This window comes from Amblyomma maculatum, chromosome 1, assembly GCF_055883805.1.
Source record: "Amblyomma maculatum isolate TAMU_Amacu chromosome 1, ASM5588380v1, whole genome shotgun sequence".
NCBI classification, from domain to species: Eukaryota; Metazoa; Arthropoda; class Arachnida; order Ixodida; family Ixodidae; genus Amblyomma; species Amblyomma maculatum.
Genome location: NC_139344.1, coordinates 203,264,221 through 203,505,008, shown reverse-complemented (window position 1 = coordinate 203,505,008; position 240,788 = coordinate 203,264,221). Strand labels below are relative to the sequence as shown.

At 46.6% G+C, this 240,788-nt stretch overlaps 3 protein-coding genes across 5 annotated transcripts; 1 reads left to right on the top strand and 2 right to left on the bottom strand.

Annotated features, from left to right (window-relative positions):
- The first annotated feature begins 26,269 nt into the window (after positions 1–26,269).
- On the top strand, positions 26,270–117,314 carry CAH1 (carbonic anhydrase 1). Of its 3 annotated transcripts, none has more exons than XM_084590057.1 (8): positions 80,340–80,488; positions 80,635–80,791; positions 104,590–104,787; positions 106,783–106,901; positions 109,722–109,817; positions 110,844–110,958; positions 111,850–111,956; positions 115,592–117,314. In XM_084590057.1, exons 2-8 carry the CDS (start codon positions 80,647–80,649, stop codon positions 115,724–115,726), a joined length of 915 nt encoding a protein of 304 aa, XP_084446183.1. In that variant the 5' UTR covers positions 80,340–80,488; positions 80,635–80,646; the 3' UTR covers positions 115,727–117,314. The 3 variants fall into 3 exon arrangements, with proteins under 3 accessions (XP_084446182.1, XP_084446183.1, XP_084446181.1); XM_084590055.1 differs by lacking the exons at positions 80,340–80,488; positions 80,635–80,791 and adding exons at positions 88,473–88,691; positions 93,839–94,005; XM_084590056.1 differs by lacking the exons at positions 80,340–80,488; positions 80,635–80,791 and adding an exon at positions 26,270–26,568.
- A 3,748-nt stretch (positions 117,315–121,062) lies between these two features.
- On the bottom strand, positions 121,063–159,870 carry LOC146205386 (exosome complex component RRP42-like). The gene is made up of 8 exons (XM_084590054.1): positions 159,647–159,870; positions 158,694–158,795; positions 154,577–154,671; positions 146,887–147,052; positions 135,299–135,369; positions 133,843–133,966; positions 123,681–123,836; positions 121,063–121,227 (listed from the first exon to the last, which is right to left on the bottom strand). The coding sequence occupies exons 1-8, from the start codon at positions 159,701–159,703 to the stop codon at positions 121,129–121,131; spliced, it is 870 nt and encodes a 289-aa protein (XP_084446180.1). The 5' UTR covers positions 159,704–159,870; the 3' UTR covers positions 121,063–121,128.
- Positions 159,871–181,932: 22,062 nt separating this feature from the next.
- On the bottom strand, positions 181,933–239,991 carry LOC146205385 (uncharacterized). Its single transcript, XM_084590053.1, has 5 exons — positions 239,846–239,991; positions 197,420–197,552; positions 189,572–189,636; positions 189,315–189,436; positions 181,933–187,178 (listed from the first exon to the last, which is right to left on the bottom strand). Exons 2-5 carry the CDS (start codon positions 197,497–197,499, stop codon positions 186,999–187,001), a joined length of 447 nt encoding a protein of 148 aa, XP_084446179.1. The 5' UTR covers positions 197,500–197,552; positions 239,846–239,991; the 3' UTR covers positions 181,933–186,998.
- Between the last annotated feature and the right edge of the window lie 797 nt (positions 239,992–240,788).

Sequence of the window (240,788 nt, the reverse complement as noted above, 5' to 3'; positions counted from 1 at the left end):
GAAAACTGCTCTAGGAAGGCATATACCGCGCTTGAATGCCGTTTACCAATTTTTCACTGTTGTAGCAGCGCAACTATCTTGCAGCGAACAAAAAAAAAAAAAAGGAAAGAAACCTTTTCTGCGTGTTCTAGTGCGCGCGCTGTATCTCCGCGCATCAACCGCTAAAAATGCATCTGCCACCTACGGGCTACTCCCACCACCCACCTCTTCATTCTCCAGAAGCCTCCACGTACCGAAGCCCATGAAGTAGTGGAGCTAACATATGAAAACCAGGTCAAATTCAAAGGCATACTGAGAGTGCAGTCAGCCTACAGCAAAGCGTTCAACCAGCACTTCAAATTTGTCGCGCCACATCGTGTGAACGCCTATGCAACTTTTGAAATTTGAAATTTGAAATTTTATTCCACAACAAAAAGATGCTGCAAGGAGGACAGGAAAAAGCTTGAAAAGCCCTGACCCCCTAGCACACGGGGTAGGACAGAAGCGTGCGGCAAGAGAACACAGTCGGATATGACAGCATCGTTAAAAAAAAAAAAAAAAAAAAAAAAAAAAAAAAAAAGAAAGTAGGTATACGGGGATAGCGCCCCGCAGAAAAAAAAAAGGATGATGGTTTGGCTTGGTTTTGGGGTGCAAAGGCCCAAAGCGACTCAAGTTATTAGAGACACCATAGTGGAGGGCTCTGCAAATTTCGACCACCTGTGGTTCTTTAACGTGCACTGACATCGCACAGCACACGGACGCCTACCTTTTCTCCTCCATCCAAAGCGGCCGTCGAGGCCTAGATTCGATCCTGCATACTTTAGCACAGTAGTCGAGCGCCCTAACCACACTGAGCCACCCCGGCGGGTCAATAATAATAATAATAATAATAATAATAATAATAATAATAATAATAATAATAATAATAATAATAATAATAATAATAATAATAATAATAATAATAATAATAATAATAATAATAATCTTTATTTAATGTGCGCAGGAAAACCACATGGTCTTCGTGGTGCAGAACAAATAAAAAAAATGCACACAGCAGTTTTACACACACAGATAGAACACAAAAGAAGAAACAAATAACACATGAAATAAAATTGAGTCGAAAATAGTCATGGAGAGAAAGAAATCAATGAGTAGCATGTCTTGTATACACGGTGAGAGAATTGCAGAGCACATCGCGGAAAACAAAACGGTAGATAGATAAAAAAACAAGTAACTGCCATTGACTATGTAATATAGAATTATACATAAAATAAACAACCACTCGAGGCGCAACTAGTGTGTGGTATTTAAAACACAGGCTAGAAATACAGGGAAATACAATAAAGAAATAGAATTGAACGCGGGACAGTAAGGTTCTAATATAAAGTTTAAACTTAAAATATAAATAAGAAACGGATCAAAAGCAGCTGTTCAAGATACAAACAGCATTGAACAGAGGGAAAAGCAAAAAGTGAAGTAAATACAATATTTGGGCTAGAAAGTGGAAGTTATATGGGATAAATTACTGTTTAGAATACAACGCTACAAACATCCGATATAAATGAAGAGAGCGAGTTTTGAAAGACGTCAAGGTGAAGACAAAAAGAGTTAAACAACCTTTGCATTCTGTCCAGAGGGGAATGGGAATGAAGAAATGGAGAAAATTGAAACGAAAATTGAAATTGATTCCCTCATGCTCTTTCGTGGAACGCGCAGTAAGATGTACTCTAAGCTGGGGGCACATAATGTGGCCATGAAGGAGTTTGTACAGAAACATTTTATCTACTCTGGCACGCGTCGGCAGTTAAGAGAAGGAAGATTTAGTGGGGTACTCCTGGTGGAGCGAGAGGAGGAAGTTGTGCAGGGAAAGCGATATCGAAATATCCGTTAAAAAAAAAATTGCTGTACTCTGCCAACCTTGTCCCAGATTGATTTGCAAGTGTCATTCCAAACAACCGACGCGCACTCCAAAAGCGGCAAGCATATGGACAGGTACAGCTTTCAGGACAGAAGTGGAGTACGGAACTCTCTCGAAAGTCTGCAGACGAATCCGAGTGTGCGCATAGCCCGCTGAGCAATGCGTTCAGTATGAGGGGAGAAGCTGAGGATGCGGTCAAACAGTACACCAAGGTCATTAATTTCATCAACCTTGTCCAACTGCACAGAATTTACAGAATAATGGTAGAGAAAGCTGTGCGTTTTACGAGTCAATGAGACAACCCTAGTTTTGGAAGAATTGAGAGTAAGACCATTATTCGCACATCAATCAGGAAAAGCAGACATATCCGATTGCAACAACAAGCAATCTTGAAAAGAATGTATGACCTTGAGTATTTTTATACCATCAGCACAAAATAAGAAACGAGGAGTTCTTGATCACGGAGGAAACGTCATTAATAAAAACGGAGAAGAGAAGCGTGCCTAATACCGAACCATGAGGAACTCCACTGGTTACAGGGTAACCGAAGGAGGTCTGTCCATTTGACAAAGCAGGAGCGATCAAGGAGATAGTTACGTAGGAGGGCTAGGATTGAGACTTCGACGCCAGAGAGTAGAAGCTTTTCAAGTAGTAATGAGTGAGTAACAACGTTGAAAGCTTTGCTCAAATCACAGTACACAGAGTCAATCTGACCTCTCTGAAGGACTGCTGCGGGGGCATATACGCCACAAACGTGACTAGGTTGGTCGAAGTAGAGCGACCCGATATGAAGCCATGTTGATTCGGTATGATGGACATGTTTGAGATAGAAGGAAAGTATGTTGTGCAAAGCTAATTCGAAAAGCTTAGAGGTTGCACATAGAAGAGAAATCGGACGATAATTGGAAACATCAGATTTGTTTCCTTACTTGAACACAGGAAACACGCGTGCCCTTTTCCACACGCGAGGAAAGGCAGCATTTTTCAGTTATTAAATATAGCAATCAGTACAAGATACCACTGAAGGCTTTTATTATGGCGGCTGGACTGCCATCAGGTCCAGGACACAAATATGGTATCAGACGCTTAAAACTCGCAGTTATCAACTTCTCGTCAAATAGAACGGGATTAGATGGTGCACCAGATGAGAGATGGATACAGAATCGCAGTGTGGAGGTTTGTATACGGAGGAAAAATGTTGGGCAAAACTGTCGGCAACATCCCGAATTTCCGACCCGTGAGAGTCAACTAAGTTGATACTGGAATCCGATTTAATGGAACGCTTGCGAACGTATCGCCAGAACTGACTAAGACGATTTGAGGCACTCCTCTCTAAAGACTCAAGATAGGAGCCGTAGTCCAGCCTGTATAAGCGTTTGCAAAGAGAACGCAAGCGGCGCAACTCATCTGCCCAATTGACAAACCCAGGGCGTTTAGGTTTACGATGAGTTCTAACGCCGTTCTCAGTTCCCTTGAAAACCAGAAAGGAAACTTCATACGAGTAGGAGTATGCAGAGGTATACCATCAAGAACTATTTCAGTGAAGCGACTGACTTGTCCGTCGGCATCACTAATGTCATTTAAAAGGGACCAATCGACAGAAGAGAAGAAATTGAAGAGACCGACATAGTCACCAAGTGCATACGCGAAACGGGGCGAATTCCTCGCCCGATCTGAATTAGTAGAAGGTGAGGCAGAGACAGAAGTAGTAACTATAAGTGGAGGGTGAAATTTGTGACAACGAGTCAGCGGTATGTCGGAACTCGAGACTCGAACACTTTCCAAATTCGATAAACAGATGTCAAGAATATTACCACAGCAGTTTTCGATGAAATTGTGCTGCTGCAAAGAGTCAAAGGCTATAAAATCAAGTAGCATGTAATATTTACTTAATATATAATGATTATTGTGAGAAGAAGTAAATGAGTTCCAGTTGATAATAATAATAATCAATCAATCTTTATTTAATGTGCGCAGGAACAACCATGTGGTCTTCGTGCTGCAGCACAAAACAAAATGCACACACAAGTTTTACACACACAGATAGAACATAAAAGAAGAAACAAATAACACATGAAATGAAACTGAGACGAAAAGAGTCACGGAGAGAAAGAAATCAATGAGTAGCATGTCTTGTATACACGGTGAGAGAATTGTAGAGCACATCACGAAAAAAAAAATAGATAGATAAAAAAAAACAAATAACAGCCATTGACTATAGTAATATAGAAATATATACATAAAATAAACGACCATACGGGGAAAGTAAGCGCAAACAAAGAGACAAACACAAGAGAGGAGACAAGACAACGCGTTGTCTTGTCTCCTCTCTTGTGTTTGTCTCTTTGTTTGCGCTTACTTTCCCCGTATGCTCATGAACCAACTAGCCCAGCAACAAGTTCTACTTCAATAAACGACCACTCGAGGCGCAACAAGTGCGTGGTATCTAAAACACAGGCTAGAAATAATAATAATAATAATAATAATAATAATAATAATAATAATAATAATAATAATAATAATAATAATAATAATAATAATAATAATAATAATAATAATAATAATAATAATAATAATAATAATAATAATAATAATAATAATAATAATAATAGCTGTGTGCAGCGTGCATTCTTCCGAATAAACGGCACTCGAACTGGTGCGGGTTAGCCATCCTATTTTCTTGGGAAAGATAGAAGGTTTAATTTTGTTTTTTTTTTTGTTTTTTTTTTTTGCCGCTATTGTAATTTGCTTCCCTGTATTCAGTTCTCTTTTCCTTTCTGCTGCTGTAGAAGAGAGACATGCTCAAACTTTCATTATTACAGAAAGTAAGGCTGTTGTTTTACGTTTTCGTGTTGCTTCTGCTCTCTGAAAGCCGCCAATGTTATTTTTTATTGCTAAGTACAACGCACTCGTTGCTCTCCAAGTGTCCGCCTAACGTTTATCACTGCGAAAAAAAAAAGGGGGGAAAAAAGTCTGGTGAACATACGTGAAGAAATGCATCATTACTGTTCTGAGCTGCACGTTACTTAGCTCGTCTAGCTTACTTAACTAGAGGGCCGTTTCGGAAGCTGTATGGAGAAGCTTAGACCTAATGGCGCTTTTATTTTATTTTCTTGCAAGTGCTCGTCCGGTCTGGTGCACAAATCAGTGCGCTCAAAGCTTTTAATAGTATTTCGAGGACCTATCCAGGCGATGACTAACTGAGTTGAGCTCGTCTTGTCGTTGCTCCCTCCTCCACTTCGCCCTCTATTCCTCTTGCAAGAGAGAAATAAAAGCCAGTAGCCCGAAGTTTGCTCTTCACTCAGCCGTCTTCCCGGAGAACCGTCACCTAGAAAAAGAAAATAATCTGAACCATGAGAGCCTTGTTAGGAGAAATAACCTCGCCTTTCAATGTTTACGATTCACCCAGTTCCACAAGCGTTAATACAGAAGATTGCTTCGCAGTCCCTAGTACATTTTTAATCGATTTTTGGCAACTTCTACCAGCGTCCACGCTGGACGCCTCCCCCTTATTACGAACAGTGTTGTCCACGCGCTCATGGGGTCTTGCTGCAGGCTCCTTACGGGCGAGCAGCCTTAGCTACTATCTAAGGGAAGCAGCAGCTAAGCGAAAGCCTGAAAATATTGTTAAGTACTTCGAAGTAAAGCCGCCACACATGCAGAACTTGCGTGAGTAGAAAAAGGACAAAAGAAAAGATAGAGTGTTGTTCTTGTCAGAGGCACCTTCGGTTCCCCATTGCTTCCCGCCTTTCTCTCCCGCCTTCTGTCCCTCTTCGATCCACGCGCTTTCCGTTCTTTCCAGTTCATTCCCCCTTCTTACGGCTGACTGCGTCCTTATTTGTTTGTTTGTTTGTTTTTATCTGATTCATTATTACTTTTTCTTCTCTTTTTTTGTTGGCGTCACCTTCTTTCGCCCTTCATGATTTCCCTTGTTTGTTTGTTTGTTTGTTTGTTTGTTTGTTTGTTTGTTTGTTTGTTTGTTTGTTTGTTTGTTTGTTTGTTTGTTTGTTTGTTTGTTTGTTTGTTTGTTTGTTTGTTTTTATTTGCTTCGTTATTATTTTTTCTTCTCCTTTTTCTTGGCGTCACCTTTCGCCCTTCACGATTTAACCTCCTTTCCTTGACCTTCTATGTTCATGCGAAGGACACTCTTTTTTTGCTGAATACATCGCTGCTTTGTTTTTCGCTTGGTTGTATTTTATTTTATTTATTTATTTATTTATTTATTTATTTATTTATTTATTTATTTATTTATTTATTTATTTATTTATTTATTTATTTATTTATTATTTTTTTTTTATTTTTTTTTTTTTTTTTCATTTCCGCACATCGTTGGTATTTTCCTTGTCGGCTCGTGGTCTGCTCGGCATCATGTCACTGCATTCTTCTTATCAACTTCGTCTTCTGCCTCCCCCATTATTTCCGTCCCGTGCAGTCCGCCGGGCCCAGCGACGGAGAAGAACACTATACAGGGCACGCTCCAATATTGGCAGGGCGGGCTCAGCACTCATTAGCGCAAGAATAAACGTATCTTTGCTTTCACCGTCAATGGAGTCCACTGCTGGTAGGCTGCCATAAACAACTTCAGCGCTTCTTCTTTTTCGTCCCATTTTGCGCAGTTTCCTCTCTAGCGTTAATGATGCTCCTTCTTCTTTCTATACTGATTACTTAATTATTCTTTGGCTTCTGAAACTTCTCGTCATTGCCAACTTCTTTCTTCGCCCTTCTCTTTCGGTCTAGGCCATTCTTGTCTTCGTACTGTGCCTTTTTTTTTTTTTTTTCGAAGTCCTCATTTGTTCCGAATCGCGTTCGCACCTTTGTTTCTTTTTCTTCTTTTTTACAGGTAAAAAGTCGAGCTCAATTTGGCATGGTCGACATCTCATGTTCGGAAGAGTGTCAAGCAATGTTTGAGGCAGCTATACGTTGGGATGATTGAACACAATTTGTGACGCCAAACTCCCTCTGTGACCGCTTTATTTGTTTACCACAGGCTTCACGCGGCCAATTTGTTGTTGTCAGGAGATTGGATTTCAAATAAGGATGACTCTATATAGCAGTATATAAGTTATTTTGCGGTCAGCAAGCTAGAATATTCACTATGATATTTCTTACACTATGCCTTGCTCCTGTTCTGTTTCTTCTCTGGTTTTCGATTCAAGCAAGTGAGCATGGCGACAAAATCAAGTGCGGGATCCTACACCCTGCTTATATTTGTCTTTATCATATTTTGTTTGTTCTTTGTTTCCGTTAATATTAGCAGTTATGGTCATACCTTTTCCGCTATTTTGTCCTTACGCATTCCTTCCTCTTCTAGTATACAGCTCGTTCGGTCGAAAAGCCATCGGCGTAGTATTACTAGTAGAAGAAGTTGTAATCGGCACCGTGTGTCGGAAATATTCGTGCGGAAAAATCCTGATCAGTATTTTGGGTCATGACGTCACAATTACGTGACATCGAGCGGGAATTTCGAACACCCCACATTCAAAATAAAGCTATATATAACGATTTGGGAGTGGTGCAAATGAAGCTAAAATTGGGGAGGAGATTCCTCTAATCGAGACATTCTATAAATTAGTACTAATTCAATTATTTGTCGCCATTCATGTTCGACCGCAGGTCCTCTGCACGCCAGACGTGCGCGGAACGCATAGGCCACGAAGGGTTGTTGGTACTAAGCGTCTTAGAAGGGCACCTAGTGAACGCGTTGTGGTGCGTATGATTTACTAACGTGTGTTTGGGATGTGTACTGACGTTACAGTAATAATAATCTTAAAATTGAAACGATTTGAACAAGATTTTTTTTTTTAATTCGCACAATGAAAAGGCAATGTTAAAGGCGCCTCGCGTCTACTCTTGAGGCCAAGCTTAAGCGTCCCTTGGATTTTTTTCCCCCCTTCTTCTGTTTTATTTTTAATGTACCTGCATTAAGGGCAATTACTTCTTTATTTCGTTTCACCCACGAGTACGGCCATTGAATTCCAGTGTTCGTTTATTTCTTTGTTTTTACGTTTTTCAACTTCGAGATCTCTTCGCGCGCCTCTGGGAAAGTCGATTGGAACAAACATAACGGCGCTCGTTTCTTCTCCGTTTCGCGGGGCGCATGCACTCCCTATCTTCCGCACCGAATCCATCTTTTGTGTCCGTACAAAGCAGGAGCGAAGAAAGACGAGGATTCAAAACCGTGTGCCCTACCCCTTTCCTCCTTCGTATACAGCTGAAAATCACTGTATTAAAGTTCCAAGCAGAGCATTTCCCGCAAGTTCGACATCGCCGAAAGTTTCACGTTGGCTACCATTAGAAGGGCGCTGATTTCCTTTTCCTTTCCTTTTTTTTTTTTTTTTTCCCCGCCTAATCCCTTCAGATTCAGTTGGCAACCGGATCGTTATGTCCAGGCCCATTTTCCCTTCGCTCCATTTCATCTCTGCAGGTTCGCTGCGTGTACGTGTCCTCTTGTATATTTCCTTGCTTTTTCTGCCATAAAAGAGAGAGAGAGAGAGAGAGAGAAAAAAAATCAATTTTAAAAAAGAATGCAGATTCAGTTTCGAATGCCGCCTTGCCTAAATCGATGCTAGTGAGAGATCTTTTTGATTTTCTCTCTTGTTACGAAGCGAGGCCCTTTACACTCTTGTCGCTGTTCCCTTCCGGTAATTTTGGTGCCTTCCGGAAATTGGTTGATCATCCGTGGTGGTCGCGTTGTGTGCTCCACAATCACGATAATGCCAAACATTAGCAACGAGAATGGTAAAGTGACTGGTTGTTCAGAGTGATACCATTCCAAGGCATGCTGGCACCAACGCACGAGCCTACTAAGTGTGCGTTAACGGAATGTCCTATTCCTTTACTTTCCTACAAAAGCAGTTTACTGATTGGCGGTATGTTACCTAATCATCTAAACACCCTCCATGCAGAGGTAACTATGCAACGGAGACTGATAATTACCGAACATTTTGACGTTTTTCAGGTGGCACGATTCTTCAGTAATCATCCGTCGGGAGAATATTACATTTTGATACTATTTTCAGTGAGCAAACATTAGACCCCGCACTCACCGATTTCGCCAATCTTTGCCTGGTCCTTGCGGATGGTGGGGGCATAGGGTGTTTGTCAGGGAGTTAGAACCCACATTCTCCGATTTCACCAGCCCTGTTGACAAAACCACATCCTTAAAGGTGCATTGTACTCTTTAAAAGGGTGCATCAGTAGCTTAGAAAGGCCTCAGTCCGTCATGTTTGAGATTGTTTTCTGCTCCAAGAATATCTGATCTTCAGATTATATATATATATAACAAAACAGAATATGTAACAAAAGAGAAAATCAGAAACATCTCTCACAAGCATCGATTTAGGCAAGGCGGCATTCGAAATTGAATCTCCGTCCCTTTTTCAAATTGAATACCTTCTCTCTCTCTCTCTCTCTCTCTCTCTCTCTCTCTCTCTCTCTCTCTCTCTCTCTCTCTCTCTCTTTTATTTTTTTTTTCTTTCTTTTTTTTGTTACGGCGCTCGACTACTGTTCCCAAGGACTCGGGATCGAATCTCAGCCTCGGCGGCCGCTTTTCCGTGGAGGCGAAAAGCAAGGCGCCCGTGTGCTGTGCGATGTGGATGGATGGATGGATGGATGGATGGATGGATGGATGGATGGATGGATGGATGGATGGATGGATGGATGGATGGATGGATGGATGGATGGATGGATGGATGGATGGATGGATGGATGGATGGATGGATGGATGGATGGATGGATGGATGGACGGACGGACGGACGGACGGACAGACGGATGGATGGAATATAGGAGCGTCCTCTTTGAAACGGGGTGGTAGCAGTAGTTATCATGCTCATTTTTCTCTCTATTCCTTAAATATTATGTCAGTGCACGTTAAAGAACCCCAGGTGGTCAAAATGTCCGGAGTCCCCAGCTACGGCGTCTCTCATAGCCTGAGTTGCTTTGGGACGTTAAACCCCACAAACCAACCATATATATATATATATATATTTATATAAAGATTCAGGAGCGTACACACCTAATGTGTTCACAAGTTGTTGTCGCACACTGCATTTCCGAAACATGTGGTTCATTTAGCGCGGACCATGAAATCAAGTGAACGATTTTTTGTGTGTGTGTACATAGCCATACACTCATGAAAGAGGCTATGGTGTGTATGTTGGTGTGTGTTCTATATATATATATATATATTGCTACGAAGATGATGAAGCGGGCAGTGGCGCGGGGCGCAGCGCTCGCGCCAGGCACGCTGGCCATTAAAGCATATTTCATCGTCATGTCATCACGTCGTTCTGTTTCTGTTGTGTCGCCGTGTTCCATCGCTTGTCATGCTACCACGTAACATGATATATATATATATATATATATATATATATATATATATATATATATATATATATATATATATATATATATATATATACAGAGAGAGAGAGAGAGAGAGAGAGCGAAGTGTACGCTTCATTTAAAGAAACATTTTTTTAAATGAAGCGTAAATTTAGCTCTGTAATTTTTTAAGCGGCCAAGTACGTTATATATATATATATATATATATATATATATATATATATATATATATATATATATATATAGAGAGAGAGAGAGAGAGAGAGAGAGCGAAGTGTACGCTTCATTTAAAGAAACATTTCTTTAAAGAAGCGTACATTTCGCTCTGTAATTTTTTAAGGGGCCAAGTACGTTATATATATATATATATATATATATATTATTTTTTGCGCGCGCGCGTATAATGTCTCCGAAACCTGGCTGTGTGATGTACGCTGTAGCCGGGAGGATATGAGTCCACTGACGGATGCTATCTCCAGGCTATCGGCAATATCATTTAATGTTTAATGTCACACTGCTGTTACCTGCTTTCATATAATGTGCAAGGCTCAAATGAGGAGGAAGCAATGAAAGGAAGGATGGCAGAATCCGCAAGCGAACAAAGGACGAACACAACGATAAAAAGTGAGTAATGTGACTGACACTGCAAAGAAATGTCAAGTTTGTGTAGAGAAAGCACCACTGCCAGAAACTCTGCTTGAATATAGGGTGAAATCCGGAAGACGCATAATATAAGAGGCAAATCTAGAAGCGGACACTATCTTCCCACGCCTGCCTTTTCGCCACATTGCGAGGCGTCACTTGCTATCATTATGCTGAAAAGAAGGCTTCTTAAGTGGTCTTCTAATATTACAATTAGAATACGTGGTTGTAATTTCTTAGCATTAATGGAGAAAATGTCATCAAAGACAATTTCGTCGAAACACCCACTGCTTTGCGTCGTAAGGGTGTAGCACATTTAAGGGTTCAAGCAAATCCACGCGTTTCACTGCCAGTCGCTGTCGTTGTTGGCCTCTTGAAACATGGCACATACCAACAGGTGTGGATTGGCCAAGTGGTTGTGACGATGGATTTTTCACAGGCGATCATGACACCCTTCTTCTTCTCGCCTCTGTGCATACACCCCCAGTTGGGGATTGGCCTGAGTTCAATATTGTGTAACAATTGAATACATGATCCTGTCTTAGGCTGTATGATATATAACTTATTAATTAGAATTTAGCGTTGCTAAAATAGTTTGGAAATTTTTGAGATGATAGGAATAGCAGTCAATAAATAAGAAAGTTTTTTTTAATTAAATAAAATTTGAATCCAGACAGGGTAGTGCTAACAAACTCAAGCTGGGCGCTGCATGACGTCGTCTTCATTAGCTTTCTCCCAAAGCTAAAGAAGCTTTCTCCCACCTTACTCTATTCCCGACTGCACTTATTGTTAGGTGTCCGGCGTATTGCTAATATCAAGATAACTTGCAACTCGCTTCACTTATCACTCGCGCTACAGGGCAGCGAACCGCACATTTTAATTGCACTCGGGCAATTCGAAATCCGGTTTAGGGAAATCCCCCAATGTCGAACAGATTTGTAATAAGGGAGTAATTACTCATATAGACGTTCACACAAGCGCAGTCTGAAAAAAAAAAAAGAAAAAAAAAAGCTATACAGCTTTCTCTGCTTTCCTTTGCAGCCGTGGCTGTGCTTAAGTGGACGTCTATAAGTAACTACTCCCTTATCACAATTCGATAGCGAGTCGTCATAAAAGATAAAATTTAAGAGAGAAAATCTTAGAGGTCGGACTTATTAAAGAAGGCGCGTGGTGTAGTGCCGAGCCAGTTTCAGCAACTGGGGGAAATTACGGTTCACAGAAAACTTGAATGCAAAGTGCTAAGAGCAAATAAAAATGAACGGGAAGAATTTAAGCGTTCGCGTGAAAAAAAAAAAAAAGAAAGAAAGAAGAAAACATTTTTCCCTGAATTTTGATGAAGAGGTGGAACCTATGCAGCTCGAATGTGCCATTCGGCCGCGTTATACACGGAGAGGGTCACTAGACAACAAACAAGAGGTGGTAATTACGGTGACGATTAAGGCGTGACATGCGGGCGGCAGAAGCAATGGGTCAGGAGTACTAGCGCCATTTTCGCCTGCACGTATCAGGTTATCCAAATTTAAAACACTGAAGCGAGCAGGCACCGCGTAGGAAACGCTTGGTGAGAATCGATGAAGTACGACACCAAGAATTCTCAACTAATTCGCGGCGGCTAGCAAGAGCCAGGACACAAGCGCAGTGGATGGTGCTACTTCAGCGGCAATGAAAGGCTCCTTTATGTAGGTTTCCAGGATCTCCTTGTAGACTATGGCTGGACTCTACGCTTCCTTTTAAAAGTGAATTCTCCACAGCCCTCCTCTCATGACGCTGCGCATGCTCAACCTACGCTAGCAAAGACTAGGCAGCACTGCATGGCAGGATCCGCATTGAGAGAGGGCAGGAGTGTAATATACCCCTTTTCATACATGTTAGCCCATTTAAAAACTATATCGCGCGAGGAACAGTCAATTTTTGTGTTTGGAAAAATGAGGTGCAGTTCAGGCGTTGCAGTACGTAGATGAATACGCGGTCCTTGTCAAGCGTTGTAGAACACTTTAATCACTTCTGTATCATCTCTGTTCGACACCATCGCCACCTGTTGATTTTTGGGAACGCGGCGAAACCAAATCTAAGGCCTTTGAAAAAAAAAAAAAAAAAGCGGTCTATTCTATGAGGGACGCCTTATTGAGGAATTTAAACTTGGCACAGACTACCAAATACCGTTTAGTTGTGCGAAGCGGAGTTTTTTATATATATGTACAGATTGCTAGCTTCCTGCGTTCGAGGTTCAACTTACTACCTCTGCCGCTTTGGTCTAGATGTGTAGCTTCCCTGCCACACACAGATGAACACATTTCCAGAAGGTGGCGTGGCATCAAGGTCAGGGTGAAAAAAAAAAAAAAAAATGGGAGGGCACTTAACTCCGCCTCGTGGTGTGAAACCCAACAGCATTAATTAACAGCCAACGGCATAGCGGAAACGTACTAGCGCAGACGTATACCGGTTTACCGCCCTCCTGTGGTAACTCAGCAGTTGGATCAAATACCCTGTCGTTTCGTAGCTTGCTGCATGATTGAGAGATGGCGCTGACTCCATAATTGTTGCACCACCTCTAATCTCACACATACTCATTATCACACAGACATAAGGTATCATATCATGTGAAAGAGCATGTACACGACATAAATACCTCCCACTTTAACCGGACCGTGCTAAATTGGCTACGTAGGGCTTAATTCATGATATTACTTTTTTAGACAATGAAGTCGAAATTCTGGCACACAACCTTCTTTTTTTTTTTTTTTTTCAGAACTGATGCACCAAGCGCAGACAAAACTGCCTGTTCGATAAGTCAGTCTTCCCCGCCGCGGTGGTGCAGTGGTAAAACGCCCGACCACTGTGCCGTAGTACCCGGGTTCGATCCCGACCGCGGCAGCTGCGTTTCAATGGAGGCGAAACGAAGAAGCTTCCGTGTAATGTGTGATGTCAGCGCACGTTAAAGATTCCCAGGTGGTCGAAATTACTCCGTAGCCTTCCAATATGGTTCCTCTTTCTCTCTTTCCACTTTCTCTCCCACTTTCCTCCCTTCCTTACGGCGCAGTTCAGGTGTCTACAGAAACAAGTGTGACAGATACTGCGCCTTTCCCTTCCATGTCAACCAATTATTATTATTAAATCACTCTGACATCGCCTCTGGCTCTCCGGTAAATTTCTCTAAAAGCGTGGGCCTGTGGAGCTCATGAAGCTCAACGTCCCCTTGTTCTGCTAGAATCGGAGGGTCGTGAACTCCCCCAATTATATCTTGAGGTCCCCCTTCACGCATTAATGACAAGCGCCCGTTACCGGAAGGGGCAGGTCCTGGCCCTTCAATGTTTCGCTCAGACTTTTGTCCCTCATTGTCTTTCAATTTTTGGTCGATCCCAAAAATGCGACATATTTCTGACCATAAAAATATATTACGCACTACAGGTGCTCCGTCGCGCTAGGATGTATATCCAAAGTCTTGATTACATTTGTACGGCGTTTATGTGGTCCTCTTGTTTTCAGCCGAAGCAGTGTGTTAACCTTTTCAGGCTTGTTTCAGCTGGCAGACATGGGTTTGACGACCCTTTATGTGAGATAGTTCTTTGCCCGTTTCTTCTTTTTTGGGCGGCAGTTCCCACCCCATCATTAGTGAACTTTCGCAATTTATCTATCTTAGCTTACTTCCCAACTTAGTGGTGCCTTCTAATCTCGCCGAACGTCTCAAATTTATGCGGGAGGTTTATGCTTCGGTGCGCTTTTCGCGACAGCGGGTCGCGACTGGAGGCAGCCGTCTTGGACCTCCCGCAGAGGAACTTTGCGTCGTCTGGCTTTAATCAGCGCACGGGCCATGTCAACAACACGTTGAGCGGACGACGAGCGACGACAGAGAAGAAAAGGTCCATTTCCCGTGTCTTCACGTGCGCTTAACACCACCGCGGCGGATGGGCGGGCATTTTCCTCTTTTGTGGTGACCCGGCGGGGGAACAAACGAACATTTAACGGATTGTTCTCCTCTTGAATGCAGACTTCGCGCATCTGATCGTATACGAAGCCCAGGTGTGGACCACCCACTTAAACCAACGGTTGACTCTGGGACCATCAAGACTACAACCGCCGTCTACGCGACGACCTTCTCTTCATCCTCAAGCAAGGACCTGGGGAAAATCCCACTTCTAACAGTACCTATACTCTATGTCGCGTAAAATTTTCTACAAGAACTGATATCAATGCTGTTTCCGTCTCAACTGTTTCCCTCCGTCTACTCTTCTGTGAAGGCGCAGGATGTGTTAACACGAGTACACAAAATGCCGATTTCGCCTTGCACTAAATCGTTTTTCAAACTACTCGGTAAAATGCGGCTCAATAAAAAAAAAATCATTCTTTTCTCCTCTGTAAACTGTCTCCTGTGTGATGCTGCAGAAACTATCGACCACCTCGTTATTGGCTGCAAAGATGCAAATGATTTCAGGATGTTGTAAGAAGGACGTTGAAGAAATACTGCTCACAATCCTCACAACTTGCGGTTCCTTATAGCCTCTCGACACGACCACGAACTCTATGACAGGGTCTTTCTGTTGGGTGTGCACAGCATGGTCTCAAACGCAAATGTCGTAACGGAATGCCGAGCCTGCCGTTTCCCCCAGAACACATTTCGGCGTCAAAGCTACTTTCTGCTGGACTGTTTTCCGGTATTAATGTGTTGTTCTTGTTTCTCACTCTATTAGGTATGGTAGCTGTGTTAGTTGTGTCTTCGCATTCAGCTGTTTTTGATGATCAAGTGGCTGCAGAAACTGATTTTTATTATATATACATAATCGATAACAATTTTTATAATCGCTGTATACAGCCCTCTCATTTATATAAACTAATGCAATAAATACCATGCTGAAAATAAAATGTCTTCGTGGCTCATCAAAAAATAATAAGCTTCCGTTGCCCAAGTTGGCAATAAAGAAAAAAAAATGGCTCCATAGCAATGGGGTAGCGTGTCTAACGCTGGATCCAAGTGTCCGGGTTTCGAATTCCATCTCGCCGTCCCCTAATTTTTTTTATTTTTTTTTTTTAGTGCAATTCGCTTACTTTTCAATTTCGTGCGCCTTCAAACGTTTTTCGAGCAATCACGCTAACTCTACCGGGTTCTATTGCCAAACCCTGAGATCCGACCCTGCTGTGCCAGACACAACTTACATACAGGTAACCTAATCATGCATTCGCCGACTTGTCATATATATTTTAGCCTCTGACTTGAATGACCGAGGGGCGCCCGAGAGGCAAAGCGACCGTACTGCTAGAGCATTCAGCTGCCCGGAATGCTCGGCACACGCTTAAAACCTTCGAGCTCTCTCTGCGTTCAGTCACTCGTTTTATTTCAATCAATTCTGCTTCAAATTCGCTTGCATGCCGCGAAGGAATGTCTGTAAAATTGACATTCCTTTATATCTAAGGAAAAGTAGGAAAAGTTCAGGGCGATACAGGGCGGTTATTAGCCTAGAAGTTTGTTAGAGAGAAACGTCAGAGAGAGAGCAGTGAATACGGTGCTGGCCCGCCACGAAAACCGCATCATCACGATACATTGAACACCAAACAATCACCAAGCATAAGACTGGGCCTAGCCTCGAAAAGCTGGCATTCCCAAATTGACGGTCTCCCCCCGGGGGTGCAGGCAGCGGCCGACATCTTTGAACTTCGATGATCCCTCTTCAACCTCATTTCCACCTGCTTCCCCTGAAAAAAAAAGAAAAAAAAAAGAAAGAAAAAGAAAAATACATACATACATAAATAAAAGCGATATGTCGTGGGCCATTCCTTTAAAATGAAACTTTTACCGTTTAATAACGGAATAAATAAGTGTTATGTCGCGCATACTCAAAACCAATTCATTTAATACCTACGTCTGATGGTATGAATATCACATATTGTCAATAAATGTTAACAGTTGGCTGTGTAATGAAGTCTTTGATTGCGAAATGCTCTGAACATTGACGTACTTTTCTTCCTTTTTGTCTTAAGCGTTCCGATGAAAACATTGCGTTGGAGAAAAACAAAAGCCAAGGAATGCCTGGCACAGCGCAGCTGCAACACGCTGAGTCAGTAAGGTTATCAGCGCACTGCCCGAATGACAAGTGTGAAAGAAAACGTGATTTTACAGAGAGGAAAAAAAAAATATTCCTCTTCCCCATCAATGGGTGCGCATCGAGTTGCTGAAGGGCGAGTTCAGAGCGCGGAGACCATGTCTTACGGTGCTCGAGGTTCATCGCATGGAAAGCGGAGCGAGAGCACTTGCGCGGGGATATGGTGCGAGGTCACAGTCCTGGTGCCCACGACTCGTTCGATGGCGTGGGGCTTAGCGTAGCCGGCACCCCGCGCGCCTAGCTTCCCTCTCTTTCGGGGAGAACAAAAGGCGCTGCAGAGGAGGGGGGAGCTCCTTCGCCCATCCGCCCTGACGTTCGATCGCGCTGCTGCCTTCGACGGAACAGTCGGAAGAAGCCGAGGATGCCCGTAAAACGCGGCTCGTGACGTGCGCGGTCAGTGGGCCGTGGATGAGACAGCCGGCGACGCGCGTCAGCGGCGGAGGCCCGTCGCCCGGCGTGACAGTGCCCCGAGCGTGTCAGTACCGCGCGTGGCTGGGGCTCACTGGGGCGGAGGCGCGTGCCATCGCCGGGTGCGCGTCCGGCCACGCCCAGCGTCACCCCCCCCCCCCCCCCCCCTTCTTCTGGCGGGGCCTCTGACGACGTTAACGGGGTTCGACAGCTGTCAGCTGGTAAAGAGGTAAATTCCTCAGCCACAAAGACGTTCGCAGAACAGTTCGTAAGCCTGAGCGTATTCGACAGCTGTCGGCTGGTAAAGAGGTAAATTCCTCAGCCCCCAAAGACGTTCGAAGAACAGTCCGTAAGCCTGAGCGTGCTCGCAGCGAATACGGCCCGTTATGATTTTTGCTAGCTCTAAGCCGCAGGGTGAGACAGGTCGCATGAATACCGCAGAAATGGAAACAAATGCTGTACGTATATACACATCATTCCAAATTTTTACTCTCCCAATTTGTAGTTTGTCACAATTGATCAAAATGAGTCCTAACAAATAGAAATCGATGCCACTATTCCGTAATTTATCACTGGGAAGGTCTGAACCTGAACTCTTTCATTCCTTTGCGCTAAACGTAGACTGGCGAGTATGTGGGGCCGCAGACATTAGCAATTTGCTGCGTCGCAATGGATTCGGGACGCTTGCCATTTCCCTTTGAAAGAATTGCATAATTTCACCGCGCAACCGTTATTCGCCGCTGGCCACAATTTCTTCTTTTCTTTTTTTTTTTTCTTTTTTTTTGGGGGGGGGGGGGGGGGGGGGGGGGCTAGTGGCGTTCTGTCTTCTGCAAGAAAATTAGTTGGTGCGAGCTTCCTCAGATAATAACCTTCAGTTCACACGAGTACCTCTTTATGCGTTGGCACTTTTGCAAAGAGAGCAAGGATGCCACTTCCGCACTTCCATATCACAGCATGTGGGAGTGTCTCAAACGTTACACAATTATTGACTCTCATTTTTGGTCACGTGCGGGCTGTGGGAACCAGTCAACTGGAATTCCATTTGTCACGATGGCGTCATAATTATCCAAGGGAGGGCGTGCGTATCCTGCGCGACTTTCCTTTTCTCAATACTGTTTGTCCAGGTGCGGACGAAAGGGGACGGGGGATGTTGCCCAGCTCTAAGAGCGGTTCTGCCGTTTAGTAGAAATTAGGATGCGCTGTGCGCCCACGTGAAATGGCGTACCATCCAAGCATGTGCATGTGAGCGTGCGCAGCTTTTGAATCGAAGTCTGGGAGCGTGAACATAAACGTGAATGTAGAAAAAAAAAAAAAGAACCATTGGATCCATGCACTTCTCAATCTTCACACTACACTAAAGTTAGATATATATATTCTCTCTGTGTATTATATGGCGACATCTTGTAGCCATTTGGCTTGTTTGTAAGCCGTTTTTTTTTTTCTTGCTGATAAAGCAGATAAAAATCGATCAGTTAAATTACTATAAAACGAGTTATCATTCGAGTCAACTTTAATATTTTTATTACAAACACCTGTATATGAAGTTTATTCGAAAACGCAGCAAAAGAAAAACACTTTTCTGCTACTTGGAATTTTTTTTTTCTTTTACTGAAAAATATTCCGCTGTATACTCCAGTTTAAACTTTTTAGTAAGATCATATGCATGTTATAAAGAGCCACTTAGCAAATATTGCGCATGACTGTCGCGTAGGTTTTTCTTCTTTTTTTTTTAAATAGCGAGAATAACGTTTTTCTTGCTAAAAAAAAAGAACACTGCGAAAAAACTTTTGTGCTGCAAATTTACTGCTATGCGGCACAAAAGCACAATGAATATTTATCACTTATGACATGAATGTGAGTTACATATGCAATATCAGATTTCTTAATCTTTTTCATTCTTTTTTTAATGCGGCTGACGTGTACAGTACTCACGGATTGAAATAGGACACTCGGAGCGCGTGGCCGTCGCTGCATGCAGCGCCGCCCGGGGATGCTCATGGAACCAAGGTGCTGCATTGTGGTATAGCTCGAGGGGGAGAACATCTAAGAAGCAGAACTGCTCCTTCCGGTCGCCAATAAGCCGGCCTGTTTACCACACTGCCTTGCATTCAGCGACGGCCACGCGCTCCGAATGTCCTATTTCAATCCGTGAGTACTGTACATGCGTCTAAAAGCTTAAAATGATGTCGCATGGCTTGTAGCCGTTTCCCCGGTAGTATTAGGGAAATTGCTTTTGACAGCTGAATAAGAAGCGACGTATTTTACAGCAGAAATCGTACAGATTCTGGCACGAACTCTGGGGCATCTGGCATGAAACGACCCCATTTCGTCGCTGTAGCTGAAGGCATTATATTTTGTTTCTTATTTCTTTATTTCTATATTCTTTTTCTCTTTTCAGTAAAGAGACCCCAGCGCAGTGATAGTGAAGCGGTACTTTATATGACACTCTTATTGACCGTATACTGGCAACACTAGACGCGTAGCCAGTCATTTTTCTTTTCCACGTGGCTGCCATCCGAGATGCCCCTCATGTAACTCGCTTTGCGCTCAACACTGCGGGCGGTTCCGCGCATATGTGGGCAAAGGGGCTGCACATTCAAGCCAGTAGACGAAAGAGGGCGTGGGCGGAGGTGGTAAGAGGGACTTAGTGGTAAGACTGAGTGCTCGCAAAGATGTGCGCTCCAGTCAAAGAGCACTGAGACCCGCGATGTCATCTGCTACTGGCGCGAGCATTAAGTGCTTACGTAACACATAATTCAGTGTGCTCATCTACAGCTCAGCGATTAGGCTGGGGGTGCGGGAATATATACTTACGTAAAAAGAACCCAGCGGGAAACGGGGCCCTTTTTAGCATCGTACTTTTTTTTTTTTTTTAATCCCGGCCTGCCAGACACGTCAAGACCAGCCCACACAGCGGCGTGTTGACAGGAACAGGACGCAACCTGCAAGCACGTGACAACGGCAGACGAGCTCAGGATTATTTCGCAAGGCAGCGCAGCATATAGGGCGATTTGAAAATTGGATTGCACGGCTTCCGGAGGCAAACTTTTCCATTTTCCACCTGCGTTCTGAATTATTTTGCACGCTGCATTGGCTTCTTAACGCTGATCGGATGAGACAGGTTGCGAATGTCTGAAGCTCTTCAATGTTGTGTCGTCTGCTGAGGAAATAGAAAAGCGGCAAACATGCCCGGAAGCGAAAAGCCGTTGATCGTGAGAAACGCTGCTCGAAGGATCGATAGGAAGCATATAACTCGCACGCTAAAAAACGTATACGCGCAAATTAATTCGCTTTCGACGGAAATATAGAAGTTGGGATGGCGCTCTCAGCAGCCGGGTTATTTTATCGATCACAAGTGGCTGCCTTAAGGAATTTCGGAAGAATTCAAGAAAGGAGAGTGGTCAAGAATTGCACACGTTCCTATACCGAGAGCTTTTCGACGCAGTTTACCGAGCGGTACACCGCTCTTGCATCGAACAGCTGAAAGGTGGAAGCGGTAAATCAGCTCCACTCCAGCAGCAATAAAAGTTATTCATAGACTTTCACTTGCTGAAGGCGTGGTGTAGCTGCTGCCCATTATTTTCGGGAACATACGGTCGCTCAACGTGCGCTGCTGGACCTCGGTAAAACGGTGTTTCCGCATTACCGGCTACATCTAAAGGAGCCTCAGCGGCCGGGAATCGAAGTCGCAACTTCGTGGTCATTACCAAAATTTCATTGCTGCCGAGCCACCGCGGCGGGTTGCGAGAAGCAATATGAACATGCAAATAGAATTGACCTACTTTCTGTCGTAAACATAGGCCCTGCAAGGTGTCCTGTCTCCCAATATTCTCTATAAACTATGGAAATCCGCCGTGAACAGTTCTTTGAGGGAGGAACACGCAATCCGCGCATGGCCTCTCACCCTGTTTTCACAAAGGAAAAAAGAAGTGTGCTCCTTTTTCGTTTGTTTCATCGTTTGCGTCTAATAGCCACCCTTTTGCCAATGTAGCATAACAGGCTGCTTGGCTGTCTGCCGTTGTGATTTTAAGATTTTATGTTTTGCCATCGCGAATGCAAATCTGCAACGTGCAAATCTGCAACGTGCAAATCTGCAACGTGCAAATCTGCAACGTGCAAATCTGCAACGTGCAAATCTGCAACTTGCAAATCAAAAAGTACGCGTATAATTTTCATGACCGCTACAGAATTTCGAAACGTTTACATATGCGAATCAAAAAAGGAATGTCCGTGGTTCAATCTGTGCGTGTATTTTTTTTTTTTATGTGCAACAGTAGCACCTGAACCGGTCTCATACGCGTTGCAGAAATTTGTTACTTGAAAACGTAGAGGGGTAGAGAACCCGGGGGGGGGGGGGGGGGGGGGGTAGATAATATGCACGGAACAACACCCGAACTCAATAAACGTGGCATCCTCAAAAAATGCTTCTCGCCCGCATTTTTTTTCTCTCTCTTTTCTGTCTTTTTACTTTATTTTTGTGCACTTACGACACTTCAATGAGGCAGTGAGAGAGACATGTTTCCAGGAAGGAGAGTAAGTTTTTAGTGTCGATTTGAAACAGCCATCGCAGTTAGCCAGAGCTGGTCTTCAGAAACAAGGGGAACAATTTCAGCAGCGATGTATAGTTAATGATGTTGCCACTCTCCTTCAAGCGGAGGCGTGATCATTGGTACCCCGTACTAAAGTACTTTTAAAAGTCATTGCGCAATTACTACCGACGATCTCCTGGGTATCGATGGGTACTAACGACCAAAAAAAGTACATACACCACAGAAGCCGGAAATATTGCTATTGTAATTTTTTTGCACCATGCAACTTAATACCGCTGGGATGTTCACTCTGTCGGTAGACATCCGCTTGTTTGGAGGTCGATCCTTTGAGTGCACGTAATTTTTGACCTGCATTGTGAAGCAGTGCTGCACGCTAAATAATCTAACTAATAAATAAGTAGAGACGATAGGACAGATGCGCTACTGTCCCATCCTCTCTCCTTTGGCTGTGTTCGTTTGTTTAGAGAGTAGCACTTCTTAAACATGATATAGCAACTAGCCCATCAGAAAGTTTTGCTTTAGCATTGTTAATCGCTCCAACAACAGACCCCCAAATGCATTACGTGGCAAACTACAATGTGCAGCTAGTTGCACACAGCGCAAAATATATGGGTGCAACAGAAAGGCAAGGTCAAAAAAAGCACCTTTTAGTCCTCGTCTTTGCTGCTCCACTTTTAAAGCCCACATGGCCCACGAACATTCCGATATAACTAGATACTGTCAGAATAACTAAGGTTTTTTTTTCTTTTTTAGCAAGAATAATACCTCTGGAGGTAGGTTACCTGTTGGACTAGACCTCGCTGTTTATTCGACTCCGCCCAGTACAGCCAAGCGCTCTGATTGTGGATGGCCGATAGGATAAAAAGGGCCGGTTTGAGCGCTCTGTGTGGAAACCGTTTTATAGTAGGATACTGTGAGAGGCAGGACGCTTCCTAGCTTCATATAGTGGGAGGTATGTGAGGTAAATACTTCCTTTTTTACAAACGTAATGAATAAATAAATTAATTAATTAATTAATTTGCCGCTCCATCTGTCAAAGGCACCCATCCTTCTGAACAGGACATGTTTCAGCGGCCCATCTCTCAGTCAACATCCTGTTTCTTTTTCTGTCAGAGATTCGGAAAAGCAGTGCCTATTCGTGCTGTATGAAGCGAAATTATCTAGCCGCTGTGCTGACAAAATCGCACGCCTGTCATCAGTGCATCACCTGCCGAACGTGGAAGCTTTGTTCTGTGCTGAAGGAGGTTTCCTTCCTTTCGACGTTTCCAGCGCACAAACAGTGTTGGTCGGAATATTCAGTTCAGACGACAAGCTCAAGAGGGACTGTATTTCGGTGACTTATTTCAGCGTAATCACAGCACAGCGTATTTTCTTCTTTGCTTTGAACACAGAAACATGCATTGCGCAATGGAAAAAAAAAAAAAAACTAATGGATAACAACTTGGAATGGATATGCTAAATGAACCGGTTGTATGTTTTTTTTCTTCGTCTTCTTTTATGGAAGCCGTGATGGAAATTAAGTGGTCGCGTTTCTTTTTAATCCTTCGTACTGCTGCTTGGCATTTCGTGCCCCGGTGCCGCGTGTGTTTCCTTTGCGACAACTGTTTGTTCCGGCTTCTGTCTCTGCCCTATCAGGAGCTGAAAGTGCCAAACGTGTTAAAGAAAGAATGAATGAAATCACACTTTGAGGCAAGCATGCGTGGGAAAAAATGAACAGGTTGCTAAAAAGATTTTCCAGTTACCCTCTTCGATTATTGATTCCCCGTTTCTCAGACGTCCATGCTGCGACCACACGATGCTTTAAAAGATGCCAAACGCCAACGTCTTTGGCGATGAAAGACGGACATCGATTGTGTGGATCAACACTGCTTGGGAATTGGCGAAAGGCTATGCGAATTACATTAACATTTGACCCTGAATGAGAAGAAATATTACGCGGGGGGCTAAATGTGAGTAATCGGACAGAAGTGGACCGCCAACGTATGGATCAAAGGTTACGGCGTTCTGCTACAGAGCACGAAGTCGCGGACTCTAACCTGGCCTTGTGATCGTCTCGCGAAAAGTTTCGTGAACGTTAAAGCATCCCAAGTGACAAACATTGATCCGAAGCCCTTCACTAAGGCAATGCGTCACAGCCTCTTCTCCAACTTCGACAAGCAAACATCCATTAACTATTAAGAGGCTGAATGTTCGATACGATATTGCATGATTGCTTTTGAAACACCTGAGTGTATGAAACACTTGAGGTTGAGTGTAATTGAAACACCTAGGGAATTATTTAGCTGAAATTCCGCGTTACGAAAGACCACTACGCGACTGGCCGACACACAACTGCCAGATAGATGAAGGCTGATCATGATAGCCAACGAGAAACACACACATAAACTGATAAGACACTCGTATAGAATACAGTAGATTCTCGGTAATGGGAATTTTCTTTTTTATTAATTCGAACTCGCAGTTTGGCCGCGTGAACACCATGTGTGTTAAAAACCCTCCGCTTAATTCGAACTATTTTTTTAAGCCCTTCCCGATACAGCATTCGTGCTCTGGGCTTTCTTTATGTACATTCATGTGCTGTTTTTATCTATGAATAAGAATGTTTTAACAATTTTCCAAATACCATCTCTCTTTTCTGCTGCGACGAAGTGTTTCCGCCGATCAAAAACGTTTTTTGCCTTGCATCACGCTGGTGCAGATTCATATTTCCACCTGTAAAATACATGAGATTAAATTGATACCTCACTAGGGGCGTGTACTTCTACATGCAATCGGCATACGTCTGCTATATAGCAACTGAGTTTAGCCAGCTACTATGAACGTCTGATCACGGATGCACAAATTTATTGACAGGTAAGTTCGCTTGGGAAGGATTGGACACCCGCATACTGCACCCTATCAAGGCAGCGATGGGGCGATGTTTGGGGCACAGACCAGTTGACTCCATGTCTTATGTGCGAGAAGATTTGTCCCTCTGTCATCTGAATGCGAAGAAACTTTCGCACCTTCATGTCCCGTGCCTTCACCCGCGGTGTAGCAGCGTAGAATAAAGTCGTAGCAGAAGTTGCAGAGCATAAGAAATAGAAAGTCAAAATACATCAAACGAAACAATAAAACTTGCACGCGAGAGCTCCTACCTTCAACCGTCTGCCGTTCTGCCACCTTCAGATTCTCAGCCGCATAAAACATAACTAATTTCACAAAGCAAAGGGACTGATTCGCGAAAGTGTGAGAAGTGCCACAAGGAATGTTCTGATTTTCTCTCAGTATTCACTAAGCAAGAGGAACAACGCAAGCCGAAGACAAGGACGCGGAGGAGGAGAAAGGGCGTGACGCTTCCCTTTCTAATTGTGCTTGGTAAATACTGCCGTTCTTTTTTTTCTTCACTGATAAACCAACGAACACGGCAGCAAGAACTTTTCTTCGAGTATATTCCATATCGTCCACACAGCTTTGACACTGAGACACTAATTTCTCGAAATACTATACTGCCACTTGCAAAAGCACCTTCCAATCGGGAAAATGATGCGCACAGGCATCTTTCCATTCGAAACAAACGAAATAAGCAAAATTCACTCACTATGACAAGAGTAAAGCTGCAGGCGTGAAGTAAATGTAAATTTTTGTTTAAGCCAAAATATGCCATTGGAATAAAAAGCGAAACATTTGGGTGGCTACTTTTCTGTGCACGTCAATACCCATGCCCCGGCAACTGGGTAGGGATATTCAAAAGTACAATTCCGGCAAAAATGCGTGAAAGTGGTACTTTCAGAATATATTTCCCCGAGAAACGCTTCAGGCTCAAACGGGGGCGTATATGAAGCCCACGTATGTCGTTCCGTCGCCTGTCGCGCGATGCTTGATTATTGGCCTTTATTTTTCGCTCACGCGCATCCATGGACATCAATCAAGCTCGCAGAGTGGTTTCCGCTAACACTTCGCGTGCGGGCGTTTTAATCTCTCCGCTCGCACTCTGCGGATGTGGGAGCAGCAGTTGTCCGCTTCCTCCTTCTCGCATTTCTGAAATGAATCAGCCCTCGGGGCGCTGACCGGGGCGCGAAGCTGCTTCCGGGGCCCGCGCGAAGGTGCCGCATGGCTCCGCGGACCGCAGCGGCGGCAGCAGCAGCAGAGGGATGCTCGCCCTTGGCGGACGGCGCGAGGACAGGCGCCCAGCGCGCATGCCCGACGAGAAGGCGAGAGCGCCGCGCACGCGCCGTGCGCCTCCGCATCACTGTGAGGCGGCGCGCATCACCGCTGAGAGTCCACGCTCTCTCCCTCGCGCGTACGCACATCCGAATGGATGTAATAGGGAAGCGAATCGGAACAGGAGAGGGGGTTGCCCAGGAGGCTGGAAAAGTATGAAAGCTCTAAGTTGTTGGCTCAGCCGGCGAGTTGCTGCTTTCACGGCGTCGGGCCTTCATCGCGCGCAGCAGGTCGCAGCAGCAGCTTTGACAACAACGATCGGCGCCGCACTGCACGAGAGAAGCTCCGCCGCCGCAGCTGCCCGCTTCGCAAGTGCCTGCGTGCTCCCGGATCAGTTGCGCTTCCCCCGGCGCCCCGTGCCTTAGGAGCGAGCACCGATGTCGCAGCCGCAGGAGGAACAGCCCACCTGGGGATACTCGGACGCCGACGGTGGGTCTCGCCCCATCAGGGCCCCCAACCCTCTCATGCAACTTTGGCGCCGCGCGGGCCAACTTCTCTGAGTGGCCCGTGCGGATGCGCTCCCGATGTCGATGGCCCGGCGCGTTCGATAGGCCCGGCTTGCTGCGCCTTTCGAACGCCGGATCACAATCTCACGTGCTTGACACACGCCCCCTCGCACTCGCCTTGTTTTGTCACCGCAACTGCCAGCATCGCTGGTGCTCGCTTTCCTCAGAGTATATTTATCTCGTAATGACACCAGAGCTAGTCAGAATGTGTCACCTGTGGCTGACTTATCGAATGGACGTTCGAGTGACAGGTATACTTCGAATTAAAAGAAAATGCAGTGATATAATACAAGCTGATGTTTGATGCTTTCTACTTGATAGTTTCATAGAAGTGCATGCATTTCGAGCAGGGACTCTATAGTTTTCGCGTTCGTCACGCTGTCATACAACAGGAATGTCAACTGATACATGAGGTAGCAAAGAACTTGACTCTCAAGAAAAGTGCCGTCTGAATTCCAAATCCCTGCCGAATGACAGCCTGACAGTAAATATGCGGCGGAGCGTTGCTTTCGTATAGTGTCGGTCCCCTCCTCCGCATCCCACTTTGTAACAGAGATTTCGCCATGCTTGGACTCTTAGCTCTCACTCGATACTAGGAACCTTTTACGCTAATTCATCGTCGTGTTTGCTCCGCCCTCGTTATCATCTGTGTACTATGCCACTTTCACCGCGCTAAAGTACAGCGCGTGCCATTACGGCACACAACCCTTCCCGTCCTCCATACCCCGCCGCGGCCCGCTCCAGCGCTCTTCACTTTTGGCTCCAGTGCAGCTTTTGTTGTTGTCGCTGTTGTGTTGTTTGGCTGCCTATCACGGGACTGGTACTCTGCTTGTGCGTTTGTACCTAGCAGACTGCCCTATGCATTATGGAACAGCGCCGCGCCTTTGCAGCATTTGAGACGCGCCCCTGATATGCTCGCTGCGCGGTTTTCTCCTCGGGGACCGGAGGTCTGTGCCCTGCTCCTCCTGAGTTGGTGCCGTGTGCAAGCAAGGTCATTTTCGGGGAGGTCAGATAAGACGCAAGCTTTCGGTGTCTGCGGGAGAATCGCGCCTTGCCACTCTCGTGCTGCCCCTATCGCTCTTCGAATGGGGACAATTGTAGCTACATGCACGTGGCTTCAATAAAATAGCCTCTCGATACCTTGCCCGAGAACCACGATGCCGACGACCGTCACTTCGTTGCCCGATAACCTGTGTTCGGTAAGCTCTGTGTGGCCCTGCTGATAACGCCTAAAGGGCGCAAATTAAGTACACACTGAATCTTGAATGGGAACAGTAGTTCTGAAAAGGTAGTAAATAAATTATTATTATTATTATTATTATTATTATTATTATTATTATTATTATTATTATTATTATTATTATTATTATTATTATTATTATTATTATTATTATTATTATTATTATTATTATTATTATTATTATTATTATTATTATATAGAACTTAGTATTCCTCGGTATGCACCTTCGTTGGACACCAACGCACGACTCTCAATAATTAGCTCTTTTGGCTTCTTTTTCTTATGTGCCTAGAAAATGCTCCTTGTACAAGTACTAGTCAAGTGAGCAAGCTATCTATATCGTTCGTCTTCTTTCCGTAGCTGTTTGCTTTATTGTTATAAACTCCGCAGCGTCAGACTCTGCGACTCGGCTCCCAGTGGTGAGCCGTGCATGCACTTTCCCCGGGGAGAACCGGGCCAGCGCAAGCATTTTCCCGAAACAGTGTGGCAGTTATCGGCCCCGGATCTCCTTGAGAGCTTCGGAGAAAAGGCGCTGGGGCTTACGCTGTAGATTTCAATCCCCTGCCGACCGTTGTTCCGGTCGCGCGGTCCCTCTGAGCCGCTTTTCCCTGCCGTTGCTGCGATAGAGGCAACGAGAACCTCTCTCGTGATGGGAAGACGTAGAAGTCACACGAGCACGGTTCATCTCTCTCTTTTTTTTTTTTTTTTATCTCTGTTGGTCCCACTTCTTCGTGCCGTTGTTTTCTTATATCTCGGCGCAGCTCACGATATTGCATCCCGCGCGACATTCGATCGCGCTATGCTGCGAGGACCGGCCGTTTCCTAGAGAACGGGTGTTCGAAAGTCTTCCTTTCCCTTTCGCTGTTGCTTCGACCCGATAATCCCTTGTCATCCGTTTTTATTTATGACCGATTGCGCCTCTGAATAAAGTTCACTTCGTCATTTTTTTACTAAATCAAGTTTTTTTTTTTTTTCTTCTTCTTCAATGAGCCTCTATTTACCATCCATCTTTCCTACAGCAGAGTTTCAAAATGATTCTCAAAATTGGAGCTCGTTACCGCCCACAAGAGATAAGAAAAACTTAATGGACGAATATTTTTTTCGAACAATTCGTTCAATTGCCGCTCGAGAATCTCTTCTCGGAACTATATATCTCCCGGCCCATTATCGCGCGCTCATCTCGGTGGAGCCATTCGCGAATAAAGCGCTCCCGTGTTTTCCGACGCAGGCAACTTCATTACTCTCGCAGCACAAAAAGAGCTCCTCACTCGACATTATTTTTATGTCCAGCGGTAAGAACCGCAGGACGTACGAAACAAAGAAATGCGAATGCCCTGTTCGAGCTGGTACAACCAGCGCACCGGAGATGCGGAGCCGATACGGGCTCTACCGTTCGAGCGGACCCCGTTTCCCCGCGAATTCGTCACCCGGCGTCGCCGGTATTTGCATCGACCTCGGCGGCGACAGCGTTGCCTCGCTTGCTCCACTCAATCCCGCCTCCCTTCTCGCTCCTTCCCCCGACCCTCCTTGCTCCCAGTGCAACACCAGGTCATGTACGCGCATTCGGGGCCATTAACGCTCGCCGCTATTCGCAAGTGTCACTCAGCCGCGGTGTGTCCTGGAGGATAAACTTGCCCGACGGGCTCCATATCGACGACAGTATATTCTTCAGGTTTTATTTTTATTTATTTTGGTTCACCGTGCACGCACCGCCTGCCGTTTGCTGACGGTCGCCGGCGCGAGAGTGCTTCGAACAATTCCGGCTCAAGCACTGCTCGAACTGGAATCGAAAACTGATCTGCGCTCCCTCCGGTACAAGGTGCTTGTATGCATGCTTGCTGATTCGCGTGCTGTATAGCCAAGAGAACAAAATTTACAGCCCATTTAATTAGCTTAGTCGGCTCAAAGCGAAGTATGTGCCCTAGCTGTTCGCGTTTCGCTTCGCTTTCGGTTCAAGGCTGGGGTTTCAAGGTCAGGCTTCAGGCAAATATCGGCGAAATCGATTATTGGGGACCTTAGTGGCAAGGCACTGTGAAATCGTTGGACCGCTTACGCTCGTTAAGAGGGCAATGCGATAGCAGAGTGTTCTGGATACACTGGGCACGGGTGGAAGGTGAGGAAGACGAAGACGTGCAGTGTACAGAGCGACAAATTTCTAATATCTCATTTATGCAGTACGGAATACAAGAAACTGAATCACCGCCTATACATGGCAATCCCGCTTGTGGATATGCGCCATCTATATGACGGAAACGACAGCTACATACGGAGTGGCAGTTAGTCACAAAGGGTTGTTCGTTCGGATATATATATATATATATATATATATATATATATATATATATATATATATATATATATATATATATATATATAGAATTTATCTGTTGGTCAAGTTGGAGGCTATTGTTTGCGATAGGGATTTGAGCTGACGACATTACTCAACTCTCTCTCCATGTGTCCTAAATAGAGACTTGGCATGCTATAGGCCGTAGTATGGGTTTTCGGTTTTAGCGTCCCCAGACGACACACCGGCCGTGATGCACCACAGCGAACTCCGGATTAAAGAGAGAATGCAAGCACCAGTTGATTTTTCTCACGTAATCTGGCCTGTTTATTCCAGCGCGGGTTTAAATTCTGAACTGAGGAGCTCCATTTGCGGTTTGCCTGCAATTCCGAGCGAGCGACTATGATTGGTCTGCTCATGGAAACGCTTCGCGGCGGAAATGGACGGGGAAAGCCAAGCACTTCTTTTCGCCTCCGGTGTCATCTTACCGTTGCAGCGACCAAAGCCTATAAGGAGTCGGTGCGGGGCGCGTGGGATGCTATCTTATCGCAGCTTACGCGCACAGTGAATGAACGCGAGCAGAGTCCTGGCGGAATGGCGTTAGAGCGATGAAGAGATGCAATCGAGTCCGTTTTCCTGCGCCGAAAAAGAATGTATCCGACCGATTCGCGTCATTTTTGCTCAATGAAGAATGAAGCGTAGCATGAGGCACGCTTTCTTTCTAGATGTCCGTGTCACCGTCGGCGACGTACAGCGCAAACCGAATATTTTCAACGACCATCTGCCTTCTTTTCTTCCTTCTTTTTTTCACACGGCGCGCTCCCTTCGGCACATCATGCACATACCGTATATTCACGCGTTACCGTGTTAAAAAGAAGAAAAAAAAACACGCTGGGTGACCTCCAGTCTCTTAGCAAATCCATGGGCCATAAAATATCAATAAGCTCACGATGATTTTTCGTAAAACCTACATCTTAATGGTTGCTGTCGCTCGACCATAAGGCTGAGACTGTGGCAGCTCAGATTTGTCCAGATTTGCAAGTACGCGAAAGCTCAAAAACCTCGGGCTAAACACGCAGTAGCTACTCTCATGCGTTCTTTTCTATTTTTTTTTTTTTTTTTCTGTTTCTTGCATGCAGAAACCTCGAAATTCAAGTTACACCCCGTGAAAGTATTGGTTAAACATAAGGGCAGACGCTGTCTCATTCAGCGCTTTTGAACATAATACTTACTTGCATAATGCTTACTTCTTTCGCTGCACCGTTTTGCTTCGGGCGGCATCGCCAAGGTCGCTGTGTCGAAAAGCGCCAAGCAGGAGCAGCGTTTCAAAAGTAGGATTACTTTTTTTCTTTTTTTTTCACTCCCCCCCGGTGTTGCACCTCGTCGCACCTGGTTGCACTCGTCTAGGCGCCCATGCATGCGATATAGAAGCAATGTTTTCCCGGAATCGACAAGAAAGTTACCTGTGGTTAAGCAGTAGTCTCCCGTCTTATCTGTACTGCTCGCCACTCAGCTTTCCATACATATTACAATAAAAACGTGCTCATTATGGCCTCAGACACGCGAGTTGTACAAGGGCGCGCATTGTCGATGGCTGTCCATCTAATATTTTAGGTTGTTAATGCTCTGATGATGAATGAAAGTGGTGGTTCTTTTCTTTCAAAGGATATGAATAAGCAACAACATAGTGCGTGGTACAATGCATTTCGCAACTTCCATCACGCCGCCACAGGCCAGCCCCGAGAGCGCCGGAAAAACCTCCCTTGGCAGATCCGGCTTCGAGTGGCAGGTTGCCCTCATTGAAACCAGTAGTTGCCGTGAGATAATGCAACTATGGCCAGCTACGTTGAAAGGGACTAAAAGGGGGAGAAATAAAATGTGATAGTATGTCTGGCCTCAGCGGTTGCCAGGGAGAGAAAAAGGAGACGTGGTTAGGGCCGCAAAGGGAAATAATTCATCACTATAGCCAAACGGGCGAGTTGGTGGAACATATTGGATAGCAAAACAGCGCAAAAGACGAACACCACAGCAAAGGAACACAAGACGAAAAAAAGGGAAATATATGGGAAATAATTACTCATCAAGCAGTAATATCACGGTTGGCGCAAACATTTTAATACTTCCACTTTTTTTCTTTCTGGCTCTTTAAGCGTTCGGCATGTACTGCAAGCAAAAACGAATATCGGCGAGCTTTTGCTTGAGTGACGTGATGGGTGCAACGGGCCCTTATAGCAGTTCGTGTAGTAATCACGGTGCGCATAACGGCTAGGAGCTACCGAGTGATAAGAAGAAAACAGAAAATATTAAAAATGGGGCAGGGTGACAACTGCTTGCGTGCACGTTCACTACGAACTGCGGCGTCACTTCGTTCTCCGTTATTTGTTTCAGACTCGCCTCCCGTTTATCTCAGTCTCGGCTTTTCCGCGGCCCCTGTCCATACAGCGACACACACGTCTTGTCATGCGGATGCTGCTCACGTCCCGTCGCCCGGATCCGCGGCCAAACCTAGTCGGCTGCACGTTCCCACTGTCTCCGGTTCTGCAGCTCCGTGGCCTTCGCGCCCGAGGACCGTCTAAAGCGAACTAGGTGACTGGGCAAATCGCTGGCCCTGCGTTTCTTTTTAACTGAACGCCGATGAAACGAACGCGAACGAAGGAAAAAAGAAAAAAAGGCGACAAGTGTGCAGCCTTCATTCGCTTGAGCCGTTCAGTGTATAATCGATGGAGTTAATGGATGAGAAGGTGTACACTTATAAAGCGAATCTCGTTTTTCTTTTCTTTTTTTCCCCCCATCTATCGCTATTCAGTTTCCGGCTCAAGTTTGCGCAAAGGAAGAAATAAAAAAAAAATCAGATCCGCAGAAAAAAGAACGGCGATGCACAAACCGGATTATTAATGGCGCTCCTTCGCTTCAGGAGCAGCGCTGTAGTTGAGCGTGGTGCCGAAGATGCGTCTACTTTGGCGTTGTCCATGGGCGTCGATCGGCTGTCGCGCGCAGCGTCTTTTGGATGAGTTATCCTAAAGAAAATGTGCAAGCAGAAAAGGGGTGCACGGTGGCGAAAACGTCGCCGTCGAGTTATATACGGGCGATGGAAACGGCCGCTACGCGGACTATATCTTCCGTTTCGAAGATGGGGCTATTTTTCTTTGCGAAATGGATTATGGGGGCCCGAGAATGCTGCCGTTGCGGCGCATAGCAACGTGACCTTCGACGGAAAGGAGCGATCCCTTACTTTCGCTCGTAAAGATGGTGTACGGTCGCAACTGACGGAGGGAAAAGGATATATAAGCACAATACTTACCATACAAGTGCTGCGCGAGGGCGCGGTAAGCTTCGCTCCTTGCCATTGTGTGAATAAATCTCGAGTGCTTGGACTTCTTCGGATGGGTACACAGTTGCTGTACGCTGTTCTTTTTAAATGGGCAACCGCTGTGCTTCGAAGCCCAGAATCTGCATTTTCTGAAGGAGCGAAACACTTTTGGTCGTAAATTCGTTTCTCACGTAATTTTTTTTTTCTACTTTAAGGCGCTAGTGGCAAAATCAAAAATTAAATTCGTGGCTAAGAAGAACACGCAGTAAATATATCTGAGAACTGGTGATATAAGCGTCGCCCGTGCATCCGAGGTCGACGATGCGACGCTTGTGCTGATAGTGACAACAAGAAGCTCGGAAAATCAATTCACTTTAGACTGGTTTATCAAGCCCTTGGAATTGTATTATCTGCAGAGAGAGCTCTTAAGAGGCTCCGGGTTCGTCTCCTTTTTGCCTGTGGCTCTCCTTCAACGATTCCTTCGGACGGCGGCGTCACTCGAACCTTCGTAGTTACGTTGAGTTCATCTGGTGGCCGACCGCGTGATCCGCCTATGTGAGAGTGTAAGCTGAGAAAAGAAGAGAGGGGCGTAACTGGTGTAATTGAGCGCAGTAGGTTTCTCGAGGTCCATTTCCGCCCAGTCGTTGGAGGAAGAGGAAAAAAATAAAGTGAACGTTCAAGATAGCACAACAAAAAATTTGTACTATTGCTTTCTCTCTTTCTTTCCTTCTTTCTTTCTTCCTTTCTTTCTTTCTTTCTTTCTTTCTTTCTTTCTTTCTTTCTTTCTTTCTTTCTTTCTTTCTTTCTTTCTTTCTTAACCGAACTGTATGCCGCTCATTCTGCAAAAAAGCTCGTCGAAAATGTGAACCGAAATATTGACTTTTAAGCCAAACACCTCGCAAAAAAGTATCTTAGCACTATATAGCTTGCGGCAGAAACGCTGTCAAGAAGAAACTTGTCTGTTCATGCGTATGTTGGCAGGTAGCCACCAGGGGTCACAACCTCCGTACGCTTTTGTCTCCGAGAGCAGTCTAGGACCGTATACATGAATCATGGCCTGCGTTCAAGCATACGCAGCGAACTGAAGCGGCTCAAATGCTTTCTTTCTTTCGTTCTTTTTTTTTTTTTTTTTTGAACGTGCTCTACATTTTTTTAGCCTTTTTTTTTTTTTTTTTTTTTTCTAACAGCGCAGAGTAGCTATGCGGTCTTGTGCGCTAATATTGCGCGTGTATCAGATACGGGCACAATGTTCTACTTGAAAATTGCTTAGACTGTTTCATTCTGCGGCTAGAAGGTTTTAGTCCGGCCTGTTCAATTCTCCATAATTAAAACACCTGAAGCTAAACGCACTGTCGCATACGCATAGGCGCAGCAGTGGTGGTACAGAGGTTACGGCGACCGACTGTTGTTGTGCCCAAGGGTGCGGGATCGAATCCCGGCCGCGGCGGCCGCTTTTCGATGGAGGCTAAAAGCAAGGCTCTCGTGTGCTGTGCAATGTCAGCGTTAAAGAAGCCCAGGCGTTCGAAATTTCCGGAGCCCTCCACTACAGCGTGTCTCATAGCCTGAGCCGCTTTGGGACGTTAAATTCCACAAACTAAACCAAGCAAATCAGTATCGTCGCTTGCTGCAACTGCGGCATGACGTCCTGGAGCTGTTGTTTTCATACACGGAGGTCTGACCTCCATAGCTTGTTTGAAGGGCCCACGAATTTTCTTGAAGGTAGTGCTATTTTTTCCCTTCCATTTGCCACAAAATGGTACTTTTTCTAACTTTCATTCACTTCACAAAGCTGCAACTAATACAAGTAAGCTTTCTGTTTTCCTCAGCGGTGTTTCGTGGATCGAACGTCTCTTTGACGCTCAATCCGTGGACGTAAAAAGACCTGTAAACGGCGTGCTGACCTTTCCTTCAGCTACAACCTCGCTCCATACACCCGTTGCGTGAAATACGTATAGCTTCTTCTCACTCCTACCGAAAACATGCGCTTCAAAGGCAACCTTACAGGTCCTCTGTCACTACAAGCCCAGTTCCTGTTAGCGTCCTTTTAGAGAATAATACAGATCACCGCTCACATGTCCTTAGTTTCGTCTAAATAGTGTTCTCGGAAACAAATATGCGAAATTTGTACTTTTCTTTTTCGCTCTTATGCGTCGCCACGTGAAGCATATGTCTGTGACTAAAAAGAATATAGGCAATTTTATGGTTATGTTAAGTGCGACACTGAATCACTGTCAACACTATTGTCATATTGACACTAAGCTGTGAGATTAAGAAAATCAACCCACGTTTTACGTCCTCATTACGCTTTACTGGGTAATGCTTCGAACAAGGTCAGCTTCGCATAAACAGCTTGAGATCGTAACGCAGACGACACAGGGTCTCGTGAGTTCGAGGCGGGGTGTCCAGGAGAAGCAACTAACTGTCAGGGGTTTCGCTACAGATTCCGCTTCGGTGTAGCTGAGCCCGGCATTGCACGACCAGTCTGGCTGCGTGCGGCGTACGCAGCTGTGATCTGCTTCGCCAGACGTCCTTGGGGCGGGGCTGTGCGTGGCGCCCCTCAAGCGATAACCTCGCGCGTCTCGCCTTATCGGCCCCCCCGAGTGAGTCCCCCTGCTTTTGTGACCACGTCTTCTCGGGCTCTGAAAGTTCTTTATGAGCGGCACGTTAGCCTTGTCCTGGCCTCGCTTTGGTTTCCCCGGCGGTCTGCGCCTTTCTTCTTGCCTCGCACCGCGCGCTCTGTGCCACTTTGACGATTGTCGCGTCACACTTCAATTCGTTTCCCTTGATCTCACGCTAACTGGGCGGCGAAGTTGGACAAAAACTTAATTGCGGCGAAGAAATATGGCGAAAAAACAAAATAACAGCAGCCCCTATAGCTATTTCATAGTACGACTTTTGTAGTTTCGCCACGTACTTTCAGCGAAGCGGTCTTCACACCGCGTCATCTGCTGCTCGTATACGGTCGTCGTGGTGCGAAGCACGATGAAGTGGCCCTTGCGCGACGTGTTTGTTCAAATTACCGTGGAGCGCACGTCGGGCATCTGATATGCTTATTATCGTAACGGGATCCCGCGCACGGCGATACTCTGCAGATTAATCGTGGCATACGACGTGTGAAAAGGGTGTCCATCCAAATTTTGTTCGGCTGCAACCGTACACGCTCCCGCTACGATGCGATGCGCTGATGGCAGAGAGCGACGGGCTCTCGCGCGTGCTCTCCTGTGAATGAATGGATGGGTTATTTATTGGGTAAGCGAGCCATTGGCCTAAATAAGGAGGGGTGCGGTCGGTGAAACACAACCGATAGATAGGCCCGTATCGAGAGGGCGAGGGGGGGGGGACATTGGCTCCAAGCCACTATTAAATCATGAGTTTCATGGCTGCATGTAGGCGTGTCTCACTAATTTGTGATTTCGATCGGCCAGGGTCTTCTTGCTACCATTTGGTGCTCTTGGTTTGTGTCACAAGAAGGGTACACATGAGTTAACCTAATTTTCCAGCGTAAATGTTTCTTTTGGAAAATAAGGGACGCTCACAGTGAAAAGTGCCCGCGCCTGTGCTGATGATCACTGAACGCGGATGCGAATATGTAAGCAACGAACTTTCAGATCCTGCAAGGAAAATTTCTTGCGCAAGCTTGAGTTGAGAGGAAGGCAAAGTTATGACAACAGGCTTTCTTATTTCCGTCCACTTTTCGGGGGCACCTACCAATGTACGAGCAAAGGATATGTGGGCGTGGAGCGGGGCGCGCAGTACGGGACGTTTAAAAATTATGGAGAGTGCGCCAAAACACAGGCATTGAATTTCAAACAAGGAACCATTAAAAAAAAAAAAAAAAAGGCAGCTTGTTAGGAGGTCAGATTAAGCAACTTTGCATCAAACTCAGGTATACTATAGTGTGTAAGGTTTCAACGAAAACGCGTTTTCTGTGATTGGCTTCTGTCTTTCTTGCAGGAGCCGTCGCAGTCGAGAAAGCTAGAGCAATAGCCATTGAGTTTGCTCACTGTTCTTTTCTTTGCTGGACACATCCGGGGACCGCAGGTAACACACAGCGTATGCAGAAAGCAACGAGTAGGGCTAGCGCTAACGATGAGGAACAGAAAGAGTCTAGAAGCGCAGAAACTGGCTTGTGAGAGCGAGTGGATTCTTTGCAATTCAGATGGGGCGGACAAGAAGGGCTCGCCTCAGCTGGTTTTCCCTGGATGTCGACAAAGCGAACCTTACACGTGCCTCCTGTGCGGTTGTCCAACTAGGCCTTAATTTATTAACATTGGCCGGATTCACTTTGTTGCCTGACATTGCAAATGCTGCGCTATGCATTGAAGCTTTGCACCAGCCAATGCACTTGAAATTTAAAAGCAAATAAAAACTCCCTGAGCGCGGAAAAAAGTTAATACAGTGACCCATGTAGCTTAATTCTACAGCATACAGCACAAAGTGAAATTTCATTTTCGCGTTACTTTAAACGTCAAGTGGGAATGTAATTCACGCGCTGCCATCCTGTTGTCTGCGTGAATCAAGCACGTGTATCATTGCGCAGCTTGTACCGGTCGCGCGCTAGCCAGTCCAACTGGTCGAGGGAGCAATTGCACGCTCATCTGCGGTACCAGATAAAGGTCTCCGCCGAAGAAAGAGAACGTCCGAAGGTCTAATGAAATAAGCAAACAGGAAAATTGGGGCCTTGACCAATTCTCGGTCGCGTATTATCGCGCGCCTTCGGGCGGCCGCGTTTGCCGGTTCGGGACTAACACGTTGTTTGCACTGCTATTTCAGTGAGGCCTTGTGGCCTCTGCGAACGTCCGGCGTCTATTTCTTTGCTGTAAGGTAGCTAGCTCTGCAGCCTTTTCTAGTTAAATGACGACTGTTGCTTCGAGCGCTTTGAATGAGCGGACTATATGTATATGCGCTGTCTTGAAACCCGTCAAAGTTCGATACCACAGAAGGAGAAACGCCGTTGGCTTGACAAATATTTATTTTTTTGCTTCACTGCTGTGGTCACATGCTAATGCACCGGTAACAGCCATGCTTGATTCATAGCTGAGCGCATGCGTGCAGAGGCACGATAGGCGGACGTCGAATGCGCTTAACGCCCGCGAATAACCCCGGCGAGCAGCTAAGAAAAGAGTGGGCACCGCGGCCAAGAATGGGCTTCGTAGATGTTGTCTGCGTGCCAGAGAGTGTCTTCGCCCTGCTTTCTAAACAGGGGCGCCCCTCCTTCACGCCGTAGATTCGGAGCTGAGCAATGTCACGAGCTCCTCGCCCGGGCTTCCTTTATATCCGGCAGCTGTCGGGCTTCGAGCGTCATCCTTCATTGTCTTGGTGCGCGCTCAAGAGCGATATCTACCGACGAATTCCCATTAGCAAGGACGCTTTCCAGAGCTATGGCTGCTGGTAGAGATTAATTGTTAACGAGATGCGTATAGGGTATACACTGAAGCTAAAACACCAACTAAAGCACCAGGTCGGAATTCCGGTCCTTTTTGAGGGACGATAAAACCTAACGGATTCTTCTGAGAAGTAGTTTCTCACGGTCTATAGCTGATTCACTGCTCCTGGATCTTAAAGAAAAGGGCGCGATAAAGAGACAAATGTAGACTATGCACACGGCTTCCAATCGTATCGCATTCATTATTGCATATTTCTGGTGTATGCGAGCTCTCATTTACGTCATATTAAGCTTCAAGCACGAATGCTGCCTTTCACGAAAATGTTTTCGCAAGGGAAGAACGCGCTATTCTGCGGATCATGTGTGTTTACAGGATGCGAGCGATGCTATGCTTCAATGAGACCGGAAGAAGCCCGGCGCGAGTAGCGCGTTTCGCAAGTGTGAGAGAGCGTTGCACAAGCCTGCGCCGCGCGAGCGTGGCGTGCCTTCTTACTGAACGCATGCCTCTGATTCAACCTCCGAGATCACTACGCCTGATGTCAAAGCGTTTATTGGGAAAGAAAACAAGGAAAATAACACCTGCTGTATCGCGGCTAGTCTGTTCAGATTAAATCACTCTTAGGCAGCCCACAGAAAACGCGTTCTGCGTCCCCCAAGGCCAGCTGAAACTTTAAAAGTCGTTTCGTGAAGTGTTTTCGCAAGTACTAACAAACGCTCAGACAGTAATAAAATACGGTTTGGCGTTGATCAGAGACGAAAAAAAAAAAAACAAAAAAAATACTTTTTTTTTTCTCTCTCTCATTTATTCTGTGTGCCTGAGCGTCACTTTGCAACTCCGCTTGCACCATCTACTGATCTCAGTATTTCACCTGTGATTACCTTCAAAGACGGAAATGCACTCACATCGATTTACATTCGAAAAGCTGAAAAACATATTTTGCTTGTGGTTTTGCCCTAAAGGAACGTAGTTTATTTGCATTTTCGTGCTGCAGAACGTTTTCGTGCTTTGCTGTTCTTTCAACTTGCGTTTTAACAGAAAATCAAAATAAGCCAAGTCATGCTAAAAGTGTTTGCATTCGCATCTTTTAGCCTGTCATTGCAAAGTTTGTAAGTTGATGTAACCCTCTTGCACAAGCTGTTACGAGGTCTTTCGACGAGCGGATGCGATCGCTTTGCGCAGTAAATAAACACATGCTCTCTATATGCGCCATCGCTCTTGGCTCCGACCTGTCGAACGCAGGAGTGAGCCCACATCCGGAAAGGAAAGAAAACGCCCTGCTTTTATTCGGCTGGTGCATAAATCAAAGTGCAGTCAGTGCGTTCCCGAGAAGGCGCTGGCAAATACTGCCCTGCAGAAGAAGTATCTTATGTGGCGTTTCGATCAGTCTCTCAGCAAACGAAACATGGCACGCTCTTTTCCTTTTTTGCTTGGGCGACGTTCGTGCAAAATTCATTCTCCTGCTGTACCTGTATGCAACAACTACATCTCGTCCATTGCACCTCTTTTTCTTTAAATGTCTCGTTCCAACGTTGTTGATAATATCTGCAGCGCTTCAGTTTATCGCTGAGGATTCCTTTTCCTTTCAATAAATCCATCTATCTATCTTCTCCGCAGGAAAAGTTCGTACAAATCGTTTCCCGAGTTCCTGGCCATCTGGACGTGTGCGCTGTCGCCATCTGATCAGTCCAGTATGTCTGTTGTGGGCTTTCAATCACTCGACCGCAGTTTTGAGAAATCGATCTTTATGATATGAAGGCTGCGCGCAAGGGAGAGCGATAAGCTCAATAAATATACCGTTTTGTTTTAACAGTTTTATTGTCCGAATAAATTTTCTCCAGTGCCAAGCAAGTGGCAGTAAATTACTAGCGCGAGAGGAAATCTTGCGACAGGAAAGACAGCAGCCCGAAGTTGTCATTGTTCGTGAAATCATGGTTAAAAATAAAGGCTATCCTTAGCGTATTTGGCGCGCTCCCAGCAGCAACCCCGAACTTTAAACTTCATTCCGTGGCGCAAGTGTCATACGACCTTCACTCTCCCTCTGTGCCGCGAGTGGCTGTGCAGCAGCAAGCAGCTGCGAGCACCGCAGCGTGGACGAAGCAGAGGTCACGTTTCATATGCGCTACGGAGTGACGCGTACTGGATGGCACTGGGGCGAGCAACGACACGCGTTATTTGTGAAAAGAGTCGTGGTAAGGCCAAAATTTCTTTAGCCACAGAGCTGAGGATAACCGCATTTTCAAATTTCTGAAAACCGACATGACTATTGCTAGCGGGAGTCTACAAATACCTGATTGCATCTCAGCAGCAGTTGAAAATTTAATTAGTAAAATCGGTTAACAAACATACAGATTAGCATGCTTCACTTGTTTTCCGATGTCCACCAGCATGCTGCTGTGCCGCAAAAGATATGTTGATACCTAAGAAAAAGTCTATTCTTTGTAATCATTACAGGCAGGCTTCTCTGAAACACACATAAATGGCATGCAGCGACGCGCACTACATTTTTGCTTCCTATTTTTCCTCGTGTTCTCATCTCAGTCTGGCAGTCTCAACACGGAATGCATGCTGGCGTGCGTCGCACCTTGCGGTGCGCGACGCGGCTGCTTGGGTCTTTTGACGAGGCACGCACAGCGCGGAGTTCCACATAACCCGAGACGCGCCGCGAGGTGTTTATCAGAGCGCGCTGGGGACGCCTTGGCGGCGCAGCAGCGGCATGGCGGCGGAAACTCTGGCTCGGGCCGCCGTAACGATGGGGCAAGCGGGGTCCAAATCGCGCGCCTCTCACTGCGCACAAGGGAGCCAACGAGATGTGAAAGGCACGGTGAAAGGCGCCGAGCGAAGAAAGTAGGCGGCGAGGGGAAGAGTGCACGCGTGCATGACAAGTGGCTATGACTGCGCCAGCGTTTCCTCGTGACGGTGAACGATCACGCGGGGCTCCCTGCCCTCGGCACGGATGAAATATGCAGCGGCCCAGTCATTAGAGCGGCTTAGCCCCTTATTTGTGTTTTTCCCTATTTATTTACAAACCGAGGGAGCGAGCTTGAAAGAACGTTGGAGCGGTAGTCGATTTTTCAGAGGCTGAGCTCGGCGTCAAATACGGGGGCGAAGATTTAGCTGCGATTTCGCGTCGAGTCTGCAAAATCCGACCACATATGGTAAGCAGGAAACAGAAGCTCCGCATCCAAGATCTCGCCCGCTCTGTTGAAAATATTTATCGCGTGAGTGTGCGCGTGTCTTTAAAGAGCCCGATTGGCCGATTTATCGTACTTCTTTGATCCGAGTCAACCGCATCTCGCGTCAGGCCCCTTTGAAATTTTGCAATCGTTGAAGACAGCCTAGTTTTTCTTTTTCTTTCTTTTTTTTTTTTTCTTTTGTGCGCGCACGTTTGAAAGGGTGTTTTTCTCGGTCCTACGCCGTTTTTCAGCCTCAAGTCTTGGTGGGTATATATTTATTGCATGCCTGCTGTCTATGGAAATTCATTCCGAGCGGCATCCTGCACCACGCCACGTACTGAGGTGGATTATCCTTGACCAGAGCTCGGATCCCGTGACAATATATGAGCACATTATGCTCGCTTTTACGCTTGATGCCCCTGAGTTCCACACTTTTTTCGTATTCCTTCGTAGGAGTGCTTTAAACATTGTGCAAGAGCTTATCAGCTATTCATGCTCTTCTTTGGCACGGTTGTCGGCGGCGAGGAAAACGTGCGCAATATTGCATCACGATTGGACTTGAATTCGCGATGTCTTCGCTTGAGACGACGTCGCTGCTTAAGTCTGACCTTGCGGATTCAATTCAAACCGTCAAAGTTTCCAGTGCCCAGGCACTTAGCGATCTGCGGTTGTGGCCTGTTCCTGTTTCGATTTCCTGTGTCGGTCTTCGCTCACGTTGTCATGTGTGGCCAGGATACGAAACTGGGTGCAATAGAGCACGCGCGCAGGTCTGAAGCAATATGAAATACTAGTGCCAAGTTTATTTTTTCTTCGTCCGAGCAACTAAGTGCGCAAAAAACACCGTGCTTCCCAATTGAAAAGAAACTGCAAGAACAGATAAGCCGTTTACCTCCGTCAATTTATTTCTTTATTATTGTTGTTCAGCCTTTGTGTCAAAAGCGTGCCTAACGGAGGACAAGGATTGAAAAGAGAACGAAGACAAGCTGCATTCTTTTGGCTGTTTAAGCCCCATTTGTCTGAATATCTATCGCCATTTAACCCAGTCTCATACACTGTAATCTGGCGAGCACGGCAATTCTTCCTACTGTGTTCCGTCGTTTACTCGTTACGGATCAATTACTTTCGATTAAGTGAAAAACCGACTGTGCGCGAGAGAGGTTTTGCCGTCATGCGCATGCCACGTGAATGTGAGAAACTTTTAGTGCCGTGGAGGCACGAGAAAAAAATAGAGGAACATCGAGCTACGTAATGGGCGCTTCCTGTGTTTTTTGAGCGTGGGACGCTAATAAATCTTGTCATACTAGCCCTCGCATGACCCCATTGCTGCAAGGCCCTACCAGTAGTTTACTGTCACGAGATCTCGTCACATGCGCTACACAGCGCACACTTTGACGTTTCGTTTCCCTCAAATTTCGGCCTCTGCAGCCGACACTCACTCCCGCGACCTTACCCTCGGCAGCTGAGAGCTCCGACTGCCGCCGCGGTGCGTTAAGTGAAGTGCGCCCGCGTGAACTCTCCGATTTAAACAACGCTTTGTAAAAGTAAATTTAACCCTTCATCCAACGCCTTCTTCTGAAGTTTGCCAAATTTCTTTACACCGCTGCTTGAGCACGAGTGAAAACAGTATCGTGCTACGCAAGCAGCGGACGACGCAGGAATGAGTCCAAAGTGGATCCGGAAGGAGAGGGGCGACACAGCCAGTGCTTGACTGTGTATGGTGTGGGTGAGGCTGCCTTATTTTAGCCATATTTGCAGTGACGTTTTAACATTTAAAAATCAGAGTTTCGTTAATATGCCCTAAATAGCGAACACTGCTGTTACGGATATATTAGGAATAGGATCCGTTAAAAATGTCCCCGGAAAACAAGTCCCAGCAGTAAATGTCCCCGGAATAAACGACCCCGGAAAAAATGTCCCTATTCGCGAAGTAGGAAAAAATGTCCCCGAACGGGGACTGTATACTCTTTGCGCTATAGGACGTACACAGTTTTTCCCCGTGGTGAGCTGCGATGATGAGGATGTATGCTAACTTTCTTACAGCGGTTCCACCTGTCGGTTTAAAAGTGACCCCGAACATCGAACTGATGCGGGCGTTCACAACAAAAAATAATGGCTGCGGTAATACAGTGACAGCGCCTCGTTTTCACTTTGTTTGCGGGGAAAAAGCGAGCTGACCACCAGCTTTACCTGACCAGAAGCTTGGAGCGGCGATTTAGGGTGGCCATGCATGGTGCACGATCGGTTAAGCCTCGTCCTGCTTACACCGTCATATACCATCACCAGAGAAATGGTTGAACCTCGTTACCAGAAGGTCTGTGAGGTAATTCTAGTGATACCTTGGGCTTAGAGGGCGGTTCCCCGAGACTATACGACTTCGCCGTTCCGCTTCCACCTTTCTCAGTGGCCAGTAAGACCAAGCTGATTACACCTTTTTAATGATTGCTTAACGAGCTGCGCAGCTCGGAACCACGTAACGTGTAAAGAGCCAGGTACGTGGCTCTTTCGCCATGTTTTTACGCAGTGCTTGTTTATATATCGAACACCCAGAAAGCAGAGGTTCCAAATGGTTACATTTAACCCAAAGCCAAGAAAGGAATTGTATAAAATGTGTATTTTTTATTTATTTTTTTTTTCCCCGGTGAGTTAGAAAGAAATCATTCTTAGGACCATTTTTTGCCTTGGGGACGTTTTTTCCTAATTGCCGCTTTTTCAGGGGCCGTTTCTTCCGGGGACGTTTTTTCCGGCGCCGTATCTTCGGGGGACCTTTTTTTCCGGGGACGTTTTTACGTACACCCATTAGGAATGTAACTGTAAGAATGTAAGACAAGGCCTCGCGGAGCATTAAATGTATACTATTATAGAAGGTATTCAGATAAATACAGGCAGAACGCACGCGTTTGCGCATGTGTGAATGTTAAATAGTTTACGGTAGACAATGCACTGTGAATATGACGAACTTTCTTTTTCAGGCCTCAATATAGGCTTCAACAGTTATAACGCTGACGATAAATTGGTTGCGTTGCGAACGTTGGTTGCTTGTGTGGATAACTAAATGCAATAATGTAGACATAGCCGCGCATGCTGACTGCATATAGTGCGTGCCTAGGAAGCGAACAGTGACGCTTAAGGCGTGTATACTTCTTTAATGCTGGCACGACTATAGTCTCGGAGACTGGATAAAATGCCTTCTGTGCTGTCGAAGCCATTTGTAAGCAGTAAGCTTATTCGACTGCATCAACCTGGTTTTGTGCGCGCGGAAGAGAGAAGGAAGACTAAAGAACAACGTTGACGTGGTTAACGCTAAGGGAATCGTTCCGCCAAATTTACCACCAGGCCGGGTAACAATACAATATCCAGAGTCACAGTAGCAGCACCTGGAGTCACTAAACATTGAGAGAGAACAGTTATTCCGCTTCCAGGTATACCGGGGAAGTGAAACCTCCACGAAGCTGCAAAGAAAACGGATAACAAATAGCGGCTTCTACATTTCTGCTCACTGTCTTAACCCCTTTAATGCCAAGTAACACGAGTTCCCGACGTACCGTTTGAACGCCGTCTGATCATTACTGTACGGAGCTTGTTTACAAATTTTGATGACGAGTTCTCGGTAACCAGCGCTTCGCGATGGAAAAATTGGGCGTCGCTGTGACGAAGCTGTGTAAAAAAAAAAAAAAAAAAAAAAAAAAAAAAAAAAATGAAAAAGTGTGTGTTTGCGGGGGGGAGTGGGGAGGGAGCGTCCAGAAATTCATATAGCCTCTCTCTCTCTCTCACTCTCTCTCTCTCTCTTTTTTTTTTTTACAAACTTTGCGGGGTAATGTAGGAAGATATTTATCGGATAAAAAAAATGTTTTCCTGTCTCTGGATCTTCGTTGAAGCCTCCGAGTTCGTCTTTCACGCGACTCGGACCTGCTCAGAGTGGATCATAGGCTAACTGTAATCGGCAACTGGCGAAGCTCCAATTTCTCACATTTCAGCGACGCTAACGAAATCTTACTACTTGTTCTGGGGCGTCGGTACATTAGCTGGCACAATGCGGAGGTAATGACATTTCTTGCTTTTGATTAAATGGTTTGGTTATTAAAGGGTTAAATGTTGTGGTCATTAAACGGTGTAAAGATCAGTGTCGACCCACCCTCCGCTTTCAATCTGCATTGTCCACGTGATTCCGATGTTTAGGGCCATGCGTGCTACTCCGACGCCTGCGCAGTGCTGGGACCCCGGGAGTGGCCCTAGCGCAGGTGGCACAGGCGCAGCTGCTACTACGTGCAGACAGGCAGGTAGAGACGCGTCGCCCTCGTCCCTCGCTTCGTGATTCGGAAAAAAGAGGGGGGGGGGGGGGGGGGGGGCAGCGTTGTGAGCGCAGCTGCGGCGTCTCCTTCCTTCCTGCTGCCGTACCTCTTCCTGGCGTCAATTCTGTCTTTCGCTCGCACGCGTCTCTCGAATGCGCCGAGATGGGGCGCGAACTTCGCTGGAAAAGAGCCCATCGGCGGCGTGCGTGAAGGCGCGAGGATCGTACTATACTTGTTGCCTGTAGGCTGTAGCTAACATATCGTCTGTAATACGTTACGATGGCTTCCGTGTTCACCAATAGAGGTCCGTTTGTCGATATCCGCTGTAGCACTAGCGTGCAATGTGGCCGTTACGGCTTCATTGTGTGCTCAGCCTAATTACGTGCTGCGTTTCTTTGTTACCAAAGGGCGAGCGTTTGCATGCGGTCACGCGTCTTGTATTTGTTACATTTCTTCTCTCCATTTTTTTTTTTCTTTGACACGCAAATGACAATGGGTGGATCCATATGAGTTGCCGTTGTGTACGCATTTCCGGCTCAGTAGTTCTTGGCCAACAGTGACCGGTTGAGTTGTCTTGCAGCGTAATGCTATAACAGGAAGCGTTTCCACGCGCGAGAAAAAAAAAAAAAAAAAAAAAAGAAATCGCCTATATGCGTGGAGTGACTTCCGGCACCATGACAGACGACCACCTTCTCGGACATGGCGATCAGGTTAGAGCGTCTATATGCCACACGCACTCGCGTTGATGCCGTCAAGCGACGAGGAGCACGCAAACAGCCGCTCGCTAATCTGCTGACATAAAAAGACGAATAAGCGCGCGCGCATGCGCCGCTCGCGAAAACACTTTCAAGGACGAATAGGATCCTTCCACGCTATATAGGCAAAAATGGGATGCTTAGTGCCCGAACCGGCAGCTTCCGAGCTCTTTGCAATCGGGCTAATGGTCACAAATTGTAAGGTCGGCAAGATGAGCGCGTGTAGGTAGGTATATCTAGGCGCTTCGGCCAATGCCTTGTTATTGAGGCAAATGCGCCCGTGTTCGCAGTCAGCCTATAGTTACTAGGCGGGTATCGTTTTTTACCGTCTTATTTGCGACGAGATCAGGGTCCGTATTGAATACGCGTTAACCACGACAAAACCTTTGCGCTGCTTTTCTTTTTTTTTTTTTTATTTTGTATATAATCTGCGTGGCAGAGGTGTATGCGTGCGGGTTTGTGTTGAAACCCCGTTGTTTCAAGTCCAGGCGGTCTTAATCAAGCTTTCCTTTTTTTTTTTTTTTTTCAGTCACACCACAACAGCTGTGCTGACAATTTGCGGCTATAAATTCGCGCTGATATGAAAGAGGAAAGAAAGGCTGCGAATTGTTTCGCTGAAATGCGGTACACGTCTTCTTCGTAATTTCTCTCCCTCTAACTCTACCACAAAGTTTAGTTGAAGCGCGAAATAAATCAAATATTTTTCTGTCACATTTTTTTTTTTTTTTTGTCAGCTCAGCGGCTAAGTTTGTGCGCGGTAAGAGAGTGTTCGCATTCGTCGTATTGTGTCGGGAGCGGGATGTGTTGAACGGCCACAGCTGCTCGGTGAACGACTAGACGAAAACCGCACGCACAGAGGCTCACCCGCGCTGCTGAACACAAATAATAATAATAATAATAATAATAATAATAATAATAATAATAATAATAATAATAATAATAATAATAATAATAATAATAATAATAATAATAATAATAATAATAATAATAATAAAGACTGCGGTTAAGCTTTACAGCCAGTCTTACAAGAAGCAAACGTTTTGGCCTTCGAACGCACCTACACGCGTGGCTTTCACGAAACAATAGTTACCAAAGAGGCTTCTTTAGAAGAGAATCACGGATATGCCATGCAGTGTGTCTATGATTTCCGCCCTCTATATGTCGCCTAGCAAGGACAGTCTACTGTAGTTCTTACGGCAGTGCTCTGGATGACATGGCAGGTGGCCTCCACTGCGTGGCTTGCTTCATCATTTGCTCGTCCCCGCTGTATACCTGGGCGTAGTTCTGCGCCGGCTGCGCGCTTGCGGAGGGATTAGTGGGTCAAGTCCGCCGTGGCCGCATTCGCAATCCTGATCTATTCGACGTGCTGCGGAGCGGCCTTGCATGTACTCCACGTGGAGCGCACAAAAAAAAAAATAAATAAATAAAAAAGAAAAAAAGAAAAAAAAAAAAGAAAGGGGGATAGAAAAAAGAGGACTGGGAACGGTCTCTTTCTACTGCTGGGGATTCATGGTTATTCTCTTTTATGAGAGGCTGCTTGGAGCCCGAAACGTGCACGCTGAGTATGCTTGTTGCCCGCAGCCGTTACCTTTCGTGTTTCACGTTTCCTTACTCGTTTTCTCCTTCTTCGTTTATAATCGATGTCTCCCTTCCTCTCCCTCTTGGATGTTGTTGTGCCCTCAGAGAATGACACCTACCCACGAGGGGTACTGGCCACACATGAATTCCGTTACCCTTTCCGTTATCAGGCTGGTTCGTCTTCATTCTCTGTTAGACACCGGTAAAAAAAAAAAAAAAAAAAAAAAAAAAAAAAAAAAGACGAAAATCTGGCTGTCAGATTAACTTCTCTGTACCAAGAACCATCCGATTCGCTTATTAATGTTCCCTACTCTTACGTCTGCTTTCTTTTATCTGACGCTAGAATTTTTTACTGTGGACAGGATCATTAAAAGGGTCATATTTATTTACGCACGTAGTTATTATGAAGAGTTTAAGAGTATGTCCTACAGTGGACTTAGGTAGGCTGAGGATGATTTTTTACGAAGGGGGTGAGGGGGGGGGGGGGCAAAGTTAGCAGCAACAGGAGCTGCACGATCCTGAAGATGCCACATTTCGATCGTAAAGATTGATTTGACGCTTTCGTGCTTGGTAGATGTGCTGGTAGATATTATCTCGATAAAACTAAGTGACGGTAGACACTTGGGTTTGTTGGTGCACGGTGGTAAGGAATACTTATAGCGCGACAAAGACGAAGACACAAGGACACACACGCACATCGCTGTGTGTATGTGTCCGGCTTGTGTCTTCGTTGCGCTACGTATTACTTTATTATGAAGTGACGGCGTTTTCGAGCTGAATCGTATTTAGCCCGCACTCTCCTGGACTCTGTTCCAAAATCAAATCAACTGCTCAACACAATGATCTAAAGGCACTTCTGCCGCTTTACTTCCATTGTGTGAATCACACAAGCGGTGGCCGCGAAATAATAGTAGCGAGAGCCCAGTGCAAATGGCAAAACATAAGCATAGCTTAATATTTATATTATTGTTATTTTTGTTGTCTCCTATTATTAGTGTCGCTTCCTGAGCAGGTATTCGACCTCCTTCGTAAGGGTTTTGACGATAAGCTGTTTAAGCGCTCGCTTTTCTTAGACGTTCCCAAAGCGTCCGGCTAGGTGAATCACAGCATTCTCCTTACTCCACCTGTTGGGTTCTCGTGGTCCATTTTACAACCTCTCGGTCGCTTACAAGTTGTAGCAGAGAAGTCTCCCTTCGAAGTGGGGTGTCGCTGGGCTCTGTTTCGTTTTCCTCCTTTTAAATCTTTTTTGTTATGACCTTTGAGGCCATTGTAAAGCTGCACGATTCTTGAGTATGCCAGTGATACTGTTCTGGTTGCCCATAACATATCAAATACAGGGCAGCAATACCCTGCAAGATAGCATTGCAAGTGACCATGTAAGAGCCGCATTCGTGTCAATGCCTTTGAGACAGAAAAAAAAAAAAAGAAAAAGAGCCGCGGTTTCGATTTCCTCATAAGCAGGTAATTAATAAATATGCCTTTATTTTTACACACCGATGTGTGTTCTTGTTGCTGTTGTCCTTTGCAGTAGGGGCCTCTGAAATACTTGAGAATATATTCTGGAAGTGATTTGACATGTTGAACTCGTATCACGCACGTTAAGCTTCGTAGTGATCATTGGCTGTCATGGTTATTGATAAATATGAAATATGTATATCCTTTTTCCTGTTCGTTAGATCATCGCTTTCGCGCTCGCCTACGACTTTGTACGCTACTCCTCCCTTTGTACGCTCCCTTTTTGGAAGCTGCTCCGCGCCTCTTCAAAAACGCGTTGATGCTGTGTTAAAGAAGATATTGAAGAGGATTGCGTACGGTTTCACGGTTCGAGATTATGTACCCTTGTTTGACTTCCCTGGCACGCTTTCTTTACGTCTTTTTGTACGGACTGTCATCTCTCGCTACATTTAGAGTAGTAGTTTTAAAAAGTTCAATATCCTATGTCGTGGTTTAAAAAAAAATCCACGCGATATCTTGTACCGCGTCAATCTACGCATTTATGCTAAAGGTAACCCGGGCGATATATTTGTCGACTGTTTTCAGAAATAACCTCCTCCCAGTTGACTGCGTCCGAGTCGATTCGAAGCCCTAGCTCAAGTGATTCGTTGAAAGATTTAAGCTCTCAATTTTCCAGTACAATTTGACCACTCAGACTGTCTGAATGAGATTTCTCTTAGACTCATTTGTACCACTTTATTTTTTTCTGCCTTGTGCCCCTTGTCACTCAACCTCCTATAAAGTTGTGTTTTGTTGGCTCGTATCTCTTAAATAGCAGCTTGATTCATGTCCTTACATGTTGCATCTGTATCTATATCCGACTGCGTCTGAAGTGGTTTTATTTTTGGACCAAATCCAACAAGCCTGACATTTGCTTTGACGGGCCCGCCTCTTTGTGAAGTTCTATGCGCATTTGCTTCACCTACATCATACGAACGAATATGACTAGAAATTTTAGGCGAGGCTATTTTCACTGACAATAGATGGACAATGAAGAACCGCAGCGCTCTTGATTCTTTGACTTTTGAGGAACGCGCGTCACTGTTCCAAGCCATGAGCCAAGACTTGGCGTCAGGCTGACATTCACCACTCCTTGCTCCAGATGCGCGCCCAAAACGCGTCCTTTTCTTCTCTGCGCGCCCTTCCATCCGCATTCGCACCATTTTTCCCCAGCGCCATCCTCTCCGACCGGCGTCCTGGGTCTTCTGATAGATGCAGCCAACCCCATCAATCTTGGTAAAAACCGTCTCGGTCGTCACGTCCTCTATAAATCGATCGAATAGCCATTGATCTCTATTAGGGCTGTCACGCTGCTCGCGGGTATTCTTGCTGTTTTGTTTCACTGCGTACCTTTTGCTTTTGTATTACGGGCTAATCAAATCGCGTTAATGCCCCAGACGTGGGCATAAAACGGTCGTCCGATGTGGTAAGAGGTCTTAACGACGCTGTACAGGGCATCACGCTACTGCGTTACGGGACTGTGCATTAATCAGGCGAGGAAAGGCAGAAAAGGGCGTTTTCGCGCGTGCATGTGATGCGATGATCACGGTTCCTGCGCACAACATCCTTGACGCGAAACGCGGAAGTTGTAAATTTTACTTCAGCGATTGTGGTGATTCTCAGAAGAGAGACGACCTCAGGCAGCAGGACGCGTTCAAGGCCGCTTCGGGCCAGTTTCTTCTTGTGTCTCTTTCCTTCGCTACTCCGAATCCTCCCGTCAATCGTAAAGCCAAGCTTACGCATACAGTGCTGGAATCAAAATGAGGGGACGTATACGTAAAGGCACTGCACCTAGTTCATAATCGCCTATACTTAATCATTTCACCTTGGTTGCGTAGCTTTATTTTTTTTCCTTTAAAATGTTTGTTGTTCCGTAATCTCTGTCACGCATACATTTGCGATCACCCACTTTGAAAAAAAAAGAAAAGAAAGAAAAACGGCAAATAAAATCCATTGATTGATTGATTGATTGATTGATTGATTGATTGATTGATTGATTGATTGATTGATTGATTGATTGATTGATTGATTGATTGATTGATTGATTGATTGATTGATTGATTGATTGATTGATTGATTGATTGATTGATTGAAGCCACAGCACAGCGCAACATCGCCCTCTCCCGGCAACGGATTAAAACAAGAATGCCAGTCCAGTTAAACGAACCGGTCAAAACGTGTGCGTACTAAAACAACGCGAGAATGCCTACAGGGCACGTGCCATGATGCCTCATCAACCATTTAGGGCAGGACTTCTCCGCTCATTATGAGCGTGTCAGTTGCAGTGACTGCGGTAATCGGACCTATTTTCCTCGAAATCACTTTTTCCATGCTTGTTATACACGTAGGTAACATTTCCTAATACTCTGTAGGTAGGATAACTTTGGGCTGCGACGAGCAGCGTTCTTCGGGCCCAGGAGCAGGTGTAATTCCATCCATGTGTTGGCCAATTGTTTTCAGCGCGCTGACTCGAGTAGGTAAGTGCTCTTTCAGCGAGCTCTCGCGCGTGTTTTCCCAGCCACCCATCGTTGCGAAATGCATTTTATTCTCCTTGACTGCGCCGCGCAATCTTATCGTCCCGGCCATGAATCATTTCGGCCTCAAAGCGGAAGAGAGCTGCTATTGTAGATCCGTGTATATGTAATGCGCGCGATCCGCTCGCGTGGAAGCGGAGGAACAAAAGCCCCGAACGGACGAGAGTCCGTCCGGCGCATGCAAGTCCACATCGGCGAGGCTTCTCAGCAGATAAGCATCGCATTACCGGAAATTCTGACTTTGTTTCTCGGCGAAGACCGAGTGGCGCGGAGAGCGCTTCCAATTCTTTCCGCGCGAGAGAGAGAAACAATGTGAGCGGCTAACGAGAGAGCCTTTCCTGAATACAGAACGAACCGGCCGCCTCTCTGTTCGCGCGGTGTCTTGACGTGTGGCTGTGCAGAAGAGACATGTGACACTGTCGTGGCGCCTCTGCTCTCCATTTGCCGCCTTTCGAAATAATAGCACTTGGTTTGACGAGAACTATTGTCACTGTGGTTTTACCCAAGACAGTCTGCTAAAGGTTTAGCTCGGTCTGCTTTACGGTGCCACTTCGTATATCAAGCTATTTGCAGGCTTGTGTTATCTTTTTTATTTTTATTTCATATACACTCAAGGGCCCTTGGGTGAGGGTTTTACACCGCCGGACACCCACCGGTAAGAAATGGGTACAAGCGTCCCCCTGCCTGGCGCTCGGCTTTTCTAGGGGTGCGCGCTTGGGAGAAGCTCCGCAAACCCCGCTGCGCCCTTCCTCCGCGGTGGGCCCAAACCCAGTTTCGAACCTCGCAGCCTGCAAAGGTGGTTCATGTTTGTCTTGCAAAGGTGCTTCCTTTGAGCCTCACCTGCAGCAGTTCCAAAAAATCGCCGTGGCTCGAAAATTGTGTATCGCTTGTCGACTAAGCACGAACTTTTGACTGAGTCCGTAGTTTCCTCTAATCTCTACGGGATGCGTTCGCAGCTTAGCCGTACAACAACAACAACAACAACAACAACAACAACAACAACAACAACAACAACAACAACAACAACAACAACAACAACAACAACAACAACAACAACAACAACAACAATAATAATAATAATAATAATAATAATAATAATAATAATTATTGTTATTATTATTATTATTATTATTATTATTATTATTATTATTATTATTATTATTATTATTATTATTATTATTATTATTATTATTATTATTATTATTATTATTAAACGACAATGGGCGACGTCGTGCATTCAGACACGGCCGAATACAGGGTATATCATTGATCTTGACGCTGATCATCGCAAAATAATTCAGTGCACTATATATCGACAAATCGTTCTGTAAAATCGCAATAAACAGAACTTGTCTGCTACCTAGAATCAAGAATAGAGCCCAGGTAATACAGGCTCGTAACGGCCGTATTGTACTTCTCAAGACGAGGGCTATTTTTCGTGGGCTGTTTTGCATATTGAGGATGAGCTCTTACTCTCAGTTGCTTTAGCAGTGTTTATACGCGTGAGCTCGGAGGAACTGAACGGACAGAAGAAAAAGAGTCACCGGCACGCACACAGAAACACACATTCCATCGCTCTGTTTTTACGCCTGTCACGAGCAAAACGAAATGGAAGTGAGGGAGTGGAAGGGGGGGGGGGGGGGGGGGCATGCAGTCTGCCTGACGTAGCGCTCGCTTGATGTCGCCCTCCGCGTCCATTCGAGTGCCATTCGACATTTGATTCGCACAGACAAACATGCCATGCGAAACGCCACAAGGAGGAAACGCAAACAAATTGTATGACGGCACGAAAACCAGCAGCGGCCAGTCCGCGTCCTGCGCTTGGCTGGCGTCCAAGGAGCTAGAATAAAACGCCGGAAAGAGGCCGCGGTGCGACGGAACTCGGGTTTTCTGGAGTGAAAAGAACTGCGCTTCCCGCGAGAGACATGGCTCCCGCCGTAAAGGGGCAGCCGGGACTCCTTTCGTAAGCTGCGTCACTCTTCATTTCGGTCTCCGTGGGAGCCGCGGCTGTTTGTTTGGTAGGCGGCCCTTGTTGGCGACACGCTGCGGACAAAGTTGCGACCCCGGATGCGCTGCACTACATAACATTCCGTCTGTTCTGTGCCCAGCGCAGTAGCATTCAACAGCGGGGCAGGGACCGCGATAAGCAAGGCTTATATTACAGCGCTGGAAAGTGAGCGGACACTAGCCAGATTGATGCTTTCCGGTGAAGGAAAAAAAAAAAAAAAAAGTGAGCAGCCAAAATAAAGAGCTAAATTTGTTTCCTCCCTGGTTTCACGTTCCCGTCGCTCTTTGACAGCAACGTCTCGCCATGTTGTTTAAATTTTGCACGTTGCGAGCCCACCTTGCGGCAGCAGAAGGCAGAACAGACATGGTTGGGTGTTTATTGTTGTTTTGAGGCTGGATTTTGTACCCGCTGCGCAAAAAGAGAGACATTTCTACGGTACTATTATTGCGTCCTAGTGGTTATATATTAATTTCGTCGAATTGCAGAGTACGGTTTAAAGTCCCATAGCTTGAATCGTGTTGGTCACTCCGAAATTCTTTTCCGAAGGCTCGTTTCAAAATTCGCTTTTGCCTTTAAGAATCGCGTACGCGGACTTAGCGCTCGCGGCCGTGATCCATGTGCAGGGGCATTCGTTCGAAAATTGGCCGCTATCAAACGCAAGGCTCCGTCAATGTGTCGACGATTCAGCTGTATGCATCGTCTATTCCGAAGGACGTTCGCTGTGCAGTCCTTCGAGAAACGGCGTGTTTTGAGCGTTATAAAAGCGCGGGGCCCTGCGGGGGCCCCGCGCTTTTCGGCATATCGCCCGCGCGCGCAGCGACGCGCAACGGCATCAACGGAGCGATCTGTTTTTAGCGCGGTGAATGCCTCCGCCATGCCGTAGCCGAAGGTCATCGGTCGTTCTCAGCTGATGGCGCCCACAGCAGCGCGTTCCGAGCCGCTTGCGTGCCGACGAGCGGAGCGCTGTACTACAATCACTTTAAATCCTATGCGGTCTCGCCGTGCGCATCTGAGCACGCGAGAAGAAAAGCGCCTCAGCTTCCGAGCTGCGCTACGCAAGTGAGCGCGCTCCGCGCTTTGTTCGCCACGCCCACTCGTCCGCGAACGTTCGTGTCGGCCGCGGCGTCATGCGTGGTTCTCGGACATCACGAAACGATCGACGTCCCGGACAGCGCTCGCAGGTATGTTACGAGGCCCGTAACGTTTGCTGGCAGGCTATCCAATCGAGCAAGGTCTCACAAAACCGAGAGCACCGTTTTTGGGCGTCATGCGTTTTTGGTATTTCCCGCTCGAAAAGCTAGAGCCGCCTTAATTAGCGCTCAAATTCTTCGTCTCTGCAGGTTTTGCGTTGCCACTTACAGCTCTGCCGCTCGTTCTGGGGCCATTCTCAAGCGACAGACACGGCTGAACACGTTAATTACCGGGGAGCTGGTGCGCATGAATTTTTTTCCTCTCGGTGCGCGTTTGCTAACAGGTGGTCCGGACACGGTCGCCTCACGGCGAAGCTGTAGGAGAGAAAACGAAAACAATAAAAATCGCGCTCTGACCACGCACGTCAGTCAATCTATGGTGAACGCAAAAGAAAAAAAAAAGAGTTGCTGCGGGCCATCTATGACGTGCTGTTACTTCCACAGCTCTACTTCCCCGTCACGCTTCTCCGAAAGAAGGATGTTCCTGACGCACAGCTATCAGCAACTCATTATACAGGCTGCTGTGGTCCTCCGATCGAGCACTTGTGCCTTCGCGACTCGTATTTTGGAATATAGCTTATATTTTGGCCTGGCTTATAACTGCCGTACATAAACGCGGCGGTACAGTAACAAGAGAGACAGACTCGTGGGCGCGTGCGGCCCAGACACTTTACGCGATCAAGATGTTTTCATGGCGCTCCTTTTTTTTTTTTTTCTTTCTTTCTTTGTTCCTCTCAGGCGGGAGTGTTGGCTGCAGACGCTCGCATGGAAGAAACGAAAAAAGATGCATTCAGGAACGTGTGCGGCTGGAAGGGCCCCCAACAGCGCAAAAATAAAAATAAGAACAAGGGTGGGGGGAGACTGAGTGCGCTTGTCTGCGTCCGCGACTGTGGCGCCTATTAGTACCTCGCCCAGAACTAATGGAGTGCCTTTCTTCAGCGATTCCCCCATTCCCCCTTCCCCTGCCCAAGACGAGACAATTTGCCTCACTGGACCCGAGGCCCCGGTAAAGGCACGATTGAAAGGAACGCCAAGTGTCACCAACAGTCGCACTGTCAGTGGCGCCTTGCAGATTAGCCGCTTGTGGGGCAATTCATTTCTCTCTCTTCCCGAAGTTCGTTATAAGCTATAAGCTGCTGCCTAGAAAACTACGGCAACCTAGTGACGCCAGAAGATTGCGAAGTTTCGTTTTCCACTACAAGTTGGAAGATTTAACCGAGGAACTTCAATACGGGAGGCCCTGATGGAAGTCGATATGCGGTTGCTACCGCCAAACATGGATATGATTCATGGTGCCCTAGGATGGACCAACTGCGTTTCATGTGTCGGATACATTCACTGATTGTATTCCTGAAAACTCGAAGAAAATAGCACATGTTTCTGGCACACTCTCCTTTTCTGTTTTCCTTCCCGTTTTTAATTTTCGGTACTTTCTTTTAAAGCTTACTGTAAGCGCCAGACATAAGCTGTCGTACAAAAGCGGGAAACCTAATCGGGAAATGAATTTCGCCAACTGCCTTAGACGTCTGTTGTTTTTATATCTCTACAGCGTTCGTAGTAGCAAAATGTATGCAATGACAATCACAAATCGTTTGTCAGTCGGTCAGCTGCAATTACTGCCTGTACTCTGCCTGAAGCATCGCCAGATAGAAGCATTTGCGTGATCTGGCCCCTCCTTTGTCTCTCTCTCCCTGGCGGGGCGGGCGGGAAGAGAGCACTAATAATCTACAGCCTGCTTATTACCAGCTTTCGGTTGCTGACGTCACGCGCACAGTGTGACGACCTCTAACCCCCCTTCTCCCACCTTTCCGGGTACCGGGGCAACGGCAAATAATTCTAACAGCGGGGCGCAGAGAAGCTGCTGTTCGAATTTCTTTTTATCGCCCTTGTACTATCGCGCGCAGTATGAGCTACACCACGCCAGCGTGTGGCCGAGCTGCGTGGTTGTGCAGTAGCGCCGATTGTGCCTTGTTTTCGAGCTATCTGGAGAGGGTGTAGCTGTTCCAGCAAGCTCACATCACGCCTGCTTTCACCTTCACCTTCGTTGAGTCTTATATTGATATCAGTTTTGAAAATGATAACTGTAGCAGTCGGTCGACTCCTAAACTTTATGCGCGCGAGCTCGTCTCGGTCCGCACCCCGGTATCTGGTATGCCGCTTTGCGCTTCGTCACGTTACTGAACGGGGAAGGCTGGACGGGAGCGACGCAGACTTATATGCGTCAAAGTGGCTTCTTTTAGATGCTAACATTGTTGAAAACCTTACATGGATCACAACGTGGCTGCTTCTGATTTTGCGCTGGGCGCTAACATCTAACGTGCTCAATCAGTGCTGAAATCGTGTTAAACGCACAGCCCTACTTGGGCGAAGAAAGTGATGTATTTGATAACTTTCGCGCGCCCTGTCTCGTCGGAGGCAAGCGAGTTGCATGATCTTGCAGTTCCTGCTTTAGCGAAAACAAAATGAGTAAGAAACAAATGACGTGTTCTTCAGATAAAAGGAAACGAGGGGTTCCAGCGCGCTTGCTGGAACAGCTGCACCCTCTCCCGATAACTCAAAAACACGGCACAATCAGCGGCTGCTGTACTACCATAGAGGTACTACCTTCAAGAGCGCTCGGTCACGCGCTCGCGTGGCGTAACTCATACTCATCGCGATAGTACATGCATCCAATGCTGTATCGCACCTTTCAGTGGCTAAAAAAAAAAAAAAAAATGCCGAAGGAAGTAAAAATAATCGGAAACAAAGTAAGTAAATCTATCCCGAACAATAACCCAATGGCTGTTTTCTTTGCACTTTTCTCCGTTTTCGATCTCCTTCGAGGTAGTGCTGATATGCGTGGCGGTGACAGTGATAGATCGCGAGAGCTATGCACGCTGCACGCCAGCTATATAGCGCGCCGTCGTCGGCGGATTGAACTTTTCCGCATCGCTCTGGCGGCGACGCGCAACACTTGTCGTTGCCAAAGCTAAATGCAACAAGGAGCAACTTCCCATCCCGAGCAGCCACGCACTCTCGATTCCCGTCGTTGTTGCATCATACGGTGTGTCAGCTGACGTTCGTTTGTTGATTCTGCCGCGAGCAACTTGCAGCCTTCTAGGTACGTCTGTGCGTCCTCCGGTTTCTGGCAATTCCCGCGATCAGATTAACGCGACAGCGTTGAAAGTTCCAATCTCAAAAAAAAAAAAAAAAAAACAAAATAAGAAGAGAGAATCGACGTCAGCATAGTCGTCGTCGGCATGGCGTCGTGGGTGCGTCGCCGTTTTCAGTGAAAAATCACTGACATGCCTTTGGTAGTTGGCAGGTGCCACGGGCGTGCACTGGTTGGACTTCGAGTTGTGTGACGTCACGAGACCATGTCAGATGGCCGAGTTGGCAGCTCATCCCAATTTGGCCCTCTCCTTTGAGGTGGGAGAGCGATATTAGAATCCAGCCTTTCAGGACTCTTGGATCCTGACGCATTGCCCCAAAACCCTGCAGGCACGTTCGCTAGGTTTGGTTAAACCGGGGCTTTATACCTATGTTGAGCGGTCTTCCATATAAAGTGGAAGCTTACGATTTTTTTAATGAGTATACTTGCAATAATAGAGGTACAATCCAAAATATTGTAATTAAGCGAGTAGTAGAGGGCATGAGTCGTGTAAAAAAAAAGTAGAGAGGCTGCGATTTCTGTGTGTGTGTGTGTGTGTGTGTGTGTGTGTGTGTGTGTGTGTGTGTGTGTGTGTGTGTGTGTGTGTGTGTGTGTGTGTGTGTGTGTGTGTGTGTGTGTGTGTGTGTGTGTGTGTGTGTGTGTGTGTGTGTGTGTGCGCGTGCGCGTGCGTGTGCGTGTGTGCGCGCGTTAAAAGGGGCGCCTAACGGAAATGCTTGGGGGAAAGGCGGCAAGCATGTAAAGGAGGAAAGGGGGAGGGCACCGTACGCATATCTCAGAAACAGCTGCTGCACCACCAGAGAACGGTGGCATGCAGCTCTTTTAATTCACTGCACCGTTGTACACGACCGTATACGTGAACAAGGATGCGCAAAGGGAGCCGGCAAGCGGAAGCAACTAATGCTGTCGCGTAATACCCTTAAAGATGAGGCTTAAGTGCCTTACCATTTTTTTTTTTTCTACCCGGCGCTTCCCTTCGCTGCAAGCCTGTCCGCGTCAGCGCGATGTTCGCATGCAGATTTCGCGCTTCCGTTATTCCGCCTGGAGATACTACGTGTGTACGCTTTCCGGGTCTTGTAATCCACCAGTTAGTTCGCGCTTGCTACGACATGGAGACTCAGACGGCCGCTCCCGTGTTATCCATGTCGCATCGCTCAGTACGCATGTGTAATCTGCATGCGCATGGTCGGCCAACCAGCGCACAACATCTGGATCGGGTGGCGCGTGGTTATTGCCCATCGTGCATGTCACTTTGTAAGCGCCATGTGATGGCCGTCTTGGACTTGCAGCGCGCAGCTTCGCTCCTCCAAGGTGTGACTTGAATTTGAAATGTCGCTGCTGCAGTTTGAAGCAATCTGTTGACGTAATAATAATAATAATAATAATAATAATAATAATAATAATAATAATAATAATAATAATAACAACAATAACAACAATAATAATAAAGCAGTTGGAGACGTTATCGGTACGCTGGAAACGGGACTTACGGAGTTCTGCATGACCACTTGCGCTGCGTTGTTGTGAGGCTCCACCAAACCTCCTTGGACGCTCTAAAAAAAAAAAAAAAAAAAAAAATGAAATTCGTGATTTTGAATGACACATAGACAGCCTCCTAGATAAAAGAATAAAGTAGTTACTGACATCCTAAATGGAATTTATAGAAGGCAGAGTGGAATTGTACGATATACATGTATAATGCAGCAAACAGATAACCAATGACCGGTTAAGGTGCGAGAGTAGATTTCAAGGCAAGGTAAACGTAGCCGTAAGTGGCAGGAAGTCAGGTGTTAAGTCAGGGAGCTGGCTGGGATATCGCTGCCTCCGCTGTTATATCGCAGGGACAATTCCTGTAGGGACATTGCGAGAGGCCTTTCACGTGCAGTGCACGTAATCCGGCTGATCGTGATGATAAGGACGCTGACACCGCGTGATTGAGTGGGACAGGCGACGCACGTGGAACCACAGTATGCAGCCTCACGTATATACATTGTGCCAATGCGACAAGCAACATGTGGCCAGAGCTTCTTCCACGAAGCTGTAACCCGGTGGCGATGAGCGCGGTTATGCACAGAGCTCACCTTTGAAAACGTAAGGCTTCTTGCAGTGCATATTACGGCGCACTGAGTGCCTAAGAAGTGTAAGTTGCGCCACTAGCGCGTTGCAGTTCACACTGGGCATATTATCAGGGTGACCTGGGCGGCAGAATTCCAACGTCGTGCCCCCGTCAGCTTCCGCAGACCTGCCCTAAACAAAGCGATAAGTTTCTTTATTTTTCTGCCAATTTCTTTTTTTTTTTACGACAGTGACAGTGCCCTGGCATCGGCACATTGTAATATAACTTGTTAGGCTCAAGTCACATACCATGTATAAAACGTCAACTCGATGAGGCCAAGCGTGCATATTTATATTTTAGTAAGCTTTCAAGCGCAGATATGGTGAGCTTGTTACTCAAGCATATATGTTCCAACAACTCAAGGATTTCAGGAGTGATCTTTTGGCGGAGTGGTCACAAGGGGACAGCAGTACTCAGTTTCAGTCGATGCCACTTGAGTGCAGTTTCTGGCTTAAACTTCTAAAAAATTACAAATGAGTTTCTCCACATTCTTGTTCGCGATAAATATGATGATTTCTGCTTCACTCCGAGCAGTTATGCAATCGTGCCAAGCAATGCATTTTATAGTTGGAAAACCTTCGTACCGAGCATAACTCCGCGCATTCATGCGGCAGCCTCCGAGTACGGCGCGGCTTCGAAAGCTTGGCGGCAGTTGAAGTCATATCACCGCGTCGACCTGACGTTTACCCGGCCAGCTTCATGGTGATCGATGGCTATGGTCGATGTTTGTGGTCGATCATTCCGACAAACGAGCCGCTTTGTTTTCCCGGGCACGCACAGAGGGCGTAGGCCAGAGGAAGAAGACGTGCGCAGGTGGCCTGATCTCTGGACCCCGCTGGGCCGAAAAATTCTCGCCGGCGATGGCTTTTGTCGCCGCCGCGGTCAAAACCGGGCACTGAGCACCGCGGATGTCTAGCTGCCGCACGCCATGGCTCACATTAGCGCTGGCTGAAGTGGCGCTGCATCCAGACTATCCATGTTCTTGGCGCAGCTTCTCGCTCACTGCTGGCCTGGTTGCGGTAAGTTCCTGAAGCGCGTACGCGAAGATTGCCGTTTGTAGCTGATCGATGTGAGTTCCCTGTGGTGTCTGGCACGAGGCGCAACGAGATTCGTGGGCGAAGTTACTACAGCGCCAAAGCGCAATGGTAACCATTTTGTCGATTCTGTGCGGTGAAAATGCAGCGCCAGCATTCTAAGAAGCGTGAATGGGGCCTCCAAAAAGGCTATCACTGTTTTGGCACGGTGCGATGCAGTCACTTTCAGCAGCACAGTTATTGTACAGTCGCAAACATTGCGTGCTTTCAGCAGCTGCGTTTGGCTTGCTATGCTTCCTATTCCAACGGTACACGTTACTAAAGAAGAGACATATCCGTCTCCCGTCCCCAAGTATGGTTTTCAGCGTATTATGCTTTGGAAAAAGTTGCGTGCTCTACTATAGCGTTTAATTTTTTTTTTAAGTTTGATTTTGTTAAGTTGAGTGAAATTAAATGATTTGCACAGTGACGAGACGCAGGCGTGAACGCTGCCGCGTGTTGATTCGCTGTAGATCGGAGACAGCCGGGATGCCCTGTCCATGTGACAATGAAATGGCACCCAAACGGCCGCCGACATTGCCAAGCGTGTCGCCTGCATTCGTGGACAAAAGTGCTGGAAAGCCAGCTCAGCGAAAGCGCGTTGACGATACTTGTTGCAACAGCGGCCGTCTCAAGATTTCCCGCTGCACAATTAAGTTCAGCGAGCTTTGAGCACAAGCAAAAAGGGTACTCAGAGCGGACTGCAATCGAGTAATTTGAACGCGACATGCAGAGCGCGTGCCGCTGGCTTCGGTGGCAGCGCCTTCTAGCGAAAGCGAACAAAGGTGCGTAACTTGGAAGTAGAGGAGGCTGGAAACGGGACACCTGTTCTTACGCCGCAGCCGGGAGCCGGCCTGTACGCCCTCCACGCCAGCGGTACCCAGCGGCAACGGTCGGCCGCGCGGGCCGCCGGCGAGAGTGGCTGTTTGCCGCGGCAGCACTCTGAAGGAGGAAGCTCCCTTCGTGCCCTGAATGCGGCGCGTTTCGTTTTTGACGAGACGACGCGGCACGTCGCCTCTGTCGGCGCCCGTGTCAAGGACGCCCCTTAGGCAGCGTGACACGTACAATACTTTCCATTGTTTAGCACTTCTCCCAGTTGACTTTGAAAACGCAGGCGGCACAAGTTAAAAAGGAACTCTGGCTTGTCGCGTTGGACGACGACGTCTGTCGAACAGCCTCAAGCAGTAGGAAAATCCCATCGGCTTTTGTTTTCGCCGCTCGAGTCTAAATACAAAGTGCAGAAATGTCGCCAAACGCGCATCTACCGTCCGCAGCTCCCTGTTTTCGGGAGTGCTGCCTCGCAGCAGGGAGGCATCGATGAGTTCCGCGGATTCCTCGTCTGCTGGCGGGTACCGGCCGAAAAGTGATGAAGGCCCGGTTCAAAATAATGAAAGTTAGCCCCTTTTTGCCCCCTCACCCCACTCCAGCGTCCGTTTTGAGACCTGAACCGTTTTAGCATTCGCTTGAGATGCTTTGTTTACTCGAAGAGCCTGTTTACGAACGTCACCCACGCGTGTGCTTTCACGTACAGCTCGCATGGAGACTGCAATCGTGACTGAAATATCCTATAGGGAATGACGGGACCGTCCACCTGAAAAAAACATTAGTACACGTATTCATGAAAAATGACTCTATTGAATTATTTCCTTCACCAATTCGGCATGGAGTGATGACAGGCTTCGTGTGAGCACTTCCTAAGTAGACACGTACGTAGGACTTGTACAGGTGCGGACATCACTAAACGGAACAAGTATTTCCCTTCAAATTAAAATCACGCCTTCTGCACTAGAGCGAAGAAAACAATACTTGTTCAAGTGAAAGGGCACTGGCGTCTACCACCGATTCGCACATATTACGACTGCCAGTTTCAATTATACAACGCGTGAAACATTTTAGAAGGAAATAGCGTGCTCCGTTTACTTTTGTCCGCACCGGTACTTAAGCTCTTCGCAAATTCTTACATTAAATGCGTTAGCAATAGCCTATTGTGGGAATTCACCCAGCAACAGGAATTGAAGCTCAGCTAAGGCACGCCTTCTGTAAAATCTAAACTACGAAACTACGACGTGTGTGTGTGTGTGTGCGTGTGTGTGTGTGTGTGTGTGTGTGTGTGTGTGTGTGTGTGTGTGTGTGTGTGTGTGTGTGTGTGTGTGTGTGTGTGTGTGTGTGTGTGTGTGTGTGTGTGTGTGTGTGTGTGTGTGTGTGTGTGTGTGTGTGTGTGTGTGTGTGTGTGTGTGTGTGTGTGTGTGTGTGTGTGTGTGTGTGTGTGTGTTGCACGTAGTTTGTAGCCTCTGCCTGTGCCATTCATGACGTGCACTAAGTTTGTGGCGAAATTGGATTCAAACGCCAACAAGCACCGGGCAATTGCATTGTGTCTTAACGCCGCGCGGCATCTGCTTACCGCAGTTATATATATATATATATTATTAATGCAGCTGATTAATTCCGTCCGTACTTTTCAATACACTGGAGCTAAATCTTCGAAGAGGCGGCGCTTATAAAAAAAAAATCCAGATTGGTACTGGCCTCGATCAAAAGTTGGCATTTAAGAGCGCGATCAAATAAAAAGAAATAGGTGTTTACATTTTTACGCAGATTGTCCACATTTAATGTGCCACATATTACTTCAATATTTGCACCAATATCCTCTATTTTGAGGGAAAGAGCATTCACTCGCATTTTCTGCTCGAACTTGCGGAATAAAACTACATCCTTTAAAGGAGCTTATTTTCACATAATGAAGAAAATGTGTTCATGTATTTCTAAGAAATTCAACTTTTAAATGTATATAGCATGTTTACGCACTTCCTTTTGTTTGTTTTTTTTTTTTTTTTTTTTTTTCTTACATATCCTTTTTTTTATGAAAAGGAACAACGGTATTCACATTTTTACAAGCGTTTTGGGGCTTTTGCTGGCAGAGACTTTTGATGGGATGTTCAACATTGACCAGTTTGATAAAGTCCTCAAGGCTCAGCAGCGACAAATTGTTGAGGCGACTGTCAATCATCGTTAATCGAAGTCTATTCTTGATAAATTTCAGCTTGCTAAATGACCGTTTGGCGGCGCAATTTGTGACTACCAGTCACTAGAATATTCGGATAGCAACATGCATATTCGAATATAGCCTTACAGGCTTTTCTCGGATTGAAAGGTTGCCTTTCACAGAAGAACAGCCTTCGTTGCCAGCAAATAAAAATAAATTACTCAACTTCATTGGGAAATGTGCGGCCAGATATCAGAAGAATCGTTTTTCATGAGGTTGATTGCCTAAAGCAGTCACTGAGCCGGAGAAAAGCTATTCCGGTGAGCGACAACACCACACTGCGAGCATACTTCTTTGTAAACGCTCGAGCGAACAGTGAAAGCATGCAAGAAGTAGTAAATCACAACGAAGAAGGTTTCACGGCAGAATTTGTGTGACGGATCTTGCGGCTTTTTCTTGCTTGTTTATTCAGCGCTATCGTATTATATTGATACTTTTAACTTCCTTTGGGTGCTTGCTTCGTACGCAACATTGTCCGACGCTTCCTTTGCCTGTTTTTTTTTTTTTTTTTTAATTTTGTAGAATCTCTCTCTTAGGCGGATTCATAATCATTACATGGCGGTTTCATCTTGCATTCGATGTGAGTGTTGGACTCCGAAGTGCCTTGCTGGTAACACTGTAGCGTCGCAAAACTCTCTCTCGAAACTTTGCCATCAGCGAAGTTCCTAACGTGGCCATTGTCTTCAACAAAGATTTTTCCGACGTGTTTCATATCTGCTCGTTCTTGATATTCGGAGGTGGCTTTGATTTCGTTGGAAACGGCCATGAAAGCCCTCGTTACATCCGCTCGAGCCGATCACCGTGTGCGTGAGACTTGCTTGGTAATGACCGCTGTCTCGTTTTTGGTGAATTTCGGCGCAGCCCAGCGATGAGTGGGCGCAGCAAATGAAACCTCCATTCATCGCAAAAGTCGAAGTTAACGTCTTTCCCACAAGAGTCGACGCTGCCGCACACACCCTGATCAGGTTCACTAAGAGAGCAGCGCGAGGGATGAAATTGGCTTGAGATTTCTTTTTTTTTTTTTTTTTTTTATCGCGCCTGCATACCAGAGATCTTGCCAGATATGTTTTTTCGTTGCCATATAACTTGCCACGACAGTCTTGTATATTAACTTCATGATTTTCTTAGAACTCAAGCCTTGATTTCGCGAGATGCTATCTTTTGTGTTTGGCAGTTGGGTAAAAATCAGAGAATATTTTCTACGGACGTGTCGTTGGCCGCGCACAGCAAACGACCACAGTAAGCTGGTCCTTGCGACTCACATCATACATGTACTACAATCAACCGAAACAGTGAAGTACTTGGCACTCGCAATATCGCAGTTAACTTTCTTTCGGATTTCAGTTTCAACAACTGTCACAACCTGTTCCACATTGGTTGGGAAGGGGTATGGTGTCTTGCCGCGTCCAACGTGCCCACCTGTTTTATATGGGCAGAAAGGAAACGTTCGGACTTGGAGATCAGTTCAAGACTCCCAAAGAGGTTGCCATTTTGGGAATATCCGATTGCATCATCGGATTCCCTGAGAGAGGAACATTGCAACAGCAACTGCGTGCAGAAGGACATTTCTCCAGTCAGTTGCTTTTCCCGAACAGTACTCTTCAAGAGATCAGCTCCGAGTTTCAAACAGAATTGTGTTTGTACAAGTCAAGCTTGCACTGTCTGTGATCTTACTTTCCTAATATACCTGTAGCTTCGCATCTTGCTCGATGGGAACTGAACCCATCTGGGTGTGAAGAAAATTGTTGTTGGTGCGGTGAAAATAGAGCATTTCTTGCTTCAGGTGGCAGGGGTAACCTTTACATGCCGAATGAGTTGGCTGAATGTATAACTCTTCGAGGCGTCTCTCATAGCCTGAGTCGCTTGGGACGTTAAGCCCCACAAACCAACCATATAACCCTTCGAGCGAGAGTAAACGCCTTTCATGCTCCTCGCATTTTTACACGCATCCTGGTTTTGCGTCACTCAAACGCTTACAGTGTCTGCACGCAGCGGAAACTAGTCAGCGGGATTCGTGGACGTGCAAGGACCTTCACAAAGCAATGGCTGGCCTGCCTCAGTCGGTCTGCTCGTCCCTGAGGAGTACTTTTCGTCGCAGTGTGCGATGAAATTAGTTGTTTGAACATGTTCGCTGAGGCAGTTGTCGTTGGCGATAGAGCCTGTCAGCATAAACAATCTTGCTGAGTGCATGGTCTTCTCGGCCACCGTTCACTGGACTCACTGGTCGACAGACTATTGCTCGCACTCTTGCTGCTGGCGAAATCGCCATAAAGCTTACGTGGGCACCTTCTCTAAAGTGGCACTGAAGGTGCTTTTTCTTCACTGCTGCCAAATGACGCTTGCGTGGGGTGGAAAGCTTCGTGGCAGGTACAGGGCCCGCAAATCAACGGTACGAAGCGTTAAGCAGTTCATGATAAGGGCGTTCATACTATATAATTACCTTTCTTTAAAAGCAAAGACAACGAATGGTCTCAAAACAAAATTATTGTTTATGTTATGGGACTTCAACACGACGGTGAGAAATACGTACCCAGAATTGTTGCACAAATTTGAGGAAGAGTTTTGAACGTAATTTTTACATATTGCGTAACTGCACCACAATATTCAATACATCCACAGATGCTCCCCCGGCAGGCTTGCAGGTTTTTGCCATGACAGTCTTAATTACTCGTTGTGATAGCAGGACAAGCTTCAGAAGTAAAATATTGCTACGCATCGGAAGCTGAGACCATTTATATGATTATGTTGTTAATAGTGTGTTATTATACCCCACGGCTGTTTTACAATTATTTTCAGAAACGCCAGCCCATTGCTATTTTATGGCAGTTTTAATTACTCGACGTAAGGGCAGGAAAAACATTAAAATCAAAGTTTTATCGGGAGCTTAGATCGTTTGATTCAACATGTGCATAACAGTATCCTGCAGTATGGCACAATTTCCTAGCAATGATAGGGCGTCCTAGAGAGCTGGACTTGGGCTAAGAAAGCAAACAGTTATCAGCGGTAAACTTACCCCCGCTAGAGGAGCGGCCGGCATGTTCCTGGCTTCTGTTGCTGAATTTTCGGAAGTGCTACAATCAGCAGGGACGCGTGGTGATTGTACCACTTCCGAAAATGACTTATATGTACCAAGCAGCCCGGTGCGCCATTTTTCTGCTGCTTCGTGTGTACGGACAGCAATCCCGACGTAATCTGGATATGTCTCCAGTTTGTCGGAAGTTTAGCGAAAGTTCACAGAATAAGACGAGACAACTCCGCCAGAAGATGTTCATTTTACAATACAGACATCTGGGTCATTAATGTATTCATGTTTTGAGAACGCGATGCACCGGCAAGCAGCCTCAGGCCTTCATTCGATGTGATTACGGATATGATTAGTCACTCCAATGGACAGCGTCTGAATGCGGTTCTTTGAAGATACCTTAAAAACTTCCCGCGTCAATTACTCGGTATGAAGCCTATGAAAATGTGCTTCGAATTCTTCCCGCTAATCACACCAGATATAATTTTTGAATCTCTTAGTTTAGGTCAGCAGATGATGTGACTGTCCTCTGTAAGGCTGACTACAATAACTGCAGTGACTACTATACAGAGCAGGGAAGAGGGTAGAGCATAAATGTGTCCATTGTCGCGCGCAACCTGCCGGACTGCATCACTGCATCAGCCTCCGGACAAAACTCGAGCTCCCGGCGCGAACAAGAACGAAGCCGGTGGCGCCGCGCCGCGGTCGACGCAGAGACTTCTGTATTGTTCTATAACACGTATTATTCCGCTGAAGGTTGCTTGCACGCGCATTAAAATGCAAAATCATTTAATAAACTTTCGCTTCAACTTGAGGGTTTCCGATGGTTTTGCTTTTGTTGACAACGCACCAAGCGGGATTTCAAACCGCTACTGCTGAGGCGCCAGTCCGGCTGCTTGGTCTCTGCATCGATCAGCTGTCTCAGCTCCGTCTTTTCCGCCGTTTTTGTGTGATGCGTCGGCACTTTGGGCGAGTGCAAAGTTTTGTTTCAATCTGTTTCAATCACGTAAAATCAGCAGCTAGTTTGACTGTTTCTCGCGCCAAAGCACAAAATTCTCCTGATCTTTTTTTTTTTTTGTTTTTAGCCCTCGTGGGGGTCTCTTAAAAGGGCTCAGTTCATTTCAACTTTAGAACAACCCCATATGACCCGGCACATGTGCATTCATGTTTCTCTGTTGGCTGCTTGCTATAACTATACTTCTGCGCATTATATCCAATCGGGAGCTTATGTGGCAGCCATAAATCAAGAAGATCGGAGAGTGTGCGCTGAACTTACAATAATCTTAAACTTACCTGTATCGTGTAATAATATACGCTTCAAGTAAGCGCTCCTGCCAACTTCTTTTTCTTCGTAAAGCACTTGTTTCTAGCAGCCGTTTACCATTGTGGCCTTGCACGAGAGAAGCGCGGCCTGCGGGGCCGGAGGGAGAAGCTGGCACCCGGTGGGGGCCGCAAGGGGTTGCGGAGACGCCATCTTGGGTTGAGCTTCAGCAGTTCCTTGCGCGCGACGCTCTCGACCCGCTGCACACTCCGCGCGAGCAATAACGGAAGAGCGCGTAGTAATGGGTCGGCCGCATTAAGGGCGAACGGAAGCGGCGAACCTAGTTGAAACTCTCGACGAAAGGCCTTTTGGGCGCTTCGAACTCCGGTGGCACACCTGCGCAGCGTATACCACTCCTGTTGTGGGAGCTAGCTCGATTAGAGCTCGTCTTGCATCAAAATGTGCATCATACAACCATGCGGCACGTAGAGTGCGTGGCGAGCGGAGGAAGAACCGGCAGTCATTTGCAGCAACGTAAGAGGGACGAGTCCATTAAACGTTGGAAGTGTGTGTGTGTGTGTGTGGGGGGGGGGGGGGGGGGGGGAGTTGCTGAAGATTGTGTTTGACGGCTATGTTGTTTCGTTCACTCCGAACCTGCTCCGGCACTCTGCCCTTTTTTTCATCCTGTATAAAGAAAAAAGAAAAAAAGGGAAATCAAAACCTTTCTACTCGTGAGCGTCGAGAAGTGTTTCTCCTTCCTGGCTGTTAGCGGCAACCACATGAAGCCTGTGGTAGCGAATCGCAGCCGCCCCTTTTCCCCGCTATAGCTCACCCCTTCTGTTCCTCCCGAAATGTCTGCTGCGATGTGCAAACAATTTTCCGCCATGACGGAGCGCCGTCCCTCTGATGCGGCCTGCGCGACTCCTTCCTGCCGCGGGCGTCCAGGGCTCTCGACTTGAGAGAAGTGCAAACATTAATTTGCCCCAAGCTCAACACAACCCCACAACGGCGAGTGCCCGTCGCCGTTCCTTCTTTTTTGCTGCATAGTATACAGTTTCGCCCTCTGCCCCCCTTCCCCCCCCCCCCTCTTTTTTTCTTTTTTTTTAAACAGCAGTTCCGTTAATTTTGTTCCTTGTTTCATATTTTGCCAATTCCTAGCGAGCATGCATCCTCCATGTAATTGCATTGCCAGCCTCCCTTAGTATGCGTTTTGCATTCGTTTGCTTGCGAAGTGCGGAACGAACAACTTACAACGGTTTCTTGAGCGCGGAGGTACGGGATGGCCCTTCAAGCATTTTCATTTTTCTTACTCCATCTTACTTGAGTAAGAGGGCAGGTAGGCATAGCAGTCTTCGCAGGTGAGCGGCAGCAATACAAGCATATTTAGGGAAAAATGGAAAAGACAGCTGCATTTTTTTTATAACAGAAGGTCGGAAGTCTTGTAGCCTCTTTTCTTGTATATGAAGGAAGTGAACAGTCAGCGAAACCAAGCGAAGCATAAAGAAATGTGTCTATTTTATTAGGGCGAAAGCCTTTCATGGCTCACCGGTGTGCCCGTGTGTGCATCCGTGCGTCTGCGGCAGCTTTCAATCATTAGGATGGGTTCAGTACTGATAGTTAATCAATCAATGATGTAGTAGTAGATGTATGAACATTAGTAAACAATAATTATGCATTACAAATTAGCAAACTAATTAATAAATTGTAATTGATGTACTGATGGTAATTAGTTCATTGATAAGTTTGACAAATCAATGATGTAGTAGTAGATGTACGAACATTAGTAAACAATAATTATGCATTACAAATTAACAAACTAATTAATAAATTGTACTTGATGTACTGATGGTAATTAGTTCATTGATAAGTTTGACAAATCTTAAACACACACACTGCGCATGCGCAGTGTCCTCCTGCGCACTTAAGGTCGTCAAAGTGCCCTCTGAATTTTTTCTAATGTTGGTTGTTGACGGGAAGTGTATACTGTAATCATTTTATGGCTGAAGAATAAATTAGACAGCAGAAGGAAAAAACAGCCACACGCCGGGGTCCAAATCTCTCTCTCTTTATATATATATATATATATATATATATATATATATATATATATATATATATATATATATATATATATATATATATATATATATATATATATACACCCGCCAAGCGTACAATTTCTTCATGGAACAGTCTTTTTAAACTCAGCCATTAAAGTTTAAATGCGCGCAAAAAAATTATATTTAAAGCACGCGAGTTTGAAATCTGAATATCTGCACTTTTGGCAACCGCTGTACTGTACCGGGAATTGCGGCGCGCAACGTGGAGTGAGATAAACTTTATCTCAGTTATTCAAGTGCACGGCATGTGTATTGGTAACGGAATATTGATTCCAAAGTGCAGCGAAGGAGTAGGGGGGGAGGCTGCTGTGCCTCGGCTACTGTGCCAAATGAGAGGCCGTGGAACCCGTACGCAAAGCCATATCGAATAGCGCCCTTTCCTTGAATACTGGGCGATTATTCCTCCGTCTCTTCCCTTTGTGTGTACAGCGCTGGACCTCATGCCTATAGGAACAGGTCGGCATCATGTCTCGTTCTTTGCAAACGCAAAAGAAAACCGGCCGAGACGATTCCATTGCACACTTGTACTTTGTCCTTCAGGCAGCGATCGCAGATGTATACCTGGGGCTGCCGCTGACTTACTGTTTGTTTTCCGGGTCACAACCGGAGAACAAGCAGTATAAATGAGACGCATTACCTCGACGGCTTCTGTTGAGCTGCCTTCCCACAGCGTTCGGGATGCCTCATTGCAAAAGTCATTAATATGATCAGCGAAGTAATTCGGGACAGCGCCGTAATATCTGCGGCTCCTTGAGAACTACAGGTCGAATGCATGCGGTGTTCAGGAGTGTTTTCTTTCTTTTCCCGGCGGCGGCTTCCAGCAAAAGGGGCGCGCAAACAAGAGCTAACATATAGGGGCTGCCGTGGATCGCGATTTCGAAGCTTCGCATGCCACGTTGCTAAAAGCAGATCGCATACTTTGTTCCACAAGCTTCTTTCTCTGTCCGTAGTGGCGCAGTTTCAATGGAGGCGAATTGAAAAACTTCTGCTTGGTGATGAGTATACAGTGAAGATCGGCGGACGGCCTCAATTGATTCTGTTGCTTTCAAGCTACAGAATTCCACAAATATACACCTATATACCGTCTCTGCATTGGCTGATAGTACATGAAACATTGACTACTGTCTGTGCTTTGGCTTGATGCTTCATTTGTTACCTTTCTTTATTTCCATTCGTCACAAAAACAAGCCTATGAAATTTTGTTGCAGAAAAATACACGCGTAAAAAAAATGAGAGTAGCGATCTTTCCGGCACGAGTGTTCTAAACAGACCGTCAGATGTGTACGCAGGTATCCATATCGCCGTCTTCATTCGTCACTCTTACACGTCTACTGCCACTCCACGTAAACGCCTCCACGTGTGTTCCTATCTAAAGGCCGCGGAGCGACGAGACGTGCTGTAACATCACGCATTCCTTTCGAGGCATGCCGGCTTGCGAAATGCGCTGTGCGTATTAAGTTATCGCTTGTTATGCAGTTGAAAGGGACCCTTCCGCAAAAATATTGGACACGGGCTTCAAGCTCGTCCCGGAAAGGAGGCCGTAGACAGGAAATTTAATACCACGAAGCTCCGCGGGTGCGTTTAATTAAAGGTGGTAGCGCCGCGGGCAATTCGGTAAATCGGATATGCGTTCGTCCGAAAGAACGGCCTCACCGCATATTCTGGTCACTCTTCGATGGCGACGCAGTTATGTACCATCAAAATTCCAGCATACCGTGTCGTCAACGCGCAATATTTAACCTGTCGTTACACTTGCGTTCGCACGGCTCGCTGAAGTTAGAACACAGACCGGCGAGCGGCCTGTTGCACAATCTGCGGGTTCTGGAAAGACACTTGCATGGAGGGGAAGCACGCACGTGTCCGGAAATAAAATGGGATGTTGAGACGCTTCACGCGCCTGAGCATCGTTCTTCTCTCCCGGAGAGATCTTCTGAGTGCTCGGTCAGCTCGATGGGCGTCACTTGAAGGTTTCGCGGACGATAATGGTCGCGTCTCTCACGTTCCGCCAATTATTTGGAGCGGTTCTCTCAAGCAAATGATGTCCGCTTTGAGAACGAAGGCACTCCGAGGGCGTCCTCGACCTTCGACGATTCGTGAAAATGGTTCTGGCTGAACGCTGGCAACGTCCGTTCGGCCAAATGATTATCATGAGTATACTGAATTCCATCTGCCTTGTCTGACTTGCGAACAGAGCGTATACGTGTGTCACGCACTGACGTATTTTTCTTGCTTTTCTGCAAGCGTATGGTTCCCATGCTCGGCTTTAGATTCCGCCTTTAATGCGCGGCGCTTGCCTTGTCTATTTTCTGCATAACGACTTGGTTCGCAAAAAAGTCACAGCACCGGATCATGAAGGAACTGTTATGTGTGCCGATGACAATTATTTCAGCACGCCTTTTGTCTGATAGCAAATGTTCCCTTCGTGGAAGCACGCGCTTTTCTCTTTATTTATTTATTTATTTATTTATTTATTTATTTTTTTTTTTTTTTTTTTTTTTTTTTTTTTTTTTTTTTACGCTGTGAAGTGGGAAAAGCGTTTTTAGGTCATGGGCTTGCGGGCAGCCAAGCTGGACGGGCGATTATATTCGGTGATGCGTGACGGCCGCTCCTCGAACCTCTGTGCCGTGGGCGATTCGTCTAAAGAGGACTTGAGCGTTTCAGAGCTGTTCTTGCCTCGACCCCTCTACCATGTCAAGCTTAGTGCTTGACGTTGTCGTAATTTGTGTGTGCCGTGGAAGAAAGAAATTGCGCTTTCACGGAAAAGCTGTTGATCAAATGCATTTAAGGATGTCTTTTATTTATATATATATATATATATATATATATATATATATATATATATATATATATATATATATATATCTTTTGGTCGCGAGTTATCAAAAACAAGGTCCCTGCGTTGAACGGCGCCAGCGGACGCTGCGCAGAAGCACATGCGCGCGTGACGCGAATACGGCGCTCGTGTGGAGCCGTTCTTGATCAATTTGGCCCCGAGCGGTCGCTGCGCGCCCCGTCCAAGAACACTAAAAGGAGGTTGCAAGCAGAGAGAACAAAACTGGCAACTTTTCTCTTTCAACAGACTGGAGACGCAAGTGCTTGCACAGTTTTTCAATATACAACTATAGCGGAAAAGTTCCGTTTTTTTTACTTTTGCACGCCTCTCGTATTTTCCTTTTGCAAGCGCAATGCCGCCCTTCGCAAACTGTGGGTTCAAACCGAAAGCGTCGGAGCGGAGACGTTCGCCGAGCTCTTTGTCGAGCGCCGTCGAAGTAGAGCGAAGAAAAAGCATCCGATAGAGGGGACCCCTGACTCGACGCAGCTCGAGGCGCGGCACTGATCGATCCTGACGGCGTCCCCCGCTCCGAAGCGCGCCCGCGGTTCACTTTAGCTGCTCGCCGAGATCGAATTCAAGTTCCACTTCTTGGCGGCCGTTCCACTGCACGAGTTCCCGCTCTTTTGTTTTCTGCGCGCCCAGGCGTCGTTCCTCGCCGTTGCCGTATATAGGCGGCCGCTAGTCCGATCGATGCGTGCCGTAACACGTGCTCGCTGTTGCTGCTGTTAGGCGCACACGCCCCCTCCGGCCAAGCGCCGCGCTCGGATTTCGCGCGTGTTCCAACGCCGCTTCCGCTGCGTGCTTCTACTGCTCAACTTCGCCATCCGGTGGGCGAAGTGGGAGAGTACGTGAGCTTGTGCACGCTCCTTTTACTACAATGCGCGATCACCGGAAGTGCCTCGGGAGCGAAAGCAAATCGGGCAAGCAGCTTTAAAATAAAGAAATAAATAAATAAAACGCCTGCGCGTTACTGAAACGCTGGACACGCAAACAAAGGAAGCGCTGTTCCTTTCACGAAAAAAAAACAAAAAAAAACAACTGGACATATTGCAGCGGTACCTCGACGGTACCTTTTCTCTTTGGGTTGGTGCTAGAGGAAAAAATAAATCGATCTTCTTCAATAATTGACACATTTCCGTTGAAAGTGTGGGCTAGAAGAGGCGTTGGCTAAATGCATTTGAGTACAAATTTTGTAGCGTGTGTAAACATCGCTCGGGCCTTGACACACCCTCGCCCTCACGACTGTCAGGGTCCAGCGGATCGCACATGAACGCGTCAATAGGTTTGTTTATAGCACGCCTTGCCTGGCACTTTCAAGTAAACAGCGAAACGAGTTTATAAGCCAGCGGTTTTGGCCGCCTTATTTTTCGTACTTTCGGTGGAAAGCAACAGAATCAAGGAACTTACAAAGACGGCAGCTTTGGTGCACTTGGAATTGCGCTTTGCATCATTAGTGCTTTCAATAAACCTAATCGATTAAATACCTCTTGAAGAATGGCCACAAACCTATCAAAGCAAATGAGTTCTTAACTGGTCGTGTTTTCTGGCGCGTGCGCCATATAGTGTATGTTGTGCTATCAGTTGCGTAACTCAAGATCCCTTTCTGCTGCAGTTTGGTCCTTGTTGCATGAAGCAGCCCAGATAGTCATATATGCATGTTTCCCCTTAATGCGAGAGCCCACGAGTGACGTCGTGACCTTTCACTATAGCGCCCAAGTACTATGGTGGGAAACTCAAGAAATATTTATAAATATGTCCCTGCCCGTGTCCAAAAAGAATGAAACATTCCTAGAGCACTATGGAATTTATACACTATAGAGATGCGAGCGCCGGAGCGTCGCTGCTACAAACGGTGCATCACTTTTGCTCTCATTATCAAATAAATGCACCGTAATTATAATCGCTAATGGCGTCATTGTCATTATCATTAACTGTAGCGTCATTGTCATCGCTACTATCATCCTCACGGTAGACGAGGAGAATTATAATGTGCGTTTCATGAACCCGGGCGTGTCGCAGTTGATTAAAGCGCTCGGCTGGGGATCCGAGAGATTCCCGGTGAAGAAAAGATTTTTATTTTTCTAATGACGTCATCAAGATGATTGGCAAGTGACACATCAATGTACAGATGCGACGCACAGGTCCCGCACACAACTCTCGCGCACGGGATTTCGTTCCATGAGCCTAGAGAGGCTTTCGCCTTGATAGTACAGTACGAAAGCCCCTTTAGTAATGACAGTTTCAGGAAAACCGTTTCCTTGGTGTGCAGGGGCGTTTATCCATTTCCGTGGCTACGCTGATCGATTCCGCCGAGATGCCTCTGCTGACAAGCGCAGCGCGATGCTGGAGCTGCCCGTGACAGCACACGGCTCTCGTTGCTTAGTTTTTTCTTTAATGCGAAAGCATTACTTCGCTATGTTCACAGATTTGTCCGCAGACCGCGTCAGCAAAATCGTGTTCGCAGGAGTTGTGAGTAATTGAGAAGTGGTAGAGGTTAATGAGTGGTGTCAATCGATAGAGGGTGACGTAATGTGTCCGAAAAATTAATTAGGCCTATATGTTAATTAGGTAATTAATTAGAGGCAAAACATGCAAAATCGTGTCCATGGCAGTTATGAGTAATTGAGAAGTGGTAGAAGTTAATGAGTGGTGTCAATCGAGAGAGGGTGACGTAATGTTGTGTCCGAAAAATAATTCGACCGATAAGTCATTTAGGTAATTAATTAGGCAAAAGATCAAAAAGTAAAGGTGAAAATGGTCTCATTAGCCAATGACTTGCGTCACATTTTAATGTATCAAATACTAAAATAGTTCATTAAATCAATTATTTAAGGTGACGTCACGCAACCTGAAGTTGAGCCAAAAAAGGGCATAGGAAGGGATTGGCGCGCAATTTGAAAGTACCAAAGACTAAAGTAGTTAATTAAGGCAGTCAATTAGGGTGGCGTCAAGAATGTGATGTCACGCAACTGGGAGTACAGCCGAAAAAGAGTATAGGAATTTGCACGCAATTTGAAAGTATCGAAGACTAAAACGGGTAAACAAGAAGTGAATTAAGCAACTAGAAGCAACCAACAGCAGCGTGCTTTCGCATTACTCCAGTGCAGATTCTGCAGTGCTCTTTATTTTTTATTTTTTTTTTTTTTTACCGTCTTTGCGCGCGTTTCTTCTGCTGCCGCTGACACGTGCTTAAAGCCGAATTCGCGTGCCGAGCACGCAGATGCGACGCTATACAAAAGAAAGGATGCGGCCAGCTCCGCGTCATTTCATGTATTTGTTGGACATTAAACTGGGGCTGCCTACTACCAGAGTGAAATTTTCGCTCTCTTGCTGCATTAGGTCAAGACATTGTCGAGATCGAGCCAGACCTTCAAACGTAGAACGCCGCATTGTGATGGTTTCCGCGCAATTATTATTATTATTATTTTTTTTTTTTTTTGCCGGCGTAACTAGTGCGGCGCGTTTCGAAAGCTTGAATAATATTGCCAAAGCAGCGAAAGGCTTATGAGTGTAACGTCACCGCCTTCTGGGAAGCTTTTAGGTCACAAGTACCGAACGCGTGCTTTTTTTCTTCAAAATGGGCGTACAGGGTCATCTGATCATAGTTCTTGTTATCACCGTTCGGCGTACTTTCGCATTTCCGCCATGGATGCTTGCTAAAATATTCATAACGCGAGTCCGGGGTCGTTGCTCTTCGCTCACGTAGTCATGCCAGACGAGGTGCATATATGATGACGTCACATCCGGCGAGGTATTTTGATGACACGTTTTGCGAACGGATTTTTTGGACACAACATAGCCTAGTAAGGCTTCTGCCTTAAAGGGACAGAACACTGGAATTTATACATCAGATTTTTTCCAGCGCAATGGAAAGATTGCTGTCTAAAGTTTTCGGTGTTATAGCGGTTTAGTAGAGACGCGCTGTAGAAAATTTTTACTGATCATTTTTCGATCAGTGCATGCGCACGTTTTTATGTAATCCGATGCTGGAAACCATGGGCAACCACCGCGATGATGTCTGGTGGTCTACAAAAGAGACGTACCGAAAATAAACGCGAATTTCACCCACCAGACAGTAATTAGACATTTTGAGTGTAGATCAGCGTCGATTTGAGTTCCCACATTCATCTGTTACGGCACAGTAACCAACGCCTCGTCGACGAAAGTTCTAGTGAACTCTACCACCGCATCATCCAAGTGATTCAAAACACTGTGGCGCCGTCTAGTGACAAGAGCTGAAAGCATATCATTAGCGATGCGAATGGAGCGGTGCGCACTAGAGAGAGCGCAAGAAACAGCGTGAATTTCTGAAAGTCAGTGATATATTCCAGAGATGTGGTCACGTGGGGTACTACGGTATTTCTCCGCAAGATATCGCCTCAGTTCTTTTATGCGATTTTCAATAGCAAATTACAATTATAAAACCTATCATTTCTTTGATATTGTAGTGCTAGATCTGTGCTATATGAGACAAGGTCTTGTCATTTCTAGCATAATCTCATAACATATTTGGCTTGTGTTCTGTCCCTTTAAAAGCCTCTTAACTGGCGTCTTTTCTTGAGACACTTTCGCAGTCGAAACGCACATTCATGACTAGCTGCTAAACGACAATAGAAATTACGTAACTTTCAATTCCCCGGCTGTATGCTGCCTAGATTGGACATTGAAGCGTCTGCTACCCTTGTGGATGCATCTGCTAACTTCGAGGCAAATCTGCTCACCCTTGCCTAGCCTAATACTGAGATGGGGCTTTGTATGGTGTTATCCCCCGTCGACCCAAATGACCACCAATTGGATGTCTTGAGTACAACGGCGTGACATGACATAATTTGAAGGCTGGCTTCATACTTAGCGGCGTGGGTCACCTTGTATAATTTGATGTCTCCATGCGATTGGCGCAAGCGGCGTATGTCGACAGTCTTGTCGATGGGTTATTCTTAGAAACACTTCTCCCCTGGCTTGGTAGTACAGTACGCTCGTAATTAATGGCCGTAGGTCTTCAAAGACGGGACCAGTCGTCACGAAGGTTTGCGTGCACGTAGTTGATACCTATCTGGTAGTCTTGGTTATGTAAGCCGACAGCAAAGGGTTCTATTAGCGCAGCGACTGGTTAAGCCATCAGGTGCTAGTAAAGCGAGACAGGCAGTCAGGATGACCTCAAGTTTCCCTATCATGCGCGCGCACAACAGTATGGCAGCTACAGGAAACAAAAGAAAGTTATTGTGCAATCACCTCCCAAGAGCGGAGTCTGTCGACCGAAATTCACAAAGCTCTTGCCGCGTGACAGGTTTCAAACGAAAGGGTGAAAATGCGTTTGGTCGCATACAGTTCAAGTTTTGTAAGCTTATAGCTGGTTGAAGAGAAACATTTCGAGAAGCACATGCATAATAAATATCGTGTGCCAGAAGCAATTAAGTCTGGAGTGCTGAACGCGGTAAAGTAAGCAACTGACGCGAGCATTGGGTTGTTGCACGAGGCGTCTGCAACGTCGGAAAGTAAGGTGTTTAGCGGCGACACACTGCCAGCGGAGACAGTACCATAAGTTGCGTTGCGAAACCACCAAAAGCGAAGCACATGGTTATAATCTGGTCAAGAAGCTGCAAATCGAAAAGCGCGCGCGACGCCATCGATGTTTACTCTCGACTCCGTGGTGCTCCGGCTCCACTCCGTGGCAGATGTCTTCTGCATTTCCGTGTGTGGCCCAAGGCCGTGCGCGGTGGTGAGAGTTTAGCTGGGGAACACGTTTTTGCTTGCGTGAGGGATTGCGTCATCGCGCCTCCATACATTTCCTGAGAAAAAGAAAGAAAAGTCACCGGTGCGGCGGTATCTTTCCTTTTATCGTCGTGCTGCTCTTTGCGCACCGCGGCGCCGTGTGGACGAAAGGGGGCCACCGGGGATCGAGCGTCGGCTGCGTCGGCGGCGAGGCGGTGGCTCTCCGCGCAGCGGCAACCGCCGCCCGCGACGCCGCGCCATCAGCAGCCGGTAATGGCGACAGCCGCCGAATGCAGCTCGCGAAGTTGCTGGGTGTGCTGTGCTCACGCTGGAATTACGTGATTTGCTGAAAAGCGCGGCTGGTCGCGCTGGGTGAGGCGTTCTTGGGTGAGCAGAGATCGTTTTGCCGTTCGCAGGAACAGGCCACGATGCCGGCGTCGTGTCTGTGGACGTTGTGTTCAAACCGCGCTCTGACTATTCATGCCGTCGCCATCAAGCGCTTCGTCTCGAACTCTGCTCCTGCCCTGGCTGAAGGGTTCCGGCACCAGCGTCCCAGGAAAGTTGTAATATGCGGTGAGTGCGGCGCTCTGGGGAAGCGATTTCGAGGTACAGATGGCTGTGCGACACCGCGCGCTTCGGTTTGTGCAAATGCCCAGAAGAGCTACGCGTTGCGCAGCGCTCCCGCTAGTTCTTCGTCGTAAAATATTTCGTATGTGCGCATAGGGCATGCATTTGTTGCATCTGGAATGCGCCTTACCATGCTCATCGCCGCGCTGTCATTTAATGTTGTGACTCGTGACGCACGTGTTGGATGGAGCAACACGTGGTAGCCTTCCCCAGACAGTGCCATTTAATCCCTGCCGTCGACGACAGTGCTGTTGGCATTTTTGCCAGATGCTCTGACGCGTTTGCTGATACGTCCAGTGCTTTTGCTGCTGCTGCTGGTGCACTCGGCGTGTTTTGCTCCCGGGAGTTCTTGCATAATCTAGAAATCTGAAGTGGAACGTTTGGTATAGAATGACGCACGCGCTCGCCTCCATCCATCATAGACATCTGCCCAGTTGCAGCCACGAAGGCGTTCGTTTTGCAGAAGTGCGCGCGCAAATGAGCATGATTTAGATAGTGTACGTCTTCTTCTGGAGTTTATCTGCCCATAAGTTGTTTGAGTGAATGGCTATAGAATTTCTGAATAATCAACTTAAAATTGTACAAGAAGCTCCTTGCAGGCCATTGACAAATTACAATCTGAAGGGCAGAGTTCCTTTCCAAGCGCGAGTTTTGTTAATGTTGTTGTTGGTTATATCGTAAAATTCACGGGCGAGATAAAACGCACAAATATACTTGGCTCTTCGACTTCGATTTTTATTGCAATTTAGAAATGAAAAATCGGCGTGATTAATTTGCCATATAGGGAGCTTGCATGAAGCGATGCATGCTGGGTAATCCGCCATGATGATGTCGTTGGCAGCAGACGACGCAGCACGGCACTGCCACTCAGCCTCGTCTACATGGTCGCGTACATGGAGGAAGGAAATTTCCAGAACTAGAAATCGTGAATGCCGGCGATCTTGACAGGCGGCCAGGTCCAGACGCATAGTGCAGTCAGTAGTTGTCGCGTAGCTTGAACAGGTCCGCGTCGCATCTGACAGTACGCTGGTGGTACCATCGAGACTTCCGATAGCCGTGCTTTGAGAAGTAGCCGGGCTCGAGTGACGCACGTGTATGTACACTGCGATGTCCCCGCCCTTGTGAGCAGGGCCCGCCTCTCCAAAGTCAAGTGGAGCGGCAGCGAAGGACGGTCTGCCCGGTCAGTCCCCCTTTCTTCTTGTCGACAGAAAACAAAGAAAATCGCAGCCACGCACAGGTGTTCCTAAGCACTCTCTGTCATGAACCTGATGAAGATAACAAGGGAGCACACGACAGATAATCTCGCCAGGTCTACTGGCGATCTCCGGCGCAGAGACTGCAGATGGCGAGGAGCAGTGACGTTGCACATAAGGCTGGTCCCGATTTTTATTCTTTCGGCTGGGCACGAGTGATGGCTGGGCAAGGTTTCTTCAGCCTTGCTCCTGTGCTACTCCAAGGCCGCGTAGCAACACCGCTTGGTGTTTTGTATCGCTAATCGGAAAGGTTTTCGCTGCATTTGTTGGTTGGTATTTGTATCATCCTTTTAACTGCGCCGTGCCACAGCGGCAAAGAGCCTACGGCGCTCTGCTGCTGGACCTGAAGACGTGGCTTTGATCCCGGCCGCTTTTCATTGGAGGCGAAAAGCAAATGGCGCCCGTGTGCTGCGCGATGGCGGTGCACGTGAAGGAATCCCAGGCGGTTGAAATTAATCCGGAACCCTCCACTGTTGCGTCCCCCGCAGCCCGTGTAGTTTTGGGATCGTAAACACGTACCCATAGATTATAAACCAAACCATTTTAACTATTTGAAATATTTCTTGGCTATTTTTTCACTCGTCAGACGGTTTTAGATTTAGTCGGTGTCGCGGACGTGCGCGTGAAAACAAGGTTTGTTTGCGGTGCGAGTAAAGGTAGCATTTTGGTTTCGTCGTGCAGGATGCATGGGTGGGCTCATAACGTGACCGCGGCAGTAAATTAGGCTTCTCGGCGGTCAGTAGAAGGCAAAACGTTAAAGCTGCAGCGCTCACTCGACGGAGTTGCGTGTTCAGGCTTGTCGGGCACAAGGTGCACAGGTTCGCAGGGCTCACGCTTGTGTGCGTGCCACACCTCTGGTAAGGCGATGCGGGGCTGAGGAAGGGAATGCACAGACGACCTCGGTGCTTCTCTCCTTCAGGTCCGGTAGCCATCGTCCAGGTAATAGAGATTTAGCACACCGCGATCCGCTACCGTGATCCGCCACCGCGCGTATCACTGCGCATTCTCAGATCACTTTGATGCCGATAGATGGCGCCACATACTAGATGTCGCCACATAGACCTGCCGCATTGGAACCAATCAGCTTGTACGCCCCCCGCCCACGAGCGATAGAGGGTCACGGTATGCTAAATCTCTCTAATGTGGCTTTCAGTTAGCGTCGTTGCTTCTACTGACTGCACGAGTGCAGCTATGGAGCGGGCAACCTGTAGCGCAAATATTTCACTCTCTAAACTCCTCAACGGAATTCTTATCTTGCAGTGTTTCACCTTAAGTCTGTTGTGCAAAGTCCTATCCCGCATAACGCATAAAGTTTCACTTCTCAAAGCAATTGCGATGATGAGGTCGCATTGATGTGTCGCTATATCGCTAATGCAAAGCAGCGAAAACAACCCTTGGGCTTTCCACATTGCTATCATGCTCGAAACGGCTTCGACATAAAATTCCGATTATCCACGGCATGAACGTACCGCGGATATACGTCCTTGAGGTTCCCTTGGCAGACGATGCATGGGTTGCAGGCTAAAATCACACAGGCCTAGGGTATAATGGCAGCGTTCAGTAAACGAGGTAATAGCATTGTCGTCGGGCAATTTCCCCTTTGGATTCTACTGTTTCCAGCCAATTAGCGTGATATTTACGTGCCTTACGCGTGTCTCGAAGCTTACTTTGATCCGCCACTCATAGTGAATATACTTTAGCAGCACTTCCCTTATCGGGCTATTAACGGGAAGGGGTTGAAAGTGCGGCTTGGAGCAACATTATATGTGGTACAGGTCAGAAAGGTTGCGAATAGCGGAAATGCAGATTCAGTATGGAATAATGGTCATTTACAATGACTAAACATGCGACAGGGATAAAAATGAAAGAAAACGCTTGTTGTAATTGCGTGGTCTGTAGGGTTGCGCCAATAGTACATTTTGAAAATCCAGTCGAACGGGAATAGTGTAGCTTTGCTACTGGTGGGATAGTGAACGCACAGACTATATAAAATATTCATACGATATTCTGTTCGATTTGTTGTACGTGTGATATCGGAAACAGCGAGGCGCAAGCGGCGGGCGCTGTGGTACGGAGCTGTGGCTCGCGGAGCTATAAATATGTAGCTGCCAAAAGACGCAACACCGGTTTTATCGTTCGCATGCGTAGGAAGACGAACTTTTGGACCGCTGATGAGAGAAAATGAATTAGCACATCTCACTAGAGAGAGCGCCGCCATGGCGAGGGGCTAACCAAACCCGGCTGAACCTTGCTGAGTTGGCCAATCGTATAGGTCACATGTGAGCATTTATGGATTCTCAGCAAACAAACGAAGGAAAAATGGGGAGCTTCATTATGAGATACATACGAAGGAAACCAATTGCTATTGACACAAAGGAAAGCGTGGTGTGTGGTGGCGGTAGTGGTTTATTGAATAATCAAAAAGGAAGGAAAAGAGTGTTGGTGCCGGCCGCGACAGCTGCTGTCTAAAATCTGAATCACCTGAGCTGCTGCCGGCGTGAAAGAAAAGGAAATAGGGAAAGGATAGCGATGGGGGTACAGAGGGGAGCGATAGCAAGAAAAGACAGAGGGGGGGGGGGGGAGGACACGCTTTGTGTGCGTGTTTTAAATGATGCAATCATGGAGATAATTGAATATAAAGTAGAATAAAAAAACAACCACATGCCGCCGAACCCACGACCTTCGAATTCAACGTCAGGTGTTCTATCGACAGAGGTGCTGCGACAGCTGTGCTGTTCAGCCTTCTACTTTTACCAGCGCCAACACAGAGGGGAAAAAAAAAAAAAAAAAAAAGATGCCTGTTATTTTTTTAACGTCAGTGGCTGTTGGATCTCTTCGTACATTCATGAACTCTGCAATACGAGCGGATCTGTCAGAACATTCGGCGTGCACTATTGGAACCGGCCGTCTTTCCTCCCTGTCACTCACCGCCTTGCTTTCCCCTCTTTCTGTTCCTCACTATCCCTTTCCGCCGCCTCAGTGGAGGTGCTTCTGGTGTTTAGATAGCAGATACAGGGGCTGGCAAACAACTTTTTACGTCAGTTTTTGTTTTTTATAATAAATAACCACTTACAACTACTATTCGACCCGTTCAGTAAATCGAATAGGAGGATATTCGATTCGCTATTCGAAAATTTTCATTATTCGCACATCTTTAGGCTAGCCTGCAAAAAAAAAAGAAAAAAAAAAAAGGAGGAAATTCGGGAGCTGAGAACCGGATGTATCTTCTTTCTGAGGTGCGATTTTGTCCATGCATCAAAGAAAGGAACGTACAATTTATCCCGCCATGGTGCTGCCCTTTTCAGGAATGATTCTGGCGGACAGTTCATTGTTGTCTCCTTCATGCATTTGTATTTATGAATATCATCAGCCTGACTATACCCACTGCAGGGCGAAGGCCTCTCCCATATTTCTCCACTTAACCCGGCTCTGTGCTAGCTGCATCCACTTGACCCCTGCGAACTTCCTAACCTCATCCGCCCACCTAACTTTCTGCCGCCCCCTGCTACGCTTTCCTTCCCTTGGAATCCAGTTTGTTACCCTAAGCGACCATCGGTTATCCTCTCTTCGCACTACATGTCCTGCCCATGTCCATTTCTTCTTCTTAATTTCCACTAGAATGTCGGTAACTTGAGTTATTTCTCTGTCCCACTCTGCACGCTTTCTATCTCTTAATGTTACCCCTACCATTTTTCGTTCCATAGCCCTCTGGGTTGTCCTCAACTTAAGTAGAACTCTCTTGGTTAGCCTCCACGTTTCAGCCCCATAGGTGAGTGAGTACAGGTAAGATGCAACTGTTATATACTTTCCTCTTTAGCGATACCGGTAAGCTGCTAATCATAATCTGTGAGTGCTTTCCAAATGCGCTCCATCCCAATCTTATTCTTGTTATTTCCTTTTCATGGTCCAGATCAGAATATATCGGATTAATTTGAGAACTTGTAAAGCACCAAATAAACCTCCTTATACTGTATAGCATTGCTCTCCTGAGAAGAAAGCGGACGTGTTCTTGAAAGGCAAAAATGCTGCCGTCGCTCTGTCTCACGCTCTGTTCGAAATTATATATCGGAGCGCAACTCGGACCACGCAGCGTGGCAGCAGTAATACATATTGTGCACGGTGTTTGCAGACTAAGTTCGCGTGCTGCAATATACTCTTATGTCGAGTCTTTAATTACTGCTTCAGTAAGGATGGACCGACTCGAACAACGGTGTTTCTCGTCTGCTGTTGTCTAAAACAGCGTGGTTGCATGGTGGCACTGTTCGGATTTATATATTTGCAGTGGGAGGTTTGCGTAGGAGCGCAGATGCGGTGAAAAAATGTTCTGCAATAATTAATAACTGCAGTAGACTTCGAGAGGTGGCATTTTCGTCTGGTCGACGAGTAAAGGTCCCTGGGTTCATTTGTAAGCCATGGAAAGTGTGTGATTAACGTTCCTGCGCTGAGTTGGCCTAATAATTTGCTAAGGCGGAAGTTATATCGTTTAGGACTGCCTACCGCTTCGTATTTCTTCATGCAGTGGCGAGGTGATTTTACACTCATAATGTGTTGCGTTCTTAAACTAGTGGCTCTGTGCTCAAATTCCTGTTATGTGCTCTAATTGGAGGCATACCAATTAGAGCATTGCACTTGCAGCGTTCTAACTGAGGAAACGCGCCCATAAACCAAGCCACACCTAAAAAAATTGCCCTTCGGGCGTCACACTGCATTATGTCGCACTATTATATTTCAGCGACATGGTTCACTACGTCCGTGTAAGTCTCATAATCGCCGAGACGCAGTAACCGGTGTGTTCTACTGCTAACCCCGAAAGCGGGCAGCCATTTCCTAAGCTCCTGCGGTTTGCGGCTTCGATTTTTGTAGCCGCTTCAAGCGTCACTCCAGCCTTAAGAGGTTCGAATGGAAACATTTGCGTGTGGCTAATTTTACACGAGAGTTCAACTCATTCTTTCCGTGTCTGTCGGCTAATAGCACATGCAGCAAAACCGTATTAGATTACAAAAATGATATCTTGAATTATTCGCAAGTATCTTACACGCATCCCTTTCGAGCGTATGCACGCCGCGTGTGCACGCCGCGTGTGCACCACCGAAGCGTGCCGATGGTCATGTCTGGCAAGCTGACGGGACGTCGGTGGTGGACACGATGCGTCGTTACTGCCCGATAATGGATGGAAGGGAATTCGAATTCGTGCCAGCGATATTTCATTTTTAAGACATTAGATGTTACCGTGGACGCGGGCAAAGGTGCAGAACGTAGGCGAGTATCGACGCTGGCTTTGCGCAGTATAAGCTTCTCTGTCCGCCATAGACGGCACTATTCACTATTGAGTAGCAGCAGTGGTTGAAAGCGAGGGGCTTTAAAAAGCACTGGTACGTAAAACATGCTTCGTATATGAAGCAGTATTGACGATCGTCCGAAAAGCCGCGAAGCAAACCAGATCACTGTTGTGACGTTCTACATATCTATGGATAACCTTTTACGCTTGTTTCGGAAGGTTAGGGAATTCAATAACTTACTATTACATTACATTGCATTGAAGTAAGTAATGCTTCGCGCGCTACGCGATCGCCAGCAGTGCGGGCTGTGTCTTTTGGGAAAAAGGTATCGTCTTTGTTAAAAATTTGGAGCTCATCCTGGCCGGCGGCGTTTAACATTGAGGCTGCTGGCGGCGGGCGTACGTGTCTTTCACTCTCGCAAGCAACGCTCGGCATCGCTCCGGCCAGTGTCGCGGTGGTCTTCAAACTTTTGGCAAATACTGTTTGGACTTCTAATTAAATTTGACATTACGGGAGGCAAATATTTAAATGCTCCCTGTATATAACTGGCCATAAACGGTTTGAATGAAGCGCATATACTAACGTTTATCTCAGTGAGGCCCACTGCTTTGCGTGTGCCGGTTGACACCACAGAACCGACATGTGAAGCTCTCTTCCCCGGCGTGGACATGTTGCTTGTTCAGCTAATAATTCCTGCCCGCTAAGCCCGCGCCGGGCTGCCGCTCGACGAAGGGAACGATTTCTCCTTCGCCGCCTTGGCGTTCCGTTCTTTCCTCGTTTCACCGACGTCACAGACTCTTATTGCCTCCAGTCTATTGGCTTGAGCTTTTCTTCGTCTTTCACGGCAACGGCCGCGGCGCTGCTTACGGGCGCTTGCACGATAAACATTTAGTAAAAGGTTTCCTGCGCGAAAATCGTTAGCCCGGCCCGCCCCCCCCCCCTTTTTTTTTTTTTTTTTCTTTTCGCATTGTTTGCGCCCGAAGCGCGGCGGCTTCGACCCGCCTTATCGCGTGCCGAGTCTTCGAACATGCGCCGGGATTCGGGGATGGAAAGGGCTGGCGAGAAGGGGCGCCTCATAAATTCCGCCTCGTCAGGCCTGCCCGCGCAATGCCGAAGGGGCGCCGCCGATTGAAGGGCTGCCACTCTCCGTGGGAAGATCGCTGGCGCAGGAAGGGCCTCGCAATTCCGCTCTGCGGCACCTGCCTGGCAGTCCGGAACGCACTTCATCCATTTCCGTTTCCCTGATTTTGTAATGTTTTAACAGCGCTCGCATTCTTTCCCCGCTTCCTTGCTTTCAGTCGAGGCTGTTCATTGGTGAGTGCTGTGCCTTTTTATTTCTGCGAAACTACACGTCTCCTTCCGCACTGCGGCTTGCTGCAACACGTGCTTATGGTTCAAGCACCTCCCGGCTTTGTATGTCCTTGAAGGCGCAGCTTCAACAGCACGCTGCACCTGTTGAGCTTGTGCACCATCCCCGCGGCGGTGTGTGCGAATCTAAACATAACCACCGTAGATCACTCCGCGTAATGGCCGTAATAGTATATTTTGTCCAAGCTGGTGAGAGCGGGCTTTCAGGCGAGCGGTGTTTGAAAGTGAGCGAGGCTTTCTGCGTGAGGATTTCTGCGAGTAACTAACAGATCGTCAGAACCGAGAGCTTAGTTATTACGAAGCGGCGGAAAAAGTTAACAAGGAACCTTACTTGTTGTTGCCCTTATCTAGGACGCTCCTGTAATGTCGCTTTCGGCGTGTTTGCAGCGTGTACTACGTGTGAAATGTGAACTCTTCGCTCCAGCGAGTAAGCAGCGTAGGCTGGCAGGATACGTTGGGAGCGCCAACACCCTCTGCGATACTGTGAGCAGTGCGAATAAGGGGCCACAGGAGTGCGTTCCAAAAGCCTCCCGTACTCTTTTTTTTTTTTTTTTTTTTCCACACGCAGTAGCCGCAGTTTAAAACAAGTCTGAAAAAAGAAACGATGCAGTGCTCGTACAGTTGGCACAAAAGTAAAACAGTGCCCGGGTCTGCGGAACAATTGCGTGGCTTCATCTGAACTGCCGATGACGTAAGGGTCAAAAATGTACCACTAGTCATCCGGATAACCACACGCACAAAAGCTGTGTGCATGCGCATCCGCTGCTATAGAGTGTGCGTCGATAAATTGTCCGTTCGCGTGCTCGGTTTTACCTGAGCCGCCTCTATTTGCCGGTCATCACGCCCCACTTGGCAGGATTGTGTCGTGGTCCAATAGTTGAGTGCGCTTTTCCCAGCTTAGAATTACGTGCAAACACAACAAAGTACAATCTTTTTAGAGATCAACGGCGAATGGGGAAAAAGAAAAAACCTTGAAGCGGGCTGCTGGTGGGAGCGATCAGTTTATTTCCGCGAGTATTGATATCGCGCCGACAGTGTCCTGTCTACACCTGTGTTAGTTTTCCCCGTCTTTTTTGCGCTATGTCTTCAAGAGACAGTTCCCCATTCGTGGCGGGAGAGATGCCAAGTGACGGCATTGCACCCGCACACTGTCCTCAAGCGTGGACACTTCCCATCGCCTCGCTTTTGGACTGGATGCTTTTCTGGACAGGCTTGTGTGTTCCCTTTCGTTGTGCTTGTAGTAGTACAGGAAGTAGTACAGTCACGTACGAGCTAACCTGAAACGACGGCGCGGCAACCAAATACTTCCGGCCGCTTCGTGCAGCCACAGTATCCACCGCGGGATCAAATCTCGGCCGCGGCGGCTGCGTGGAGGCGAAATCCAAGTCTCCCGTATGCCGTGGAATGTCGGTATACGATGAATCCTTGGCGGGCAAAATTATCCGAACCCCTCCACTACAGTGTCTCCCGTAGTCAGTTACACTGATCAGCAAGGTAAACGGCGGCACAAGAGTGATCTTTTTCGACGCAGAAATAGACTAAGTGGAATAATACTGCGAAAACACATGCGCGCGATATTGGGCAATCGAAACAAAATATAAACTTTTGGTAGTAGATAGTTGCTCAGCGACAGGGTTGTAGGGGTGTGATGAAACAGGTGCGAGAGCGCAGGCCATCTCGGCTCGTTTGACATTAGTTATGCTGATCCCGGTGCCCGTACGTGTTTGCGCTCTCTTGCCAGTGTATCTCTTGACCGGCTCATGTTCTCGTGTATGTACAGCCGCTCTGATTTTTGACATTATAGCGCGAGCATCCACCAAACTGCTGGTCAGCGCCTTACAACGGCGATAAGCGTGCAACACTGCGAGAGTTCGTGCATGCGCAAGAATGTGGAACGTCGTCTGCTATGCTATTCCGATCGCCGACACACACCCTGTTACAATATCTGTTCACAAGAAAAAAAAAAAAAAAGCGGCGCGCACTATGTCACACGTGCTTTGCTTGGCGCCTCTTTTGTCGTTTTCGCGCCCCATTTATGGCTGCTCAAGTCGGAAGGTTCGCGTTCCATGCAATGCCTTCCACGTGCTGCTGTATTTCCTTTCTTTTACTTTTTTTTTCTTAACTCGGCTTCGCCAGAGCAGGCTCCTAGGAAAAAAAAAAAAACAGCGCATGTGCTCTATCGAGTTTTCGCGAAGATATTGTGGCAGGGCGTGTGTCTTTGCGATCGGAACAGCGTAGCAGAAGACGCTCTCTCTCTTCGTGCGCGTGCGCGAACTCTCGCCGTGTTGCACGCTTATCGCCGTTATAAGGCGCTGAGCAGCAGTTTGGTCTAGTTTGGTCGACGCTCGCGCTATATTGTTAAAAATCAAGGCGGCTGTACGCCGCCATCAGTATAAGCATCGGTCTTGGCTCGCGTGCACGTTTCATGTTAGCTTTTTCGTTACTGTCGAGTTATAGTCGGAGGTCATCAACCGACAGGGTCCGTTTTTGAGTAACGTAGTCGCGTGCTTATGCCACTTCAGGAGCTGGAAAATTTCGGAGGGTTGAAGACAACTATCATTTCCGCTCCGGAGATTTGTAACTTCTGGCGAGTCCACCCACACAGTTTAGCAGCAAATATGTCCTGAAGACTTGACCGAGGCTGTGCATCCTTCCCAAAGTCATTTCAGTAGTACCACGCGAGCGTCGACTGCGCTTGATCAGTTCCTAATTGAAAAACTCGGCGATAGTTGCGCATGCGCATGAATCACAGTTCAGGGTTCAGTGAACTGCTAGAACTGCTCGTGGATATGAACGCGGCCTTTGTTTCTTTCCTTCGCTTGTCGCTCTCGTTTGGCATATGTTCCACCGACGTTCAAGTCAGGCCACAATTGGCGCCTGCTGCCAGTAACCAGTTCGTTCTAGAAACAAGGCTTTCGCACTTCTGTGACGTCACGCTCCTTGCTCTGTTGACCATACCGTACCCTGATTTTATACCCTCCAGGGCTCAAGAAGCGACGGTCGCCAAGTTCCAAGGCATGGTGTGGTCATCCGGGCAATATGCCTGACGTTACAGGGGGAATTCAGATGCATTTTGTTTGTGGAAAGCGCAGTGACAGCGCATTCACCATTTCTAGAACGAGGAATTTCGAAATCAGCGTTTCGCTTGTTCTTTTGTTTCCAGATATTTATAAGGACGCGCCAAATGGTGGCCGCTTCGCGGTTGTCTGAAAATCGCGCAGGATAAGCGGAGTTGTCCACGTCTTCATTATAGCGATCGCCAACTGCCGTTCACTTTTCCTAGACGTGACACTCGCCAGTGAATGTAAACAGGCTAGTACAACCGACGTGCTCAACGTCGAATAGACGCCATCGCTGCTTTGAGAACAGCGTTGGGCATTGCCCGTTTTCAGCACGTCTAGCAGGGCCTTATCACTGAATGGCTCTCTTAGAAAATCTTGAGAAAAGACAGGTCGAGAAAGTCTCCGTAGCGAAACTACAGAGGCGTGAGTCTTCTGCCGCTCTGCGTGTACCTTTCTGGCGCATAATAGTGCCGCGCCTCCGTTATGGTTCGGTTCAGGGCGCTCGACTGCTGATCCCGAGGACGTGGGTTCGATCCTGGCGGCGATGTTCGCGTTTCGATGGAAGCGAAAAGTAAGGCGCCCGTGTAGTTAGTGTGCGATGTCGGTGCACATTAAAGAACGCCGGGTGGGCGAAATTTCCGGCGTCCTCCACTATACGGCGTCCCTCATAGCCTTTGAGTAAGGCTGCTCTATTTTTTTTTTTTTAGAGGAGCCTTACGTTTGAAATGTTAAACCCTACAATCCATCCATCCATAATAGTGCCGGCGTATTTCTGAAAGAGAAAAAGCGAAACTCTGATAGTGAAATTCAGTCGTGGAATATCGCGCCTGCTGCAGTCTACCGCTTTCTCTTGCGCTGTCAGCGGCGGGTATGCCAAAGGAGTGCGGCAAGGAAAGTATAAGAACCGGGGCCGCGCACAGCTTTAGAAAGAGCATAGCAGGCGGCGGTCGCTGTGGTACATGCGCATGCGGGAGTTCTCGCAGAGTTTGCCTACCCTCTTCGTTACAGGGCGCTGATCAAGCAAGCAATCAATTGTGAAGGGGCACAATGCCATGGTAGCCATAGTTGTACAAAGCCAAGCCCAGCCGACAAAGAGCCCAACCCAACACGATGACGATCTCCTGCTACTCCGTACGCAGGGATGTAACCGCCGTACCTCCGAATAACAGAACTTTTGTTTACAGCACGTATAGCCTTTGCCAAAAGTTAGCCCAGAGGGTTTGCTTCTAATATGTAGTGGCTCTTTATAGCATTCGTGGGTGTCCTGGTAGGGGCCGGACCAGAACGCATCTTAACGTCAGATTTCGGACTATGGGGATGCATTGCGAGCTTCAAGGTGTGGCTCAGAAGCAGACCCCTGCAAACTTGTGGCAAAGGTTGTTGCTCGCTTGGCTACAGCACTTGCGCTTGAACGTTGCCTTCAACGACTTGTTATATTCGCCCAGGTCTTTCTGCATATTTTTCTCCTTGTGTGGCGATGTTTTGTACCGCCGTATTCTGGTACAGAATGAAGTGAAAGGTTCAGCACATGCTCCGTCCTGTCAGTGACGACGCAGGTGTGGCGAGTTTTCTCTTGCCTCCTTCAGGACAATGATGTTCCGTGTTGTAACCAAAAATTGTTTCAATTAAACGCAAAAATTCCTATTGCAGGTACGTTTTTTTTTTTTTTTTTTTTCCTTGAATCGGCTAGTGAAAGCTCGAGCAATTTGGAAAAAGCGGGACAATTTCGGGTTTTAAAACTTTCTGAAACTCTGTGAAAGCTCCCTTTTAGCCAAGCTTTACTCCTCAAATTCCTTGAAGGGCAAATTCCCCGAGGAAAGATCATTCAAGTTGGTAGTTTATTAAACTCGCACACTTTCTCATTATTTTTTTCTTCGACAATTCGGGCTATGCGCGTGTTGTCTCTCGCGAATTTCGAAACTCCAAGTACTCACAGGTTGAAGCTAAGACGCTCAGCTTGCCAACGGCACTTCGCACGTATCACCGCTGGTGCTCGTCCTACACCCCCTACCCACTCCTTCTCCCTTGCAGAGCACTGGGCGCGTGCCCAGGCCCCATCTCCGCGATGGGCACGGCCTGCTCCACCGACCAGGCCGTCCTGCTTGTGGGCTCCGCAGCGTTCCCGGAGAACTACGCCTCCTTCGAGAACCAAAGGGCGCGCACTCCGATGGACCGGGCCGACGAGGCCATTACGCTAGGTTCGCCTGCCTACTGCCCTCCGACAAAGCGTGCTCTCGGGGCGCCTATGCGAGATACTGTGTAACGCGTGGGCTATTTTTACGGTGAAATCGTAGCGCGTCGATCTGCTACCGATGGCTGTTGAAATCCGTTCTTCGTGGCAGGCGATAAACGCGTTCTTTAGCTCTCCGTGCGTTGTCAACTCTTTGCATGCGCTTTTTCCCTAGTGCTGCCGGCCTTTCTATGCTGTCTTAGTACTGTCATCCTTTGAAGTAGATCATCTTGGGTGCCAAAACTACTCAGGAGCTGTATGAGAGATGCCGTAGTGGAGGACTCCGAATAATTTCGGTCGCCCGGGGTCCTTTAACGTGCGCTGATCGGGAACCTGTCACTGCGGAGAGGCCAAATAGAGTTTTGGCCTGTGAATATCTGTTAATATAAGATGTTAATTTAGGTGACCTTTCTTTTTTTTTTTTTTTTTACGTTAAAATCTTCAACCGTGCATTGTGCCGTATTATCACTGGATAAGTTTTCAGAGTACTGTGAACCTCTCTTCCCCGCGACCCGATTGGGGAGCTTCATGGCTGCCCCCGACTGGCGTTTCCCGCATTGCATTCGCATACGGATTCCCTGTGTAGATGACTTCGCGACGTCGTTATTATAAATGCTATAGATCGAACTTTTGTATATTTGGAGTACATAAGTTTGGAAAAAATGTGCATAATTACACTCGGTATAAAACGGGGAAAAATATAATTTTCTTACCTCTTTGAGCAACAGCTTGCGTATGAATGCGACTCACAGACGAAAGGCCAGATGATTAGAGGCCCACTTCTCCATATAAAACCCTTGCAAGTCATAGTGCGCGCTGTTTTGGCATTGGCAACATTGGGCAGCGGCAGCCATGTTTCCTCCAAGTGGGCGGCACGGATACAAGAAACGTGGCACTCAGAAAACTTGATTAGTGATTCTATTTTACCCCTGTCAGAAAGGCAATCTGGTGGCGCTGTTTGGCGTGGACATCAAAAGCTTCCGTGTGATGACTTGGGGATTATAACAAAACTAAAAAAAAAAAAAAAATCATGTAGAGAAACACCTGAAGAAAACTGTTTTTCGTGCATGGGTGACTTACTTGGACACTGCGTGACTGACAGCGTTGAATCATTGATGACGCAGTTTTAAGCAGTCGGTCGTCGTCGTTGATCTCGACTTGTTTGACGGCTCTGAAATGTATGCGTTTACGAACCCCGTTTCACCAGCTCTGTTGGGTTTATTTTGAGCATCTGTAACTATAGTTGCCATGGGCGCTTCCATTTCACCTTTGCTGTGGCCATCGCCAATGAAAGCACTGTTTCCGCTTGCTTGCTTCATTCCAGTTCGAAGCAAAGTTTCGCGCGTGGCGATAAGCTTCAACATTGCGTCACAGCCGATCGAGCATTCAATTGCTTGCCAGGGAACAGCGTTTCAAAAGTCTCATTTTAGTACTTTGATCTTTAAAATGTGTGTGTGTGTGTGTGTGTGTGTGTGTGTGTGTGTGTGTGTGTGTGTGTGTGTGTGTGTGTGTGTGTGTGTGTGTGTGTGTGTGTGTGTGTGTGTGTGTGTGTGTGTGTGTGTGTGTGTGTGTGTGTGTGTGTGTGTGTGTGTGTGTGTGTGTGTGTGTGTGTGTGCGCGCGCGCGTAATATAGTTCAGCGTTTTCGGAATGTGTAGCGAACAGATAACATTCGCTGGCCGTTGCATCAGACCACTACGCCATTGTCTCATTCAGACTAATATCTCGCTGCTGACAATACCTCGCGCTTTACCGCGAAGCGGGAATGATGCGGGAGGAGTCCTCTCCCTAAGCCCCATCCTAGTGTCTTGCTCTGCGCCTTAGATGTCGTCTTCATCAGCTTCCATCTGTGCGCAGGTTGGTCCAAGAACACGCGGGAATTTGCACATATAAGCCGAAATTTGAACGCTTGACAACTTGACTGTCAACAGCAGCAACCTACAGTTATTTACGGCTGGAGATTTGAACACGTTTCAATTACCACTGGGTTGCGTTAATGTAGTTAAAAAGATCTAAAAATGTCATTTTCAACGGCGACTGTGGACTTGCTTGCGGCTCGCGCCAGCACCGGGTGACCGGCTGGCTTTGTATAGCGTGGGCGTGACCGGCAAAGCGGAGGGCCCCCGCCAGGACTCCGTACTTCGTAGACGTACAGCCCTTTGTCAAAAGTTTATGGAGGGTCTACTTATGAGCCATAACTATGTGGCTCGTAATGCATTCCCAGGTTTCCAAACTGCAAGAAGGCAAGAAGATTTTGTAGCGAGAGCTACAATGGCCACAGTCTCACAATTTCGCCGTGCCTGTCCGAAGAGCGAAGAAAGAAGTCGTGGGAGGCTGACATGGCCGAGCACTAACTGGACGTTGGACTTCCTGACATTACGTATGGCAGGAGCTCGGGCCTCTCCTTTCATATGGGAGGGGGTGATATCAGCCTACCAAAATATTTGAATTCACGTTATCCCTAGGCTACGCAGGCACGTTCATAGGGCTCTGTTAAAGCGGGGCTTTATATGTTGGCTGCTAGGTACGCTATCGCGTTATCACGAAGGTGGTAGTGAAAACACAGAGAAAGAGTTGCCGTAGTGGAGGCTTCGGACCACCGTGCAACAGCCGCTTTCGCCTTATCGCACTTTAGTGGTCAAAAGTGCCCCCTATGGCATAAATAAAGCTGAAACCATAAGTAAACTACTATGGGCAATAGTCATGTCTTTACTTTCAGGCCGAACCTAAGCGTAGCCATGCAGATAGCTCTCGCGTAACTCCAGGTTTAACCACAAGCTAAATCATAGCTAATTTCTGCGTCCTACCCTCTCAATGGCTAGGACTTCTACGATTGTTAGTCATGGTATACGGTTTAAAAGCAAACCCTCTGGGCTGTAGACTTTTGACAAAGGCTGTACATATTGAACGTGAATATGTGAGACCGACAAGTGTTGGGTTCAAGACCGCGCAGTGCAGGTAGTGTTGGGTTCAAGAGCGCGCAGTGCAGGTAGGTTTTGAGGCAAGGCGGCCTCAGTGCCAGGCCCCCGCAGTATGTATCGCGCAAGCGGAATTAAGGAGGCGTCGGACGCCTGCCAAAGGCAAAGGAGCCGCGTATGTGTTTCACGAGCAGTTCCAGGACGGCGCGCTTGGTCGAGTCGGTCATTCGGCTTGGCACTCTTATATGTATACGCTGCAGAGAGGTTCGCCGAATTTCTCGTTACTTTGCCGTAGCTGTGGTTGCAACTTCGCTGCTTTCTTCAACACAAGTCCTTTTACCCTTTATTTGAAAGCCCTCGGCTTAAATTCATCCGGCGTAGTTACTTATGCATCGCCAGAGCCGCGCGGTTTCAAACCGATCGTCCTGCTAACTAGGTGGCTGAATTGCAGTGGCGGGGCCTAAGCGGCGCACTTTCGGGTGCATTCAAGTACGCAGAGTAATGATGCATATCTGCGTCTGCTGCGCGGCTCTGTTTTTCTTGCGCAAATCGACTTGAGACAGTCGGGGAACCATGATGACATGCATTGAATCCTTGGGCACCCTTTTCTAAACGACAGCGCGCCCGTTGGCACGCGACGGCTATTATTGACTTGTCCTTCCTGCTTTCGTTCGAACAGCGGTACTTCCGCGGCAACCTCTTCTGCTAGGCTTCTGTACACTAATGTGCGTCTTTAGGAAGACCCTGTGTGCATCGCCCTTGCTCGATGTAGCTGTCATGTCCGCATGCTGAAGCGTTTCGAGGGTGCATGCAGTCCGCCCAGGCTTCACTGAACCATCTCCCAGAAAAAGAAAAAAAAAATGCGAATTTCTTTTGAACCAGTTGGTTTTTGGAACACAACTGTAACCAGTTGGATTTAAAACCAATTAGTCAATTGATTTCACATGTAGTTGTTTTCACATGTAGTTGTTTTCAATGCTGTCCGAAAATATGTTCGTTCCAATCGCGTTTTCTCCGTGGAGTGCAGAGGGTCGGCAGCCTTTGCCAACATTTTTTTTACAAGGCCGCGGGAATCGAAACTAGACAATTGCTCGCTTTTATAACAGTAAAGCTAAGCAAACACGCCCACATCACACAAAGAGAGCATAAAGCTCAATATGCACACATTCCTCACAAAACACTCTCTTCCATTCATACCAGGTGTTTGAAGGAAGCTGGCCACTAATTTTTCATGATAGGCTTTTTTGGGATATAAAGGCGGCTTGTGCGGCACAACGGACATCAGAGGGCAGGGGAATAAAGTTGACTTATAAGTTGGTTAACTAATTTTTGATAACTTTTCAACGATTATATTTGGCTGCCTAGTTGCATTTAGGGATTTGTAACCGGTCATTATTAATTTTGTTTTCAAATCTGCGCCAACACCGGTGCAACTGTGCTGCGCAGAAGCCGCCTTCATATCTCAAATAGAGCTTATTTTTAAGAATTTGTGGCCGGCTTCATTGAACCAGCTGGTATACTTAATTCATGGGGGACGATGAAAATCGAGCGGGTTGCCGTAGCATTCGACGCTGCTGCGCTAAAGCGAGACAGAACGAACGTCAAAGAAAGCAGAAGCAAAACTATCGCCAACCGGACGAGCGCGCTTGTCTAAAGACGAATGGTAGACGGCGCAAAGTAAACCTTTGGTTACGCCCGTCATTTTGACGCCGATAGCATGCTGTACAGATTCATTAAAGGAAAAACTGCGCGCCTTAGCGGTGGCGAAACTGGTCCATTGAGGCAGCCACCCTGGGCACATATCTGCTTTCCAGCTAGTTCTTATACCGGAATCGCATGTAGACAGCGACGGTTCGACGGAATGCATCGCGCGAAGTACCGGGCTGTGTAGCTACAGCACCATTTCTGAAGTGCTTGTGGGGAGGGACCAGTTATGTGACCATGTCTCAGCCAGACTTCTGCGATGATGGCAAGAGTGGCTGCAACCATTGAGGCAAAAAGAACTGAGAGAGCATGACGTCACGGGGCCAACCTTCCTAAGCCAAGTGCTCGGGAAGCCGTTCCCTCTCCCGTTTTTTCGCTCTCCGAGTCAGTCCCTAAAGCTTTGATGTCGGTATGTTTTAGTGCGCGCGGCGGACCCTGCGCGGAGCCGAATCGCGCACGCGCGCGCGTGCAGCGGTAGTAGATATCACCGCACGCTATCACGTGGTCTAATCACGTGGGGACCGACTCGCTCCCTTTTATTTTTTATGACTAGGCTTCAAGGGTATTGCCGCGCGCTCCCAGTATTTTTTTTTTCCTTCGTGGCTGTAACAGATCTGCTATCTTTCAAACTGGACGCCATGCTCCCTAATCTTATTAAAGCGATAGCTCTGCGACAGGTACGAACCAGGGGACCGCGTGGCACTCAAGCTCAGTCAAGGTCGAAATCTCGCTTTGGCGAACTGGAACCATGTTTGACCACATGACTAACTGACCGCTTTAATAATTACGATTAATAATTGTCCATTATGGCACGCCAAGTCATATTCCGTTCGATATTTGTCCGGTATAATTACACTGGACGAACTGTAGACCTTTATTGTATTTAATTGATGAAAATTGACCTTTATGCTACAGCATCATCGGCTGTCATTGAACAGCTTATATCGAGTATTATTGCCCTGGACTAATTGCATTAATTATTGTTAATTAGTTTTGATTGAAACGAACTTCACAGCGTCAAGTGACATCGTTGGATAGCTTATGTTCCGTATAGTGCACTAGACTAATTGTTGATCTCAATTACCGTTAGTCAATTGGAATTGAAAATTGAACTTTATGCTACAGAATCAAATAATGTCATTAGATAGCTTATGACGAGTAAAATTGCATTTGACAAGTGTTAGGTGTAATTACCATTGATTAGTTGATTGTGATTAAAACTGAACTTCAAGCTACAGCTTCAAGTCATATATCATTGGATAGCTTATATCGAGTATGATTTCCTTGTAGCGAAAAGCAACGCGCCCGTGTGCTGTGCGGCATCAGTCCACGTTAAAGAACCCCTGGTGGTCGAAATTTCCGGAGTCCTCCACATCGGCGTCTCTCATAGCCTGAGTCGCTTTGGGACGTTAAACCCAACAAAACCAATGATTTCCTTGTACTAATTGTAAGTCGTAATTGCCATTAATTAGGTAATTGTAGTTAGGTATACAGAACATTAATCTACAATGTCGTCAGTCACATATTGAAAAGGTTTCGATGAGTAGAATCCGAAATTATATACCGGGTGTTCAAGCTAAATTTAGCCAAGGGTTAAAAATAAAACAGAGGTAGGCCAGAGAAACCACTTGTATACAGCTGCCAGCCATCCGGCAGGCATTTTTTTTAAATTTTGGAATCAACTAATTCGTAATTAAGAATTTTTTTGAATTTACTACCTATTGCCTTTAGAAAATAAATCTGATTTTCAAAATGGGAGAGCACGTTCTGCAACCCCATTTCATTTATTTCCGGTAAAGAAAGCCTCACGTGTTTTTTTTTTTTTTTCAAGCTCTAAAGAAAACCCGCGGAATACAAAATATCACGTGACTAACTCGTTCTTGCGCTACGATTGTGGTGCTCTCATTCGTGGTTTGAGTGAACGAAATGAGCTGCGGCCGTGACTTGACAGCTCAGTTTCAGCGGTAGGCTGATATGTGGCGATGGTTGCAGCGAGCGTGGTGAGCTGGCTGCAACTAGCACCGTTCGTGGGCCGACTGCTTGAAGCGAAGAAACCGTCGCAGACACACCGCTGCAACGGGCCGTGGAGCTGATTTCGTTCACAGAAGCCCCTGTCCATACCCCTGTTGAGAGCAGCACAATCATGGCGCGCGAACGCGCCAGTCACGTGATAGTTTTGTTTGTATTTTTCGGGCTTCCTTTAAAGCTTGGAAAAAAAGATACACGTGAGGCTTTAAATAGAATGGCGGTTTCAAAAGGTACCCTCCAACTTTGCAAATCGCAATAGTTAGCAAATTAGAAAAATTACCTTAATTACTAATCAGTTAATTTCAATATATAAAAAAATTGCGTGTGGTGCGCCAGATGGCTGGCAGCTGTATACAGGTGGTATCTCTGGCCTACCTAAAACGCTTTATTTTTTAACCCTTGGCTAAAGTTACCTTCGACACCCTGTACGATCATACAGCTTATACCGCTAGATCGTGAGTGTATCCAGGGTTAAAACCCTCTGAATTTTTTTTCTTTTTATTCTCCACTTACAAAGTATTCACAACTGGAATATCATATGTTAATATGCATTTCTGAATTTAGCTTTGTAAGTCAACTGGGCATAAAACTTCCTGGTCAACGGGATGCTTTCTGGCGGCATGCATGTATGTACTGATGTGAGGTCGCAGTGGTGACAGAGCAGAAATTGTAGTCGTATTTGGTGAAGCAATTACCTCTATTGAAAACTCTGGTTAGATTAAGTGAACTTAACTACGAATAATTGCAGCCGTCCTGTTTAGCGCAGAAATCCCATAACATACAATTAGGCGAAATGAAAGCATGTGTGAAATTGCACGTTTCGAAAGCAATTACCGTTAAGTGCTTGTTCATTCGTACGTCAAAGGACCAGTAAGGATGTTCGAATCATCCGAATGTTTGTATTATCGAATGACACGGGGAAAAAAATTAGATGGGTTCAACGCTGCTGAACCGACCGAATGTGCCGCGAAAGCGGCTGCAGATCCAGAGTACCCGGCTGCGAAGCGGACCGCCGGCAGGTACATTTCGGTGGGGGAAAAATGGAGAGGCGTCCGTGTGCTGTGCGATATCAGTGCAGGTTTAAGATCTCCAGGTGGTCGAATTACTCCGCTGTAGGCGGAATCCACTTTCATGCCCTGCGCATGCGATGCCGGCAGATGCTTTCTTGCTCCACTCGGTCAGCTCCGCGGCGGCGCGAGCATGCCAAGTGCGGAAACTACCCTTCTCTCCGTGCCGGTCTGCTGGGATGCCGCTACCCTCCTCCTCCTCCTCTCTGTAGCGAGCGCAGCGGCGGAACACTCGTGGAACCGCGCAATTGGTTGCCATGGTAACGGCGCATGCGCAGTAGTGGCCTTTTGGAGGCACCGGCGAAATGCGCCAGCCTAGCCCAGTGTAGCTCAGCTTGCTATGCTAAGCTTTCACTACAAAATGTCAAGATCTGCTCGTGTGACTATATATTTGTTTGGTGAAAGACTGATGAACGGGCACTTAATTTTGAGGTAACAGCGCGGCAGTGGTTTTTTTTTTTTTTTTTTTTTCACGTTTTTATCGATGCTTTATTGCTGCATATTGTCGAGAACATCGAAGCAGAATATTCATAAGTGTCGACGTTGTTTCTGATGGGGCTTCACCGCACGAACAGACAACTCTCTGTGGCTATGTAGCCAAGGCTTCGGGAGCGGAACTTCCCCTACACCAATTATGTCAGGCACGTTCAGGCATATCTGGTATCCGTTATGGTTTAGATATCAGTTCTGCGTTTACGGTTAATTACTAGTTTTCGACCTGCCAACTACACGCAGAAATATGTTCTTCACGTCACTGAAGGCCTATGCGAACATAAATTCGCGACTAATCAATAGCCCACACAACGTAAGTACAGCATTTGTCGAAGGTTTGCTTCTAAGATTTAGCATTTATGGAAGCCTACTCATCGGAGAGGGCAGGACCAAATTATAGAGCATTACTTCTTGTGACATGGAGCATGGAGGAAATGCATTGCAAGCTACATGGTGTAGCTCATACAGAAGCAAACCCCTGTCGGCTCTATAAACCTTGACAAAGGATGTATTACGTTGTCAAAACAAGCGCATTGCGAAAGCGTGTGGGAACTGGCGTGGAGAGAAAGGGGCATAATCTTGATTTAATAATAAGGTTAGCTCCGTTATGCTATATGGTATTCCAGATAAGTATCCATGAAATTTTTGGAGGGACATTAAGGCTGCTGCTGCGGAGTGAGCTGGTGCGTTTCGGCCAACGTTCTTAGATCTAAGAACGTTGGTTTTGACTCTGTAGCCTTCGCCGCATAGACAATGTTATGACTCAATGCGAGAAGGAACTGCCGAAGTCACGTGGACGGAAGCCTAATAAACGGCTTAGCGGCGTCGTAGCGGCGAGATAAAAAAAAAAAGGGGGGGGGGGGCATGAAATCATCAACAGGTCCATTAGCTCTATGATTAGTACCCCAACCGCTTTCAATATGCCAGCTTGTGCTAGCTGGTAGTCGCTAGCAGAGTCTCTGTCCCTGCGGACTCGCGGTGTTCAGAAAAGCGAAACCGAAACTATGCGGTCGGACTGCTCTTGCACGGCCGCTCAGTGGAGACGCACTTGGCTTTGGGGCCGTCTATTCATCGTCACGCGTGCCGTCGCGCGCTCTTCAGAGGTGCATCAACGACCTTGCCGCACTGAACTCTGGTTTTAATTAAGTAGGGCTATTTCGATTATCTGTTGCCGACCATCATAGCTGGATACGGCAACCCAAGGGACCAAGGGAGCCCATTCGAGTTAACCTACGCGAAACCCATATCGTCTTAATTAGAGAGTGTCTGATGCCATAGACTAGACTTGCATGAGTTCTGGCCAGTACCAAGGTAGCAGGTTGAATTATCCAGATTTCCAAACGTATGGGGTTCGAATTAACCAGCTTTTACTGTACACATTATACTGCATTGAACCTGTGTGACTTTCAGCAGTATCGGTGCTGCCTACTTGTGCAGCATGTTCAAGCATTTTTGTTTTTCATACTTGAAATTATCTTTTCTCTTTTGCATGCCCAATAAGAGTGACCTGGTGTTATCCACTTGACCAACAATGTAGTTTATTGAAAGGTAGTGCTGGCATGCTGAATGTCATGCAAATTTACTTTGCTCCTTAGGTGTACATCCCTAAAGGAGTATGTAAGACATTAGTGTACATGGATCACCACATGGTATTTGCTTATGACCAATAATGATTTTTTTTTTCTCCCTGCCAGCACACGTCGCTACAGAAGATAACTTACAATCATTTCAAAAGCTTTTGCAATAAAACTCTGTGTAATAGCTTATTTAATATTAGCTGTTGTAATTCTTTGTGCTTTTTTTTGCTATATTTTGGTTATGAAGTGTGTTGTGTGAATTTTAGTTGTTAAAGTGTTATTGCTGTATTTTTGTTGTGTGTGTTTGTGCCCCCCCCCCCCCCACACACACACACTTCTATGTAATACCCTCGCAAGAGGGCCTTTAGTGTACTGGAAATAAATCAAGTTGACCTCAGTTGCTATTCATGCTTTAAAAATGTCATTTGGTGAAAATACTTTTTCTTTTTTCATCGTATTAGTTGAAACAACTAAACTGGCTCAGATAGCGGACCTGTGGATCTTCTCTGTGGAGACTTCATTGCACTTGCACACTGGTTTATTACTACATTACTATATTATATTGCTGGCTATATGACTGGTACATTATTACATATATTGATGGTGTAGCCTATTAAAAGAATGTATGCACTTTTGTGGTTGTAAATGTTGGTTACAGTGGCCTATAATTTGAGCCACTTCGTTGACTTGGTGCCACTACAGGCCAAAATGCGCCAAGAGCTTTTCCAATTCCTTGTGTACCAACAGCTTTCACTCTGTTATCCGCAGGTCCTTCAAATTGGGCCAAGAGGTTTCCAAAGGCAGCTGGAGACAAGCAGTCTCCTATCGATATTGTGCGCAGCGATGTGCAGCAGGATCCCTTTCTGACTGAGAACCCACTGCGGTGGACATACACTGGCCTGCAGTGCACCAGCCTGCTCAACACTGGCTCTGGGTGGCGAGTTGATGTCGTTGCACCAGGACCTAGTTGGTGACCTTTCTATTTGTTTTTGCATGCCTGTGAAGATATTTTGTAGGCCTGGTGGAGCTTTTGCGTGGGTTCAGTGGGCCTTAGGCAATGATTCGCATATTACATAAGGACATTGCTTTCTCACGAGTTTGATGAAGAAAGGAAAGAGAAGAAAGTTGTAATTTGCTATTTATTGCCGGTATGCGCCACTGAGTCTGAGCCCAACCCATGCGAACCATGAAGGAAAATGTGGCGCTTTCTGCAAAGGTTCCATTTCTGCTTGCTTTACCAGAGGCTAAATGACCATGTCAAACAGTCAAGAGGATATGATGGTAGTTGCTTGAGGTAACGTAGTGGGGTGCAGTTTGCAACTGAAATCAGTGTTTCATTGGCAGTGTTTGCATATGCTTGAAGAAAGCATGTGGATCAATAGCCTTGCCTTCCAGCTTGCTCAACATGGTCATGCTTTTTAAAGTTATTTTTGTGTTGTGTACACACAATTGCACGTAGTGCTTGCACTGATCCTTTTTGTCTTTCCCCTACCACTGATTAGAAGGGAGGACAGAACATGAAGGTGTATTGTGCGGGTGCTTCCCATGAGTATTGGATTCTATATAGGACCTTCTTGAATTGTACTGATAAAGCCTCCGCATGGGAGCTGAAACATTTCTGCCCTTTTCAAATTGTGGTTGGCCTGTATGTACTACTTTTTTTTTTGCAATCTATCCCAACACAGACAAGCTTTTGTCTAAGTCCACTTTGCTTTTCATCGCTGATATACGACATAACTAATCTTCATATTGGATCTGAAAGGAAATGAAAGGGAAAGACTGTCTCATGGCTTGTGGCAGGCTTTTGTACCAGTGTGCTACAAAAGCATGCTTGCAGATAGCAAATCTGGTGCTGTGTAGGCTCTTTGGAAAAGAAAGGGCAAGCGTGGAACTGACAGTTGTGTAGACAATAGCACTGTGGCCCTTGTTGTGTCTTAGCAGTAGTTCCCTTGAGACTATAGTTCAAGGCTAGTGTCATTGGCTGCTGCATACTTCCAGTGCATTTTTTTTTGTTCTTTTGCAATAAATGACAGCATTCCACAGACTTTCATCGAACCTTCACTTTACTGCTATGAACGTTATGAAGATGTCAAAACTTACAATTTGTCAAAGCTTGCAAGTGTTCAGGAAGGCTTGGTTGCAGGCCGGTCAGCATAGCATTGTGAAACTAGTGCGCTGGCAAATTAGCGGAAGTACAGACATATAAGAAAAAAGAACAAAAAGAAACGAGACATAACTTGAACTGTTTTGATGGAGGATGCATCACATGCAAGTTTTATATACAGGCCAAGAAAAAAAATGTCAAGAAAAAAAACGTGAAAAAAAGGCACTCGGCAGTAACAGGTTAGTGCTTAAATTAAAAATGCACGGAAGCAGAGTCGAGCCTTTTGTAAGCATTTCGATCTCTACCTTCAAAGGAAATGCTTGTTTGCACTTCCACGTATAACATGGTCCCCAACTACATGCAATGTGCTTCTATTTAAACGAGAGGGTATGCAAACACAAAAACAAAATGTTTGGACATTTGACTGCACAGTGTTGTGCAAATGTATTCCCATTTTTGACAAAAAGTGCATCCTTGACCCAATTGTGAGGCGTGGAAAGTGTGAAATCATAAAGCATACTGCATGGCATTACGAAATTAGCCTGCTGGAATGTTCAGTTTGCCATGAACGTTGCATGTTTTCTTGTGTTCTTCTCATATTAGCCTGCAAAATTTTGCCTAAATTTTATGTACCAAATGCTGCTTTTCTTCAGGAAATGCGAAGCCAATAAACCCAGTCAGACTGAGTAAGTACAAGCTGAAATGCCCATTATTTTTGTGCAGTGCCGTGTTCACAAAATCGCCCCTTTCAGTGCAAAAAATGGCCATTTTCAGCTTCTCTTGGTGTGCCTTCTTCACCACTAACGCATGTGTGCCTGCTTAGTTAGACTTACCAGATTCATTTGAATGTCATGCAGACCTTCGTGGAGGACCACTTCACAATAATTACCAGATGGTGCAGTTTCACAGCCACTGGGGCACCTGCAGCGAGACTGGCAGTGAGCACACCGTTGATGGAGAACACTATGCGGGCGAGGTAGGTTCCCCTGTTTGTTTTGCACACTGGACTGACATAACTGCTTCATGTTAGTTGTGCAAGTGTATTTACGCTGTACTGCACAGGCTGACCATCTTCTACTGCATATTGAAAGAGTAGAGGCTCCAAATTTTCACTGTGTGTTCTTTTGAAGTATCCATACAATATCGGCTAAGTGCATGCAGTGAATAATTTATAATGCAGTTTTTCCTCTCTCATGTTCCTATTTCAAAAGCTGAACATCAGCTATGTCACAGATGATTGGAGACAACACAGAGGTCACTTTAGGGTTACAGAAGCATCTGCTTGTTTGTTTTACTGCCAGCTCTTGGGGCAGACAGGCATAAAAGTGTAATAGTGCGCAACCAAAGATTTGGCCTCCTTTCTTAAATGCACACTCCAGTGATGACTAGAGGGTGGAGGTGTATGCATCGGAGCACCAGAGAAGGGATTTCTCTTATGTGGTGCTTTCTCGCCTCTCAAATTTTCGTGGTGCCTAATATGCGTGTCCTAAAGGAGTTGTGAAGCCTTGGAGAATTCAATGTGTACAAAGGACCAATCATGCGATTAAATCCGTTTATTGCATTCTTGAATGCTCGCTTAGCGTCTGCCTGTTTGAAACACAGAGCAATGAATAGCGAAAACTCACTATCATAGGGTAGTTCCCAGGACAATAAATGTTTCATTAACTTTGATTTTGAAGCTACTGAATGCAGTTCTTTATGCAGTTCTTGTTTGATTTGTTTGCTTCCTTAATTGAATGCCAGTTATGTGACTGGTCTAACGAATTCTTCAAGCAGAGGCTCGTTGATTAAATCTGATGGGACATTATTTTCTATGAGCACTGCTTCATCAATTCCTGCTCAGTACAAGTGCAATGACCTCTAAGGGTGGGTAGGCTTTGAAACTGAATTAGTTTTAAGCACATAAGGTGAGTAGGTGTGCAGTGATCAAGTGTGGGCTAATCAAGTGTGGGCTAAGTGTCACATAATTGAATATATATACTACTGCAACTTGCAATATATTTTGGAAAACCCTAGACTTGATTAGTGATAGGACAAGTTGGGCTTGCATAGGTGGCAGAATTACTGCAGCAGTGCGCATCATGACCGACTTGCTTGTATTAACTTGTTACCAGTGGATGGAACATGCACCTTCCCTTATACCGTTTTTAGGTGGTTGGCTGATTGTGTGCAAATATTTATCTGTATGTATGCATCCCGTCAACTTTCACTAACAATGTGATGAAAGTAGGGAAAATTTATGAAAAGGAGGTGCTGTATTGTTTACAGAAAAGAAAATGCATTGATCTCCATTGATCCAGAAATGAAATGCATTGTGAAAAGGCCAAAATGGTCAGTGCAAATTCCTTCCGCAGCTTCCTTGTCCGGTTCTTCCAGCTAGAATTGCCCTTAAAACTTCTCCTGGATGAAAGAAATTCTGTCCATGTCATTGAGAGTGGTGTGGCTCCAGCATGGCTTCAGAAAAAAGTTTGGACTGTGCACATTCAAACCCAATTTGTACCAAATTTTTACTTGCCACCCTAATTTCTCTACCAGTAATTCTAGAAAACTGTAAGATTCTGTTATATAAAATGTTGTGAACTTGCGTTTTATACCTTCTGGCTGAAATTAATATATCCTCTGGATGAATGTAATATTGGGCAGAGTGCATATGTGCATGCATGTATGCCGTATTTTTGTAGTGTGCAGCGGTACATTTCTTTAATAGCTTCGAGCTGGTTATGCTATGGCTATGATTATTATGGCTCCAATACAGCAAACATAAGCCACAGTGGCTATATACTATAGGTGCAATTAAATAGCTAGGAAAAGCATTGTGCTTCATCCATAGGTGCTGTTCATGTATTTCATTCCATCTCGACAGATATATATGGCTGCACTGTTGTTTTGGTGTCCCGTAACTTCATCCCTTCTGTTGCAGCAAGAATCTGTCACAACCTAGCTGGCAGGGAAGCAGTACAGCGCCAAGTATTCGAGGCGGATGCGTTAAAGGCCCTGTGCAATTATGTGCGCTGAAAGCTTGTGTTTATAGTTGGCAGTCGGCTCGGGGCATCTTGCCGCGGGTGTACGTGCCACCCATTACGTCGTGAAAGGTGGCATGCCGCCACGCTCAGCACAGCCAAGCCAATGCGCATGACTCTCCACCTATCCACCACACCAGTCCATCAAGAAGCTTCAGAATTTCTAGTCTTTGGATTTTATCTTGCTTTGGCTTGTGTTTGCCTGAGATAATACCAAATTGTGGCTCTAAAAAAAAAAAAAAAAAATGAAACTGACCTGCACGAAGTCTATGTGGTATTGATTGCATCCAAGTGCAAGGCTAAATGCAATTCTATGCATATTGTGCATTACCCCACGCAAACTAAAACCTTCTCTACACCTACCAAAAGAAGAGTGGTATGCATTAATATGTTCATTTTGCAGTTCAGCATTTCAAGGTATCGGCAAAGCAGATAGAAATATTACGTAACTGAGAACATGCTATTATCTTTTCGAGTTTTAGAAAACTGCAATTTTAGTATCTTTATTGATTGCTTTGTAAATGCTGATGCAGTTCGTGTTTGCCTTCTTGAAAAAAATAAAAGGAAAAATGAAATTGCAAACTGGCAAACTGGTTCATGCATTTGTGTTTATATAATCTTAAGATTCGTGTGCATGCCATGTGTACTTCCCATGTATCACTTGTAACCTTTGGCGAGAATTTGTTTAGTACTCTGGGGATGCAAATGCAGAATATCTTTGGAACTACCTAACATCATACAAACAAAAAGACATGCCAGAGTTTCTTTTTGCACAGCTCCATATGGTTCACTACAACGTTGACAAGTACAACAAAGCATCTGAAGCTGCCTGTTCCGACAAAGGGCTCACCGTGGTGGCTATTTTCTTCAAGGTAAGTGTTTACAGCTGCCATTTTAATTCATCTGACCAACTGCTATACTTTGCTAATATGGCTACAACTAGTGTGTGTACTTTGGCCACTGCTGCAATAAATGTTGATGCAGGTGACATTCTGTGGCTCAGCACAAAATGTGGTGCTGATTGTATTTCTCATGGTGCATAATCAAGGTTCTGCCACAGTCTGCATTATTACTATTTGCCTTGAAAGCTAGCAAAAATTTACAAGTGCTTCATGTACTAGCACCTAGTAGCTTATTTAGGCACTGGGTTGCTGCAAGGAAATGTTCTGCCACATCAGAAATTATTTTTCTTTTTCTTTTGGGTGAATTCTGAAGCATGCTTAACTGTCTTGATAGGTAAAACTTCCAGTTCACTTTTGTGGTTTCGTTGTGCATATCGGCATTCTAATTTGATTGGTCTCTCACACCCTTTGAAATGTTTTTTTTTCTGGCTGCTGCTGTTATTGCTTTTTCTCCTGTATTATTGCAAGCATATATAATCGAGCGATTCATCAGGCTTGAATTTGCCACAGTTATGCTGCTAACTTAATATTCTACTACTTTCTTGCTGCATACTATGCACATACTGAGCATAAAAAGACCTGCATTTTCTAGGTGGTATTCATAATGTTGTCCTTACAATCATTTACCCAGAAAAAAACTTTTCTTTTTTCAAGGATGTATTTGTTGTTTTTTAAAGGTATGCCTGCGTATGTGCGTGCATGTCTGCGCCAAGTTTTATTTTTTGAATTTATGCTTTGCTGCAGTTGTACCATACTTTATGTTGCAAAAACTTTTTCACGTATACTGGAAGGCAGTGTTTCATTTTGATTGTAGCACAGAAAATAGTTCACAACTTTTTCTGCAGAATTAAGTGTCCCCGATGTTCAAAAACTGCTGAGCCACGTTCGTAGTTTGCTATGTTCCATACTGCTTACCATTCTAACATGTCACAATTTTTTGTTGAATACATACTTCACTTTTCTTTTATTTTTTTTATTATTTTTTTTTTTTTCCAGGAAGGAAAGCCTCATCTTGAGCTGAAAAAGATTACCGATTGTATGTCAAAAGTGACCTTCAAAGGAATGAAATGTCCACTGGAGCAAGATATTGATATAAACTCAATAATTCCTGGTAAGAATCCAGTGTTATGGTGGCTTAGTGGCTGAGGTGCTGTATTAATGAGCACAGGGTTCTGGGTCTATGATTTGGCCCAGCAGCCAATAGTGTGTGCACCTTTAGTGCCCCAAGTAGTAAAAAAGGAGTCCAGAGCCTCCATTGTTAATTCACCACAGCGCATATTCAGATTTTAAGCTTCAAAAAATGAACAATAGGATTCGAAGTGTGTTGCTGGGCTCATTGGTACTGTCGAACATCGTGAAACCGCAGCGCTGGCAGAAGAGGATAAAGGGAGGATGCACATCAGTGCAGTTCAGACAATAGGAATATATTTAAGATATATTTATTGTAGCATGAAAACATGACCACTTTCTCACTGAATGGTTATTTCACATCATTCAATATTACATTGGGCAATTCATTCCAGAAAGTTAGCTGCACTGTAAACTTGTTATTGGTTTTGTGTAGTTGTATGTATTGGAGGGTTTAGGTAGAATGTTAATGAGCAGTGAACCTTGTGTTATGTTTAATGAAGTAGCATTTTACAAGTCAAGGATGATGATTTAGCTCTAGATATGCTATACCTAAACTGGTAAACACAAATACTGCACGTGTAAGGAAAGGGTTAAATATAGCTATTTTAGTGCCAGGTTTTATAGGTGTTCAGTGTGAAGATGACTGACATTAGCGCTGCCTCATCATGAGGCTCCAACACAAGGCATGGACTTGTAGGCGAGTTTATGGAATGAGTGTGCCTTTTTGTGCTCCACTTAATTCTGTCATTTGCAAACTTTAAGCTTTCTGACTGCGATTAAGTAGATGTGACATTAAACATGCGAGGCTTGCACTACAGCTGCGCATGATACCTTATTGTGCAAACCTGAACTTGCTTCTCACTTTCATCAGCTAACAGTTCATACTGGACGTATGAGGGCTCTCTGACTACACCACCTTGCTACGAGAGTGTCACCTGGATTGTCTTCAAAGAGCCTATTGAAGTGTCACGAGAACAGGCAAGTTTATCTTGTGTTTCATTTTTTTTTTCTTCAGGTACGCAAACCAAATGCTAAAGTATGTGTCAAGGCAGTTTCAAAATTTAAGGTTATCTCTATTAAAATGGCTCTGCTGTACCATTCACAGCAGTGTCATTTCAATTCTTCATTAGTGCACATCGATGAGCTACAGAACTTACCTAACAATATGTGAAATATTTTCCTTACTGGATTGCCTAACTGCACTTTAAAGGGGTGACAACTAATATTTAAGGAGACCTTTTTTTTATTTTTTTTTTACCCAGCAGAAGGAAGTGTGTGTGTGTGTGTGTGTGCAGTGGTTGCTTCAGAAACATTGCAGTTTTGGGAGACACTTATTTTTATCTCCTGATGATGAAAATAGTGATTGTACAATGGCAGAATTGCAAACAAAAAACAAATGCAGCTCCTGTGAAAAAGTCGTCTGTTTCAAGAACAGCTCATTTTGAGCCTCTCACACTCAATCTATATTTACTTACTGACATTCCTACAGTGCACAATGGGCATTATTGTAGGGAAGAAACTTAAATATATTGCGTGCAAGTAGCAATCCATTGATGCAGAATTACATCTTGAATGCCAGTGCATGCTTACACAAATGCTCCTAAAAAATATCAGTACCATATTTACGCGTATATAAGAGTTGGCGACTGCCCATCTTAACACAGCCCAGCCACACTAGTTTCTCTGGTGTTTGTTAAAAGGTCTACACAGTCATAGGCACGGAAAAAAAAGATTGCGCATGAAAATACAGAAATAATGGTGCATTATCACATGTTCTGAAATGTGCATGACTATTGAATGCAGCGAAGCTTCTGCCACGATAATGCACGCAAACTCCCATGCCGCATCGGCCGTTGTCACTGCTGGACCATCTCATCCCAGTTCGGTGCCCATTCGGCTGTCTTTGCTTTACTTACCCCATTTGATTCTTTCAGTGCCTTCTCTTTTTCAATGTCCCGCACCCTTCTTTCCATTTTCGCATCGCATTGTGTCCCCAAAGTTATTGAAAAGTTGGCTTCTCCCAACTGCTCGTGGGTCTTGCACTGAAGGTCACTGTAGCTATCTTCAGCAGCGACAAAAAAAAAGTCTTGTTATATATTCGTGTTATATATTATAACACAATACGTTCTGAAACCGATGAACTGAGGGGGAAAAAATTGGGGTACGCTCAAGTGTAGACACGATAGCGCCTTTAATCTCAACACCACCTTTAATTCCGCGAGTACTTATCTGAGGTACACTTGAATCCTTACCGAGAGCCAGACTACAACTTGATTAGAAGAGGAATGCTAAATGAGAGCAAAATGGCACCTTGAACACTGCACAAAGAATGGTTGCATCACAATTTTGATGCGAAATCATGTACATATTTTCTCCGACATCGTTTTTGTAGATTCTGGGTTACAGCGACACCTTTTCGACTGAATGAGCTGTATACACATTGTAAAAGCTTGCGTTATATTCGTGTAAATACGGTATAGTTGGCATCGGTACATGTCGCTACAATCTGGCTCCAATTCACAAGCGAGCAAGTCCAGACTGTAGTGGCATGTACTTATACAACAAGAATGCTACGAACGAGAATGGTAGAGTTGATGAATACTACAGTGCATTTTTATTGCAGTTATTATATGCATTTCTTAATGCAACAAGCACACTGTAGTGGTGGCAGTCTGTCATACATAACCTTGATACCTATATATAAGTCAGCAAATGTGTACAGAGTTCCAACTATCTGTGTAATATGCCGTACACCCATCAAAGCTTTCAAGAACTTGCAGGAAAGCATAATTTATTACTTAGTCTGAACTGTTTCATTTGTTTTAATTTTGTTGTTAACGTGCAGAAGTCTAGCCGCACTTTAACAGATTCCATTCCAAAACCACCATTCCAAAATGAAATTGTGCACATTAATATAGCAGTAACAGCTTTGGTAAAATAAGTCTGTTTTAACAAACTGCACAGTGTAAAAGCAATACTTAGGCAGCAAACAAGTGCATGGTAGTTTCACTAGTTTTCTGAATTTATCCTTGAAAGACTACAGCAAGCACACCTCGTGCACGAGTTCCTTCCACAGAATGTGGAACAGAGCCAGTACCAGTCCTCCTGCTAGCAGTGCAGACACACTTTCTCAGTTTCATTCATGCTAATTTCATATGCCTACTTCATAAATCTGAAGTGCCCTTACTTCCATAAGACGTAGGAAATGCATCGCTTTTCATCTTTCATTTTAACTAGGCAATAAGGCACTCATTCTGTACCAGCTTTTAAGTTTTTTTATGATACTGGCATACTTTAAGCACTGTGGTGGAAATTTGGCAAAAATGTAACGGCACATTGCTTTAATAGTTGATTTGATTTATACTGTTAAACCTGTGTTTTCGGGTGTTAAGATGAGACTTTCTTCATAAATATTTATTGCTATAGTTCGTAACTTTCTGATAGAGTGTATTTCTTTAGCCTTAGAAAAATATAGCACTCGGATATTCACTGCTTCAAAAATCCCGTTTTTATCCTTTTTCATGGGTACTCAAGCGTCAAGACGGGAGTTCTCGGAGGCTTCATCTGCATTTTTGTCAAAACAGCACTTTCGAAGGTTTATGTACACGGTCGTCCACTTTCAGCTTGAACATGGCTCTGTCCTGCTGGTGCTCCACTGAGGACCCCTCGTGGGTGCCTGGGATAATATTGTGCAAGTGCAGTGAAAGCCTGGCACTGCACTGTTTTTCGATAGTTCAAGACCTAGCTGGCACCGCCATCTATGATAGTTTTTAGCAAACACTTCATGCACCATTGGAATTCTGGGAAGACAAGGCTTCGTATCTAGTTTGTCTAGTGTGGCCCAAAAATGTAGATTCTGCCTCGAAATTGGCAGCTGTGCCATATCTTCAGCGATATTGCTCATCTCTGTGTGCAGTTCAGATGCTTCACTAGTGCTCTTCTCACTTGTATAAATTTAATGCAAGCTTTAGGAGAACAAAAACAGTGACAGTCACAGGTCACTCTTTTTTTTCTCCAGGCATCTGTATGCTCAGTTCATCTCTGGCTTCCCCAGCCTTGCTTTTTTTTTTGTTCTCTCGCGCTCTCATTGCACGAACTTTTCTTTCTTGCAATTTTCTTTTTGCAAAATAATGCACACACGTTGCCAATAAAGAACAAATTAATGGTGATGTAAATTCATATACGTCAACTCCAGGCCAGGATGAATTTTGCTTTAACAGTGAAGTTTCTGAGAAAGCTGTGTCGGTTTGTCTTGTAGCCATATGGTTACAAAAAATTTAATTATATTTAATGTTTATATGTTAATGAGTAATTACTCCCTTATTACAAATCTACTCCACTTTGAGGCGTTCCCCTAAACATTAGACTACCATTTGATCATGTGGCACATGACACTGCAGCATATACCAAAAAGACTCATCTCAGGTTTCATTTGTCTGTTTCCTTTCAGTCATCATCCCAATGATATTACATTTGAGTAGAGATTCTCCTGGAAGCAGCACTTAATGTTTTAATACAAAACTTGCACCTTAGTTTGCCAGCTTGGGCCCAAATTTTGTTTCAGTTCCTTGTCCAATCAAATAATTCTTTCTTTCTCTCTCTCTCTCTTTTAGTTTGAAGCATTCCGCGAGTTGATGTCTTATAAGGAAGGAGGAGGCCCCCAGATGGCCACCGATGGGCCAATCGTCAAGAACTTCCGGCCCGCACAGCCTCTCAATGGTCGTGTTGTGCGTGAGCCTGCAGAATAAGCCGGCTGCTTGCTGCTTCTTCGAGCTGCAATGACACAAAGGGCCCCAACAGTCATGCATTCCTGCACAGGCTTAGCTCTTCAGTAACTATCAGGTGCTGGTGAAAGATTGCACTACATGGTTCGGAATATTATTAGCTTCCCCTTTTGTAGAACTTGGCTTTGAATATTTGCTTTCCCCTTTTTGTAGAAGTTGCTTTGTTTTCTAGCCGAATTTTCAGTATTCTGCATGATCCTTTTCCCCTTTCCTTGTAGCACTGGTTATGAATGTGCGGAGACATTAATTTTGGTGTGGCTAGATGGTGACAAAAAGAAAAAAAGAGGTCTTGGTGTGAGCTGTCTTGTTTCCCACCCACTCAAAAAAGTGGTGGTACTGTGCATTTGTGGAACTGTTATGTTGTGTTGTCTATCCCCCCCACCTGTTGAACTGTGTTATTAGGTATAATGCCCACCAAAATCTAGTCAAAGTGGAAATATAGTCTAACGCTGCTGTTGGTCACACAGCATGTGTGCACTGCTGCTCTCGCAATGCAGCGCTGCGGGTGGCCTGATGCACTGTAACCACTCCAGCAGAGACGCAGTGCTTATGTACTTGTTCAGTGTTCTACATCATCCAGCTTCAAAGTCCAGAAAAGCCTGACAGTGACACGACAGCAATAATGACATTGCATGCATTTCCATGTGTTGCACTGTGCAAGTTATACCAGCCCACCCAGTCTGCAGGTGTTGTAAGCTCACTGCTGGTCAATAACGAAGCTGGGACTGTACTTTATTAACGTCTTCCACCTTGTCACTCTTTTAGGTGCATTATGTGTGCACTCCAGTCCGCGGGGCCCGAAATCAGTCACTGGTACGAAAACAGCCATTAGACACACTTGGCAGTCCTTTCTCTTCTCTAAAATGTGCCCCAAAGACATATGCAGCTACACACTGCACATCGGTATGCAAGACCTTTTGGCACGATTGTATATTTTGGTTGACAGCATTCTCAGAGGTTCTATGCATATTTTTATATATGTGTGTGTGTGTGTATATATATATATATACATAAAGATATATAATTTTTATCGAAAGCTAACATTGGTGAAGAATTGAAGACCCGGTGTCAACTTCAAAAGAGCATTGATCAAGCTTTGAGTGACTTATCCTTGTACATAAACTGCTATAGTGCATGTCTTCTTTCTTAGCATAGGTTAAGGTCTTTCAGGAACTATAGTACAAGGCTGCATTTACATGTTTCAGCAAGAAATGACATGGCATCGAACTACTGGTAGGAGTGTTGTCCATTTTAGTATTTAGAGCACGTATGTGCAGCTGATAGAATGCAGACTAGCTGATCATCTCGCAGTAGGCAGTATAATGTGCAGGGAAATAGCTTTGCTGCTTATAAAATGATATGCACCTTTGTTCACTTCTTTTCAATGCTCTGTCTACTGCTTCTTTCATTGATGCAGCATACTGCCATCTTGGTACAGGTGACAATGACAGCATACTGCAGACTTGTTTCTAACCATGTGCCTTTATTATATAGCCAGAAGTATTTTATGCAGTTGCCTGTTAAGTTTCTAATAAAATCTTGTTGCAATCTACTCTGCTCGAGTGCATTTTTTTTTCATGAACACATGCATGCTTATAAACAATGCTGCTAGGTAGGTGTATACATTGGTTACATGGTTAAATAGCATTTTTACTGTAGAAATGTTTCAAAATTGCTCAAAAAAGATCATGGAATGCAAACCAGGCTGCATTTCAGCACAGGCAGCATGCAAAAATGTGACTAAAGAACCCCAAGTGGTTCAAATCAACCCAGAAGTCTGTGCAGTAGCATCTTGTAACTAATTTGGAGTTTCACAGCATTAAACCTTGCATACCGTGCCATACCATACCACATAGGACTGCGCAACGCAATTAGGAATTTGCAGTGATAAGAGCTTTGAAAGAGACTTGCTAGAAAGTTCTTTTGCAGATTCAAAGAGGCCACTACTGAACTTTGGCGATAATGTATTGGTACTGGACGGCAGTGAAGTGTTCATGAATGCACTTTCCTATGTCTCGCTGCATCCCTATGCATCACACCAGTACAGTATACACCTCGTTGACAAGTTTCCTAAAAAAAAAAATGCGACTAAAAATGAAGTACAAAGACATTTACACTTCCATTTTACATATGCAAGTGCTTGTTGGCACAAGATCTGGAGAAATTTTATAGGGCTAGTAGACATTGTCTTTAGCACAAAACAAACATAGCAGTGTATCCAGACAGGCAATGACAATGGCTGTCACTGCAGTCATTTTAAGAAGCCTTGACCGGCTCATACTGTCGGCCACGATTCTGTCGCACACTTCCGTCACAATATATAGCTGTCAATCATCCTGACAGCCACGCCAGCACGTGAAAACCTTATCTTAATTCTCCTTGTCTAGCGTCATGGCAATCATGACTGCTGCTGCTGTTTACCTTTAAAGCTCTCAGTGAACTTTAGTTAGTGGCAGATAATGACCTATAATGATGGTGGTAGTTGGCAACAGTGATGATGATGACTGACATGATCACCTGGTGATGTCGTGACCAGTCGTGACATGACATGGATGTGACATCATCATTACATCACATTTGGTCATGTCTAATGACCGAAACTAACGTCATGGAATGTCACATCCGGTCATGACGTTGCCAAGCGATTCATGCATATACGCAGCTGACCCCGCTAGGCATTCAATCAAGGCATCCGTGCGGCGCCTTTCATTTGGCGCTTCCTCGAACGCTGCACCACATAGCATAAGAGGCAGACGCAGTACAGTAGGCATCAGCAGCATTTCAAATTGGTTTACAGGATAGAAAAGGCACAGTATCAGTCACAATTCATAGCGGACACCTGAACCGAGCCATAAGGAAAAGGAAGAAGGTAGGAGTGAAAGAAGAAAGAGAAAGAGGTGCCGTAGAGGGCTTCGGACAACTGCGCAATAGAGGCTTTCGCCTCATCGCACTTTAGTGGTCTAACGTGCCCCATAGAATTTTTCTGATGCTTTGCACCATTGCATGTGTGCACTGTAAAAAAGCCTCCCTTGCTGCTGACTACCACTGGTATACTGATGTCGCATGCCCTCATACTCGGCCTGATTGTATGCTTCCGCATCTTTGGACGGCTACCAAACATATCATACGATCACAATTGTGAAATTTCGAACATACCTACCAAAACGTCCTATTATATTCGAAAACATATTAACCATAAGAAAACAGTGCTCTAGAAAACACTTATATTGCTCGCAAATTTAGCATATGAACCAGGAACATATCAATGAGGTGCTACTGTAAACGCAATCCATGGCAGCTAACCAACACCAAACCATGACAGCAGCTTGATGACTTGACCATATACAAAAGTGCCCTGGCATCTAAGGTAATGTTGCTGTTCCAGTACTACAGGCAGGTAGAACGAGAGGAAGAAGATGGTTTACACGGTATGAAAGAGCACTGAACAAGGGTAAATGGGGTACGCCTCAGTTCGCAGGTCGAACCAACGTTTCGACAAGTGGACTTGTCGTCTGGGCTACAGGCACTACTACAGGCAGTAAGAGACAACACTTGATAATGGTTATTTTGGTCTTAAAATCGCAAATGAACCTCATGTTGCAATAGATTGCAATTGGAACACGCACAACAACTGTTGCATGGCTTGCCACCAAGCTATGACCCATGTGAGCCCCGTTTCATTGTGCCTGAAGTTGAGAGCTTTGCAGTGTCAATATATGAACTATCCTGAGTGGTTATAGGTTTATAGGGCAATACTGCTGAGCGAGCCATACATAACATTGCAAGCTGCACCATGCCACTAAATCATTGTCCTAATGATTGGAGTTGGTTTCTTGTGGGAAACAAGACTCCAAAGTGGTGACATCCTTAACGAGAAAGCAACTAACCATGCTTCAAAAATTCCAAACTACCATGCTGTACACACTCGCCTTCAAAACCAATGTACAGCAAACATGTGGGATATAAAAGAAGCGATATGATGATGATGGGACATCTTTCAGGACTGTATTAAAGGCCTGTCATTTACATCCTTGCTTTGCTTATAGTCTGAAAAAACTGCACAGAAGCAAAAACACTCTGCCAGTTCTTTTGCATAGTATTAAGGAATCTGCCAAACATATTTCAAGGCACTGATAGAAACTGGAAGTTCCCCAGCAGCTAAGCGGAAGGAATGCTGTTACTATACACCCCTGGCTCACTGTGCAGATAGATACTAATGTCTTAAAGTATGTTTTATGTCAGTTACCTTGCAACTGAGCCACTTTATGTTAGAACAATCCCAATATCAAGCTAATCTTTGTTCGCACAAAAGCTAAGGAAGGTGCTGTGCTAACAATATGGCATGTAAAAATACTAAGTTGTATTTACAGCCAGTTCAACAAACACACGCAACACGGGAGAGTCAGAATTCTCAGTAAAGGATAGAAAAACCTAGACTGCAGTTAATGGCATAAATGAAAAATAAGCAAGTGCACATCAGTAAAATTGGTGGTACTTTTTATGTTCTGAATGCCTGAAAGGCATCTGCATGATAAACCAAATGGAGACTTGGGTACAATCAATTTGACACCGGAGTCTACAGAACGGACGTTTTTCGGGCTTATTGCAGCAAAAGCAACAGGTAAAACCAGCTATCGTGCATCATCAAAAAAGTGTAAAAAATGCCGCTAAGAGAGATTTCATTTGAAACGAAGTGTGCTTATTAAACAGACTGAAAGGAGCTTTAGGAGCTGTATACTTAAAAAGGCCCAATGCTCTGTGCCTCTTATACTAAGCGGAAGAATGGGGGATTAAGGGTTCATTAGGACACTCTCTTTCCCATATCACGCGTGCGCGTGCCTGTCAGAGAGTGTCCTAATGAGCCTTTCATTGCACGAATACAAAACGCCTGCAGTCATTGAAACAAAAAAAAAAACTTAATAGCATAATGGCTATTACTCTAAGTGCTTTCAGAGTGTGATTATAATGGATTATTATGCTAACATAATTATGTAGTTAGACCTGTGTACTTAGTCTTCATTCTAGCAGTCTTGATGCCATTAGACAGCATTAGAGAGTCTTCATACAGCTGTTCCTTTACCTGTTCTACCATAACCTATGCAACACCTGTACTACATAACATTCTATGCCTGCCACCATGTCAGGTGATGCAGCACTGCCAAGGTTTGCTTATGAACATAAATACCTTCCAATGTAGAAGGCAAGACAGGGCCAAAGGAAAGGCTTGTGAAAAGAGCACTGCAAATGAGAGGCGTAAGAACAAAAGGGTTCTGAGCAATAACTTGAGCAGACAGAATGAGGAGCTATCCTCAAATAGAAGTCTTTATTATTAATGTGTCAGCAGTGCATCTGTCATTAGTTATGTTTTAGAGAAGGAATCCTTTCTTTTCTGTCTCAGAACTGCTTTCCAACTCCAAATTTTTCATCACTGCGGCATTGAGGGCAATTCCAACATCTTTTCCCACCTGTAAGCAAGCAAACAAGCTGCAATTACAAAGAGTACAGCCAATACAACCTTTGGATAACTAGCATGACAACTAGGGATATTGTACAGACATACAAAATACACACTGCAAGTCATAGCATTCAGGTGGGAGACTACAGACTAATGGGTGACAATTCTTGCAGAACTGTGCAGTAGTGTTGAAAATACCTAATGCACAGCTTATTATGATGACAGACTATGCAATGGGAAAAAAAAAAAGAAGCAAAAGCTATTTTATAACATAAAAATGGCAAGAAAGTAGTAAGGATGTGCAAACAGTACTTTTACGAAACTGAATATGAATAGTCTTGCTTCAGTACCGATTCGAAGAGCAGATAGTAGTTTAGCTATAAACAATCACATATAAGTCAAACAATGAAAGAACCAAATCAAACACGGAGTACAATACAATTATTCGCTACTTGTGTGAATATTCGCATGAAACTAATATCTGCGAAAAACAGCAGAGTTAGCGGCAGCCCCATAACTCATGGAGTTGAAGCTGCAGCTGTCGAAAGATGCAGCAGTGCAGCAAATTGGTATATCGATTTGGTAACCATCATTTTAACTCAGAAAATTAACCTTTTGCTACAGACGATGATAGTGAACAAATCAGCACAACATCTCAGTTGACGAGAGTGACCAATCATAAGCCATGGCCTCCAATATCAGACATGAAGGCAAGGTTTGCTGGACCTGACTGAACACCTGCCTCACAGCCCAAAATCGAAGGCCATATATTTGAGCACCAAGAACATAGACACACGAGTGGAATGTGTTACGGCACTAAATGTGCAGACTACCCAAGGAAGCATGCAGAGTGGACTGTGTTTTTAAAACATCAGCCGAATAAATTATGACGTGCCCGATTTGAGCATTATGTCTGTTATTTGATAACTACTTGAACACTTGAGATCATATTCAATTAATTTCAAATCTTTTTAAATATGCACTATTTGATTCGTTCAGCAAATTTAACGGGAGGATATTCGATTCAACGTTCAGAGTATTCGCACATTCCAACCAGAAAGTAAGCAAAGCAGAGAATAAGCAAACAGTGGTAGCAATAACTGCAAGGATTCTGTAAAAACTGGCTTCACACACAGCTACCAGATTAAATAATGTCACATGATGGATGTCACACTATAGCATTTGGAACAAACTGAATCATGTTCCAGTCAGTTCATCTCAAATGTTCATTATGCTGAAGCCACCGTTCTTAGATACAGACAGTTTGAAAACTGTGCTGGAGTGCCGCACTGTGAAGTGGGCCCAAACAATCGCCGGTCCGGCGTGAGTTGATCACAAAGTGACTGCAGCGCCCCTGGCCCCCCGCTGCGGAAGATGGGTGACGCCATTGAGCTAATACACAGGCGGAAATTTTAAGATACTACTAACCCTCTTCTTTCAGCAATGCAACAGAAAATAAAATTGCGTTTGCATTTTTAAGACACTTTTGTACGCATATGAAAGCCAGCATGTCTACTGAGGCGTCTGAAGCAAGGAGGTTGCAGACGTGGCTCAAGTGTGTCGTCTGCTACCTGCCTGCTTGAAATACGTCTGCAAATGCTGTGGTGTTTCATACATACAAAGATGTGTTTAAAAAACGCAAACGCAATTTTATTTTTTACTGCATTGCTGAAAGCAAAGAGTTTATAGTATTTTAAAATTTCCGCCTGTGTATCAGCACAATGGCCTCACCCGTCTACTGCAGCGGGGGAGAGGGGAGCTGCGGTCACTTTGCGATCAACTCACGCTGGCCCGGCGATAGTTTTGGCCCACTTCGCACCACGCAGTTTTTCAACTGTCTCTATCTAAGAACGCTGACTGAAGCCAAACGTAAGCACCTATCACACCAAGTCAGCACCAGTAACACCTTCAGCATAGCATGCTTGGTGCTTCCACTTGCTAGGCATTGAAGCAGCAGTGCATAGCAATCTAACGGTCAACTACACCATGCAAAAATTTGCACAGAGGTTAAATGTGTTTCTGGCACCCAGTCAAGCTTTCAAAATCAGTGCCTACTGACTAAAGGGCTACTTCAACTATGTGTAGTACTGACAAAAATTGATAAAACTGCGCCAAAGTTTCTAGCAAAGTTTTTTTTAAAATGACGGCTTTGCATTCCTCATGCACATGCTGCAGCAACTGTAAAGACTTCGAGAATGTGCTGCTGTTTTCATCAGGACCTGAAATCTGCACCGACTAACCCCTTTGCAACACATTACGACTTTCCTCTGTGTAAGGGAAGTGATTTTCAGGGTGCAAGCATAAACTTGGAAATTTCGGACCTAATACACGAGCTTAAAGAAGAAGAAAAAAAAAACAGTAAAGAATGACACCACACGAATCTATTTGGTAAATAATCAGTTGCACATCTAAGCCATCGGGAAAATTTGCTCAAATAAAGAAACAAAAGCAAGAGGCACACACCTCAATAATGTCCATCACATTCTCAGGATGGAGGCTTCCAATGCCACCTTTGATGAGACTGACAATCCTTCCAGCTGCTGTCACAGCCATAGCCAATGAACCCACCGCACAGGCTTCTTCCTCTTGTGTTGCATCCAGCACAAACTGCTGGCCCACCTGCAAGGTAAACTCTGCACCATGTATTGACACAAGAACACCACAGGCACCACTTTGAGCTCTGCCAGAAAAAAACAAAGCTCCCAGGATACTACTATGCGCCTCTAGGAACACCCTGCCACGATGGTGCAGTGGTTAAGATGCCCGACTACTGTGCTGGAGTACCCGGGTTTGATCCCGACTGGCGGCTGCTGCATTCTGATGGAGGCGAAATGAAGAGATGTCCCTGTGCTGTGCGAAGTCAGTGCATGTTAAAGATCCCCAGGTGGACGAAACTGCTCCGTAGCCCTCCACTAAGGCTCCTCTTTCTCTCCACTTTTACTCCCACCTTCCTCCCTTCCCTTACTCACGTGTCCACAGAACAAGTGTGACAGATACTGTGCCTTTACTTTTCTGTAAACCAATTATTATTATTACCGCCGTGTGCATCTAACCCTGGAGCCACGTGGGCACTTCTAGCGGCGGTGCATGCGTCTGGAGTGGGATGGCGGAGGAAGCTTAGTGTTCCTGGCAGCCACAGAGACATTCAGTGTTTCCTTGCACTAGGAAGGATGTTTCATGTCCTAACCATGAGACACCCAAGAACTGACAAGCTATGAAGAGGATACAATGCATGCCGCAGCTACGATCATGAATCTGATGCCTGAAATTTTCTCAAGAAATGAAATCAAAGACTGATGAGGCATGCCTGTTCTTTTCAATTTTCCCATTTGGTTAGGAATATGCACTCCTATGAATTTTGAGTCTTTTTTTTTTTTTTTTAGCACTCTGGGAAATAAATTAACAATGGGCCTCTCATTAAGTTCCTTGGGGCGGGTGCTGAGCACCTGCACCGTGCAAAAGCGAAATGTTTGCGCTGTTTGTGACGAATACCCACTGCAGCCACCAAAGGGTGCTGCTTCAGCAGACGACATGACAGCAGAGGCAGGTTCCAAGCAAGCACCTCTTTATGTTCACCCTTGTGATCTGCATTTGGTATCATGACCTAGTCAGTGGGCAAATATTTTGTTTCCTAGTGCATTCCGTTGTCTTCCCATGTTGGTACAAGAATAATCACAGATGTAGATGGAAGAAAATGTTAACATAAAAAGGGCAACTCAAAAAGCAGTGTTTCCTGCAAGTATAAGCCGTTGTAAAAGTAACGAATAAAAAAAGTTACGAGGGACTTTAGCGACTTAAGTAGTGAAAAGCGAAAGCCTGAGAAGTCTCATTTTGTCTAGCGTTTCTGCCATCTGCAATCCCACACTTAACGCGTGCCAAGGAACGCCACGTGACAGGAGCGATGGCGTACCATCCAAACGCACACTTGTCGGAGAAAGTGCGACAGATACTGCGCCTTTCCTCCAGAAGTCTCATCTTGTCTAGCGCTCCTGCCATCTGCGATGCCACACTTGAACATGCGCCAAGGAACGCCATGTGGCAGGAGCGATGGCATACTATCCAAATGCACCCTTGTCGAAGAAAGTGTGACAGATACTGCGCCTTTCCTCCAAAAGTCTCATCTTGTCTAGTGTTCCTGCTATCTACAATCCCACACTTGAATGCACGCCAAGGAACGCCATGCGACAGCCGTCGCAAATGCAGGACACACTTTGTCCTCGACAGTATGTAAGCCATTAAAGGCTTTCGGCTTAAAAATGTTTTTGGCCACTGTAACAGTGGACCCAACATAGAAATGAGAAGAAGAAAAGACATTGGGAAGTACACAGAACACTACTAGCATCATCATTAGAGATGAAAAATACTTTTTATTGTATAGTACGAGTTTAATGCCCCAAAGATATACGTTGGCCATCATATATACCACAATGGAAGGCTCTGGATTAATTCTGACCACTTGAATTTTTTAACAGTGCTACAGGAGGGTAGAAATCTTTCAGAGAGGTTGTACTACTGGGTGACATTCCCAGTGTTGTGAAAAAAAAACTTGAAGCACAAAACCACATCAGAATCTAATGCCATATGCAGAATATTAGATCATTAGCTCAACAAGTTACCATGCAAAAAATCTCCAAGGCTTGCCTGAGCAGAATAATCCTTGAAGCCTTCACAACAAAGAAAAAAAAGAAAAAAAAAAGAGGGGGGGGGGGGGGGGGGGGATTCTTGTGTCAGTTCTCAGTAAATTCCATCCATGAAGTTTTCTGCTAGCAAACAATAGAGGGGCTTTAGTCCTCAGTACATTAACATGTTTCTTAAAACTGAATCCCTCTCCCTCGACCTGGTTGTAAGGTTCCACGTTTCTCTGGAATCAAGACTAATCCTTAGTTATCAATATTTTTTTGTTATCACAATTTTCCTCCTCTCTCCTATCCCCCCCCCCTTTTTTTCCTTGACACCACTACCAGCCTTACTAGCCCGTCCCCTGCGCACTTTTGACGTAGGTCGGCTTTTGTCACAGGCACTTTTACACTACCCTTCTCTTCCTCTTCCAGTTTCACAGGAGGTTTTTCTGCGTGCTGAACAAACATTTATGATTCAAAGCTGGCATAGTACCAGTCTTTTCTTCCCGTGTTCAAGACGAACAAACTGTTCCTAAGTCATCTGCATGTCTGGGTCTTCCAAACAATGTGCTTCAAGACAGAAAACAATTTTACAGCATTCCCATGCAGTAGAATGCTAAGCTGGAGAACCGGCCTGTCACCCTTGTCATCTATGTGCAGCCGCTGCAGTATTTATTTCACATAATTAAAGACTACCACTTTCTCAACTTATAGGCATCATGAAGTTAATGAGATAACAAGGTTGAAGAAGCATTTGCATAAACAGTGTTTGCACAAGGCTCAGAAAATTTAATATGTTGAAAGGAAAGCCAATCAGCTTTGATCTTAAAATTTCACAAGCTTTTTCACGAGTGACAGGCACTACTTCAACTGCGGAACGCTACATAGAACCAATGACACCCATACCTGCCCCAACAATGTCTTAAACAGCGTAAAGCAAGAAACACCAACAGCTGAGCTCCACGCAGTAGTAGCAGACCCATGCACAACACAGCATTCATTGCTGGCAGAGCCAATTGACTACCTGGTGTAATTGACCACCTGGGTGTAGATTATCTAGCACCTGTAAACTGCTGCTACGACCCCTGCCTACTGCTTGGCTGTGTCAAGCTGCTGCACAGTGTGTATGCAGATGGCACCTGGGAAACACGATGGCGACACTGAGCTGAGCAGTGGCATGCCGCCCTTCCTCAAAATAATATTTACCACAAAAAGAAGAGGTCGTGCTGATTCACATTTAGTGTCAATGCCTGCAATGAGCAAGACCCTTGCTCACACTTTCAGAATCACCAATGGTGCCACTGATTAACCGCACACACGTGCCTGACATGTCAGATCCAGAAATAGGTAAACAGTGTTCAACGGAAAGTAAGCAAATACAAACTTTGCTTGTGCACAGCTGTGAAGTTTTTTCCCCAATGAAGAATTTATGTTACGCTTTCTAAGCTGAACATAAAGCTAGTGGAAACACTGACCATTCAATACAGACTGCATATAACGTAACAATCTGTATATAAGCACAGACCCAGTCACACTAGTCTAGAGTACTTTAGTGACTGCGCATAAGAAATAAAGCACAATACTAAAGTAGGTTACTGACTTTCACTGATAATACTTGGGCTCGAGCTCAGCTAAATAGACTTCGGGAACTGCACAGGCACAAGTGCCTTGCCCTTAGCAAAACAGGTGCGCTAAGATTTCATTTCACTTCCTCTGCAACACAACGCTCAAAAACTATAGACAAACGCGACGAAGTCTGCACAAGCATAAGGACGGGAAACATACAAGTTTGTGTCACTGCTGGCCAACCAGGTGTCTGTGACTGCCTTAAATAATGGAAGTGTGCCCCATTGTGCTTATGTGTTGTCTACATAGCAGTGCACATCAAATTGTTCATTACATGCACACGACCATTTTTAAACTGAAGGTACTGCTCCTAAATTGTTACCGTAATTAAAATTGAAGGCACACCTCATTACATCTGAGACAAAGACATGCTTCTGGCATTTAATACTACAGGCATCAAGCCAGCCCTCACCTGCATGGACTAATAAATTTTCTTTCATAATGCTTGCACCTTTACATGTACTATCGTGCTCAATATGACTTGCAACTTCAAGCAGCGTGGCCGGAGCACTCCCTGGAAACATGGAAGATACCGATAAGTGACGTGCTTAAAAACGAAAAGGAAAGGATTTTGTTTCCAGCACTCTGCCTTTTCCTCTGTGCCGTCTGGTCTTGGCAGTACCATAAGGTTTATCGCATCGCCGGTGCTCGCATGACGAATGCAAGGTGCATGTCACAGTCGATTTTGTTTAATTCATTTTATCACCTGATTTCCCCGATAAAACCACGGCCTCAGCATGAAACCATGCCTGTGCAAGGCTAAACGCACCGTCGCCTGTAATAAATAACAAGCTCAGATTTCGTTGAGCAGATGACGCGAGCTAAGCACATGGCTGCCGGAACAGCACAATCCTTCCCACTTAGTTTTCAGGTGCTCCGCTTGTCGGCCCCAGCATGCTTCCGAAAAACGCTGCGGCCACATCCTCGCAGGCTGCAAGTAATATTGAGCACGATAGTACTTATACTAAGACAAGGCATTCTTATTAAAGTGCATTTTTCATGCATTTTTCTCTTGAAGTAATTACTGACGGAATGGTATCAACAAATTTCTTAATTTCTTGCTCTCCTCAGTTGCTATATATAGCAATGCTTTAAAACTAAAATGGTCAGAAATGCTCAAAAGGCAGACAAAGGACCGGTGTTTCTAAATGAAAACAGATTCACTAAAAAGGGCCCATAGAGTTCAGGTGTAGGTTAAAACCCAAATATTTAATCAACAACAATGACGCATGACAAATGACCTGACAAATGCTCGAAGACAATCACTAGTTCCAAAAAGATGTTGAGAGGCTCCTGTAAGTGCAACTGCATGCCAAACTAAAAAGGCTTAAGTCTACAGCATGACATGGGCCAAGTTACAGTTTTACTACTAAATCATCATCATCATCATCATCATCAGCCTGATTATACCCACTGCAGGGCGAAGGCCTCTCCCATATCTCTCCACTTAACCCGGTTCTGGGCTAGCTGCATCCACTTGACCCCTGCGAACTTCTTAATCTCATCCGCCCACCTAACTTTCTGCCGCCCCCTGCTACGCTTTCCTTCCCTTGGAATCCAGTTTGTTACCCTCAGCGACCATCGGTTATCCTCTCTTCGCACTATATGTCCTGCCCATGTCCATTTCTTCTTCTTAATTTCCACTAGAATGTCGTTAACTTGAGTTATTTCTCTGACCCACTCTGCACGCTTTCTATCTCTTAATGTTACCCCTACCATTTTTCGTTCCATAGCCCTCTGGGTTGTCCTCAACATAAGTAGAACTCTCTTGGTTAGCCTCCACGTTTCAGCCCCATAGGTGAGTACAGGCAAGATGCAACTGTTGTATACTTTCCTCTTGAGCGATACCGGTAAGCTGCTAGTCATAATCTGCGAGTGCTTGCCAAATGCGCTCCATCCCAATCTTATTCTTCTTGTTATTTCCTTTTCATGATCCGGATCTGCGGTTACTACCTGTCCTAAGTAGATATATTCGCCTACTACTTCCAGTATTTCGCTACCTAATGTAAACTCCTGTTCCTTCCCGAGGCTGTTGAACATTACCTTAGTCTTCTGCATATTGATTTTCAAGCCTACCTTTCTACTTTTCCTGTCTAGGTCATCAATCATTATTTGCAGTTCATCTCCCGAGTTGCTTAGCAAGGCAATGTCATCAGCAAATCGCAGATTACTGAGGTATTCTCCATCTACCCTTATCCCTAACCGCTCCCATTCCAAGTCTCTGAATACTTCCTCTAAACAAGCTGTGAATAGTACTGGGGAGATTGCGTCTCCTTGCCTAACACCTTTCTTTATGGGAATTTTGTTGCTTTCTTTATGTAGAACTATGGTTGCTGTGCAGCCACTATATATATCTTCCAGCACTTTCACGTACGGCTCGTCTACCCCCTGATTTCGCAATGCCTGCATCACCGCCGAGGTTTCAACTGAGTCAAATGCTTTTTCGTAATCAATGAATGCTATGTATAAGGGCTGGTTATATTCCGAGCATTTTTCTATCACCTGATTGATGATATGGATATGATCGATAGTAGAGTACCGTTTCCGAAACCCTGCTTGATCCTTTGCTTGATTGCAGTCTAAGGTTGTCCTGATTCTATTAGCGATTACCTTAGTAAATACCTTATACCTAACAGACAGTAAGCTGATTGGTCTGTAATTTTTAAGGTCCTTAGAGTCCCCTTTCTTGTGAATGAGGATAATGTTTGCATTCTTCCATGCTTCCGGTACCGTCGATGACACCAGGCACTGCGTATACAGGGTGGCCAGTTTTTCTAGCACGATATCCCCCCCGTCCTTCAGCAAATCTGTAGTTATCTGATCCTCTTCAGCTGATTTCCCCCTTTTCATAGTTTCTAGTGCTTTCTTGACCTCGTCCTTCGTCACTGGTGGAACGTCTGACCGTTTTTCCCTACCGCCAATCTCATTACGGTCCTGACTACTTTGGCTACTGTAGAGATCTGTATAGAACTCCTCGGCTACTTTGACTATCTTGTCCATATTAGTGATGACGTTGCCCGCCTTGTCCCTTATCGCATACATCTGGTTTTTGCCTATGCCCAATTTCTTCTTTACCGCTTTAAGGCTTCCCCCGTTCTTTACAGCATGCTCAATTTTCTCCATGTTATACTTCCTTATATCGGCCACCTTGCGCTTGTTGATTACCTTTGATATCTCGGCCAATTCGATCTGGTCTGTTGGATTGGAAGCTTTCATACTCTGCCGTTTCTTAATCAAATCTTTCGTCTCCTTAGACAGCTTACCGGTATCCTCTCTAACTATCCTACCGCCTACTTCTACCGCGCACTCAGTAATGATATCTCTAAAATTATTGTTCCTTGCCTCTAGGGTAATGTCGCCATCCTCAGTTAGAGCTGAATACCTATTCTGTAGCGAGATCCTGAACTATTCTGCCCTCCCCCTCACCGCTAATTCGTTGATGGGTTTCTTTCTTACTAATCTATTGCGTTCCTTCTTCAGATTTAGGCTAATTCGGGACCTCACCATCCTGTGGTCACTACATCGAACTTTCCCGATTACCTCTACATCCTGCACAATGGCAGGGGTTGAACACATTATGAAGTCGATTTCATTTTTAGTCTCTCCGTTAGGACTTTTCCATGTCCATTTTCGGTTCTTCCGTTTGCTGAAGAAGGTATTCATGATTCGTAAGTTATTGCGCTCTGCAAACTCAACTAGTAACTCCCCCCTGCTATTCCTAGAACCAATGCCATAGTCACCTACTGCCTTGTCTCCTGCCTGTTTTTTCCCTACCTTGGCATTGAAGTCGCCCATTAGTACAGTATTACATTACTACTAAATATTACAGACAAAAACTTGGACATCAGACAAGAGAAAAAAATTGGCAGAGGCTTAGTTTGGTTAAGCCCGGTAGATTGCGAAAGCAATACCCATGGCTACGCCCAGGTTCAGCTAATGTTCGGCTGGTGGTGGTGCTTATGGATATGTTTGTTATGGTTAGACTGTGGTGGTTATACAATGATTCACTCTGGATATGACATGGATACGCTGTTCCTCCGTCTCTGTAGCTCGCTGCTGTCTCTTACGCTCATTGCGACGAGCTTCCCTAGCGGTAGGTGGCATCGTCGAAGCAGATGTTAAACCGCCGGCAGAGGCACCGCCACTACTCGCAGACGGCGCGAGATGGTCGCCCAGCTCTTCGGCGTGACGTCACAACACCTGTAGCGCTCTTGGCGGACAGCGTGGTAGTTAGGCCGCCGGTGGTGGCACCGCCACTACTCACAGATGGCGCGAGATGGTCGCCCAGCTCTTCGGCGTGACGTCACACAGAGGTCACGTGAAAGGTCAATGGTGGCACCGCCACGGTACGGCAAAGGCTTGAAAGTGCAAGTAGTATTGCTTTCGCAATAAAATTAACTGATCATACACAAGGTAGGAAAAACTGCATCAATTCAAAGAACCAAAACGTGAAAATGACTTGCGACATCTGCTCCTAATATGTGCAGCATATAATATGTAATCATATATTATAAGCTGCAATTTATATTCAATGCCCACAGTCCTCGTGTAACCCGAGTCAAGTGTTAAAAACATGCAAAAAAACCTGGGCCTCCCTAACAACACACACACACACACACACACACACACACACACACACACACACACACACACACACACACACACACACACACACACACACACGCACATGCACCATTGTTTGCAGTCACTCTCTGCAATCAGATATGAAAGAGAAAAAGAGTTACAGCACCTCAGTCCAGTGTGCTAGCGCTCAACTAGAGTGAAACGTGGAATGGAATACCAGTCCCCACAAGCTGTTTGCAAATCGCAGCAATAATCGTTTTGAAAATGATTCAACCCAGGTAAAGTACTATTTGAAGAACTACTCAATCTGTTCCTGCAGCTCTGACTGAATGGAAAATTGTGGACTGTAGAGGTTTTAATGTACCAAAGTGACTCGCTCAAGCTATGAGAGGTGCCAACGTGGAGTGCTTCGGATTAATTTAGACCACTTAATTGAGGGTCTCTACTGCTGCACTGATAGCATACAGCATACGGGTGTTTATGTATTGCGCCTTAATCAAAATATGGCCATCGTGGTCAGAATTGACACCGTGGCCTTAAGACAATAAAAGAGCTGCAGCTTCCAGAGTGCTGCAGACAACTTGTGAGATGGAGTGTAGATACCCTGTTTAAGGAGTTTTGCATCACCAGAAGGTGCTGGCATCTGTAATGAAAATTTGGCTAGCCAGAGTAACCTCTAAGCACCTACACTTACTAGGCTGTTCGCTCGATCAACAGCCCAATATAAGCATAATGTATCCCCCATGTCTTTTGCGGTCTTTAGACTTGTATGCTAGAAAATGCAGCATAAAGAAGCGCATTTTTGTGTAGAAATCAGGTTCGACCTGATTGTAAAGAAATCTGTTCAAAGTGCAACATCAGGCTTGGAAGAAAACAAAGGGCCTTAAATAACCAGAGGGCAGCTATAAGGTGGCCTTATAACAGTGATAGGGTGGCCACCCTATCACAGTTGGCACTGACCAACCTGGACCACAAGATTCTGCTTTGCCTCCCACAACCTGCCATGGTCACAGATGTCTCAGTCAGTCCGCTGAATAACAGCACTGGGATACTAAGAGATCCCAAAATGCCTGAAGAGCTGCACTCAAATTTCGCACTATCAAGTTTTGTAATCCTCTGGCAATTTTTTTGCTCAAATAATATCAGATTTAGATATACTCCTCACTCAAAACTGGCAGAGTGAGCATAACACAATGACATAAAAATTACTGACAAAGTTTCTATAAAACTAAAGGCAGTGAAGGCAAAAAGGATTGGCATCTTTTGTAAGCTGAAAATGAGAAAAGGCATGAGAAAAATTTTATAATTAGGGAGTGAGTAAGGTTTTAGATGGTTATTTGCTTAGTTGGTTTGCAGGGTTTGACATGCCAAAGCGACATGAACTATGGAGTTGCTGTAGTGAATGGCTCCAGAAATATTGGTCACAAAGTTCTTTATCATACATCGACATTGCTCAGTACACAGGTGCCTGCCTCCATCGAAAAGCAGCTTCCACAGACAGGATCAAAGCCACGTCCTCAGGATCATCAGTAGAGTGCCCTATGCACTTAGCCACTACGGTGAAGTGAAGGTTTTTAAGTTGAAGGCGAGAGAGGATATACAAAAAGGACAAAAATCTGCTCACCACTAAAAATCACTGCACAAATGAGAAAGCAACTGCGAAAAACTACCTACGTGGCTTAGATAACACCATTTTTCTGAATCATTACATAACACCTATCAACTTTCCTTCAAAGTAACCGCTAAACGCTCAAAAAAGCTGAAAAGCAATGTTTGCTGCACAAGCAAATACCAACCTTTGAAAGTGTTATAAAGCAAGGCACGTCGGTAATGTCCATTTTGCTGACATCATATGGGTCACCCGAAACTTCAATCTCTTGTTCTCCGTTTTCATCCACAGTGACTGAAACTTTTGGAATCCTAAAAAAAAAAACTCAATCATCTAATATGAAGTACTGCAGCAAGAATCACTAACAAGAACATGCACACAGGAATAGCAAGCAGTCAGAACTGACTGTACCACTATTGTGGTTCTTGCAAAAAGGGAGTGATTACTCACTGGCATTCACCTAAGTGTAGCTGAGTGGCGAATTGTTCTTTTAGCTGCATTGTTTTTAGCCCGGCCTTTGCAGGCCATTATTGTTCAAACTTCAAGCCCTCGAAGGAGCACAGCAAGGTTAGCAGAGCCTCTTCCAAACGCACACCCCTGAGAGAGCCGGGCACCAGGCCGGGGGACGCTTGTACCCAATTTCATCGGTGGGTGTCGAACTGACCACCTCCCGCAGCCGAGACGGGTGCCCAAACGACTCGGCCACGACTGCGATAAAGCTTTCTCAGAAACGTTATAGTGAAAGAAAAATTCGCCCTGGTTCAGGGTTCGAATCCGGGACCACCACCTTGCCGGAGCGAGGTTATATTAGTGATAAGTGAGTAGCAAAGTGCATGCACACAAACAAGGGTCTGCACGGAAAGCCCACCGACTAGAGCCATTAATGCTGTCGCATCAGACCCTTAATCCTCTGAGTGTCGACATACCCATATATAATCCGCTCTGCGTTAAAAAATGCGTGCCAGAAAGCAGAGTTTGCACACTTCGGGTGATCAACATACTCATACATAATCCGCTCTGTGTTAAAAAATGCGTGTCACAAAGCAGAGTTGGCACACTTGGGGTGATTGACATACCCATACATAATCCGCTCAGTGTTAAAAAATGCGTGCCAGAAAGCAGAGTTGGCACACTTAGGGTGATGCCTACATCTGTAGTATACTAATTCTAGAAGCCTGCATTACCAGCTCATCACTGGGTTTATCAGCTGCAGGTAGCGAATCAAGGAGAAGTTCTGCCAACCCCACCCTCTCATTGGCGCTAATGCCACGCACTTAGCTTGCGGAAGGAGTAAGGCTACTGTGCGAGCACTTGCAATTCTTCTTTTAAACATTCACGATGGTGATTCTGCCATCTGTTGTAACTTTGTAGATGCCTTTTTTTCATTTCTGCATTCTGCCAGCTAAAGGGCATCAAAATTAAAAGGCACGCGTTGCTACCCCCCTATAGCCTCGCTCACAATTAGCAGTGGCAAACCAAGGTCCTCTCATAGCTTTTCTACCTCCTTCTTTCATTTTGCTCACAACTTGCCATTTTTACTTTATCTACTTTATCCGGGCTGCTGAAACTGCTCCCTCCTTGTGGGAGTGTCACTCTCAGAAAATAATGCAACACACAAAGGGTCCCAAATTTTTCACACTTACTTCAGGTCAAATAAAGCTGCTTTCACTCCCACAGATACAGCATCAAGCAGGCTTCCTCCACATTCTAAAATCTGCAATATCCAGAAATATATGCTTAACATGCAAGACAAACAAATACCTAAATAGTACAAAGGCTATATACACATGTAACATGGCATTTCCTTCCTAACATTGCCCCGGATCTATTATAGTAAGGGTTGAACTTTTTGGCTTAAACAACATCAGAAGAAGCAAAAGTATGCTTAATTCAAATTTCAAAATTTAGTTGTTCTTTTTAAACCTTATGCAACAACTCAGCAATAGCATCGCAACCCATCTTACAGAAATTTACTTTCACTTGTGTTTTTGCCTTATGGTTCTAACATTTAATTTCTCTTCCTTTTCTAATGTGTTAGTGTTAGAGGCCCTATGTCTGAAAAATCTTTCCACCTGTCTGCTTGAAGCTTCGTTTAGTAGGTAACAAAGCGGAGAGAGAGAAATCCCCTTGCCAGAGGGAGAGGTAATGTGAAAGATGGAGATGAACAGAGGGTGGAAGGTGAAGTGGAGAGAAGGAAATCATCCTGGCTTTTTTTCATTAGAAGGGAGGAAACAGGAAAGTGAAAGAGGAAAAACAGAAAGGGTGAGAGATCACAAGTGGTGAGAAAGTGGAGAAGTGGTATGGTCTGTCATACTGTGATTGGTGGATTGTTTCAAGAGAGTAAAGCAGGGAACAGAGTGTCACATTTTGATTAACAGACTGGATCACGCCATCTGCTCAGATGGTCTGAACCTGTCATCAGAATCAGCCGCTCCGCTTCATCCAAGAGAACATTGATCCTAATTCATACTCTAAACTTCCCTTTGACTGATGCGGTAGGGATGATTACTGGCGACAGCACTTCCTTACATAAAAATAGCTATAAGTGCTTTATGAGTATTAACCATTTGTGAATTAGTTATTTTTAATTACTGAGATGCCAAGAAAAATTCTAAGTCGGTTTTGGCAAAGCAGGAATACAGAGTTCTATCACTAGAAAAGTAAAAGCAATGTAATTCACCTCCAAATATGTTTGCAAACACAAAAGAAAGCTGCATCCTTAAATAGACAGCAAAGAAAAGTCTGCAAAATTAACAAAAAATAAAAACCAAAAAATCTAGCCCCTAATTAGTGTTAAAGCTAGAAAAAGTCTGTAAACGGCTAAGGCTTAACTCTACAATGTGAAATAATAATGAAATTCAGTGCTGTCCTGTCAGGTTCTCTTTTCTGGTCATATGCCTTTCATTTTTCATAGTTAAATGCAAACTATTAATGCAGTTCAGCCCATCTAAACATTACAACAAAATTACAAATTTGATGTACTGGGTTGTCCATTCTCGAGGTGAACACCTGAGCGTGCGATCGTGCTCTTTGAAGGGGCCATTATGTCTGACACGGCCCAGATCAAAGCGAAGAAGCAGAGAACGAGAAGTCTGATTTCTAGCTCTTTACGTTCTCGATTACTGTTAATCCCATAGCTCTTTTTGGACAAAAAAAAAAGGTGAAAATGTTTAGCTGTGATGTGTGGGAAAGCGGCAGATTTATTTTCAAATGAAGGAACTTTTCTGGGAGGTTTTAGTGATTTATAATCTCCCTACAGTTGTTCAATGCATCATAGTTCAATGAATAAGGTGACCTTCTTGTCAATGGTGAAAATGTTAAGTGATTTTCCACATAGATTCGGTATATCTAGGTCTCGGATATGGAGAAAATATGCAATGTATGGTGGTGCAAGGATACTGCTGCATTTTCTGCATGCACACGCAGATACTTGTGACAAAGGAGTAAATAAAAATAGATTTAAAAACTTGGTGCCTGGCGAGTTGCTATGCTGGATGTTGCACACAACAGCACACCAGTTCTCATTATCTGAATGTGCACCTATAATGACCAAAGCACATGAGAAAACGGAGCTAGGCACTGAAAATTGCAGAGCAGTTGTCTGCGGGCGGCCCCCGCAAGACTCTACGCTCGCACTACCAGAAGCAGTGCTCTCGTTGGTGTGGAGTTACACATGCTCACGGAGTTAAAGCTGTAGCTTTTAAAAGATACAAAGCTAACCTCCACTAAGATATCACAACACAGAGTAAGTTTGTCAAATCTATGGCCATCAAGTTATACATAAAAAAAATTATCTGTTACTATTGATGGCGACAAAGAATAAACTAGAGCCATCCCTCAGGACATGAAACTCGTGACAGCTGTGTATGAGCCATCGCCTCCAAGGTCTGTCATCAACGCACAATTTACTGAACTCGCATGAACCTAAAACTCGCCTGTCCTAGAGGCTGCATATGAGCATTATGAACACTGACACACAAATAGACTGAGTCGCTGCATTGAATGCTTCACCCCCATACTAATCATGGCAGGACAATATGTAGCATCAGTGTGCACTGTTTTTGAAAGTCACTGACGAAAAATAGAGCAGGCCTGATTAGAACCTCATAGCAATGATTCAAAAAGTTGAGAATATACTCAACTGGTTTCAAATAATTTTGAGCATACACTATTTGATTCATTAGAATAATCAAATAGGAAGATATTTGATATCTTTAAGCATTCGTACATATCTAAGGGCATGGATAATAAATAGGGCCCGGAACTTTAGACATTTGCCTAAACATGCTTATAAATGCCTAAACGGAGGATTTTTGCACTAGCCTGCCTTTTTGCCATTTTTTATGAAATACTACCTATTTAACCGCACCTGCTGCCTATAAATGTCTAAACCCGGAATTTTGGTCCTCTGTGCCATTTTTTTTAATTTTGAGACAAATATTTAGGTAAGTATGGTGAAAAGCGCATGCCAATGCACGCACAAAAGGCGTGGGTGTCACCGAATGTTTTCCTCGTTTTCCTGTAACTGGAGCAACCTCCTTAAGCATAACAAAACACCTGAATCGGCGCCATTCAGCCGGGGCTATCGCCTCAATGCACTCCTTCCAGCCAGATATCATTGCCTTAATGTGTGCAAGGCTTACACACTCGCACGCTCACTGCTTGCTCGTCGCTCGGTTGACTCGGTCTGCCCACCCCTCCACAGAGAATGGCCAATACTTTGCCTGCCACTTCCAGAATATGCGACACACACTTCAGCAGCCTCACAACCTTTGCTTCGTCAGCGCTCACCACTTCTTTTCATACTGACATGCCGAAAGAAAAGGTATCGAGAACGGCTTGTTGCAGGGCAGTGGGTTTCGTAGTTTGGAGATGTTTTTTCAAGTGATGAAACTGTACTTTTCTGTCAAGCACGTGAAACCTCAGTATCAAGTGAGAAGCGATGTCATGTAGTGCAAAACGTTGCTATCAACAAGCATATTGCAAACATAAAGCGAACGAATGAGGAGACATCGCAGCTCCTACTGGAGGCTTTCAGCGGTAGTTTGACAGCAAAGGAATCGTCATTTGCCAAAGAGTTGTATCAAGCATTTCGGGCAGCAGATATCCCATTGTGGAAACTAATCAACAGTGATCGTGGGAGCTTTCTGGAAAAGTACACCAAGCAGCATCTTCCAGATGAATCAACCCTCCGTAAGAGATACGTGCAAGAGCGCTACGAGGATACTCTAGCCAAAATTAACGATGAAATTTGGGACCACTACACTTGGGTGTCAGTTGACAAAATCACGGACGCTAGCAGACGGTACGTGGCCAACTTCATCGTTGCAACACTGAGCCCAGACAAAACTAGACAATCCTGCTCAGCGCACATATTCTTGAAAAGAGGAGCCATCGATGATAGCGCCTTTTTTCCCTTCATCTCTGGAGCTTCTATAGACAGGAAATATTCAGTATGAGAAAGCACTTTTGTTCGTCGCGGATGGGGCATCCTACATGTGCTAGGCAGGAAAGGGACTGATGCTTTTATACAACAAGATGGCCCACCTGACCAAAATCAATGTATCGTGTCACCAAATGATTCAGTCTGTGGGATTCGGGCTTGCTGCGGCTGCCCTTTGCGCGGCCGCCGCCCGCTTCCCAGTTGTTCTCCCCGTTCCCTTTCTCCCGCCTGAGGCGGCGGAGAGGGGCTCGAACGACTTGTCACTGTCGTTCGGGCCACAGCTCCGCCCTGGCGTTCCAGTGGTGGTTCTCATTGGCGCCTTTTGGCGGGAACACGGCACCGCTTCGACAGCCGCGCTCGCGCTACTGTCCGAGCGGAGCTCAGAGAGAGACTCCTCCGAGACATCGCAAGGTGCGTACGCAACTGTTCTTGTCTGCCGGCCTTTGTCCGCGCAGACCAGTGTGTACTCGAGTTCGTCTGCTCCGGGTCTTACCTGAGAGCGAAGCTCGAGCCTGTCGATCGTGATCCAACGATCCGCGACAGGCGTACCTTGCGGTGGTTGCCCAATCTCTCTCAAAGGAACCCTTTGGTTACTGCGAGAGAGAGATCACAGCACGCCCTTGCGTGCTTGCGGCGCGCACTCCGTGTCACTTCGTGCGCGCAGGGGAGCCTAGCTCCTCGCGCGCTCCCTTGACACGGTGACTGCGTATGTGTGTGTATGTGCGTTTTGTATATATGTGTATGTGTGTGCGTACGTGCGTGTATGTGCGTTTGTAAATATGTGTGTGCGTATGTGCGTTTGTAAATATGTGTGTGCGTGTGTGCGTGTGTGTGCCGCTGGAGGATGGCGTTTCAATAAACGTCTCCTTTGTGAACTTGGAGGTCTGTGTCCTTGCAGCGCAGTGCTCTCCTTCCTTTGGAGGTTGAGTGCGCGCTGCAGTGTTTCAGTGTGCGCGTGGTGACGGCTGATCGGGGCTTCGGCTCGCGCGACGCTCGAACCCGCGGTGGTTGGTGGCCTATGACCACGTAGAAACCACAACTGGCGCCCAACGTGAATTGTCCTTGGCTCCATGAGTCGTTGGACAGCACATCGGCCGAGCCGGTCGCCTTGACGATCAAGCTCATGCGCCATGCCTGCCGCCCCCTGCGCGGCACTCGGCAAAGGCACTGAAACACGCTACATGGTTCTTCGGACCACCCTGCGGTGCGACCGTTGACCATATGCCTCCGCTGTTTCAGCTTTACGCCGTTGCGGAAGCAATGTGCGCGACGCCGCCGCTGCCGGCATCTTCGCACAACAGCACCCGTACCCCACTTGCAGACATTTCTGTTCGGGGAACGGCGAGGCGTCGGCCGGGCTCCCTCTGGAAACCGGACCGACAGCGCGCTCAGTTGGCTGATGCGGCTCCTTGAACTTGCGAGCCGGCTGGCGCGCCGTTCTCTCTTGGTACAGCATTTCGACTTTTCGGTGCAGTATCTACAGGGGAGAACGAACGTGGTAGCTGACGCGCTATCCCGTGCCCCACTCGCCCGCGGCGGCGTCTTTACGGACGGCGGGCGAAGGGGGCGAAACAGCGGACGAGCCGCAGATCGGCACGGAGGGGACGCCCGCAGACGGGTTCCCCATTCCGCTATCCGGGTAAGCAGCGCTTCGCAAAGCAGGCGAGGGTGAAAGCTCTTTGTGAGCACATCTGAGACGCCGATGCCAGCGGAAGTTTTGCTGCGAACCTGCGGGGGGACGAAACCAGGCTCTCCTTTGAGATGACTGGGATCGTTTTCGGCCATGAAGAGCTACGACGGTCCAGCAAAATGACCCGTTTTGTCGCGATGTCAGCGACGGTCTCTGGGAGACGAAGCGCCGTTACGCTGCTTGTATTGCAGCGGGCGCAGCGCCGTTACGCTACTTGTATTGAGCGGGCGCAGGGGGGCACGAGCCAGCGTGTGTCGCGGCGTGCCCCGGGGATTCATGTTTGCTGGGCCATGACGGGCTCGCGCTGAAATCATAGCCACGGATGATGAGTCCATGAACCACTTGAAGTGGCTATTCCCCAATGTCTGAGCGGCGCTCTGTTGCGTTCTCTCACGACAAACCATTGGCTGGTCATCCGAGTGGCTCCAAGGTTTCAAGAAACTGAGTCAATCGGTGACTGCAGCCCGGCATGAAGCGCGACATTTTCCGCTGTTGCCGTTCCTGCCATGTCTGTCAAATGGAGAAGTCGAGGGGTGGCAAGCCACCGGGCATGACGAAACCAACTGACAGTGTGCGTCCGTGGCAGATGGCCACCTGCGATTTCATGGGGCATTTCCCCCAGTAACAAGCAGGGGCTCATTGCTGGAGAATCCCCCTATGGGGAAAGCCAGCCGTGCCTACATTGCAGACCTGAAGGCCTATGCGTAACGGTCTGACGAGCTTGCGCTGGTGCCCATTGTCATCACAGGCAAGCGCCAAGGCACACCCGATGCGGTGGAACGCAGCCGTGCCCCGCACCGGTACAAGGTGAGGCGACGTTCACCTGTGTGATTGATGCCGGACGGCGGGCCTTTTCCGCAACCGAAGGCATACCGCTTCACCGAGCGAGCTTGCTCGTTCAACCCTACCCGGAAGCAAGGTTGGTCTCCCCCTTTTCTGGCTCGCTCAGTTCCAGCCTGTGTGCTTTATTATTATTTTTTTTTTGTGTGCCTCTGTTCCCATTTTTCGCTTTCTTCTGTTTCCATTCTTGCTTCTTAACTTGTAAATATTGTACAGTGAGTGCCTTCTTTTGTACAGCGCGTCTTCTCTCCTCTTTCTTCTTGAAATTGCGAGGGTTGCTCATTAGCAGTCCCGACGCGCGGCTTTTCTGGTGCGTGCGGAAAGGAAGTTGGGGCCGTTTGGGGATGGGGAGCATGGACGATGCCCCTTTCACCCAAGGCCGCCGTGGTTGCGAAGGTGCTCGGGACAGGTTCGCCGCGAAAGGTATGCATCACCCTTTGGTGTGTGAGTGGCTGTGCGTGTGCGTGCCTGGGCGTGGAGGCGACGACGTCGCGCCATGTGTGTTTGCCGGCGTGTGCGGAGCGCGGTGGAAAGGAGGCCCCGCGCGGTCTTCCCATGTGCGCCTTGGATCGCCACGGAGTCACGGACTTTCCACACCCGGGGCCCCTTCCGCGTGTTCGCTGTCCCTGCACCTAACCTGTACCACCACCGACCGAGATCGTTTGCAGCCAAGGATGAACGTTGGCCACCCAGAAGTCAACGAGCGGTGAGTCACCGCAGGCTCCCTGAGCTGCACCGACGAACTTTGGAACTTCTGTACATAGTTTTGTTTGTACATAGCTGTTCTGTACATAGTTGTGTTCTGTACAATATTGTGTTCTGTACATAGTCGTTGTTACTTAGCCTCCGGAACTTTGTACATTATTCTTCATGTCATCTTGTTCATTTCTTTTTTGTGCGCCTTGCTAATGTTTGTCTTTCTTGAGTGTCTGTCTTTTCGAGATCTTTCTTGCTGGAACTGAAGTGTAGTTGACTTGTTGCGTGAAGATAGCATTCTTTTCTTCATGCTGGGGACCTGCCGCGTGCTTTCACTGATGGGTAGGAGGGCAATTAAGGAGAGGAGGATGTGGGATTCGGGCTTGCTGCGGCTGCCCTTTGCGCGGCCGCCGCCCGCTTCCCAGTTGTTCTCCCCGTTCCCTTTCTCCCGCCTGAGGCGGCGGAGAGGGGCTCGAACGACTTGTCACTGTCGTTCGGGCCACAGCTCCGCCCTGGCGTTCCAGTGGTGGTTCTCATTGGCGCCTTTTGGCGGGAACACGGCACCGCTTCGACAGCCGCGCTCGCGCTACTGTCCGAGCGGAGCTCAGAGAGAGACTCCTCCGAGACATCGTAAGGTGCGTACGCTACTGTTCTTGTCTGCCGGCCTTTGTCCGCGCAGACCAGTGTGTACTCGAGTTCGTCTGCTCCGGGTCGTACCTGAGAGCGCAACTCGAGCCTGTCGATCGTGATCCAACGATCCGCGACAGGCGTACCTTGCGGTGGTTGCCCACTTTCTCTCAAAGGAACCCTCTGGTCACTGCGAGAGAGAGATCACAGCACGCCCTTGCGTGCTTGCGGCGCACTCCGTGTCACTTGTGCGTTTTGTATATTTTGTATGTGTGTGCGTGTGTGTGTGTGCATGTGCCGCTGGAGGATGGCGTTTCAATAAACGTCTCCTTCGTGAACTTGGAGGTGGGTGTCCTTGCAGCGAAGTGCTCTCCTCCCGGTGGAGGTTGAATGCGCGCTGCGGTGTTTCAGGGTGCGCGTGGTAACGGCTGATCGGGGTTTCGGCTCGCGCGACGCTCGAACCCGCGGTGGTTGGTGGCTTATGTCCACGTAGGAAACCACAAGTCTCTTTTCCCCAAGTGGACGCGTTAGTATCTATCACTAAACACATGTTTCTTAAATCTCCACCAAGGATTTCTGTCTTCCACGCTATAGCACCGGACATTTTCCTGCTGCCAAAGGAAACATGGATAAACGCACGTCTTAGTTTTGCTGTCGGGCGTTTCTGGCCGTGACGCACCCCCAGTGTCTGCTTGGTTTCAGGGAATGAGTATATATCAGGGAACGAGCACAGCTATTTATTTTCGATTATGATTGCTATACAAATCACATAGTCATCGGAATATGGACATTTCAGTGTTCTGCAGGTATTATTAATTATCATCATCAGCCTCATTATAAATTAGATAAATGAGGATAATATAAGAAAAAAACCGCTCGACACTTCTTGAGAGTCCGATTCCGAGCTCAGCTCTTATTTATAATGAAAAGAGCCATCGCTCCAGTCCGTAATCAAAAGGTTTCGTGCGGACAGCCATCCGAAAGTAACCGCACGCACGGAGGGCGCACATCCAGTGGCCCGCACAACGGAGAGAAATGGCACTTCGTGAAATCAAGATGACGGAGGGAGGTGGAAAGGGGCTAAAACAACTTGCTTTGCTGCTGCTAGCCGCTAGCAAGGCATGATTCCGTTCCCTCAACCTGGCAACATATAGTGGAAATATTGTAAAAAAGAATAATAGCGGGCTTAAAGCTTGCTGTACTCGTTGCTTCAGTGGCGCAATGAATTTACACTATTTACCTCAGCCCTAAGCTATTCAAACCTGTGTTCGAATCCTGTAATTTTAACTTTTTTCTTCTTTTTTATTCTTTCTTTACCGCAACATTAAAATAAGCTACCAAGCTCATTCCTGTGGAGTGTTCCCCTTTAAGTTACAATATGTAGTATTTTTATTAACAGCCGCAAAACCAGCTGTAAACAGAACCACGAGGTGATGGCATGACAATGGTAACACTAATCAATTACCTTCACCGTAATCATTTCCTGCCTTCAGTGAGTGTATGTTACCTTTAGGTTGTGTTCACAGACACCTCTCGGTACCAATCGCCGTTTAAGCCGCTGAGAGGCAACCAGTGAGGAGAAAGAAGTTGCGGGACCCAACCGTTGAGGAGACGGAATTACGCGCAAGCAAGGGCGCGGCAAGAGAGAGCGAAAGCAGTGATCGAGTCATGTGTCGACCTATTGCAGAGGCAACGGCGCGACGTGACGCGTCGTAGCAGACACGCCAACAGAATAAAAATAAAAACCTGCAAACCTGCAGCAGATGGCAGAACAACCCTTGAACCGTAAACGCACGCACACACCGTGAAACGCGTGCGCCGCATGATCACTTAGCGCAACAGAGTAGCGAGCGCGAAGGACCGTGCCTCCCAGCAAAGCAAGTGGCGGGGGTGGGCACGGTCGCTCCATACTTTTCAGTATACACATACCAACACAACGCGGGGCGAAAATACGAACTTGTAGAAAGATGTTACAGATGGCGCAGCCTGTCCAAGTGCGCCAGCTTCGCGTTCAGGTGCGAAGTTTTCAACGACAATAGAGAATGTACCAGTACATCAGTGACACAGTGAAGGGAAAGAGCGAAAACGTACCGGTACATTCGTGACAGCGAAAGGGTTAATGTCATGCTCTGCAAGCGACCTAGAAGGCAGACCAGAGTTGTATAGAGTTACTATACTAACTGCATGTCGTGTCCATGATGTCAGGTTATGCAGATGCTGCATAACAAAGAAAACAAGGCTACTGTATTGTAAAATTAAGATATAAGTTGTTCTGCTGTGCTTCTCAGTTCCACAGACTGGTATTTGCAAATTTGGGGATACAGCTTTCGAATGACGCAAGAAATAATTGTTTTAAAAGTCAGTTAACTGGCCCTTTAAAACCGATGGCACAGTAAAGCGCAGCCTCAGAGCACAGGTGGCCAGATGCCAGGAACGTGCGCCACCTATCAGGATGATAGACTACTCATAGTCATGCATGTGTGGATAAGGAGAGTGGTCATATTGAGAGGGAGCCCAAGTGGACTTTGGTTCGAATTTTTGACATCAATAAAGGCACATTTGGCTCTAATATCTAAAAAAAAACAACTTCTTCATCTACACTGTTCGTTTATTTATTTAAAATGTCCGAAACCTAGTCAAGGACCCTTTAGAAGTGAGGAATTGTGCCTAAGGTACATTCATGTTTATAAACATTTCCACCAGTGATAGATAACTCCACGAGCATGATCATGATTCTTCACAAACTAGCCTTTTCATGCAAAATAACTGTACAACTAGCCCTGAGTGGAGAAAATGCCATGAGCATATATACACATAGCCATAATGAAACAAGGCCAACAAAAAAACTGCGAACAAAATGCCCTTGCAGAAATGCGACAGTAGACAATAGACCTTTCCGCAATTGCAGTGCCGTGCCAACCCCTGGCGGATCTGCGCGAAGCCTGATGGGAGAACAGAGTGATCGCCTCCCGCATCGGCTGCTGGCAAACGTGTTGGCACGGTGTTGCCACTGCTTCCTGCCATCGTGCGTCTTCTCGTGCACGTTGTTGATGCTTCCTTGCAAAATGCAGCAAGCACCGGATTGCTTCGATGGTTAGCTGCTTGTCTTTGTGCAATTTTGTTGTGACTTTTGAAGCGAAAGCTTCACTACGCCATATAAAGTCAAGGTCGGCGTGCGCTGCACACGCCGCTACAGCGGACGTGCCGTAACCATGGCAACGAGCTGCGCCTTCTACAGGGAGGGCAGCGACATCCAAGCAGATGAACACGTCGGCATGGAGAGGAGAAAGGTTGCTTCCGCACTGACTGCGCATGAGGGTGCCGCCACAGAAAGCTGCAGTGGGTGAACACCGGTCTTTTCGTGCCGGCTGATGACCCATGGATTTAGAATGCAACACCTAATTGTGCAACGTGATCCAAAAGAATGGTGGGCACAACATAATTAACAGAAAACAGCGGGAAGCAGCAGCACAGCAATGGCGGCAAGGTGGCAAAGAAAGGTTCGCCTGAGGACCGGCAGAGTTGGAGAGGCGCGAGCATGGTACCGCTGCGTTTTCCCAGGGGGCTTTGCACGGCCGCTCGGTGGCACGGCGGAAATACTGGAAAAGTCTATTTTCAAAGTGATCTAATAAACGTGAAACAGGGCAATTTCTTGTCATTTATGCTGCAACTGCTTTGTTCTTAAGTCTATATACTCTCTGATGCTCTAAATGGTTATCACTAAGCTACTAAGTCATTTGTTTACCAAAAACTATTTCCTTGCTCACTTTATTTATGGGAGTAAGAAACTGTGGCACGGTAACCTAGTTTTCCTTCATTATCTGTATCACCATTAGGTTCAGGCATATAAGCAAATCTGACACAAGTAATTTCCTCTGTATTTCACTCAGCTTGTCAGTGTTTCCTTTCTCATTTTTGAACTCAAAGTCACTTACCAACACATCCACATACAAGACCCATACTTGCTGACCAGGAATAACTGCCAAAGATTTCAGGTCAAGGCATTTTGGAGAGCCAAAAGCTTGAGCCAAGGCTGATTTGATCTTGGTGGCAACTTCCTCGCCACCTCTACCTTCAAATTCAGGGTCTGCATTAGCAGTACTGAAACAAATAATTACCAGAGGGTTAAACCATGCATTTAATGATGCAAAAGCTCCTACACTGCTTATACATGGTAAGACAGAAAAAAATGTCTGCCACATAACCCAAGAAAAGCATGCATTATTGATGATTAACGGCTTTCAAACCTCTACACTATGAGAGGCGGTTTACTCATTCTGAAATCCACTCACACCCACTGGGGTTTCTGTCATACTTTCATCACCAAAGAAATTTAGGATGACGACAAAATTTCCCGCCACCAAAAAATTGAATGCAGTGCACATGGATTAAAAATTTTATTTGTCTCTGATCGGAGCAACTGGGCTGAGAAGCGTGCGTCGAGGCGTCGGCGAGCTGCTACACAGTGTGTTCTCGCTGCGCCACCGCCACCAATGCAAACTGATCAGCACTCACCAGTGACGTTTTCCACACAGCATGCTGTTTAAACATGTTAGCGAATGTCTTTCGTTTCGTCACCAGCTCCCGCCTAGACAGCGGTCATATGCTCTTTGAGCCGCGTACATAGGATGTATCGCTCTCAATGGTCATCCAATGTCAGCCGTCAGCAATGATTTGCCTACACAACACCTAGGGGGGTGCCGTTTTTGTTTGTGATGTTTCTATGGGACTGGATGGGGCTGAAAGTGCTGCCTGAATGAGCTGCATGCTAAGGGTAGGAAGGCAGGAGGTGCAGCAAGTGAGAGAGGGGGGCACTTTCCCGGGATGGCGCAGAAATGTGAAATTAGCAGTGAAATTAGTGGGGGCGCTTATTCAGAATTTTACGATAGCTTTATGCACAAATGAAGCAAAAAATAAACCCGCTAAAACAAAAAGAAAAGAAAAAAAAAAAAGGCGTCACTACTGGGGCTGCTGTGATGATGGCAGCAGCAAAAACAGTTCTTCTCGGACCACCTCAAGAATAATGTCTCACAGGCTGTCTCGCAGGCTGTCTCCGCTTGCACATGAGCATTGTAGGGGTTTGCGTACACAGCTTCAAGGGGTCAGCTGTACTGGTGCATGCGGGCGTGCATAGTCCTTTCCATGGTGGATGCTTCCAGTTCAAATTGGGCCACGGTTTTCAGCGGATCTCTGACAAGGCCAGCAAAAACGAACTGTTTAACGCCTTGCATCAAAAATTTCAATTTGCCCACTTTGGTCATGTTAGGGTAAGCCCGGCGAAAGAAGCACTTCATTTCATCAACATATGCCAGGATCGGTTCATTGGGGTGTTGATTCCTTAATTGGAGAAGGGCCTGTGCTTTTTCTTTCCTGAATACACTGGTGAAGGTCTTCAAGAGCTCCTGCTTGAATGCATCTCAATCCGTTAAAGAACTCTCATGGTTTTCAAACTAAGTTTTCACAGGTCCCTGAAGTGTGAAGTAAACTTGCCTGAGCTTTATTGAGTAATTCCAAGATTTGAATAACACCACGCAGTCAAGGAGGTCCATCCAGTCTTCCACATCTTTACTGGGCAGTCCTTAAAAGATGGGGGGGGGGGGGGCTCCTGGGACTGCACGAAGACCAAGGGTGGTTTCTGGTCTTGAGGCATCTTCGGGGGTATTGCACGTTGGAGCAATTCAGCGCCTCTACCAGATGTCACGTGGTGGTGACAATGCCGTAGGCCACAAATGAACAGACAGGTGTAGCACTGGAATGAATTCTTTATCGGGCTGACTTGTGCCCGCACAAGCACTAAGCTATTGGCGATAGCAGCAAGCATGCTTGCTGGTTGCCGAACAGAGAATGCCCATTTTGCTTGTCAGTGCTCAATTTAAAGGCGGTGAAGAAACATTTAGATAAAACTGAAAACAGTGACTAGCATAACCTGGAACAATGTAGAAACACATGTGCGTGGCTAGAATACTTCGAGATACGCGTCGGCACATCTTCCCCGACAAAGAAAATGATAAAGCCGCGTTTTGCGACAACGAGCATGAACAAACAAACAGCACATAATCGATCCATATTCTACAATCACAGTGATAAGGCCGCATGCCAGCAGCTGTTAAAGAAAACAACAAATAGAAATTTGAATGGTTCGCACAAAGAGTTTTCTGAATACATCAGACTTGTTTTTGCAGATTATGTGAGTCTGTTGTAACGGTTAAACATGTAAGCAATGCACAATCATGCAACAATAAACTGCAGCCAATCGGGTGCATAATTCCCTAGCCACAATGAGCTGTTTTTAATTCAAACTAACTTGGTTCAAGCTTCTGATTTATTTGAATAAACAGTCCTGTTGATACCAACTGCCTTAAAAAAAGCTTCAACTGATTCGAAATATCAACAGTATTAATCCGTGTTATCAAATTAGTCACCTTAAGCTATTAACAAATGAATAAAGAAGCCAATACTAATGCCAATAATTTTTTTTTCCATTTCTGCTCTTGATGGGCTGATTATTTTATTCGGAGTGGAAGGTAAGATGTGTACATGAATACAGGGATATACCATCATGTTTTTAGCAGCGTAGCAGCAGTTGTTTCTTGGAACGTTAGTACTGCTGTGCCAGGCCGGCTAAAGCCCTCGGGCATTAAGGCCGGCCAAGCTTCACCGCGCCACCAGGTTGTGTGGTGCCGCCGTGTCGCGGGATGGACGCTGCTCTATTTCCCCTGCGTTTGCGGTTTCGGAAGGAACGCGACCTCGGCAAGCGGGAGAGAAGGAACCAGCGTGCTGCTCCAGTATGCGCAGGCCTGGATGTGCGGCTGACCATCGGACGCTTGTTGCCATCGGCTTCGAGATGGGTTCCGGGACCTGTGGCACCATTCCTGTGACCTTGGGACCTGCAGCTGCATCTGAACCGCCTACGGCCTGACTGATTTGTGACTGCGTGGGCGGGGCCTGACGAGAAAAAGACGCGAGAGTGTTTTCGAACACGAGTGTGTTGCGAAGCGACTGAGAGATTGCTCGAGAAGCTCTCAACGGAGGCAGGCTGCCATCCTGCTCTCAGAGTTCTTTGTTCCCGATGTAAATAGCTGTATAAACGGGACTGATGGCCACTAGCTACTTCGACAGGGTGAGTGCCTGAGATTCACCTCGCATTTCGCCAGACCTCTCTAGCAAAGGAAATCGTTAGGAGGGATTGTGATTTTCAGGGAAATGAGTATCAGGGAATTTTGAGTTTGTTGTGTTTTCGCCAAAGTGCACAGGCGGTTTGACAACACACGGTGTAAAACCAGGATGGAGAAGTTCAAGGTATGGCAATTTCTCGAAGTTTGCGATGAGTTGGGAATTTCGCTGGGTTCTGCAAAGCGAAAAAAAAATATATTCTGGAGGTTATGAGTCGGGAGGCAGTGACGATTGAGGAGGCCGAGAGGCTTGGGAAACAATTGTAGAACGAAGAGAGAAAGAGGAACAGGAAAAGCAAGAGCTCCGCGAGGAGAAGAAAAGACAAAAGCAGCGAGAGGCACGGAAAAAACGGGAGGCCCGTGAGCATGCTCTAAAAATGAAGGATCTTGAAAACGCTTCAAGCCGTACGGACATGGCGCGTTCTAGCCTGTATCCTTGGCCGGAGAACAGGTGAGACACACACTGAAGGATTCTGTTCCAATGTACAGAATAGGGGACGATATTGCACTTTTCCTGGTAAATTTCAAGCGTGCATGCAGAAAGTTGCATATCGATAAGTGTGCTTGGGCAGAGAGGTTGCTTCCTTTCCTTTCCAGCGAGGCGGCTGAAGCTGTGGCGCGTCTCTCAGATAGTGATAGCGACGATTATGACAAAGTAAAGAGTGCGCTACTTCAGAAATATCGGCTCTCTGCTGAGGCATTTCGACAGCGGTTCCGTCAGAGAAAGAAAAGCGAGGAGAAACACGGACTTTGCTTACAGGCTAAAAGCCAACTTAACAGAGTGGCTTAAGAGTGCTAAGTGTACAACGATCACGACAAGGTGCTAGAGTTTATTGCATTGAAGCAATATTACAGTGTGATCCCAGAAGATTTGAGGCTATGGCTGTTAGACAGGCCTACAGAAACCAGCCTAGACAAGGCAGCCCAGCTGGCAGAAGAATACTACGTACGTAGGAATCTGCAGAGCAGAATAGCTTGCGGTAAACGGCCAGGAAAAGATTTCTTTTCAAAGAATGTCCCCAAGCAAAGATTTCAACTGCCACGCCAAGATTACCGGAAAGAGGATGCGAGACCGGAACGCGTAGATATCGAAAAAGAACCGGAGGCACCAAAGTCTACCGAACCACGGGAGCTAAAAGACGAGGTGACTCGCGCGTGTTCGAAAGGCGACGACCCCTAATATGCTATAATTGCAAAAGAGAGGGTCACATCTTTTCCAACTGCAAGCAGCGGAAGGTTGTGTACGCTAGCATACGTGAGTCGGATGAAAATATTCAGCTGCTAGAACCGTGCATGCAGGAGGTATTGGTAAACGGGAAGAAATCTAAGGCGCTGCGCGATACCGCCGCAACCATGGACATTGCGCACCTTTCCTGTGTTTCCCCCACTGACTATACCGGCGAATGTGCCTGGATTAGGCAAGTCGCAGAAGACAAAAGCGTGCGCTTACCTATTGCCAAGGTAACCGTAGAAGAACCATTTGGCCAACTATGTAAGGAAGCAGCAGTGAGTGCTAACTTGCCAAGATATTTGCCATACCTTTTCTTGAATAAATCTGAACAGCTATGGAGTGAAAAGGGGTCTTTCCTTCGCTACAGGTTTCGCTGGTATGGCACTTACGAACTCCAGAGCACGAGAGCTGTCACGAAAACTTGATTGTGCTCAAGTGGATGAGCAAACACCAAACCGTTCCCTCAGTCAGTCAGGGGCATCTTGCGGACACGAACCGCAGAACCCCCGAAAACAGGGAACCAACTGTGATTCCTGAAATCCAACCAGCATCCATTAGTGCGGAGAAGGGAGAACAGCAGATTAGCTCAGTGCTAACTCCTATTTCATCTTGCAGAATCCACGAAAGTTAAGCACTGTGACGCATAGGAACGCTCACACGAGCGGCTTCCAGTGCTAGAGCAATTTACTGTGGAAGTAGGAGATTGAACGCAAACTGACGAGAATAAGAAGCAGCTTATTGTGCAAACTGAGTCGTCAGATGTTCCCTCTCTGGATTCGGTAAAGTTGACGCTCTGCTTCGAGAACAATGCAAATGGCATACAAGGCAATAGGTTTGCACACGTTGAACATTGCCAGTCTGACACTGCTGGATATGTAGAGAGTAACAGCAAGTCGGTGCTGAACCGCGCAGCAGCGGAGGGCGAGAAGCCAAAGATTGTTATTCTGCACAGGCTAGAGCAGAGCGTTGAGGAGGAAGACGACCTAAGTGGAACGCTTAAGGGCAGATGCCTAACTGTTACGGTAACGGAATCAACTAAGATTGGTGATCAAGAACGGTTGTTTTTCGGAGATAACAAAGTGGTGAATTGAGCGCCAAAGGAAAAGCCTTACCGCGAAGAGCTTCGAAAACAAACGGACGCAGTTTTCGCTCAGACGACCTATGCGGATGCGTCAGCTATTGACCGCAATGGACAAGGAGAGAGAAATTTTCGAACCAGAGCAGATGCGAAGTTCTCTAAGGGTAACCATCCTGCAGGAAAAGACAGAGTGCCGTCTTGGCACAATGTCAAAAAGAAAAATGACAGGGCTGCCTTGGAGATTAGGAGGTGCCAGATCATGCTATATTTCACGTCTGCATGCACGAGGATCTGTTAGTAAGGACCGCTCATCTAGGCAAATTTCTTGCAGACTCTGGAAAGGAAAAGTACGTCTTTAACTAAAGGGGTTATCTTTCGGGATACGTTCATTTCGTGGGGCTGGAAAAGCAACTGAATTGGGACGAGAGCAAAGAACAGCTTGTCGCTTAATTCAGGGCTCGTTTTCATGTGGAGGATACTGTCCGCACCTGTCAGATCTAAGCTGTCACGGCGTTTCAGTGAAGAGCCGAGGATCTCCGAAGGGCGAAGGCAGGACTAGCTCTACTGTTCGTTGCCTCCTCGGGAATCCAGTAGAAGTACTCGTAACGCGACCCAGACGGGCGCGACTGAAGGAAAGCTGAGCGAAGCGCAATGCTAAATCCACGAAAGTTAAGGTTTTCTCTGCGAGAGAGACAGTGTAAACTTTGTTGTATCTTACCTCGTAGTTGTATTTGCAGCTTACAAAAGAAGAAAAAAAAAAAAACACCAATGGATTTGTATTTTGTTGACATTGTCTTGGCACTTTTAAGAAATTGGATGAATGGGAAAGAGTTGAAAGTTTGTTTTATGAAAAGCGCTTCATTGAAAGGCTGCTTTATTTTTTTTGCATTGCGTTAGAGCGTATATGTTAGTTCTTTCCTCAAGTTGAGGTGATCGTTGTGCGTTTTATTCTTTTGAGTGACGTTTGTGTGTGAGCCGCTTAACCTAAGCGCATTTACTTTTGGCCAAGGAGACAGAATGGCGCGTCTTGACGGTATTTTGGTTCATTCGGGTTATTATTGGGGCCAAATTCAAAGCCTGCTTCGGCAAGATCAGTTGTCCCTCCCTTACCAGATACCTTCCGAGAAGCAGAGAACAGCGCATTCTTAGCTCTTAGTGCACTACGAGCGTGGCCATACGCCCTGGAAGAGTTCAGACCAGAACTTATTTGATGTGCACCTTGTGTTCGTTGGGAAAATTAAATTTTCATATCAGATGTACGCGGGTTTTTGTATACACTCGCAGTTTTGCATATCTTGGTCTGGCGGGATGAGTGATTTTTGAATGGCATTTGTTCTTGAGTGTGGCTTGAGGCCTGTTGTCCCGTCAAGCTAGCCTCAAAGAAAGACCGGAGGCCGAACGTCTCCCGTTGGTGACCAGTGGCTGCGCTTCTTCGTCGTTACGGGAGCAGAACACTGCAAGGGAGAAGACTTTTCGGCACGCCTAACCAGCTGAGCTGCGTGTGAGCAGATCATCGTCCAGAGCATTGTCTGGCGGCGGTGGTGCTGTTGTGCCAGGCCGGCTAAAGCCCTCGGGCATTAAGGTCGGCAAGCTTCACCGCGCCACCGGGTTGTGTGGCGCCGCCGTGTCGCGGGATGGACGCTGCTCTATTCCCCCTGCGTTTGCGGTTTTGGGAGGAATGTGACCTCGGCAAGCGGGAGAGAAGGAACCAGCGTGCTGCTCCAGTATGCACAGGCCTGGATGCGCGGCCGACTATCGGACGCTTGTTGCCATCGGCTTCGAGATGGGTCCCGGGAACTGTGGCACCATCCCTGCGACCTTGGGACTTGCAGCTGCATCTGGACCGTCTACGGCCTGAAATTGATTTGTGACTGCGTGGGCGGGGCCTGATGAGAGAAAGACGCGAGAGTGTGTTGCGAAATGACAGAGATTGCTCGAGAAGCTCGCAACGGAGGCAGGCTGCTGTCCTGCCCTCAGAGTTCTTTGTTACTGATTTAAATAGCTGTATAAAGCTCTTTTCATTTTTTCTTCTCAACTCCGTATCGTATCGTCCACTTGATTGCTGTTCCCACCCCGACACCACACTACTCGTGAATCACGATAGTACACGAAAAAAAGAATGCAAGCTGCATTCTCCAACCTACCAGTCAACGAAGAATTCAATACGGCCTTTCCCAGGTGCAGTAGGATAAGGTTCATCAAGTTCAGCCTTAATTCCAACCAAGATATCAGTGTTTGCCTGTGGAAAAAAAAAAAAAAGTTTTCCAAATGATGACAGTTGCTCGGTTAAGATAAACACTTTATAAAGTAACATGACATCCCTTTCACCTATAGGTGTCCCTATACCCGATAATCGAACATAGAAATTTTAGGGGCACTTTGGATCACTAAACTGCAATGAGGCGAAAGCATCTATTGCGGGGTGGTCCAAAGCCCTCCACTATGACACCTCTTTCTCTCCGTTTTCACTTCCACCTTCCTCATTTTCCTTAAGGCACAGTTAAGGTGTCCGCGGAGAATTGTGGCTGATACTTCGCCTTTTCTTTCCTGTAAACCAATTTGAAACACCGCTGATGCCTGCTGTACTGCGTCTGCTTCTAATGCTGTGTGGTGCGGCGTTGAGGAAGCGCCAAATGAAAGGTGCCACACGGACGCCTGGATCGGTATGATGCAATAGCGTAAACTACCAGCCAACATATAAAGCCCCGCTTTAACCGAGCCGTATGAATGTGCCTGCATGACCTAGGGGTAACGTGAATGCAAGAGCCTTGGCAGGCTGATTCTGATATCACCCTCCTATATGAAAGGAAAGGCCCGCGTTGGCAGCGTAATGCCAAAGCCCTATGTCCAGTTCGTGCTCGGCCATCTCAGCTGCCAGCTACCGCTTCTCATGTCACGAAAGCGTTATGGATGGACGGACACGATCATGGACATGACCATGAGCCTTTAAAGGCTTTCACCTTAAAACTACTCATTGCAGTTTATTCCTCAACTATCAAAGCACATCTTTTCAAAATGCGAAATTGTTGGTGTGGCTTATTTTTTAGAAAACAATTATAACCATTCCTTGGTGAAAGCTTGCTGGCCTGGGACCCAAGACCTTTGATCATGGTCACTGGCAGCACAACACCATGTATGTGCACTTTGCATACATCTCCCACAATACTGGAAAGTTGTAAACAATGGGTATAAGCATCAAAGGCCAGGTTCTCTGGCAAATTAGATGCCGGTACTGTCAGTGCTGTTGCCATTGTGAACAAAAAATCACGAGCATGCCTCTTGCAGATGGTATTGGCAGATGACCTTGGTTGAGCACTGATCGCTCAGTGGGTTGTACGAGGTCACGAGACCACATGATATGGCTTAGTTGGCAGCTTCGACAGCATCCTTTGAGATGGGAGGGTGAAGTTAGAATCAAACCCCGTGGGACCCTTGGATCTCGAGTCAGGCACTCTACCCCTAGGCCACACAGGCATGTCCGTACGGCTTGCTTAAAATGGGGCTTTATATTTGTCACATGGTCTTTCATATGATGTGGTAGCTTACGACTGTATGCCCAATGAGTATGTGTGAGAATATAGATGCATAAAATAAAGGGATAAGTGATTAAGTAAGTAGCAAAGTGCATGCATTCAAGCAAGGTACCACAAGGGGAGTCACAGACACGAGCCATTAACACTGTCTCGTCATACCCTTAAAGGTGGACCTGCGGACATGGAACATCTGTATTACCGCAAGTGCCACATGGGACATGACTGAACAGTGAGGGTGGCAGTTGTGAGCCAAAACCTCTTACTCTACCTATGGTGTCAAAACTGCCAGAACCAGGGCCCTAGTTAAGCTTTTGAGCAGAGGGTATGGAAGTGAGGGGCTCGTTAAGACGTACATATTAAGGAAGTCAATAGCCAACAAAACCAATAAAACCTTAGAGAAATTTTTCTCATTTTTGCAGCGAGCTACATTGGCCACAGTCTCGCCATTTCGCCGTGCCAGTCTGTACCGGTACGAAGAGCGAACAACGAAGAAGAAAAGAAAAAAAAAAGAAGGAAAAGAAGAAAAAGAAGAAGAGAAGAATGAGGATGGTCAAAGACGAGAGACAAGAGAAGTGCTCATACGTGAAATGATTTCCCTATAGCATAAATAAAGCTGAAACCATAGAGTAAACTACAATATGCAAAAGCCATGTCTTTATGTTCAAGTCGAACCTAAGCGTAACCATGCAGATTGCTGTCGCGTAACTCCAGGTTTGAACACAAGCTAAACCATGGCTAATTTTTGTAGCAAGAGCTACACTGGCCACAGTCTCGCCATTTCGCCGTGCCTATCCGTTGCCTGTCCGAAGAGCGAAGAAAGAAGAAGAAGAAGAACAAGAAGAAGTCATGAGAGGCAGTAGCTGACAGCTGACATGGTCGAGCACTAACTGGACGTATAGGGCTTCCTGAAATTATGTTTGGCAGGAGCTGCCAACTCGGGCCTCTCCTTTCATATGGGAGGGTGATATCGCAATCAGCCTGCCAAAACACTTGCATTAACGTTATCCCTAGGCCATGCAGGCACGGCACGTTCATATGGCTCGGTTAAAGCGGGACTTTATATGTTGGCTGGTAGCTTATGCTGTCGCACCATCGCGAAGGTGGGAGTGAAAAACAGAGAGAAAGAGGTGCCATAGTGGGGGGGGCTTCGACCACCACACGATAAAGGCTTTTGCCTCATCGCATTTCAGTGGTGAAGTGCCCCCTATGGCATAAATAAAGCTGAAACCATAGAGTAAACTACTATGCGCAAAAGCCATGTCTTTACTTTGTGAACCTAAGCGAAGCCATGCAGATAGCTCTTGTGTAACTCCTGGTTTGACCACAATATAAACCACAGCTAATTTTTTTTTCAATTTCTTGTGTTTATCAATGAGAAGTTTGTAGTGTAATCATTTTATGACTGAAAGATAATTATTGGAAAGTAGAAAAAACAACCACATGCTGCCAGTGGGATCTGGTTTCTGTATGTTGTATACAGTGCTCTGTCAACTGTGCTATGATGGCAGCTGTCCAATCTTCTACTTTTGGGATATTCATGTTGCGTGTAACCTAACCTTCTTTCATGAGGCTGCCATGTAATCACCAACAGTTATGATGGCTTTTACAGTCATGACACTTCAGCATGTGAACATACGTCGAGCTGTACAGATAGCACAGCCTAGTGTGCACTGCAAGTAACGTTCCATGCACGATTTGTGCAGGCACTGCTCTCACTCACAACTGGCACCCACATACTGCTCGCGGTACATACTGTAACCAATACACACCATTAGTTGATAACAAAGGTACAGACACTGAATGCCTACTTTGTCACCTTACCATGCATTTTAAGGGCAATATGTTAATGCCACCTTCAAGCTTGAAAGTGGTACGATTCCTTTACAAGACTGCCTGGATATCAAACACTCATATTTGGAAATGGACAGGAGCAAAACCTGAAGAAATGAAGGTACATCGGCTTTCTTGCCAGCTTCTACATCTTGAAAAAACAGGTCATGGAAGTTTAACATTTGGGCATCACTACTAAATTTTTCTTGCTGGGTTTGTGTGACTGCCGCACTCCTGTGAGCGCACTTTTTTTTAGTGATTATCCTCACGTATTGTAGGCAGTCAATGTAACATGCTACATAGAAATATGAGCAAACAAATGAGGAGACTGTGGTAGGTGCCCGAGGCCAGTGAACAGCTGCAGCCATGAGAGTTCCATGTGTGATGTCACTCACATGGCACGCTAAGCTGTGCTGTCTGTAAAGAACGGCACACAGTTCAGTGTCCATGCTTATAAATTTTATGAATGTATCTAGGCTGCATTTATGGATTGAAAACGCTTGATGTTTGTGGTGTGTGAGCAGCTTATCATGTTCCACATTCCAGATAACAGGGCAGCAGACATTAGTTTGTTGCATACCAAAAAGCATGTGGTTGCAGTCAGTGGTAGGAGTTTTGTGGCTACTTTTAGCAACCAATTCTGGACTAATGAATGCATCCATGACACTCAAACTAGAAAAATATATGTAGTATAGAATCCATATAATACAGAACATCCTTATGCTCAGAAAATAACAATGGGCTCCAGCATTACTAAAACACAAAACTTCAATATGCAAACAATGTCACAGTCCCTTTAAACAACCCATAAGCCATGACAAAGTTGCAATCAGTATAAAGACGCATGTAATTCTTGTAATTTTAACACGCTGTAGCAATTAACAACTACAACACTTACCAGCCGCACATGTGACGAACCACTACAGTTGGACACGACACCAGTCTCAAGTTCCAGGAATCGGTACTCTAAGCAGCAGCGACCATCACACCGCAGGTCTTCCTGCAAACAGTAGAAAGGTTGCACTAAACTTATTTCAATCACCTACTGAATCACACTTTGGAGATGATATATGTGTGAAATAGGGAAGTTATCATCGCTACTGATGCCTCTTATGCACAATTACTTCCATCGAACTGAGAGAGAGCAAAAAAATAAAAGAGCACTTAATTGAAAAAAAAAAATAGCAATAAAAAAAGTCCGCGTTGAAAACGGGCATTTTTGGTTAGAAAGGCGATAATAAAAGGGCGTATACAGCGTTTAAACAATTACTTCAAACAAAATATGTCGTCAAATACCTCGAGTGAATAGATTTCAAGGGGGATACAAAGAGGTTTCAAAGTTTGGAAGTTCAGGGCATAGTGTTGCTATAAAGGGCAGGCTGAAGGAAACGAATCTGTTAATGGCAGTTAGGTTAATTTCTATTTTGTACCCGTAATATGTTCGCCTGTCAGTTATAAACTAAGTATTGCAAAAAAATGAGTAGCACCGCTTCAATTGAACCCAAGTTCTTAATGAGTGGACTGCGTTTGTGGTAGGCCGTACCGGTAGCAGTTCTAGAACCGATCTTTTTGTTCGTAAATGCATATTTTTGCCACCAGAATGAAGCATCAGCTTTTGCTAAAATAATACTGCATCAAATACCGGTGCTGGGGACCTTTGCTGGCCCCTGCGTCTGCCTTTTCGTTGCTGAAAATGGCAGTTTGCTGGGATCTATTGGAATACAATGGAACAGTGGCCTGCGACGCTGGTCAAGTAATGCTAGTATCCATTGTTTGATGTTTAAACCAATTGAACTACAGGTCTTTTGGACAGACTGTATGACGGTACTGCAAGTACTGCACAGTACGTACGTGTATCCCATGGATGATGTAAGTCTTCTCCGCCTCGCTAATGAGTACACCAGCCATTGTCAAGAGACAACTTTTTATGCCCTAGTATAAAATCGGTTGCATTTCATTCCCGCCAGTAGCTAGCTTCTAACAACAACAACAACAGCATGCAACTGAATCTGACAAACGCAATGTTACCGCCGCGCCATGCCGCTCTGTTGAAGTCACGTGGTTGAAGTCCGCAGCCGCGGCGGCATAGTCCGCACACGCAAAAAAAAAAAAAAAAAAAAAATTAAAAAAAAAAGGGAATTAGAGTTACTACTTACTGAGGTGGATGGGAGAAATACTGAAAGTATATAAAATGCATACTTCTGTCATCTAATTTTAATTTTGTTTTATATTATTGACTCACTTCGCAACGACGCAATCACATGTTCGCTTACATTTTTTTTTTTTTTTCTTGTTTGCCCTCAAAGTGCGTCAACTTTTTTTTTTTTTTTCTTTATTGCCGACTTTGACATTTGAAAGTGAAATCAGAAATACATAAAATTGCTTGCTCGTTTGTTCTCGAATTTGTTGTTTCGTTCATTCAAAGCAATCCTGTTGCAACGATGCAGTAAATTGCCAGATTACCGCGCCGTCGCCTGCGCCGAGCAGACGATGGCACAGCAACGAACAGTGAAGGAATGCATTGTAGTGTCTGCCACCGCTATTAAAAACGTTGCTGTGCGTAGTTCCGACCCAAATTTCTGGAGAAGTTGTAAAGCAGCATTAAATGTGAATTATTCAGATCCCTTCGTGAATGTATTAACGAGTAACATGCTCAAAATTGCTGAACAGTGTCTCAAATGTGATGGCAATTACTCAATTCATATTGAAAACTGTGAGCGCTCTTTATCTGACAAAAGTGTGCCCTCCGGGCAGAGTTCCCATGTTAGCGTTCAGCGCTCAAGAGAACCTGACGCACTACCAGAGTCTCAAAGTGAGAATGAATCAGGTTCACAGTCTTCTGATGTGTTATCAGGCAGTCAACAGTCGCAAGCAAGCCAGACGTCTTCACAATCGTTCACAGAGACAGACTCTCCGGACTTTGAAGTGTTCGATTTCGTATTGTGTAAATACGGGAAATGTTAACAGCAGTAGCCGGCATGCCCGACAAGGGATGCAATATAACGCAATGTGGCAAGGTCAGAAATACACGCCATCAACCTGCGTTACAATTTATTTCAATCTTCTGACTAATCTTCTGACTAATGCCTCGCGCGGTGACTTGGCCATGTCAGGCAGCGAGAGGACGCCATGCTTGGTCCAGGTCTTGGCGGCTGCAATAGTAAGTATAAACAGATTAATACATCAGGTCATTTGTAAAGCTAGGCAGGGACTTGTCACTGCAACACCCATTTTGTCTTAACCTTTACGTATCGAACATTTCAATGATATGACGTACTTTTAAATTGAAGTACACACATATTTTTCTAGATATTGGTAAAGATTTTCCCCACTGGGTTTATTATTCTGTAAGGCATATCAACGACGTCAATAAATGTGAAAAATTTTGCAAAATCGTGTTATGTTGCACTACACTAGGCGAATAGTCAAAACTGACACAGTTGTCTGTCGTGTCTTCGGATACATACGCCCTTCGCGCCAAAACTAAACTACTACAGCCTTTACATAGGTGGTTACCGGGAAAGGAAAGGCGCAGGTTCAGCCACTGTCGGTGACCGCATGAACCACGCCATACAGTAGGTCGTGAACTACGCACTGGGAAAGTGATGAAGAAAATTTGGGCCATTGGACATCCCTATGCGTCGCAAAAACAAGCAACGTTCTTAGAACGTTGGCGAAAACGATGGCAGATGTTGAAAATCATTCAGATGGATCGAATGCGCTCAAAACATTTACCACACTCTCCTTAACTATGTGGGCACGTGCCTCTACGTTAACCATTGGGGTCTATGGGGGACGTCGATTAGACCGCTGTCGGCTAATGTGAAAAACCGAATTTGCCCACAGGAAGGTGATGGTTCCCATTGGGTGCCATCAACTCACCCAGCCATCGCACATGAGCAGGTGAATCTTGTCTATGTACCGCAAGCTTCTTTTTGCAAAGCCGCGAGTAGGTCTCGCGTGCCTAGACGAGGGTACCGGTGTGGGGCCTATTGCAGCGACGCAACTCTCATTCGGAGTTATCCATAAAATCGTCAACGCCATCACCATTTAACGCTCAGCCATATAGTCGCTTATTAGAATAAAGAACGAGCACTGAGCACTTTCCAAAGCTTCGACACGTGTGACTATCGATTCATCCACGAGTAGAACGACGCAATCTCACTACACTTGCCCTAATCACTGTGGGCTATCAAGCAAACGTAAACGCTAGTTAGGGCATTGGATACTCACATTATTCCTGGATACCTCTGTACTCCTTGAGGTGAAGAAGAACCCAGACCGGGTAAGCGGCAATGGTGCCCACGATCACCGCAATGTGAGCCGCCTGTTCAGCCGTCGACATTTTGATACCTTTTGGCAGGGAGACGGCGTATGACGAAACCGACGTAGACCGGCTCTGCATTAAAGCACTCCGAAACACGGTGGTGGCCTTTCGTAGAGCGCCGTTCATCTTTAGTCCCTGCGTTTACGCAGTCACCCAGCAAGCACGAAGAGCAGCGAAATCGATGCACACCTAGCCAAAGAACGTTTCAAGGTGATGAAAATGCGAAGCGCTGGCGAGCTGGCTTCGCAGGTCGAAAGTGCGTATAGCCGCTAGGGGCGCTCACGCCAGCTGCTTTATTTTAACATCGAGCAAACATAAGAGCACGGTGTTTTAAAGCTTTAAAAAGTGTGCAATAGTCTTTGTAATAATTTTTGGTAACATTTTTTACACTAAATATGCAATAAAATGCATTTTTATGGTACTATCATCATCATGGTTAAATAAGTGACTGTCAAACGAAACAAAGCGACAAAGCTGCCATAATGCAATGTGTGTTACGGTTTTTGTTTTGGTTCGTTCCCATTTTGGGAGCACTTGTACGCACAACAGCGCAATCACAGCAATCACAGTACTTCCCACGGTCACACTAGACCGATAACAACACCAGCACTTCCAACAGCGGCATATTATATTGCACGGCGACATGTTTTTCGGGTCATCGACACTGAGACGGTAGGGCGGCTTCGCGAGAACCTTACGCTGACGATCGGCGATGGCGTGAAGACATCAGCGCTTGTATCTAGGCAAAATGTAGCGCAAAGATGAGGAATGGTTGTAAATCGTTTATTTTAATGTGATGTAATTGCGGCGTACACAAATATTGCGCGCTTAAAAAGCAAAACAGAGCGATTCACTGTCAAGGACGCGGTAGTGGAGGAAAATGACGCGACGACGCGCTTCTCACAACGGTTCTAACGGTTCCTTGAGTCCACCGGTATCGTCAAAAAACATGCATGGTCATAATACTGCACCTTTACAAATGACGGCGATACAAATAAGGGGAGGAAGAGGCGCACGCTTATGAGGTAACCTCCTTGTCATAAATATGGTGGATATATAGGAACCATACCATCAACTATTATAAACCAATGCCAGAAAGAACATTGAGGACACCATCGATCATCTATCCGTCCACAGGTAGCACCACAGTCGTTCCCCTGGTTGCCCCTACGCGCGCGGCATACAATATTTCTTATCGAACTGCAGAACGTAAAAAGGTGCGGCTGCGCTTTACTGGCCTTACCTTGTAAGATTAGCTGCTATTTGGCTACTGTGGTGACCAGCTGCCTCGTAACCGGTTGTGCTACGGCGGCCGCCCCCTCGCTCTCAGAGGGCGAGAAGTCTGCCCCATACCTTTACTCTGACGGACCGTCAGTTGTAAACGTGCAAGTTTATTTCCATGTAAGGATTTTTTTTTTTTATTGTAGTGGCGGCTGAGGACCCGTGATGTTGCATTACAAGAACTGCTCACTTACCATCTTTACACGCGGGAAAGCCGATCGAGGACTCAAGGAACGTTCGTGAGAGCGCATCGTTGCTAACTTTTCAATTCTGTGTCCATGGCAGAGCTTGTTTTAATTTCAAGCGCACATTATTCTTTTTATGTTTCAATTACATCACGTCAAAATAAATGTTTGATAACAAATCCTCATCTTTGCGTTGCATTTCCGCCGTAGGGACATTGGTAGAAATAAGGGAGGGGTGTGGGGGCGCTGCGGTGAAACGTCGCTTGCAGAACCCTGCGCACGCCTATGCGCATAGACTTCACGCGATCCAACACAACACAACACAACCACTGAAAGCACAAACGAACTCGAACTGGGCCAACCGGGACCGAAAAACACACACGCAAAAACAGAATGGCCCTATTCTCTCCGTTTCCTACGAACCGCGTTTCCCGACCGAAACTAAAATGCTTTAACAAGAGCAAAACGGCAAAACCATCTCCGCATCGCCATTTAGATCTTCCCAGCTCAGCGCGTTACTTATGGAACGGCACCGATGTAACCGTGAGCCGGCGGAAAGAAAGACAAAAATGGACGGTTGCCCGGAAAGCGCGGTGTTTCCACTATTAAAATGCGGTTCGTGTTTCTGGACTCGCTCTCGTGAGGCACGAGTGCCCTTTTCTAACGCGATGCCTTCATGGGATTCATACTGTTCATACTCTCGACCGGTCAGTAACGTACGTTTCCGGCGAACGGGGAAAGAGAGAGAGAGAGGGGGGGGGGGGGAGGCACAGGTACGAGACCGTTCTCGCAAAATCTCTGTTTAACGTAAGAGCACGCACTCTTTCGAGTTACGCTTCCATTGCGATGTATTTCTCTTGTCGTAAATATGCCCGGCTCCTCGGCGCCAACCCCGAACGATGCGACCACGACGACACACGGTTCGCAGGCCGGCGGTAACACGTATTTCGCCCGACGCTCGGTGACTCTGCAATCACTATTGATGGTCACATCACAAAGCACAACGCTGAGCAATATTACCTCACGAAAAGAATAAAAGGGTTCAACGCTACTGAAGCGAACGTGGAGCGAAAGCTTTGGCTGCGGGCGACCGAGCGTTGTATCGAACGCAACCAGCGTTGAATGCATCAAAGTTCCACTGGCGTTCTATAATAATAATAATAATAATAATAATAATAATAATAATAATAATAATAATAATAATAATAATAATAATAATAATAATTGGTTCACAGAAAAAGAAGGGCGCCGTATCTGTCACACTTGTTCTGCGGACACCTGAACCGCGCCGTAGAGGGAGTGAGGAAGATGAGAGTGAAAGTAGAACGAGAGGAAGAGGAGCCATAGTGGATGGCTGCGCCCGCATCGTAACGCATGCCGCCGGCGGTCGGGATCGAACCCGGGAACTCCGGCACAGTAGTCGGGCGTCTTACCACTGTACTGGCGCGGCGGGACCAATGAAAATTCACCGGCTTTCTAGGCAGAATCCACTTTCATGCCCTGAGCATGCGGTGCTGGCAGATGCTTTCCTGCTCCACTCGGTCAGCACTGTGCGGCGGCGCGCGCATGCGCGGTGCGGAACCTACCCTTCTCCTCTCCGCGACGGCGCGCCCATCTGCTGGGATGCCGCTAGCCTCCTCCTCCTCTGTAGTGAGCGTTACGCAAGGTATACCGCGAAAGGTGGCGTAGTGTAGCTTTCGCTACAGAAGTGAACTAGCTGCAGAATTGAACAAGTTTACTCTGCTAATGAGTAGCTGTGCAAACCACAAAGCCGGGCTGTTGAACATATTGTTAGGTTTATTTACAGAGATGACTCCATCTTAGCCTAGTGCATTCACTGAAAGATGGCGAGCTTCTTCTTTCTCAGACTTCCTTTTTCCTCTCTTTAGCACTGCCTGGCATTTCCCCCTTCGCAGACGAAGCCCCCTGGGCTGCCAGTCAGAGTCCCGAGAGTGGCAGCGCTTCATTCTTGCGACATGTACAACTTGTGTTTTCCAAGAAGGGCGGCTTTCGAAAGGTTGGCGAGACACCACGTAATTCAAATCATTGATCCGAGTGAACACAATAAATGGACCTGTGTAGTGCGACAACAGCTCCTGGCACAAACCAGGCTTGCGAACAGGCGTCCAGAGCCATATAAGTCTCCGGGGAGGTAGCAGACATACTGGTGCCGACGATCGTAGCGCTGCTTAGAGCGGTCCTGCGAGGCCAGATTGCGTAACCGGGCGAGTCGACGAGCCTCTTCAGTGCGGCAGAGGGTACTGGAAACAGAAAGCTCGGTGTCGAGAGTAATCGGAGACGGACGGACATAGAGAAGAAAAAATGGACTATAAGGTTTTTCATGCTTCGAGGTGTTATAGGCATATATAATGAAGGGAAGCGCGTCATCCCAGTTCTTTTGGTGTGAGTCGACATACATCGCAAGCATGTTCGTCAGTGTCCGGTTTGTACGTTCAACGAGACCATTTGTCTGAGGGTGGTGTGATGTAGAGTGACGCAATTGGCAAGTACAAAAGCGTAGAAGCTGTTCTACAACATCTACTGTAAACTGGCGGCCACAGTCACTAATAATGACACGAGAAGGCCCATCACGGAGGACAGCAGCGTGAAGCAGAAAGAAAGAGACGTCAGTGGCGGAAGGGATGACGGCTGTATCACAGTTACGCGTGAGATGATTAACGCGTACTATATGACCCAGCAATTGCCTTTGGACGAGCGGGGAAATGGACCTATCAGGCAAACATCCACTTGCTCATATGGTGTGGTCGGTGGTGTCACCGGATGTAAGCGGCCCGGTGGGAGAAGTCGTGGGAAGCTTGAACCTCTGGCACTGCACACAGGAGGTCACGTAACGCTAAGTCGTTCGAAGCATATTTGGCCAATAGAAACGTTCCTTAATTCTGGTAAGGGTCCTGGCAAACCCCAAGTGCCCAGCTGTAACGTCATCGTGCATTGCGTGTAGAACGTAGGAGTATATAGGGGCTATCCGGAACGACGAGCAGAAAGCGCGCACCGCTAGACGAGGAATTTTTCCGATATAGCAAACCATCGCGAATGCAGAAAAGGTTTTCAGATGCCGGATCACGAACTTTTTCAAAAAGCGGTACCCCGCACTTCACCACACTGTTAGGTATATTTACAGGGATGACTTCACCTTAGCCTGGTGCATTCACAGAAAGATGGCGAGCTTCTTCCTCACACTTCCTTCTTCCTCGGCGCTGCCTGACAATATATTCAGGAAGAAAAAAATACAGGACTGCGCTTAAGCCTGCTTAACAGCGGAAATGACGGAAGCCACTTTACGGGACTATTTTCACTGTTTTCACTAACTGCATCGTCACTGTCACCCCTATTATCATCATAATCGTCATGATCGCTATCATCATTATTAACCAAACGCATCGTCATTGTCATCGCTGCTACCATTGTCGTTGTCATCACGATTATCCCTCCGCTAGACAAAAGAATTACGATCGGTTTCCTGCGGATATTTCCGCAGCCCATGAATATAGAAAGTCTTTCGCTGTAGAAAAAAGTATGCGCCGCCAGAATACGACACAAGCCTTTGCAGAGCAGGCACTCCTTTTCACTGGGCCTTAGTGATTTAAATATTTTCCTCATCTTCTTCGTCGGAACACAAGTACAGGGGGCTGCACAAGCCTGACTATAGTCGTGTACAGTGTTCTAAATTAGGAGAAGCCAAGTTGACACCAACGCCTGGGTAAACGGTGGGAGTAACAATTATCCCGCGTTAGTGCTGAAGGTCGGGTACAGACAGCTTGCTCAGCGCCACAGTATCGCTTCGTGGGCAGAATTTGTGGCAAGCGTGATGTGCTGTGGACAGAGGTGGGCAACCTCATGAGGTCGACCTCAACCTCAAAATGACCTCAACCTCACGGAGTGAGGTGAGGTTGAGGTGAGGTCGGTGACAGCTCGAAATTTTTTGAGTGAGGTCACGAAATTGGACCTCAACCTCACGCGTGAGTTTTAGGTTGAGTGAGGTCGTCATTGTGTGAGGTCGAAATTGTGAGGTCCAGGCTTTTTGCTGTTGCCGCGGCTTTTTTCGAAGAGCACCCCTTTTGACGCGGAGCTCGAGCGTACTGCCGCGGTGTGCCCGCAGACTCTCGGTGTTTGGTTACCCCCCGTTCGGACGACCGGATGCTGCAGCCCCTGCCCAGCTTTCGGCATTCCACCGTATTGTCCGCAGCCCGAGGACGCTTCCCTCTGGTCTTCTTGGAAGGAGATATTTTTTTTTACTGGACGAACTCCTCATGCCCCCCGCCCGCCACCCCCGTTTCCTCTGACTTGTTTGTGCCGATGCTTGCCGCAGGCTCAAACACCCAGGAACGCGCAAAGCACATAACTCACGTTGACCCGCGGTGCTTTTGTCAGATGCCGCAAAGAAACAAGCAAATTAAAAGGCGAAGCAAATTGTCTTTGCGCAGACGGTGCGGAGCAGAACTGTTTGTCGTGTGCATGCCCGTTTCCAGGCGCTAACGTCGCGGCTGCTGTCTTACATTCGATAAAGGACCACCGCTGTACATTACACGGAAACTTAACAAAAAATGGTGCAGCGAAATTGTTAGAGGACGTGATACTGACAGATAAAAAAAAGGAAAACATGAACGAACCAGGAAAACCGGCACAATACCATCTGAGCATTTTATCGAAGTCTTCCCTTTCGAATTGTACGTCATCGTTCTATATTCCGGTCCTGTGAATTTATATTCTTGTATTCTCCAGAACAACTTCTCTTTGGTCTTGTGCTGCTTGTTTCTTCTAACAGATTCATAGGTGGCCCCGAACAACTGCAATGGGATGAAGGTGCTAGTGTAGCGGTAAAACATGCAACAGGATGAAATGGACGGCACAGCTTATAAGACGCAGCTGGTATACAGGAAAGAAGCCTGCGCATGTTAACTATTTGCCGAGATAGAAGAGACAAAAGAATATATGGGGCTTGCATACAGTAAAGCCCAATGAAAAAAAAAAAATGATTTCGCTCCGCTAAGGCCCTTTGTTTCTCTCTCAAATTCTAGTGAAATCAAGCAATGCAGGAGGAAGCAGAAGAGTAAGGGACCCTTAACTTCATAATATCAGGTTTCTCTTGAAATCTCTTATTCAGGCGCAGACAAAAAAAAGAGAAAAGCGTCCTCCTACATGTTTTTATGAGCTAGAAAGTATTGAGATGGTTTCCGGCTCGACATTTTGGTGTCTGGACGGACGAATTGGTGTGGCAAACTGAGCGTGTCTTTTGTGCTCCCGTCTGCTCCAGACGGACAAATCAATCGGATGAAAATTTTTGTGGCCAGTTGTCGGAATAATTTTTTCAGACATTTGTTTTTTTTTTTTCTTTAAAAATCAATTTAGATATACGTGAATGAGGCCAATTACACGCTAGCACTGAGGAATGCAGTACTAAGTCGATGTCTCAAACCTTCTATACGCTCTGAGAAGCGCAGTTGTCTTCTGTTTTTAGTGTGCGACATTTGTTATTACTTTCGTCAACATGGTATTTATTTATATATATTTTCTTGTAAGTCAATGAAGTTCGTACACTGCCGAAAAGAGAACAGGCTTCTTCCCTCACATTAGGCTCTTTCTTTGGCATCTTTTCAGAGGCCCATAGCGCAACCCTCCTTTCCACTTACCCGCGCGGTCATTTAGTTTTTTCTTCTTCTTTTGCAAGTATTGGAAAGCGCGATCTAGTCTCTGAAAGCGGAGCTGGCACACATGCGCCACTGCCTTTTGGTGTGTATTGGTGACAGTTAACGGCATTCACTGCATGAGCAAAACCAGATGCCATGGAGACGGACAGCGAAGGGAGGAGCGCGTGCACAGCGGGGGGCGCGGTCCCTCCGGGCTGCTTGCTCGCCTCCTTTCTGTTGTTCTTGTCTTTATTTTACGTTTATGTGCTGTAACTATACGACACTAACGGGGAAACAGTTTCTCTAGATTCACGTGCGGTGCATGTGGCGAAGCAGCTTCGGAGACACCACCGTGCAATTTATTAGTTCAGTCTTCAAAGGAAAACAAGTGAATACCACAAAGAAGCTCGTCTAAGAATTGATGGCGAAATGGCATCCAGTATTCAGTTCGGACGTACAAGTATTTATATCGTGTGTCTTTGTTTTTTGTTTTTTTTTAGGTGGGTGGGAGTTGGACATTTTGCTCCGGCGAAGTTTGACGGGCGAGCCGATGTTCGCTACAGCAAAGTGGTTCACGTTTAACCCTCTTTCCTAGCAGTTACGACGCTTGTAATTTTTTAATGTAAGCGTGGTGTTCGAAGAAGCAATTTCGCCAATTCTTGCAATACGCCACGGGATCACAGAATTACAAACAAACGCCCAGCAGTGACCGGTTGGGACCTCATAAGATAAACAGCATTCCTCTTTGAAATTTTCTGAAGGTTTATTCGGCGTTGGCCGAGTTTTATGATTAATTGGTGTTTTGCTGTCTTTTCCTCTTTTGTTTGTTTTGTTGGGGATTTAGTCTTCACAAGTCGTTTCATGAGTGGCTATTATGGAAAATTTGTGCCCCGTTAATATGACATCCGTTAATATGGAGGACCCGAATTATAGACAGTTTTCTGGGGGCGAAGATTTTTCAATGTATTTATGACTCATTAATATAGAAACTCGCTCTCTGAACAATGGACAGGGAATGAATGCACACAGCCTATTCGGCCCATGTATTTTTGCCTCGTTAATATGAACATCGTTTGAAAAAAGCAGGGGAGTCCGAACGCAAGTTAAAGAAGGATGCGCAGGCCGAGAACATGCGACAGCCGATACGGTCAGATGCCTGAACGAGTCCTGTGGAGTTGGAAAGAACCAAAGCGGGCGTATCGTCGTTTTAGGAGGGGAGGGAGGGGGGGGGGGGGGGGCGCAAGAGCGGAAAGGAAGGGAGGAGGAGGAGAAAAGGCGGGTGGATGGCAGGGGTCGTACACAGCAAACCGAGTGTCAGCTAACTAAGAAAGACCCCAAAAGGAGGGAACCGGGAGATTTCTGGGTGCAGCGGCAGCGTCGCAACTAGAGGCCGCAGTCGGGAAAATAGCAACATGTGGTCGCAATAAATTCTGCTGAACGTGAACAGAAGAGAGGCCGGTAAAAGCGTAAGAAAGAAATAATAAGAAGAAAGACAATCGCCAAAATTGGGGGTGGGAACAGAAGTTTTTCTATCCCAGAACACAGTGTGTTTCATAAGGCCGTTAACGCTTTTCGGTCACGATTAAGACACACTCACGAAGTAGAGCGACAAAAGAAAGGCGACGACCACGCAACCAGGACCGGGCGTCCCGTCCTGGACGCCCTTCCTTCTCATGCTCCTGGTTTTCGTCACTTTTGTGCTGCCGAACTGCCACATCTTGCACCCCAGGTGGTCCGGTCCGCATGTCGGCTTCGCCCTGAGCCAACGATGCGGCCTTGACAAGGTCTGAGCTCTTCGTAGTCGGCTATCAGTGTTTCTTTTATAGGAACACATACAAACGGCACAGGAAAGGGCTGTTCGATAGCCCTTTGTATAGTAGCCTGCCAACTTGACTCCCTCGCTTCCTTACAGAAATAGTACAAGGCAAAAAAGAGAGAATCAGAAGAACGAAAAGTCAGGGAGGTTAACTAGGCAAAAAGAGTGCAAAGAATCAGGAACCTGTAACCCTTAACTTTAGTCTGACTTTTGGCATGGCGGGAGTTAAACGCAAAAGAATGGAGCTGAACTTAGGCGCGAAGCGGGAAATCTGTGAATACAAGCGGCAAAAGCCATCTCAGTCAATCCAAGCCGTGAAAGACTGGACCCAAGTTCAACTAGGCCTCAGCCTCGCCAGGTCGACGGTATACCATCTATATATTCTACAGGACTCCGATAAATGGCTCAACGTCGGCATCGCAGCGAAAGCCACAGTCCGACAGCGCCAAGCACAGTTCGAAGAAATGGAGTCAGCCTTGTTAATGTGGTTCGGGAATGTGTACGCGAATGGTGCTGTCGTGAGTGACGAAATGCTTGAAGAGAAGGCTCGCTGCCTCGGCAACATTATGGGTGCTTCGTCTCCTCCGTCTTGATAGGTTTTACCTGCGATGACTTACGGAATTTTTGTTCAGTAAAACAGGGGGATGTTTACTGAGAAATATTATTCTACGCTCTGTCTAGGCATTACTGACTTCAGCCACTCAAGAGGATGGCTGACAAGGTTTAAGAACAGACGTGACGTTTCGGGTCGACGGATTTATGGAGAAGAGAGTAGCATCGACATCTCGGCTGTGTTTATACACCCAAATTGATAAAACAGAAGCCATTAATTATAAATGTTTTCTCAATTATATACTTTTCGTTTTTATTCATGACTCGTTATTATGGATGACTCGCTTTATGGACAGTTTTGGTCGGAAACCAAAGCGTCCATACTAACGAGGCACGACTGTATTCCTATTTTTTCCTAATTTAATGTATTCTGTCGCAAAACAATGTACAGTGTATTAAAAAAAAAGCTCGGCAATCATCAATGTTTTTTTGTTTGTTTTTTTCGAATTAAGATAAAGAGCAAGGATGGAAGCTTGGGCGAGTTGATGCCGGTTTTCTTGCCTCATAGCGCTAAACAGACAGGGACACAGCCAGACATACGGGACGGGCGATAAAAAAAAGCGCCCGTCCCGTGTGTCTCACTGTGTCCCTGTCTGTTTAGCGCTATGTGGCAAGAAAAGAAAAATAGCATATCGTCATTGTTGTCGTCGTCACTAGGGTCAACAACATTTGTCTTTTCAGTTTATAGTAAGAACTGTTATTCCTGTGCATTGTTGCGCTTACGTAGGAACTGGGACACAATCGGAGACGACACAGAACAGATGTGCGCAGAACAGATTGCGCACATCTGTTCTGTGTCGTCTCCGATTGTGTCCCAGTTCCTACGTAAGCGCAACAATGCACAGGAATAACAACCACCAACTAGCCCAATTTGAAACTCTCCTAATAGTAAGAACTGGCTTGTTTTATTTCTAATGCGAATCTTATTCACGTGGGTCAGATGGGATAGACTCTGTATTGCATTATGGGCCTAGGCGTAGTAACGTGGTACCCATGTAGGCCTTAGATTGAAACCGATCACAAAAGGGTAGGCGAGGAGGGGGAGAGGATTGCCACTTTAGTGCAGAGTTGGACATGTAGTGTCCGGAGTTTTTCTGCTTTTATCCGGGATATTAATTGTTGTATAAAATTAGGAGCAAAGTACAGCCTTCATACGACAAAATTCTGACTAGCCTATATACCCCAGGATTACCGAGAAATGTATAATTGCTTTAAGTTACGGTTGAATTTAATGATTCTTTTTTATTTTTGAGGTCGAGCGCCCGACGTCAACCTCACATTTTGAATTTGAGGTGAGGTTGAGTGAGGTCGCCAATGGCCACCTGAAAAGTGAGGTGAGGTCGCCTGGGGAACCTCAACCTCAATTGATGAGGTTGAGGTTGAGTGAGGTCGCCAAATATTTTTTGAGTTTGAGGTGAGGTCGAGGTTTTTGAGGTCAAATGCCCACCTCTGGCTGTGGGCTGCGTTTTTCTTCCCTAGATGTACTATGAGCCGACGAAAGTCCATTTGATGTCCTCTAGTTCCTCGAACAACCACTGCTAGACTAGCCTCACTATAGGTAACGTTAAATATGGCCAGGTTCAGTTCCAACGGCGGCCTGTCCAAGCCCAGAGATTCTTAGCTCCCTCTGCTGCGTCACAGGGCTGACCGGCGAACGCCGCCGTGGCTCGTTGCTTCGCAGTCGCTGGGGGCTCGTCCGGGGGTTAATTGGCATATGGTACGGACAAGAGCTACCGGACGTATACTAGTCGATCGAGTGCATCATCGATCAGGGGGAGCGGATAAGCGTTCTTTTTGGTGACGAGATTAAGTTTTCTATAACTGACATAGAAACGCGGGGTATTGCCCTTCTTTTTGACGAGCACCGACTGCGAGGCCTACGGGCTTGTAGACGGCTGAATTACATCGTCAGCAAGCATTTCGGTGGCCTGTCTCTGAATTGCTGCTCGTTCCGTCGGGGAAACGAGGTTATGGGCTTTGACAGACGGGGCGCGTGGTCTCGTCTGTGATTATGCAGTGCTTGGTGAATTGAGTTCGGCCGACATTGGAGGACGTGGCGAAGCAGTCTGTAAAATCGGCGAAGACACCTGAAATTAGATCCTTCTGAGCCTATAATAACCCGCGGTGTTTTTGTGACAGGTGGGAGAATGAGACTCGGTCGCCTTGAAGGGTTCCTTCCACGGCGCACAAATATTGGTACTGTGCGAAGTCTCGGAGAAAGGAGATCGCCATACCTTTGACGAAGTGCTGGAATTCGTTTGCAAAGTAGGTGAGAAGAACGTAGCGCAGCCATCACGTTGGTGCATGATACCTGGGGCAACACTGATTCAGCCGTCCACCATACCCTAAAGGTCGTGAAATAGGTCGTTCTGCACGTGCACCAGGAAATTGTACCATGGTGAAATCGTGACGTAATCGTCCACGGTGTGTAGAGCGTGCACATGGCTACAGAGATCTCGGGTATCGAAGCGTGCCACGGCCCGTTTAGTCGAGAACGTGATCCGTGCGTCTTGGAAATTATTAATGGAGCCATTAGCGCGTAGAAAGTAAGTTCCTAGGGTATTACATCCCTGGAACACTCGGTCAGGATGATGAATTCGCCGGCGTGGATGAAACCGCGGATTCTGACTCGCTGTGCACATACCCACAGGGAAAATCAAATGCCCCCTCCCCCCCCCCCCCCTCCTTCCCTCGCATTGCGACTGTGACTCCCATGTCCGTGGTGCCAGAATCTTTTTAAGTTCTCACACGAATTCACCTCCACGCCGTCACTGTTACACGCAAATTGGAGCCCGCCTGAATATCGTCGGCTCGAAGGTTTCGCGAGGGAGGATCTCGGAACGTCCCGAAGTCAGCGGCCTTGCCTCGAGATCGCTCGTGTCAGTTTTCCCGGCCAGGGCTCGGCGACCGGCGGCCAGCAAAACTACCGCTCCGCAGCGAAGGTGAACGGAACTTCAGTAGAACGGGAGTCGACAAGGTTCCGGTGCATCCAAATATCCTGTTCAATACCTCGTGGCCGTTCGCCGTTCCGAGGACAGGGCGAATCGGGTCCGAAGCCGCGAAGAGCACTTGGCGATACGGGCATGCACGAAGTGACCGGCTTCCCCGCAACGGTAGCAGATTGGCCTGTGGTCCGGTGTACGCCACACGTACCACGTACGGCTTCCGAGGGCGTTGCACAGGAGCCACAACCCAAGCTGATGGGTTATATATGGACTGACATGGCTAACCGCAGGTGTCCAGGGGTCATAGGCAGCTGCTTGGCAGGCAACGGACGCCTACGTTCGTCTCTCGTCGACCAGCTGCGGCGAGACAGCAACAGGATCATATAGGTAGTGTTTGACATGCAACAGATGTGTACTTCGGCATCTAACTAAACTGCTGCGGCACATCAGCGAGCGGTAATTCGCGCGCACCTTGGCACACCTCGTCTTTGACGACTTCGATCAGTGACGTGATGACGTGACAGGCGCGGACTGATGTAGGCGAAATCGTTGGAGTTCCTCCCAAACAACGCAATGAATCAGGTCACGTAGTGTCCGCACTGCCTCCATGGTACGACGAAAAAGCATCTGGTGCCAGGCTGCTGATATCTCGATTGTATTACCGAGCCCGTTGTTGGAGCGTCGTTTCCATGGTTGTTGCCTGTTATGATCAGGCTTCTAGTCGCGGCTCCCGCGTCCACTGCAGCGAGCGGTACCTGCAGTCGAGCGGGTGCTGGTGAGCGCCTGACGCCCTTACAAGTCAGGTGCTGCTCCGCATGACACCGGCGCACTAAGGGGAAGTCTCGGCGTCTGGCATGTCTGGGCTTGTCCGAGCAGATGCCAGACATTCAGGCGCCTCGACTAGCCACCATACCTCGACGACCGTCGACGCCACGGAGGCGCGCCCTCCTCTCTCGCCTCCTTGCAGCGCAGCGGGGACCCAGTGCGCTCGTTATTGGGCTTCTTGGCCCGCGGCCAACTACAGCGTCCAGATTGGACAGTTTGAAGACCAACAGATTTCTGGCCCTCATAAAAAAGGTGGTTCTGGCCGTCGCTGTACGAAGACACTGCCACAGTCTCGTGAAGCCAGTAACGTTCGGCCCTGGTGCCGGTATTGTGCCCTGTACCATGACCGTAAATATTGTTTAAATTCTTTCCGGAGTCCTCCACTACGGCGTCTCTCATAGCCTGAGTTGCTTTGGGACGTTAAACTCCACAAACCAAACCAAACCAAATTCACATTTAATACCTCACTGCGTCGACCTGGAGCCTAAATACACGGACCAGAATCGTGACACCTCCGAGAGGAATTTAGCAACGGTGCGTGGTGGACAACGAACGAGACCCGCGAACAGCTGCTGCTTGGCTCCACGCATGAGGTGGCGAGGATTCTTCTCCTCCGCCATATTGGGGCTTGCGCGCTGGAAAAGACGGGTCATGTCTTCGCAGTACATGCGCACACTTTCATTTGGCTGCTTGTTTCTGGACTGCAGCGCAGCTTCAGCTTTCTCGCGGCGGCAGTTGTTTAGGGAGGTGGCCAAAAGGTCACGGCAAAATGCCTGCCAATTGGTAAGGGCATCCTCGTGGTTTTCGAACCACGTACGAGCACTCTTCAGCGCCTTCGAAGACGCAGCCGTGAAAAGATGAAGTGTTCACGGTGGCTGGCAGAGGATCGGTGCCCTGTCTGGGATTAGTGGCCGTGTCGAGCTGACTCGAGGGTCGATCGGCTGCGCGTTATCCGAAAAGGGTCCAAATTCAGGCGACTGTGCACTGAGGCGGCGACAGCAGGTCGCTGGTGGAGCGGAGTTAGATCCGTCGTGAATCGTGTACAGGTGGAAAAGGTACCTAGCACCTCCACCAGACTGTAACGTGTATTTCGGCGTTGCACATTACACCGGAGCTCTGGGATTGGAAGACTGCCGCAGTCTGAGAACGGTCGAAAGTCAGACGCAGGCAACTAGCTTCGTCGTCTACGCCGATCATTCGTCGTCGACTACTATCTGTATCAATATAAACCACCGATTCACCAACATCTATGCCCCGTTACTGCTTTGTACCTCAATGCCGGGCGTATACGCGAGAAGAACCCGGCGTAAGCACCTATTTCTACCTGAAAAATAAGCTGAGAGAAACATGGTTAATCGAACTGCGAATGCACACAGAAGTGAATGGTCATTCTCATGAGTGCAGCAAACATTTCAGCGAGCAAGGTTTATTCCGTGGAGTTGGCGCTAGGAAGTGTGGTGAGATAGAGGCTTAAAAACCGGTGCGTGCGTTTACATTCTTACGCTTAGCGCTTGTGAAGCTAACGAAAACTGGTTTCTGGCAGGATCGGAAATATGCTGGCTACTTTACAGAACAGTACCTTCCCATAGTAAGGAAGGTTCGTCCGGAAGCCGGCAGGTCCCAAATTGCTTAGCGAAGGCATTGACTGGAAATTTCAGTCAAACGAGCTAAAAGGTTCTGTTGCCACGCGCAGCGGTATGCACGATGAGTCGTCACAGATAGCTTTGGCATTACTGTAGTAGTAATTTCAAATGACCTACAAAGGAAATAAACATGAGCAAGAACATTACAAGTCATGATCTGCGGAGGCAATGATCAGCAAAACTACTAGCTCTGCGCGGAGAAAAATAAAAGCATCTCCCAGAAGCCCGGGTGGCAATGAGCGCAGTGCAGTGCGCGCGAATTCGTATCGTCGAACATACCTCTGCACATTTTCATTTAAATATTTCTCCGCGTCGCCTCCACTGTCCAACTTGCCTACTCTGCTACGTTCAAGGGCGCATTCGAACGGCACCGCTGCCGGCTCTCCGCATCTGTCAGGCACCCAACAGCCCTGTTTCTCTCGCAGAGCAATCTTATTACCAAGATTCAATGGCTCCTAACCTCTGATTAGTTGTGTGGAAACTTCAGTTCTCTCCATAACAGCAACAAAAATGCTGGTCAGTGCTCGTCGTCGTTGGGATATATATTTAAAACTGGCCGGGCTATGCTTCGACAGCTCGATGAAGTGTTTCCTTGCCGAATGAGTTGTCTTAGTACCTCAATAAGGTTAAACAGGCCCAGACCGAAGTGTATAACAAATAAATAAGTGGATGGATGAACAAATAAATAAATAAACAAACAAAAAAATAAATAAATAACTAAATAAATAAACGAAACACACAACTTAACTGCCAAGGAAAGTCTGTCAGGCGGCCGAGATCCCTTGGGAACCATCGGCTTCTAAGGCTTGTTTGATGATGGTCTTTTGCTTTTCCAGGTCTTGTCTGCATAGCGAAACCTCCCGTGACTTCTTATAGAGTCCACTAAAGGGGTGGATTGGGCGCGTGTCCACATTTACGCAGCAGCAGTTCAACGCGCGTTATCCCACTCACTCACTGCATCACGCGAGTGCTGCCAAGAGGTGGAGCCATGGTATATCCTCGCCCATCCCATAGCCGTGACGTATAGGCTGCTGGAAAGTATGTGACGCACTGGTCTTGCTAAGCTCTCGGCGGCGCCGGGAGGGCCCATCCACAGGACGGACGAAATTGTCGATTCTGGACGCTGACGAAGCAGCAAGTGACTAGAAGCCACTGGCTCCGCCTCGTTGGCGGCTCCTAGGGCTTCACATCAACGACAGTTAAAAATGGGTACGCCCTCACTCGGTTCTGAAACACCAGCCTTCCGGTTGCGTGCATGATAGCCAGGTTCACTACCTCGGACAAGACACTGTGCGCCCGGTCCAAGTACTAATTTTAAACAAAATTATGTACTTCATCTCGTATTTGCACCTGCACACTGGAGATGACACAAAATAGGCACCATGTTCCCAAACTCAGTCAAAAAGGCCCTGGTTCAACCTCATGTATACAGCACGTATACAGTACACAGAGCGCATTTTGCAATTGAGAGTGCTTAATACAGCCGAAGAACTTGCCGTCCAGTGCGCAACCCAAATCAATCGACTGGCAGCTATAGCCGCACGAGCCATACGGTTCTAGTGGACCTTTAACCTACCTAGCCCGCATCGAAAATCAAGCTACAACGCCTGGTTTTTCAGGCTCGGTCATAGCCAATCCGATGCCCTTAATATTCATCTTCTGTTCCACTAAGGCCGCCGTAAGAAACGGGCCAAATATGGGCAGGACCCTGGGGTCTACTGCATAGACTCAGCAAAATCAGAGGCCGGGCATATGATGGCGGTTGTGGTCCACCAACGACAACTAGTTGGTGCCCTCACAGTATGCAAGGACAATACAGAAACGGCGGAGGAGCTAGCCATTGCTTTGGCCGCCACTCATGTCATCTGCGCCAATATAATCATGGATTCCATGACTGCCTACAGCAATCACATCAAATGTCGCACTGGGCCCCCGGACGCCAGAATACTGCAAAATCTACCCCGACAAAGGGAAATGCTTCGTCTGGACACCGGGACATCAAGGCATGAACTCTCCAAACCGGAGGAGGCTGAATGGCGACGCGTACAGGCAGGAGCATGCAACTGAACTGCCCGTTTAAATCTAATAAACTCCCCGTCCTGCGGCTCCAAATGAAAATTCTGCAGGGAGAATGCAGGCCCGGTCCATACGTTGTGATCTTGCCCAAAGAATCCACCTAAAGTCCAAAACGCAGTGCCAACTATTAAGGGGATGGTATGGAAGTAGGGCAGACACCATGCGCTTCTAGACGGTATGGAAGAAGTAAGGAAAACACCAGGCTCCTCTAGATGATTTTACACGGCCACGGCCGGACTTGAGCAGCTGCAGCGAGCGCTCGCCGCACAAGTCCGGCCGTGACGCAGCGCGCGATTGTGTTGCCAGAAGCTAAGGAGCATGCATGAGAAACCGCGCTCACAATCACTACCGGCTTGAGCATGCTGTACTTCTCAGTTCTTGATAGGCAGCACGTGTACAGGGGTAGAAGGCCACAGCGTGCTTTGGTTGCTTTTGTTCACGGCACGAATTTCGGCGCAAGAGACAGCCAGCAAGCCTACACGATCGATCGATCGATTGATTGATTGATTGATTGATTGATTGATTGATTGATTGATTGATTGATTGATTGATTGATTGATCTACATGGCACAACTTCATAGCCACTGAGAAAACATGGCAAATGGAAATACCATCAGCGCAGACCAGTACAAACCAATTGGACGACTTGGAAGGCCATTTGGGCGTTGCGCTTGGTATAAAAACAAATTTGGTTCAGGTTTGGTTTATGGGGTTTAACGTCCCAAAGCGACTCCGGCTATGAGAGACGCTGTAGTGGAGGGCTCTGAAAATTCCGACCACCTGGACAGCACACGGACGCCTTGATTTTCGCCTCCATTGAGCGGCCGCCGCGGCCTGGATTCAATCCCGCGCCCTTGGTAAAGAGAGGGCAGTGGGCTCACAGGCGCCCGTTCCCTGACGCCATAAATGTCAAGTACGAGAGGTGGCGCCACAAGTGATTTTACTGTAGCTTCTTGCTGGTCCAGCCTACGGCGCTGCCCGGCGGCGCGCAGTTAGGTACGCGTCGCTTTAATTCTTGTGCCTACTTTGATGGAGCGAACGGCTGACGGACTGTAGGTACATGATCGATCCTCAATGACATTCTTTATTTATCGTTACTTGATGTCACAGGTAGCGCGAGATGTGGCGCGACATGCAATCAGCGATATGTATGGCTTGATGGAAGGACCTGGTATCAATTTTTTTTTTTTTTCACATTTTTGCGTCGAATTTTGCTTGCTGCACACTTCGTGGTTTTAAGTGGGACGATACCGATCACGTAGTCAGCCCGAGCTCATCCAGCCTTTTATTTTTTTTTTTAACTTCTTGCACGTCAGTTAGAAATACAACGCGCGAGTGTGATGGTACTTTGAACCATTTACGACACTTTCATTAGAGATTTTAGCTTTAACTGGATCACACAATATATGCTGTTCCTTGTTGTCAACGAAAATTTTTAGCACATGCAGCATTCCCTGAATGTTCTCTTGGATAACAAAATTTAAATAAGCGTCAACTAATCGAGCGTGCAGTGAACCTGAATGTGCACGCTTCTATTTTACCTTCTTTCACGCTCTCCTAGCATTTGTTTAGCTGATTAATATGTGCACTGTGAAAAGAGGGGCCTAGCAAAAGTAAATTATTGCCAGACCTCACAAAATTATTTCAAACTATATGCACTTAAATCACTTATTCATTCACATATCATGAGCAACGGGTCAGCTTAAGATGATTTGCTTAACTCCCTTACCCATCTCTTTGGAATTTATCGCTTTCACATAAAAGCGCAGCTGAGTGATTATATAAAAGCTGATGATCATGGCATAAAAATAGGTACGCGCGCACAAGCGAGCTAAGCAGCCAACCTCTTCCCACAATCTTGCTTTCACAACCGTCAGCACATACTGGACGTTGCAATCAGCAGTTAATGGCAACTCAAGCATTTAGTGAACATGTTTTAAAGATTACTGGCAAAGCTGACAGCAGACTCGACGGGTACAGCAGTCTTTCCTTTCCCTTCTAAAGAAAATGTGTTAACCAGGCGAGTTGGATATCATATCCCCTGTTGATGGCATTGTGAGGAATGCCTACAAACTTTGCTTCCTATTTTCATGTATCGGCGCCCAACATAACCTGAAATATGAACTATTACCTAGTATTATCTGCTAGCGACATGATCAAACAGAAATGCTTTTGCATGCAAATATGTATTTGCTGCCGAGCTGGTTGTATGAAGGCTAGGAGGGTAAAGGTAACGTTGACTTGTATAATAATATCTGAGCAGATTTCGAGCAACTAGGACAGCGGTGCATATTCTTCTCCGATTCTTTCCGCAACTCTCCGTTTCTCGGGACTGCAAAAAATATATTTGGGGCACCCTCGATGTGAACGTAACCCATCATCTTCCTTGACGCGTAACAATGGTTTTTTCGACACTGAGTCATGCTAAACAAATCTGCGTGAAGTCTTCGTCACATTCGCTGCAACCGTCTTTTCTTCATTTTAATGAAAAGCAAAATTTCATAGACCAAACGCGAGGACCAGGACGTTTAGGAAAACGCGATGACAGCACACGCGCACAGGTTTTAACGCAGTCGGCATGGAGTCATGCCGACTGACGTCAGCGCCGCGACGCGGCCACTCGGAGAAACAAAATTCATTGACGTTTGTGGCGCCGTTGCTAGCGTGGGCTCAGCTGGGGAGTAAGCCCCCCGCCCTCTTCCAGTACACTTTACCCTTGGGCACAACAGTCGGGCGCCCTAACTACTTGCACGAAGCTTTGAGAAGACAAATTGTAGATTCGGGGACGTTTTATTCTTCTTGAACTGTTCATACACATCTACACACTACCGAAACATACGAACAAACAGTACAGACACACATAGAGTATAAAAACAAAACGCCTCTCACCGCTGCCACGCCTGTCAGAGGGCCTTCAGATTGTTAGAAAGTTATGCGAAATATCAAGGGTAAATGCTCATTTTAATTGGCACATGATTTTGAAATTACCTGCACAACAAAATGCAGCACTTTATTCACTCCACAAGAAGAAATTATATGTACAGTTTTATAACATACACATCGAACTAGAGGCAAAAGAAAAAAGCAGTTTCATAAATAAGATCACGCTCAAGAATTGAAAGTCAGGTACCATTCAAAACCATCCTTAATCGCATAACATTGCGGGAAGGCAAAATGAGTCAGAAAACAAACACACAAAAACAACAGCAAAAACTCCGCAGCACTTGAAAGCACTGCCGCAGCTGACTTGTATGAATGAACAACATTATCAGCATTCGTCATGCGGAGAGGAGAAAATAGGTTGTAATATATCACAGCAACAGTTAAGAGCTGCGTGCCTTTTTCACTTTGCGGCTCTGATAGTGTAGGAATGGTCAACGCCGCTTACATAACATTATTTTACAGAAGCGAAGTTGCGAGAGGAAAAAAACGCAGTGCAACACATTCCTTTTCCTCGTACGAAAACCACCTTTCGTTTTACATGCTGAGAGACGAGACAATATGGAAGTTCTTTTGATGAAACCAGATGCCCCCCAATCGGAAAGAACCTGACACAGTGGGTTCCTGCGGGTGTTTTTTCAGACGCTTAAGACGGACGTCAACTTCGAATCACGAAGCTTCGAAACGCCAGAAGAGACAACCATATCTGCGGGGACTTCGACGCTTCGCGGGAACCCTCAGCAGCCGGCTTTTCCAAGCGCTCGATCCACACCCGATCCAGAGTAGCAGTAGTAGTAGTAACGAACTTTATTTAGGACTGAAATGCACGCGAAAATAACTCTCGGAGCAACAGCGTCGCTCTAGATATTGCGCTTTCAGTCGTTTCTTCGCGTGCGCTCAAACTTAGTGAATATTTCGCATGCGCAGAAGTAACCCACTGTTTTTGAACAGGCTTAAATCACCTTCCTCGCGCGAAAAGTATTCTGTCAACAATCCTAGCTTACGTGCGGCGCGCAAGTCTTCTCCGTTTTCTTTTTTCTTTAAACTTGGTGATCGTACGAAGGTAACTTCGCATTACTCAGCGTTTCTCAAGAAAAAAAAAAAATATGCTCCAGATGTCGAACCTAACAACACATTGTTGATGATCGTACGTAAGTAGCTTCGCATTACTCAGCGTTTCTCAAGGAAAAAAAAAAAAAATAAAAAAATAACGCTTCAGATTTTGAAACTAACAACACATTGTACCGATACATCGTCGTCCTAAGCTGGCAAACCACGCCCACTGCAGGACGTCACCCAGTGACCTTCAACTAACCCTGTCCTATGCTATCATCGGCCACTTAATGCCCAGAAATTCTGGACAGCGCGTTTTTTATTGAAATCATTTTTTTTTTTCGCATATCCTAAGATTGCACAACAATCAATATATATATATATATATATTCGTAGATGTTCCCTCGGGACACGTGTATTTGCTGATATTTGTTGCCAAAAACGCACCTCATTGGTTTTCTATGACAGTCTTAACTACTCGGCGTGAGCGCAGGAAAAGCACTAAAAAAAAAAAGAAAAAAAAGGGAGAGATTTGATACTCTTTGGAGGGTTAAAGACCATTCCCATCAATATTTCCGCGACAGCGCCTTGGATACTCCAGCGAGTGCTCACCTTAGCAACTATTGTAAAACGCAACGGCCAGGAATCGATGGCACACAACAGTTCTTTTTCAATAGCTTTGCTTAACTTGTGACGTGTAGTCAAATTCTTAGAGAAAGAGACGCCGCACAAGCTGTAAAGAACATAATCCATGGTGAAACGGGATTCGAATTCACAGCTTGGATCACAGGGCAATACATAACCGCATGAATGCTGTATTCTATGCTTACTCAGCGTTACTGCGATTTAGTGGTGAATGTAATTTAAAATATATGTGCTGGTAAGACAGGGTATACCGCAAAAAGCATTGAATGCGTTACGGATCTCGCATGTGACAGTTTCTCTTTTGGACCTTCTCTTCGAAAGGGTGCTATTCGCTTTCGATATTTCTTCTTTCAGACTGTTTGCTTCCTCAGCGTATATATCACTCGCCCCCAAGCCGTTCACTCTAAAAGAGGAAACAAATGGCGACTATACGTATTTTTCACTTTAAGCAACAGCATTGCAGTTGCTCCATTAGGTATCACTATGAGACAAGAGACAGAGGATGGTCTTATGTACGCACAAGTCTCGTTTCCTATCGGGTTAGGAAGAAGGGATTCTATTCCGCGAGCGGGTGTCAACGCTGCCAACACGCGAGCAACCATCATGGAGGCAACTCCTGGATGCTTTTATCGCCTCCTCGCCGGACCATTCGGCCGCGTTGCCTTTGTCGCGCGACTTCTATTCGGTAGGTGCTGACCTTATTTACTGAATACCTTCAATGAAACCAGCGGCCTCAGGGCTTGCAGTTCGAGTAAACTATAGCAGCAGTAACCGGGTGTTCTGAGCGCGTGCACATTTGTACGTGAGATTTATTCCAGCTGCTTTAAAACGTCAACTTCTGTTTCCTTAAAGGAAACAGCGGCGCGTACGTCGAGCCAAGAACAGCTCTAGAACCATAATGTCGCAGTGTAGCAGCTAATAAGAAACAAAGAGGAATGGTGAGTGTGTATACTGATAACAATACCCTTCCCTTTTGCGACACCGTCCGCATACCGCGAGTCAGAAGGCTTAACTGACCGTCGATAGTTTTCATTTCTTTTACTACAACAACCACACCAAAAAGAAAGCAGCGTATTCGGTTTTTATAGCCTTGCACTCGCTAACCCTTACACAGTGAGTGATTGGCCGTTTTTTTTTTTTTCTTTACACTTGCCGATTTTATAGCTAGCGACAAGCAAGCTCTAAGGCAGTATATATACCTAACAACACTCAGACAAACGTTTTATAAATGTTTCACTAAACATTTCATATGTCCAGCACACTCAGCCGGACGCATATGGCACACAATATAATATGAAATATATCCAGAACTGGTATTTCTGAATCTCCCTGAGTGTCTACTTTTTATGTGCTATTGCAGAAAGGGAATATGGGTGGAAAAAAGGTGACGTTTAATTTCTTCTCCAATTATTATGTTTTTTTCGATGTTCATTTCGAATGGTATGTCATCTAATGCTTAAATTTGCTTTTTGTGTGCACTCAAAAAGCAACGCCGCAACTGGGTTCTGTGAGCAAAACAACTGCAGAAATAAAAACGCACATGTTAAGTTTGGGCCGGCAAGTATATATTGCGACTTAAGCTGTAAACTTTGCGGCAGGTCGGCAGGCTATAGCCTCTTCTGTGGCACGTAGCCGCACAGTGCCAAATCTCAACATATCATCTTGACTTCGTGCATGATAAGGTGTTGCCTAAACATTCTACTTATATAAATAACATTTCGTTTGTTTTTGGTCGCTCTTCTATTTTTTTTTTCGGAACTAAGTCATATTCTGCACTTGCGTCCCTACTAAACGTGTGCTATCAAATGCTGAAATTCATGTGGCGCGCTCTTTTTTTTTTTTTTTTTCCATTTTTGCGACATTCACAGAAGTCTGCCGGCGTGGTACATATCTGCATGAGAATAATAAAGTCACGCATGGAATTAGGGTATTTATAAACACGAACAGAAACAAAGATATGTATCTTGTAGCAGCTTTTATCTCGCAGTTTCAGTTTCTGCAAAGGAGACTCCGCAATTTACAGAAAAGGAGAAGCGTGAGCGATGTGGGATAAGGCAAAATCAACACACGATGCCTGTACAACGTGCTTTTGGGTAGCCACAGAAAATAAATTCAGGGAACACAATTTCCGCCTTAAAGGCTATGACGCGATAGCGTTTATAGGATCCCTTCAGCGGCCTTGGTCCTTTTTGCACATCACTTCGCAGACGCGAACACTGTTTCGTTATTTTCTTTTTTCTTTTTTTTTTTTAACACCAAGGCTCACAAGATATCCCTTTAACGAACCTGCCTTGGCGGCGTAGGGGTATCGTGTCTGACACGTGTCCCAAGGGTCGCAGGTTCGTTTCTCGTCCAATTATCCCAATTTTCCTTCAAGCTGAATTCTTTACATAACGTTCTTCAACGTCAAAGTGCTGTCTGAGATATGTTGCGGCCTTATAGTCCCAATTTATCTGACGGTTTATTCACTTTTCCTTCCATGTGACGTCACGAGCTTCTCGATCAATCCGTATTTTTCTTGACATACCGCCGGCAACTACACGGGGGTTTCTGCTCAATGGGACCCTTAAATCTATCGCGTTCATAATTAAAATATACAACAACCGAACCTCAGCTGGATCGGCATGCCGCATTGTTGTAACTAGAAAGCATCCAAGTATCGCCGGCAACGTGCGGCACTCTCCTGACATGCCTGATGCTTGATCCAACAGAAGTGCATTTGTCAAGCACGCCAGAAAGCGCAGTGATATTGTCAATGAATAGTATTGAACCTCGTTCGCTACCTGTTCAGCTACTGAACAAGGCTGTGGCGCAACGTCGAGACCTTTAAAATTTACATTGCCCAAAAGTTCGAAGTTAAGTGGAACAATGACTTCCGCCAAACTTCAAACCTTTAAGCAGCGCATAGCTTCTGACGTGCGCGAGCATCATAAATATTTTGGGGTGTCTTTATCCTCTTGTCGAAAACATTTTCACTTGAATCAATGACCGCTGAGCAAACAGCAACAGGGACGACTCTTAGCTTCAAAGTGACCTCGCTATTAATAACCCTGTTTCAGAGCTTACGGCCAGACATGCATCAAAACCATTACGACGGCGAAGGACACCAAGGAGGAGACAGATGGTCGAGCACAACAATATCCAAGCGCAGGCTCCGGGCGGACGGCAGCCCTGGTTGCCGGAGACGCGTCGGACAGCTTGTCAAATTCATTTGAGATTCTTCTTCTTAGGCGGGAGTTCCTCGATGTCTTTGATGCCTAGGACGCAAACCCTGGTCTCCCACAGAGCGTCCGCCAGCTTTTTGCGGAAGCGCTTGTCGTCCAGTCCAGATGCACGGCGCTTACGGCATGGCTTTTGGCGCAACTTGTCTAGGCAAGCAAAGAAGGCCTGCATGAAAAATAATCGAGGAAAAAGGAAGTAACAGACAGGTCATGTATAAGCCATTTTCCTCGCAAATAACAGGTGAAAATTACTGCGTATGACGGCAATATAACCTTGGTAATGATTTAAAATGTGTTTCACAGCAGTTAGTAAAGTTGAAACGCCTGCATTGTAGCTACATTTCCCACAACGTCCGCAAGCCCCCTCTGCCACGAGGCAGCGCAGGGATACTGTTAAATATGATGCGAGTCCGAATTATATATATAAACGAAAAACACCAGCTCTGTTAATATAGCATCTTTTGATTTGCAGTACTAGAATTCTGGCACATTTGCGCTTCGACGATCAGCAGTGAATATCGCACTATTCCTCCAACGCGCGACATATGTGATTACTGTGCATTTATGGTTTACGAACATACAGATAGTTGTGCGCTGTTCCTCTTGCATTCAGCCGTATATAAGTGCACACAGGGTTTTCCGAAAAGTTCTTTTTAGATCTATCACGCTGCGACGTGGCGAGTGCTAACGTAATAAGCTAGCCTAGACTGCGATCTGGTAGTAAAAATGAGCTGCTTTTATAGTGTTAACTGGTCTTAGCTCTATCCTAAAGTAAGTAGCGTCGGTGGTGCCGTCCGCACAGACAATCGCCAGGCACCCACCAATAAAAGACATCTTCCACCTACGACTAGGATACCATAGCCCCGGTAGCCTTCTTAGCTGTTATCTCAGTTCTGATCTCCTGGTGTCTGAGTTCGTAAAGCCAACTTCCCATCAGTGCACCCTCGGACGCCCACCCTCGAAAGCATCCTACCACTCAACACATTCCGAATACGAGTTCGAAGCTCTAACCGTATGAGGCCACCTCTAAGGTGACGTAATGGTTAGAGCTCCACTTTAATTTATCAACTCTAATGTAACTCCATTTCTATGCTACATAGAGTTTCTTACTCTTACCTAGAGGGAAAGCTGTGCTGCCGTCTATGGGCGTTTACATGGAGTTTCCAGACGGCCAGTTCAGCCACCATGGGCGCTCAAAGCATCATGGGCCGGTGAGCTACCGAGTGCAGAACTACAACTTTTGACCAAAACTAATGCAAAGATAAACGTTGTTCTACCATAAATAATGCCCTAAGATTGAATATTGTGACTATAAATTGTAAAGAGAGAGAGAAACAGCATGTCAGTGTGATATTTATCCAATATAAGCGATGGCCCTTTCTCCTATTGGCTTAGTTTTGAGCAGCACAAATACCAATATTTCGCACTTAATAGGCAAACTTTGAAATAAAAAAACGTTATGAAAATATTTATGGCTGTACAATCACTTAAGAAAGTTTTTAGTGGCATTTCGGGAAACAGAAACCATTTATTGGCGACGTCTGCTTTTGCGCCTTCGCTACTATGGCTTTCGCGGTCTATGTACGCACCTTCAAATGATGAGGATGACGAAAAAGAAACATCGCAGTAACGCCACTCCATGTACCCGAGAAAAACCGACTGTCCCGCAACAAGTAGCACACCGGCCCATGATTCTTAGCGCGCCCATGGTGGCTGAAGTGCAGCGCCCTCAGCTTTCCCTCTAGTTAGTGTAAGGAACTCTATGCTATGCTATCACAAACCAGCTAACACTGGATCGTTCGCGGTACGACAGTCCTGCGAATGACAACTTTAAGCCGTACACAGCCACCGGAAAAATAAAAGATGCCACAATCATAGTTGGTCATTAGAGACAAAAACTAATGCCTCTGATTGCCCTGGAGTCACTCTTGTACAGCGAGCGATGAACGATGAGCACGTCAAGCCGTATTTAAGTCACTTCGACAATTTTCATGATTTTCATTTTCACGGCGGCTCACCGAGATTTAGAACGGACTTTCATAAGTTCAGATCTTAAAATATGTGAACGTATAGCTCCCTCACTATTGTTCGAAACCTCCCTTCCCTTCCCTCCCCCGCCTTTCCCATTGATTTCAGTGTTGCGTGATGTAAATTTTAATCTCAGCGTAGGTTTTAATCATGCCCCTCTTGTGAAGTTCAATATTACTCAATATAACAAGAACACGCATAAGAACATGCCAAAATCACAAGCTCATAATTGAACACGGCCAAGAAAGAGGATGCATTAAACTGTCCAACTGACCTTCCTGAGCGTGCACTGCGTGTTGTAGTAATCAGCTCCGGAGAGGTATTCCACCAGGTTGAAAGCCCGCATGAAGTTCTGGCCACAGCGGCGTAGCGCCACTTTGTGGCAAAGGTCGTAGACTTGAGAAAAAAAAAAAAAAAAACATTATTATAGCTATACATATTGCTTTAGGTTTTCACAAGTAGATAGCATCAAGACATTGAAAGTGCTTGTTATTGATCCACTGCGTAAAGAAAAGTAACCTAAAGCATTACCATTTTCTTCGGTGCGGTTCTTGTTCTCTTCGTGGTACCTGTGCAGAAAGTCCTGCTTCTTCACTCTGCGTAAATGCGATAAGGAAAATGAAATCAGGGCACGTCTGAAAAGAGGCCACAGAATTCAACTCAATGCACACTGTGTCAACGTCAAAGGGGATGGAGAAAGAAATCGAAAATATACGCTAGAGGAGCGCTGCAGACACGAGCACGCTTGCCAAGAACATATGCTTCTTGTTTAAGACGCTTCTACAAGAGCCGCGCTTTAACTTTTGCCTGAGAGCCACGCGCACGTTCGGAAACGAGCATAGTATAACCGTGGATCGAAGACATCGCAGGACTATGGTACGAAAGAGATCCGCAGGAGCAACTTAGTGAGTGCACGTCGACGAAGTGTTCTGTCTGTAGCCACATGCAGTGCAATCTTGCATTTCATCTCACCGCCAAATTGGTCACTCGGGACCACAGACACGAACACCGACTGCAGTTCCCGATCTCTGCATAATGCCGCTGGCCCACACAACCCAATCTGCTACACTAAGCAGTGCTTCCAAAACTACCGCGATTAGTAAACGTAATATGAGCACTTTAAGATTCGGGGCGCTCGCGTAGCGAGCGACGAGGTATAGTTTTAATCCACGAAACAGACTGTGTTGCAAAAATGGCTCTAAGTGCTTGAGCTGACAGAAAATCGTAAGAGCATGAATGACGTTCCTTATTATTGTTAATCTATACCAGTGGAGAGAGAATTCGCTGTCAGTTTAGCGTACTGCTGATAGAAATCTTTTGAAATGGCAGTTGTTATCCACAATGGTGCGTACATAATATTATTGAGTTGTCTCGAACACTAAGCACAAACCTAACAAAACATAAGCCTCAAGGCCTCGAAAGTAGCTCTGGCATGTGCGTTAAAGCGGGAGTGCAGTTTTTATTTTCTTCTTAATCTCCTCGCACAGGATTCGTTTCCATGAAGTATATTCCTTTATAGAAGCGTGCACCACTTTCTCCCTCGTTCTGGATACCGTTTCACCTCAAGGCATCACTGTTTTTACAATGCAGCTATTAGGGCAATATATTGCCTGGTCGCGTTCATAGGCGCCAGTTCAGAAGGTGATTGAAATGTAATATCAAACACGTTTTGCGCAACAGTGCCTTTATTTTAGGTTCACGAGTAGAAAAATAGCCGTTAGTACGCGGGTCAAGCAGTGCCAACTAGAAACATCGGTACGGACGATCCGCCGCAACTAAAATGTTGCGTAAGCGAAAATGTTGTGCAAATGTCTCGTTCGATTGAAAGATATCGACAATTTATTTGTCGCTGTACAAGAATGTTGCTACCAACGAAAGTTTGTTCTCCGTGTGCAGGACAAATAAGCTGCGACAAATTCATTGCAGTGCTAATGACATCATTGAGCTCGTTCGTACGGCACCGCACAAATTGCATTAAAGCTGCAGAAATTAGGCACCTAGTGTCGCTTTTTTTTTTTTTTTTTTTTTTTTTGTGGTCACTTGTGGCACCGACCACAGACGTCACCAGAAAATGCCCGCGGTCTTTGCAGCCGTGACAGCTGCCGAAGCAGCGCCCACACGGCGCGTATTTGACATGACCTCTATGGGTTCCTGGGAACACGTGATCAATATATGACCTCACTGACTCTTATAAGGCCTAAAATGTTCGTTCAGGGGCGGTGTGTTTCACAAATCAAAAGAGGACAAATAATGAATCACCAGAAATCGGCTAACACGTTTAGATTTTTCTGTCCTTTTGCAGTTGTTCTTTGTTCACATACACATCGTGTCTGAAGCCTGCATCCTTGGGATAATCTGTAGGATTTGTTTTTTTTTTCTTCTTTTTTTTTTTTTTTTTTCGGCGGGCACATCTACAGTCTGCTGGTTTCTTGTGGCGACGTTAGTGCTTGTCTTCACCGCGAGTCAGAAAAAAAGCTGTGCAGAAAAATCATTTACGCCTTCTTCGTATCCTTGTTATTTATTTATTCGCAACTAAAACCATAATTTATAGATCTGCCTTGACGACAACCTGTTCGAACTCAAGTACCCGCCTGCCATTATCTCACCTGATCTCTCCACCAGTAACTCATTGTTTACAAAGTTACGACTAAATACAGTAAAATTCCGCCTCACTTTTTTAGCACTGCATTCGCCCATATCAGTCGTCTCCGGACGAAGGCGCCTTCGGAGACTTCTGAGCTAAAGGTCCATGATTGTCATGCAGACTGTCAAAACGGGTCTTTGAATAACCATGACTTTCTAGGTGCCTGCATACGTATTCATATATTTGGTTATTTAAATAACAGATAACTAAAGAAAAAGCATCCTCTATTCTTCGCATTTTGTTTTCTTTCAGCTGCCAGACATTTCAAGCTTCAGGTGATTGTGAGATGAACAGTGGGTTGCATATGCAATAAAGCATAGAAGTAGAATCACAGCCTTGCGCAAAATTAGGCCAACTGTCAGTTTTACCGATGAATCCAAGAAAGCGAAGTTCACCTAAAACAGCGTGCTGTTCCTCCCGTTTGAAATGACAAAATTATAAGGCCTGAATCGTTTTACAGGGCTTTCCATCCATGCGGGTATAACTCGATCCTACCTGATGATATCGAAACGTTACCCATTGTTTTTGTTGCACGTAGTAAGAACCGCAGCCTATGCATAAAAAAGTCGGTTACCTAGATAGATTTCGCCACTTTAGTGTCTTCCCACGCTTCTCGCACCAGGTGCTACCGCAGGGCGCTTGTACAACTTTTCCCATTTATTTTCTATTGCACTTATTAACGATCACACACTGTGGCTCTGCTTTGGCGAATTAAAAACTCTGTCGACTCCTGACTCATTCGCTCTTGATCTCAAAAAAAAAAAAAAAAAATCGCTACACAAGCGAAGCTCAAACTTCCAGCGAATGGAGGACCTGGAAGACGAAAGCGCAGTGCTCTCAAAATATACATCGATTCATCCGCCACGCTCACTACTTAAAAATCGCTGCATATATAGGCATAAAGTTTTCTTATATGCACGTGCTACGAGCTCGAAAGCGAAAAAAAAAAAAAAAGAGGAGTGTGCGGGTTCTGCAATTGTGCTTTGCTCTGCAGAAGAAAACGCGACTCTGCACAAATGAGGAGCGCGCGCGAAGAGTCAGCACTTTTCACATCTAATCAAAAATGGCCCCTTTTGTCCTCTTCAGTGTCTGTCTCTCGCTCTGGCTGCCCTGTTGGCGAGCAGCTACATAAGACCACTGCAAAAGGCCCAGCCGCCGCGCTTGTGGACACGTCGGTTGGGCAATGTACCGTCTTTGCCAAAAGTGTACCGCTACCGTTGCGACTCCATGTAGCAACCATCTTTTTGTTCTCGTACCGCGGGTGGAGCTCGAGTTTCCGAGATTATTTTTTGGCATTGGCGTTACCGGCAGACTATTCATTTACCAACGGCAAACAAGATTCACTAACTCTTAGCCACAGAACACACAATGTTCGCTTGCACTATAACAAACACGGTCATATACCTCCGAGCAACGAGGTTGCACTAAGCTGTCAAACACATGCGTCCAAGAAGAATAGCGAGTGACTTGAAAGCATGGTAGCTGAAGAAATGTATTTAAAATGCTTTTCCAATTTTCGCTAAAGCCGTGCCGCCCTCCTTCAGTGCTCTCTATATCAGGCCGACCTCTGCACGAGTGGTCAGAGCAGCCGTGCCAGCCATTCTCACAAAATACTGTCTTTTTTTTGCACTGCGCTCGTGTGTGTGTGTGTGTGTGTGTGTGTGTGTGTGTGTGTGTGTGTGTGTGTGTGTGTGTGTGTGTGTGTGTGTGTGTGTGTGTGTGTGTGTGTGTGTGTGTGTGTGTGTGTGTGTGTGTGTGTGTGTGTGTGTGTGTGTGTGTGTGTGTGTGTGTGTGTGTGTGTGTGCGCGCGCGTGCGTGTGTGCGTGTGTGTGTGTGTGTGTGTGTGTGTGTGTGTGTGCGCGCGCGCACGCGCACATACGCACGCATACACACAAAACATTATTCATACTAATTCCATGCATTTTGTTGAATGCATTGTTATACAAATAATGCATGAGCGATTAGCATACAATATTATTAAAATACCGAATTCAATATGCCAACTAGGCTATGCCACCTTGTAGTAGTGGTTTCGATAGCTTGTCCTAATGTAGCTGATAGTAACAAGCAATGACGCCAAACCTAGAAATGTATCCCTAGATCTATAATTTTTCATGGACGTTTGTGATCTAGCGTTTTTATTGTGTTTCTTTTTTTTTTTTTATTTTAGGGGTGTGTTGCTCCCTGCAGTTCTTTGGATGTGTGCACGCCGATAAAAGATGTAGAATGCGTAATGACTACTCTCTGCGGGCAAAAATTAAAATATTGCTGATTGCTGACTTCCGCATTCCTAACAGAAAGACTTCCGTGACGATTGCCGCTCAGCGAGATGTGACTTCCCGTATAAGCGGTTAATAGAGCTCTGATACACGACAATGACGTCTGTCGCAGTGAGAGAGTAATATAAAACAAACATCGAGTCCTTTGCAGCACATATATAACCGTATACTTTCATTCTTCCTTACGTGCTGCAGGCTTCAGTAATGGCAACGTTTGGAACGGTAGCTGGTAAACAATGTTGAACGAAGAACACTGTAGTATGCGGTGAAATATATTTAACCATTAAGAAGTTTATTTCAAGCAAAAGGACGACGAGTATGGACGAGTAAGAAATTTATGTAATATGGTACGCTTCGAAAGCTGATTTCTACTAAACTATATCAGTGTGTAAAGTACTCGTACTTTGCTTTTCTCTACTAAAAAGATCGTGCTGCAGGCTAGAAAGGAAAGATATTTGACGTATTGATTGCACTTCCGAGACGGTTCATAAAAGCAAGAAAAGCTTTACGTACCTGAATCCACCCACAAGCTAACATACTTGTTCACGCCCTCAGTATGGGAAAAACGTGTCAAAAAGGCATAAATCGGCCCTTTTGGCTGTATGCCGGAGAGCACACCTGTCGTTTCATACGATGGGGAACTTTGTTAGTGCTGTTAGGCTTGTTACTCATCAAAATTCTAATTGTGCGTTTTTTCCCCCCTAACTTTTACGGTGATTATTTCAGGGATTTTGAGCCGATCTAGGTTGACAACACTGCTAACTAGAGATATCAGCATTCGCAACCACTGCGTTTGAACATGGATACTGTTCCTTTATTTTATTCTTTATTCAATGATTACCCCGCTTAGCCCGAGGGCGCTACAGCAGGGGGGGTTACAGAGTGGAAAAAAACACATCTTCATTTATGGAGCACACTTGATGACTTGAAAGCCGATTCCATTCACTGATGGATCGAACAAAAAAGGAACTGGCATACATGTTAGTTCTGGCACTGTATTCCAAAATTTTAAAACAATGATCTGTGCGAGCAGAAACATAATGTGGCCTATGTAAGTATATTTCCTTTCGAATGCCTGTTTTGTTGTGGTAAATTTGGTACAACAGTTTAAGTTTAAATTTCCTTCTTCGAGAGGAGAGGGTTTCCCATCCTAATTCATTTTTCATTCCATTGTTCATTCCATTGTTTCATTCCATTCATTGTTCCACAACACCAAATAAAAAAAAAAAGAATTGCACGCTCTTAACGTGAGCGATGGCTGCCTACACGCGACATCGCACATGCTTTGGAGATAGAGCTATACGCATGAGGTAGCATAAATGAGCCAGTTGCTAACAGCAAGAAATTTGTACCAGTCACTGATTGCTAACGGTGATGAATCTGGCTACGCACAATCATGTTTTTACATTGCCGGCGTGTCAAGTTAAGGTAGTTTGGCTGATATACTTTCTTCGGATGTTTGCTATTACTACAAAAAAGAAATAAAAACAGTTCTAATGCCATTAATTATGACGGTTTTTGGTTTGTGGAGTTTGACGTCCCAAAGCGACCCAGGCTATGAGAGACGCGGTAGTGGAGGGTTTCGGAAATTTCGACCCCATGAGGTTTTTTAACGTACACTGACATCAATTATGGCATTTCGGCTTACTTCCCGTGATTTTAGAACCAATGTGTTCGACAGACTAACGGTATCTCACTTCCCGGAAATAGAGGACTTGTTTTTTATAATCCAAGTCAGTCGCGTGTGTTCTGTGCCTAATAATAAAAAACAAAGAAACCTTTATCCTAATTTCCTTCTGAAATAAATGGTTTCTGGTTGTAACGCGGATGCCAAGGAAATAATCCGCATGGCGATAACCATCGCACAAAAAGAGGATAAAACCGAAAGAGAAGAGCAAAACAGCAAATGAGCTTGAAATCAGCAGGATTAAGGAATCAAAACGAAATCCAGGTCAGGTTTTTATGTATATAACTTGAAAAAAAAAAAAAAAAAAAAACAATAAACTTAAAAAGTGCTTAAGTGAAAGCGTTACATGACCGGCAGTTTTAATCGGCTAAAAGACGAAGCTGTTCGTCGATTTAGATCAATAGGACAGCATTGAACGAAAATGCCATCGTCAGCCTTGGCGATGTTTTGTTCGGAACGCCACATGGAGGGCAGTACTAGTCAATCTTGCCTCCGCAGCGCTGCTCGCTGCGCTGCGTTCCGCGCCGCGCATAAATTCAGAGCATACTTGCAGGTTTGACCCCCTTAATATGTCAGTGCCATACGCGCAGTAATGAAATTTGAAAAGTTTATTTCTCCCGCTTGAAAATTACTGAACAAATGCTCTTTCATGCCCTGCCTACCCTACTTAACAACCTTCATAACAAAGGCATTAATATCAAAAGTATAAATAGCACACGTTGAAAGCTTTTTTGTCGTGTAAGAATATGTTATCTACATGATTTCTATTGTATAATAATGTGCGTTTTTTCTATGCTTTCTAATGTACAACGGTGTGCGTTTTCTCGGATCTCTCACCGTGTACCTTGAAAATAGGGGGCTCGAAGCTCTTCAAGTGGGCACTTCCACTTTTTCTTCGAGCCCTCTTCCTTTTTATTTGCGGAAGAAATAAAAACATTGATTGATTGATTGATTGATTGATTGATTGATTGTGGCAACCGAGCAAGTAGCCTAAACCTGATTTCTGATCGAACTAAACTGGCGCAGACAGCAGCACCATCTCTCCATGCACTGTGAGCCAGCTCCGGCAGCGGCCGCCGCACTCCGGTTACTTTCGGGAAAGACGGCACAGGACAGCCCATCGCTGCAGGCAGTGAAAATGTGGAGAGAGCAAAAAACACCTTTTTTTTTTATTTTTTTTTCTAAATCAAGTAACGTTTAGCCCAACGCTCTAGAACCCACGACTTATTCCGCTAATGTAGATCTTAAATAAATACAAACTCTTTAACTGCCTAATGCCCTCATTACGTACCTGAACTAGTCGACTTTACATCAACAAGAACGGAAGGAGAACTCCCTCGAAGCTGGCTCGCATCGCCATCAAGAAAACGACTTTGTTCTCGACAACGACGTTTTTCACAACCATGTGAGCTAGAGCAATCGCTGCGTGCATGAGCAATAACAATTCGTATGCCTCTGTCCGCTGCTCCTGATATAATTCCTGCAACTCTCCACGGTCATCTGCGGACGCGAACTCTGCACGTGCGACACAAGTACATATTCAAAATGTGACGCGCAGCACTTCGCGTCTCAGTTCCAGACAATGGTGTAATTCTAGAACTCCTCTCGAAGCATTTACTTCGCCCCGAAACTGTCATTCATTCCTTTGTGCATGGCTGCGGAGAGTAAAGCGAAACCTCCAATTTTTACCGGATATAATTTCGTTCTTAGTTAAGCGAGCTCTCTTTCAAAATGCGCACGCTGCGGGGAGTCTGCGCGTGTCTCCTCACTTGTATTTGATCTCTCTCCTTGGCTCGGCGACTACCACCAGCACGGTGATGAGCAACACAGTCACTGCTTGGAAGCCCATCCCAGGCTGATGCGGCCGGAAAGGCTGGCCGCTGTGCTGCTTACGGCTGGCACCTGAAACGAAACACATTTGCACGGTGTCACTCTACTGGGGGCGTGAAACTAGTGAAGGTGTGTGTTGTAATTATTAGCCAATCACCAGCGAAACACACACCCGCTTAGTTTACTCTTTCGTTCTTTCTTTTTTTTTTTTTTCTTGTTTTCAACCGACTAGCGTGTGCTAATATAGGCTCATTAAATAACTTTTTCGTGTCTTCTGCTCTCAAAATCCGGCAGTAGGCATACGCATTATTTCTAAGTAATCCAGAAACCGCATTTCGACAAGGCTTAAGAATTATCTACCTGCATTAATTTTCAAACGCACTTTGAAAATAATTTCGGCGCCGAGACAACTCGCACGGAACTACAATGTGACAGTGGCCGTACATTTTAGATGCCAATGGACGTATGAAGCTTTGTTTCTGTGCACGCTGAAGGGCCTCTTTGAAAATTTCCACAAAACGTACCAATTTTCTGCTCAGAGCCGTGCATGTTGATGTCGTGTACTGAGCGACTGTGTAGTGCCCCACAACCTTTTTTTTTTTTTTCCTCTTTCCTGATTAACTGTACTTCGGTTTCGCTTTGTTTCTCTCTCTCAGGTGGTCCTCCTTTTTTCCCTCTTGTTTTTCTCAGGATCGTCAAGATTTATGCTCGTTAGCTGGCGTCTTGCTTCGCTGGCTGCCCTGGGGTTTAATAAACAGCTAAGGTACGTAACCAAATCCCCACAAAAAATAGTAACCAAATCCCCACAATCGCCCCCAAGTTTCACTGAAAATGCAAAACATTAAGACAATGAATATATGACTACACCTGTGGGCTTAAACAAAGCTTTACGTTAGAAATCCGCAAATAACATATTTCAAGGCCAAGGAACAGAAACAAAGTGGCGCTTAGCAACAATGCAAGAGTGACGTTCCCATGTGGCTTTGCATGTATGAGCCGTCGCTTTTTCCTTAGTTTTATCTTCTATACTATTTTTTCTTTTTTTTTTCTGTCGGCCCGAACGCGATCGTCATAACTGCGCAATTACGAAGAATTTATAGATGATGGTGTAATCAGCAACTGTATATGGTCAGTCAAAAACACTATTCGTTCAGACTAAGCATGCAGACTTGCGTGTATGGAAACCAGTGATCAAACTGTATTGCCCTGTATTGCAGCTCAATGCACAGTTTTATATTATACTGTACTGTATGCGATATGCCGCCAACTAAAGCAATGCCCTGCAACAACTCCGAAGACGCAGCAAACAATCATCAACTAGCTGTAATACCGATGTTACATTACGCCTGTTCTTGCTAAGACATGTCTTACAGCCATTTGTAGACGTATTTATGCCCGCACAGAGGAGCATAACGGAAAAGAGCGTGCACGCTTTTATGTCATGAAGCAGGAAGAGACAGAAGGGATCTTTAATAAAGGAAAGATTTTAGCTATAATGTTTTAGCATGGTCTCTTGCAGCCCGCGCTTCAATTAGCCTTTGCGCCTTTTTCCCACAGGCTCATTTTTTCTTCCGTTCTTCGCCATTTCAAGCCCCGAATTCCCACCTCTGCGGGGAAGGCGATAAATGAAAACGCCACCAGCCCCGGTAGTGAACAAGGAGCAGAGGACCCCGCCGGCCCCCACCAGCGGCGCGTAATGAGATGTCAGCGCGGCGCGTTCTTCACTCGCCGTCGGCGACTCGAAACGGAGGCCCCGTCCCATTGGTCCGCTTGAAACAGTTCGACGTTTCCGGTATGATCTAGCACAGCACGCAGGGCACAGAAGAACAGCGCATGTAGAGAAGAAGGTGGCACCACGACGCCCAAGCGATGGCGGCCGGGGCAGCCGTTTCGATAGGGTGTCAGCTAGGGAGGCAGTTTACCGCGGTTGAGCGAGTGATTTATGTTTATAGAATCAGAACGCACGGAGAGTGCAGAAGCCGGGCAGCCCGGCTACGTGCCAGATGAGAGCGTCGAAATTACTCGTGACCTCTTTCTTCTAGGATGTTGCAAAAACCTACAATTTGTATAGTGACGACCGCCGCTTATCAGCAGAAGCGGCACTCCTACCTATCTCGTTTCTTGGTCAGGAACGCATACCCTGGAGAAATCCGTCCAGAGCATCCATTTTAATTGCATTCGCGACGCGGAGTACAAACATTTCTTTGGAGTTGCTTGCACTGACACACCCAACTGCCTGTCGGAAAGCAAACAATCGTCGAAGTGCTAAATGCGAGCCGCACTGTTTGCTATGGAAAGAAGGGGGAGGGGGAGGGAGGGCGGTGAAGGTGTCTCCAAGAGAAAGTAAGCACAACCGAACCGCCGCTTATCGACGAGGTGGCTAACATCCGGGCGGTGTTGATTAAGACGCTACCAGGACCTCCGGGTTAGAATCCCACCTTACACTTTCCTTACACTTTCTAGTCGATTATCTTTTTGACCATATTATTATTACGTTGACTCCCTTGTTTTTCCTGCATTTGCTACCTAAGTATTATATAAAGTGCATTAACCTTTGAAATATATCAGTACTCATTAGACTCTGCACCACTTGCACAATCACGGAAGAAAAAAGTGAAACCCGCTTATCGCCTTTTCGCTTTTCTTACAAGCAGCCACACCAACAAGGATTGCGTACACTTTAATTTGCTGCTTTACTTACCGCTCGCTATTGAAGTTCGCTTTCGAGGAAATATCGTGACGGGCGTGTAAGCGTCCCCGTCTGCCAGCCGCAAACATTAATTCTGAGAAAGACCGAGATATTTCTCAACATCGCGGGGTATTCAACGGCACAAACTTTCGTCACGGAGGCCTTCCGTGGAGGGCTTGCCACACATAAGCCTGCCACTCCACTCAGCCCACTGAAGGCAATTTTTGGTCTGCCTCAATCAACGTGCACTGACCCTGTCTGCCAACTCCCCCGCCCAACACTGCATGACTCCGGCGATTTTATTTTTCTTCAGCCCGGACTAGGTGGCGGGCGATCTCCAGAGATTCGCCTTTCTATTTTTTTTATTTTGATAACGCACAATTAATGCAGATGGACCTTTCTATTTCCTTCGTTCTGCTCCATTCTTCAGAAAGCACCGATCAAGAGAAGATAAAAATAGCCCCATACTTATAACGCTAGAATCAGTGAAAATAAAGCCCCAAAACGATAACTACATTTGCGCCGTATCCGCCTATACCATGCACCACCAGAATCGAGTCGAGTCGTGAACTGTACGGTGCATTCGCACAGCCATCTGGGATTTGATTCGGTGGTGCTTTGTTTCGTCAGCGTTATATTCGAAGTATACATTTTTCGCGCTAACAATTCTTATGGTGTACTTTGAAAGTCTTAGTGCACCGGTGCGCGCTATTTATACGCTAGCCCTCAGAAGCTTCCAAGACAAAGCATCTCTCTCTCTCTCTCTCTCTCTGCGATGCGATACTTGAAATGTGTGCGCAGAAGGAACCGTAATATCGCCTGAAAATTACCTTAGAGGCTAACAGAGACGTACTGGCTGTCGGTGCGCCCAATGGTTGTGACATCAGCGTTACTAGCAGAATATAAAGTGAGGTTTAAGGAGGCCTTTCCCTCATCACTAATGTGCCGCGGGGGAGCGTTACAACAGCGAGTCAGACCTGGAGCGTAAAGCTAGCTCGTTTAAACCAAAAATAGCAGAGTTGCTTTTGTTTGACCAAGAAAGAACGAACGCCAAGACTGGCTAACGATAAAATGTCTAGCAAAAGTGACCTTAAGCGAGCCTGCATTTAGTGACTCACTCCAGCCGCCGCTGCTGCTTAGTGGCTATATGGCCTTCGATCATTCTAGTTCACTGCACTTCGGTTGTTGGAGGCCGAAGTCGCGGGTGTGATGCTGGTCTCGGAGGCTACATTTCGAATGAGGCGAAGTGTGACCACTTCAGTGTACCTGGGTTTCGCTGCACATCAAAGAATCCCTAATGGCCGGAATGAACTCCGAGCTCTTCACGATGGCGTACCTCATATCCTAGAGTGGAAAAAATCTGTATACTATTGTTCTTCGCAAACGCCCTGGTGAAAAAAAAAAAAAAAAAAAAAAAGGTAAATTAAAAAGTGAGAGTTGCATGTTACTTTGTTGGCTCACTTTCGATCGATAAGGCTGTTTCTTTCTCTTTTGCATACATTTAACACAATATATTTATTTACCGCCTTATTCTCGGTACCTTCTTCCTCGCAAAGCGCAAGCGTCGTAAAAGACCAGTCGAGCACCTAGTTGGAGCGCTTTCGTGCTCCAACTAGGATGCGGGCGAAAGAGGGTTTGGGCCTGCGCGTGGTCCCAGCCTCCGAACAGCACATAAACGGATACAGGAAAAGGCGCCACGTTTCAATGTGCTCCCCCTGCTCCCCCCGCTCAGGCGTGTTTCTGTGCCAACCGGTGCGAAGCCGAAGTGCACGCTCAGCTAATGCGCACTCATTAATGAGCATCGATTTTTGTCGCGGTGCGCTCGCGCGAACGCTTGACGGTGACGACAATAGTTACTTCGGACACGTTTCACGGTCGCTACAAATTGTCTCTCCTGTTTCCTTGTCCACTGCGGGAGATTTGGAAAGAACGAGACAGAAGCAGCATTCGGCGTGTCCTCTTCAAGCATTCGTGCGTTGACGCAGTTGAGCGGACACTCGTCGAAGCGATGACTCAGCTCATCCCACGTACAGGGTCCTTCAAAATATGTGCGAACACGGCGAAGCGTTCGCACATATTCGCATATTCGCACAAATTCGCATATTCGCACATATTCGAAGCGTTCGCATGCGCACATAGCGTGCGCATGCGCCACATTGTTTCGATGCGCGACCGCGCCGGATGCGCTGACGCTCACGGAGCGCGGGCACGCTTCGCCGTGTTCGCACATATTTTGAAGGACCCTGTACGTACGCTGGAACATATCTCGGCCGCTGGTCAGTGGAAGATAAGCAACCTCGGTTCTACTGCCCGCTGGGAATGGGCTTTGGCACATTTCAATCTCTAAACCACATCTCCATCTAAATGAGCCACTGAGACAGCGCAGTGCCCGACGCGTCCGCTGAGATGGATGACCGTCTCGACCTCGGTGGTGTGGCGAAGTGCGGTGCACATCGAACGGTCACAGTTTTACGCTCGTTGATCTGCTCTTACCATCTGTTCGCGTTCCATTACCCTGACATCTATGCATAGCGCAGATCCGGATGATGAACCAGGGGGGACGTCATTTCGAAGTTCGGTATCTCTGCTGTTAAATTTCGAAGCCGTTTTCCAAATTAGTAAAAGTACAAAAATGTTAAAGTAGAATTATGGCGCTCAAACAATTTATGAGAAGGGGGAGGGTAGTACGCGCGTTGATGGCAAAGGGGGGCTGAGTGAGACGATCAGGAAGCACTGCGTGAAACTCGAGCAGGAGACGGCAGTAAGCCAATCGCAACTTAGTGCGATGAAGCTGACCATGCAGGTGAGCAGGTTCGCAACTGCCGTGCGAGCTCGCGCACAGTGCGTTTGTCGAGCAGCACTTGTTCCCAGCCGTTGCCAGTCGGTGCACCCCAATGAGGCCGCGAATCTGAAGTGAGAGACGAAAACACTGCAGCGCTTGGACGACGCTTCAACCGCCCGGTTGTGTGCGGAGTCGAGCTGCAAGTGGGCGGCGCCTGTCCCGCGTCACCAAGCGTGGGACGTGTATGCGTCGCCTGTCACACGAAGACAGGGCCACACTCACGGTGTGGCTGGAGCTTTCGAAAGCTCAGTCCTCGCTTTCGTTTTGCTCGCCCTTCACTTTACCCCCTCCCCCCCCCCCCCCTCCCCTTTATTTTTTTTGTGTATGTGTGTCATATATGTGGCGGGAGACTGACAGCACTACCCGGCTCCACGTCTTGGCTAACTCTGCAGTCGCTTTCCCCTTTGCGCACAAGCCCAACATTTCTATTGCACGCGCAATGCAACGCTTTCTTTTTTTTTTTTTTTTTGCCTCTCATGCAGTGTTTTGAGGCGGAACAAGACTTACAGGTAAACTACGCGCTGCAAACAGCTAATTTCCATTCAGACGTACTATGAATATATCCACTTATAAAGCAATGTTAGCGCTACAACATTCACGCCGAGATATATGATTTTTTTTTTTTTCATTCTGAACTAAAACATCAAAGGTACAAAGGCCGCAAGATAAGAATATGTCTTTACCGGAGTCATTTCAGAGGTCCTGTTCAAGACACCTGGAAGAGATTTGGTTTCGTCTAGTGTTCTGTCATGAGTGCTCGTTTGCGCTGGGATATGAACGGAAACTGTGAGCAAACTCGATCACTACGTTAAATTTAATTTCCGTCTTTCGAAGATAGTTGAAAGGCCAATCACGCAGTTTTTTGTTTTAATTTTTTCGAGATTACCATATTGTAATAATTGCAGGATTTTCTCTCCATCCTGATTACTTCCAAGTTTTAGCTAACATGAGATATTAGGACTGTATTAAGGCTGAGTTATATGTACGCGAAAACTCTCGCGAACGCGAACGCGACGGCGGCACGCGTCGACGGACTACAGTGCAAGTTAACACACATTCGATACGGTTTGTTGTAAATACTTTTTACTTTGCCATGTTATCGCAAAATAACTTTAATTCTTGCAATCGTTATGACTGTTGTTGCATTTGGCAATAGTTTTGCGGTGTACTACTAAGCCACTATGCTAGCCACACGACCTACACAGAGCTAACAGAGCGTCGTCGCCGTTTCGCTCGGTTCGCGCTGTCGCGTGTATGCATCTTCCCCATGTGACGGAGCAAACCATGATCGCTTTCGCCGCACCGCCTTATCGCGTCGCTCACTTTTTCGCTCACATGTAACTCGTGCTTTCGATCATCTCAGAAATTTTATTAAATGACATCGTTCTCAAACCCATTATTCGCCCGCACGAGTGTTTTTCTAGTAACGTGCACTACGTCATCGCTACGTCAAGCTAACCATGGTGCCTGACCAGAGACTGAGTTTCGGTTTGCCGTTTTCGCTGCTTTAAAATAGTTCCACTGAGTACTAAGAAAAAAATAAAACGGGTAATTGCGGTGGAAGAAATGCATTTTTTCCCCAAAGCGTACGACATGTTGCCAGTAAGGATGTGTGTACCTCATGGTCGCGGTTCAGTTGCCTGCGAAAGGGGCCCGGAGAACGCTTCGTGGCATGTACGACGGGTGTTGTTTTGCGTCAGAGGAGCCCTGGAAGCCGTAAGACATAGAATAACGAAAGCTTGAAAAACTAAGAAGCATCGGGGCAGCTGAGGTGTCAGCAGATACCAGCCGTAGCAGGTACAGTCCAAAGTGTCTTAAAGCGCTGTCATTCTCCATAAAGCGCGCGGGGGCCTCGGAGACCATCTGCTTTCACTGCGGGAAGCGTAGTACCGAGAAAGAAGCATCGCGACGCGGCGTAGGCGGTTCGAACGGCTGCAGGGCGTGTAACAAGGCGCTGTCATCGCTTAGCAGGCCCGCTTGCAACAGACTGGCAGCCCTCGCGCCCGTTTTACGAGTGGCCCGGGCATTCTTGGCGGCGAGTGGGGCACGTCGTCGGGGCCGCAGCGTGTCGTTTCTGGCGAACCGGAACAAAGGTGCTGGCGCCGCAGAACAAAAGGCCGCGGCATCCGGATGCGGCCGGGCCCCATCTCGCGGAGCCGTTACCTTCGGCCCGGTGCATCCCCTGATTTACGGCGGGGTCAGCGGCGACGGCCGCGGGGCTGCCGAAAAAAGGAGCGCGCACCACAATGCGAGAGGCCGGCCGCGACCGGAAGGAGCAGAGGTGAGGCAGGGGAATGCGCCCCTCTGCGCCGCTCCGACGCCGTCAGGAATCCGGCGTCGGATTCCCAGAACGGGACGAGTACCGCGCGCCGGTGGTGGTCCGCCGCTTCGTAAATTTTCGCAGCTGGAGTCGGCCGACGCCGCCGCGGCCGCAACGCCGGGCCGCATGTCTTCCTCTGCGGGGCGGCACCACAACGAGGACCCGAGAAGAAGAGATGCGATCACGGTGCCTGCTGCCGCAAGGATGCAAGTACATGCCTGGATCCGACGGCTACGACGATGAGAATACTATATAGCAAACAGCGAATATGCGTCAAAGAAAATAGTTCGGTAGAAACAGACGGGTAGTGGGCGTGTTCCAACAGTTGTATTTCCAGGAACTGACCAATAGAACATTTTAGAGGGATAACGTTCTACTTACTACATAAATTTTATGGAAGTACTTATTGAAGAACCGTAAGGATTTGTCACATATGTATAGATGCTAATGATTCGTCATGTGTTTTTCTGGTTTCACTAATAAATTGAATCTTCATTACATGAATGTTGTACCTCGCGATGAGAGCATGGCTACTGTCAGACCATTGTAACGGCCTACAATCTGTCCATCAACCACTCCCCTCTGTAAATTATGGGCGTGATCGACAATGAATGAATGAATAAAAAGCGTCTTCGAAACTGAAGAAAATGAGCGAAAACAATTCACGAGCGTTGGGAACAAGTCGGGTACAGAGCGCACCACACACAGTTCCAGTCTCAGCGTAGAGAGATGCACCAATGAAAGCTGCCCCCGCGCTGCCACAAAAGGAAGAAACAATTATCGGCCCGGTTGGAGATGGAGACCAAGAAGCTTCCGACACCTGTTTTGGAAGTCGGTCGGTAGGCGCTCGAGTAGTGTGCGGCGCCACTGCTAAAACGGTCTGCGACGGCTTTGGGACCAAATCGCATATTTCACCCACGTGCCTCAACCACGCCCGCAGTATGAAGCTCAGTCGACGGATATCTTCACATGGAAAACAGTTCGGACATTCTTGACCACTCACTCGCAGTCCGTCTTCGGAGATGCAAGAGCAGTAACTGAATAAAATGAGCGGTGGCAAAAAAAAAAAAAAAGAAAGAAAAAAAGCGCACGTGCAACATGCATATATATCCAGAGAGCAAAAAAAAAAAAAAAGCCGGCCAGCGAACAAAAATTATAATCGCGGAGCTCTCTACTAGTTGATGCGCATGCATACATCGTGGGTGCATGAGGCGCATTCAGCTCACTAGTGTCCAGCTTTTGATGTTCGCCTGATCAGCAGCCATGATAAAGGAGCGCAAATTTTTTATTGACCCGCCCCCCGCTTTACTTTTGGGCATCTGTACGCAATGTTCCGCGACAGCCAAAGTTGAATGCCTAAATTACAATTCTTCAGATTTTATTTTTTATTACTGGGCACTAGGAAAATACAGGATATCTTGCTTAGAAAGAACAGGCGCCTAAAAGGCTGAAAATGACGGCACGTGTGTGTGGCACATTAATGCGACGACAGTCTTCAGCAGTTAGGCCCCCGTGTACTCTCGCTTCCCGCGCTTCGGAAGGCGGGGCTTTAAATGTCACGGTTGCCCGCGATGACACGTAAACGATAGGGATAAACCAATTTACTACAAAAATTACGAGCTCAGCTGTGTCTGTGCACCTCGAGTGCCCTTCGAAACCTACTGGCAGCATGTATAAATCGCAACGAACGCGCTCACCGACCACGCGCCGAGTGTTTCCTTGTGTACCAGCGCGTAACCAAACAAATGAGGCCGGAAGGCCCGACGTCTGCATCTGCGAGCGCGGTCCTCGAGTTGGGCGGTTCCGCGGTCCGCGGAGATTTCTCGCGGATGACGCTCATAATAGGCTGCAATTAAGACCATTACAGGACTCCGCGACTTTCCCGTCCAGCTGGCGAAGAGCACTAGCATGCAAGGCTCCATCCCCCTCCTCCCCTTACTGCCATTTTCATGCGCCCGTCACGACGGAAATCTCCGCGCGCGGCCTTGATTTTTCTGTAGACCCAATTAAAAGCGGCGACGAAGCAATCTCCGGAGCGGCAGCGGCGGCAGTAGCTCGCGCGCGCCTCAGAGCCAAACCCCGAATGGCCGTGTATGCGCGCTCTCCTACAGCGTGTGCAGAGTATCGACTCCTCATGTCATGTTTCTTTCGCGCCCTCCTTGGCTGGTGCCTAATGATAGGGTAACGACGCCCGCTCCCAAAGATGCAATATCTCGCGTTGCCAAAGTTGCCCTCCGATTACTTCGGTGTCCGTTTCCGTTACTGTTTTTTTTTTTTTTTTCTGTATTTCTGTTCTCCATCTGGGAGTGCATGCGGTTACAGCCTTTTGCGAAGGGAGGGAGCAGCCCAGTTCGACGCAGCTGCCTGTCGACACTCGCACCGCTGCAGCGGCACAGCTCCCAGGAACGGGTTCGTGACGGGAGGCACAGGCTAGCGCGTGCTCCACAATCCGAGAAAAAAAAAAAAAAAAAAAATCGCCGCGCACCAGCCTTGGCTGCGGCCAGTGGACGCGCCAACAAAACTCGGTGCTATCGGGGTCGGCGAGTAAACGAAATTCCCGCGACCGCGCGTACTCGTGTCTATGGACAGTGCGGCGATTTTGTTCTCAGTGCGCGTTCCCCACGGAGTGCAGCGCGTGCAAGGCGCGCCTGATACTTGCTTGGCTCAAGCACCAGTGGCCGCGGCTGTAAAAAGCGCCCCGAGCCTTCTTTGTTCATCGTAGCTATTTTTTTTTTTTTCGCTCTTTTGTTTCGTTCGTTCGATGGCATGGTTACTCGAGCAATAATACTTCGCCCTTTGTCTGGGTAGATGAAAGGGAGGCAGCGCAGCGTTCATCGCCTCCTGGAGCGTACAGAGGAGGAGGAGGTTATCTTGTCCATCTTTTTTGCTCACGCTCTTGACCACTGTTGTTTTTTTATTCCTAATGTTATTCAGTATCGGTAAAACGGCCGTGATATATTTATCCAGCGTAAATAAACGCAGAAGATGCAGATTGGTCTACGTTGCGAAGCTCGTCCTTCATTATGAGCTTCGCAGCATTGCCGAGTGTGTGCGTGCGTGCCTGCATCGCACACGACCACCTCGTTAAAAAATGCATCCTGTTCTTGATTCACGCTCTATCGAGGATGTTGCTCATACGTACGAAGCCATGCGAACGGAAAAGGTCGGGAGCATACGGCGCCGTCATATTTCGTCTTCGGGCAAGATCGTCAAATGCTGCCGGCGAAGGGCAAGATATATTTAACCGAAGAATGATTACCCGAGCCCGGGGAGCAGCGCAGAGAAATAATAAGACCGAGAATATCCGCTGCATGAGAGCGCATTTCCGATATTTCTGCTAGCGCGTGCAAACCCGATTCCCAGCTCGTCAGTGCCCTTCTGCCGACAATAGACCCGGACCACTCCTCTCTTCTCGCCTCATTTGGACCGTAATAGAGTCTGCAATTTAATATTCCATTTATAAAATTTCCGCCGGCCCAGCGCCAGCCGCTTTATCCCTCCCTTACTCCGCTTTCACCGACCAAGAGGAGAAAACAAGATGAAAAAGGAAACTAGCGACGAGAGATGCCAAGGAGAAGGGAGCCCAAAGATGACCACACGCGGGTGCGCATCTTCGCAGGACGCGCGGCAGACAGCATAGGCGGGCGAATATGGCTGCAGCGGAGAACAGCCAGAGCCCAAATGACACCGGGCTAATCAGCCCGTAATTAATGCATACGAGGCGGAGCGGAACTCTCAATGCGGCTCTCGAACGTGGATAATTGAAACCGATCCCAAGGGTAATCAGCAGCAGAGCAGACCAACCGCCTCTCACTGGCCTTTGTGCTTCAGCCGCGGCTGCACCCGTGGTGCCCAGCGCGCGCGGTGACTCGCTAAGCCATGGTGCTGCTCCACTGCTACGTGCTGCTCTACTATACACGTGCCAGCGGTCGGATGTTATTAGGCTGTTCCTCGAACGTGTAGATGCGCGAACTGTTCCGCCTTGCGCTACACGCCGCTCTTATTACTACGCGAACATTATCAGTAGCTCCTGCACAAACCGCCAAGTGTAGTATTCTGTACGGAAAAGGCGAGTGCCCGTGCAGGTCTTACGCTGGCCTGCTATACGAATACACCGTTTCTGTACACGAGCAGGTGCCGAACAGATCCCACCTGCGTGCAGCTGCGAGAGGCACGTCTTCGAAACCCATGCAGCATTTGCTAAAACAGTGCCTGCGCCAGTAGAGTAGGCCTAGAATAATGCAAAAAGGAAGCATTTAGCGGATGGACGCATTAAGTGCACACGAAAACTGGAGTCGTCTTGTTTGCTGACTATAGTTTAAGGCCGTGTTTTCTTTCCTGTTGACAAGACTCCACACGCAAGGTCTCTCTTTCGCTCTGTCATTTCAATGTCACCTTGTCGGCGCTAAATAAGCAAATAATGACTGTGATGGCTTTGGTAGTAGCGACAATTTCAAGAGGAAAAACCCAAGTTCAGCCCACTGCAGGAGGAAGACACCTTCTGCCGACACCCGCATCATTCACTATACGTTTCCCTTCACTGATGCCATCTTTTCCCGCGTCGCATGTCGTGTCCAATTAAGCGCCGTTTCTCCTCTCTTCCTTTCCGACAGGATACCGTTAACGCTGCTTAAGTTGCCTATGCTTTCTTCCTTTCCATCCATCGCTGTGTTGCCCTCGATTTGTTTCCCAACCTCTCCGTTACCTTCCAAGTGTCGGACTCATGGGAGAATATACTGACAAACAGTATACAACTGCTATATATTTTCTAAACCATGCAGGGATTTTTGTACGCATCTCTTCATGAACTGAGACTGCGTGCAAAATGCGCTTCAACACATTCTTAATTTCCATTCACATCGTATACACACGCGTGCAGAGGGAGCTCCCCCAAGCTTGGGCCCGAAAATTTGAAGAATTAAGTTAAAAAAAAAGGCCTCTTTCGTGTAAGAGCCGGACACTGTTACAGCCTCCAAAAAGAATTGTGGCCTTAGACGAATGTAAAAGATATGTTTTTTTTTTTTTTTGTTTTTCGGTCCTAATCTACGATCTCAATTATGCCCGGATAGCCAAACCGACTATAGAATACTGCTATCCACATGTGTCGTTGGGTAGCAAAAATGTGCTTTTACAATTTTGTTGTTTTTCCTGCGCTTGTAGCGGGCACTGCAGACTGCTATAGAATAGTAGTGGGCTGCGTTTTTGAAAATAAACCTTAGGCAACTGCGGAACACTTGTGAAAGAGATATTTTTTATGAACATATTGATATAAATGGCCTTAACTACAGGTGGGTATGACAATTTTGCTTCTGAACCTTGAGATCGAGACTTTTAGGATTTTTCATAGAATACTAAATGAGTGCGTTTTTAAATAACTCTGAGAGAACTGTGGAAAATTGTAATTATTTTTATAAACATAATGATAGAAGTGATCTGAACTCCCGATGCATTCCGAAATTTTTGCTGCTGTTCCATTTTGCGACTGTTGACATTAATTTTAGAACTACTTTCTACTTTGCCTTTTTAGGTAATTGATCATGCTTTGAAATTCGTCCCTTGTCTTACTTAGCAAGGCAATGTCTTCAGCGAATCGCTGATTACTGGGGTATTATCCATTGACTCTCATCCCCAACTCTTCCCTATACAAGCCTCTGAACGTTCTCTATAAACGCGCGCTTAGTATGGCGCTGGAGAGGTCGTGTTTCTCTGCCCGACAGCCTTGCTTTGAATATTTACTGTTTCCTTCTAGAGGACAATGGTGGCTGTGCAGACGCTAGAAATATTGCTCAGCCCTTTTACATATCCCTCTTTTGTGCCCTGGTTTCGTATTGTCTGCATGAGTGCTGAGGTTCCGACTGGGTCAAATGCTTTCTCGTGATATACGTAGTGTAGTTAATTATATGCTGCGCAATTCTCTACCACCTTACCGATGGTGTGAGTATTACTTATTATCGAGCGTTCTTTACGAAGACAAGCATGATACCTTGATTTATTGAAGTCTAAGGTTACGTTGATTTTATCAACCAATTACCTAGGTGAATATCTTGTAGGCAACGGAGAGTAAGCTGATCAGCCCTAACTTTTCAAGTCCTTGAAGTCCCATTTCACAGGGATTAATAAAATATCACCGTTCCTCCAAGATTCCAGTACACACGAAGAGATGAAGCACTTCTTGTACAGGATGGCCAATTTTTCTAGCAAAATCTCCAGACCGTCTTTCAAAAGATCTCCAGTTATCTCCACCGATTAAGCTCAGAGCAGCTGGCCGAACAACTGCGCCTGCCGACACGAGAGTTCACCCAACGTTGGTATCCTTTTCCTCTGCTTGATCTTCACCTTCAGGGCTGTTGCAATTTAATTTTGCGTTGCATCTCACGTTGCATTATACTGGCGACGACATTGCCCTCTTTGTGTCTCAGCTTGTCTCTCAGCTTGCATTTCTCTATAGTCGCCCACCGCCTGGTCTCCTGCCTGCTTTTTGCACTCCTTGTCATTACAGTCCCCTATTAGCAGGGGGCATATTTATAGGGCGCTAGTAAATGGCGCGGTCCAATTTCAACCACATAGTTCTTGGTAGAAGAAAATTAGAGGGGTTTATGTTCCGCCTTAAGTGTAAGCCGCGATTGAGGCTTATGGTCTTCTTCAACTACACACACACTCATTATACCGCTCTAACGTGAAAGACCACACGACGTACTACACATCAACTCCCGCTTGTTCGCGAGCTGTACAAGCGTGCCTTGTGTGGCCTTGTCGGTGTGTCTAACTCGCAACCCGTAAGTAGTGGGTTTGAATCCTGGCTGAAACATGAAATTGCTTTTTTTTTTTTTTTTTTTTTTTTTTTTTTTTTTTTTTTTTATACGAAACCAAGTCGAATCATTTCAGACATGCTGAGACATTTAATACGCAATGGTTTAATTCATTTACTTCCTTGCGTGACATCACGTTTCACGAGACGTTGCGGGGTGTCTGCAATTCCCACGCGATGTCATGAGGCTGCGAGGTCATGACCCTGTCGACCATTCAAGATTTTCGTGTTAACGCCGACACTGGATTTTCTGCGACATACGTTATCGTCTAAAATGGCTGCAGCGTGGTTTTTGCATGTATACTTCCGATGTTTTTAATGGGTCGGGGGGGGGGGGGGGGTTAAGTGATCGCTTTCACCGTCCACCTCCCCCCCTTCCTCCTCTATCTCTATCTCTCTCTTAAATCTGCCCTTGCCCATCAGGGCAGCTGTTACTTTCCACTTTGCCAATTCCAACGTCTCAGTGCTTGTCGCCAGCTTCATTTACTGTATCTTTCTGTGATTCCCTCTTAAGTTATGCGATGTCAGTCCTTTCTCGGTGATAACAGCATTGGAGATTTTCCCGGTGGCAAACGCTATCGCTGTCGTATGTCGTAACTGAAAAGCTGTCACGCTAGGTTCTCATAATTTAGATACTATCCAGCAGGTGTTCTCAGAGCAAGCCATCTCTTTAGCCTCCAAGATTTTCCGAATGAGTACAGTGAAATAATCCAAAAACTTCTGCCCTTTCGTTTTCATCTCCATTTCACCTTGCTCATGTATATCACATGGCCAGCCTTCTAACCAGCGCTTTTTTCTTCTTCTGTCTCTATCTCCAAAAGAAATGTGAAGCGAAGGTTCTGCCAGGGGAACACGAACGCAAATGCCATTGTTACACCATTGAATGTCACAACATTAGCAAAGATCAAACGCAGACCATAAAGCTCACCTAAACTCCGCCATTTAATCACTCCGATTTGATGATTTTCAGATAATCGTATTTATGAGGCGTTTTTAAAGAAATGCAGAAGAAAGCTGACTACCTGGCGAAATTACATTAGTCGCAGTCCTCTTTAACGAAGACCGCGTATATGAGTATGGTCATTCATTATTAACGCCGCCGCCGTCTGTACAGTGGCGAGTGTGAAACTGCGAAGACTTACATGATGTCTCACAATTGCGTAGCGAAAAGAAGCCACTTAATATGCTGAAGTAGCAAAAAAAAAAAAAAAAAGTCAAGAGCTGCACTTATGGCGCTTTTTTTTTTTTCCTTTGTCCCTCTAACATCCATAGAACCCGCCTATGACGTCATGCCTGTAGCTAGCAAGTAAAGCCATTCGCAGGCCGTGACATTAAAAGCGGGGCTGCCTAGTGGAGAATAAGCTATATAATAAATAGGACCAAGAAAGCCGCAGAACACGGCCCCACAATTATATCTACTTTTATTTTTAATCCTATTCAGCCCTTAGGCTGAATCGGTATGCTTCATTCGTTTATTCAGGGCAAGCAGCAGTGACGAGAAAAAAAAGAAAAAACGAAAACACACCGCTCTGAGCACGTTGCGGCGTCTAAAGACGTGCCTAAAAGCGCGCAGGCGGAGCCGCACTTAGACGAATCCCTACAGATGCACTTTACTGGGTACTCAGCCGCCCGCAAAACAAGGCTTCTGCCGACTGAAAAAGAAAAATAGAGGCCAAATTTGGCCGACCCACGATCTCAAATGCGCGCTCCCTATATAGGCCTTCGTCACACCGTCGAGTCACGCAGCCCACGTCAGTCAGCGCTCGCGGAATTCACACCGCCTGCGCCTGCTTGCTTGACGAGAGTTCCTTGATGATGGATCGCCGCCCCCCTCGATCTTCGCTCCGCCATCCGGCCGCCTTCCCCGGGCGGCTAGTGCCCCAGACGACCGTTTTCTTTCTACTCAAGCGACGTTCCTTCTTTCATTTTCATTCAGGGTCGGTCTCGTCGAAAGGGAGCTCCACCTTCATTTGATTCGTGTTTCTTTTTTTTTTCTCTTGTCTGTCCAGGCAGTGCGCGCTGATTTTCGCCGAATGGGGAAATTGCATGTTGTAGCTGCAAACGTGGATAGCGGTAAACTCGCGTGGGGTATGCACGATTGCTTCTTGCGTGCATCAGGACCAGGGCACAAGAAAACAACGCTCGTGTAATGAATGACAGACGAGGCGCAAACGCATGTTTACCGACCGTCTGAAAGGCATGCTTGGTGCGTTCTTGACGTGTGCTGTAGCAAAGACGCTTTTATAGTGCGCGATAAGCGTGTAACCAAAAGAGGTTGCGAGGCACCAACCGAGGCCCCAAACGAGAGCGGCAAAGTAGTATTTTTCTGCAGTAATTTCCTATCAACACTAGGGGATAATAAATGCGACTAACAGTCGCCGCAATAAATTTGAGCTATCCTTCTCTGAGTAGAAACTAGAGACAACGCTAGAAGAGACGGGTGCTGCACAACGCGCATCGCTAATTTGATTGATGCATCTGCGCAGTTTATGAGGCACTGAACAGACTTTTCGATCAGCAGCGTACCACCGCTGCAATGCATACTTATGTTGCCGGTTTGTACCAACAGATTATAGAGCAAGTTTTCTCCTTTTGCTTTTGGTTTCCTCTCCTTTTTTTTTTTTCTTTTTTTCTTTTTTTTTCACCGCTCATGCAGAGTAGGAGACTTCAGTGCGTCGGCGCTCAGGCATAGCAGCGCCTCAAAAGGAGTATTTCAGGAGCATCCCCTTCTAGCCACCGATCGGACTTCTGACGGGGACAAGCTTGAACTTCCCAAGTCTGAAGCACTGGTGAAGTGTGGGAGGGAGGGAGGGACTGCGGCGATAGTCGTAGAGTGTCCTCTTCGAACGTGAAAGGCTCTGGGTTCGAATACTGCTTAGGCAGCGCGGACACAGACGAGGGATAATAAAAAAGAAATAAAAATGTCAGAAATGCGCGCGAAATTCACGCCGGTGAAGAGATAAAATATTAGCGCGATTTTAAAGGCCGCTTCCCCAGAAAATCCGGCGTCATCGGCGTTGTGAGCGGAAAATCACGGCCATGGCATCTGACACGGCCGGGCACTGATTTGTCCTAGGGTTGTTCGACGTCACGCACCCACGTGACATGACTGATTGGGCAGGAGCTGCCAACTCGGGCTTCTCAATTTCGACAATGAAAAGAGTCGAACCCACCAGCAACCGCGGTTTAGCTAAGCGCCAGGTGGCTTTTCAAATAAGATGACAGCTTGCGACTGTCTGCTAAAAAGTGCTTTTGGGATAATAGAGGCACAGATGAAGGGATCAGTGTTCGAGCGAGTGACAAAGTGCGTGCACGTACCTACGTGAAAGAGGTTTATAGCAAGAGGACAGCTGGACGGGCGCCTTTGACACTGTCGCGTGATATCCTTAAAGCCGAAGCCGAATTTTTCTCCGACCATGCATGAAAGGCCCCATGATGTGTGACGGTGTCCAAAACGAATCAATAATAGCCGAACATGCTTTATCGATTTCAGTAGTCGCGCATTTTATGGGAAAATGCCGATTTTTTTATATATATATATATACTGCGGCTGGCCACGATTGTTGAAGTTATCACTGCAATGTTCGAGGACAGTCATTGCCTGGTTACGCCCTCGAAGCCTACATCCGCCGCCACCATGAAGCATATATAGTTTGTCAGAATATGGCATCAGCTCTCAGGTGCAGCCGCCAGTACTTGGATAGACGTGAGCGTAGCTAAACGAGTCGAACCTCTACTCAGCAAGCTTCATTGACTTTCTGATAATTAGGTTTAAAGGATGCGCTCCAAGTACACGAAAACTCATGCGAACGCGACGGCGGCAAGCGATGAGCGGCTCCGCCACGCGAATAGTTTTGCACATTAGCCAATCAGACGACTCTCGCTGGCCGTTTCCGGTTTGCCACAGAGTTCCTTCCCGTGCTCTGTCTTCACCTTAATAAGCGCGTCGTCTTAGTCATCGCGCTGCTGCTGTACCGCTGCCGTAGAGATTTTGCATTACTGTAAGGTATAGCCGCAGAACTGCAATAAAGGGAGCGATCTGCACGCAGATAGCGGAGGAACGAGTGATACACGGCAGCATGCGAGTCGAGGCAGTACGGGTGCTCGATACCCGGTGTGGCGTTGCGATCCAACTATGGGTAGAGTAACTCTAACTACAGGTGCAAAACTGCTCGCGGCACATATTCTGGCTTGCGTGGTTTCGCTCTCACAACTAGATCAGGGAATAGTTTTCGAGTATGTTTAGTAAGCCGAAGAACGCTGGCACTGCACGATAGTGTACCTGCCCCGTGAATCCATGATCTGCCTTCGCCTCGGCAAGCGCACCGATCGTCGCCGCTGTTGCTACACCGTTGCCGTGGAAGAAAAAGGGGGGGGGGGGGGGGGCTGACAGATGGGCCCGTAAACGTTTAAATTAAAGTACAGAGAGAGAAGGTTACGGGAGTGTTTACAAAGCCGCGGAGTGGTGCAGGCGTCGAAACCGCTGTGCACGTCGCTGTCGCCTTCGTTTGCATGAGGATGGACCATCGGCACGCGGACAAACGCGGAGAAGGCGTCAGGTGACGACCCACTTCCGCTTCGTGAGGTTCTAGCACGACAAAAGGCCGCGCCCATGTTTAATCTTATTATCTCTGCCTCTACCAGAAGAGTGACAACAATCGGACTAACTAGGGCGCGGCTCCCCCCCTTCTCGCTGGCCAGCCGTGGACCTCGCAGAGCGGAAGTAGAACGTCACGTGACGCCTGATTCGCGGGTCCTGTGAATCGGTCGCCTTCGGCGCGCCGTCGCATCGCGCCGCTCCCTTTTTCGCGCGTATGGAGGTCTTTCTTCATTGTGTCGTGCGAACTTCAAATAGACCAAGTGTTCAATGCACAAGGCCTCAACGTACACTCAGTATGGTGCCGGCTGCGTACGCCATTACACTGGCCGTCCTCCACCCCACCCTGTTCTCTGCATCCAGGTCTGCCCCACCGAAAAACTCGCGAAAAGTTTTCTGTCCGTAAAACTTCGATGGTGGAAAGCAACTTACCGGTGCTGTCATAAAGCTGTACAACTGAAAACCCTCGAAGTCCTCTAGATGAGTTCACAACCTCGTTCGTAGCATGTGTGTTCTCCAAAGTGCGCTGATTTATACCAGCGTTGTGCACGGTGAATACAGTGTACCTAGCTTTCATCCTGTCTGATCACAGCAAAGTGGTAAAAAGGTGAAAAATAAACCTGAATTGCAGACCGTCAGAAAAGACGTTTAACCACGTAAATGCGCTGACCGATATGCAACTTATAATTTCCGATTGATTAGACCGACTGCTTCCTTTCTATGGTCTCGAAGTTTTATCTTTAGAACGAAATTCCGTGGCCCATACCTGGCCTGATGGCCGGCAATTACAAGCACACTGCGGCACACGCAAAAATAAAAAAGTTGCTCTCGACACATTTGGCTGTCGCGGCATCTGCTAATACTTTCCAATTTCAAAGTTTCCTTTTTTTTTTTTTTTTTTTTCGCAGCTCTCGACGGAGCGTTTTCAAAATGAAGGTGCCGCACACCAGTGCATGTTGTTGCGATCGCAGGTTGTATTCACGAATTTCCTTTTTTTTTATCACTCTATCGTTTTTCCTTCCCACTGAATCGGTTTCGTGTTGGTATTCAGCGACGGAAATTTTTCGGTTTCTTGGTAGAGCAAAGTAGCGCCAGAAGACATTGACTCGCATGATATGACCTAGCTTCTGATGCAGCGCATGCATCTTATCGAATTTTCGTGGTCCCAAATAAGCAGCTCAGCAAATGCCATCCCCCCCCCCTTTTTTTTTTCATCCTCTCCGACTGTTAGGGCTCGCAAAAAAAGCGACAAAAAACTGCAAAAGAAAGACGAGAGCAGTCTGTGAGGAGTTAACTGCTGTCGCGAAACAAGCCTGCGAAGACGCGTGTTACTCCGCCCAGCCGAAGGGTGAAAGGACATGAATGTAATTTGAGGCTGCCAAAGACTGCCCAACGCGTTGGTGAGGGTGATAGGTTGTTTCTTCTGCGTTTGGCGTACACGCCCGAGCCCAACAGTGAGTTTCTCGGTAAATGGATGTCTAGAGGTGGATAATGTTCCTGCTTACAAGACACTGCATCACCCCTGCATTTTTGTTCTTTTGTTGTCTCTCACTTCACTTTAAGACTTCTCGACGAAATTTTCCCACAGTGCTCGCTTCCTTCATTCGAGGTCACGTCTGTCACCGCTGTAACGCGCATGGCAGACCCGCTCCGCTCAAGACATGCAGCCGCACGTGCTTTGGTGTCCTGTCCTCTGGAAACACGTGGTAGCTTTCCGCGCTCTTCGAAAACCTTGTGGCTGCGCTTCAGCTGGGCGTTTTTTTGTTTTTCCGCGGAGAAATAAAATTATCCCTCTGCTACTTTTCACTAAACATTATAAAGGAATCAGAGCTTTGCGGGAATTTAAAATTTGGGGTGCATTCGCGAGCACGATATTTCAGAGCTCTCATTCCTGCAACCATTTCGCACCTTCTTCATTTCTGTATCTTTCTTAGTTGTTAAGGCACACCAAGGAAATACAACTTATCGGGCGACTGCCAAAGATTTTAGCGCCTGACAATCGCTTGTCCCCGCCTGCCGTACTGATGAGCGAGCCTCGTTACAGGCACACCGCTGAAATTTGCAGCTTCTGTGAAAATGTGCCGCGGAACGAACATGAAAAGTCGAACGTGTTGCCTTTGAACTAACGCCAAAATGGCACCACGTCATGCTTTCCCGGGACCTTGCGTCCGTCCGGTGTCTTCGGCTTATCGAGCGCGCTCTTCCTGATCGTGCAGGGCCCCTTGTTCCTTTCCCGGCTTCGTGAGATCGCACGTCCGGATACTCTCACCGCTGGCTCCTTCGCTCCCTCCGCATTACGGCCGAGCAAGTGCACACGCAGTCGTCACTTGGGCGTTCGTGGCGACGTTCGGGAAGTTCTTAGGAGTTTATGTTGTTTCGGGAAACGCGGACTTCATTAAAGCGCACGGCTTCGGACAACGCAGAAGAGTCATACTCTCCAGTATAGCTAGGGTTGTAAGAACAAATCATACTTAATGTGGCAGTGAAGAAATGCCTTTGGCCCCGAATCATTATCTACACGTTAGCTCCCGATTAGCCCCCCCCTCCCCTCACACACACACATACACTAATTATATCGTACCCCTGTAACCTCCTTGGGAGCAGAACGGCAAGAATTATTATTATTTTTTTCTGGTGGAAGTTCGCAGTCAATTTCCAGTAACTATTAATGTCTACTGATAATGTTCGCAACTTCCCTAGGTAATAATTGTTACTGTCATAGCTGTTAAAAGAGACGTAAATGAAAGTTTGGTGAGCTTTGTGATAACCAGTTGCCGTCTGCTTGCGTGAGTACATTCGTTTTCTTTTTTTCTTTTTTTATAACAAGCGCAGGGAGAAACAACGGGACAAACGAACATGAACAGTATGCTGCCATCTTTTCTGCACCTTTGTTTTGTTATGCTCTTGTATAACATTGGCGCTAAAAAGCTTCGCCCATTGTGGCACGGTGCACAACGCATAGCTTCAGCAAATATGAGTTTCTGATCCTGGAGGATTCCTTCTCCAATAGCGAGAACGGATTTGACTGCGGCTGCATTTCAGCACGTGCAAAAAATCCCATCAGCAAGCGTCTTTATAACGACAGCACACGAACCCCTTGCTTTTCGCTTCCATTGAAAAACGGCCGCCGTGGCCGCGATTCAATTCTGTACCCTTGGGTACAGCAGTCGAGTGCCCTGATTAACCTCTGAGTCACCCGGCGGGACACCACAGGGTTTTTATATCATCGCATTTCAAATCTTCGTGCGTGGGAAGACCGTGACCTTCATTATATTGTGCAATCGAGGGTTCGACGGCATTGTGAACAAGGGAGCTGCAACGCTCCCGAAACGGTCATTTGCGTTTGACCATGGTTAGTGACCAGTGAATCTCATCAAGTTATTATAGTTGTGATTGATTAAAAAAAAAAAAGAAATTGCAACCCTTTTTTAAACTTAAGCAACCATTTAGGGAGTGCTGTTGCCGTTAGAAACTCAACCAATATTACGCGATGCAATAACGAGCACGTGCAGAGTGGCAATGAGAAACGCGTGAAAAATAGCACACGCACATTCAGCGCACGCAACGTCGTTCGGCCAGTTTCTCTCGGAGCACACCGCTGTTGCGCCATGCGCCGAAATCGTCATTCGCGACGTTCGCTGGCAGCGAGCATGTCTCCAACGTACATAGTGTAGGATGTCGACATCGTTATGCGGCTGCTGCACGCTACAGGTTCCTAGGCTGGCCCAGAGCACCAAAGTTGGAAGAAATTTTGGCATCGACCTTAATTACGAGCTGCTCGCCCGGTTAAGCCGAGCGGAGGCGTCGCTGCTTTTTTGCTCAGCAGGAGGACTAAGCCTGTCACAGCGAGACGCGCTGATTAGGGGCGCCGAGCGTATGTAGGTCAAGCTCATGCTTCCCGGTAAACAGGCGCCCGGAATCCCGCGGGGCGCCAGAGCTGGCTGCAACCAGAAGCGGGACTGGACACGATTGGAGCGGATTTGTCGGATCGGCATAGCGGATCCGCCCCATGTCAGCAACAAGTTGGCACCTCGTGGCCTGGGGGGGAAATCGATTAGCGTCCTCTCTCGGAACCGCATCCAAATTGCCCTCAGTATTACGCCGGGGGCTTTGGGCACTGTTTGTCCGGCAGCGGAACACCCACGCGCGACTTCAGGCGGTACACAGGTTCCCGCGACTCCGGCAGCAGGCGCCGCCCCTGCTAGATCAGAGGACGTCGCTTTACCATGCCATTACTACGGGTTACCTGCAGCCTTCGTTTCTTTACTCCCTCGCTTCCGCCGGCAGCCTTGATTACAGCTCCGAACTTCTTGTCCCCGAGGCCACGGAACGGGGGCACGTCGTGGACCCTCCGGTTTTCTCGCGCCTTTTGGTGGTTCGGGAACACTTCCGCTATCGACTGCCGCTCATCCAGCTTTGCCACCCGAGAGTCGCCACATTGATCGCTGTTTAAGTGGAAGCACTAGTACGTGCATGGTGCAAAAAGCAGTTTAGCGAGCTGGTCAGACGCAAGTTGCAAAGGTCTATGCGTGCATGACCGGGGCAATCCTGAAGTCAGACGGCGCATGCTGCGCCAGCACTGTGCTCCGAGTTCTCCATCGAAGCTGGCTTGCACTGCATGATACCAAGCTGAGGGGAATTCCCTTCTCGGATAGCGAGTTCCCACGACCGGCGGTGCCAGTAGAAAAGCACATTTCAAACTCGAATGCCGCTGCTGGTTCGCCTTGTCTGGCGCTATACAGGTGCGGCAACACGCCATGAAGCTCGTTGCTAGGTAAAGAGAAACGAGCTTTGTGACGTAGCCCGACACAGAATATACAGGTTGTGCAGTGCCAGCGACGCTGTGAAAAGCTGCAGCGTCGGCATGCACGTAAATTGAGAACATAGCAGCAACAGGAGGACACCAAGTCGCCTGAAGCAAGATACCGAAAAACCAGCACGGTAATGAAGATTTCGCTTTCGCACGCGCACTGACATTGTATGGCTGCAAGTGCACAATAATAGCTAGCGGAAAACTCTTTGAGGGGCGGTTGAGGTGGAGTGTACAGCGTTAGTTGCACAATGCATGCGTTCAACCGTTTAAGCCGGGGAAAAAAAAAAAAGAAAGAGCGTCGGTCAGTGTGTTTTTCCATTGGAAAATACTTGGTTTGTGGGAAGGATTCACCCGTATAACTTAAGGAAGAATGAGGCGGTTGTTAATTGTGCTAACTTTCTAAAGTTTTGAATTAGAATCTTTGTTGATCACGTCAGTGAAGTCATTTCTTTTTTCTTTTACGCGTAGACTTGGCGCAATCTTTGGCTGAAAGTGTGCTATTCAAGTTCTCCGCGTCCTGTTTGGTCCTGTGCGACCGCTAGAGAAGAGTGGAGAGAGAAACCACGCCCATGCCGGCCAATGTGACGTCACTCCAAGGGGCCGAAGATAGACACCCTACCGAATGCATCCCGAGCCACCCGAGAGATATCAGCGTACGTTGTTCCTAGTCTTGCGTGCCGTTTGTGGACGTACAAAGCACATCTGCTCAGTTTTCTGCACCCTATCCAACGTAAGAGGTTGCTCTACATTCGAGTGCACGAGCGCCTAAGGCCGCAACGGTGTCGTCTGCCACCGTTTTCGTCAAAAGCTCGTAGCGCAATAGGTCGATGCTGAGAAAAGATACAAGTTCAAGCCGACCAAAGGAAGCGTGTTATGCTCGAAGCATTTTCGTGACTGGTGCCGAGTTCCTGCCTAATGCGATTTTCTGGGGCTTTGCCAAAAAGGCAAGGCTTATCCATGACGCGGTACCTTAGAAATAAAGGAAAAGTGAGATAAGAGCTTTTTCTTTTTGATTGCAAGTCCATTACATTCCGAAAGTTTAGGTCTCATCTGTGTATGAATGGAACTTTGTGGAAGTGGTTATCGCGATCAGTTGACGAGGAGCAATCTCACTGCGGGACGGACTGACAGCTTCGGCGAGGTTTTACTTGCGTGTCTCATATTCTCGCGCAAGGGTATGCATGGCTACAGCCTTATATGCTAAAAATCGCGCAACTCATCAGCCACACACGTTGATAATCGGTTCTTCGCGAGCGGACAGGTGATTGTGAAAAGTACACTGTTTGTGTCGCAGGTTGTGACGGCTTTGCGAGATCCTTTCCCGCATGGCACGCGCTTGACATGCTCGCAGAACATCTACCTCAGCACAGGCGCCGCGAGATCTGCATCGAGCAAGATTTAGTTCAAAGCGTCGAAGCTAGCAAGCATCGAAGCAGTTCGTATGCGGCATCATGAGTTTGCACGCTCCGCCGCCTCATCGCAAATAAAATGCACGCGATTGAGATAGTTCTGTCAGGATTGGGAGGGGGGGGGGGGGGGGGTGTTAAGTGAGAAATAAATGCCAACAAGGCTCTTGTAAGAAAACACTGGAAACGTATTTGGTTTCCTCATCAAGGTATGAGTGCAGGGAAGTTGCAGCTTTGCTTTTGACAACTGTCGGGTCACTGAACTTACACCGTGGGTGTAGGAAGCAAGAAGAGTTCCCTACGTGTGCTGAATATGCCATGACTCAAGCAGCAGTCTTCACGGGTTTGACTTGATCTCCAGAAAAACACTTGCATCAGTGTCTAAAATGCATCACAGAGCTCGACAGCCGCGCTTTGCTCCCTGTTCATTTGTTGATGTCAGCTTTGTGATGTTTCATCCTTTTCATTATCCATCGTATCCCCAAAGTACGACACTGTGCGCTCAGAGCAGTGAATTGTGTACACAACGCCTTCGACCTTTTCTTCCGAAAATCTGAAGGGTGCGGGAGACGGGCGATGGTGGCAGTCGGCTTTTGCATTGTTCGTTGCCCTTTCTTCCCAAAAGCATGTGCGGCAAGGTTTCGCTGAGGTCCGTCTAATTTCTGTTAATATGACAAGGGTTTGCTAAATGTATTACTATGTACCAGAACAAATTTCCAAAGCCGGGAAACACTGACGGCTGACCTCTACTCTCCGCAAGAAAGATGCTGCGTCGTATCTGGGTGCAGCTGGTACGGATACATAAGGTGAAATCCTCGACGGTCACTCGAGTTGAAATAGTCTGCCATTATCGATTTTACAACGCTGCGGAGAGCTGTGATCAGCATGCAGCGCAGCGCCGGAGCCATATCGGCAGCTTCTCCATTAGCATGTATGCTCCCTACTTCTCCGCTCATCGGAGTGCGGCGTATTGGCCAACCAAAGGCGGCGGCGCGACCCGCGGAGAGCTCGGTGTCGCTTGTTCCACATTTCCGTTAAAAAAAGACTATCGCTGCTCATCTCTACCTAATTTCAATTCCAGTTAGGAGCATGAAAAATCTTGGTTTGCGCTGAAAGCCCGATTTTTGTAAAAAAAGTGCTTCAGTGTTCGTTTTCAAGTTTATCGGCTTTCTAATGTAATTAGATGAACCTTCTCACTTATTGCGAGCTTGCAACTTCATAATTTTATTACACAGCTGATCCGTAATTAGTCTACTCATATATACCATCCGCGTACTCGTATAATGCATCTGCCGTTTTTTAAGATACGTCGAAGAGAACGCAGCCTCATGAGCCATTAAATAGTCCGGCAGTTTTATTTAGCTGAAAAAAAAAAATACAGTATAAAATTACTTCTATAATTTCTAAAGCATGAGCGGCAAAAAAAAAAAAAAGTAAGAAAGGAAGAAAGAAAAGGGCATTCCACGCTTCCGGGATAAAACCCTTGTTTGCTCGGCCTCTGAAAGATTTGCTTGCGATCCTGATGGCAAGACCAGGCAGGAAAAGTTTTCGTTGACTATCCTTGGTAGCGGCATAAAATGAATGCACGCTCCAATAGAGAACGCCGCTTTGCTGTGTTTACAGCGACGTCACGGGGTAACTCGTTTTTCTCGGCTAGGGAGCTCATTAAAGAAGGCTAGGCTCGCACATACTACTCAGTGGCCGTGCGTGAGTGCACGGCCAGCCGAGCTACGTGGTTGTGGTATGCGGCATAGTAGTAGTGTGCGCTCTTTGCTCCTTTCCTCGCAAAAAAAAAAAAAAAAAAAAAGAAATCATGAAAAGGGGAGTGGACGAGTCCCTTATGCGAGGGCATCCCAGCGGTTGCGTGCTCGTGATGGGTGGAAAATCGTAAAGCTCAGGGCGCGTAATCGTAAAAAGTGACGGCTGCCGTTGCTTCCCAACCCGCGCGCGCACACTCGAAAGCGGGCAGTGTATTCGCCGAAGCGATTCCGTTCGCAGGTCATCACAGCTGGGAGTCAGTGGCCGCTCTTCGCTGCCGTGGCCGGGCCAGCGTCCTTCGTGCCTTCCAAGGACGGCCCCTGGAATTCCCCCTCCGGACCGAGGCTCGGCCGCGCGCGCATGTGCGGGACCCTTCCCTGGCCGGCCAAGGAGGCGGACAAAGGAGTCCTCCAGCGGGGCCCTGGCTGCTTTGTTAGAGGCAGCCGCTTCGCCGTGTGCTGTCCAGGCCGCGACCAACTCCGTGGGAGCGCGCTTCCTGGAACTGTTAACTGGCCTCGCGACAAAGAAAAGCAGCGGAAAGGGGGGCCCCTATTGTTGTTCGCGGCTTCTGTGGGTCACAAAAGGAGCTGGCTTCCGCGCGCCTCACGGACGTGACGAAAATTCGAGACAAAAGTCGAAAACGAATAGCTCCCCTGCGTCCCGGCTTGTTATGTTCGAGGAGGGGCCCTGCACTCCTCCGGCCCAGTCCTCTTGATGTGTTTCTTCCCTCTAACTTGATTTTTCACAGGCGGGTTTGTAAATACTGAAAATGGACAGCGCTGAAATGTGCTCCTCCTTTACGACAAGCACCCGCGTTCGAGACATTTTGCTTTTTATTTGCATGCGCTATGCACCGTGCAGTCGCTCCATTCACAGGTAAAATACTATGGGGTCTTTGTTAGGGATCACTGATTACTTGCAAACCCGTCTCCAAACGAGAAGAAAAACGTTCCCTCTGTCTCTCTCTTTGGCTTTCTTTCTGCAAGTGATAAGACATGGCTTCGAATGAAGGAGAACGGCACCTGCCAACTCCTATAATCTTCCCAAACTTTTCTTTCTTTTTGTTCTCGTCTCTCTCCCTCGCTTTCTGCCACAAGAAATCCCTCTGCTCTAAAAATGGCCTACTATGGGTGAGGACATGCACGAGGACAAACAAGGTACAAAGGCGTCGTCTGGCGACAGATAACGACCGGAGAGGCGTTTGTATGCCGTGCGTGTCACTCGCTTCTGTGCGCAAAGGCAGCGGGGTGAGACGCGGACTTCCTTCACCCGGAATTCCCGGTGCGAGCGTCGACATGTACGGCACGTCTGCGGCATACGCACCCTTTTACGCGGCTGCACTGAGCGTCAGCCTCCGCAAGGCCAGTCTTATTTATCTGATCCACACTCACATCCCGTCAGTTGCTCTTTTGGGCGGTTCAAAGCAGCCGCTCGAGGCGGAATTTTACGAAGACTCAACAGCTGCTGCGACAGTGGGTCCTCCGATACCCGCAAGTGCGCCACTGAGCGGAACAATTAAAGTCTGCAAGTCTCAGCTCCTTGAGCATAAAGTTCTTAAAACTGACTGAAGTGGTTTTCAAATCTGTTAACCTGCTAGGATTTTGTTGCAGAGCCATCGTTGATTACGCCTGTGGAGTCTAATTGACTCTGACACACCGATGCAATGAAAGATTGAAAGAGTGACGTCCAAATTTCCCGCGTCCCATGAAAGGGCATGAGAGGAGAATATCGGAGAAGGAAACCTCACCCATGCCGGCCCGTTTAACATACTCATATCTCTGGCCCAAACTGCCGCTCCTGCAGCGAAAAAGCTACTTCAGATCGCATAATGCGGCGCGTCTTCCCTCCCCCAGATACCTGCCTCGTGGCTTTCAGTAAACGACGATGGAGAAAATCAAGTCAGGACCGTCGAATAGGCATATGCGATCAGTCCGAGACCTGCCTACTGACTACCACTCAACTCTTTCGTTCCATAAAGTTTTTACCCGCTCTGAGAAGCCAGAGACGCCCCGAGAGAGCATTGAGCGTGCGCCGTCCCTCGTGCATTGGGAACATACAAAGCGTGTCGTTCCGAGCAGCCGATACACCATGAGTAGAATAGCAAGTGCCTATTTAATAAATCAACCAGACAGCCGACCACAGCGTCCGCAGTGCTATATCTTGGACGCATTGCTATGCGTTCGGGCGCACGAGCACCTGCGGACGCGACGATGCTGCCTTCCACGGCTTCCCCCGTAAGATCAAGCACCGCCGTAGTGGGTCGCTGCAGTGAAAGGGGACAAGTAGACCAAAACAAGCGTACACTCTGCTCGTCCCTCATACGATCTCTAGGGCTTCTTGTTAAAAGGGCACGGCTGAACCATCCCTAGGTCTTCAAAAAAGCATGTCACCACTGCAAGAGCAGCGCTTTTGCTAACAGGAGAGTCTACCCTGTCATTTCTCCTTGCCGCTGCTGTCTTTGTTTTCCTCTTACCTGTTCCTTCGCTGTCGCTTTATTTCCGCCGCCCCAGTTCAGGTACTTCCGCCGGTTGCGATAGCAGATACAAGGGCCGCAAAAACCTTTTTTTTTTATTCTTTTCAGTTACTATTTTGAAATAAAGAACCACTTACTGCTACTACACTAACAGGATGGTCAAGTAAGGGACTGTACTTCTGACTGCAGCTTTACAAAATCGCATAACTCATCTGTGAATGCGATGATGATACCTTGCGTGCGAGGAGCGGTTGAGAAGAGGCCAATATCGGAGGACGTGTGTCCGAGGTCGTGCCGACTTTGCGAGGTGTTTTGCCGCATGGCACGCCACTGACATGCATGCTCGCACAGCTCCTGGGAAATTTTCATTAGAGGCATAGGTAGTTCAAGTATGTGCTCATCATCTCGGCACAGGCGTGGCCAAATCACACGGGGCGCACCGAGCGGTTCACTTCTATGCACGTGAAAAATTATCCAATGAAAACACGACGTTTTCGGAGAATCGTCAAGTGGTGACATCGGGAGATTTGCTGCTTAGCTTGCATTGAGCTTGAACCATGGGTATATGATTAGGAAACGGTATTGAGGGAAATATTAACATTGCTCGCATCTGTCTAATGCAATGATTCGAGTAGCAGCCTTTGGTGGCTAAAGTGAATCATGTGGCCACATGCCTCGCAGTGCTTGCCCACCGCGCTTCGCTGAGTGCTCATTTTTCTGATGTCACCTTTGTGCTGTTTTATCCTTTGTGAAATTATTAAACGTACGAAGGTGGGCTGCACTCAGAGAAGATGATTCTGTATACAACGCCTCTGGCTTTTTCTTTGCAGTGATAGCCTTTTGGGCGAGGTCCGCTAGCGTCAGACTGTGTATTCCCACACTCCTCCTATTACACACCCAAATAAACAAAACCACAGTCCAGGGTTTCGCTCCCCTCATATGCGCATGGGCTACAGGGATATTATTTTTGTCAAATATTTTTTATTTTGTTTTGGATGAGACGATGAGATGAAGGAAATTGGGTTTCATTTCTGCCAATGACAAGATGCAGTTAAAAAAAAAAAAAGAAAGCCGTACTACGTACTAGAGAATGTTTCTAGCCAGTATGCGGGTTGACTATTTCTCCTCGCTGCCCCTAACGGCGACGCTGAGTTGTTTTTCGGGCGCATCTCGTGCAATCAGGTAAGCTGGAACATGCCGTTCACCCGCAGCGTGTCATAATCGCATTTGCAGCAGAGCGGAAAGCTCCAATCTGCGCGCAACGTAGCGCTGTAGTAATATGGGCAGTTTTCCCGAGTCCTCAAAGTGTCGTCATTACATCTCGACCAATCACAGGCGGCGGCGCGACCAGCGACGTGCCCCGAGGCGGCGGTTGCATATTTATGCTAAAAAAAAGGAGAATTAGCGCTTGTTTTTACCTAATTTCTGTCCTCAGCATTGAGAACTGTAGAATGCCACCGCAACATCTTTTTTTTTTTTTTTCTCCTTCTTTAGAAAGTACTTCAGTGTCTCTTTCGGTAAGTTACATACATGAGTTTATACATGAGCGCACGTGCAAGCCATTAGGTACGCCAACGACTTTGGTATTCGATAAAGCTGGCGGACTGCACGAAACGTGTGTAAGTCATGTCATCATTATCTATACTAAGGAGGCTAAATGATGGCCCCAAAATAGTCAGGCCGTACAAACTATGGTCGCATTTTACGAATAGCGGTTCGAATATCGAAGTATTAAATTCGCAATTCAGCATTAATCAGTGGTACACTCGATCAATCGCTATTTCCCCGCAATCTGAGCCATGCAGAGGAGGAATCACCTAAGGCGGGGAGGTGGAGGGCACGGCCGAAGCAATTTTCAGAGTAATCACGTACAGAACATCACGAGCACGCATGTCTCGGTCGCTCCGACATAAGTTGAGAACTCGTCAGAGCGCTTCGAATTGGGGGCATGCGCTCGGAAAGGACCAGCCGAACGTATAATCACGGCAAGCCCTTTCGATCACCGAAATATGCGGCGGCAGCACTCAGCGCTCTCTGTAATGCCACCAGTCGAATATGCCACGAGCCATGACATTATGTGCACACCCTAAAAGGAACCGAGGAAAGCAACTGTTGTCAATATCTTACTGTGGACGTTGGCATGCATAGTGCAAGGTAAAAAAAAAAAAATGTAATTTGACAGTAAAGGTGTCGATTTTTATAACTGGAACTCTGAACCTATGATAAAAACTTGCTAAATCTTGTGATAATAGCCATTTGCAGAACAGTAAATGTGTTCTTATTTTACTTTCCATGGAGCACAATTGGGGGGGCATCAAGTTGCGACAGGAAAAACAAAAACAAAACAAAGAGCTATAGGATAAGCCTGCTGCACCGACAGCGAGATATATCTCAAGCACAAATTCTCTGGTCATGTTTCTCAATAATCACGACGGCAAAACAGAATACAGTCTCAAGACTGGCTGAATCAACCTTTATAGATCTATAAACGATGACCTGAATAGCCTTGTACATTAAAGCGAAGCCAAGAAACCACTTTCAACAATGTTGCGGTCAGCTATCATGCGTCCGGCTAAGTCATTCATGTGGCGCTTCACTGTACACCAGCGCTGTGACTATAATAGCGACTTCAGTGTAGATGTTTTCCACGCTCTGCACGTGCTATCTCTTCATCAGTAGCCCTGTGTACATGAACTCGGCATGACCCGTGAAGTTGATTATTCCAGAGAAATAGCGAATTTTGATAAGGAAACCCCTGACCAGTCCTCTGCTCTCTTCCTCGATGTTTTGCAATTTCCCTCTTAGCTAGTGCCCTCGCTTGCGGTCTTCCTAACCATATTTCTTTGTCCTGAGCGGTGCCCACCATTGTCGGGAAGAAAGCTCGGACACTGTAACGCGAAGGGCCCGGCGTCAAAAGTTTACGTGGAGCACGTGCTTGCAAAGGACTTCTGTGCCGCCTGTGTGGACTACCAGAGAATGACATGGGCTCAGCAGAGTTGTCGACTGAAGCGCTGCAGACTCTACATTAAAAGTTGCGCAGGAAAAGGAAGGAGATGGGTCTTTGTCCCCATGCCATGGTGTGTGGCCTACCTCATTACATGTTATGGCTCTACAGCGACGGCTAGGCAGGAAAGGGAAACTGACGGGATTTTGTCCCCGTCCCATGGAGAGTGGGCTACTTCATTCAACTCCTCACTTCACCCGAACGCATCCTCTACTCCTAACTATACACGCCACTGCAGGGTGGCAAATGCCCCTTCCCTTTCATGTATGTCTGAAGCCATTGCCACCCTGGGCAGCACTTTTGATATGGCAATCGAGCCCTCCAGAACCTTTGGATTCCGTGTCAGACGCGATACACCTGCGCAGTACTGCGTTCGAACGTGGCACGTTCGCGCGGTTCGCTTAAAGCGGGGCTTTATGTATATGTCAGATGGTTTTTCCCATAATGTGGTATATTACGACTATGTGCTAATGAGTGAGCGCGACATCAAACTGGAGAACCGCCTTCTAGTCATCCTAGCACTGCGAAAGGCGAGCGCGACATGACCCAGTCACGATTACCGCAATGCCGAGAGGCGCCACGACTGGACCAAGTTCGCAAAGCTGCAGGGAGTTTCTGCAACGGAGTATAATTCGCATATTAGGCCTAACCACGCTAAATCGGTCACGCTCTTTTTTTTTTTTTTTTTTATTACTGCGGCTTCCTTACAGCTACTTTTCTCCGCCATTCAGTGTGGCCACACCTACATGGATTGAGGACAACATCCCTCAACACGAAGTGGTGCCTGCATTTAAGCTTACGAGCTGGCTCTCTAAATAAAGTGCACGCTTCTGGGTGCGTGCCTGGAGACCGCGGTATGCCCTACATATGCGCTTGAAACACTGGCTTTAACCGCTTCGAGCGGAGACCACTGTACCTGGTACTGTCCGGGAGCTTGACCAGATACTTCAAAAGCCTTCCAGACGAAGTAGGCGCTCCGTCAATTCATGAGAAATGCGTCCCAAGCACGTGACGAGCCCTAAGACCGGCCACATCGTCTTTCTCCCAATACTGACCTCTTGCTGTTTCCCCTTACTACCTACTGCAGGCGGGTTTTGCGAATGTGGTTGTCAGTTCGCCTTTTCCTCGCCTTTTTTAAAGCGAAAACTTTACTGGCCTCATCGAGGCAAGGCCATCGGCTCCGAGAATTTGACGTCAGATGTGGCGTGAGGAACCGGCACCGCGCTTCTTCATCTTCGCACGTGCGGCGCGCCTAGCCGGTGGTGCTCTTCTTCGCAGGTGGGGCGTGCGGAGCCGTCGGCGTTCGCTTCTTCTTCTGCTCCTGCTCCGCTTGTTCCCCTACTTAGTACACCTGCTGCTGCTTCCTCTTCACACACCTGGTAAATCTTATTTGCACCGGTACATATCTCCGCAGATACACTTTGTCTCACGCAATTCCACACAGCCTTCCCAGTCTCCTGCTTACCCCTGTCCCTACACCGCCGCCCCTCTGGCTGGTGTCCTGGGACCTCCCCTATCAAAATGACCTCGACACCTTCGCGTAGTTCTTGAATGTTTTGTGCCGTCTAGACCCGTCTGTGGGGTGGTGTCCTTGAGGTTCACAGACAGCCATGTAGGATTTAAGCCACTGCGAACCGTGTCTGACCATGTTTAATCGAGCTTTCGCTTTTTAAACGAGGTTACCTATATTAGTCTAACCTGGCTTAGCAACACAGCATAACCACGCAAAACAAACCTTTCTCTCTGTCTCTGTGTCCGTGTTTATGTGCTCTTTTAAGATATGCATTCGTTCCAACTCGCCCAGTGCGTCAAACATTTCGCTTGCATAACCGGGATTAGCCGAGCTAAGCCGCGGCCATATTTTTCTCCTCCTCTCCCCCGTTCAAAGCATCATACAGTGAGTTCACCTAGCGACACCTGTTTAACTCATCCTCTTGGCACTGTCCGCCACTTTCTGACAGAACAAACGTATGCGCGGTTAAAAAAGAAAAAAAAAAGAAAAGAAAAAAACGGCCGCGATTTCAGCCAGCGTCATAAGCATTCGCTCGTATTTCGAGATTAGGCCCCATCTCTACGCCGCTTCCATGGGGGTGCCGAACCACGTGTGTGCCGCCATCCTCTGCCAGGCCTTCCAACGTTGTGCGCGTGCAGGACAGCTGCATTTTTTTTTTTTTTCTCGCACCACTGCCAGGCGCTGGCTGCCTTCGCCCCCTGACCAGGAGACGCGCTCCCTGCAGAGGCCTTGAAACATCCATTAAGGGTGCGTCCATTCCTCTGACCGCCCGCCGGGGCCAGACGGCTCACCGTCAGTCGCGCGCTGTAGCCGCCGCCACGCTCGGTGCGCGTATCGGATGGCGCGCATCCTTGATTAAGGAAACCTGCGCCCGTCATGCCGCGCGCCCTTGCATTCATCGCGGTCGCGCTTACACGCATTACGCGCGCGCGGGCAATCTCTGCGCTTGCTTTCCTCGGCCGCCCGCAGAGAGGCCACAGTTTCCATGTCACCACAGAGTCCCTGCCACCGGCAGCGGCAATCCACGCCACTCCCTCGCCGCGATCCACCGAGTCGCCAGCCATCGTCGCGCTCTGACGGGCTTGCTCCATTGCGCAAAGGCGAATCGTTGTGCCAGACAATGCCCCGCGCTGGTTCGTCATATTCTCCTTTCTCCGCATGCGCGGCCGTCGTAATCGTATCTGCGGGGGAAATTAGTTTGCGCGATTCCTTCATTTTCCTCTGGGTGCCCTCACTGATGTGCCTGCCTCCCCGGCTCGCCCAGTTCAACAGGCAGCCGGCCGTTCCCCAAGGCCGTTTCTCTGGTGCCTTGACTATGTTGCCCTTGACCTATTGGTTGGTGCTCGCTGCCAGCCGCCAGACACGTGGCGAGATTCTTTACGGCTTGCTCGCGTCTACACTGATCAATCATTTTCTTCTGCCTGCGACTAAAGTTCGTAGGGAAAAAAAAAAAAAAAAGAAAACATCCGAAGTTGCTGACAAATTAAACAATCTTACCGCATTGCGACATAACAGTAATGACGTACCTACACATTTTTGTCTTGCACATTGAAGCTCATTCCACTGTGCACACAGGATCCATTTTCTCCATCCTGCGGCTCAGCTCAAAGTCGCAAGTCCGGCCACATTTCGATCCAGGCAAAGCCGGTGTACTGTGAGATGTCAGCCAACGTTCCAGAACCTCAAGTGGTCGATATGCATCATCAGGCTTCCATCAAGGTACCTCTCACGGCCCACGTGTATCCTGCCTTGCCTTTGTTCCCCGCGTTTCGTCCACCCCATTATGACAGCTCACCGCAAGCTCCTCCACACTTCCTACTTCTATCCTATCCTTCTGCGATATTCTGTGGTAAGGTATGTCATGATGCGGTGTGGAAAACTGCACCTGGGGCCAAAGGGACGAATTTAAGCGGGAAGCGGATTCACCCCTTTGGAGGCATGTTACACAGGAAAACTATGCTAAAAGGTCGAACCCAATTTTTTCGGAAAAAAAAAAAAGAATGAAGTCAGAGAAATGCAGAAAGTATCGACGCCAGAAAACAATTAGGATCCATGTCGAATGTAGGACCGAGGGTTCATAACGAACCACAAAAACAAACCATCGCTACTGCTGATAGCGATTTAAATAATATGCAGTTTTCACACGCGCACAATCGGACAGCCACATACATCCTCCGTTGCCGCTACCACTCCGTTTCCTCGAGAAGGCAGAAAAGAGAGACGGGGGAAGGGAAGGGGAAGCTTTCCACTCGGAATGCAATGTAGACATCCGACTGGCCTGGTCTGTCTACGCTGACCTCGTCTTTAGGGCAATCCTCAAGTTCAGACGTGCGTTCATTATGACGGTGATTGTAAGCGCAGCATGCATGGCGCCAGCAAGGCACTGCTCCACATTTCGGTCTTCTCTTTCGTGTCAGAATTTCTTTGTTCGTTTTTTATTGACACGTAGAATCAACCACAACACAACCCTGCCAGTATACAGCTATAACTGCTCGGATGTGACACCGAATCGAATCTTTATTTCATGTTCTCCACGACTTTGTCTCGTATATACGGTAAACGTGTAGCGAGAAGATGATAGGAGAAAAAAAGAAAAAAAAAAAAAAACGGAGAGCACCCCGAGGCCAGGTAGTAAAGCGTTCCTAGTTCTGTTGCCAAAATTTTGTGGCTTTTTACAAAGCTATGGAAGTTGGACTCACTGCAAATCGAAAGCCCGCTCAAAATGGCGACGCATTCTGCTTTGCAGAAAAAAATTGGCTGCGACACTGGAGTCCTCGGGGACCAGAATAATGCTCCACGTCCTTCCTGCATGCTTCTGACGTGTTTCAGGCGCGATGAAGTATTATAAGCGCTTATTTATCATATCTATCATAGCCATCATAGCTCTAGAAAGCCTTCGCGTGGCAGGTGAAGTACACCTTCCATGCATTGAAGTCGCGAAGGAGGAATGCAGCGCGGCTATGCCAATCCTCTGCTCAGCAGGAGAGTTCGGGGCTTGTGATAGAAATCTCCAGCGTCGCCCACAACTTCCGCCTTAATGATGGGCCACGGCGCCGTGGTAGACGAAAACCCGCTCTTTGGACTGTTGCGAGAGATGCAGAGAGCTCGCGCTGCTGTTTACATTGTATTTGCGCCAGGCGAACACGACAGTTTTGTGCGCAATATAGCGACGCCTACACTCCGTCTCACAGGTTTTTTGCAGCCTTGAGAAAGGCAGAGACGATCTGGTCCAGTCAGAATTATGCGCAATACAATGAGTAATTGTGCACCTACCCCCCCCCCCCCCCCCCCCCCCCCATGACGGGGAGCCCTGGCCCATGATCCTCAATGGGCCAGGGTTCCCCTGCCTTTCGCAGTGAAGCAAGTAGCATGTGAGACGGAGTGTAGGAGCCCATTATCACTGACTTGTGTAACGTGCACATGGCAGTGACGGAGATGCGGGAGATCACGTTCATTCACACGAGACAAAACGAGGTCGTTTATGTTAAGTTAGAAAAGAACCAACCAAAATTAAAAAAAAAAAAAAAAAACATTGAAGATACACTACTTTCTAATTAAACTCATTTCACAACACGACAGAGCTGTGTGGAAAGCTTCGTTCTGACGTCATTTAGGGTGTGGTCATTTCTGTTCACTGTCGTAGGCGAACGCAGGAAAGAGAAGGAGACGGGCCTTTGTAGCCCTGCCGTGAGAAGTGAGTTGCTCGACCCGCTAGCGTCGGGTTCATGTATACAAGGCTACAGTGCGGGGCCGTTATCGAGGTAAGCCACTCCCCACAGGACGGGGACAAAGGCCCGTCTCCTTCCCTTTCCAGCGTATACCCACGGGCCACTGCGGCAGAGCCCGAGAAAGCGGAGCACGTCTCGCGGTCAACTTTCTGCGGCTTTACAGCCAAGGCAAGACAGCAGGGGAAAGATAAGGAGACGGGTGTTTGTCCAAAGCGCGAGTGTCATTCCATGACAGGGTTGAACGAGGTGCTGAGGGTCAGTGCACGAAGTCAATCAGGGGAACCTCAGTCTTCTAGTCAACATTTTGATATGCGGACTTGTCTTCGCCTGGGCCAGACGAAGACAAGTGCGATTGTAAAAACGGTGGCTAGCTCTCCCTCAACCATTGTGCGGTTTCCTCTGACATTCCTGAAGACTGCGGGGTGAAGCCAACAAGCGCAGACAAAAGAAACGACCCCTCTCACGCATTTAGCAACAGAACGATCCTGCCTGTCGCCCCTTGCAATTATAGGATTAGGCGGACTGAGGGGAAGGACAGTCAAGGACGGCGAGTGGGGAGAAAGAATGTTTTCGTAAAGTTACTGGCCAAAAGGTTGTGGTCTTTCATCTCGTTTACCGGTGAGAGTGCTTTCCCGAGTCACCCAGCACGATGACATAGGTTGGTCTCTTGCACTTGCCAGCTCAGCCTTGGCTACAGAGCTGCTACATTTCGACACCATAACAGAACTGACAAATGGAACGTGTGAACTGCAAACCTATGGTAACGAAAGCGAACACGAATTTGACCAATAACGAGGATCTTTCCGCCCGATGGCTCGAAATAAGCAAGTTCCCTTAGGTAACAAATCAAGTAAATTACAGAGGATAATTTATATCCACTTGAATTGTTGCCGTCCGGTCACTCGGTGCGGAGTGAAAAACACGTTTGTTTTTCGAGATTAGGCGGCACGTTAATGACCCCCCGGGTAGGCTAACCTATTGTGCAGCCCTTAACAAAGACATTCATCCTCATCATGTCCCACTGGGAAGCCGCCTAGTATCGCACGGCCTTGGAAGATTAGCGTGGCCTGGGCCATTCGACAGCTACGACGAATGCGGCCCTAGACTGAGGCCTGCAACCTCTATGTGCGTCCAAGCTTTGTTGAAAGTTTATTTTCCTGTCCTCGCTCATTACCTACGATGTAGCTTTTGGCGCGTAGAACGCATCAATCGTAATCCTTAATCTTAATTACCCATAAATACCATTTAAGACCGTTCGACTATCAACCGGTGCCTTTTATGTTAGCATCTGTGCCATTATGACGAGAACAACAGTTCACTAACAATGTCACAAGGCGCAGCGCTTCTACGGCTTGGTTTTTCTCGTCAGCGGTGCGTGGTGCGGAACCAGATAGATAGATGAATTTATTGAAAGAAAAGGCAGAGAGGTTGGCCGGAATGATTCAATTTGACCTGCTACTCTGCACTGGGGAAGGGGAAGAAGAATGTTAAAACTGCATTATCTGCGAATTAGCGAAGTACCTCAGTGTCCTCAGGTACACCGAGGCTCCTTGCTACCCCGTCAATGTTTCGGTGATGAAACCTCGTCATGCCTGTACGTATTACAGTACAGCATGCAACCCTGGCTGGGATTGTGTGGTTTTTCTTTTTCAACCTTAATACACAATTACAAGCTGTCTTCAAGGGTTGCTGCCAGCGTGACTTGATTTGACACGTTAATACGCTCGACTATCGAAGAGGAGGTCACGCACGCGGTTATTCGGCCGTAATTGCCAATGCCTACGCTAAGGCGCCGCACAGAACGTATACACAGCCCAGACGCTTCTGACAACCTTGAATTCTCTTGCAGGGCAATAATGATCTTAAGTTGCAACAGCTGTCGGTGTCGGCGGCTGCCGCAACCGCGCCCTGACCACACAGCTCTCGTCGAAGCTAAAAACAGCGCTGGTGCCTTCATTATGCACGGCGGCGGTTGGCGGCATGCATGTGAACTCCCAAGTGGGTGCATCGGGCTGTGACAAGTGGAACAGCAATGCCACCATACTTATTCGTGCGGGGAGACTACTTTCCATCATAGACTCATCCTACTACCGGCCCCTAGCGAAGAAAATGGAGGCAGTAGTAGGTATATATATATATATATATATATATATATATATATATATATATATATATATATATATATATATATATATATATATATATATATATATATATATATATATATATATATATATATATATATATGTATATATATATATATATATATATATATATATATATATATATATATATATATATATATATATATATATATATATATATATATATATATATATATATATATATATATATATTGCATTTAATATTCTTTATCCTGATAATCACCATACGACTAATTGTTATCAAATACCAACAACAAAACATTAAGAACAAATATTCTTGGCGTTTGCCATGGACTTGTAGACTGTTGGCTCCTTTAAATTATATATATATATATATATATATATATATATATATATATATATATATATATTATAAGGTGGGTGTGTGTGCTTTTTTCTCAGAAACCAGGAGCCCGTCTTGACTCTTGTGGCATGCCCCAGATATGGAATTATGATTTTAGGGAGGTGCACTGCATTCAGTTGATTTCCGTGCAGTGATTTTAAGGTGCGTGCGTGGCAGATACACTGACTCAGAGTTGCCCTTCTCGGCGAAACGCAAATAAGCTCGAACGGAAGCCTGTACTACACTCTTAGTCTTGTTCCACATACGTTCCGCTTATAAGTGGAACTTTTAAAAAGTTCCACTTATTAAGCGGAACTTTTTTGAAAGTTCTACTCATAACTGGAACCTATGTGGAACGAGATTAATAGTGTACGGGCCAAATAAAGGCCAAGCAAAATAAGAAAGTGAAAACATCGGTGCGTGCGTCTACCCCTCTTGTTGCCGGTATTACAGCCGCCAGGAGCAAAAGGCCTCAGTTTAGGATCGACAACAATCCAAAAACCCGGCGCTTTTTTTGTGTGTGTGTGTATTTGAGCGATATTCACAGCTTCTCCAAGGGTCTGCCGGAGAGAGGTCGTTTTTGTCTAGTGATGCATGGCTACTCCGACAAGCCTACTCCAAGTAACATAACGCATGCTGTACCCGAGGAGTTAACGTTTTGCCTATTAACCAGCCGCACGGTTCTTTCTCAGAGCAGGAGGGTCAGGCAAGCCGTTGGGCCTCTCGAACAAAGGAGAGCGCAGTGCAAATACGCCGAGGCGTGACCGTCTCTTGGCGTGAAAAGAAGCGGCACATCTGCCGGCGTGGCCAGCCGCAGCACTTTTCAGCGCGCACCTCCGGTTCGGGGGGATGGAGAGGTTCGAGGGAGGTGCGTTCAGAGGTACGCGGCACCCTTCGATGCGGGCCCTCTCGCGTGCTACGTCGCCGTCCGTTGACTTCGCGAACGCTCCTCCCCGGTCGTTGGCGAGCAATTTTCGGTGCATGTTGTTCAACCATCGCTGCTCGAAAGACGCCGCCGTCCACCGTGGCTGAAAGAGCGCACTGACGGCTTGCGTGACTGCGACCATCCGCGCATGGCAGCTACCGTACAACGACACGTGCCGCGCGCGGTTGAGGCAACGAGCGCCGTGTTCGCGATTTGCGACCGATAACCACCGCCGTACAAAACAGTGTTTCGGAGAAAACATCCCAATATTGTTTGCTTAATCCCTCCTTGCTCAGTTTGCGCTCATGCCAGCTTCACCAATGAGTACACTTAAATGTTTAGATTCTCCAGTCATGGTCTTTTCCCATAGCTTTTATGCAAGATGAAGCCCCGAGTGCGCGTGCTAAAAGGGCAAAGGAGAAGCGAGACCGCTAGGCTCTAGCATCATGAAGTGAAGCACTACGCTCCGACAGAAAAAACTTCCAAGTAAGTTTTGAAGTTACTTATGTCGCATTTTCGTTGTGCATGCATTTCTTCCTTCCTTCGCTGCGCTATGAAATAGCCGGGAAGAATGGATCAGTCAACAACGATATGAAAGCATCACGAACGAGCGTGGACGGCGTTTCGATCTCGGTCATTCAACTTCGCGAGTTTTGAGTGGCGCCGACAAAGAGCAGAAAACTTCGCTCCAGCACAATTCTGAGCGATTCATTCGCGCGTTGAGTGACCGGGCGGCGTGTTGGCGGAGACTTGTTTACGCCGCACCGAGGAGGCCGCCGTGTGGGCCCCCGTAGGCGAGCGAGGCAGGCGCGTGACCCGTGATTTTGCCCCAATGTACCTCTGGAATCGTGCACCGGCCGAGGCTCAGAGCGCGGCCCAAACAGCCACCTGTTCAAGCGGCTGGTTAGGCGCTCTCTCTCTTTCGCGCGGATCTGTCCCCCCCAATATTTTTTTTTTTTTTTTTCGTTGCGTGTCACTCACCGCTGTCTTGCTCGGCTGTCTGTGGACGACTCCGGGCCAGCGGTCAGCGGCGGACTCCCTCGATCTTTTGCTCGGCGGGCTTTTTTTTCTCCCTGAGAGCGCGCGGCTGGACTTCTCGGGAGCCGGCGACTCGCGGCGTGCTTCTGGCGGCGGGTGCAGCTCCTTTCTCGCGCTCCTCGCGTCGAACGACGCTCGCCGGCAATCGCGGAGGCGACGTCACACGTGACGTCACGGGAGAGGCGGTGTCTGAGGGCGAAGGACAAAGGCTGAAACGGGAACGCGTGGAGGAAACTGGTTTTTAGTGAATGGAGAGACGCGCGCGAGGTGCGTATGGTGCGGCCCGCTTGGGGGCCGCGCTCGGTTGGTTACAATCTACGCGCCAAGTGGCTGTGCAGCCTTTCTAGGGGCGCGTTCGACAGGAGGCTCCCCTGCAGTGAACGAACATTTATGTATGTGTGCCATTTGGGTCGCGCGGCGACAGGAGGGGTGGGGGTTACGTCTGGTGTCACGGTCGATGACCCGACGGTCTCTGCCGGCTGGCTGCGGAAACGGGATCGCGTAAGAGTTCGGTGCGGAGCGATTGAAATGAGTGGTGCGCAGTTGGAGTCCTTCCCGCATGCTCATCTCGTACTGCGCCGTATTGATTGCATACGGCGCAGACTGACAAGCTGGTATCGCACTTCTCAGCTGTCTTTCGCATGCGAGGCGCAGCAGCCTGAGGATGGCCACGACTCAAGGAAGACTCAAAAGAAGGCGCGGTAATTAACGGTGCACCAATAACATGCCATAAAGCAAGAAGAATAGCTTGCGACGAATGTAGGCTTCTCAGACTAACCATAGACATAGATCGTACGAGTGATAGGGTGGGCCCAGATCTAATAACATTGCGCGCGAAATAATTGTGCAGAAAACTCAGCGCATCTGGGTGCGTTGAAGTCAGAGC

What these genes read in the sequence shown, in the direction of transcription:
- LOC146205385 (XM_084590053.1), bottom strand. Translation starts at nt 197,499, where the DNA reads ATGGGCTTCCAAGCAGTGACTGTGTTGCTCATCACCGTGCTGGTGGTA. An exon ending in AGGAGAGAGATCAAATACAA is followed by an intron (nt 189,637 to 197,419) that starts GTGAGGAGACAC and finishes GCATTTACGCAG; the next exon opens with AGTGAAGAAGCAGGACTTTC. An exon ending in CGCAGTGCACGCTCAGGAAG is followed by an intron (nt 187,179 to 189,314) that starts GTCAGTTGGACA and finishes TTTTTCATGCAG; the next exon opens with GCCTTCTTTGCTTGCCTAGA.
- CAH1 (XM_084590057.1), top strand. Translation starts at nt 80,647, where the DNA reads ATGCCGGCGTCGTGTCTGTGGACGTTGTGTTCAAACCGCGCTCTGACT. An exon ending in CAGGAAAGTTGTAATATGCG is followed by an intron (nt 80,792 to 104,589) that starts GTGAGTGCGGCG and finishes TGTTATCCGCAG; the next exon opens with GTCCTTCAAATTGGGCCAAG. An exon ending in TTGAAGTGTCACGAGAACAG is followed by an intron (nt 111,957 to 115,591) that starts GCAAGTTTATCT and finishes TCTCTCTTTTAG; the next exon opens with TTTGAAGCATTCCGCGAGTT.
- LOC146205386 (XM_084590054.1), bottom strand. Translation starts at nt 159,703, where the DNA reads ATGGCTGGTGTACTCATTAGCGAGGCGGAGAAGACTTACATCATCCAT. An exon ending in ATTGAATTCTTCGTTGACTG is followed by an intron (nt 147,053 to 154,576) that starts GTAGGTTGGAGA and finishes TATTTGTTTCAG; the next exon opens with TACTGCTAATGCAGACCCTG. An exon ending in GCAGCTTTATTTGACCTGAA is followed by an intron (nt 133,967 to 135,298) that starts GTAAGTGTGAAA and finishes TTTTTTTTTTAG; the next exon opens with GATTCCAAAAGTTTCAGTCA.